The sequence below is a fragment of the Myotis myotis genome, unplaced genomic scaffold (assembly GCF_014108235.1).
Source record: "Myotis myotis isolate mMyoMyo1 unplaced genomic scaffold, mMyoMyo1.p scaffold_m19_p_1, whole genome shotgun sequence".
NCBI lineage: Eukaryota > Metazoa > Chordata > Mammalia > Chiroptera > Vespertilionidae > Myotis > Myotis myotis.
In genome coordinates, this window is record NW_023416313.1 from 118,596,962 (window position 1) to 118,885,319 (window position 288,358).

The 288,358-nt window shown below is 44.9% G+C and overlaps 1 protein-coding gene and 5 pseudogenes across 7 annotated transcripts in view; 4 read left to right on the plus strand and 2 right to left on the minus strand.

Moving 5' to 3' along the window:
* Positions 1–6,993, plus strand: part of LINGO1 (leucine rich repeat and Ig domain containing 1) — a 287,919-nt gene extending 280,926 nt beyond the window's left edge. For all 7 annotated transcript variants that reach the window (XM_036349720.1, XM_036349711.1, XM_036349739.1 and 4 more), the window contains one exon: positions 4,252–6,993. In XM_036349720.1, the coding sequence (XP_036205613.1) occupies positions 4,252–6,108 (1,857 nt within the window). In that variant the 3' untranslated portion in view covers positions 6,109–6,993. The remainder of the gene's footprint in view (positions 1–4,251) is intronic.
* Positions 6,994–49,907: 42,914 nt separating this feature from the next.
* Positions 49,908–50,586, plus strand: LOC118660678 (annotated as a pseudogene).
* Positions 50,587–64,804: 14,218 nt separating this feature from the next.
* On the minus strand, positions 64,805–66,326 carry LOC118660759 (annotated as a pseudogene).
* A 2,419-nt stretch (positions 66,327–68,745) lies between these two features.
* On the plus strand, positions 68,746–68,953 carry LOC118660803 (annotated as a pseudogene).
* Positions 68,954–72,505: 3,552 nt separating this feature from the next.
* On the minus strand, positions 72,506–82,818 carry LOC118669227 (annotated as a pseudogene).
* Positions 82,819–92,947: 10,129 nt separating this feature from the next.
* On the plus strand, positions 92,948–230,966 carry LOC118669276 (annotated as a pseudogene).
* Positions 230,967–288,358: the final 57,392 nt, after the last annotated feature.

Below are 288,358 nucleotides of genomic sequence, written 5' to 3' on the forward strand. Positions count from 1 at the left end.
CCAATTTTTAAACTCTTGCCCTTGTGGGAAGCCCTTCAGGGGGCAAGGATCCAAAATAAAACATTGATTAAAGTGGTAAAACACTTTGCCTTGGGAATTGCAGGAATAACCTGCAGGATTAATGGTGCCAGTTTTGGTGGCCCCTCAGACATGACCCTGCCAGCATCCCTAGGTGACAGGGACCTTATGGGCATGCTGTGCTCCTGCTGTATCAGCTTAGGCAAGCACCTTAGCCTCTTCAGGCCTCAGTTTCTCCACCTTTCAGGATAGCCACATGCCAAAGATAAGGGGTGAGGCAATCCAGAGAATGTGTCCTTCTGGAGCTTTCCTGGTCCTGTGGAGCATGGACCATTGCTCTGTGGGTCTAACTGCCAGGCCTGAGGGTGGCAGCCACACAGGGCAATGTTGACCAGCTTTCTATCAGCATATTTGAATTCCCCAGATTTCTCATTGCTCAGCTGCCTGCTCCAGAGTCAGCCCCATCAGAGGAACTTCAACCCTTATAAAACTCAGGTACACATACCTCCATTTCAAGAACATTCGCTGGGGTCTGAGGTGGCTGCACCACACCGCTGATCCTTAGACACCACAACCTCTCGCAGGTGAGATACACCCATGACTGTTTGACCCAGAATTAATGATATGGAATTGATGAAAGGCCTTGTGCTGAGGCTTCGGAGCATAGGTCCCTCTTTGCTCACATCACCAGGAAGCTCTCACCTTTAGTTATTATTCAGGATTTTGTGGCATTCTTTCCTAACTGGCTTGCCTTCTTTAGTTTTATCTTTTTATCATATCATTGCATAAATGTTCTGTCAATTGGCTCAAATCATTTTTAGAATGATGTGTACTATACATCAGTTACATAATACCACTACTAATAAATGTAAGGTGCTTCATTGTTGTAGGCAAGAGATGATTTCTGACTGAGTAGGTCAAGGAGGAGATGAGGTGGAAGGTCACAAAGGCTGCTGGGGCAGAAGGCTGGGAGAGTTCTCCAAACAAAGATGGCTTCAAGGCAGGGATGTAAGAACAAGGCTGAAATACTAGGGTGGCTTCATTGGGCAGAGTGGTGGGAAAGGAGGTAGGTGGGTAAGTTGAGGCAAGGTGGTAGAGTCTTCAAATACCAGATTCTTGCCTGTGTGAGAGGCTTACCAACATCTCAGGTGACCTGTGCCCTTGCTAACCCCCTCTTATTCCTCAGCCACCTCTCTAGCCCCTCCATCCCACCCACCAACCCAGCCCCTAGTGCTAAAAGTTCTTTTTACCTCTCCAGGTCCCCAGCCTCACACCATCGCTGGCCTCAGCTGTCAGCCCAATTATTGATCACCTGTCAGGATATTTCCTTTTCCAGTGGGTCATTGGAGCATGTTTGACTATGGAAAATGGCCAGGTGGAGGTGGGGTGGGGAAGGACAAACCACAGAAGAGTCTAGAGCAATGGTTCTCAACCTGTGGGTCGTGACCCCTTTGGGGGTCGAATGACCCTTTCACAGGGGTCGCCTAAGACCATCGGAAAACACATATATAACTACATATTGTTTTTGTGATTAATCACTATGCTTTAATTATGTTCAGTTTGTAACAATGAAAATACATCCTGCATATCAGATATTTACATTACAATTCATAACAGTAGCAACATTATAGTTATGAAGTAGCAACGAAAATAATTCTATGGTTGGGGGTCATCACAACATGAGGAACTGTATTAAAGGGTCACGGCATTAGGAAGGTTGAGAACCACTGGTCTAGAGAGAGAATGAGAGGAGCTAAGGGGAAGAAGGTGGACAAAGCCCTTGAGGATAACAAAATCTTGCAATTCCATAACATGTCAGTGACAACCAGAGCCCTTTCTGGTTAATCAGTCATTTAGTCCATCTACAACCAGGAAGCAGCTGTCAGTCCTGGAGATGACTGTAGCATTGGAAAGTGTGTGGCTCTATTGGAGTTTGACAGACCAGGGTTCCGATCTGAAATCCTCCCCCCTGTACAGGCTGGGTATCCTTGGGCAGCTACAAGCTCCCCTCTCCCCATCCCAAGCCCCAGTTGCCTTAAGGGTTGAAGTGTGGATGAAAAGAACTGTGGCCTTGAAAGTGGAAGTTATGCACAGATGTGGGGAGAAGCTGGAAGAGGTGGAGAGGGCCTGAGCTGGGGCAGAGAGGTGGGCCCTCCCAGCCTGGGCTTCCCTTTTCTGTAGTGAGTTCCCCCTTCAGGCCATGATGTGGAGGAGAGGGGATATGGACAGGCAGCAGAGCTCCAAGGTGCCAGGCTGGGGTGGGAGGGCTTCAGCTTGGTTCCCAGAGGCCTTCTTGTCCACCCCCTAGAGTTTAGAGAAGCCCAGATTAGCCCTCCCAGTCCCCTTCTTGCCTTGCTGGGCCAGTTTTTCATGTGGTAGAACAGAGGAGGGAAGGAGGAGATGGGGAGAGCATCTGGGTACAAGTGTGAGCAAGAGCCTTTGTACACAGGCTGGAAGGCAGTAATGGAGGGCTAGCTTTACATACCCCCTTGCTCACTCTACCTGCAGCTGGTGCTCAAGGTGGGCCCTGGCACTATCACCCTTGTCACCACCACCTAAGTCCTGCATGTCCCCAGGGCCCAGCTATGATAAGCCTCATGTCCTCAGAGCTGCAGTGTGGACTGGCCCCTCCAGGGTCTGACTGCCTCCCTCAGACTAGCAGCAGCACAAAACTTGGCACTAGGATGAAGGTGATTGGAATCCTAAGAGACAGAGTGGTGGAGGCTGTAGGGGTCTTTGGAAGGGAGCATACTTCCTACTTGGGATCAGAAACAGCTTCTCAGAGAAGTGGACATGAAATTAGGCCCAGAAGGTGAGGTTTTAAACAGGCAGGGGGATGGCATTCCAGGAGGACAGAACTGCAGGAGCCAAAGCCATGAAAACTCATTCCCTGTGTCCTGCACTCCTGAGCACAGATGGGTCACTGTGGGGACCCAGAGGAAGGGGAAGTTGGAGAGACACTATGGGAGGCATGGGCCTGGGTCCTGGCTTTCTGGGTGGGAGTGCCCTCCATTGATCTAGAAACCCCACTGGGGAGCAGCTTCGTGAACACTGACTGGGCTTGCTGATTGCACAGGATTCAGGCTGTGGACTCAGCTGCAGTCCTATGAGAAGGGGGCCATGGTATCTACATCTGGGGCAGCTCAGTCTACAGGTTGTGAGGTGGGTCCCTAACAGCCTCAAAAGCCCTTGCCCACAGGCTGGGGACCAGATATGCTTCTCTGCAGACTGACCTCAGAGGCCTCAGCCTTGAGCCCCTTTGGTCCCAAGGACAACTCAGCAGATCTGGCTTTATCCTGATGAGCACCAGTGAAAGCAGTGGCTCAGGATGCAGGGGGTGGGGGCTGCACAGTGCACACCTAGAGTCACACTACCTCTAAAATGTAAAGGAGGTGGGGGTAGGCTGGGGGGCCAATACCAGGGTCCTCTAAGGTGGCTTTCTCCTTTCCATGAACCCCCTTGATCCCAGAGATGCTGGAAAGGTCCTTCAGGAGGACTCTGGGCAAGGTAAGAGACAAGAAGGAAGCAGCATAGGATGGCAGGAGCCCTCCATCCCCACCCGGCATCTGGACCTCACTGTGGGATCCCAGGCAGGTGTCATATGCCACTCAGCCCCTTGCCTCTGTCTGTGTCAGGGATTTTCTTTTTCTATTTCTTTTTTTTTAATTGTTTTTTGTTGTTGTTAATCTTCACCTGAGGATATTCTTTCCATTGATTTTTAGAGAGTGGAAGGGAGGGGGAAAGAGAGAGAGAAACAGGTGAGAGACACATCGATTGGTTGCCTCCCACATGCCCTCCCACCAGGGTTGAGGATCGAAACTGTAACCCAGGTATATGCCCTTGACCAGGAATTGAACCCACACAGGCTGACACTCTAACCACTGAGTGACACCGGCCAGGGATGTGCCAGGGACATTTTGACAGGGTAGAGGGCACATGGAGGGCTGAGGGTGGGTTATAACCAAATGTTATACTTTAACTCAGTGGTTCTCAACCTTCTGGCCCTTTAAATACAGTTCCTCATGTTGTGACCCAACCATAAAATTATTTTCGTTGCTACTTCATAACTGTAATGTTGCTACTGTTATGAATCGTAATGTAAATATCTGATATGCAGGATGGTCTTAGGCGACCCCTGTGAAAGGGTCATTCGACCGCCAAAGGGGTCGCAACCCACAGGCTGAGAACCACTGCTAACTGCTCCTTCTGTCCTGTGTTTGTTCCTGGCTGTAGGTAAGCAAGAGGATGCTGTCAGGGGGTGAGAAGAGCATGCCCAGCCCCCTCCTGGCCTGCTGGCAGCCCATCCTCCTGCTGGTGCTGGGCTCGGTCCTGTCAGGCTCAGCCACAGGCTGCCCACCCCGCTGCGAGTGCTCTGCCCAGGATCGAGCGGTGCTCTGCCACCGCAAGCGCTTTGTGGCCGTGCCCGAGGGCATCCCCACTGAGACTCGCCTGCTGGACCTGGGCAAGAACCGCATCAAAACGCTCAACCAGGATGAGTTTGCCAGCTTCCCACACCTGGAGGCACTGGAGCTCAATGAGAACATTGTGAGCACTGTGGAGCCTGGCGCCTTCAACAACCTCTTCAGCCTCCGAACGCTGGGGCTCCGCAGCAACCGTCTGAAGCTCATCCCCCTGGGTGTCTTCACTGGCCTCAGTAACCTGACCAAGCTGGACATCAGCGAGAACAAGATCGTCATCCTGCTGGACTACATGTTCCAGGACCTGTACAACCTAAAGTCGCTGGAGGTTGGTGACAACGACCTTGTCTACATATCCCATCGAGCCTTCAGTGGCCTCAACAGCCTGGAGCAGCTGACACTGGAAAAATGCAACCTGACCTCCATCCCCACTGAGGCACTGTCCCACCTACACGGTCTCATCATCTTGAGGCTCCGGCACCTCAACATCAATGCCATCCGGGACTATTCCTTCAAGAGGTTGTACCGGCTCAAGGTCTTGGAGATCTCCCACTGGCCGTATCTGGACACCATGACACCCAACTGCCTCTATGGTCTCAATCTGACATCCCTATCCATCACGCACTGCAATCTGACTGCTGTGCCCTACCTGGCTGTGCGCCACCTGGTCTATCTCCGCTTCCTCAACCTCTCCTACAACCCCATCAGCACCATTGAGGGCTCCATGTTACATGAGCTGCTACGGCTGCAGGAGATCCAGCTGGTAGGTGGGCAGCTGGCTATTGTGGAGCCCTATGCCTTTCGCGGCCTCAACTACCTGCGTGTGCTCAATGTCTCTGGCAACCAGCTGACCACACTGGAGGAGTCTGCCTTCCACTCAGTGGGCAACCTGGAGACGCTCATCCTGGACTCCAACCCACTGGCCTGCGACTGCCGGCTTCTGTGGGTATTCCGGCGCCGCTGGCGGCTCAACTTCAACCGACAGCAGCCGATGTGTGCCACGCCTGAGTTTGTCCAGGGCAAGGAGTTCAAGGACTTCCCCGATGTGCTCCTTCCCAACTACTTCACTTGCCGCCGTGCCCGCATCCGGGACCGCAAGGCCCAACAGGTATTTGTGGATGAGGGCCACACGGTGCAGTTTGTGTGCCGGGCCGATGGAGACCCGCCTCCCGCCATCCTCTGGCTATCACCCCGCAAGCACTTGATCTCTGCCAAGAGCAATGGGCGGCTCACAGTCTTCCCTGATGGCACACTGGAGGTACGCTATGCCCAGGTACAGGACAATGGCACGTACCTGTGCATTGCAGCCAACGCAGGCGGCAACGACTCCATGCCCGCCCACTTGCATGTACGCAGCTACTCACCTGATTGGCCCCATCAGCCCAACAAGACCTTCGCCTTCATCTCCAACCAGCCAGGTGAGGGAGAGGCCAATAGCACCCGAGCCACCGTGCCTTTCCCCTTCGACATCAAGACCCTCATTATTGCCACCACCATGGGTTTCATCTCCTTCCTGGGCGTTGTACTTTTCTGCCTGGTGCTTCTGTTCCTCTGGAGCCGGGGCAAGGGCAACACAAAACACAACATCGAGATTGAGTACGTGCCACGCAAGTCAGACGCGGGCATCAGCTCCACCGATGCACCCCGAAAGTTCAACATGAAGATGATATGAGCATGGGTCGGGATTCCCTCCCTGGTCCTGTGCCACCCATCCCTGCCCCCTCTCCTGTGTTCAACTGCCCCACTGGCCCTCACCACCTCCCTTCTTTCTACCAGGACCTCAGAAGTTGGGCCTGGGGAACCCGCAGCACATATGGACAGACTGAAGTCAGAAGCTGATGAACATGCAGCAGTCAATAATTCAATTTAAAAAGTTACAAACTTCCTCTGTAACTTGGGTTTCAATAATTATGGATTTTTATGAAAACTTGAAATAATAAAAAGAGAAAAAAACTATTTCCTATAGTTAGTTGGAATGCAAACTTTTGACATCCTGATTGCTTCAGGGCCCTCTTTCAACTCAGTTTCTTGTTTTTCTTCTCCTCTTCCTCCTTTTTCTTCTCTTCCCCTATGGGGAGGGATCACTCAGGAAAACAGGAAAGGAGGTTCCAGCCCCATCTGCCCACCCTGCCAGGTCAACCTGAAGGAACAGGCAGAGTGGAGGGCATGAGCCTACTTCCCAGCTGGCTGTTTGCTGGGAGCAGGTGGTGGGGACAGGGCTGCCAGACAGGAGCAGGGCTGTCTGACCTCTGTTCCCCAGCGTCAGGTGTGGCTGATACTGTGGACAAGGGCTGGGGTCCTCCTGGAGGACAGCACAGTCAGCCAAGAGAGCCGGGGGCTGGAGGCAGGGGCGAGGCCTAACTTCTGGTCCCAGCTGTGCCACTTACTTGCCCTGTGGCCAAAAACAGGTGACTGTCCCTCTCTGGGCCTCAGTATCTACATCTAGACAGATGGAAGAGGTACTCCCTGTCCTGCCTACCTCACAGGGCTGTTGTGAGGAATCGATGAACTGTATGTGAAACATTTTGTAACCTGTAAAGTGCTGTGCACACACATGGGTGATTGTTCTCATTATGGTCATTATTATCTCAAGGTGGGGGATGGGCCTTCTGAAGGCGTCTCCATGGGATCAGGTTGGGGGCGGGCTGTGGGAGGGCTTGCTCATGGCTAGGGACTTCCAGAAACTCCTGCCAGGACAGTTGCCAAAAATATCAACTGGATGGACTAGGCTTTAGACCCACAGGGATATCCTGAGGTTCATGAGCATCATGGCTTTGGGGTCTCCCAGGAAGAATACCTCTTTTGCTTCGGCTTAGGCCTATCGAGGGATTGGGAACATCAGCTCTCACTATAAGCATTTATAGAATGCCTGCTGTATGTAGAGTGCCCAGTCTTTGGGGCTGTAGGAGGCAGTTCTGGGGCTCACTTTTGGATGGCCCAGACCCAGATCACCACCCCAGCTTTGTCCCATCTTCCACCAGGCCATACTCTGAGACTACCCTGGGCTGTGAAGTGTTCTGGATTGGGATCAATTTGTACATGAGCTGACCAGGAAGGTCAGATGTGGCCTCATCCACTCATACCAAACCTAGAACCTTCAAACTCAACCCTGAAAAGGGATGCCCTTGATGACAGAAGTGCAAAGAGACACACAGGTCACCTTGTCATGTGATTATACATTTCTGAGGTTTGAGGTCAGGTCTGAGTGACTTCCTGTTCTAATAATTGAGGGAATATAGGTACATTTGTTGATTGTTGGAGTGCCTTGCATTCAGGAAGCCTTTGACCAATGGTGGTGATGATGATTGCTGGTACAGATGCAAAGACAGAACCAGAGAAGCTAGGAGCTTATCCAGTTAAACAGCTACTAAGTGACAGGACCAGAGGCTGGGAGTACCAGATCCCAAGAGATGTAGACTTCTAAGGCTGGCTCGGGACTTCTCAGAACCAGGCCTGGGGAACCCCACCTGGCAGGAGACCACTTTGGGAAGCACAGGGACAAGGAGAGGATTCCTTGAGCATGGGGGTGGTTTGTATGTAAAGAAGCTAGTGGTATGCAAGATTCAAGAACCTGACAGGCCTGTCCACCTCTAGAGACTAGAACACAGTCTTTCCATTGCCTAGCACTAGATACCCTGGTCAGCACTATCTTCCCACAAGAGGCAGCCTGGTTTGTTCCTTAGCCCTCTGGGATGCCTGGGTCCCTGGGGCTTCACAGTGTTCTGCTAAGAACAGGTGATTTATGGGGCCAAATCATTTCTGCCTGCTGAGAAAACTGGACCCCTGGGGATACTCTGGAACCAAGAATTGTGAGGTTGTTTTCAGATGGGGAGAGTCAGTTAGGGGGACATAAGTGCTCAGGGTCAGTCTGGCTGGGTTGGCCCAAGCAAAGGAGCCTGGGGACTGGGCAGAACCTGGACTAGGTGGTCTGGATTTCAGTACTGTCCTTTCCTAGCAGAAGGTAATGAACTCAACTGTTAAAAGCCCTGCCAGATATATAGATATATTTAGGGGGCAAGAGCCTGGAAAGTCAGGCTGGAGAGGCTACTTTTTTGCCTGACACTATTTTGCCTGACGGCCTTTGAAGGGGAAAGAGGAGGAGCAGATACCATCCAACCCCTGCCCCCTGCCCTGGCACACACACAGCTAAGGAGTGAACCCAGAGGTGATGGGAAAGGAAAGGCAAAGCCTTCCTGGGAGACCCATATTCCACATAGTCTAGTGGTCCCTGTCAGCCTCAGACCCAGTGGGTTTGTGCAGTTAGCATGTCCTGCCACCTCAAGCTCTTTAGGGAGCTAATGCTCAGCTCACCTTTCAGCATGGGTCTAAGTTATTGGGGGAAAGGCAAGATATTGAATCCTGAGAGTTCAGCCTGGTTTCCAGGAGACCAACACCAGAGGCAGCCTCTAGGTCCATCTATACTAATAAAAGAGTAATATGCTAATTAGAATGAAAGACCTTCTGGAGACCTTCCGGACATCCTTCTGGACAAAGCTGGAGGCTTGGCCAGCCTGCAAACCACCCCCAAATGTCCCTCAGTCCCTCACCCGGGCCAGCCATGCCCCCCAGCAGGGACCCTCACCCCGATGGGGGTATGGCCAGCCTGCAAACTGCCCTCAGCCCTTGCCCAGGCCAACCACGCCCCCCAGTGGGGACCCCCACCCTGATGGGAGTGTGACCAGCTTGCAAACTGTCCTCAGCCCCTCACCCAGACTGGAACCACCCCCAGTGGGGACCCCCACCCCGATGGGGGCATGGCAGCCTGAAAACCACCCCAGGCTGGCCCCTCCCCCCAAGAGGACCCTCACCCTGATCTGGGGCAGACCAGGCAGCCTCCACCTGTGCACCAGGCCTGTATCTATACTAACAAAAGTGTAATATGCTAATTAGACTGGATGTCCTCCCAGACAAAGCCATGGTGGCGGGGCCAAGGCAGAGGCAGGGGCAGGGGAGAGCAGTTAGGGGGATCAGGCTGGCAGGGGAGAGCAGTTAGGGGGACCAGGCTGATAGTCAGATGAGCAGTTAGGAGCCAGCAGTCCCAGATTGTGAGAGGGATGTCCGACTGCCAGTTTAGGCCTGAACAGTCGGACATCCCCCGAGGGGTCCTGTATTAGAGAGGGTGCAGGCCGGGCTGAGGGACACCCCCCCCTCCCATGCATGAATTTCATGCACCAGGCCTCTAGTTTTTCCATGAACAGCTTGCCTTCAAAGAAAAGGTAATAAGGCTGGGATCCTACATTGGACAGGCAAGTAGACCCAGCTAAGGATGGCACCCAGCAAAGTGAGTATTAAAGGGAGCAGCAAGCACCAGCATGCCCCCAGTTTTATCTCCTCAAAAGCAAGACTCTTGAGACTCAGAGAAGGGAAATATCCTGCCTAGTGCCACACAGCAGAGTAGTGAATAGGGCATGGTCTTTGGAGTCAGGCAGAACTTGGTTCAAATCCCAACTCAGTGTGGCACCTGTTTGGTGTGCAATAATGACCATTGCTATCAGCATGCCATTACTATGGACAAGCAAGGAACTGGCAAGGACTGTATGGGGGACACAGTAGATGATCCTAAAGAGCTGGAATGGGGTTGGGGTAGAAACCAAACCAGGTCATGCCCTCTGTTTTGCCACTAAAGGCCTTGAGGCTGAGGGGAAGATGGGAGCTGACTAGGCCATCACTCCTGTCTGCCCAGGACAGAAAGATGGTCATACCCTGGTGCCCTGGAGAACAAAGCCATAACCTGTGTGCGTTTGGAGGGTTGGAGGTCTGGGTAGCAAGGGAAAAAGGGTGAGGAGCAGTGCAGACCCCTCAATGGTATTAGGAGTCCAGGGGAACTTGAGCCTTTTATGGTCAGAAATCAGTGCTCGTGGGTTACAAGGAGCAGGGCAGCACAGACCAGCTACAGTTAAGTGATTTATTGGGGCCCCCATGGAAGCTGGTTCTATGATCTGACTTCCTGATTCCCCAATTTGGTGTCCTCTGATGACATGACAGCTAGCTGAAAGTCACTCCCAGCTCCCATTTCAAAAGCCTAGCTCCAGCCTCCTTCACAGTTGGGCTTGCAAATCTCTGATTTCTTCATTCCTATTCTTCAGAAGGAAAACAAATCTGATTGGCCAGCTGTCAGTCAATGGATATTGGTTGTCTCAAAGGCAGTTGCTCATTCCCTTGTTCAATCAGCTTAGGCCAAGGAGCTAGACCTTATCCAAGCCAACTTCAGGTGAAGATGGGGCAGAAAGAACAAAGAAACTATAACAGTTATCTAGTGCTGCATTACAACCACCCCAAAATTTAGTGGTTTAAAACAACAAAAATCATTTTATTTGTTCTCAGTTTTACAATCTGAGCAGGGCTTGGTAAGGACAGCTCATTTCTGCTCTGCATGGTGTTGATCAGAGAGACTTGACTGGGGCTGAAAGACCCAAAGTGGTTTCTGGCCATGTCTGTCACCTCAGCTGGGGAGGCTGGAAGGGCTGGAGGCCAGCTGGCTTCTCTGTCCACATGGTCTCTCTAGCAGGCTCCCTGGACTTCTCTGTGGTGGCTCAGCACTCCAAGATAGCACAATAGAAGCTGCCATATCTCAAGAAGCCTAGGCCAGGAAGTTGCACAGCTTTACATTCACTACATTCTATTGGTCAAAGCAAGTCATAGTCGCCCCCCTAGATTCAAGAGGAAGAAGACAGACCAGGTCCTAGGGAGAGGAGCTACAAAGTCACATGGGTAAAAGGGCATGCAGGATATGAGGGCCATTATAGCCACCCTCCACAGGGACTCCTATGGTGCCAGGTACTTTTAGGAGCCACTCATTGGTGCACGGGCCTCCATAGTTTACCCAAAAGTAGGGGACATAAAAAGTGACAGTGCTTGGCCTAAGGATGGATCTACAGCTGGCAAGTAAAGAGCCAGGACTTGATCCCAAGTTTGCTGCCCCTGGTGCAGTGTCCTTTCGAGCAGAAGCAGGAGGTGGTGATCGTGGTGGGGGGTAGGGGTAACATAGCAAAAATAGTAATAACTATTGCCTTTCAAGAGCTGTGCCAGGCATGAAGCCAGACACTTTACCTATGTTTTCTTACTCAATCCTACTTCAAGGAGGTTCTCCTATGCTCCGTTTCAGGAAGAAGTAACTGCCTGGGATTCACCACCAGGTTGTAATGAAGTCACGATTCATACTCAGGACAGCAATATTTCATGGTAGAAAAGCCCCAGATTGGTTCCCTTACTCTAAGCTACTCCAGACTCAGGTTTCCCATCTGTAAAGTGGACACAGTCCATCACCTCCTGTAACCTCCTTACTTTGAGAGATAGAATGAACTGGCTGTGGAGGGTGTGCTGTGGCAGGAGTGGCTAAGCTCTTGAGTCAGGGTAGGTCAGAGTCATGATCAAGGCTTTTATGAGTCAATTCCCTGCCCCTAGTTCCCAATCCACCTGGCATCTCTGTGGGGCCCTAGGATTGGAGTGATACACAAGGCCCAGCTGCTTGTTCTGAGGACCTGGCAATCTGGCCCTGGTGCCTGCTGAGCAACTGGGGACTACTGGGCAGGGATCTGAGAACAGTGGCTACATAGTGTGGCCCTAGTTGTGACTGCCTGAGGAAAATGATTGCTCAGCTTGTAAAGGGATTTACAGCTTCCCCATAAACCTATTATGGCTCAACCTATACCCTCAGCCCAGGCCCCGTGACTGCTGGTGTCTGCAAAGGCTAGGCTGGGGTCTTTGGAGGATGTGGTGACTGAGGGATGCCTCAAGGTCTCAACCCCAGCCCCACTCCTTTTCTAATTCCTTCACACCCCAGCCTTCATGCTAACCTATGCCCTGGACATCACCCTAGTGGCGACCAGGGCCTGGCACTCCTGGTACTTCCCACCAGATCCACCCCCATATTCCCACTTCCTGTCTGGGCTGAGACACACTGCCATAAATCCTGGGGATGGAATGGCAGATTGTTCAGAGGAACAGAAGGAGAACAAGTTGAGGAAAGAGAAAGCAAGCAAAAGACCAGTGTGCCCTCCCCTTGATCTACCCCTCTCAGTTCCCAGTATTCATAGCATAATGGTCTCTGTTTCAGTGGTGAAGAACACAAGCCTCAGAGAGGCTGTGCAAGGTTGCACAGCTGAGTTGCAGCACCTTGGAAAGCACAGAATGTTTAATATATGCTCCCATTTTATAGATGGGGAAACTGGGATTCAAAGAGGGGAAGTGGAAGGTCCAAGGTCACAAAATGAGTGAGTCAGTGGTAGCCCCAGCTTTGCCTCAGCTAAACTGGGGGGTGGCAACAGGGAGGCGACCACTGTGAGGTTCAGAAAACCTTTCCAGCCCAAAGGAGGGGCCTACTGGAGGCCCTGACTTTGCTCTCTCACTAGCAGACACTTACATAGATCATTTAAAAATATGGTATCATAAAGAGGAAAGACACAGGCACAGTAAAGCCTGCCAGCCTCAGAGCCTCTTTCAGGACATTCCAAGAGCACAGAACAGACCTGGGTGGGAAGGGGTTATGGGAGCTCCTTGGCAATATCCAGAGCTGGGATGGGGTGAAGCTTTCCAAGTATCTGTATTTGCTGGGCTCTGTTCAGCACCCCAGTCCCAGAAGCTGAGGATACTTCATTGTGTGACCCTGTACCAGTCCCTGAATATTTCTGGGCTGACCCTTCCCAAGGGCTTGAGAGAAGGCTATACCAACTGGATCTCTCAGCTTCAGGGTTCACTCAGACCTCACCGGTATCTTCTGTCTCACTTCCCTGCCTGCACACTGCTGCTAAAGTGAAGCAGAGTTACAACCTCTCCAGCAGATGAGATTTACTGCCTGCCCTGTGCCTGGGCCTATAAATGCCCTTCACCATGTTTGGCACTGACTGTGCAGTCCCCTGGAACAGAGATCCAACTACCTTCCCTCAGCCCTTACCCCCTCAGGCCACCTTTTGCCTATTCCCCTCAACTTTCTTCAAGTGCTGCTCCGTCTAAAGCCAGAACAGCCAAAGCTCCTAGAGACCCATCCAGCAGAGCAGCACCCCGCCCCCCAACACACATACACACTTATTGGAGTTCCCCTTTTTGTAGTCTCCCCATGTCTTCCTCAGGGAACCTGGCAATATTTTACCATTTGGGATGAGCCCCTGCCCCTCTGCTTTACTTTTCCTCTCTGTACAGCTGGGGTAGGACCACATTGGCTCCAAGAGCCCAGCTAGGCAAGATGGTCCATGAAGAATGGAACAAGAACCACTTCCCTGTGGTGAGTCTGGAATATGGTGTGACATAAGAGGACCAGTGGAAAGCCCTGCAGCCGGAGGCTCAGAGCAGGACTGCTTGACATGGGCTAGCACCTGGATGGCCAGGAGCCAAGAGAACAGCTGTTCCCTTTCCCCTGCAGGGCAACTGGAAGGGACAGGGACACAGAGGCAGCAGGGGCTGCTGAAAGTGTGGGGTGAATGGGAGAATTGTTCTGTGGTGTGGCAAAGAGCTGGAGAGGCCAGGTTCCCAGGTCCCAGCTAGACTCTCCAGCTGGCCTTCAGCCTACCTCCATGAAAAAGAGTTTTCCAAACACACGGTAGGAAGGGGAGCATGGTGTGTGGATGTACACAATGGAATAACACCAGATAAACACCCCATAGCTGTGGAGCCCAGTATACTACAGGCAGTTGGAGGCTAAGGGAAGGTTACCATTCATGAAGAGAGAGGAGATCAAAGGCAGGTACCAGCTTTTCAAGGGTCCTCAGGCCCTTAGCTCCAGTTCCCCTGGCTTAGGATAAGGAAAATCTACTTTGAATCCCTGCCCTTGAAATCTCCCCTGTGCCAGGGACAGAATTCCCCCTCTTTTTGGCTCTCAGTACTCCTGTGGCGGGGGAAGACCAATGTACATGTGGGGAACTGGGGAAGATGAGTCAGGTGTTCTGTAGAGCACCACCCAGGCAATGCAGAGCTATGGTGAGCACCTGAGCATAAGAGAGACACATCTCAGACTCTAAGAAGGAAATACTTGAGGTGTAGGAGCAGAGGAGGCAAAGGCTGAGTATGCACATCTCTCTGCTTACACACACACACACCTACTCCAGTGGACACACTTCATGTGCACATGAAAGAGCTCACATTTGTGCAGTCTCACACATGCTCCCCTCTACATGCAACAATTCATGGCACACACAAAACTTTTCATGTACCTATGTATGCAGACACCATCAGTGTATACCCAGCTATTCATATTGGTACACTATGCTCTCACCCATGCAAGTAAACTAAAGCACAGACCTGAAGAACAGCCCCCCACCCCTTTCCACCCTCCACAGCACACAGAGATAAGGACACTCTCACCTTGCAAACAAGTTCCCGCCATATGTCCTCCCAGAGGTCCATGCCCCCCTCCCATCCTGAAGCCTCCTTCCTGGGTTTACAGCATGAGTAGGCTGGCCCTATGCACAGTGCTCACTCACCCTGCACACACGCGTGAGCTCGCGTGCACACATGCACACGCTGACAACAGCCCGCAGCCTTGCTCCCACCCAGGCTAGCCAATGAGAGTATGCCTCCCAGTGATATCTCCTAGGAGACTAGGGGATCTACCAGGCTATGGGCTGGGAGAGGCTGAGGAGGGCAGTGGCCATGAGGACCTTCCTTCCCCCCCACACACACACTTGTGCCTTCCCCCTTCCCCCACCTTGCCCTTCCTTAGTCTTTATAGGGTTAGAAAGCAGAGATAGACTGAGAACAGGAGTGGTAAGGGTGCCCCAGAGGTGATAGGTAAGCACCCCAACCAAAGATGCCTTGTATGGCCTTGTATGGCCTACTCCACAGGTCTGTGAAAGAACCTGACTCAATCCTTTCTCCAGAGGATTCTGAAGAGCTTCCTTTCTTTTCCTCAAATGGAGGATTCTTCCCCTCGAGGCCTCTCCACATGTTCTTCCCTTTGCTGTGAATGCCCCCTACCATTCACACTCATACACACGTGCTTAATTATTTTCTTCTGGCAACCTTCAGCTCATGGTGTAGGTCACTTCTCCAAATCGTCCTTTCCTCATTACCACTGCCCTTCCCCCCACCCCCATTCTGAATCAATCCCCTGGTTTAGGGCCTGCCAACAATGGGACTACTACCATACCTTAAGAGTTTAAATCACAATGAAACACAAAGCACGCCAACAGGTGAGGCTGGTCAAAGGGGCTAAGGCAAGAAGTTTAAGAGCATGGGATCTGGAACCAGATGTCTGGGGTCTAAATTCTGACTCTGCTGTGTGACTTTGGGTAAGTTTCCAATGTCATGTGTGAGGGTTAAATTAGATCATGCCTGCAAAGCACTTTGAACAGTGTCTGGTATGGAGCAAGTAACCAATAAATGTTGGCTTCTACTATTATTATTCTTATGGACTTTCCATTATATGCATATAATGCCTCCTTCCTCATATAATGCCCCCAACCTTCACTCAGAACAATGATTGGGCCCTGGACCAGGCAACTCACAGGTAGTGAGCAATGGAGGATTTGTCCCTAAGACACAGCCAGACCCATTCCAATACCAGGTACCCTGTACAAGAGGTAGACTTGTTCCAGCAGTGTAGAAATTAAGAGTCTATGGTGATAACCAATTATAATGTTCTTATTCTATTGAATTGACAGCTATCTATCTCTCTTTTTAATAACTTAAAAGCAAGCATGATTTCTAACAGGTCATGTAGTGAGGCTCTGTAGGCCTTTCTAATTCTCTGGCTTATGGCCTACCTATTGCCCACTCTGGGTGGGGCCTATGATTCTTAGCCTTGGAGACAGCCACCATCATTCATTTCAACTGCTTCTGATAGAAGGGGAAGTTGTTCCCTGCCAGACAGAGGGGTCTCAGAAACAGGAAGGGACTTTGCTCAGGGTCTTCTTGCTACTCTCATCCATACTCAAATTGTGGTTATACATTTCTCCAGGATCACTTATGCCTACAGCCATTCTGAAATCTCACTTCTGTTTTGTCTTTTGGGTCAGAGCCTAGCCAAGTTCAGCTGTTACTCTCTGCTGCTGGCTAATTAGCTTCCCCTCCTTGGGTTTCATGGTCCCCATCTATAAAATGGAGTAATGGTTCTTGCTCTGGAGCACTCCCTCCCTTCCTGGCTCCCTCCTGCTCACATATTCACTGAGCACCTACTTTCAGTAGGCACTGGGCCAGGCATCAGGGATTACAAGGAACAAGACTAGTAAATGTACCTACTCTCTCAGAGTTTAGAATCTGGTGAGGGAGACAGACTCCAAGCTGCCAATCAAATAATACACACTTAAAATTGTGATCAGAGAGGTAAACAGCAGGTGTTTTGAGAACTTGAAGGAATGGGTAGAGTGGGCTCTGTGGTTCACAGAGCATTCTGTACCTTATAAAAAGCAGTGATGGTGAGGAGAGTAACCACAGTTCTCCACAAAGGGCAGAGTGGAGCTGTCTTCAGAGGGACAGCCGCCCTCCTCTCATGCCCTCTCCCCATTTTGGGGGCAAAGCAAGCAGCAGTCCCCACCCCTTCATCGAAGTAGGACCTCCACGCTGCCCTGATCTTCATTATTGACTTCCCAGGAGATTCACTGAGGGGATTTGACACACCCTGGTTTTTGTCTCTGCTCCACACTAATTGGCCAAGTGCCCTAGGGCACAGCTGCACATCTCTGTAAAATCCTGACATGCAGTCTAACTTTCTAGGTTTATGAGGAAGCTTGGACACAGTGCCACAGAAAACACCTGGCTTGTGAGATGTGCCCTGTAAGTACCAGGTGCTATTCCTCACTGGGCCCTCCAGGGCAGATCAATGGAGGCTACAGAAGTGTGGGGCTCTTAGGCTGGGATAAGGTGTAGCTTTTAGTGTTGTCTGTATCCAAAATGATTTGAAGGCCAGGAACTGAGAAGGAAAATAGCGGGTGGGGGGCAATTTTGGGGGCTTACAGCATAGTTCAGTATTTAGTTAAACAGTAATCTTACTTCCCCATTCTAACTGACTTGGGCGGAGCTACAAAGCTCACCCAAGGGGCCTGGCAGAAGAAGATTATATATATATATATATATATATATATATATATATATATATATATATATATATATACACTAGAGGCCCGGTGCACAAAAATTTGTGCACTCAGCGGGGAGAGGGGGTCCCTCAGCCCGGTCTGTGCCCTCTCGCAGTCTAGGACCCCTCGGGAGATAACGACCTGCTGGCTTAGGCCTGCTCCCGGGTGGCAGAGGGCAAGCCCAATCCCTAGGTGCAGCCCCTGGTCGGGCTCAGAGCAGGGCTGATTGAGGAGTTGGGGCGCTGCCCCCTGTCATGCACAGAGCAGGGCGGATCAGGAGGTTGTGATGTCACCCTCAGTCATGCTCAGGGTAGGGCTGATTGGGGGGTTGGGGCACCGCCCCCTGTCACACTCAAGGCAGGGTCGATGGGGAGGTTGCGGCACCACCCCCTGTCACGCACAGAGCAGGGCCAATGAGGGGGTAGGGGCGCTGCCCCCTGTCACTCACAGAGCAGGGCCCATCAGGGGCTTGGGGAGCTCCCCCCTGTCACTCATAGGGCTGATAGGGGAGTTGGGGCACTGCCCCCGTCACACACAGAGCCGCAGGGTGATCAGGGGGTTGGCGAGATCCCCGCTATCAGGCACAGAGCAGGGCTGATCAGGGGGTTAGGGTGCCTTCCCCTGTCACGAACAGAGCAGGGCGGATAGGGAGGTTGTGGCCCCGCCCCCTGTCACACACAGAGCTGCAGGGCGATCAGGAGTTTTGGGCGCTGCCTCCTGTCACGCTGATCCCGGTGCTGGGAGGCATATTACCCTTTTACTATATAGGATAGAGGCCTGGTGCACGGGTGAGGGCCGGCTGGTTTGCCCTGAAGGGTGTCTTGGATCAGGGTGAGGGTCCCCACTTGGGTACCTGGCCAGCCTGGATGAGGGAATGATGGCTGTTTGCAGCTGGTCACACACCCTTCAGGGTGGGGGTCCCCACTGGGGTGCCTGGCCAGTCTGGGTGAGGGGCTGAGGGCTGTTTTCAGGCTGGCAGGTGACTGAAGCTCCCAACTTCTCCTTTTTTCTTTTTTTTTTTATTCTGGGCCAGCTTTAGCTCTGTGGCTTGGCTCCAGCTCTGAGGCCTCTGCTGCTGAAAGCAGGTATCTGGTTTGTTTGGGTTCTATAACCAAAACACTGTTTCAACTCCAGCTCTGAGATCCCCGCTGGCTGAAAGCAGGTTTCTGGGGTTTTGTTTAGCTTCTATATTTGTAACAATGTTTCAAACTGCAAGCTCAGAGCCCGGCAGTGGCAGGCAGGGAATGTTGGAGTCCTCCGTTACTGAAGCAAGCAAGTCTCATGTTCGCTTCAAGCTGCCTGGCTGCCGGCCGCCATATTGGCTGGCAGTTAATTTGCATATCACCCTGATTAGCCAATGGGAAGGGTAGCGGAGGTATGGCTAATTACCATGTTTCTCTTTTATTAGATAGGATATATATATATATATATATATATATATATATTCTCAAAACATCCCCACATTGGCAGTTCAGGCTTTGGATCAGAGTCCCCTGGACTAGCAGCGCTGTGTAATAAAGGTAACTTTCCTGACTCCTCTGGGTGCTGGCTGATGTTCTCTTGGGTCACTTGCCACAACATGTTTGGTTCCCTGACAATTAATCCTCAGCTGCACTGGCTTTTGGGGCCACCCAAAATGAGGAAAGCGGACTTCCCAGCATCCATTCCTGGCTCTGAGACCCTGGGAGGGCACCACCCACACATTCACCGGTTCCTGGACTCCTTGGGGCCAGAGAGACTGCTATGACTCTGCACTCCTGCAGACCTACTGAGGCAGGAAACACCTTTCTGGGCCCATGGTTACATCTGACTGGTAAGTGTTCCCCAGGGAACAGTCCGAGTTTCAGGCCTGTCTTTCAGGAAAGAAGAGGCTGGCTAATTACCCCCTAGGCCAGTGATGGCAAACCTTTTGAGCTCGGCGTGCCAGCATTTTGAAAAACCCTAACAACTCTGGTGCCATGTCACATATAGAATTTTTTTGATATTTGCAACCATAGTAAAACAAAGACTTACATTTTTAATTACATTATATATTTAAATGCCATTTAACAAAGAAAAATCAACCAAAAAAATGAGTTCGCCTGTCACCTCTGACATGCGTGTCATTGGTTCGCCATCACTGACGTAGGCAAATATTTGCCTCAGGGACTTTCTGTGGGTGGAAGTCAAAACTCAGACTGGGATAAGAGTCCAAGTTCAGGCCTACCTTTTGGGGCAGAAGAGGAGCAACTTCTAGGCAGTATTTACTGCCTCTGTTCAGGGAAGTAAAAGCTTGGACTGACTGGTGTATGAATGAGAGTGTGAATGGTGACTCTCATATGGCTAAGGGTGGCATTATCACCTGGGGAACTGAGGCAACACAGTTCCTCCTTGCAGTGACGATCCAGGTCCGGGATGTATATGAATTCTCCAAAGCTAAAAGACAACTTCATCTTCTCCAGGAGAGTGGCCAGACAGAGTGTTTCTGTTGAAATTGTATGTCTTTTTGTTGTTCGTTTAATTCGTTTGAAGACGGGGCAAGTCCAGCTTTGGGAAACCCAGTTATGTGTAGTAAGGCCGAACACATGACAGAGACTGCAGGAAAGCCCCAGCAACTGCCAGAATGCTTGTTCTTGGGGACTCTCCCTGTCAGCGTTTCAGCCACGAGAAAGTCTAGTTTATGCTAGTGAGATTTCTGTCTGTATATATTTTACAGACTTCATTTTACTCTTCACTGGTTTATAAATATAGGCCTATATATAATTTTCCAATGTCTTTGATAACTTAAAGGCTTTGGAGCAATGCTGGGTTAAATGATACTGAAACATTAATTAATCTGAGTTTACCTTCTCTGGAGAATCTAGAGGATGAAGTTAAACCTGTTAATAAATAAGTCTTGTATTTATTTGAAATCTCTCCCAAAATATAAATGTATTGCTAATCTGAGGAATGTTAATTACTTACATGTCACCTAAAAATTAAGGTTATGAATTCTAACTAGAAGGAAAGTATGGCTTTGGTGCAATAGAGAAAGCATAGGCATAAAAGTGCATTTTGAAAAAGAAATAAGGTAGTTTTTAAAGCTGATTATTTCTGAAAGTTATAAGAATGTGTTTAATACACTTTGATATATAATCTTTTTGTAAAATCAAGTTTGACAATCCTTCAAGAGTTTAAATTTTAAGAAACTCTTCTCTTGACCTAGAATTGGCTTTAGATCATCCCAATAGGCTCTAAAATGCCTCGAATGTTTATTTTCTCTTTCATGAAGGAAAATTTTATTCTGAAGGTACATAGGAGCCTTTGTCAAATACAGTTATAATCAATAGTTATTAGTTATAATATATAGAATATTGGGTTTTGCAGAAAGAATTTGCAGGGGATTATAGTGTGAAACTAGTTCCTTGGAAGTTAAGAAAATTCTGTGAATTAGAATGGCCAGCCTATGGTGTGGGTTGGCCCTCAGAGGGAAACCTAGATGTCCCAACTGTCAGGACCCTCTTTGAGGTCATCACGGGTGACCCTGGTCATCCTGATCAGTTTTCTTACATAGCTCAATGGCTAGAAATAGCTTGGGACAGGCCTCCTTGGATCCGACTCTGTGTGTGTAAGAAGGGACAGAGTAAGATTTTAGTGGCAGGAGAACAGAAGCAGGTCCCTCAGAAGGAAGCTCAGCCCCCTGTTCTATAAGAATCTCCCTCCCCCCAAGGAAGTGCCACCAGTTTTACCACCTCCATATGGGCCTCAAGTGGCACCCAGTGCTCCTTTGTCTGGTCAGGGAAACTTAGATACACCACCTCCTTCCGTCTCCCCCCAACTGGACTCTCCAGAGCCAGTTGGATGACGTTTGTGCTCAGTTGATCAGGGACCCAGGCCACCACCGGCTTTCCAGATGCCTCTGAGAAACTCAGGGTCCCCCAGTATTGGGAGAAGGCAGGACCCTACAAGAGGGGGGATCAGTCGTTTACTTCCAGTCTTTCACTACGACTGATCTCTTAAATTAGAAGCATCACACTACCGCTTATTCTGAAAAATCTCAGGCCATGATTGACCTCCTGGAGTCAATTTTTCAGACCTATAAGCCCACCTGGGTTGATTGCAAGCAACCCTGATCACTGTGGCTGTCATAGAAACTAACTCCCAGAATCCTCAGGCAGGAAAGAAAGGGAGACAGCAATGAACCAAGTCAGAAAAATGAAGGACGGATCTTAAACGGGACCAGTGTGCCTGTTGTAAAGGATTAGGACACTGGAAGAATGAATGTCTGAGCTGCCAGAATAAGCAGGCAAGGCCATCCAAACCACCCAGCCACTATCAGCCAGAGCCACCTGAGGCAGACCTCATCAGATTAGCGGCAGCTGACTCCGACTAGGACAGACCAGGCTCTTTCTAGCTGGGGCCCCATGAGCCCATGGTCAAAATGAAAATTGGGGGCCAGACTGTGAACTTAATGGTTGATACAGGGGCAGAGCACTCAGTAGTTACTCAGAAAGTATCTCCCCTCTCGGACGGAAGGTCACCATTATCAGAGCTACCAGGAACCACAGCTGCAGACCATTCTGCTGCCCCCGCCGATGTGGGCTAGGTGGCCACCAGGTGGTTCATAAATTCCTGTATTTTCCAGAATGCCCAGTCCCTCTAGTCTAATGGGCAGAGCCATTAAAGCCTGAATTAGAGAAGGAATTCCCACTTGTCTGGGCAGACAGCCTTTTTCTGGGAAAACCCAACCACAGGGGCTAAGGAACAGAGCACGTGGACCAGACTGCTACAAGGATTCAAGACCCCCCCCCCCCCCGACTCTTTTAGTGGAGCACTAGCATCAGATTTGTCCAAATTTCCAGGAAAGGACCAGGGGTGCATTCTACTCCAATATGTAGACGATCTCCTACTGGCTAGTTCTACGCAAACTCAGTGTTGGGAAGGAACATGAGATCTTCTAAGACTCTTAATTGAAACAGGTTACCGGGTGTCCAAAAGGAAGGCTCAAATCTGTCAGAGGAAGTCAAATACCTAGGTTTTCGAATCACCCGAGGGAAATGAAGACTGGGCACTGAAAGGAAGCTGCTTTATGTGCCATACCAGTCCCCAGCACCTGGCGACAGATTGGGGAATTCCTAGGGGCAGCCAGGTTCTGCCAAACTTGGATCCCAGGATTTTCAGATCTAGCTAAGCCACTCTATGAAGCCTTAAAAAGGAAAGGAAATGGTACCCATTAACTGAGGTCCTGAGCAGGAAAAAGCCTTCACAACCATAAAGGCAAAGCTCACTGAGGAGCCAGCCCTAGGGCTCCTAGATGTGACTTGGGGACTTTACAACAGGGTAGCCCTAGGAGTTCTGATTTAGAACTTGGGATCCTGACAGAGGCCAGTAGCCTACCCCTCCAAAAAGATTGACCTGGTTTCCTCAGGGCTCTTGCAGCCACAGCCTTATAAGCTCACTCTAAGGTAAGACAGAACTTATATGTTAAAGTGCCTCATGCTATTGTCACCATCATGGACGCTAAGGGGCAACATTGGTTGATTCCTCTGATTGAACCCCTGAGCATGATTGCTGAGAAGTCCTAGAGGAGGTTTACTCCAGCTGGTCAGGTCTAACAGACAGGCCTCTACAGAATTCGTACTTAGTCTTAGATGAAGGAAAAAGAAGAGCTGGGTGTGCATTGGTATCAAACTTTGAAATAATAGAGGCACAGGCCCTGCCTGAAGGATGGTCATTGCAAAGGGCAGAACTTTGGGCCTTAGAACTACACTGACTCGCTCAATGCCTTCACTACCCTGCATATCCATGGGGTCATATAAAAGGAAATGGGGCTCCTGATGGCCAAGGAAAAGAAATAAAAAATCAGAATGAGATCTTGAAGTTACTAGAAGCAGTCTGGGAGCCCAAGGAAATAGCAGTCATCCATTGTAAAGGACATCAGCAGGAAAAAGACTCAGTATCAGAAGGGAACTGTTATGCCCAGATTTCAAGCCCCCCCCCCCCCAAAGATCCACCAGGGAGCACCAAATCCGATGCAAAAGCAGAGAGTCTTTTATTCAAGCTCGCTTGGTCCCCCCCACCCCCCGCCTCCATTACTGGATGCAAGAGAGAGCCCCGAGTCCCAAGAGAACAAAGCATTTATAAGGCTTGGGGTTGGGGGGTGGGGGCACACCCTGACCACTGATTTGGCCAATTCCGGTTGGTTCAGTGAGGGCCGGGGGCTAGTGATGCAAGGGCAGGGTGCAGCTAGGGTCTGGTTACACAAAGATGGGGGGTGGCTAGCATACTTTTGGCCTTGGGCTAGTTTCCCCCGCTTTCCCATTGGCCAAGATAAGGGCAGGCTGAGTAACTGATACATTCTGCGGCTTTTTCTTGGAAGAGGGGTTAAGGACACAGCTATCAGTCCTGTTCTGTCCTTTCAGAACCGCCCTGCAGATGCAGTGACAAGGCTAGCTGCTAAGGAGTGAGTGGTGCCATTTCAGATTATGCTGGCTCCTGAATTTCCTGAACCTCAGAAATACACCCCTCAAAAAGAAGAATGGGCCCAGTAAGAAGAAGATAAGAGGACAAAGGAAGGATGGTGGGTACTTCCAGATCATAGGGTCTATGTTCCAGAAGAGTTAGCTCATAGAGCAGTTCTCCAGCAGCATGAACTTACCCATTTAGGGAAGAAGGCTCTAGAAGCCTTGTTAAGCACATACTATCTAATTGCCTATCTCCCCTCCTTATGCGCCTCAGCTTCTCTGAGCTGCCTCCTCTGCGCACAGAACAACGCAAGGCAGGGTCCTGTAGGACCCATAGGAATTCAGCACTGTGGACAGGCTCCCTTTGAAAATCTAGAGGTAGAATTTACAGAATTAGGGCACCTTTTCAGGCTGGGTTTAGGCATATCTTACCCATACGGAGAAGACAACATAATTCAGTGGTTTGGAACGCCATTAACCATAGGGTCAGATAATGGCTCAGCCTTGTAGCTGAAGTAGTACAGCAGGTAGCTAAGGCCTTAGGAATTAAGTGGAACTTACATGCAGCCTACAGGCCCCAGAGTTCAGGGAAAGTAGAACGCATGAACCGGACTCTCAAACAGACTATGGCTAAGCTATGCCAGGAGATGAACTTACCCTGGACAGATATCTTACCACTTGTGCTCCTGAGAGTACACTATGCCCCAAGGGCCAGAGTAGGGTTCTCTCCATTTGAAATTCTATATGGCAGACCCCCTCCCTTAATTCGGCCAAAGGGAGATTTGGGGGAAGTAGAGAAGTTAGAAATTCAGAAACAGCTACAAGGACTTGGGAAAACTATCCTTGAAGTCCACTGATGGGTTACTGATTCATTGCCCATCTCTCTAGGATTAGCTGTGCACCCTCACAAGCCTGGGGACCAGGTTTAGGGAAAAGATTGGAAAAAGGAACCCCTTAAGCCAGTGGTTCTCAACCTTGGCTGCACTTTAGAATCACCTGGGAATCTTTTAAAATCCTGATTTCTGGGCCTCATCCTCTGGAAATTCTGTTTCTTTGTTACTAATGTTGTGGCCCCACCCCGTAACAAAGAAACAGAATTTCTGGAGGATGAGGCCCAGAAATCAGGATTTTAAAAAGATTCCCAGGTGATTCTAATGTGTAGCCAAGGTTGAGAACCACTGCCTTAAGCCAACCTGTAAGAGACCTTATCCAGTTGTACTAACTACCTTTTCAGCTCTAAAAGTTGCAGGACTGAACACCTGGATCCACCACTCCCGGGTGAAAGCGGCCCACCAGCTGGACAATCAGCATCCAGAGTGGAAGGTGACCTCTGACCTGAACCACCCACTGTGGATCATCTTCAAGAAGATGGCAGATCCGGCTGACGGACCTGACTTTGGTATTTCTGAATAATTATAGTTTTCATTTTTCTAACAATTTTATTCTGTCTTTATACAAGCGTTGTGGGAACCCCCAGACTGATATCGGGAGGAGAACTCTGCCCTTGCTACTCCAAATTACTATTACAACCCTGTTGGGGAAGATAATAAAGACTTGGCATGCTACACCCCTCTTTTTTCATCGCTCCCTACCCCCCTTCAGCAGGAAATAGCTAGAGTGGTCGGCGACCTTATCTCCAATTCCTGAGTCTTCTTTAATCCCCAAGGCTAAGGCTAGCTTGTGGAACAAGAGGAGGGAATGAGAAGGAAAATAAGGGGGCAACTTTGGGGGCTTACAGCATAGTTCAGTATTTAGTTAAACAGTAATCTTACTTCCCCATTCTAACTGCCTTGGGCAGAGCTGTAAAGCCCACCCTGAGGGGCCCTCCACAAAAAGATATATATATATATATATATATATATATATATATATATATATATATATATATATATATATAACAAAACCTCCCCACTTTGGCAGTTCAGGCTTTGGACCAAAGTCCCCTGTGTAATAAAGGTAACTTTCCTGATTCCTCTGGGTGCTGGCTGTCGTTCTCTTGTGCCATTTGCCACAACAGAACAAAAGCCCATTTAAAGATAATCTCTAACAAGGGGTTTCTGAAAGGATTTAGTCTCAGGGAAGCCTATCACAAGAAGCTTCCTCTCCTCTTAGCTCAGCTTCTGGCCACACAGCTGCTCAGGTCACCTGTACGTTTGTGCAGAGCCAGTGGCTTCCTCTGCTACCCAATCAGGGGTACAGCTACCAGGGCAGCTTCAACTCCCTGCTGCAACTTTGTCTCAGAATCTAATTCTGAATTCCCAAGAGAAATTGTGATGGGCCAGGATTAGGTCAAGGGTCCACACTGACCGCCTCTTCCAAGATGTGGGAGGGGTGGAGTCTCTAAGTAGGAGTGTGTGTTGAGTGGAAATGGTGGCTTTCTCTAGACCAGTCAGTGGCTCTCAACCCTGACTGCACATTGGAATCACCAGGGAGCTTTGAAACTACCCACCTCCCACTCCCAGATATTTTGATTTCAACAGTCTGGGGTGCTGACTGGGTAATGGGAGTTTCAAGAGTCCCCCAAGTGATTTTAATATGAAGCCAAGGTACACACTACCACTCTAAAAATGCTCAGGTGTTATCCATCCCTCCAGGTTGGTCTTATTTCAGGCCAGGTGAAAGGTTCACCCTCCAAGGGGTGGTTCCCAAGCCAGCTCCAAGATAAGGTAAGGTCAGAATCTTGACTCCTAGGCCTGGTCGAGCCCTACTGAATCTGAATGTTTGGGGAAGAGCTCTGCTGATCCTTATCACTGAGAAAGCTGGGGCCTTTGGGCTAAATGACAATTTTACCCATTATCCATGCACCTAGCATATAATCATGGGGGAAATCAGCCCATGTGCTGATATCACTTCTGCATAACAAAAGGTGAAGTAGAAATAAGCTTTCAGCCCAGCACTGCACAGCTGTCATTAGTAAAGGCCAAGTAGTCCCCTTGGAGAGAAGTAGGTAATAGGAACAGTTCTAACACCCCAATCTTTGTGCTAGAAGAACAGAGTAGACATCAGTGCTCTTTTTGCCTTGTGTGAGGTGATGCCCATCCCAAATCATGTGGTATGACTAGAGATGCTGTGTTCTTATGGAACCCACCACCCCAGACGTAGCCTGCTCTAGGGGAGGGCACCTGACCCAATCCATACCCACATCTCCTTGCTGCTGTGAGTGGACAAGAAATTGGCACTTGCCCAAGTGCAGCTAATCAGAATCCTTCCCTAGTATGTTTGAACATGAAGCCAGAGAATATCAGTATCTGTTTTTCTTTGCTGTTGGGGCCAGGAATAGTCAGCCTGGGAGTTTCCAAGAGCCAAATTTCTAGTTTGCAGAGGATGCAGGGAGTGACATAGGTGAGCTTTGGTAAATGTTCCTGATTCTGCTTTACTTCCTGGTCCCTGAGCCTGGATCTTGGTAAGCCCCAGGTCTGGGTCCCAACAACTATGAGCACAACATAGTGAGCAGCTTTGCCTCCATATCCCAAGGGGCACTAATTCCATACTTTATCTGAAGGTCGATTTCTTGTCACCTCAGTCCTGGGGTAAGTTTCTGTGTTAGGGCCACTGTCAGTGGATATCAGCCATTTAAAAAAATCCTTTTAATGTCAAGCTACAGAAAAATTTGAAGAAACACAATTGCAAAATGAAGTTCCAGGCTTTCCTGTCCCAAAGTGAAAACCATCTGTCAATGTCTGTCTCTACCAGGAGCTAGGATGTCTCTCATCTTTGCTCCTCTGCATATCTGTTTCATTCTCCTCATGTCTGCCAACCAAGGTTCTCTCTCACCTATAAACATGCCCTTAGCTGAGTTTGACCTCCCCAAGATGGCAGCCCCTACCTGGGGCCATCACAACCTTGAATCTCAGTTCTCTGCACTTAACCTAATCTCTGTGCCCTGAAACACAACAGTGGTGGCTCCTCCAGCTGGCGGGCATTACTGATTTGCCATGTTTTAATCATGTGATCTCAACCTGGCCCAATCAGGGACCCACCCCTGTTCACCCCATCATTGGAACTCAGGAACAAGAGGGAGATTACTTTTGGATAAACTCAACTGAAGATGCAAGTTGTCCATGAGGGCTATTCTTCAGCCAGTCAAGAAGAGAAAATGGGATTCTTAACCAGGGGGTTGGCTGATTCTACTACCAGTACCTCATTGCTGATGAGAAGGGACAGGCAGGGTGGCCCTCACCATCACTGTCACCCCCTCTCCCCAACAAGGCAGCAGCTGTAGAACTGCTTTGCATCCTGTCCATATATTTCCAGTAAATAAACATTGACGCTTTTGATATCATGTTAATTTCATAGGCGGCTGCTCTGCTGACAGTTTCCACACTCTGCCAGTGCCTCTTGTAAGTTTTATACTCTCAGGTTTCCTGACTACACACATAAAAACTAATGGCTCAACGGGAGACAAAATGGCGGCTGAATAGGCAGATGTGTCCCAAGCCTTACTCTGGAGCAGATAGAAGCAGCAACTAAATCAAATAACATCCACCTGGAATTGGCGAAGTAGACACAGCTGGTGACACAATTTGCAGTTGGGAAGGTCAGAGGACACCTGGAGAACAGTAAAATTGGGTATCTGGGCTGGAGAGTTGCAAGACCTTGCCCAGAAGGTCAGAAGGAAGCTGCACAGCTGCTGCATCCCTTGGGGACAGGAATAACATCTGACTGTGGAAAGGAAGTCCATAGGGTTGATGGCATCAGGGGATTCTAGATCTAAGCCCACAGCCACAAGAGGCTGAGCCTGAAGGGGGCAGCCTGAACAACTGCCCAAGCCATGTGGTGCCAGTGGGGAGAGAAACTTGCAGTGGCTCAGCTCTTTTCCCTCTTTTTGGTCTTTAATTTTATGCTAAACCCAGTTCATAGGACTTTTCAAATATAAACACTCACCTGTGGCTGAGGTGCAGGTGGAAGTGCAGATTTGTGGAGTCTGGGAAGAGGCTGTGGAGAAGAGCAGGTCAGGGAGATGTGGCCAGGAGTCTGGCATTGGACATTCCTGACACTCCGGACCTAAGCAGCCATTTTCTCCTGAAGAGATAGCCTTTCCTTGCAGTCTCCAGACAACCAATACAACCACACCCAGACTACACCCTGAGGCTTACAAAGGATACAAAAAATTTTTTTGAATAATCCCTGAGAGCCCTCAGGGACTGGGCTGAAGAGAGGCTGTTCAGTCCTAGAAAGTGATATGGCAACCTCCCCAACTATAGCCTTGTCAGAAACAGCTGTTTGAGAGATTAAGATTGAAAGTGGGCAGGCAGGCTAAGTGGGCAGATTGGTCCCACCTGCTGGCAGTCAAGGTGGTGGAGATAGACACAAACAAAGGACTGGTGGACAGCTTGGAACTTCAACACAGTGCTGACTACCTAATAGGAAACTGAGAAGTGGCAGACAGTACAGAAGAGTGGGATCTTAAACCAGTCCCTACGGGGCATTGAAACTTGGTGGAAACAAATGACACTTCACTTTTATTTTTTTATTATTTTTTATCTCTTTTTTCTTTATTTTCTTTTGCTTTTCATTTTTTTATTTTTTTATTTCTTTTATAATTTTTTTTATCATTCTATCTTTATTTTTTATTATTTTATCCTATTTTAAAAAAATTTTAAAAATATTTTTCTTTTTCTTTCTTTTTTTTCTTCTTATCCACTCATTCTTTTTCTACCTCCTCTATACTGAACTGAGGTCCTCCCATATTCATCCAATTCCTTGACCTTACTTTCTGTATATAAATGTGATAGAGAGTGAGCCACATAACCAGACATCTAGAGAAGAGACTCCACCCACGAATGGGTCAATAACACTCCAGATTCAACTACAGAGGCAGGAAGATGGCAGTGAGGGAGAGAGCAGGAATGAGGGAGGGAGTGAAAGAGGAGTGTATATACATGTGGTGTATGTGTGTGTGTGTGTGTGTGTGTGTGTATGTGAATGAAGTATAGTTAGAGCCCGCAGGACCTTCAGGGGCTGGCAGACTGGACTTGCCTAGTGGGGCAGCCTCTGTACTGTTGCACAGGCCCAGGGTGGCTGGTTCTACCACAGAGGTTGTGCCACCTTGAAGGGGAGAGCTGCTGTGACTGGTAGCTCAGCCTAACCTCCACCCAGGTTACCCTCAGACATCACCTGGGACTCTACAGCCACCCCTGCCAGGGACCTGTTGCTTTGGCTGCAGTCCCACGGACACTGAGACTCCAGCCACCCCAACCCTGGGCTCCAGTGAGTTCCAAAGCATGCTCCCCTCCCGAAGCCATCCAAAGCTTTAGCCTAGGGCACTACAACTGCATGAGAAGTATCCATGCGAGCATTCCACCACTGTCTGACAAGCAGGAGCCATGCATACCCCGCCCCCATCTGAGGAGCAGCAGCCGCATGTGGCCTGCCCCTGTCCTAGGAGCAGCAGCAATGCACAGCCCACCCCCATCCAAGGAGCAGCATCCATACAAGCTGCCCACCCCCATTTGAGGAGCAGCAGCTGTGCGAGCTGCCTGCCCCAGCCAGCTGGAGGAGCCACCACTGATGCAAGCTGCTGTGTGAGCAGCACCCACCCGAGGAGCCACTGTCAATTGAGGAGAAGCTGCTACCACAATAGCCTGAGGAGCAGCCAGCACCCAAGTAGCCGCCGCTGCCCAATGAGCAACCCCCGCAACACTGGATACCTAGATCCTTCGATGAGAGCAAAAATGGGGAGACAAAGTAAGCCCCAAAGGAAAGAAAAGGAGGAATTGCCAGAAAAGGAGCTAAGTGAAATGGAGGCATGCAAAATGTCAGAAAAAGAATTCAGAATAAGGGTCATATAGTTCATAAACTGGATGGATGAACAAAAATCAACAACTTCTGTAAGAATCAAGAGGAAATAAAGAGTGATAAAGCTATAGTACAAAGTACTATGAAAAGTTTCAACAGTAGACTAGGAGAAGCTGAGGACCGAATTAGTGAATTAGATACAGGGAAGCAAAACACACACAAACTGAACTGCAATTGGAGAAAAAAATTAAAAGACAGGAGGAGAGCCTAAGGGAGCTATGGGACAACATAAAACGAAAGAACATATGAATAATAGGGGTGCCAGAACAACAGAAAGAGGAACAAGGGTTAGAAAACCTATTTGAAGAAATAATATCAGAAAACTTCCCTGAGGTGGGGAAGAAAAAAGTCACACAAGCCCAGAGAGTCCCAAACAAGGTGAGCCCAAAGAGACCCACACCAAGACACATCATAATTACCATGGCAAATGTTCAGAACAAAGAGAGAATCTTACAGGCTACAAGAGAGAGACGGAAAGTTACATACAAGGGATCTCCCATTAGATTTTCAAATGATTTCTCTACAGAATCACATCAGGCCAGAAAAGAATGGACAGAAATTTACAAAGTGATGCAAAGCAAAGGACTGAATCCAAGAATACTCTATCCAGCCAGGCTATCATTCAAAATTGAAGGGGAAATAAGAAGTTTCACAGACAAAAAAAGGCTAAGGGAGTTTATCACCACCAAGCCAGCAATGCAAGAAATGCTAAAGGGACTGGTGTAAAAAGAAGAAATAAAAAGGAAAGAAGAAACACAGGCACAAAAAAATAAAAAGGACTACAAATAAGTACCTATCAATAATAACTTTAAACGTAAACAGACTAAATGCTTCAATCAAAAGACATTGAGTATCTAAATGGATAAGAAAACATGACCCATATATATGCTGTCTACAAGAGACCCACCTCAGAACAAGGGACTCACACAGACTGAAAGTGAAGGGATGGAAAAATATCTTTAGGTGAATGGAAATGAGAAAAAAATCTGGAGTAGCAATACTTATATCTGACAAAATAGACCTCAAAGTGAAGGCCATAACAAGAGATAAGGAAGGCCACTTCATAATACTAAAGGGATAGATGCAACAAGAGGATATAACCCTAGTAAGCATATATACACCCAATGCAGGAGCACCCAAATACATTAAAACAAACAAATAAACAAACAAAAAAACAACAACAACAATTTCTGGGCGATATCAAGGGAGAGATCAACAACAATACAACCATAGTAGGGGACTTTAATATCCCACTGATATCATTGGATAATTCTTCTAGACAAAAATTCAGCAAAGAAACAGCAATTCAATAAGACTCACTAGATCAGATGGCATTAATTGACATCTTCAGAACATTTCACTCAAAGCCAAGGAATATACATTCTTCTCAAGTACACATGGGACATTTTCAAAGATAGATATCACATATTGGGTCACAGGTAAAGTCTCTCCAAATTCAAGAAGATTGAAATCATATCAAGCATCTTCTCAGACCACAATGGCATAATATTAGAAATAAACTCAATAAAAACAACCAAAAAACTCCAAACACTTGGATGCTGAATAGCATGCTATTAAACAATAGTTGGGTTACCAAAGAGATCAAAGAAGAAATTAAAAACATCCTGGAAACAAATGACAATAAAAACACAACAATCCAAAATCTATGGGACAGAGTGAAAGCAGTCCTGAGAGGGAAGTTTATAGCTCTATAGGCCTACCTCAAAACAACAATGACAACAACAACAAAACAACAAGAAAAAATGGTCATAAATTATCTAACTCTACAACTTAAAGAATTAGAAAGAGAGCAAGAAAAGCCCAGATGAGCAAAAGGGAGGAGATAATGAAGATCAGAGCAGAAATAAATGACATAGAGAAAAAACAAACAAACAAACAAACAAAAACCCCACAAACCAACAACAACAACAACAAAAAATACAAAAGATCAATGAAACCATGAGCTGGTTATTTGAAAGGATAAACAAGATAGATGAACCTCTGGCCAGGCTCACCAAGAAGCAAAGAGAGAGGACCCAAATAAACAAAATCAGAAATGAAAGAGGTGAAATAACAACAGACACCACAGAAATACAAAGGGTTATTAAAAAATTACTATGAACAACTCTATTCCAACAAATTAGACAACCTAGAGGAAATGGACGTATTCCTGGAAAAATACAACTTTCCAAAACTTAATCAGGAAGAATCTAAAAATCTCAATAGGCCAATAACTATGGAAGAAATTGAAGCAGTCATCAAAAAGCTTCCAGCAAACAAAAGCCCGGGGCCAGATCTCTTCACAGGGGAGTTTTACCAAACATTCAAGGAAGAACTAAAACCTATCCTCCTCAGACTACTACAAAAAATCCAAGAGGAAGGATCACTTCCAAGCTCATTCTATGAAGCCAGCATCACCCTAATACCAAAATCAGATAAAGACAACACAAAGAAAGAGAATTACAGGCAATATCCCTCATGAACATAGATGCCAAAATCCTCAATAAAATTCTAGCAAATTGGATCCAGCATTACATCAGAAAGATCATACATCATGACCAAGTAAGATTTATCCCAGGGATGCAAGTAGGATTTATCCCAGGGATCCACAAATCAATAAATGTGATACATCACATAAACAAATTGAAAGATAAAAATCACATAGTCATATCAATTGATGCAGAAAAAGCATTTGATAGAATCCAACACCTTTTCTTGATAAAAACCCTCAGCAAAGTGGGAATATAGGGGTCATATCTCAACATAATAAACACCTTATATAACAAACCTTTTCTTTCCTTTGGGGGTTACAAACCTTATATGACAGGCAACATCATATTCAATGGGTAAAAAGTAAAACCATTTCCCTTAAGAACAGGAACAAGACAGGTATGCCCACTTTCACCACTCCTGTTCGACATAGTCCTGGGAGTGCTAGCCATAGAGATTAGACAAGAAGAAATAAAAGGCATCCAAATGGTAAAAGAAGAAGTAAAAATGTCAGGTGACTTGATACCATACATAGAAAACCCTAAGGACTCCATCAAAAAATTATTAGACTTAATAAATGAATTTGGCAATGCAGCAGGATACAAATTTAACACCCAGAAATCATTTTTATACACCAATAGTGAACTTACAGAAAGGGAGATTTAAAAAAAAACAATCTCATTTACCATTGTACCAAAAACAATTTTAAGATACCTAAGAATAAACTTAGCTAAGGAGGTAAAAGACCTGTACTCAGAAAAGTACAGGACACAGAAAAAGAGATAGAGGAAGACATAAACAGGTGGAAGAACATACCATATTCATGGATAGGTAGAATCAACATCATTAAAATATCCATACTACTCAAAGCAATCTATAGATTCAATGCACTCCCCATTAAAATACCAATGACATATTTCACAGACCTAGAATGAACTCTCCAAAAATTCATCTGGATTAAAAAAAACACCTGGAATAGCTGGAGGTGTTCTTCTTCCTGAGAAAGAAGAACAAAGTAGGAGGGATCTCAATACCATATATCAAGCTATAATACAAAGCTACTGTTCTCAAAACTGCCTGGTACTGGCACAAGAACAGACATATAGACCAATGGAATAGGATAGAGAACCCAGAAATCGAACCAAATTAATATTTGACAAAGGAGGCAAGAGCATACAATAGAGTCAAGAGAGTCTCTTCTAAAATAGTATTGGGAAAATTGGACAGATACATGCAAAAAAATCCAACTAGGCCACCAACTTACACCATACACAAAAATAAACTCAAAATGATAAAGGACTTAAACATAAGATGGGATACCATAAAAATCTTAGAGGAATCCACAGGCAGCAAAATCTCAGACATATGCCGAAGGAATATCTTCACTGATGCAGCTCCTAGGGCAATGGAAACTAAAGAAAAAATAAACAAGTGGGACTACATCAAAATAAAAAGTTTTTTCACAGCAAAAGAAACCATCAACAAAACAACAAGAAAGCCTACTGCATGGGAGAACATATTTGCCAATGTTATGTCCGATAAGGGTTTAATCTCCAACATTTACTGGGAACTCATACAACTTAACAAAAGGAAGATAAACAATCCAATAAAAATGGGCAACAGACCTAAATAGATACTTTTATTTATTTTTTTTAAGTATATATTTTTTTATTGCTTAAAGTATTACAAAGAGTATTACATATGTCTCCTTTTTTTCCCTCCGCCCTTGACAATCCCCTGGCCTCCCCTACCCCCCAGTGTCTTATGTCCATTGGTTATGCTTATATACATGCATACAAGTCCTTTGGTTGATCTCTTACCCACCCCCCTCCTGCCCTCCCACCCTCCCCTGCCTTCCTGCTGTAGTTTGACAGTCTGTTCCAGGCTAAATAGATACTTTTAGACAGAGAACGTACAGAAGGCCAAGAGACATGTGAAAACATGCTCAAAGTTACTAATCATCTGAGAGATGTGGAGAAAATGGAGCCCTCATGCACTCCTGGAGGGAATGCAGACTGGTGCAGCCACTGTGGAGAACAGTATGGAGTTTCCTCAAAATACTAAAAATGGAACTACCATGTGACCCAGTGATCTCAATTCTAGGAATATATTCCAATAAACTAGAAACACCAATCAAAAAGGATATATGCACCCTTATGTTCATAGCAGCACAATTCACCATAGCTAAGATTTGGAAACAGCCAAAGTGCCCATCAGTAGATGAGTGGATTAAAACTGTGGTACATCTATACAATGGAATACTACACTGTGGTAAAAAAGGAGTTCTTACCATTGCAACAGCATGGATGGAACTGGAAAACATTATGCTAAGTGAAATAAGTCAGTTAGAGAAAGATAAATATCACATGATCTCACTCATTTGTGGAATATAGTGAAAAACATAAACTGATGAACAAAAATAGATCCGCAAACACTGTAGCCAGGGGTATGACAGGGGCAGGTGGTTTTCCAAGGAGGCTCAAATGGCCATCTTCTCTGGAAGCAGGGCTCTGGAGTGCCTACATGGCAGCTCACACCACTCGTGGTGCCCACTTCTGCTTAATAAAGACTTGTTAATGGAGTAAGATGAATTAAAGTCATTAACACTATTATTAGAGGCAGGCAGAGGTCTCCACCTGTCCTTTTAGGCCTAGTCCTCTATATGTGAACTTGGGAAGGCTTTGGCTCCTCTGAGCCTCAAAACCTCACCTGTAAATGGGCCCTCTCAGAACAAATGCCCAAGCTCCAAAGGCCAGCACTTAAAGCCACCTGCTTGACTTGTTACACCACTTTAGTTCCCCAACCCGCTCCCAACACACACACACACACACACACACACACACACACATATTCATGTACTCACACACAGCAGGACACACTGTTCCCTTACACACCATGCAGCAACCTGTCTTCAGCCTTCCCACATGCTATTCCCTGCTGGGGTCCAACCCCAGCAGGTCCAGGGGTCCCCAAAGGTGTGGACAGAGTTGGCAAAGAAGGAATGACATGGACACAGCATTCAGTTGATCAGCAGCCTAGCCAGGATCTCTATCCAGGATGTCCAGCCAAGTTCTGGTTAGGATCTCCAGCCAAGTTCTGTCTAGGTTCTCCAGCCAGGTTCTGTGTCGCCAGGTTCTGTTTTTTATTGTCTTGTTACATCTGTATTTATACCAGGTGATTTTAATCCTGTCAATTTCTATTGCAACGGTTAGGGCGTTTCTTATCTCCATTCCAGGGAGTAAAGATTATGTAGCTTAAGCGTGATTGTTTGTAGTTAAAGTGATTAACTACCCGCCTGGCACTTAGTTAAGGGGTTTTATCCCCTCCATAACTTCAGGGAAAAATCCCTATCTGGGGAAACAACCTTTCTCAGAGAGGTGACCTTGGTTAAAATACATAGCAAACATATTAAGAACAGTTTGCTATATACGCCAGGTCCCTTGAAATATATGCTGTGCAGATAGATGTTTCTTTCCTGCAGCGACTGTGTTAAGCAGCAAGGATGGCCGGCTTCCGGCAATTCCCTCTGACTAGAAATCAAACTCTGATTTATCCCTACTCCTGGTCCAAAATGCTAAACTCCTGAGCAGCCTTCAAAACCCTGTGTCAGCTACCTCCTCCAGGAAGGCTTCCATGTCCATCCCCCACTCCAGGCTGGAAGAGGTGGTCTCTCTTTCCAGGGCCACCTAATGGAATGATTCTTAAGGCAACCAACCATAAGGAAGGTTGTGTTTTGGATAAATTTAAAAGAAACCCCACTTTCCCCAAGAGAAGTTTGCCCAGGAGTGCTGTTCCTCAGCAAGTCAAGAAGAAACAGAGGTCTGGCTTAGGAGTCCAGTGTCCCACTTAAAAAAATTTTTTTTGTTGATTTTAGAGAGGAAGGAAGAGGGAGAGAGAGATAGAAATATCAATGATGAGAGAGAATCACTGATAGGCTGCCTCCTGCACACCCCACACAGGGCATCAAGGCCACAACCTGGGTATGTGCCCCAATTGGGAATTGAACCATGACCTCCTAGTTCATAGGTCGACGCTCAACCACTGAGCAATGCCAGCTGGGCCGGTGTCCCACTTTCATCCCAGTGTAGCTGTCTATTTAAGGTGTGTCGGTCTCCCCCAGGGTTTGGCACATAGCAGGTGCTTTCCCTGGTTGGGTTTCCAGATCAGGCAGTCAGGGAGTAGTTCCAGGTGCTTCTCCAGTGGACTTCAGCAAGCAGCAAGGACACATGCTCCCCCCCCAATCCCTTCCCCAACCTCTCCCCAGTCCCTGATCAGCACCTTCAGAATCACTTAATTTTTACAGATTTTTTCCTCCCTATCAAATTAATAAGATATTTTGCATTCCTTTTCTATAGTAAGTTTTCAAAATCTGGTGCATATTTTATACTTACAGCATATCTCAATTCAGACTAGGTACATTTAAAGTGACCAAGCAGCCACATGTGGCTTGTGACCACCATATTGAACAGCATGTGTCTAGTGGGAGAAAAAGATAATAAACAAGGTAAGTAAGTAAAATATGCTAAATATATGAAGGTGATAGTGCCATGGAGGAAAATAAAGCAGGTAGGGGAATAGGAAGTGTTGGTTAGGAGTCCCAGGGAGGCAGGAAGTCGGTAAGCAGTCTGCTTATCAGTGGACAAGAACTGAGGAGTGTCATCATGTGCAACTCTTACCCAGGGCAGGGGAAGCCCTTGGCAGATGGCAGTTCAGCTGCTACTTACTCACTATCCTGATGGGGGTTCACTGACAGTCCAAACATCCTGTTCCTCTTAGCAGGGTCTCTGAATTCACTCCACTTTCTTTCTTGACTTTCCACCCTCAATGGTATTTTTGCCTTAAAAAATATTTTTATTACAGTTGACATTCAATATTTTTTTTTGTTTCAGCATGGTGATTAGACATTCATATAGCTTACAAAGTGATCCCCTGATAAGTTTACTATTCACCTGACAATGTACATAGTAATTACAATACTAGAGGCCCGATGCACGAAGATTCATGCAAGAATGGGTCTTCCTTCCCCTGGCTTCCGGCACCGCCTTTGATCCGGCTGGAGCTGCCTTTCCGCCTTCCCATGCTGCCCAGAGGCCTGGAGTCACCTTTCTGCCTTCATTCCTCCACCTTCCCACACTGCCCAGAGGCCCAGAGCAGCTGGGGCGGTGCAGAATGCCTGCCTCATTGCCATGACAATGACGCAAGTGTTCAGCCCCACCCCCGGCTGCTCAGCGCCTGCATATGCAAATTAACCCACCATCTTTTTGGGTTAATTTTCTTACTCACTCCTGATTGTCTGGTGGGTGTCACACAGGTACGGTCAATTTGCATCTTTCTCTTTTATTAGTGTAGATTATTGACTACATATTCCCTATGTTGTACTTTACATCCCCATGACTATTCTATAACAACCAATTTGTACTTCTTAATCCCTTCATCTATTTCAGCTAACCCCCCCAAACATTCCTCCCCACAACCATCAGTCTGTTCTCTGTATCTATGAGTTTGTTTCTCTTTTGCTTGTTCATTTGTTTTGTATTTTATATTCCACATATAAGTGAAATCATATGGTATTTGTTTTTCCCTGTTTGACTTATTTCACTTAGCATAACACTCTCTAGGTCCATCCATGCTATCACAAATGGTAAAATTTCTTTTTTTTTTATGACCCAGTAATATTTCATTGTATCACCTGTTCTTTATCTAGTCGTCTATTGATGGCTCTTGGATTGCTTCCATATCTTGGCTATTGTAAATAATGCTGCAATGAACACAGGAGTATGTGTATAGGGTTGGGTAAAAGAAAGTTGTTCATATGGAAAAAGATATGCAGGTTAGGATTATTAAAATAATTTATTAACTCAAAAGAATATTACAATGGCACTATCCTATCTAATAAAAGAGTAATGTGCAAATTGACTGTCACTCCAACACACAAGATGGCCGCCCCCATGTGGTCAAAGATGGCTGCCCCCATGTGGACACAAGATGGCCACCACAAGATGACCGGCAGGGGAGGGCAGTTGGAGGGGACCAGGCCAGCAGGGGGAGGACAGTTGGGGGGGGACAAGGCCAGCAGGGGGAAGGAAGTTGGGGGGGACAAGGCCAGCAGGGTGAGGGCAGTTGCAGGGGAGCAGGCCAGCAGTGGAGGGCAGTTGGGGGGGACCAGGCCAGCAGGGGAGGGCAGTAGGGAGCAACCAGGCCAGCAGGGGGAGAGCAGTTGGGGGAAACCAGGCCAGCAGGAGAGGGCAGTTGGGGGCGATAGGGTCGGCAGGGGAGCAGTTAGGTGTCGATCAGGCTGGCAGGGGAGTGGTTAGGGACAATCAGGCAGGCAGGCAGGTGAGCAGTTGGGAGCCAGCAGTCATGAATTGTGAGAGGGATATCTGACTCCCCATTTAGGCCCGATCCCACACTGAGCAGTCGAACATCCCTAAATGGGCAGTTGGACATCCCTCGAGAGGTCCCAGATTGGAGAGGGTGCAGGCTGGGCTGAGGGACATACCCTCCCTGCCCTCCTTCCCCCATGCATGAATTTCATGCACTGGGCCTCTAGTGCTATCATAATAATCATAACCTGCATGTCTATTTCCAAATGAATAACTGAAAACCTACTTTTGCCCACCCTGTATTCTTTCAAAGTAGTATTTTGGGTTTCTTCAGATATATATGCTCCAAAATGGAATTATTGGGTCATAAGGCAGTTTCATTTTTAATTTTTTAATGAAATTTCATATTGTTTTCCACAGTGGCTGCACCATTCATTACCACCGACAGTGTACAAGGGCTCCCTTTTCTACACATCCTCACCAGCACTTGTTGATTTATTGATGGTAGCCACTCTGACAGGTGTGAGATGATATCTCATTGTGGTTTTAATTTTCATTTCTTTGATGATTAGTAACATTGACCATCTTTCATATGTCTATTGCCCATCTGTGCGTCCTTTTTGGAGAGGTGTCTATTCACGTCCTCTGCCCACTTTTAATTGGATTGTTTTGTTTTGTTTTGTTTTTTTGTATGTTTATGTGTTGAGTTATATGGGTTTTTTATACCTATTGAATATTAACCCTTTATCGGATGTGTCATTGGTGAATATTTTCTCCCATTCAATAGGTTGTCTTTTTGTTTTGTTGATGATTTCATTTGCTGTGCAAAAACTTTTCAGCTTGATTTGTTTATTTTTTTCTTTTGTTTCCCTTGCACGAGGAAATATGTCAAAAAAATATTTCTAAGAAAAATGTCAGCAGTCCCAGCAATCGGATCCTGAGAAACACTACAGTACAGAAGACTGAGATCTCAAGCCAGCCAAAGAAACACTTCACTTTTTCATTTTTATTTTATTTAATTTTTTTATTACTTTGTTATCTCTTTTTTTGCTTTGTTTTTCTGTTTTTGTGTGTTGCTGTATTTTCTATTTCTTTTCACATTATTTTTCTATCACACTATTTTATTTTATTTTTTATTTGCTATTTTTATACCATTTTGGAAATCAAATTTTTTTAAAATTTATTATTATTATTTTTTCTCATTCTCTTTCCTCTTTTTTTTTCTGTTCATCAGATTATTTATTCACTTGATTCTTAGATTCACTTGTTGATAGATGTGTATTTGTTGTTCATAATTTGTATCTTCACCTTTTTCTTCTTCTTCCTCTTCTTAAAGGATACCTTTCAGCATTTCATATAATACTGGTTTGGTGGTGATGAACTCCTTTAGCTTTTCCTTATCTGTGAAGCTCTTTATCTGACCTTCAATTCTGAATGATAGCTTTGCTGGATAAAGTAATCTTGGTTGTAGGTTCTTGGTATTCATCACTTTGAATATTTCTTGCCACTCCCTTCTGGCCTGCAAAGTTTCTGTTGAGAAATCAGCTGACAGTCGTATGGGTATTCCCTTGTAGGTAACTGAGTTTCTTTCTCTTGCTGCTTTTAAGATTCTCTCTTTGTCTTTTGCTCTTGGCATTTTAATTATGATGTGTCTTGGTGTGGTCCTCTTTGGATTCCTTTTGTTTGGGGTTCTCTGCGCTTCCTGGACCTGTAAGTCTATTTCTTTCACCAGGTGGGGGAAGTTTTCTGTCATTATTTCTTCAAATAGGTTTTCAATATCTTTCTCTCTCTCATCTTCTGGCACCTCTATAATTCTGATGTTGGTACGCTTGAAGCTGTCCCAGAGGCTCCTTACACTATCTTCGTATTTTCGGATTCTTTTTTCATTTTGCTTTTCTGGTTGGGTGTTTTTTGCTTCTTCACATTTCAAATCTTTGCCTTGATTCTTGCGCTCCTCTGGTCTGCTGTTGGGAGTCTGTATAGTATTCATTATTTCAGTCCGTGTATGCTTAATTTATAGTTGGTTCTTTATCATAACATCGAGGGTCTCATTAGATTTCTTGAGGATCTCACTACATTTATCGGCGGCTTCTAAACAGTTCTTAAGAGACCTTAAAAGTGTGGTTCTGAACTCAATATCCTCCATTGACAGTTTTGTCCTGTTTCTTTGTCTCCGCGTTTTTTATGCTTTCTTGGTGCACCCCCTAGTGGTCTTTGTGCGCAGTCTTGTTGCAGTTAAACCTTGATTGTTGTCAGCAATACCAGGGGTGATTTGACCTCCAGGCTAACTGGCTATGAGAGTCCCATTCTCTTTCCTCTTATCCACCCATCCCCTTTCTACTTCCTCTATACTGATCTGAGATCCTCCCCATATTCATCCAACTTTTAACCTTATCTTCTATATATAAGCTCAGCATCTACAGATTCTGCCTGCACCCTCTTTTCTGGGGGTGTGGTGTTTGTATTTTTTTATTTTATTAAAAAAAGTTTTTATTATTATTATTTTTTGTTTGTTTATGTATTGGTTCTGTGGTGTTTTCCCCATATATATAAAATCTCCTTTTCTTCCTTCTTCTTTTCTCTCCTATCTTTTTCACTCTCTTTGATATCATTTATGCTCTTTTCTTGCCCCTAATTTTCTTTTCTCAGGTGGTCACTTATAGTAGGGTTATTATTGTTGTGAGTACATTCATGTTTTGGTCCCTTTGTGTTGTGTCTTGTCGAAGTGAATTTTATCCTGTCTTGCTAGAGAGTGAGCCTCATAACCAGACATCTGGAGAGGTAACTCCATCCACAAACAGGTCAATAACACCCCAGACCCAACTACAGAGGCAGGAAGAAGGCGGCAGTGAGGGAGAGAGTGTGAGTCAGTGAGGGACCAAAAGAGGAGTGTGTGCGGTCATGTGGGACGTTTATGTGTGTATGTGAGTGAGGCACAGATAGATCTCGCAGGGCCTTCAGGGTCAGGCTAAACAGGTTCGCCTAACTAGGCAGCCTCTGCTACTGTGTAAGCAGTTCCAGGAGGCCGGCTCATCCTCAGAAGCCTAGTGTTTTTAAGGGGAGAGCTGCTGTAACTGGGAGCCAGGCCTCACCCTCACCCAGGGTGCCCTCAGATAACACCTGGGACTCTACAAATACCCCTGCCAGGGACCTGCTACCTCAGCTGGGGTCCCACGGTCAACAAGTCTCTAGCCACCCTGGGCTCAGGCTCCTGTGAGTTCTGAAGCGTGTTTCCCCAGACTGGCCCAACACCTTAGCCCAGGGCACTGCAACCACACAAAGAACAGACACGTGAGCAGCCCACTCCTGTCCAAGGAGCAACAGCCCCACGAGCTGCCTGCCCTAGGACTAAGAGCAGAAGCCTCACATGGCCCGCCCCTGCCCAAGGAACAGCAGCTGTCAGCTGTGTGAGCGTCCCTCTCCCTCATCTGAGGAGCAGCAACCACATGATAAGCCTGCCCCGTCTGAGGAGCAGCAGTCACATGAGCAGCCTGCCCACAATTGAGGAGTGGCAGCCCCATGCAGCCAGCCACCATCTAAGGAGCAGCAGCTGTGCAGCCATACCCTCCTCCTGTCTGAGGAGCAGTAGGTGTGTGAGAAACCTGCCCCCATCCAAGGAGCAGCAGCTGCACAAGCAGCCTGTCCCCATACGAGGAGCAGCAGTGGTGTGAGCAGCCCATACCCATTTGAGGAACAGCATTGCCACAAGCAGCCCGCTCCCATTCAAGGAGCAGTAGCCACCGGAGCAGTAGCCACCTGTGCAGCCTCCCCCAGGCCGAGGAGCAACAGCCACATGATCAGACCACCCACATCTAATGAGAAGCAGCCCAGCACAGTCCACACTGGTCTGAGGAGCAGCAGACACACACAGCCTGCACCTGTCCGACGAGCAGCAGTTGGGTGAGTGGCCTGCCCCCATCTGAGGAGCAGCAGACACATGTGAAGCTCGCGCCCGCCTGAAGAGAAGCAGCCACGCAAGCAGCCCATCTCCCATCCGAGGAGCAGCAGCCACGCAAGCAGACAGCCCCTGTATGAGGTGCAGCAGCCGCACATGCAGCTCACTCTGGCTCAAGGAGCAGCAGCTGCCTGAGCAGCTTGCCCCTGTCTGAGGAGTAGCAGCCACATGAACAGACAGACTGACCACATCTAAGTAGAGGCAGCCCTGCGCAGCCCACACTGGTCCAAGGAGCAGCAGCCACCCGCAGTCTGCACCTGTCTGACGAGCAGCAGCTGGGTGAGCATCCCGCCCGCATCTGAGGAGCAACAGCCACACATGCAGCTCACCCCCTCCCAAGGAGCAGCAGCCACGCAAGCAGCCCATCCCCCATCTGAGGAGCAGGAGCTGCGCGAGCAGTCTGCACTCGTACAAGGAGCAGTAGCCCTGTAAACAACCTGCTCCTGTCCAAAGAGCGGCAGCCTCACGAGCAGCCCGCCCCATCTGAGGAACAGCAGCAGCATGCGGCCAGCCCTGATCCAAGGAGCAGCAGCCACGTGAGCAGTCCATGCCCATCCGAGGAGCAGAAGCCACATGAACAGCCCGCTCCTGTCCAAGGAGCAGCAGCCTTGTGATCAGCCCAACCCTGTACAAGGAACAGCAGCTTGTCAGGGCCAACCTGACAAGTTGAGCCAGGCTGAGGCAGGGAGGTGGGAATTGAGAAAAGAAAGAAAGACAGGAGAGCGGGATCGGGAGGATGGCAGCTCATTCGAGGAATGACAGCAAATTTATTAGGCACCTAACGCCTTTTATACACAAGACACTGAATAGGAGGTCTGTCAAGAGGAATGTATTCTTTGTTCCACGTAATCTCTAAGGGAGGGAAAGAACAGAAGGACAAGTTCTCAGTACACTATATCTCAGTAAATAGTTACAGACTTCTTGGTAAGCCATGAAAGGCTGTTCTTATTCTACAAATGTTGCTCTCATTCTATTGATAATCGCCATCCAAACAAGTCTGGAAAAACTGTGTGGGTAAGGGTCCCAGCCTTGCTAGCCCCTTTAGGTGCAAGGATCTTGCCAGCTTACATCTGGCCCCCAACAGCAGCTGTGCGAGCAGCCTCACCTACCGGCCAGAGGAGACACCACTGCTGTGAACAGCACCCACCAAAGGAGCCAATACCAACTGAGGAGCAGCCACTACTGCGACCACTTGAGAAACTGCAGCCCGAGGAACCACTGCCACCTAAGGAGCAGCCCCTGCATGACTCGACAACTAGATCAGTCGGTGAGACCAAAAATGGGTAGACACAGAAACTCCCAAAGGAAAGAAAAGGAAGAAGCACCAGAAAAGCAGTTAGGTGAAACAGAGGCATGCAATATGTCAGAAAAAGAATTCAGACTAAGGGTCCTAGAATGCATAAACCGGTTGGAGGAAAATATCAAGAAGAAATGGATGAAAAAAATCAATAACTTATGTAATAATCAAGAAGAAATAAAGAGCTCCCCGGGCGGAGCCGTCCATGAGCAACGTTGAATTTGACGGTGCCAACATCTCTCTTCTGGGTCTCAATAAAGTTTTCCTCTTCCTTCAAAATAAAAAAAAAAGAAGAAATAAAGAGTGATATAGCTGCAATAAAAAACTTGGAAAGTTACAACAGTAGACTACAAGAAGCGGAGGACCGAATTCGCGAATTAGAAGACAGGGAAGCAAAACACACACAAACTGAACTGCAATTGGAGAAAAAATTAAAAGACAGGAAGAGAGCCTAAGGGAGCTATGGGACAACATGAAATGAAGCAACATACGAACAACAGGGGTGTCAGAACAACAGGAAGAGGAACAAGGGTTAGAAAACCTATTTGAAGAAATAATGTCAGAAAACTTCCCTGATGTGGGGAAGAAAAAAGTCACACAACCACAGAGAGTCCCAAACAAGATGAACCCGAAAAGACCCACAACAAGACACATCATAATTACCATGGCAAATGTTCAGGACAAAGAGAGAATCTTACAGGCTGCAAGAGAGAGACGGAAAGTTATATACAGGTGATCTCCCATTAGATTATCAAATGATTTCTCAACAGGAACACATCAGGCCAGAAAAGAATGGACAGAAATTTACAAAGTGATTCAAAGCAAGGGACTGAATCCAAGAATACTCTATCCAGCAAGGCTATTATTCACAATTGAAAGGGAAATAAGAAGCTTCACAGACAGAAAAGGCTAAGGGAGATTATCACTACCAACCCAGAAATGCAAGAAATGCTAAAGGGACTGGTGTAAAAATACAAATAAAAAGCTAAGAAAGAAAAAAAGGATGAAAAATAAAAATGGCTACAAACAAGTGCCTTTCAATAATAACTTTAAACGTAAATGGACTAAATGCTCCAATCAAAAGACATCAAGTGGCTGAATGGATAAAAAAAACATGACCCATACATTTGCTGCTAACAAGAGACCCAATTCAGAAGAAGGGACCCACACAGACTGAAAGTGAAGGATGGAAAAATATCTTTCAGGCAAATGGAAATGAAAAAAAAAAGCTGGGTAGCAATACTTATATCGGACAAAATAGACCTCAAAGTGAAGGCCATAACAAGAGATAAGGAAGGCCACTTCATAATACTAAAAGGATCGATACAACAAGAGGATATAACCCTGATAAACATATATGCACCCAATGCAGGAGCACCCAAATACATAAAAAAAGCTCTTGGAAGATATCAAGGGAGAGATCGACAACAATACAATCATGGTAGGGGACTTTAATACACCACTGTCATCACTGGATAAATTCTCTAGACAAAAAATCAGCACAGAAAACAGCAATCCTAAATGACTCACTAGATCAGATGGACTTAATTGACATCTTCAGAACATTTCACCACAAAGCCGCCGAATATACATTCTTCTCAAGTGCACATGGGACATTTTCAAAAATAGACCACATATTGGGTCACAAGCAAAGTCACCCCAAATTCAGGAGATGAAAATCATACCCAGCATTCTTTTCTGATCACAATGGCATAATATTAGAAATAAACTACAATAAAAACAATCCAAAACACTCAAACACTTGGAAGCTGAATAGCATGTTATTAAATATTGATTGGGTTACCAATGAGATAAAAGAATAAATTAAAAACATCCTGAAAACTAATGACAATGAAAACACAACAATCCAAAACCTATGGGACACAATGAAAGCAGTCCTGATAGGGAAGTTTATAGCTCTACATGCCTACCTCAAAAAAAATCAAGAAAAAATGGTAGTAAATCATCTAACCCTACATCTCAAAGAAATAGAAAGAGAGCAACAAGAAAAGCCAAGAGTGAGCAGAAGGAAGAAGATAATAAAGATCAGAGCAGAAATAAATAACATAGAGACCCCCCCCCAAAAAAAACAACAATACAGAAGATCAATGAAACCAAGAGCTGGTTCTTTGAAAGGATAAACAAGATTGATGAACTTCTAGCCAGGCTCACCAAGAAGCAAAGAGAGAGGACCCAAATAAACAAAATCAGAAATGATAGAGGTGAAATAACAACAGACTCCACAGAAATACAAATGATTGTTAAATAATACTATGAAAACTCTACTCCAACAAACTAGACAACCTGGAGGAAATGGACATATTCCTAGAAAAATACAATCTTCCAAAACTCAATCAGGAAGAATCTAGAAATCTCAATAGGCCAATAACTATGGAAGAAATTGAAGCAGTCATCAAAAAGCTTCCAGCAAACAAAAGCCCAGGACCAGACAGCTTCACAGGAAAGTTTTACCAAACATTCAAGGAAGAACTAAAACCTATCCTCCTCAGACTATTCCAAAAAATCCAAGATGAAGGAACACTTCCAAGCTCATTCTATGAAGCCAGCATCACCCTAATACCAAAACCAGATAAAGACAACACAAAGAAAGAGAATTACAGGCCAAAATCCTTCATGAACATAGATGCCAAAATCCTCAACAAAATCTTACCAAATAGGATCCAGCAGTACATCAGAAAGATCATACACCATGACCAAGTAGGATTTATCCCAGGGATGCAAGGATTGTACAATATCCACAAATCAATAAACGTGATGCATAACAAATTGAGAGAAAAAAAACACTTAGTCATATAAATTGATGCAGAAAAACATTTGACAAAATCCAACACCTATTTCTGATAAAAACTCTCAGCAAGGTGGGAACAAAAGGGTCATACCTCAACATAATAAAAGCCATATATGACAAACCCACTGCCAACATTATACTCAATGGGCAAAAACTAAAACCATTTTCCTTAAAAACAGGAACAAGACAGGGATGCCCACTTCTCCACCCCTGTTCAACATAGTACTGGAAGCACTAGCCATTGCAATTAGACCAGTAGAAAAAATAAAAGGCATCCAAATTGGAAAAAAAGAAGTAAAACTGTCCTTATTTGCAGATGACATGATGACATGATATTGTACATAAAAAACCCTAAAGGCTTATCAAAAAACTATTAGACTTGATAAATGAATTTGGCAATGTAGCAGGATACAAAATTAACACCAAGAAATCTATGGTATTTCTATACACCAATCATGAACTTACAGAGAGAGAGACTAAAAAAGCAATCCCATTTACCATCACACCAAAAATTAAGAAACCTAGTAATAAACTTAACTAAGGAGGTAAAAGACCTATACGCAGAAAATTACAGGACACTGAAAAGGGCGATAGAGGAAGACATAAACAGATGGAGGAACATGTCATGTTTATGGATTTCTAAAATATACATCATCAAGATGTCCATACTAACTAAAGCAATCTATAAATTCAACACACTTCCCATTAAAATACCAATGGCATATTTCACAGATCTAGAACGAACTCTCCAAAAATTCATCTGGGATAAAAAAAGACCCCAAATAGCTGCAGTGATCCTGAGAAAGAAGAACAAAGTAGGTGGGATCTCAATACTAGATATCAAGCTGTATTACAAAGCCACTGTTCTCAAAACTGCCTGGTACTGGCACAAAAACAGACATATATAGAGCAATGGAAAAGAATAGAGAACCCAGAAATCAACCTGAACCAATATGCTCAATTAATATTTGACAAAGGAGGCAGAACATACAATGGAGTCAAGACAGTCTCTTCAATAAATGGTGTTGGGAAAATTGGACAGATCCATGCAAAAAAAATGAAACTAGACCACCAACTTACACGATACACAAAAATAAACTCAAAATGGATAAAGGACTTAAATGTAAGACTGGAAACTATAAAAATACTAGAGGAATCCAAAGGCAACAAAATCTCAGACATACGCTGAAGCAATTTCTTCACTGATACTGCTCCTAGGGCAGTGGAAACTAAAGAGAAAATAAACAAATGGGACTACATCAAATTAAAAAGCTTCTGCACAGCAAAGGAAACCATTAACGAAACAAGAAAGCCCACTGCATGGGAGAACATATTTGCCAATGTTATCACTGATAAGGGTTTAATTTCCAAAATTTATAGGGAACTCATACAACTTAACAAAAGAAGATAAACAATCCAATCAAAAAATGGGCAAAGAACCTAAATAGACACTTTTCAAAAGAGGACATTCAGAAACCCAAGAGACATATGAAAACATGCTCAAAGTCACTAATAATCTGAGAGATGCAAACCAAAACGACAATGCTGTACCATCTCACACCTGTCAGAATGGCTATCATCAACAAATCAACAAAGGACAAGTGCTGGAGAGGATGCGGAGAAAAGGGAACACTCGTGCACTGCTGGTGGGAATGCAGAATGGTGCAGCCACTATGGAAGACAGTATGGAGTTTCCTCAAAAAGTTAAAAATGGAACTCCCACTTGACCCAGTAATCCCACTTCTAGGAATATATCCCAAGAAACCAGAAACACCAATCAGAAAGGATATATGCATCCCTATGTTCATAGCAGCACAATTTACCGTAGCAAAGATCTGGAAACAGTCTAAGTGCCCATCAGCTGATAAATGGATTAGAAAACTGTGGTACATCTACAGAATGGAATACTATGCTCCTGTAAGAAAGAAGGAATTCTTACCATTTGCAACAGCATGGAGGGAACTAGAAAGCATTATGCTAAGTGAAATAAGCCAGTCAGTGAAAGAAAAATACCACATGATCTCACTCATTTATGGATAATAAAGACCATTATAAACTGATGAACAAAAATAGATACAGAGGCAGAGCAGCATGGAACAGACTGTCAAACTACAGCAGGAAGGCTGGGGAGGGTTGGGGGGCGGAAGCGGGAGGGCGGGGGTAAGAGATCAACCGAAGGACTTGTATGAATGCATATAAGCATAACCAGTGGACACAAGACACTGGGGGGTAGGGGAGGCTGGGGGAATGTCAAGGGAGAGAAAGGAAACATATGTAATACTCTTTGCAATACTTTAAGCAATAAAAAATAAATAAAAGAAACTGCTAAAAAAAAAAATCTTAACTCCTGCCCTTCGGCGGGCGGGAGAGTTAGCCACTCAAGGAAACACCATGAAAAATAGTGATATCAAGAGACTACTGTATACCAATCTTTTATGCATATTCTCAATTATCCTAAGCATCTTCATTCCATCATTCTTCTTGGAGAACTTCTCAATATTGGAAACTCACTTGATGTGGTTGTGCATCTGTTCTGTTTTTGTAACTGCCGTCAATCTAGTATTGCATTTAGCAGTGAAACCAAATGCATCCACTAAAATAAGTTCATTATCATACAAGGTAACCAGATTTTTGAAATGCTGTTTCTACTTTCTTATGTCTTGTTTCGTCTTTCATGTAGTTTTTGTTCTATCTGGAGCACCATTAATAGAGCTGGTGTTGGAAACTTTTACTTGCAGTGATCTTGTCTACTTTTACTACTGTACCTTGTTTGTGTTTGTTAGGACCAAATGTCAAAGCATGGCTAAGAGTTTTCAGTAGAAACGGAGTTACATCTGTTTGAGAGAATAGTCTCCAGATCATCACAATTTCTAGTTTTCTAGGAACATGGCTTGGAGCCTTTCCTATTCCACTCAATTGGGAAAGGCCATGGCAGGTGTGGCCCATCTCCTGCACGCTTGGAGCGACCTTTGGCTATGTAGCTGGCCTCATTATTTCACCACTCTGGATATACTGGAATAGAAAGCAACTTACATACAAGAACAATTAATTGGAACAAAGGAAGATTTCTTGTGTGTGCAGATTCCATAAAGACTGTGCAGAAATGTCTAAGCCAGGAAGTCCCATTTACAGCATTGTTTTTTTTTATGTAGTTACATGATGTTATTGTACCTTTTTAAACTATGAAACCCCTGAGAGATTGTATCTTCTAGTTGAAATAATTTATAATAGAAAAGAAAGAAAAATGTCAGATTTTACTGCCTATGTTTTCTTCTACAAGTTTTATGGTTTTGAGTCTTACTTTGAGTCTTTATTTTGAGTTTATTCTTGTATATGATGTAAGAAGGTGATCAAGTTTTATTTTTTTGCATGTATCTGTCCCATTTTCCCAGCACCATTTATTGAATAGACTGTCTTTACCTCATTGTATGTTCCTCCTTGCTTTGTCATATAGGCGTGGGTTTATTTCTGGGCTTTCTATTCTGTTCCATTGATTGATGTGTCTGTTTTTATGCTGGTATCATGCTGTATTGATTACAGTTGCTTTGTAGTATAGATTAATATCAGGTAGCATGGTAGCTCTAACTTCATTCTTTTTTCTAAAATTTGCTATGGCTATTTGGGGTCTTTTGTGGTTCCAAATACATTTTTAGGGTTATTTGTTCTAGTTTTGTGAAAAATATCATTTGTATTTTTATAGAAATTGCACTGGATAGATTACTTTGGGTAGTATGGACATTTTAATAATGTTAGCCCTTCATATCTATGAGCACAATATATGCTTCCATTCATTTGTATCTCCTTCAATTTCTTTCTTCAATGTCTTACAATTTTTTCAGTACAGGTATTTTTACCTTCTTGACAAGATTCATTTCTGGGTTATTGTTTTTTGTTGCAATGGTAAATGGGATTATTGTCTTAGTTTCTCTTTCTGATAGTTCATTATTGGTATATAAAAATACAACCACCAACTTCTGAATATTTTTGTATCCTGCTACTCTACTTAATTCATTTATCAGTTCTAGTAGTTTTTTGGTGGAATCTTTAGGATTCTCTCTATATTCTATCATGTCATCTGCAAGTAATTTTACTGCTTCCTTTCCAATTTGGATGCCTTTTATCTCTTCTTATCTGACTGCTGAGGCTAGGACTTCGAGTATTATGTTGAATAAGAGTGGTGAAAATAGACATCTCTGTCTTATTCATGATATTAATGAAAATGCTTTTAGCTTTTCCCTGTTGAGTATGATGTTGGCTGATAGATTTGTCATATATGGCTTTATTATGTTGAGGCATGTTCTTTCTATTCCTACTTTGCTGAGAATTTTTATCATACATGAATGTTGGATATTGTCAAATGTTTTTTTCCTGCATCTATTAATAATCATATTATTTTTGTCCTTCATTTTATTTATGTGGTGTGTCAAGTCAATTGATTTTCAGATATTGATTTATTGCATTCCAGAAATAAGTCCCACTTGATCTTTTTAATGTAATGCCAAATTCAGTTTGCTAATTTTTGTTGAGGATTTTTGCATTGATGTTCATCAGAGATATTAGCCTATAATTTTCTTTCTTTGTAGTGTTTTTTTCTGGTCTTGGAATCAGGATAATGCTGACCTCATAAAATTAGCTTGGGAATCTTCCCTTCTCTTAAAATTTTTGAAATGGTTTGAGAAAGGCAGGTGTTAATTTTTCTTCGGATATTTGGTAAAATTCACCAATTCACCTCTGAAGCCATCTGATTCAGCACTTCTGTATGTTAAGAGTTTATTATTGTTATTATTATTACTGCTTTGATTTTGTTAGCTGTTCTTGATATTGTTAGCTGTAATCAGTCTGTTCTTTATTCAATCTTAGAAGATTGTATTTTTTAGGAATTTATCAATTTCTTCCAGAATGTCCAATTTGTTGCCATATAATTGTAGTTTTTTCTTATAATCCTTTGTATTTCTGTGGTGTGAGTTGTTACTTCTCTTTCATTTCTGCTTTTATTTATTTGGGTTCTCTCCTTTTTTTCTTGATGAGTCTGATTAAAGGCTTATCAGTCTTGTTTATCTTTTTAAAGAAACTTCTCTTGATTTCATTGATTCTTTTAGACCCTATTTTGTTTATTTCAATTCTGGTATTTATTATTTATTTCCCTTCTACTTGTTTTGAAGTCTATGTTGTCTGATGTAAGTATTGCTATTGCAACTTTTTTATAATTTCCATTTCATGAAATACATTTTTTTTTATCCCTTTGCTTTTAGTCTGTGTGTATCTTCTGTTCTGATGTGGGTCTCTTGTAGACAGTATATATACATGGGTCTTGTTTTCTTATCCAGTCAGCTACCCTCTTTCTTTTGATTGCACTATTTAATCTGATTACATCTAAGGTTATTATTGATAGGTATTTATTTATTGACATTTTATTATTTATACCTATATTCCTCCCTCTCTTGATTTCTTTTTTCTTTCTTACTCTTAAAGCAAGCCCTTTAACATTTCTTGCTATACTGATTTGGTAGTCATAAACTCCTCTTGCTTTTTTTTTTGGTCTGGGAAGATTTTTATTTCACTTTCCATTTTAAATGATAGCCTTGCTGAAAGAGTAGTAGTTTTGGTTGTAGGTCTTTGCTTTTCATCACTTTGACTATTTCATGTCAATCCTTTCTAGTCTGAAGTGCGTCTTTTGAGAAATCAGCTGACAGTCTTGTGGGAGTTTTTTTGTAGGTAACTAAATGCTTTTCTCCTGCTATTTTTAAGATTTGTCTTTAATCTTTAGCATTTTAATTATGATGTGTCTTGATGTGAGCCTCTTTGGATTTATCTTGTTTGGAACTCTCTGTGCTTCCTGAACTTTTTCCTTCACCAGGTTAGGAAACTTTTTAGCCATTATGTCTTCAAACAGGTTCCCTATCTCTTGCTCATTCTTTTCTTCTTCTGGTACCCCTATGAAGTGGATGTTTGTGCTTGATGTTGTCCCAGGGTTCCCGTAGACTTTCCTTATTTTTTTAAACTCTCTTTTCTCTTTGATACTCTGCTTGGCTGCTTACTGTTAGTTTGTCCTCTAAATTGCTGATTCAATACTCTGCTTCATCTAACCTGCTATTGATTCTTTCAAGTGATTCATTTCAGATATTGTATTCATTTTTTATTGATTAAGTTATTACATATGTGTCCTTATCCCCACATTATCCCCCATTCTCCCCACTCATGCCCTCACCCGGCTGTTGTCTGTGTCCATTGGTTAGGCCTATATACTTGCATATAAGTCCTTTGATCTCTCTCCCTTACCCCCACCCTCCACTACCTTCCCTCTGAGGTTTGACAGTCTGATCGATGCTTCTCTGTCTCTGGATGTGTTTTTGTTCATCAGTTTATGTCGTTTATTATATTCCATAAATGAGTGAGATCACATGATATTTATCTTTCTCTGACTGGCTTATTTCACTTAGCATAATGTTTTCCAGTTCCATCCATGCTGTTGCAAATGGTAAGAACTCCTTCTTTTTTAGCGCAGCATAGTATTCCATTGTATAGATGTACCACAGTTTTAATCCACTCATCTACTGATGGGAATTTCCAAATCTTAGCTATGGTGAATTGTGCTGCTGTGAACATAGGGGTGCATATATCCTTTCTGACTGGTGTTTCTAGTTTCTTGGGATATATTCCTAGAAGTGGGATCACTGGGTCAAATGGGAGTTCCATTTTTTGTTTTTTAAGGAAACTCCATACTGTTCTCCACAGAGGCTGCACCAGTCTGCAGTCCCACCAGGAGTGCACGAGGGTTCCTTTTTCTCCACATCCTCACCAGCACTTGTCGTTTGTTGATTTGTTGATGATAGCCATTCTAACAGGTGTGAGATGGTGCACCATTGTTGTTTTGATTTGCATCTCTCAGATGATTAGTGACTTTGAACATGTTTTCATATGTCTTTTGGCCTTTCTTCTCTTTCCTTTCGAAAAGTATCTATTTAGGTCCATTGCCAATTTTTTGATTGGGTTGTTCATCTTCCTTTAGTTAAGTTGTATGAGCTACCTGTAAATGTTTGAGATTAAACTCTTATCAGTGATAACATTTGCAAATATGTTCTCCCATGCAGTGGGCTTTCTTGTTGTTTTGTTGATGGTTTCCTTTGCTGTGAAAAAGCTTTTTATTTTGATGTAGTCCCATTTGTTTATTTTCTCTTTAGTTTCCATTGCCCTAGAAACAGTATCAGTGATGAAGAAATTGCTTCAGCATATGTTCAAGATTTTGCTGCCTGTGGATTCCTCTACTATTTTTATCGTTTTCCATCTTATGTTTAGGTCCTTTATCCATTTTGAGTTTATTCTTGTGTATGGTGTAAGTTGGTGATCTAGTTTCATTTTTTTTTTGCATGTATCTGTCCAATTTTCCCAACACCATTTATTGAAGAGACTATCTTGACTCCACTGTATGTTCATGCCTCCTTTGTCAAATATAAATTGAGCATAGTGGTTTGGGTCAATTTCTGGGTTCTCTATTCTATTCCATTGCTCTATATGTCTGTTCTTGTGCCAGTACCAGGCAGTTTTGAGAACAGTGGCTTTGAAATACAGCTTGATATCTGGTATTGAGATCCCACCTACTTTGTTCTTTCTCAGGATCGCTGCAGCTATTCGGGGTCTTTTTTTATCCCAGATGAATTTTTGGAGAGTTCGTTCTAGATCTGTGAAATATGCCATTGGTATTTTAATGGGAAGTGTGTTGAATTTATAGATTGCTTTGGGTAGTATGGACATCTTGATGATGTAGATTTTAGAAATCCATGAAAATGACATGTTCTTCCATCTGTTTATGTCTTCCTCTATCGCCTTTTTCAGTGTCCTGTAGTTTTCTGTGTATAGGTCTTTTACCTATTGCTTTTTTAGTCTCTCTCTCTCTGTAAGTTCATGATTGGTGTATAGAAATGCCATAGATTTCTTGGGGTTAATTTTCTATCCTGCTACATTGCCAAATTCATTTATTAAGTCTAATAATTTTTTGATGGAGTTGTTAGGGTTTTCTATGTACAGTGTCATGTCATCTGCAAATAAGGACAGTTTTACTTCTTCTTTTCCAATTTGGATGCCTTTTATTTCTTCTTCTTGTCTGATCGCAATGGCTAGTACTTCTAGTACTATGTCGAACAGGAGTGGTGAGAGTGGGCATCCCTGTTTTGTTCCTGTTTTTAAGGGAAATGGTTTTAGTTTATGTTGAGGTATGATTCTTCTATTCCCACCTGGCTGAGCGTTTTTATCAAGAAAGGGGGTTGGATTTTGTCAAATGCTTTTTCTGCATCAATTGATATGACCATGTGATTTTTATCTTTCAATTTGTTTATGTGATGTATCACGTTTATTGATTTGTGGATATTGTATCATCCTTGCATCCCTGGGATAAATCCTACTTGATCATAGTGTATGATCGTTCTGATGTACTACTGGATCTGATTTGCTAGAATTTTGTTGAGGATTTTGGCATCTATGTTCATGAGGGATATTGGCCTGTAATTCTCTTTCTTTGTGTTGTCTTTATCTGGTTTTGGTATTAGGGTGATGCTGGCTTCATAGAATGAGCTTGGAAGAGTTCCTTCCTCTTGAATTTTTTGGAATAGTCCGAGGAGGATAGGTTTTAGTTCTTCCTTGAATGTTTGGTAAAACTCTCCTGTGAAGCTGTCTGGTCCTGGGCTTTTGTTTGCTGGAAGCTTTTTGATGACTGCTCCAATTTCTCCATAGGTATCAGCCTATTGTGATTTTTAGTATCTTCATGATTGAGTTTTGGAAGATTGTATTTTTCTAGGAATATGTCCATTTCCTCCAGGTTGTCTAGTTTGTTGGAGTAGAGTTGTCCATAGTATTTTATAACAATCCTTTGTATTTCTGTGGGGTCTGCTGTTACTTTGCCTCTTTCATTTCTGATTTTGTTTATTTGGGTCCTCTCTCTTTGCTTCTTGGTGAGCCTGGCTAGAGGTTCATCAATCTTGTTTATCCTTTCAAAGAACCAGCTCTTGGTTTCATTGAACTTCTGTATTGTTTTTTTGGTCTCTATGTTATTTATTTCTGCTCTGATCTTTATTATCTTCTTCCTTTTGGATTCTGTGGGCTTTATTATTGCTTTCTTTCTAATTCTTTGAGTTGTAGAGTTAGATAATTTATTACCATTTTTTTTTTTTTTGTGGTAGGCCTGTAGAGCTATAATCTTCCCTCTCAGGATTGCTTTCATTGTGCCCCATAGATTTTGGATTGTTGTGTTTTTATTGTCATTTGTTTCCAGGATGTTTTTAATTTCTTTGATCTCTTTGGTAACCCAATCATTGTTTAATAGCATGCTTTTCATCTTCCAAGTGTTTGAATTTGGATTGTTTTTATTGTAATTGATTTCCAATATTATGCCATTGTGGTCTGAGAAAACGCTTCATATAATTTCAATCTTCTTGAATTTCAGAAGACTTTGCTTGTGACCCAATATGTGGTCTATTTTTGAAAATGTCCCATGTGCACTTGAGAAGAACGTGTATTCTGTGGCTTTGGGGTGAAGTGTTCTGAAGATGTCAATTAAGTCCATCTGATCTAGTGAGTCATTTAGGATTGCTGTTTCTTTGCTTTTTTGTTTGTTTGTTTGTTTGTTTTTGTCTAGAGGACTTATCCAGTGACTTAAGTGGTGTATTAAAGTCCCCTACTATGATTGTATTGCTGTCAATCTATCCCTTGATATCTTCCAGGAATTTTTTATGTATTTGGGTGCTCCTGAATTGGGTGCATATATGTTTGTCAGGGTTATATACTCTTGTTTTATGGATCCCTTTAGTATTATGAAGTGGCCTTCCTTATCTCTTGTTATGGCATTCACTTTGAGGGCTTTTTTGTCAGATATAATATTGGTACCCCAGATTTTTTTCATTTCCATTTGCCTGAAAGATATTTTTCCATCTCTTCACTTTCAGTCTGTGTGAGTCCCTTCTTCTGAGGTGGGTCTCTTGTAGACAGCATACATATGAGTCATGTTTTTTTATGCATTCAGCCACTTATCTTTTGATTGGAGCATTTAGTCCATTTACCTTTAAAGTTATTATTGAAAGTTACTTGTTTGTACCCATTTTTATTTTTTGTGCCTGTTTTCTTTTTTAACTTTTTATTTTTATTTTTACACCAGTCCCTTTAGCATTTCTTGCATTTCTGGGTTGGTAGTGATAATCTCCCTTAGCCTCTTTTTGCCTGTGAAGCTTCTTATTTCTCCTTTAATTTTGAATGATATCCTTGCTGGATAAAGTATTTTTGGACTCAGTCCCTTGCTTTGCATCACTTTGTAAATTTCCTTCCATTCTTTTCTGGACCTATGTGTTTCTGTTGAGAAATCATTTGATAATCCAATGGGAGATCTCTTCTATGTAACTTTCTGTCTCTCTCTTGCAGCCTTTAAGATTCTCTCTTTTCCTGAACATCGTAATTATGATGTGTCTTGGTGTGGGTCTTTTTGGGTCATCTTGTTTGGGACTCTCTGTGCTTGTGTGACCTTTTTCTTCTCCACATCAGGGAAGTTTTCTGACGTTATTTCTTCAAATAGGTGTTCTAACTCTTGTTCCTCTTCCTGTTCTTTTTTTCTGGCAACCCTATTATTCATATGTTTCTTCGTTTCATGTTGTCGCATAGCTCCCTTAGGCTCTCCTCCTGTATTTTAATATTTTTCTTCAATTGCAGTTCAGTTTGTGTGTGTTTTGCTTCCCTGTCTTCTAATTCGCTAATTTGGTCCTCCACTTCTCCTAGTCTACTCTTGAAACTTTCCATGGTGTTTTTTATTGCAGCTATATCACTGTTCATTTCTTCTTGATTCTTACATAAGATTTTGATTTTTTTATCCATTTATTCTTGATTCTTACATAAGTTGTTGTTTTTTTTTCCCCTCCATCCAGTTTATGAACTGTAGGATCCTTATTCTGATTCTTTTTCTGACATATTGCATGCCTATGTTTCACCCAGCTACTTTTCTGGCGCTCCTCCTTTTCTTTCCTTTGTGGGTTTCTTTGTCTACCCTTTTTTGGTCTCACTGACTGATCTAAATGTTGAGTCATACAGTAGCGGCTCCTTGGGTGGGAGTGGCTCCTTGGGCTTCGGTTATTCCCCGGGTGGTCATGGAAGTAGCTGCTCCTCAGTTGGCAGCGGCTCCCCTGGTGGGTGCTGTTCGCAGCAGTGGTGTCTCCTCTGGCTGATCGGGGAGGCTGCTCATACAGCTGCTGTTCCTTTGACAGGTGTGGTCTGATCATGAGGCTGCTGCTCCTTAGATGGGGGCGGGCTGAGTGCGGCTGCTCTTCCTTATATGGGGGTGGTTTGCTAACGTGGTTGCTGCTCCTTGGATCGGGGCTGACTGCATGCTGCTGGTGTTCCTCAGATGGGGCGGGCTGCCCGTGAGGCTGTCACTTCTTGGACAGGGGCAGGTTGCTTACAGGGCTCCTGCTCCTTATATGGGTGTGGGCTGCTCACACAGTTACTGCTCCTCGGATGGGGGATTGGCTGCTTGCGCGGCTGCTGCTCCTTGGGCAGGAGTAAGCTGCACGTGTGGCTGCTGCTCCTCGAATGGGGGCGGGCTACTCACCCAGCTGCTGCTCATCAGACAGATGCAGGCTGCGTGTGGCTGCTTCTCCTCAGACCAGTGCGGGCTGCACAGGGCTGCCCCTCCTCAGATATGGGCAGTCTGCTTGTGTGACTGCTGCTCCTCGGGCAGGAGTGAGCTGCATGTGCGTCTGCTGCTAATCGGATGGGGCTGGACTGCTCTTGCGGCTGCTGCTCCTCGAATGGGAGATGGGCTGGTTGCGTGGCTGATGCTCCTTGGGCGGGAGTGAGCTGCACGTGCAGCTGCTGCTCCTCTGATGGGGGCAGGCCACTCACCCAGCTGCTGATCGTCGGACAGGTGCAGGCTGCATGTGGCTGCTGCTCCTTGGACCAGTGCAGTCTGTGCAGGGCTGCCGCTCCTCAGACGTGGAAGGTCTGCTCGTGTGGCTGCTGCTCCTCAGACTGGGGTGGGCTGATCGGGCAGCTACTGCTCCTCGAATGAGGGCAGGCTGCTCATCGTACTGCTGTTCCTCATACAGGTGTGGGCTGCTCACACAGCTGCTGCTCCTTGGATGGGGGCAGGCTGCTCATGCAGCTGCTGCTTCTTGGACAGGGCCAGGCCACATGAGGCTTCTGCTCTTAGGCTTGGGGCAGGCTGCTTCTTCTTGGACAGGAGTGGGCTGCTCATGTGTCTGCTGCTTGTGTGGTTGCAGTGCCCTGGGCTAAGGCTTTGGGCTGGTCAGAGGGGAGCATGCTTCATAACTCACAGGAACCTGCGCCCAGGGTGACTGGAGACTCGTTGACCATGGGACCACAGCCGAGGTAGCAGGTCCCTGGCAGGGGTGGTTGTAGAGTCCCAGGTGTTATCTGAGGGCACCCTGGGTGGAGGTAAGGTTGGTATTCCAGTTACGGCAGCTCTCCCCTTCAAAAGGCTAGGCCTCTGAGGATGATCCAACCTCACGGTACTATTTACAATGGTAGCAGAGGCTGCCTAGTTAGATGAGCCCAGTTAGGCTGACCCCGAAGGTCCTGCGGGATCTAACTGTGCCTCACTCACATACACACACACACATCCCACATGAGCACACACTCCTCATTTGGTCCCTCACTCACTCACACTCTCTCCCTCACTGCCACCTTCTTCCTGCTCTGTAGTTGGGTCTGGGGTGTTATTGACCCGTTCGTGGATAGAGTTTCCTCTCCCAGTTGTCTGGTTATGAGGCTCGCTCTCTAGCACCTGTACAGGCAGGATAAAATTTATCTTGATAAGACACAACATAGAAGGAACAAAGCACAAATGTGCTCATGACAACAATAACTCCACTATAAGTGACCACCTGAGAAGAGAGAATTAGGGGAGAGAAAAGAGAGCATAAATTATATCCAAGAGAGAGAAAACAATAAGAGAGAAAAGAAAAAAGGAAGAAAAAGGATATATATATATATTCACAGAACCGATGGATAAACAAAACAAAACAAAACAAAAATACAAACACCAAACCCCCAGCAAAGAGGGTGGGGGCAGAATCTGTAGAGGCTGAGCTTATATACAGAAAATAAGGTTTAAAATTGGATGAATATGGGGAGGATCTCAGTTCAGTATAGAGGAAGTAGAAAGGGGATGGGTGGATAAGAGGAAAGAGAATGAGAAGAAAATAATAATAATAATAATAATAAATTTACAAAAAACTTGATTTAAAAAATGGTATAAAAATAGCAAATAAAACTAAAATAAAATAGAGTGATGGAAAAATAATGCAAAAAGAAATAGAAAATAAAGCAACAAACAAAAGCAGGAAAATGAAGAATAAAAGAGACAACAAATTAATAATAAAAAAATCAAAATGAAAAAGTGATGTGTTGTCCCTTTGGCTGGCTTAAGATCCCAGTCTTCTGTGCTGTACTGTTTCTCAGGTTCCTGTTGCTGGGATTGAAGGTCTCTAGGCCAGTCCCTTTGGACTCTCAGGAACTATTTAGATTTTTTTTTAATCCTTTGTACCATTCAGGATGGAATCTGGGTGTGGCTGTATTGGTTGCTTGGATATTGGAGGGAGGGGCTATCTCTTCAGGACAAAATGGCTGCCCAGGTTCTGGACTCAGGCATGACTCAGCGCCAAACTCACTGCCACTTCTCCTGGACCCCCCTCTCTCCCCAGATTCCACAAGTCCGCAACTTCTCCCACTCTCAGCCATGGGTAAGTGTCTGTGTCCAAAAGGTCCTATGCACTAGGCTCAATGAAGAAAGGCACAGGTCACAGAGGGGGCAAAAGCTGCGCCTCTGCGTGCTCCTCTCCTGTCGGCACTCCTCTTCAGCCTTTCCTGACTGTGGACCCAGATCCAGCAGTTCTGCGGACCTTCTTTACACAGCCAGACACTGTGCCTGTCCCAAGGGATGTGGCTCAAGCCGGTGCTGTGCGGATTCCCTCTGACCCTCAGGGCTCAGACAGCTGGCAGATTCTCCTTCCCAGAGGCTTGATTTTACCGTTCTCCAGGGGTCCTCTGCCCTTCCCAGCTGCAAACTGTCTCCCAGCTGAGTTTCCTTCGCCAATTTGGGCTGGATGTTATTCCTTTCAGCTGCTCACCTATCTGCTCCGGGACAAGGCTCACAACACATCCATTTATACCGCCACCATTTTGTCTCCCCTTGTATTCATTTTTGATTGGTTATTTTTTATGGCTTCTATGTCCTTTCCAATGCTTAATATCTTTGTTTAAGTTCTCACTGAGATCATTCATTCTTCCCCCAAGGTTCTTGAGCATCCTTATAACCATTTTTGTTGTTGTTGTTGTTACAAAGGCATTTAGTTTATTCTCATCAGTGTTACTGATGTTCTCATGTTCACATTTCCCAGTGCACTTCTTTCCTTACAGTAGTTAATGTGCAATCTCACTTACAGACTGGGGTGGGGTGGGGAGCTCAGCCCAGAAAAGGGCAGGTGTTGGCACTCCACATAGACACAGCAGCTTGCCAGTCCTATGGGAACAGGGGTGACCAGAGGCCTCTGGTCTTTTTTGCATTGGTTGGTAATTCTCCATTCATGCTCCTTCCTGGTGCCCAGGTCCGGGTGGGAACCATGCAGCTCAGAGCAGGGCTGAGTGGGGGCGGAGAGGAGCAGGAGGGGAGGAAAAGCAGCAGGCCACCTGAAAGGGCAGGGTGGATGGGCACAGGGGTGGCTCCTAAGGTAAGGCACAACCCTGTCTTTGGCTCTCCTGGTGAGGAATTTCCCCACCCTATCCCTTAACCCCTCCCCCACCACCAACACACAGTCCCCTGGAGCCAGGGATACCTCCTGGGGTCCCTGAAACAAGGGCTTCTGCCACCCAACCCAGTGCTGCAGGGGTATGGAGAAGGCACAGGGGCAAGCCCTGCCTGAGGACAAGGCAGGGAGGGGGCTAGGCAGGGATCTTCCCAGGAAAAAGAATGGGGAGGGAGAAGACACCAGACCCAGGGGCTGGCCCCCAGCTAAGGCCTAGAAGGGGGAGTACCTTGAGACTTCTACCTCCTTTTGGGGGATGGCTGGAACCCCAGCCCACCCTTCTGTGGCCCCTGGAGCCCACCAAGTGACCTGGATATTGTGTTTTGGGATGACGCTGGGATAGAGTGTCAAGGCCAAGATGAAGGGCAGGGGAGATACGACTAAGGTATTTGTGCTTTAGCTGGGGGGTGTTAACTCCCCTCTCATACACTTGCCCCCAGCGCCTCCCCACCCCCCCACCTCCCCCCCCCCACACACACACTCAGGCCAGAAAGAGGAGTGCCAGGATCACAGCCAGACCGGACACTCCAACTCCACAAACAGTGTGTGCAGGCTGTGGGGGCTACAGGGTGGGAGGTGGGGCCTCCAAGTCAGGTTCCAAGGGTCCATTGGGATAGCCCCACCCACCTCTAGCAGGCTCCTGCCTCTGAAAGCTATGGGCTGTCGGTCTCTCGGGGCTGTCAGGGAGGAGACTAGAAGTGAGAAGAGAGGTAAGGGAAAAGGCTAGACAAAAATGTCAAATGAGTATTACACACATATGTAACACTCTTTGTAATACTTTAAGCAATAAAAAAAAAGCAAAAAAACCCCAAAACTCAAAATGAGAGAAAAAAAAAAAGTCAGATGAGTCAAGTGACACCCAGCAGCACAGGGAGATGGGAGCAAAAAAGAAAAAAAAAGAACCCTCTGGTTCACATGTAAAACTCAAAATCACTCACACTGGATGAGGCTAAAAAGAGAGGAATGCTTAGAGAGAAAATTCAGCAAAAAACTGCTAATGCAGTGGGTCCTGCCCTGTTCCCAGGAGCTGGGCTCTGCCAACAGACCAAGACCAGAGATATCCTTCAAATATAGCCCAGGCGATGGCTGCGGCTTGGGATCTCATCTTGGAAACCTGCACCCATACTCTACAGCAGTGGTTCTCAACCTTGGCTGCACATTAGAATCACTGGGAATCTTTTTAAAATCCTGATTTCTGGGCCTCATCCTCCAGAAATTCTGTTTCTTTGTTACTAATGTTGTGGCCCCACCCTATAACAAAGAAACAGAATTTCCGGAGGATGAGGCTCAGAAATCAGGATTTTAAAAAGATTCCCAGGTGATTCTAATGTGCAGCCAAGGTTGAGAACCACTGCTCTATAGGCATGCACGCATTCAGTCTACTCCCACACCCCTCACCCCATCCTACCTCCCATGGCCCCCAGGGACCAAAGGGGACATCAGACACAGTCCCATTGGTTTGAAAAATAAAAGGAATCTTATACTCCAATATTTCATTAGCTAAAAAAATGTTTTAAAAAGTATGTACAGGGGATGTGGAGCTGGGAGCCCTGCCGTGGGATGGGGTGGGGAGGGAGGGAAGGGCAGCAGCAGCCTGCCAGCATGCTCCTCTGGTTCCACCGCCTCTCTTATCTTCATTTATTTTAAAGCAAAACTTCTCCACATTCACACGCACATACACCTGTGAGCCTCCAAAACCTCTCCTCCTATCCTCAGAAACTCTGGGTCTGTACTCCTCACTCAGGACCTGTCCCACTCAGGTCTGAGGGGCCTGATGGGGCAAGAGAGGCTGAGTACAGGGTTGGGGAGAGAGAAGGGTGCTGGGCGCACCACCGCCTGCCACCTTAGGTCGGTTTAGGTCAGTCGTGTAATTTCTCTGAGCCTCAGGTTTCCTCAGGTGTCACAAGAGCAGTCCCCACAGCCTCGCCTACCCCCAGCCCCAGGTGCAGGGACAGACAAAGGAGATCGGAAGGTGCTTTTGGAAAAGTGGAAGCACTGGGAGGTGGTTGCAGGAGGGGGCCCCTGCAAGTCCCATGGGGCTGCAGTGAAGTGTAGAGAAGAGGACCGCCCCTCGACTGCCCCTCCCCTGCCCAGCCTGGTTGAGTAGAATAGGAAAACAATTGCTAGGGGTTAGGAGAGGAGGAGCAAGTACTCCCTGACTGTGCACGTGTGTGTGTGTGTGTGTGTGTGTGTGTGTGTGTGTGTGTGTGTGTGGAGAGAGAGAGAGAGAGAGAGAGAGAGAGAGAGAGAGAGAGAGAGAGAGAGAGACATGCAGAGCTTGCACCACTGCCACTCTCTTTCAGCCCACTCGGATTGGAGTCAGGGGTGGGAAGGGAGGCCGAGGGGCTGGAGCATGCAGCACACCCTGTGGGTCCTGAGGAGGGACAGACAGTAGCTCCCTACCAAGATGGTAGGTGGGTGGGTGACAGGAGGGGGAGTGTGACGGCCTCATGGAGGGCTTGATGGGGGTTACTAGAGAACCTCGGCTGAGGGGCCAGCCTCGCCATCATGGCTGGCTGTTTCAAAGCTGTGCTCCATGCCCATCATGTTCGGCTCCAGCTTTCCCGTGTCACTGATGAAGGTGGTGTACCATAGGTATCACCCTCAGGCGGCTTCCCCTTGGGAACCGAGCTCTTCCGCAGGACACGGTGGATATTGGTGCACATGTCGCCCGCAATGGCATTCATTTCACTGTCTTTGAAGTTCGGAGCAAAGCTCTGACAGTAGTACTTAACAGCATGGAGGACACAACTGTCCAGCAGTTTGCGTCTGGGGTCATTGGTGGAAGAGCAGATGCCAGTGCCATAGCTGTTAGCCAGTGTGTTCTGGTCAAAGAAGGAGGCCAGGAGGCACCGCAGCAGGACCTTGTGCCATGTGCCTGCACTGAAATGGCAGTTCATGAGCTTGTGATGTACACATTGGTACCTGTCACAGCTCTAGCTTCTCAGAGGGGTCTCCTTCATCATAGAGCTTGGGGTGGCAGCAGTTACCGATCTGGTTGATAAGTGTGGCGGGGAGAGACGCCAAGTCTTGCCACACCGGGATACGATTCTGGGATTCAGGGGTCACCTGCTCTGGAAGGGCCTCCACCTTCTAGGCACTTTGCCCAACATTCATCATGCTATACATGGTGTACATGTTGCAGATCTGCCGGTATTGCTCATCTGTGCCCTCCTCGCCCTCATCCTCCTTCTCCTTCTCCTCATTGTGATAGGAGCCTGGGCTGTCGCTAGTATAGGCACTCGAGGTACCAGGGCTGGTCCGCTTGGACATGGTGGGCCCGCTCACCATGCCCCCTGTTGCCGCTGCTACCACAACAGCCAAGGCCGGCTGAGGTGGCCGGTTGGCGACCAGGTCCAATGTGGAGAACCTGGCCATCTTTCGGCTACCATTGCCACCACTGCTGCGGCCAACCTCGGCCTCCTTCTGGCTGCTGTCCCATAGCCGCTAGGCCACGGGCATGCTCTGCACTGAAGTCCCACTCCTGCTGTTCTATCTTGACATGGGACTAGGGACAACGGGGTGCTACAGGCCATCCAGCTCGATGTCTGAGCCACAGGGCTCTGGGGCTCAGAAGACGGAGCATCCTTGGCATGTAGGCCCTGGGAGTTGCAGCTGGGAGAGCTCACTTTGAGGAAGAACTGAGTGCCCTTCTCCATGATCTCCTGGATCTGCAGGAAGCCAGTTGTGTATGTGGGCAAGAACTGGTCCCCCATATTCATGCTCAGGCGCCAGTGTAGCAGAAGCTGAGGATTTGTTGGAAGGATTGGGGTTGCACAGCCGCTGACAGCTCTACCACAGTGCTCTGGCTGCTGTTGAACAGGTCCCGGAAGTAGGAGCTGCTAGCAGCCAATATGGCCCAGTGGGCCTTGAAGGCATGGCCTTTGACCACCTCTGACACATCACAGTACAGGCTCTGAAGCTGCTGCTCATTCAGACACTCCTAATGCTGTTGCCCGAAGTTCAGGATCTCCATCTGCAGGGTCTGGGCCATGGTGGCAGCTGCACTGTGGTTGCGCTCTGGGGGCTCCTGGCAGATTGCCGCAGGGGCAGCTGGGTCTGGACCTGCGCTCAGGGCACAACCCCCTGCTCTGGGGCCTTGGCCTCCACCTCCCATGGCCTCTGTGGTCTCTGCAGCCTCTGTCTCAGCAGCAGCTGTAGCCGCACACCAGTGGTTCTCAACCTGTGGGTCGCGACCCCTTTGGCAGTCAAACGACCCTTTCACAGGGGTCGCCTAAGACCATCCTGCATATCAGATATTTACATTACGATTCATAACAGTAGCAACATTACAGTTATGAAGTAGCAACGAAAATAATTTTATGGTTGTGTCACAATATGGGGAACTGTATTTAAAGGGCCAGAAGGTTGAGAACCACTGTAGGCCATTCATTGTGGGCCTGCCCCCCCCCCCCCCCCCCAAGCTGAGCGCCTATAACCAGTGAAAACCGTGCCGCGGCAGCCCTATAACCATTGTTTTAAACTCTGCATCTGATAGTTTGGTTGTTTCCATCTTATTGAATTCTTTTCTGGGGATTTCTCTTGTTCTTTCATTTGGGACATATTTCTTTGTTTCTTCATTTTGTCTTTGTGTATTAGGTAGATCTGCTATGACTTCCAAAGTTGTTATGATGGCTTTATGGTGAAGAGATCTTGTGGCACAATCTTTTAGGTCACCTAAGCTCCACGCTCCAGAAATGTTTCTTGTGGGTTATGTGCACCCTCCTATTGAAGTTGAATCTTTAATGCTGCTGGTCCTTTCATGGGTTGAGTTAACCCTTCAGGCTGGCTGACTATAAAAGTAAACTTTGAGCATTGTGTATGAGACACTGTGCAGGGACTTCCCCCTGAGGCAGAGTTGTTCCCAGTGGGGTCTGGTGCCTGCTAGAATCCCCCTTTGCATATGCCACTTGTGTGGCTAGTTGGGTCAAGTCCTGGTGTGGTCTGAAGCCCACCACTGGTTGTGTTGGTTCTGGATCAACTTGGGCAGGATTTAGGTACAAGGCAATGTCAGAAGTTGTATGTAATCTGCCTTGGACTACCTGTCTGTAGCTACTACACTGTTCACGGTGGCTGCATCTACTGGGCCTGGGTGTGTGTGGGAGGAGCCAGTCTGTGTATAAGTATTGGCTTCCTTTAGCTTAGAACTGCAGTCAGATCTGGAAAAGAACCTAGGCTTCCTATGGTCTGCCTCCAGGTGAACCAGTTGCTCTGCCTCCCCCTGAGGTTGCCTGGTCTTCCTCTAGAGCAGTGGTTCTCAACCTTCCTAATGCCGCGACCCTTTAATACAGTTCCTCATGTTGTGGTGACCCCCCAACCATAAAATTATTTTCGTTGCTACTTCATAACTGTAATTTTGCTACTGTAAACAATATGTAAGTATATATGTGTTTTCCGATGGTCTTAGGCAACCCCTGTGAAAGGGTCGTTCGACCACCAAAGGGGTCGCGACCCCCAGGTTGAGAACCGCTGCTCTAGAGCCTTCTGAAGGAAGACTATAGAGTGCACCCAGGCTGATTGTGAACCACAGACCATTCCACAGGTTGTAAGCTCAGTAGGGTGGGGCAACTGGGGTCAGGAGGATAGGTCTAGTGCAGTGATAGCGAATCTTTTGAGCTCAGTGTGTCAGCATTTTGAAAAACCCTAACTTAACTCTGGTGCCGTGTCACATATAGAAATTTTTTGATATTTGAAACCATAGTAAAACAAATATTTATATTTTTGATATTTATTTTATATATTTAAATGCCATTTAACAAAGAAAAATCAACCAAACAAGTTCGCGTGTCACCTCTGACATGCATGTCATAGGTTCTCCATCACTGGTCTAGTGAGTTCCCTAGTTGGGGGTCACTCAATTAATTTCTCAATGAGGGGAAAGTAGCCCCTACTCCAGAGCCAAACCCCTAAGTCTCTGCCAGATTCTCCAACTCTAGTTCCTCCAGGAGGGGTATGCTGCAGTTTCAGTTGGGTGCAGCCAGCCATCCCCTCTGCAGGAATATGCTCAGCAGCCCCAAGCCCAGAGGGACAAATCAAAAGAATCTCCCATTGGGGGGGGGGTGCTAGCCCAGCTCATAGGAGGTGGCTAAGTACTTCATCACAGTCCCAGACAATAGCCTGCAAGGGACTCACACTTTGAATGTCCCAGCTCTGAGCTATTTTCCCTTCACCCTGTGGAACTGAGCCAAGTGGGGCAGGATATCCAGGACTTTGCATATCCTTTAGGGGGTAGGGGTGTCCACAAACCTGTAGGAGGGGATGGGTACTTCTTTTCCTTCCCAGGGTAGCCCTGGCTAAGATGGCTGGGGAGATAGAAGTCCCTCCTCCCACAATGTAGCCATACACCTCAGCAGTGCCCACTGGTTCCTGAATAAAAGCTTCGCGGGGGACATTCTCTAAAAGTTCCAGCTCTCATAGCTTCTCAGCCCTTTTGGCTAAGATCAAGTGTAGTATCTATTCTTATCATTTTAATATCTGATACATCTTCTATATGAGGATGTATATTAAATACATTAATATATTAAATGAATTTTTGGAGCAGGGAGATGGAACAGGAGCTTGCTCCGTCCACTCCATGCATTGACCCGGTATTGCAGTACCTCTGGAAACGGTGCATAAAAAGAAAGAAAGAAAGAAAGAAAGAAAGAAAGAGAGAGAGAGAGAGAGAGAGAGAGAGAGAGAGAGAGAGAGAGAGAAAGAAAGAAAGAAAGAAAGAAAGAAAGAAAGAAAGAAAGAAAGAAAGAAAGAAAGAAAAGTCCCAGCTCTGTGCAACACTCTGGTGCCTCTGCTGGCTGAACTCAGCAGTATGGGACCTTTTAAGTGGTTCAACAGGTGGGGAGAAAGGCACCAGATGTGCACTTGAAATGTGGGTGACCAGACCTCCTTCTAAAACCACACAACTTAATCACTGAGTCTCCACCAAGAGCTTCTCCAGAAAAGGAGGGCACCAAAAATCACTGCTGGGTGCAGCCAGCAGATCCCTCCACAGGACCCAAATATAGCAGAGTTGGGGACTGTACAGTGCACTCCACAGGCTGGTGCTATAACAATAGGAGTACTGGTGCCTGGGAGGTGGCATCTGGGTCACCCAAGCAGACAGAAGTGCCACTGATTTTCACTAGCTGATGCTAGGTGGGCTCCTCTTCCTGTCACTGTTATTTTGGGTTGGGATCCTTGCATGGAGTTGAGACCTCATGCTTCTGGGGAAAGGGAGTTTTGTAGCCATGATATCCTTCCTGCTCCTTAGCCACCACACCTGGGCTTGGGGGCTAGTCATTTCTGCATCTTTGCCTTTCTTACCAGTCTCTATGTGGCTTCTTCTGTAAATCCTTGGTTATAATATTTCAGTTCAGTTGATTATTCATGCTTAATGCTTTATAATATAGCTGTAAATCTGGTTGGGGCTGGGAGCAGGTGAGTATAGCTTCCATCTACTCTGCAGCTATCTTGGAATCCCTTCATCATTTCTTGAAATAGGTTTTTAATTCCTTGCTCTCTCTCTTCTTCTTCTGGTACTCCTATGATACAGGTGCTATTAAACTTGATGTTGTTACACAGGTGCCTAAAACTATCCTCATTTTAAAAAATTATTTTCTTTTTGCTGCTCTGATTGGGTGTTTTCTGCTAACTTGTCTTCCAAATCACTGGTTTAATCTTCTCCTTCATCTAATCTATTGTTGATTCCCTCCAGTGTATCCTTCATTTCAGATATTGTATTCTTCATTTCTTCTTCTTTTTTTAAATTAAATTTATTGGGGTGGCATTGGTCAACATGAACATACAGGTTTCAGGTGTGGGTTTCTATGTTACAAGATCTGTATATTGTACCATGTGCTCCCCACCCAAAGTCAAATCTTATCTTGTCACCATATATTAGGACCCCCTTCTCCCTTTCCCCTTTCCTTCTGGCAACCACCACATTGCTGTTTGTGTTTATGAGTTTCAGTTTTATATCTCACACTAGGGGCCCAGTGCACGAATTCGTGCACCTTGAAAGGAACTGTGGGCTGTGAGGCTGCGGTGGGCACAGGGGCCGGTCTCTGTCCATCCTCCATGACCCCTCCTGACCCCTCTGGCCACAGCCCCTGGTCCCCTCTCTGCTGGCAGCCCTGCTCCCACTGCTGCCACTCCCAAGTGCTGATGATGCCAGCCCTGCTCGCACCTACTGACAGCATGGAGAAATTGGGACCAGCACTAGCAGCAGGTGCAAGCAGGGATGGTGCAGTCAGCAGCGGTGGCTGCTGCTCCAATCACCCCTCAGGAGCAAGGGGAGGTGGAGAAGCCCTCAGGGTGATAGAGGCCAGCAGCTTCCACTCACACTCTCTGATGGTGCTGAGCAATTGGGACCAGTGCCAGGAGCCAGCAGCAGGTGCGAGTGGTGGCTCCAGGACCAGCAGTGGGTGCGATTGGCAGCTCCAGTGCCAGCAGCGGGTGTGAGAGGTGGCTGCTGGCCCCAATTGCCCCTCAAGAGCAGGGAGAAGTGGAGAAGCCCTGAGGGAACGATTGGGGCTGGCAGTCGCTGCTCGTACCTGCTGACGGCGCTGATCAATCGGAGCCATCTCCTGGCACCAGCAGTGGGTGTGAGTGGAGCTGGAGCCGGCATCAGGTGCGGGCACCTGGCAGGAATGCAACACACGAGAGCAAAGAATTTTCAGTAATCACCAGAGGCTCACCCTCATGACAGAAACCGGTGCCCCACCTTGGTCTGGCACCTCCACTCACCATCCTGCCATAGCTGATGCCCACCATGTTCATTGCGTGCTCCCTGGTGGTTAGCACATGTCATAGCGACTGGTTGTTCGGTTGTACGGTTGTTCTGCTGTTCAGTCTATTTGCATATTAGGATATAGATATAGATATAGATATAGATATAGATATAGATATAGATATAGATATAGATGATATAGGTATGAATGAAATCATATGGTTCTTAGTTTTTTTTGACTACTTACTTCACTTAGCATAATGTTTTCAAGGTCTATCCATGTTGTTGCAAATGGCACTATTTCTTATGGCTGAGTAGTATTCCATTGTGTATATGTACCACATCTTCTTTTTCCAGTGCTCTACCAAGGGACACTTTAGTTTTCATATCTTGGCCATCATGAATGATGCTGCAATAAACATAGGGGTGCATATATCTTTGCTAATACATGTTTTCGAGTTTTTCGGGTACATACCCAGGAGAGGAATTGCTGGGTAGTTCTAGTTTCAATTTTTTTGAGGAATCACCACACTGCTTTCCATATAAGAAAGTGGCTGTACCAGGCTACATTCCCACCAGTAGTGGATGTGGGTTCCTGCTTTCTAAAACCTCTCCAACACTTGTTATTGCTTGTCTATTTGGTAATGGCCACTCTAACAGGTATGAGGTGGTATATCATTGTAGTTTTGATTTGCATTTCCCTAATTGCCAGTGAGGTTGAACATATTTCATATATCTATTGACTGAACATATGTCTTCTTGGGAAAGGTGTCTGTTGAGGCCCTCTGCCTGCTTTTTGATTGGGTTGTTAGTTTGTTTGATGTTGTGTTTTATGAGTTCTTTATATATTTTGGAAGTTAAACTTTTGTCAGAGCTACTGTTTGCAAGTATCATCTCTCATCTGGTTGGCTGCTTCTTTGTTTTGTTGTCAGTTTCTTTTGCTGTGAGAAACGTTTTAGTTTGATATAGTTTATTTTTGCCTTTATTTCCCTCACCTTCAGGGTCAAGTTCATAAAATGTTCTCTATAACCAAGATCAATAAGTTTGGTACCTATATTTTTTTCTATGTAACTTATTGTTTTGGGTCTTATATTTAGGTCTTAGATTCATTTTGAATTAATTTTTGTACATGGGGACAAACTGTAATCCAGTTTCATTTGTTTGCATGATGGGTTAGGTCTCAGTTTAGAACATGTAATATTTTGATACCTCTATAGGGGCACCTCTTCCCTGCATGGAACTTCTCTATATTCAGAAGTTTTCCAGGCTCTTTTTCCCAGGATTTAGAAATTAGTAATGTGAAATAGCATTTCCCAACTTTAAAGTTTCCCAAAGATATATAACCACCAGTGACTGGTATCAACTAAATAAAGGAGGGAAGTTTTCAAACATTAAGAGCTGCATAAGTTTCTGCAGTCTTCACTTATGAATTAATAGCTTTTCCTTTCTTCATAACTCCTAAAGCAAATATAGAAGTTTGATTAGGTATTGATAGTAATAAAGCTGAATTCCCTTTAAGAGTTTGGTAAATTAAAATGCAAAAGCTCATATATAATGTTCAGTTACATTGTGAGTCTTGAGAAGCTGGAGGACAACCTCATTCACTCACCAGAATGTGGAATTCTGTTTCACAATTTCTTGGATACAATTCCTCTCAAACCTTTTCCTCACAGATTACATTCTAAAACTAGCTAGGTGATTAGGAGAAGAGATTTATCTCACCAGTGGTCTTATCTGTTATTTCCTCCTTATTGGGAGATGAATGGCATGACAGAGCAGAGGCAAAGAGGTGTACAATCAATTTTCAAGGTGCTAAGTCAAGAAGGTCAGAGCTTCCACAGCATGGCAACAACTTTGCAGATGCCCACATTATGATGGTTGAAATAATAAAGCCCAGCAAAGTTGAAAGCCAAGAGTGCCAAGAGGCCTGCCTTGGCAGCTTTCTGCAATGCATCCTTTTGAACATAGTTAGTAACAACTTGTCCAAGGCCCCGATGACTATATAGAGAGAAGACCACAGCCAGGGAGTAGTCCATTGCAGAGGAAGAATTCAAATACACAGCTGGAAGTAGGCCCAGGAGCAAAACACTGACAACCCTCTCACCAGTCCAGAATGGCAGCTGGGTGACAGGTGAATGTGCTGTATTCCACACCATCCTGGCATAGGCTGGTCCTGGAGAAATGCCGAGATTTGAGCAGGTCTGACCACTGGGTTTTGAAGGAAGAGAGCTTGGCCTCCTCGGGCACTGCAGAGGACACAGCCTCCCTACACTCACCATCTCGCTCCTCAAGGCTGATATTTCTTTATTGATTTTCTGTTTGGTTGATCTGTCTAGAGCTGTCAGTGGAGTATTAAGGTCCCCAACTATGATTGTGTTGTGATCTGTTTCTCCCTTTAATTCTGTGAGTAGCTGTTTTCATTGTTCCCTGGTTGTATGCAAATATATTAAGAAGTGTTATGTTTTCTTGATGTAGTGTCCCCTTTATCATTATAAAATGTCCATCTTTGTCTCTTGTTATCTTTATTATTATGAAATCTATTTTTGTCAGATATAAGATGGCTACACCTGCTTTTCTATGGATGTTATTTGCGTGGGGAATCATTTTCCACCCTTTTACTTTGAATTTACCTTTGTCTTTGCAGTTTAGATGTGTCTCTTGTAGGCAGCATAGGATTGGTGTTTTTTGTTTGTTTGTTTATCCACTCTGCTACTCTGTGCCTCTTTATTGGTGAATTCATACCATTTACACTTAGGGTAATTATTGATGTATGAGGATTTTCTATAGCCATTTTGTCTTTTGTTTTCTGGTAGCTGTGTGCCTCCCTTGATTCTTTTCCTTTGTGTTTCTGTGTGTTGTCTTTACCTGGTGGTATACTTCTTTCCTCTTTTTTTTTTTTTTTTTTTTTTAGCTGTATGTCCTGGTTTGGAGGTTTTTGTGTGTGGTTACCATTAGGTTTATAAAAAATGTACTTGCATATATACCATAGCTTTTTTTCTCTTTTGAGTGTGTCTGATCGTCATCTTCCTTTGCCAGTTCAGACCTTTATCCCCTTCCCTTGAAAGTTTTTGTTGTCACAAATTATCCCTTTTTAAAAAAAATTTTATTAATTTTTTATAGAGAGGAAGGGAGAGGGATAGAGAGTTAGAAACATTGATGAGAGAGAAACATCGATCAGCTGCCCCCTGCACACCTCCTACTGGGGATGTGCCCTGCAACCAAGGTACATGCCCTTGACCGGAATCGAACCTGAGACCTTTCAGTCTGCAGGCCAATGCTCTATCCACTGAGCCAAACCAGTTAGGGCACAAATTATCCCTTTTTATGCTGTAAGTTTTTTGGTGATCTTAGTCAGATTGTTGTGACCCTATGTTCTTTGTTTCAGGTAGAATAACTCCCTTGAGTATTTCTTGTAATGGAGATTTTCTGGTGATAAAATCCTTCAGCTTCTGTATGTCTGGGAACATCTTTATTTTTCCTTCATGTTTAAAGGATAATTTTGCTGCATATATTATTTGTGGCTGGTAATTTCTATCTATCAGACTTTTAAATATTTGGTTCCACACTCTTCTGGCTTGTAGACGTCCTGCTGAGAAGTCAGATGAAATTATAATGATTTTTCCTTTGTAGGTCACTTCCTTCTTTTCCCTGGCTATTTTGAGAATTTTTTTTATCATTAACTTTTGACAGCTTTCATACCAAGTGCCTTGAAGAAGGCCTCTTGGGATTGAGGTAACTACGTGTTCTGTTTATTTCCTGGATTCGAGGATCTAGTTCTTTCCATAGGTTTGGGAAATTCTCATCCACTATTTGTTTGAATAGACTCTGTTCCATGCTCCCTCTCCTCCTCCTCCATAATGACTATAATTCCAATATTGTTTTTTCTGATGGAGTCAGGTAGTTGTTGTAGAGCTCTTTCATTTTTCCTTATTCTCAGTACTCTCTCTTCTTCCCTCTGCATCATTTATTGATTCCTATCTTCGATATCACTAATTCTTTCCTCCAACTGTTTGGCTCTGTTTTCTGTGCTTAGTAGTTTCCTCTTAATCTACTTAATTTTATGTTTCATGTCCAGAATTTCTGATTCGTCGTTTTTTAGTTTCAATCTCTTTGATAAAGTACTCGTTTTGTTCATTGATTTGTTTTCTGAATGCATTGAATTGTCTGTATCTTCTTGCATCTCACTGAGTATTTTGAAAACTGAAATCTTGAAATCTGTTATTTATATCCCATATCTCCATGTGTTCCAGCTTGCTTTCTGGAGATTTTTTTTTTTTATTTTTTCCCTAGTCATCCTTGTTACTGTGGTTATTCATGGTATTCACTGTTCTCCTTTGTATATGCATTTATCTCTGAAGAGGTCTTTCTACTATTTTCCAGTAGATGGTGCTAAATTGCAAGAATTTTTACTTCTGTGATCTCCCAATCTTGAACCTCTGCAGCTTCAGTAAGCCAGTACAGCCACCCTGCTTGAGTGTGGGGTTTGTTTTGCCCTCACCATAATGGCAACCCCTGACTTCCATGGGGTTCTGCCCCAAGCACCTCTCCTAGGGATCAGTCACAGAGGGAAACAGTGGTTCTACTGCAATAGCTCTTTGTTTACAGATAATGTTCTCCTGGAAGGAGCAACTCCAAGGGCAATGAAAGGTGAGTTTTGGGAGTCCAAGTGGCAGCAGTGCTCTGTGGTTCCATTTCTTTGTCTGAAGCACCACAGCTGGCCCCACAGTGAAGATCCACATGGCAGAATCCTGTGCTCTGTCAGGCATCTGCTGACTCAGACACTGTTCACTCCCTCGCTGCTCAACCTACTGGGCTGCCTGCCCCTTCTCCCACAGGTCTCTCTCTGTTCCTCTCAGCTAAAGGATGTGTCTGCTACTACTGGATTTCTCCCCTTTCCCCACCAGCTAAGCTATGAGCTCCCAGCTGCAGAGTTGCATCTGTGGCGTGTCTGTGTTGTCCTCCCTTCTCACCTCCCCACTTATTCCCTGTTGCCCACCTTTAGATGTATCAATGCACAGTCTCTCAGATGTGCATCTGTGTTGAGCAGGAATTTCTTTGTTGAATTATAATTGGCTAACCTGTTGAAATTTCAAGGGTAGAGGACAATGGGCTCTCTCACACCACCATTTCTCTGATGTCACCCAGTAGCATGTTCTTCATTTCTGACTAGTCCTTTTTTATGGTTTCTATGTAATTTTTTATGCTGTTGAAGTTCTCACTAAGTTCACTGAGCATCCTTATAATCATTGTTTTGAACTATATTTCTGGTAGATTTTTCCCTCATTTATTTTCTTTATTTTCTTTCTTTCTTTCTTTCTTTCTTTCTTTCTTTCTTTCTTTCTTTCTTTCTTTCTTTCTTTCTTTCTTTCGAGATTTTTAATGTTCATTGAATAGCCTTATAACCAGTGTTTTGAAGTCTATATCTGGTAAATTGCTTGCTTCCATTTTGTTGAGTTTTTTTTTTCTGGAGTTTTGTCCTGTCCCTTTATTTAAGATATGTTTCTTGGTTTCTTCATTTTGGCTGCCTTCTTGTGTTTGTTTTTGTGTATTAGGTAGATGTTTCAGTTTAGGCAGAGTGGCCTTATGTTGTAACTATCCTGTGAAGTCCAGTGGTGCAGATTCCCCGGTTACCTGAGCCAGGTGCTGGAGGACTGTCTCTTTGTGGGTTGTGTGTGCCCTCCTGTTGTAGTTGAGCCTTGATTGTTATTGGTATGCCAGTGGATGGAATTGACACTCAGGCTCACTGGATGTGAGGATTGGCTGTTACTACAGCAGATGAGCTGTTGTGCAGGTGCTAACTCCACAGAGTGGATTCACTGTAGTGGGGTTCTGTTGCTTATTGAGTCCATCCTTTGGCTGTATTATTTGTGGAGCTAATTGGGTGGTGTTTTGTGTGGTGTGATCTGAAGTTGGGCACTTGTTGAATAGTATTATCTTTGGGCACTTATCAATGTGGAATTGTGGTGAGCCTGGCAGACAGAACAGAGTGGGTCCCTATGCCACCAAAGGCCTTCCATAAAGTAGAGAGATGCTAGGTCAGGAAACCCAAGTTCAAGTCCAGATCTGCCTCTGACTTTGGATATGACCTTGAGCAGGTCATGGGATTTTCTGGGACAGACCAGGGTTTTGGAGTGGTGTGTAGATGGGAGGAGTGCTGGCAGATCTGGCAGGGAAGTGCATTTAAAGACTGATCTGCTGCTCTTCTCTTGCAGACAGGGTCTGTGATGACTGCAAAGCATATGCAGAGCTTGGCATGCTATTGGGGAGAGCTCCTAGCCTCTAAGAGAGTGGGAGACAGGGGAAAAAAGCAGGATTGAAATTCCATCAGGTGCTCACAGAGCCTGCTCCATGGATCCCCCCCATGTCTTTGTTTCATTTAATCAATATGCAATTAAATTAAAATCTCAGATTAAAAATTTCCAGTGGTGTTGAGACCAGGTTTTCTGAGCGGTCGGCAGAGTGGAGGCTCCTGGATCTGCCAGCTCTTAGCCCCTCACCATCCTGGACTGTCCCACCCTCTCTGGCCTCAAGGTTACCTTCCCCAGCCATCCAGGCCAGAGTGAGACTCCCATTTTCCACTTAACAGGGCATCAGTGGGGCAAGAGGATCAGGAGAAAAGAATCTGCTCACTAGACCTTGAACACCACCCTGGGCCATCAGGGTTCTGATTACCCTCAAAAGATCAGGGAAAGTGGGGAGAGTGAGGCCATTGCAGAACTGGACTGAAGCCTGGCCTGCCCCATCTGCTTACCTCCTGTCTCCTCCTTCCTTTGATTGGCCCAGACCAGGGCACCAACACCACTGGTCTGAACGTCACTATGTGCATATGCTATTCTGACTCTTTTACACACATTAACCCATTTAATCTTCAAAACAACTGCTAGAGGGAAGTACTAATATTAATTCCAGATGAGAAAACCAAGGCACGGAGCACCCAGTGTCACCAGCTAGTTAATGGTAGAACTAGGATTTGAACACAACAGTGCTTGCTCCAAACCCCTTAAGCACTAAAGGCTCTGGTATTGAGACCTTGCTATTATGAGCCGCTTTGGAAGGCATGGATTCCAGGACCCTCATTACCAGAAGGTGGTAGAACACTCAGCCACCTCCTGAGCAGACCCCACACCTGCCACAACAGCTCATCACATGCCCCTTCACAAACACAAAACTAGCTCTTAGGCAGGAGGCTAAAACTCCTTCTGGGGCTCACATAATCAACACCTGAAGTTTCCAGTCTTCCTATACAAACAGCATTGTTCAGAGATGTCTGAAACTCTGCCCTTAGACCAACACTGGCCAACAGAAATATACTGAGCCACAAATGCAAGATACATATGAAATTTAAAATTTCTAGTAACCACATTAAAAAAAAGAAACAGGTGAAATAAATTTTAAAATATATTTAACTCAATGCATCTGAAATATTACAATTTGAACATGTATTCAGTATTAAATATTATTGAGCTATTCGTACATTCTTTTATTGTTCTAAGTCTCTGAAATCCAATGTGTAGTTCTCGCTTATAGTTCATCTCAATTCAAACAAGCCACATCTCAAGAACTCAGGCCACACGTGGTCAGTGACTCCCATTTTGGACAGTAAAGCCTTGGACAGTCACACTCTGTATTCAGTTAAGATTTTATGAGAAAGGAAAAGATGGGATTCCTGCTTTGAGGACACTCTTGAACTCACTCAAGCAATGGGACCTGTGGAAGGAAAATCTCAGAAAGGAATGTATGGTAACAGGTGCATTCCCCACCTCAGGGGTTATCTGAGGAGAGGGAGGAGAGGAGCCAGATCCTGAGAAGCTGGACCTGGATGGTCTAGACAGGTAAGGTGAATGGGGGAGAATTACCAGACAAGAGAAGCTAGACTCAAACCGAACGCCATCCTTTGCTCTCCCCGACCCCCAGCAGCTGCTATTCTGAGACTGGAGGTCTTCTGGGAATGGAAAAAAGAGAAGAAAACAAGAGGAAACTCTGTCTTCTTAAAGCCTCAGACCCAGGTAAGCAGAGAGAAAGTGGCCTCCAGAGCCAGGCCCATCTCACTTCCTGCCCCTTCCCCCTTGGAAGGCTGGACCCGTCTTCATTCCTGGTGTCAAGCATGCTGCTGCCATCATCTGCCTTTGAGAGAACAATCTCATGGCTGGTTCTCCAGCAGGAGAATGGCCCTGTCTCTTAAAAAAACTTGAGGCCATGTTGTCCAAACAAATCAGTTCTTGGCCTTCAGAATATTGGAAGTTCAGATCCATACCATAAACACCTTATGGTCACTCCCCATACCCTGACCCAATCCCAGGAAGGGTGGTTGCCCAGATACATACCAGCTAGGTGGGGAGTCTGTGACCTCAAGTGTTGGAAAGCCTCCCATCTTGGAATCTGTTCTTGGAATCTTTCACTCTTTAGAATTATAGTCACATCTTAGGTTCTTCTCATTACAAAGATGCTCAAAACTGAAGTGTAGAACATCAGTGCCTTAGAAGTGTCTCATTTGAAGAGCTCTTAACTGAGTTGGACTAATATGCTGCCTGGCATCTCTTCCCCTCCACTGTCCATGCTATGGGCAGAACTTTGTCTGAATTGATTTTCCCCGACCCAGGGCTTTCCACCTGGATGAACCATAGTTGGGACCTATTTCCTTTGCATGTCCTTGACATTCACTTTCGTAGAATATCTAAATTCTTGACCCTGGTGATATGGAATGTTCTGGTAAAACTCTGCAGCTGCTCACACCCCAGCTGCCACACTACCTTCCTGGGTTTGCTATTTTTTCTCCTCTCCCACACCCCATAACCCGCTGGCCATCCTCTTGGCCATTGGCCTTGAATCTTGCTTCACTACAATTCCTTGGGTCAGGAAGGCTCCTGGTGCTGGGGGCCAGCCCCAGCGGGCCCAGGGGTTCCCAAAGGTGTGGACGGAGTCAGCGAAGAATGTTTTACATGGAGACAGCGTTCAGAACTCTCTAGCTTTCCTTAGTCTCTGTGGATCTTCCTGTGCCTGGCTGAGGCCACAGAGAAAGATCCCAAGGCAAGCTGAGCCTTTATTTTATAGTGAGAGATAAACAAAGTAGTGGTTGCCAAAGTTACACTGTTCTTGTGAGTTTCACTTGTTTACACTGTTCTTGTGAGTTTCACTTGTTTACACTGTTCTTGTGAGTTTCACTTGTTTTTGTTCTTGTGAATTTCACTTGTTTACACCATGGTTATACTTCCTGCACTTCCTCAGCCCATTAGCTTCCCAGATAAGATCTAGGGAGTGTTACAAGGTCAAGCCTAATTATTCTAAGAGGACTGTGCCCTCTAAGCTGGGAGTGTTTGTGACTTTGCCCACAGGTCAGTCCAAGGCTTAACCCTATATCAGCTCCCTACATCTCACCCTTCTTTTATTTTTTAATCTACTATAATGAGAGTTTTTAAGCTACCATAATGACAGTAAAACTTAAGCATCAAACTTAAGCATCAAGAACAAAACTCTGGCTATTAAAACAATAACAAAACAATGCCAATGCAAAACCCAAAACATTTTAAAAGTTGAACATAACATTTTTAAAACTAGTAACAATAATAAAACAATGGCAATGCAAAACAGCAATAAGTGAGAAATCAAACCACAGTAACATTTTTCTACTAAATGAAAGTTTCTTTTGCCGATTTACTCAGAGTCCTCCGACTTGGCTGAGAGAGTAGCTTCCACTTCTTGCTTTTCTACCATCTGCTGGGCCTCAGTTGTTAACTTCTTCAGCTGACCCCAAGTTGGTGGTTTGTCTGTCCTTGTTGATCTGGCTAGTGGGCGGTGTCACTGGCGACGGGCTTCCTAAAGTGTCAGCGTGTTGTACAGCTGGATCAAAGGGTCCATCAGGGCCGCATTTGATGGTGGTGTCAGTGTCCAGGGAGGAGTCAGCTGTGCCCTCTGGGTCAACTGATATAGATGATACTGGGGAGGAGGGGGAGGAGGCAGATATGGAGGGTAGTAGAGAGAAAAAGAAGAGAAAGCAAAAGAACTACAAGGCATGGAAGTGTTTAGAAAAAAGAGGAAGAAGAAAGGAAGAAGGCAGCATCCTGACACAGCCCTTTCCTTCAGCTGCCCCTTTCCCTGTGGTCCAAGATAGAAATGGGAAACAAGTCCTGTTGCAGTGAGAGGGCAGCTGCTGTCAGCCAGACTCTGTCTTTACCTGGGTCCCGATCTGAGCTGGGCCAAGTCTCTATCCATTATCTGGGTCCCAATCTGGGCTGGACATGGGAAGCTAGAAGCAGCCATGGGGGCAGGAGACCTTCCTCAGAAGGGGTGAGTGTTGAAGCCCCTGCACAATTGGGGGAATGAGGATCTGTGCTGCACCTCGGTTGAACCCCTAGTTCTCTCCTACTGGCCCCCGACTGTGCCTGTCTTAGGTCGCCCCACCCTGTGGGGTCTTACCCGTCATTGACTACCAGCCATCTCTGGGCCAAGTAGGGTGATGTGAGGTTCAGTTCTGTGTCCTTGGTAACCTATGCCTCTATGGCCTCCATGCCCAGCAACTGCCTTTGGATCCCCTCGCCTACTGGCGGGGCCCCGGCATTGATCACATATCTTGGGGAACCCAGGTTTCTTCTCCAGGGAGCTCACACCATTGGACGAGAGACAGATCCATGGTACCAGCCACCGTGACCTCAGTAAGAACAAAGAACTCAGGCAACAGCTGTGGGCAAATGGATTGTGAGAAGAGGGTCCCTCTTGACACAAGGGCAAGAGGGGCCAATATAGGACAAAGGAGAGTCCTGGGACAGGGCTTTCTCAGCCCAGGATGTCAGGCTCTTGGCACAAGACAACTCCACATATGGGGCATATACCAGAGACTCCCAGTCACGGCAGAAAAGGGAGGTGCCCTTCCTGGAACAGTAGGGTAGGGAGATTCTAGAAAAGGCTGTGTTCAGGAGAGAAGGAGAAAGGCCAAAGAACCAGCAAACAAGTAGTCAGATTAAGAAAAAAAAGAAAAAGGAAAGGAGATGTGTGGCAAAGCTGGGACATAAGGACAGACAAATAGGAGGCACATGTGATCCTTCCAATGGACAGGTGGTTCCAGCTCAGGGCTGCACATCTGCTGCAGACAAGCACTGGTCAGGTGTGCTAACTCGGCCTCCCAGGGGTGACGGTCCCCAGGAAGGAGGCAGAGGCTGCTCCTTCTGGAAAGATACAAAACACAACCTCTTCTCCACATCATTACTAGATCTTGTAAAACTCTTGTCTGGTTTGCATCCTTCCACTGGGCTAAGTCGGTAGAGGCTATTGTACAGGAGGCCCGATGCCTTTTGGCTGCTGTACAACCCTCTGCAATGTATTTCCAAAAAGTCTAACATATAACATTATTCTCCCCCTCCCTTTTTTTTTAATCAGACCAATGAGTAACATATTTTGAATTCCTGATTATTTCAGAGAAAACACATTTTATTTTTTCAAAAACAAGTTATACATTAGATATTTAATTAATTTCTCCCAATTCAATTTGCACTTTGAACTTTCAGAGCTTACAAGTCAAATATTAGCAGTTCTTTGATTAACTACACTTTTATATTTTTAAGAATAAATTTTAAAATCTAATAATTAACTTTAAACCATGTTTTTTCTGCCCAGGGAAACTGAGAAGCAAACTTGCAGGTATTAAAAAATGACTACTGGTGGAAAGCTGATTTCAAAGGAGCCACCTCTTGGCTGCTTGACCTTTTCTGGGCTAGCAAAAGGTGTAGCCACTGAAATGCAAATTAACATTCCTAAAGATGGCTACTGGCGGGAATTGGATTACCTGCATGCTAGGGGAAGGGGTGTCTACCCCTCCCTCCATTAAAAAAGGGTGTAGCTTTAAACTTTTTAATGGCAAGAAAAGAGACCTTAAACTTTCAGAGCTTTAAATCTTAGGTAGCAAATTAAATACTTAGCATTTTTCAAATCAATACTTTTACATTTAAGGATACATTTCAAATAAAATATAAGGCATTTTCAATTAATAGATTAATTTCTATCATATAGACTTCATACTAGGCATACTCAGATCAACATTTCAGTATTATAAATCTCAATACTTTTAGATGATTTGAACCTAAAAGTTTTAAGTTTCCAGCCAATAAGCCTGGCATAGCTGCTAAATTTCAAAATGGTCACAACTTTCCTGCTGGGGAAGTCAAGAAGCAAACCCATAGCTATTCACATGTAAACTTGACTATCAACTTCCTGGTGGTACTTGCCTTAGGGGCGGGAAATTTCAAAAGAGCTATTTTAAATCACCTTGGGAAACAAGCCTGTATTTCTTTCTCAAGTTCATCTCCGCCATTTTTTTAAAAATATATTTTATTGATTTTTTACAGAGAGGAAGGGAGAGAGATAGAGAGTTAGAAACATCGATGAGAGAGAAACATTGATCAGGTACCTCCTGCACATCTCCTACTGGGGATATGCCCGCAACCAAGGTACATGCCCTTGACCGGAATCGAACCTGGAACCTTTCAGTCTGCAGGCCGACGCTCTATCCACTGAGCCAAACCGGTTTCAGCCATCTCCGCCATTTTTAAGGCCAAAACAGTCTTGGGTTTTTATTCTGTACACAGCAAAAGGTCAAGTTCAGCTCAAAATTATGCGCACTCGTTTTTAAACTGGCTTTTTCCCTTTACATGTGCATAGAAATCCCGGATGCATTTCTAAATTTTGTAAAACTTTTCAATTACAAGAAGGACTTTAAATTAGAATATTTGGGGAGGGGGCATCCACACTGGATGGCCACATGAGCTTCTTCCCTTCCCCCACATCCTGCTTTGGGGGAAGTTTCAGCAAATGACTCAGAAGGCGTATTTTTCCCAAAGTTATGCTTAATAGAAAAAGACATTTAAAATTTTTTCCTATTTCGCTTTCTAAAGTCATGGCTAGCACCCAAGGTTATCTTAGCTAAAGTTTGGTTGTCATAAGATGTTCTCCGGTAATTTTTAAATAAAACATTGAGTAATCTCATTGTGGGAGAGCTTACAGCTCTGCCCTCTCTTGCCACCTTTGAATCTCTCCATACCAGAGGTGGATTCGGCAATGGGGTTTCATTTCTTATTACAGATTTTAGATTCCAAATACAAATTAAGATATTAATTTGAACAAGAAACCACATTGAGGTGACCATGGCACTCTTTTTTTTTTTTTCAAGTTCTGATTAACTTTTTGGCAAACTTTTAATATCTAATGTACCTTTTTCAAGAAAACAAGGGTTATGTTCTATAATAACATGCAAAAACTGTAAGAGATTACCTTCTGAAACTTTAACTCCTTAAGCATGCAACTCAATAGTTTATTATAAAGTTTCTTACTTTTTTTAAAAGCCGAATGTACTTTTTTAAAGCCAAATCCTGCCCCGTTAGCCTGGTTAAGAAAACATTCCCAGCCTACTTATAGATCCGGAGAGCTAACTTTGATGTGTTAAAACTAAGTAAAATGCATTTACTCAATCCAAAGCAGGCATTAAAAAGGAAAACCCCAAATGCTCTCTTATATCCATTTTAAGAGTAGGATTGGCGCTTTCTGCTATTACCTGAGTCCTGATCTATCACCCCAGGGAGAGCTTGCCAATCCTGCACTTTCCTGGGGTGGAAAGGCTGCAGTGGGGTTAAGGATAAGGCTCCTTTGGCCAACCTTCTCCCATGCCTCTACATTTACCTTTCCGGCACCTTTCCTTCCTCAGAAAAGCATGGACACACTTGTATAAAACGTTCCGTCTGACTAGGAGTAACCTTAACTCCTCTGCTAGCAAGCATATGTGTTAAAAGATCAATACAGAGTCTTTTTCCTTTAGACTAAGTATGGCACATCTCAATCTAAGTTCTGTACTATCCACCCACTTAGCCTACTTATCCTCTATAGGGGGGTCTGCAGCACCCTATCGTGGAGTCCTATCCGTCCCGAGTGTGGGGGCTCTCAATGTGGGGGGGGCGCTTACCTAGGGGTATCCTGTTTGGCCTGTCCGGGTGCCATATGCTGGGGGCCAGCCCCAGCGGCCCAGGGGTTCCCAAAGGTGTGGACGGAGTCAGCAAAGAATGTTTTACATGGAGACAGCATTCAAAACTCGCTAGCTTTCCTTAGTCTCCGTGGATCTTCCCGTGCCTGGCTGAGGCCACAGAGAAAGATCCCAAGGCAAGCTGCGCCTTTATTTTATAGTGAGAGGTAAACAAGGTAGTGGTTGCCAAAGTTACACTGTTCTTGTGAGTTTCACTTGTTTACACTGTTCTTGTGAGTTTCACTTGTTTTTGTTCTTGTGAGTTTCACTTGTTTACACCATGGTTATACTTCCTGCACTTCCTCAGCCCATTAGCTTCCCAGATAACATCTAGGGAGTGTTACAAGGTTAAGCCTAATTATACTAAGAGGACTGTGCCCTCTAAGCTGGGAGTGTTTGTGACTTTGCCCACAGGTCAGTCCAAGGCTTAACCCTATATCAGCTCCCTACATCCTGGGATTTCACTTTGTCATTCCAGATACCCAGACAGGGCTGCTCCACAACATTCTAGAAATTTGATATCCTGTCTCCCAGCTATTCTAGAGGTAGAGGTCTTGAGAGCAGTGAACCCCTTCAGTCAGTTCCAAGAAGAAACTGCTAACCCAGGAACCCATCTCTTTAAGAGAAAAGAGGGCACAGTGGGCAGGAAAACCTCTCTGATCACCCCAACCCAGACTTATATGTCAAATTCCGGGCCCATGAAGGAATAATACCCTCTTTCCAACCTATCTGAAAAAAATTGAATAGGAAGCCCCTCTGGGAAGCCATATGGGACCTCAATAACCAGCTGAGATGGCACCAGGCCTTGAGTAACAGGTGTTGAAGACACCATGAGGCATCAGGGGAGGGTTTGGAGAGGCTGGGCTTCTGAGGCTTTGGAAGACTCCAGGTGAAGGAACAAGGTGAGTGAGGACAGGCCAGCCAATCTGGAGCATCTTTCTAATGTCCATGCCTACTCCTTACACTCCTGTTTGATGTAGTAAGCTGATGGAAGAGCCAGAGCTAGAATATTCTAGCTGGAGGCATATGTGTAGGGGAAACTCAGACAGCTGATTAGGAGCCAAAGGGATGCACCTGAGCAGGAGACTGGGTGCCTAAGTGCCAAGTAAAGGGAGATGGACAATCTCGATGTTTTCCATCCTCCTGGTCCTTCCTGGATGTGGACATCCTGGGTTGGACATCCTGGGTGGGACCAGTAAGGGATCCAGGAGCCTGAACACCACACTGGGACTCTGACCATGAGGGGGAGGACTAAGCCCAAGGACAAAAACCAAGACAGCAAGGATAGGCAGGCAGCAGTTGCCTGGCAAGGCCACATTGATCTTCTCTAGCCAAAACTCCATTAGAGATGCCAAAACAGCTTTGGAATCTTGGAAGGAGTCTTTCAAAAAGGGTGATATCTGTGAAAGCATCAGAATCTTGGTTGGGGAATAGGAGGTGCTGAGCATGCTCATTCTGAATCCTAAACTTTAGGTCACAGGGACCAAGTGCAAGTGCATGAGCAGGAGAATGGAAACCCAGCTGTGACAATGACCCTGCTCAAAATGACCAGACCCAGCTAAACTGGCTTGGCCTGAACCATACTTGTTCTGGGCAGGGCACGAGGGCTCCAGGCCCACCTTTCTTGATTGGACCACAGACTGGGGCCAAAACAAACATTTTTCCTAGAGACATCCCCTCTGTGCCTACCTCCTTTCTAGTTTGTGCCAACTTTTAAGGATGATCTATCATCCACCTGTGGAGAAAGGGCAAATTGAGATTAAAGAGAAGGCTAAGAAAATGTGACAGAAGGCTGGCTGTGGGAGGGGAAGAGAGGTGGCCATCATCATGGCTATTAAAGTACTCTTCAGGCTCCTCCCTCAGGTTTTGCAAACCTCATATCAAAGCCTTCTCCCCAACTCTCACCTTGGAAGAGGTGGCAAAGGCTATTATCCCTCTGTTTCAAAGGGGCAAGGGGAGGATTCAGCCCCACTTTCTGACTTAGCCCTGCCCTGTATGGCACCCCATCTTCCAGCTCTTACCCCTTGGTCCACCTTCCCTCACCAGAACAGGATGGGAGGAAGGTCAAGAGAGCAGGGTTGGTCAGTGGAGGCATCACTCAGAGCCATGGAGCCTTAGCACATCTGGGGAGGTGCCAGGTAGTGCCCAGTTAAAAACAAGCTCTCCCCTTAGCTCAGAGATTCCCAAACTACATTCACTCAGATTCTACCCCACAACTTTTGCTGAACCTTTATACTATCTATATTATTCTCCGAATATTTTTAAGCCAACATACCTTTTTTAGTTAGATAATTTTATTTTAAAAGAAACATTTCTATGAGTAACTTAAGAGGAAATTCAGTCTCATATTCATAAATAGAAGGTAATTGTAAAACCAAATACAATGGAAAAACAAAACCACATTCTAAAATATTAACTAGGCACAGAAGCTAGGAGTCCTTGAGTCTGAGGTCTGTCATTTGGTGTGCAAGGGAAGGAGGTTTTTAAGAATTAGAGGCATTGAAGGCATACCACTACCAACCAGAGACATGCTCTGTGTTTCCTGAAGCCTTTGAAAGTAATTGAAATCAGGTAACATTCTTACCAAGTGACATGATGGTGTGGCCATGTGTGACATAAAATCATCTCCCTACCAGCAATCTTTACTGTGCTTCCTCATAGTATATGTGGCCCTTACCAAGAAAACTGCCTGCTTCTACCCTGGCCTCTTTCCCCCCCTACGGGCCAGACTGATTTGTTAAAACCCAAGTCAGGTCCTGTCTCTTCTCTGTCCAGAGCCTGCATGGCTTCCACCTCACTCAGAGTACAATCCAGTCCTTATTATGACCGTGTGAGCCCCATTGCTCCTCCACCTCAGTCATACCACCACCCTAGAGCAGTTGCTGTTTTCCCTTGCCTGATTTACTTTTCCCTACATCACCTCTTTCCTTACCTCCTCTAGATCTTACTTAAACATCACCTCCTCAGTGAAGCCCTTCCTGGCCACCCAAAAATTGTAGGTCTATAACCACCACTCCTGACACTTTCTATTCTCCTTCCCTGACCTATTTTGCTCCTTAACAATTATTAATATTTAACATACATATAGTTTATTTGTTTATCTGGTTTATTGACTGTGTCTCCACTAAATCCCAGACTTCATGAAAGCATGATGGACTTTTGTTCCTTTTGTTTACTATTGTGTCCTCAATTCCTAGAAAGTGCTAAGTTTTTGTTGAATGAAACAAGAATCTTATTTCCTCACTAGGGGCCCAGTGCATGAAATTTGTGCACTTGGGGGGGGGCACTCAGCCCAGCCTGCCCCCTCTCACATACTGGGAGCCCTCAGGGGATGTCCTACTGACGGCTTAGGCCCGCTCCCTGCTCCCCTTAGGGAGTGGGCCTATGCTGCAGTCTGGCCTCCCTTTGTGGGAGGTAACCAGGTTGATCAGGGGAAGGCACCAGCCCCATCACCCCACTGCTGCAGCCACTGCCAGTCATCGTAGCCACCAAGGTGTTTTCATCAAATGGACTCCAGTCCCTTCACCATGAAAAAATGACAAATTTCTTTAGGCATTTTCAAGATGTCTTTCATAGGATATGACATTTCTTTCTTTCTTTCTTTTTTTTTTTAATCCTCACCTGAGGATATGTTTCCATTGATTTTTAGAGAATATGGAATAGAAAGGGAAAGACAGAGAGAAGCATCAAAGTGAGAGGAACACTTTGGTTGCCTCCTGCATGAGCCCCTGGGCCCCAGCCAGGGAGAAGCCTGCAACCTAGGTACATGCCCTTGGTCAGAATTGAACCCAGACCCTGCGGTCGGCAGGCCGAGGCATTATCCACTGACTAAACCAGCGAGGGCAGGATATGACATTTCTTAGCCCTCCAGCAGCCGACCTTTGTTTTTTTTGTTTGTTTGTTTTGTTTTTTTGAGTGTGGTAGAAAAACCCTAGACCACCTTTTCGGATTCTTATTACTCAAGTTACTAAGAATATTACCAGTGGCATACAGGGAGCTTAGCCAATGAGTGGTCACAAAAGGTGTTTCCTCTGTAGTTCACTCCGATCTCTGGCTCCGCCCCTGTCCAGGCCCCTCCAATCGCCGGCTCCACCCCTGCCCAAGCCCCTCCAATCGCAGTCTCTGCCCCTGCCTAGGCCTGCAGCCTCTGGCCAAGCCTGCAGGCCTGAGCAGGGGACCTCCAGACCCCTCTGATCCCAGTCTCCACCCCTGCCCTCCAATTGCCTCATCCTCCCCTCTGCCCCCCTGCCTCCCCCACCACCTGCCTAGCCAACAGGCCTGGACACTTCAGCGGCGGGGCTGAGGGGACTGGGTGCCGCCATCTTTTGGCTATGGGAGCGGCCATCTTTGTGATGGAGTGACAACTAATTTGCATATTACTCTTTTATTAGATAGGATTAGCCATGAAAAGCATAATGTTATTATCATTATGCCCATTTGCAGATGAGAAAACTAAGGCCAAGGTTGCAAACCAGTAAGTAGCAGAGTCATGATTTGAAGATAGACTTCAAACCTTGTGCTCTTTTCAAAATGTCATTTAGTTCAGGCCCCTCATGTTATACTTAGAGTGAATAAAGCTCCTACTCAGAGTCACCAAACTTAAAGGTAGCATAGGCCTGGAGGGAGGACTTGAGCCTCTGGTTCTATATATGAAAGACATCACAGACTGTATGTGGAGCTGCCTTCCTGGGCAGAAAGCCCGAGTCTCCTTAGCCCTCCTCAAGCTCTCTTCTCATTTCAGCAGCTCCTTCTCACAGGTCCCAGCTCTCTTTCCCAACCTGATCCTCATATCCTGAACACCTGGATCTACCTCCTCAAGGCCCCTGGCCCTTGGAGGGAGGTGGCACTGGCAGACCCCAAGACCACCGTGTCACAGGGCTAGAAGGCTTCCTTCTGGCAGAAAGGCCTCTTCACTGAAACTGTGAAGGTGAGTGGCATCAATGCTCCAAAAATCATTGTTTCTGTAATTCACATCTCAATGCAGCAGCAGCAGGAAGCAGCATCCCTGGGCTGGTAATGGGAAGGTATTCCCTCCCATCCCAGCCAGATCCTTCCTGGAAGTGACCATGCCCTGATCCTGAGCCCCCAGTGCATGGTTGCCAGCCTCATTCACTCAAAAAGCCAGTTCTGAGCATCTTCTGGGTGCCACACTTGTACCAGGTGCCAGTCCCCACCCTCCCAGGACTCACAGCCTACTGGGGGACAGAGGAGAGAACCTACAGCCTGGTGAGTGCTCTGCCATGGGAGCCAGAGGAACCCCACCCTGAATGAAAATGGGGTCCTGAGGGAAATATAGAGCTCTGCAGGAAGGGATGAGATAGGAATATAAGCTTTGCTTTTGTGGGTCATAAAATGTCTTCTCTCCCCCCAGGGATCCAGTTCTAATTGGCACTCACTGCATGCAAGATTATCTCAGGCTGGGTGCCCCCAGAAGCAGACACTGAGGCAAAGATCTGAGTGTGAATAGTTTATTTGGAAAATGATCCCAGGAAGTACTGGGAGGGGACGGGGGAAGCAAGATGGAGAAAGGAACGAAGCCAGAACAGGTGACTGCTGTGGGCAACTGAGATCTAGTCTTCTTGGAAACCTCTGAGGGACCAAATAGAGCACACCTTAGATTTGTCCTAGGGTGTGGCGAGGAGCTGGACTATTTATCCACCCCAGTACCTTGTTTGAGATGCTCCCAGGGGTGATAGTTCCTGGCATTGCTGGGATAACTCATCAGTGGGCCAAACTAGCTCCTGGGCCAAAGAGAGCTCTCAGCAAAGACTTTCAAATATTTGTATGGGAAGCTGTGGGGTAGGCATGCATGGGATGAAAGGGGTATGGGCAAGGCCTCATGGCATCTGAACACAGTGCGCTTTGGAACATCATATAACTTCTGAGTCTTAATCTCCTCACCTACAAAATGAACACAATACCAACTCCCTACACGTTTACCTTGAACTTTAAATGAGATAATAGTAGCTCAGGGCTTAGCACATAGAAGGTACTCAATAAAGATTTTCTTCTCTTTTTTTTGGCAACATTGTTCATTGTCCAAAGGCCATTTCTGAGCTGTAGGGTCCTGCATGACTGCCTCAGACACAGTCCCTATGCGAGCCCCAGGCCTATGAACAGAGGCAAGAGTGCTTATTCTTCTGGAAGCCAAAGCCACTCTGATGGCCATCTGGCCTCAATCAAGGACATTACCAGGGCTGACAGCCACAGGAGGTGTGGCCCCTCCTGCACCTCTCTGCCATTAGCCTTGCACCTACATGGGCAGACAGGCCTCAGGGCACTTCCCAGGAGCTTGGGGATTACAGAGAGCAGGCCCTGCCCCCTTCTCATCACAGACCCTGGGACAGGGACACCACAGGGTCAGGGCCCAGAAGACCAAGTAGGAGGGAGATGGGTGTGCAGGACACTGAACAATCCTGGGCCTTAACCCCATAAGAAGCTGACAGGATTATGGTGGATCTATGCAGGGTCAGTGCCTCCTCGCCCTGGGAAGCTGGCTGTGAGTGAGAGGAGAGGCTCTATGGAGTGGGAGCCTGCCTACAGTCCTTGAGACTATATTTTACTTCCCTCCCTAGTCTCTCTTTCCCTATTAGCCTGGGGGAGAGCAGGAACTCTAGACTGCTGGCCCTGGGACCCTGAGGAGAGGGTCAGGCTAGGCAGCTTCCCAGCCCTATCCTCAAGACTACCTTGTCAGTCCAGATGTCGTTTGGAAGGAGGGGAAGAACAGGCTTATGTAAATGTCAGAGGGGTAAACAGCTTCCTTGATTCTGGCAGAAGTGGGTACAGGGCTGGAGAAGAGAGGGAAAGGGGGGGTCTATTCTGATCCCCCCATTCATATCAGAGATGCAGTCCCTGTAACTGTTCCAAGAACCTCAGAGTGGCCAGTGTCACTACTCTATTTTGTGGATGTGGAAATGAATCAGAGCAAGGCTGTATCTTCCCTCAGTTGCATCCAGGATTCTCCTCCTTGCAGTGGTGCAGTGGGCACCAATGGGTTAATGGATTGGTCTTCCAGACCACTGACACTGAGGCTTTCTGGCAGCCTGGGACATCCTTGGAGCAGAATCTAAACACCGACTGGAGGACTGGAGTGGTGACAGCTCCTCCCACAGACACAGCTGCTCTGACCCTTTGGTTCAGAAAGCCCTGGCCTCTCCCCAGTGTGAATGCCCAGCTGGATATCCCTCTCCATCTGTGTCCCCATGGCCAGCTTCCACCCACATCCCTGAATGAGGCAGGTGTGCAGAACTTTCCCACTCTTTGAGGCATGTCTGTGTGCCCAGAGTCTCCCTCGTATGTAACCTTTAAATCAGTGATGGCGAACCTATGACACGCGTGTCGGAGGTGACACGCGAACTCATTTTTTTTGGTTGATTTTTCTTTGTTAAATGGCATTTAAATATATAAAATAAATATCAAAAATATAAGTCTTTGTTTTACTATGGTTGCAAATATCAAAAAATTTCTATATGTGACACAGCACCAGAGTTAAATTAGGGTTTTTCAAAATGCTGACACGCCAAGCTCAAAAGGTTCGCCATCACTGCTTTAAATGCTGTGCCACAGATAACAGTGTGGTGATTGCTGAGGGGAGGAGCAGAGGAAAGAAGGTAAAAAGTAGATGAATGGTGATGGAAGGAGACTTGACCTGGGGTGATGAACACACAATAGAGTATACAGAAGATGTATTATAGAACTTATACCTGAAACCTGCATAATTTTATTAATCAATGTCACCCCAATAAATTCAAGTAAATAAATAAAAACATACATACTGTGCTCAGCCACAGAGGGAGCCTCTGGAGGGCAGTGTGGGGAAAAAGGGGCCTAAGGCAGATGCTGAGCTAAAATCAGAGGCTTTGTCAGGGTCCAGGGAATGACCCCTGCTTCTACTCTTACCCAGAGTGGGGAGATGGTTGACATCATCCTCAACTCAGGTAAGGTAGGCTTCTGCCCTGAGCTCTGCACTTTGAAGGCTCTGCTTGTCCTTGGACTCTCTGTTATGAGAGGCTTCTTCCCTGGGCCAACCCTTTTAAGAGGCCTGAGAAGTGTACAGGAGGCTGTATGCAGGGGATGGGGTGTGGACAGAGTGTGGCCTTACAGGCAGGGTATCTGTGCCCATGTTTGTGAGCAAGGGCCTTTTCAGGTTGGGACAGAGCCAGGGGCAGAGGGATAGGGGAGGAGCAGGCCAGGATCTGGGACTAGAATCTAAGAGCAAGCTCTTTCCAACAAGTCTAGATTTTTAAACCCAAACTTTCAGGCTGCTGTGAAGGTATATTTGTCAAGGTAGGAGCCTAAGACATGTTTTATTTAACTGTTTGTTAGTTTGATTTATAATTAAAATACCTAGATGTATGTACATGGGCTTCCTCTTATACCCACAAATATTAGGGATGGGCCTCAGAGGGTGCTGGGGCATTAGACTCAATTCTCTGTGCTCTGTGAAGCAAAGCAGTCACTTCCACTAGGTGACATGACTACTGACACAGACGTGAACAGGCACCAGGCTATGGAGTCTCCTGTCTGGTAGGGTTTTGAGTTCAGCACTCAAGGCCCCACTACACAGAAGGCAGAATTGAGGCCTAGAGGATGCAGGGACTTGCCAATAATATACACAAAGTCTGTGTACATACATGCGTGTGTGCAAGTGTAGGACATTTCACGCATCAGGATAGTGCATGCACACAGGGATGTGGGTGCACACAGTGTAGGCACTGGTGGGTTGCTGGTAGGTTTTTCTTCACATTTTTTCTGCACCGGGGAAGATCCATCATTTCCTTTTCCTGTAATGACATTGCCCTGAGTCAAATTTTTATTCAATTTCACAAAATTATTTAATATACAACATTCTCTGGGGCCCCTGCTGGAGGAGGTGATAGCAGAGGATAGTGGGGAATGGGGGACTGGATGGAATATTCCAGGGCAGGCCTGGGGCAGCCCCTCCCTGCTGAAGTGGCTGATAGTGGGGGATGGGGGCCTCCAGATGGAATATTCCAGGGCAGGCCTGGGGCAGCCCCTCCCTGCTGAAGTGGCTACACTAAAGGTACATGTGAGACTTGGGGTCCAACTAGCTTGGCTTTGTTACAGGTGACTGAATGACATTGGGGCAGTCATTTCACCTCTCGAGCCTCATTAGTATGTGAGGAGGAGGAGTATTGGGAGGATTTGAGGATATGACTGATGCCAAGGGCTGGCCCAGGTGGGAGCCCATACATGGCAGCTGCCATCTTTATCACTCTTGTAATTTATTCACTCTTTTTTCCTTCTATAAACTTCCATTCATTTGAGCTACCCTCTGCAAGGCACTGGAGATAGAGCAGTGAAAAGTGCCTGACCTCATGGAACTTACATTCTAGGAGACCAACACCAAAACAAAATAGGAAAGTAAAATAAATTATATTTTACATGGTGATAGCTGTTATGGAAAAAAATTAAGGAGAAGGGGGTGCAATTTAAACAAATGGTCAGGGAAGGCCTCACTTAGAAGGTGACCCTTGAGTATAGATATAAAAGGGGTAAGAGAGTGAGTCCTGTGCATCCTGAGCTAGAAGAATCTGGGATGGAGGGAACAGCAAGTGCAAAGGTCCTGAGATGGGGCATGCCTGGCATGTAGGAGGGACATCAGAGTCCAGTCTGGTGGAAGCAAATTGAGTGGGGAGGAGGAGTGAGGGGAGAGTGGAAAACATGAGGTCTCAGAGGGGCTGGGGACAAACTAAGAAGACCATGTAGGTCATTGTGAAGGCTTTGGTTTTTTTCTCTGTGATGGGAGCCATTGCAGGGTCATCATTCTCCCCGACAGATGCTCGAGGAGTGGGCAGTTTACCATCTCTTTCCCTGCTCCAGTGAGCTGAGCACATGCTCCCCTCACAAGACAGGATAGATGGGTCAGAGTCATCTAGACATCTCATAAAGTCCCCTGGAGGCAGCTATAGCCTGTGACAGAGAAGGATGGGGTTGGGGAAAGCTGAGCGGGACCCCAGACCCTGGCCCCTCTGTCTCAAGCCAGCACCTCGGGCCACAGTGGCTGGTCCCAGAAACTGCATCTTCCTTCCCTGGGTTCTAGCTCCCTCCTGTCTCACATTCCCCATGCTCTCCATGTCCCAGACACCCTGCCTGCTAACTCCAACCATGGTTTCTGTTTGGACAATCTCAACAACAGGAATGAAATGAACTTAATCTGTGAGAATAAGCACCTACTACGATGAATAGAGAACTAGACAGACCCAGTTGAGAGCCCCAGTGCAGCAGGAAACACCCAACTCCAGGAAGGAAACAACCCCCTAAGATCCAGGACCAGCCCAGGGCAGAGCCTGGAGACACAGCCCCTGTGAGGGCCATGGTCCTTCCAGTTCAACTCAACCTGCTTCCTCTAAACACCCATGCTGAGCCAGGAGCAACACCATCCCTGGGGACACAGTCATGACCAACTGAGTCCAAAATCGCAGTGCCAGCTGGGGGAGAAAGAGGGGCGCATGTGCAGTCCCTGCTCCACTGGCCAAACCCTGCATCCTGGTGTGGGACTGCATCTACACTGAGGAAGATATGACTCTTTCTAATCTGCACAAAGGCACTGTATGGGCTAGCAGTGGCCTTACCTTAGTCCCTGCACCTGATACCGTTATAATTAACCTAGTCATTAATAACAGGAAAGGAGCAAAGGGAAGGCCAAAAATTATAAGCATGCCATTCGGGCAATACCAGAAAGCTAAAACATTATAGTCCTCAGGGAGCCATGGGTCTATTCCCTGCAGATCACTGGGGGAAGGAACTGGACAGGGAAAGTAAACACATACCTAGTAAAGTTGGGGTGATATTGGGAATGTACTTGTCAGTCACACCTGAGAACAGGTCATTGGCCAGAATGAGCAGTGTCACTGCAAGGGCATGAAATTTGGGATATTTGATCCCCTGAACAAAGAAACTCACTCTCTTGTGCTCTTGGTTTCTCTTATGCTCTTGGGACTCTTATTGCTCAGGGTGTGCTTGGGGCCACACACAATGGACTAATGGACTGTTATTAGCCTGATGCTGAACTGGACCCAGCTGCAACATGGAACACCACCTCTGTACACTGGCTTTGCTTTTAGCTTTTCTGAAACTCCAGCTGCATTTCTATGTTTGGATTGGGACTTTGGAAACCCAGGGGTATAATTCCATGCAAATAAAAATTACTCATCCTCCCGTGTCTCAGAAAATTCATTTTCCTGACATAGCATAAGGACCCTATTCCAGCATTGAGTGGGGAAGAGAACACCCCAATTTCTCTGATAACAGAATGGTGACCATGAAGGGACCTCATAAGGGGATTAAAGCATGTAAAGTGTGGAAAGCATCTCTTCTCTGTTCCCTCTCACTTGCAGCCTCCAAACCAGCACTTGGAGGGCTAAACAGCAGAAGAAATAGAGGCTGACTGGGACCCTGATGAGAAATAGAATTTAACCTCCCTATTCTGGGAATTCTATAATTCCTCTCCGTCTCTCTCCCCTATTCTAATCCCTGTGTGGGCAATTTGCTTCCTTTTCTCTGCCTGTCGCTGCCTGGGATGCTGCTGTTTCAGACCCAGATCCCAAACTGGTTTTGTAGGTGTGCGGTGCCCAGCGACAGCTGCAGTGGCTGCCCCTGCCCCAGGAAACGGTGGCGACAGTGCCCATGCTCCCTCAGCGCTGCCATCGCTACAGAGAGGGCTGGAGGCGGGGGCGCTTGGAAGGGCCTGCGGGCGAAAGAAAGGTGCACACACATTGAACACCAATTCCAGGGGTTCTGTGCCTGGTGGGGAGGCACACAGATTCGTTCCCCTTTGTGGACTGCTCGCCTCCACTCCGGAAAGCTGGTTTGCAAGGTCTCCGGAGCCCGGCCCACGCATCGGAAGTGCTGAGCCCCCGGGCTAGGAGTGGGGGAGAGGGCTGAGAAATCGCTCACAGCCCAAATGCCGGACACCGGCACCCACTTGCTGCTGCTCTGACATTTACCCTGGGGCCTGAAACCCGTGCCCCCAGCCTGGGGCTTAAGGCCCTGACTACTGTCTTCCCTCTGGATTTCCAGCCTTCGGTGCTGGTGAGGGATCGGAACGACACCGGCAGAATTCTACCTCCCGCCCTGCAAGTTCCCCAGCCGGGAGGCCCCGCCGCCCCGCCGCCCCGCCGCCCCGCCGCCCCGCCCTCTCCCTAGCGGTTTGCAGGAATCTCTCAAGCCGAGGTAGCAGCCTGGTTCCCCGCTGCCTCTCCCCGCCTTTCCCCTTCACGCAGACACAGCGTGTGTGGCGGCTCACACCTTGCTGCCCCCTCCCCACAACTCTGCCAGGGGATTTCCCCTTGCAGTCTGCGGGCTGTGCGGTGGGAGGAGCGGAGGGGGGGGGGCAGGGGGGGAGTACAGGCTTGGACCTTGGGGCAGCACAGGAAGCCTGAACCCAGAGAAAGCTGCCGCAGGGTTCCCGCCCGGCCAGACGCATTGCCGGCTGCCATGGCCCCACCCTCTCTGCTCATCCCAAAGGGGCGGGAACCACCGCAGCTGCAACCTGTTGCTTAAAGGCGGAAATTATCATTGAAACCACCATGGCAGCCATTTTGCTGGAGAGCGGAAGTTCCACCCCTGGCAGCCATCTTGCTTGGGATAAAAGGTGTAACCAGGCAACAGGACTGAACTGCTGCAAATCTTTTTAACTTACTGCTTCTTGCTAATACTATGTTTCTTCTGCAAGCACAACTGTTATGTTTTTATTCATACAAATGTTAATGCTTGTTAGTAATGGTTTTTCCACAAGTATAGCTAATAGGAAAAAAACCTCAAATATACAGATGGTCAGAGAAATGAAAGGTTTTTATTACCTAATCTTGAAAACTGACTGGAAACAGAATTTAAACCCAGGGCCAGAGATGTTAAATTTTGTCCAGCCAAATTAACAGGGAATGCTCATTCCCCTCTTAAGGGAAGCTGTCTCCCACAGCCAAGCCTCTTAAGGGACTAAGACTGTTAGAAATATAAGAGACAGCAACAGGCTGCTAGCCAGCTAATAAAGGCAAGTTAAAAGAGCCAGACTTTTTCTATCAAAGACAGACATAGCGATGAAGACCTCCATTAAGATCAGAGGCTTCAGAATGTTCCATGTGGAGTTAAAGGCCTCACACCTGAACAATTATATCATTTCAGGAAGGGTCTCTGTCCCAGGTGTGGGAAGAGGCTTCAGACTGTGAATGAATGCAATCCCCCAGTTGCCTTATGTAGGACAGCTGGGTATGCCAAAGCAGCTAAAGTGTCAGCTAAAGTGCCCCTTGGATTCTGCTCTATGACAGAGAGCTAAGGAGCATAGAAGACATTCATGCCTCTCTCAGCTATCAAATCTCTCTCTTTTAAGGGAATAAAAGAGGATAAAAGGTTTTTAGGTTCTTCTCCCAGAAATCAATAGTTATACAGTCTCCATTCCTTAAGAGTACATTACCTACTCTGGCAAGGAATTTTATTCTGGGTTTTTCAAAGAAAGGACCATTTGCCTCTGAAATGCTAATACCTGGTCTCCAAGGACTCTTATCTGAACTATCTGTTGGAATGCAAATTCTAAGGAATAGATGCTATCTGAGCCTCAGCTATCTGAGCCAATCAACAAATTGCTAAATCAGCAAATTTTGCTGTATACCTGTCTCCATAGAAGTAGGTCTCTTAAAATGTCAATGTGTTTGCCAGTAAAGAAACCTATGTTTCTAAAAATTATGGAATGTGTTTGCCAATCTACGGAATGCTAATTATTTACTTTTAGCTTTTTCTCCCTACCTGATAACACTGGAATGTGGCAATTTTTTATGAGTGAGTCATGGCAATATATTTCTTTGTATAAATCTAATAAGTTCCAAACTGTGTGGTCTTATTAACCAAAACTTTGACTAGAATATCATGTCTAAGGAAGACATGGGTTGACTCTGGAAGTTACCAGAAAGCCTTAAGGAATTGAGATTGTCTTTTGAGGCCAATCAAAAGCTATTTGCAGAAATGGCCTAATATCTTGCTTTGTCACGTGGTTCATGACAGTCTTTCCAGGGAAGGAATGAAGGTTGCTCTCCTGAAAGATAGCAAGGAAGGAACCTCAAGACACCTTTGGGGACCTCAAGGATTTGAGGACTTAACCCAACTTACAGGTATTGCAGGCAAAGTCTGATGGCAACTGTGGCTTGACTTCTTCACCCTGAGGGGCTGACTACTCACTAAAGGTCAATCTAAAAATTTCTCACGAAAGATTCCAGCAAAGCAAATTTAAAAGAGTCTGTGTGTAGAGCATTTAAAGAGGTAATTGGGTGCCCTAGCTGGTTTGGCTCAGTGGATGGAATGTTGGCCTGCAGACTGAATGGTCCCGGGTTTGATTCCGGTCAAGGGCATATACCTTGATTGTGGGCACATCCCCAGTGGGGAGTGTGCAGGAGGCAGCTGAATTGATGTTTCTCTCTCATCAATGTTTCTAACTCTCTGTCCCTCTCCCTTTCTCTCTGTAAAAAATCAATAAAATATATTTTTTAAAAAATAAAAAATAAAGAGGTAATTAGGTAAAATAAAGTCATATGGGTGGGCCATAATATAATACAATAGGTGTCTTTATAAAAAGGAGAAATCTGGACACAGAAAGCACACCAACCCAGAGGTGACTATATGAGGACATGAGAATGCAGCCATATACAAGCGTAGGAAAGAGACCTAAGAAAATGACCCATTAATAATTATTTATTAAAGATAAATTCAAATTCCATAAAAAGACTATGAAAGAATGTTCATAATGTCTTTATTTATGATAGTCATAAACTGGAAATAACCCAATTACCTATCAAATATGAATAAACACATCGTAGCATGTTTACACAGCTGATATTACTCTGCAATGAAACAAACTCTTAATGCACTTAAAATTTGTACACCTAACTGCATGTAAATTGTACCTCAATAAAGTTAAAATATATATTTAAAAAAATAAAAGAGTCTGTGTGATCAATTTTATTAATTATTAACCTTGTGTTTATGCAAATAATCATGCCAAACTAAAACTGGACTTAATGCAGTCTCTTTGAAAATGAGGGTAATCTTAGAGAGTAAAGTTGTGTTTCAGTGAAAACCACAATGCCTAATTGTGAATATTGGACTCTAATACAGTTAACTATCTTCAAAGTGTTGTTTTTAAGGCTGAGTTGGTGTATGCAATACACCTGATGACATCACCAGAGATCTTATAATATGGACAGTCTATCAGACTGTCACTGGTTTCTTTCATTCCAGCTAAAGCCTTGCATCTGGAAATCTCAACTGGTTTGCATTAACCTCTGTTTTGTTTCCTTCTGTTCTCATAGAATGTATGCCTATGTTCTTATTTACCTGACTGATTATACACACAATATAAGCCTCATTGTAGAAGCCATCTGCATTAATCTGTCCTGAAAATGAAACTCAACAGTTTGGACTATGGTTGAGTCAATGAAACATGGATGGTCTATTGGTTCCACTTGAAACTGCTTTCCCTTTTCTGCCCAAATGGTTCAAACAAAAAAGGCCCAAAGTTTCTCATGAGGGAACCTTAAAATATTTCTCTTAACTTAGTTTGGGTTAAGTATGGTGAAGAGAAGGGCTTCAGACAGGTACAGCATACCTGCCTCCAGGGAAGCCACTCCTCCAACCTAATCGGGGATACTGTAAGTTAATCGTTCTCCTTATCATATGGGTTTTTACCTCTCACTAGACCTTTAGTTGCTATAAATCTCCTGACTTCTGAATTGTCTTTTAACTTTCTTGTCAAGTTTGTCATTTCTAGAATAAAACAAGGATGCCAGCTTGTCCAGCAGCACCATCCCCTGGACATCACCTATGTCACCTCCAAGGCTCACTGGACTGAACTAGATTTTGTAGAATTTTTCTTCCCTTTTGCTCCCTCCTTCCTCTGTTAGAGTAAACCTCTCAGGCTTGGGATAGGCAGGAGCATGCCCCTTGACAGTAGGAAATAGTTATAAGAAGATGGAGACCATTCATTCCTCCTTTGTAAAATTACAAGAGGTTCCTTTTCAATCAGGGGGCGGGGGGGGGGGGATACCATTATAATTAACTGGAAAGGAGAAAAGGTAAGGCTGAATATTATAGGCATGTCATATGGTAATCTTCACCAGGAAGTAAAGCTTTAGACTCACTAGAGAGCTACTTCTTCTATGACTGGAATGGGACTTTGGAAACTCAGGGATGTAATTCCACACAAATAAAAATCACTTATCCTCCCATTTGAGTCTCAGAAAAATAGAACCAGGGCAGGGTGGAATGGGCACATTGTCAGTTCTGGCTTTGGATCAAAGTCCCTGGATTAGCAGTGCTGCATAATAAAGGTTTACCTTCCTGATTCCTCTGGGTGCTGGTTGTCATTCTCCTGGGTCATTAGCCACAACATTGTGGTTCCCTGACCATGAAGCATCAGCTGCACTGGCTTTTGGGAACACTGCTGACAAGAGCAGACTCTGGGGCATTCTTTCGGAGCACTGAAACTCTGGGAGGGTGCCACCGGCACATGCACCAGTTCCTGGATTCGTGGGGCCCAGACTTGCTTTAACTCTGCACTCCAGCAAACTTACTGAGGCAGGAAACACATTTCTGGACAACGGTTACATCTGACTGGTAAGTTTTCCCGGGAATAGTCTGAGTTTAGGCCTGTCTTTCGGGACAGAAGAGGCTGGCTGATCACCTCTGAGACAGTTTATCTGCCTCTGTTTGCTCTAACTGACTGACTATGGAGCTCCTAGGTAGTTTATCTGCCTCTGTTTTGAGACTTCCCAGGGAGGACTGACTGGTGTGTGAATGTGAATGTCAAGAGGCACCTTTGTCTCCTCCAGGAGAATCGCCAGACAGACGGAGTGTTTCTGTTGAAATTCTAGGTCTTTTTGTTGTTTGTTTAATTTGTTTGAAGATGGTGCAAGTCCTGCTTTGGGAAACCCATTTATGTGTAGTAAGACTGAACACATGATAGGGACTGCAGAAGAGTCCCAGCAGCTGCCAAGAACATTTGTTCTTGGGGACTCTCCCTGATCTCCCTGTCGGCATTTCAGCCACGAGAAAGTCTAGTTTATGCTAGTGAGATTTCAGTCTGTATATATTTTACAGACTTCAGTTTACTCTTCACTGGTTTATAAATATAGGCCTATACATAATTTTCCAATGTCTTTGATAACTTAAAAGCTTTTTAGCATTGTTGGGTTAAATGATACTGAAGCATTAATTAATCTGAGTGTACCTGCTCTGGAGAATCTAGAGGATGAAGTTAAACCTGTTAATAAATAAGTCTTGTATTTATTTGAAATCTCTCCTAAAATATAAATGCATTGCTAATCTGAGGAATGTTAACTATTTACATGTCACCTAAAAATTAAGGTTATGAATTCTAACTAGAAGGAAAGTATGGCTTTGGTGAAATAGAGAAAGCATAGGCATAAAAATGCATTTTGAAGAAATAAGGTAGTTTTTAAAGCTGGTTATTTCTGAAAGTTATAAGAAAGTTTGTTTCTAATACACTTTGAAATATAATCTTTTTGTAAAATCAAGTTTGACAATCCTTCAAGAGTTTAAATTTTAAGAAACTCTTCTCTTGACCTAGAATTGCCTTTAAATCATCCCAATAGGCTCTGAAATGCCTCAAATGTTTATTTTCTTTCATGAAGGAAAATTTTGTACTGAAGGTACATAGGCACCTTTGTCAAATATAATTATAACCAATATTTATTAGTTATAATATGTAGAATATTGGGTATTACAGAAAGAATTTGCTGGGGATTATAGTGTGAATCGAGTTCCCTGGAAGTTAAGAAAATTCTGTGAATTAGAATGGCCAGCCTATGGTGTGGGTTGGCCCTCAGAGAGAATCCTAGTTGTCCCAACTGTCAGGACCCTGATCATGGGTCATCACGGGTGACCCTGGTCATCCTGATCAGTTTTCTTACATAGCTCAATGGCTAGAAATAGCTTGGGACAGGCCTCCTTGGATCCGACTCTGTGTGTGTAAGAAGGGACAGAGTAAGATTTTAGTTGCAGGAGAACAGAAGCAGGTCCCTCACAAGGAAGCTCAGCCCTCTGTTCTACAGGAACCCCCTGAGGAAGTGCCGCCAGTTTTACTATCTCTATATGGGCCTCAAGTGGCACCCAGTGCTCCTTTGCCTGGTCAGGGAAGTTTAGATACACCACCACCTTCCGCCTTCCTACAAGCCCAATTTTTCAGACCATAAGCCCACCTGGGTCGATTGCAAGCAACCCTGATCACTGTGGCTGTCATAGAAACTAACTCCCAGAATCCTCAGGCAGGAAAGAAAGGGAGACAGCAATGAACCAAGTCAGAAAAAGGAAGGACGGATCTTAAACAGGACCAGTGTGCCTGTTGTAAAGGATTAGGACACTGGAAGAATGAATGTCTGAGCTGCCAGAATAAGCAGGCAAGGCCATCCAAACCACCCAGCCACTATCAGCCAGAGCCACCTGAGGCAGACCTCATCAGATTAGCGGCAGCTGACTCCGACTAGGACAGACCAGGCTCTTTCTAGCTGGGGCCCCATGAGCCCATGGTCAAAATGAAAATTGGGGGCCAGAATGTGAACTTAATGGTTGATACAGGGGCAGAGCACTCAGTAGTTACTCAGAAAATATCTCCCCTCTCGGACGGAAGGTCACCATTATCAGAGCTACCAGGAACCACAGCTGCAGACCATTCTGCTGCCCCCGCCGATGTGGGCTAGGTGGCCACCAGGTGGTTCATAAATTCCTGTATTTTCCAGAATGCCCAGTCCCTCTAGTCTAATGGGCAGAGCCATTAAAGCCTGAACTAGAGAAGGAATTCCCACTTGTCTGGGCAGATGGCCTTTTTCTGCCTTCAGCTGGCACCCTCCAGTCAGCCTCTGTTTGCCTTTGAGTGGGAAAACCAAACCACAGGGGCTAAGGAAGGGTGCACCTGGACCAGACTGCTATAAGGATTCAAGACCTCCCCGATTCTTTTATGGAGCACTAGCATCAGATTTGTCCAAATTTCCAGGAAAGGACTAGGGGTGCATTCTACTCCAATATATAGACGATCTCCTACTGGCTAGTTCCACGCAAACTCAGTGTTGGGAAGGAACATGAGATCTTCTAAGACTCTTAAGTGAAACAGGTTACTGGGTGTCCAAAAGGAAGGCTCAAATCTGTCAGAGGAAGTCAAATACCTAGGTTTTCAAATCACCCGAGGGAAACGAAGACTGGGCACTGAAAGGAAGCTGCTTTATGTGCCATATCAGTCCCCAGCACCTGGCGACAGATTGGGGAATTCCTAGGGGCAGCAGGGTTCTGTCAAACTTGGATCCCAGGATTTTCAGATCTAGCTAAGCCACTCTATGAAGCCTTAAAAGAAAAGGAAATGGCACCTGTGAATGTCCCATGTCCCACATGGTTCAGCGTTCGGGCTCTGGAAGAGGGGCCACACACAAATGAAAGAGACTAGACAAGAAATAATAATTTGGAAATTGGGGGGCCACGTGAGAGCCCATCCCGAGCGGATGGGCTCCATTTGTTCTCAGGCCTTGTCATCCTTTTATTCAGTTTGGGATATACCTATAGCCCTTAGGCAGGCAAGTTCCAGTAACAGACAATCTTATCAGTAAGGAATTACATGATTATCTGGTGGGGAAGTTTCTTCCACTACCATTGTCTGGACTAAACAGTGGGTGCATAGCCCTGACCTTTGCCAGGGCTTCAAGGGTCACCAGCATTCTGGGCTCCTTGTCCACACCTTTCTGATAGAGAAGACAATAGGCGGCTTCCCACAACTTGTTTTCTTTTCCTTAAACAATCTTGAAAGGTGAATGCTGCCTGAAGGGCTTGAGTCCTTTTAAGACTCTTCATTCTGCATCTGCAGACTAGAAAGAAACATATGAGAACAAAAATGAGACAAGAAATAGTGGTTACACTGAGAGGCAAATGCAAGCATATCCAGTGGAAGGGGTTAAATTCTTTCGCGTCCTTTTTAAATTGCAGCCAGGCATCCAAGAATCAGTTTATAGTAAGTTTCTTTCTAGGCCAACAGTTTTTTGAGTCCCAATTTCAATGTCCAACAGTTCATGTGTACATGCCAGTAATGATATGCTATTCTGGATGGTGGGCAATTGGTGGCAATGCAGGTCTGAGCTTCTCTGGCTTGATCCTGGGCAACCTGCAGAGATGCACTGCTGCTGACTGCTAGTATGGCAAGGTGTCTTCATCATCTCCATCTCTCGACTGTTTCTCCTCTTGTCTTCAGCATGTTGTCAGTTCCTCTCTCGGATTCATTGTTGCAGAATCCCAATGGGCTTGGAGGAGTTTTCTGGAAATATACAAACATATTCTCGACCAAAGGTTAATAAAGAAATCCTATCTAATAAAAGAGAAACATGGTAATTAGCCATACCTCCACTACCCTTCCCATTGGCTAATCAGGGCGATATGCAAATTAACTGCCAGTCAAGATGGCGGCTGGCAGCCAGGCAGCTTGAAGCGAACATGAGGCTTGCTTGCTTCAGTGACGGAGGACTCCAATGTTCCCCGCCTGCCGCTGCCGGGCTCTGAGCTTGCAGTTTGAAACATTGTGACAAATATAGAAGCTAAACAAAACCCCAGAAACCTGTTTTCAGCCAGCCAGGATCTCAGAGCTGGAGTTGAAACAGTGTTTTGATTATAGAACCCAAACAAACCAGATACCTGCTTTCAGCAGCAGAGGCCTCAGAGCTGGAGCCAAGCCTCAGAGCTAAAGCTGGCCCAGAATAAAAAAGAAAAGAAAAAAAGGAGCGGTTGGGAGCTTCAGTCACCCGCCAGCCTGAAAACAGCCCTCAGCCACTCACCCAGACTGGCCAGGCACCCCAGTGGGGACCCCCGCCCTGAAGGGTGTGTGACCTGCTGAAAAAAGCCATCAGCCCCTCATCCAGACTGGCCAGGCACCCCAGTGGGGACCCCCGCCCTGAAGGGTGTGTGACCAGCTGAAAAAAGCCATCAGCCCCTCATCCAGGCTGGCCAGGCACCCCAGTGGGGACCCCCACCCTGATCCAGGACACCCTTCAGGGCAAACCAGCCGGCCCCCAGCCGTGCACCAGGCCTCTATCCTATATAGTAAAAGGGTAATATACCTCCCAGCACCAGGATCAGCGGAGCCGCGAGGCCTCCCGGCACCAGGATTAGCATGACAGGGGGCAGCGCCCAAACCCCCTGATCGCACTGCGGCTCTGTGTGTGACAGGGGGCAGGGCCACAACCTCCCTATCTGCACTGCTCTGTTTGTGATAGGGGAAGGCGCCCCAACCCCTCAATGGGCCCTGCTCTGTGTGTGACAGGGTAGAGCCATAACCTCCCCATCGGCCCTGCCCTGAGTGTGACCGGGTGTGGCGCCCCAACCCTTGAACAGCCCTGCTCTGTGTGTGACAGGGGGCGGTGCCCCAACTCCCCTATCGGCCCTACTCTGTGAGTGACAGGGGGGAGCTCCCCAACCCCCTGATCGACCCTGTTCTGTGCATGACAGGGTATGGAGCCCCAACCCCCCTGATGGGCCCTGCTCTGTGAGTGATAGGGGACAGTGCCCCAACCCCCTCATTGGCCCTGCTCTGTGCATGACAGGGGGTGGCATCACAACCTCCCCATTGACCCTGCCTTGTTTGTGACAGGGGGCGGTGCCCCAACCCCCCAATCAGCCCTACCCTGAGCGTGACTGAGGGTGGCATCACAACCTCCCAATCCACCCTGCTCTGTGCATGACAGGGGGTGGCACCCCAACTCCCCAATAGGCCCTGCTCTGAGCCCGACCAGGGGCTGCACCTAGGGATTAGGCCTGCCTTCTGCCACCTGGGAGCAGGCCTAAGCCAGCAGGTCGTTATCTCCTGAGGGGTCCCAGACTGGGAGAGGGCATAGGCCGGGCTAAGGGACCCCCTCTCCCCCCCTCCGAGTGCACAAATTTTTGTGCACAAGGCCTCTAGTCTTTTCTATAAACTAGACTTGTGATCCTATCTTTTCATTGTGCCTAAACCATTATTCTTTGGCTTATTTTGACACCATGTCTGTTTTCATGGGTGTCTTGTTTTCAGCATTACAAGTGAAAAATAATTTTTAAAGTAAAATTTTTTTTGATGTAATTTACTCACAGGGGATTATCCTACTCTCCCCCTTCTTTTTTTGATTTAAATAATATTAAGAGGCTTTTGGAAATCTTGCTATGCAGTCTTGATCACTTTTTAATTTTATGCACAGAAATATGATTGCTTTGTATTCTTTGCATGTTAAGCAAGTTTACTATGAGATGAACTATTAGTGAAAAATTAGTTAATGCTTCAGGAACAGTTTCCTGCCCAGTACAACAAAGTTTTTTTGAATATTCATTTTAATTAGCCAATTTAAATCAATCTGAAATAAGATTTATGTTTTAACTTTACTTGTCCTAAGTTATGGACAGTAAATGACATTAATTAAATTTCTGCTATTAGTCTTTGGGTAACTTTACATAAATTTTGTTTAGGGAGGCAAAAACTCAAATTACTTACTTTAGCTAATGAGGCCCAATATATTGACGTTTAATTACAGTTAGACATTTGAAGGAAACCTCTTTTTATTTCCTTCCAGACACTTTTCTTTCTTTTTTACATCAAGCAATAAATGTAATAAACATGGTTGCTTTTTGAGATTTTAACAAATACTGCCGCAAAGCCATATATTTCAAGTGATTTTTCATTTATGGTGACTGTAATTATTGTCAGATTTAGTATTTTAACAACAATCTTTAGTTTACCCTGTAAATATTAGCAGAAGAGATTTCAAAGTTTTCAAAATTTTCCTTTTTATTAAGCTTAGAATTATATTGTTAAAGAGTATCCCCTTTGGTTTATTTACATATATTAAGGGATTATGACTCTTGGCTTGCCCGATGTCCCTGACTGGACACATGCTACTCCCCTGAGAGTTTCCTGTTTGAACTTGACTCTGAATCTTTGGGAGTTCCTTTCTGAAGCAGATGCCTTAACAATGCACGTGAACTCTCCGTTGCTCTTGATTGGAGCTCAGGTGCATGGGCTTTCCCGATTGGCTAATTCAAAGGGAAGGGCTGGCCTTTGCTGTTTCAAGATGGTGGCAGCCAAGGGAGTGGCAAGTGATGTGGCCAACATGGCGGCTGCCAAGTCAGGCAGTCTAAAATGGTGGGTGTCTAAACTGTTCTATGACAGAAAAGATGATTTGTTTATTCTCACAGTAAACAAGGGAAGAGCAAACCAAAATCCCTAAAAGATAAACAGTCAAAATTATATTGCAGACAAACAGAAATCTCACTAGCTGTTTCTGGTGGCTGAACACTGAGAGGGAGAGCAAGAAGAACCCCCAAGATGAAAAATTCTCAGCAGTTGCTGGGACGTTCTTGCAATTTCTCTCACACTTTCAACCCCACTTGCCTCTTCTTTAAACAAATTGAACAACAACAAAGAGAAACAAAAACATCAACACTTTTATACAGGTGCACAGAACACACTAAAAAGTTTACACCAGAGAATGTCCAGCATTAAAAATTACCAAAGCAATGTCGTTTGTCCCTGGTTCAGGAACTGCCCCTCTCTAGAATTTCAGTATATCCCCAATGGACTATTCAAAAAATAAAAATAAAAATAAAAATTGCCTGGGGTCTTCTCCAGTTGCCTCAACCTCCCTTTGTCTGGTGAAATCTATGAAGATAAATCAGAGGCATGCTTCCTATGGGGAAAAATGGGGTGTAGACATTTATTAACTTCAGAATAATTCTGAGACAGTCTCTAAAAAATTTTTTTTTAATTTCCATCTTATTGGAAGAAATTTATTTTCTATGCTTTTCCTTAGAAGCTTCTAATTTCCAAATCAAGCTATGCTTCCCATATAGGCATTCAGTTTAATTTCATGGTCGGCATTTTTCTAATTTCTGCATGCAAAATATTAACATAGGTACCCCAAACACACTGCATTTTGGCCATTTCTCAGTTAATGTTTTCTAGTTATGTTGTAATGTACCCTGCAAATCACACAAGGACGCCTGAAGAAGTCAAATTAAGGAGTCACATTTATTGCAAATCCGGGACTACGAGGGGGCCATGCACTCCAAATCTCTCAGTCCCCTCCCCAGCACCACCACCAGATTTATATAGGCAAAGATCACAAAGGTATTGATTACATCCCAAGGTTTGGAATGAGGAACCTGGTTTGCAAAAAAGCAGTTTACAGAAGCAGACTTAAGCATGTTAGTTAAATTATAGTTTTCGGTTTCCAGATCACTGAATCAACGGAAACACATTATCTGGAGCCCTGGGTCTTGGGACAACTGAGTTGACAGAAACACATTATCTAGAGCCCTTGGGTCTTGGGACCACTGAGTCAACCGGAATGCATTATCTGTGGCCATTGAGGCAATTTAGGATAATTGTGCTGTCCTGGTTCCCAGGTACAGAAGAATGTGCTTTCTAAAACCAGTATGACCACAACCAGTGGGGTATTCACATTACAATCAATAAGGTATTCAATCGAATGGGATGATTTATATAATTCAGAAAATCAAATTAACTTTTCTATTATTTTAACAAGCAAATAATGACAGAAGCCAAGTCAGGAGGGTTAAAATATTAAACATTTACCCAAACATGGTTGCTACCATGCTTCAGTTACATTTTCCCATTTCTGTAAAGCACTTGCAAGTAAAGGCTTCCTATCAGGAGTATTAGATGAGGGCTGGGGTCTTGGGAGCTTCTGGCCTTGGAGGCACAATTTCCCATGTTAAATTTTTTTTTTTTTTGATATCTGTAGTCTGAGCAAACTTTCTAGACATGTTATGTAGTGGGTCAAATGTGACCTCAGTTTCTCTCCCGGGTGTCTAAAACCACAGGGAAGGTTTGGGGCCCTGGCAGACCAAGCCTTATGGTGGCCCCTTAGATGATTTAGTTAATTATAGTTGCTTTGGGACTTCCCTGTGGGGCTCCTGCATTTGACACCTCCACAAAGATTCTTAGTCACCTAAGAATACCCCAGAATCAGACTATTCTAAAAAAAAGTTGCCCCTTTATCTTTGGAGCTGAATGAATTCAGCTCATTTATACGGCAAAGGTTATTTTTGCTCAGACTCTCAGCAATTCCAATTGAAAAGCCAAAATCAAAACCAGCCACTTTTTTTTTTTTTTTTTTTTTTTTTTTACCAGTCCTACCTTAGCCTGGGTTCTGTCAACCCTTAAACTGGAGTTCTGTCAATCCTTGTTCCACCTCGAGGATTTTAAAACACAGCTTAAATAAAGTCTGACCCTCTACCAAAGCAAGGGAAGGTCCTGGATCCAAGAGACAACTCACCCACATTCACTCAATGGGTAGAGAACCAGTGGGCTTAATGGGCCCTTTGCTGGATCCTAGCATCAAGTCCAAGTCCAAGGGATGGTTCTGGTGAGTTTCTTTGGAATCCTGCTGTGACTATGCCAAGTAATGTTAATGTAAAAAAAAACAACCCAAAAAACAAACCACCCAAAAAACCATTGAAACCTGTAAAGAATTTTTGTGAGTTTATGTGAGCCAAATATGCTGGAAAGCAGAACCTTAAGGAATTGAGATAATGCTCCAAAATTATCCCTGGGTTAAAGCCTTGAAATTTAACTTAGAAAGACCATCAAATAAATATAAAATAAATTTCCATACTATATGCATTGAGTTACCACAACTACATAATTTCCCCCAATTTAATTTGAACCTTGAACTTTTAGAGCTGGCAAGTCAAATATTTAGCATTTCTTAGATTAAGCTGCTAGAGTTTGGTAGTCATACAAATGCAAATTAATTACATTCTTTTTGCTGGAAATGTGACCAGCCCCAAGGAAGGGAAGCCAGGAAGCAAGCTTGTCTTTAGAAGTTGCTACTGGCAGGAAACTTATGTTTTTGGCTGGCGAGGGCCTAGCCGCTTGATTTTAAAATGACCATATTTTTTCTGCTGGGGGAAGGGGGACTAGCCCCTTCCTCCATTAGAGAGGTGCAGCTGGCCTCCCCCCCAGGCTACTGGACCTTTATAATTAATACTAGAGGCCCAGTGTACAAAAATTTGTGCACTCAGGGGGAAGAGGGGGTCCCTCAGCCCGGCCTGTGCTCTCTCGCAGTCTGGGACCCCTCGGGAGATAATGCCTGCTGGCTTAGGCCTGCTCCCAGGTGGCAGAGGGCAGGCCCAATCCCTAGGTGCAGCCCATGATTGGGCTCAGAGCAGGGCCGATTGGGGAGTTGGGGCATCACCCCGTCATGCACAGAGCAGGGCGGATCAGGAGGTTGCGATGCCACCCTCAGTCACGCTCAGGGTAGGGCTGATTGGGGGGTTGGGGCACTGCCCCCTGTCACACTCAAGGCAGGGTCAATGGGGAGGTTGTGATGCCACCCCCTGTCATGCACAGAGCAGGGCCAATGAGGGGGTTGGGGCACTGCCGCCTGTCACTCACAGAGCAGGGACCATCAGGGGGGTTGGGGCTCCGTACCCTGTCACACACAGAGCAGGGCGGATCAGGGGGTTGGGGTGCCACACTTCATCACACTCAGGGCAGGGCCGATGGGGAGGTTATGGCTCTACCCCATCACACACAGAGCAGGGCCCGTGGGGTGTCGCCCTCTATCACCCACAGAGCAGGGCTGATCAGGGGTTAGGGCGCCTTCCCCTGTCAGAAACAGAGCAAGGCGGATAGGGAGGTTGTGGCCCTGCCCCCTGTCACACACAGAGCCACAGGGCTATCAGGGGGTTTGGGTGCTGCCTGTCATGCTGATCCTGGTGCCGGGAGGCCTCATGGCTTTGCTGATCCCGGTGCTGGGAGGCATATTACCCTTTTACTATATAGGATAGAGGCCTGGTGCACGGGTGGGGACCAGCTTGTTTGTACTGAAGGGTGTCCTGGATCAGGGCGGGGGCCCCGCTTGGGTGCCTGGCCAGCCTGGGTGAGGGGCTGATGGCTGTTTGCAGCTGGTCACACACCCTTCAGGGTAACATTGTAACAATGTTTCAAACTGCAAGTTCAGAGGCCTACAGCGGCAGGCAGGAACGTTGGCTTCCTCCGTCACTGAAGCAAGCAAGCCTCATGTTTGCTTCAATCTGCCTGGCTGCCGGCCGCCATCTTGGCTGGCAGTTAATTTGCATAGCGCCCTGATTAGCCAATGGGAAGGGTAGTGGAGTGACACCAATTTGCATGTTTCTCTTTTATTAGTGTAGATATTATTTATTTATGTTTCAACAATTTTTTTGAGATTTAAATTCAATTATAATTATCTTAAACCATTTTCTTTGGCAAATTTTTGTAAAACTTTCCATGGCAAGAAGGGGACTTTTCTAGCACACTTGAGAGAGGGACAGGACTGCCATGTGTCTCCCTTCCCCCACCTCCTGCTTGCTTTTCATAAGTTATTTGAGCATTCCGTCCGTGGTTTGCATGGGCTTGCTCCTGACATTTCTCCAAAAATTCTCCCTTCCATAGTAAATAATCTCCTCCATCCAGAGTTGCAAGAGCCAGAGAATACCAATCATAATGAGCTAAGAATGCTTCAGAAATATTATTCATAATTTCTCCTGTAATCCCTCTCAGATAGCTCTTTGCACAGGTGATTCTATTAACGGTGAATTAAACATTTCAGGATTAGGACATGGAGGTGGAGGGGGCCATGAAGGCCATTCCTCCAATTTTTCTTTTCTTTTTGCTCTTCTTTAGGAGTGGAGGGTGTAAGGGGAGGAGATTTATCCTCCTTGGCCTCTCTTAAAGGCTCTAGCAAATGAAATACCGTGTTTAACAAGGTGAAACAGTTTGGAGGCAAGTTCTTTCCCTGCTGCTGAGCTTTTTTCAAATTTTGACCCACTCTTTCCCAACACTCAGAATCTAATGTACCTTTTTCAGGAAACCAAGGCTTATGTTCTTGTTATGCCCAGGTTTCAAGATCCCCAAAAGACCACCAGGGAGCCAGCCGAGTCCAATGCAAAAGCAAGAGTCTTTATTCGAGCTAGCTCGGCTCCCCGACCACACTCACCGATGCAGCGGCAGAGAGAGAGCTAGCCCTGTGGGAAGAGGTGTTTTATAGTGGGGTGGAGTAAGGGGAGGAGAAAGGACTGTGGGCCCTGCCAATTGCCCAGGCGCAAGTCGGTGTCTTGCTACACAGGATGTGGTCATATCTAAGGCGCGCACTTCCCTTGATTATCATTGGTTAGTTTAAAGAAATCCTAGGTATGGCTAGCAGAGGCTTGGGCTTCTGGAAAGAAGCTCCTTGCCGAGCACATGGCTAAGGCTGCTGCCCAAAAATGGAGGATCCAGGGTAAGATGGAGGGCCTAGCCCTCACCCTTTCAGTTCTATAACATCATGCAAAAACTGTAAGAGAATACCTTCTGAAACTTTAATACCTTTATACTTAAGCATACAGACCAAAAGCCGACAATAAAGTTTCTCCCCTTTTGATGAGCTCTGCCCCATTAGCCTGGCTAAGAAGAAACACATTCCCATTCTACTTACAGATTGAGATTTCTACAGCAGGCCTTGTTAGGTTCTTGACGCAGGAAACAAAAGAGAATCAAGCCAGTCAGAAAAGGGAAAAGAGAAGGTTTTAATTCTAGTTCTCGGGCGAGACCCAAGGGCCCCAAAGGCAGGGCCAGTGGATTTGCACCAACAAGGAGGGAGGCATTTCTTTTTTATACAGGTGTTTGGTGAGGGGTGGGGGCATGAGTTGAGGAAGTTCCCGCCACGAGGGTCCTCACGGTATTCAGCTGAGGAAGTTCCCGCCACGGGGGTCTTCATGGATTCCAGGAAGGGGCCAGTATCTGTGTGGGGGTCGTTATGGATTCCAGGGAGGGGTCCATTATCTCTACCACCATCTGCTTTGCGGTGGTATGTATGGGCTCCTGGGCTCCCCTTTGACCTAACATCCGTGTGCTTTGCGTGCAGTGAATATCCACACCTATCCCGTGCCCCCACCTATTGGTTGAATAAATCATCGTTTTTCACTCTAGGCGAAGTCTTCTCTTCCAGATTTCCTGTTGAGGTACCAGATGTGAATGTCCCCCCATGTCCCATGTGGTTCAGGGTTTGGGCTCTGGAAGAGGGGCCACACACAAATGAAAGAGATGAGACAAGAAATAATAATTTGGAAATTGGGGGGCCAGGCAAGAGCCCATCCCAAGAGGATGGGCTCCGTTTGTGCTCAGGCCTTGCCATCCTTTTATTCAGTTTGGGATACACCTATAGGCCTTAGGCAGGCAAGTTCCAGTAACAGACAATCTTATCCAGGAGTCCTCAAACTACGGCCTGCAGGCCACATGTGGCCAGCCGAAAACATTTATCCGGCCCGCCGGGTGTTTTTGCCACTGCTGTGTGCATAGGAATTTGTTCATAGTTTTTTTTTAAACTATAGTCCGGCCCTCCAACGGTCTGAGGGACAGTGAACTGGCCCCCTGTTTAAAAAGTTTGAGGACCCCTGATCTTATCAGTAAGGAATTACATGACTATCTGGTGGGGAAGTTTCTTCAGCTACCATTGTCTGGACTGAACAGTGGGTACATAGCCCTGACCTTTGCCAGGGCTTCAAGGGTCACGAGCATTCCAAGCTCCTTGCCCACACCTCTCTGCTAGAGAAGACAATAGGCAGCTTCCCACAGGCACCCATTAACTGAGGTCCTGAGCAGGAAAAGGCCTTCACAACCATAAAGGAAAAGCTCACTGAGGCACTGGCCCTAGGGCTCCTAGATGTGACTCGGGGACTTTACAACAGGGTAACCCTAGGACAGTGATGGCGAACCTATGAACTCATTTTGAGTGACACGCATCGACACAGACAAAAAATGGCATAATTCAAATATTTGTCTCTCAAAACGGCCAGGGTTGGGCATCACTCGAGTAATATTATTACTCACGTTACTCATGATCAATAATGCAATTCTAAAACCGGATGTAAACATGTACATCGGTGTTGCATAGCAAAGATACATAGTGAAAACATCCAAGATACATTGTTCCAATATTGACATTAATATAAAAAGGTTAAGAATTGCACTATAAAGAGATTAATCTTTACTCATGACATTTTATTTTTACTCGAGTGACAAAATGCCCAATTCTGGAAATGGCCTCGTTATTGTCAACATGTGCCTCAGATAAGCTTCCCGTGTGTTCGGGTGCATTTGGCAAACAGACGCATTTGATCGCCATGTTCATTAGGAGACAGGAGTGGGAGGGTTAGAAGAAAAAGATATACAGTGCAACAGTGCTCGATGAGACATTCTGCATGTCAGATAATTGATTATAGCACCATATATTTGTTGGTTATACATACTATCATTGAATTGTTTTGCACCAGGAGTCAGTGCAACAACACTGCAAAAAGTTAATAAGAAACCTATCAACCTTTTATAGAAATGCCATGGTTTATATTTACTTATTTTTGCAGCCTTGTGATGGAGAATCAACAAAATAAAAAAGCAAGATTGAATGATAAAGGAAGTGGAAGTAGCAGTAGTCAACCCTTTCAAGACATATGGACCGAGATGTGCGTGATTGTCGACAGAAACAACAGATCATTGTGCATACTGTGTAATGAAATGGCAATAAGCAGAACGAGGAATGTAAAGAGACATTTTGAAACTAATCATTGTCAGCTCTTGAAAAAAAGTATCGATGGAAGGAAGGAATAAATTTCTAGGCAGCTACACCTCTATAAAAGTCAATCAAATTCCATCATTAAATTTGTAAGATGCTCTACAAATTTAACATCAACAAGTTACTATATTGCTTACTCCATAGCTCAGCATGGAAAAGCCCTCAGAGACGGAGACTTTATTAAGGAAACATTTCTAAGATGTGCACCAGCTCTATTTCACAATATGAAAAATAAAGATGATATTATTGGACAGAGAGAAACCAAGATGGCGGCATAGGTTAACGCCGGAGATTGCTGCCTCGAACAACCACTTCAAAAAACAACTAAAAGATGGAACAGACATCATCCAGAACCACAGGAAGGCTGGCTGAGTGGAAATTCTACAACTAGGAGGAAAGAGAATATCATACCCAGACTCAGAGGAGGCGCAGTGCTGAAGTGAAATACTAAGGTGCGGAGTGCACGCGGAGTGGCCTGGAGGTGGAGGGTGCGGTTGTTGTTTTCAATCAGGAGGGAGTTTCAGACTCTGAGCTCCAGATCCGGGCGAGTCTCTAGGGACCCAGACTCAAACGGGAGAAGCAGGACTGTCTGGCTTCGGTCGGAACTTGAAGGCAGCTTTCTCTCCGAGGTTTGCAGTGGTTGCTGGGACTCTGTGAGGCAGAGCCCCTAGGGACAGAACTGAGAGCAGCCATAACTGCTCGCTCCGGCCAGCCCTGTAGATCCCCAGGGACCCACCCCGCCCAAGCTCTGCGCAGAGCCATTTGATGGATAGCCTCAGGCAAATGCTAGATTAGCACCGCCCTAGAGATCCAGCACAGAAGCTCTCCCACTGCAGACACAGCGGACTCTCATAGCCAGTTAGCCTGGAGGTCAAATCACCCCCGGTATTGCCAATAACAATCAAGGCTTAACTACAACAAGACTGCGCACAAAGACCACTAGGGGGTGCACCAAGAAAGCATAAAAAATGCGGAGACAAAGAAACAGGACAAAACTGTCAATGGAGGATATTGAGTTCAGAATCACACTTTTAAGGTCTCTTAAGAACTGTCTAGAAGCCGCCGATAAATGTAGTGAGATCCTCAAGAAATCTAATGAGACCCTCGATGTTATGATAAAGAACCAACTAGAAATTAAGCATACACGGACTGAAATAATGAATATTATACAGACTCCCAACAGCAGACCAGAGGAGCGCAAGAATCAAGGCAAAGATTTGAAATGCGAAGAAGCAAAAAACACCCAACCAGAAAAGCAAAATGAAAAAAGAATCTGAAAATACGAAGATAGTGTAAGGAGCCTCTGGGACAGCTTCAAGCGTACCAACATCAGAATTATAGGGGTGCCAGAAGATGAGAGACAGCAAGATATTGAAAACCTATTTGAAGAAATAATGACAGAAAACTTCCCCCACCTGGTGAAAGAAATAGACTTACAGGTCCAGGAATCGCAGAGAACCCCAAACAAAAGGAATCCAAAGAGGACCACACCAAGACACATCATAATTAAAATGCCAAGAGCAAAAGACAAAGAGAGAATCTTAAAAGCAGCAAGAGAAAGAAACTCAGTTACCTACAAGGGAATACCCATACGACTGTCAGCTGATTTCTCAACAGAAACTTTGCAGGCCAGAAGGGAATGGCAAGAAATATTCAAAGTGATGAATACCAAGAACCTACAACCAAGATTACTTTATCCAGCAAAGCTATCATTCAGAATTGAAGGTCAGATAAAGAGCTTCAAAGATAAGGAAAAGCTAAAGGAGTTCATCACCACCAAACCAGGATTATATGAACTGCTGAAAGGTATCCTTTAAGAAGAGGAAGAAGAAGAAAAAGGTAAAGATACAAATTATGAACAACAAACATGCATCTATCAACAAGTGAATCTAAGAATCAAGTGAATAAATAATCTGGTGATCATAATAGAATCAGGGACATAGAAAGGGAATTTTCTGACTATTCTTGGGGGGGAAAGGGGTGTGGGAGATGCAGGAAGAGACTGGACAAAATTCGTGCACCTATGGATGAGGACAGTGGGTGGGGAGTGAGGGCGGAGGGTGGGGCGGGAACTGGGAGGAGGGGAGTTATGGGGGGAAAAAAGAGGAACAACTGTAATAATCTGAACAATAAAGATTTAATAAAAAAAAGAAAGATGATATTATTAAAAGAATTTCTGAGTTACCACTCAGTAGAAATACTATCAAAGACAGAATAATAGATCTTAACAAAAATGTACAACATCAATTAAAAAAAGATGTAAATAGTTGTAAATATTTTTCGATTTCTCTTGATGAAACTACTGATGTCACATCAAATGCTTGGTTGGCCATTATTGCTAGATATTCTGATGGTCTCACAATGAGAGAAGAGTTGATAAGGTTAGAATCAGTGCCAATAAGTACATCAGGAAACGAAATATGTAAGGTTGTTATAAAACATTCAGTGACCTAAACATTGATATCTCTAAAATTGTGTCAGTCACGACAGATGGGGCACCAAATATGGTGGGAAAAAATGTGGGATTCCTGAAATTGTTTATAGACGCTATTAGACATCCACTTGTACCTTTTCATTGCATTATCCATCAGGAGGTGTGTGTGCCAAATCGGGATTCTCAGAATTGAATGATTTAATGTCAGTTGTAACAAAAATTGTGAATTTATAGTTTCTCAACCCCTTCACAAGTGAGAATTTTCTGCACTTTTACAGGAAATTGATTCAACCTACAGTGGACTATTGATGTTCAATAATGTGAGATGGCTGAGTCGAGGTAAAGTACTTGAGCGATTTGTGGAGTGCTTTGAAGAAATTATGGTATTTATTGAGAATAAGTATCTGGCAAACTTTCCTCAGATCAATGATCATAAGTGGGTCAGCAATTTGATGTTTTTTACAGATCTCTCTGTTCATATGAATGAACTGAACTTAAAATTACAAGGTTTTGGCAAAAGTATTGACGTTATGTTTGGTACATCAAACCTTTTGAAAGTAAACTTAAAATTTTCAAGCGAGATATTGAAACTAAAACTTATAAGTATTTTCCTCGGATAAAAAAGTATTTCGAGAAGGCCACTACAGCGAGTGTAATGGAGTCCATACTTATGTACCAGAATATACTAAACTCATTATTTGAACAGTTCAGCGAAAGATTCAACCAATTTAGAAGCCTAGAACAGACCATTAAAATAATTAAATATCCGGATGTAGTTGTTTACAGTACTTTGGAATTAAAGGATTTCCAATGGATGCAAATTGACGATTTAGAGATGCAACTTGCAGATTTTCAAGGTAGCATTTGGACTCATGTGTTTGTCGACTTAAGGTCGAAACTTGAAAATCTGGAACGAAATCATTTGAATAATGAAGAAGAGTGCAACTACAAACAAGAAATTTTGAGTGCTTGGAACAGAGTACCTGACACTTTTAGCGACATAAAAAATCTAGCGATGGCTTTGCTAACAATTTTTTCATAGACATATTTTTGTGAGACTTTGTTCTCAGCATTAAATAATATTAAAACAAAAAAAAGAAACCGGCTAACAGATGAAGTTAGTGGCGCTTGTATGGCTTTGAAGTGCACCAAGTATGAACCTGCAATCGAAGAATTAGCAGACAAACTTCAGCACCAAAAAAGTCACTAATTTCTAGTTTTTGCACCATTTGATTATCATTGTTTTTATTATTATTTTTTCCTAAATGTACATTGTTTTTTTGTTTTTGTTCATTTTATACATATTTTTGGTTGATTTTTCTTTGTTAAATGGCATTTAAATATATAAAATAAATATAAAAATATGTCTTTTTTTTTACTATGGTTGCAAATGTCAAAAAAATTATGAATATTTCTATATGTGACACGGCACTAGAGTTAAGTTAGGGTTTCTCAAAATTTTGACACGCCGACCTCAAAAGGTTCGCCATCACTGCCCTAGGAGTTCTGACTCAGGAGTTGGGACCCTGGCAGAGGCCAGTAGCCTACTTCTCCAAACAGATTGACCTGGTTTCCTCAGGGCTCTTGCAGCCACAGCCTTATTAGTCAAGGAGGAAGATAAGCTCACTCTAAGGTAAGACAGAACTTATATGTTAAAGTGCCTCATGCTGTTGTCACCGTCATGGAAGCTAAGGGGCAACATTGGCTGATTCCTCTTATTGAATGACTCAATCAGAGGAAACCCCTGAGCATGATTGCCGAGAAGTCCTAGAGGAGGTTTACTCCAGCTGGCTAGGTCTAACAGACAGGCCTCTACAGAATTCGGACTTAGTCCTAGATGAAGGAAAAAGAGCTGGGTGTGCATTGGTATCAAACTTTGAAATAATAGAGGCACAGGATCTGCCTGAAGGATGGTCAGCACAAAGGGCAGAACTTTGGGCCTTAGAGTCTTAGAACTACACTGACTCGCACTATGCCTTCACTACCCTGCATATCCGTGGGGCCATATAGAAGGAAAAGGGGCTCCTGATGGCCGGAGGAAAAGGAATCAAAAATCAGAATGAGATGTTGAAGTTACTAGAAGCAGTCTGGGAGCCCAAGGAAATAGCAGTCATCCATTGTAAAGGACATCAGCAGGAAAAAGACTCAGTGTCAGAAGGGAACCGTCCCGCAGACGCAGCTACAAGGCTAGCTGCTAAGGAGTGGGCTGTGCCATTGCTGATCATGCTGGCTCCTGAATTACCTGAACCTCTGAAATACACCCCTCAAAAAGAAGAATGGTCCCAGTAAGAAGAAGGTAAGAAGACAAAGGAAGGTTGGTGGATACTTCCAGATCATAGGGTCTATGTTCCAGAAGAGTTAGCTCATAGAGTAGTTCTCCAGCAGCATGAACTTACCCATTTAGGGAAGAAGGCTCTAGAAGCCTTGTTAAGCACATACTATCTAATTGCCTATCTCCCCTCCTTATGCACCCCAGCCTCTCAGCCTTGCCTCCTCTGTGCACAGAACAAGGCAAGGCAGGGTCCTGTAGGACCCATAGGAATTCAGCACTGTGGACAGGCTCCCTTTGAAGATCTAGAGCAGCTTTTCTCAACCTGTGGGTCGCGACCCCTTTGGGGGTTGAACAACGCTTTCACAGGGGTCGCCTAAGGCCATTGGAAAAACACATATATAATTACATATTGTTTTTGTGATTAATCACTGTGCTTTAATTATGTTCAATTTGTAACAATGAAAATACATCCTGCATATCAGATATTTACATTATGATTCATAACAGTAGCAAAGTTACAGTTATGAAGTAGCAACGAAAAGTAATTTTATGGTTGGGGGTCACCACAACATGAGGAACTGTATTAAAGGGTCGCGGCATTAGGAAGGTTGAGAACCACTGGTCTAGATCAAGCATGTCAAACTCACAGCCAGCAGGCTGCATGCGGCCCACAGCGAGTTTTTTTGCAGCCCAGCCAATATAACGGTATGTAAGAAATGTTTTAATAAAAATTTCGTAACTAAATTTTTACAATATCCTGTTATATATAATTATTAATAACAAACTACAACGTTCGCTAATGACTGATTACTATCATTATGTTGCATTCATTTCCCTTACGTGCCACCATTTCTCTCCACTAATACCAGCAGCAAATATTTTAGCATCAGATTATCACCTCAATAGTTTTGTACTGACTTGTTTGGTGTGCGCAAGAGGAAATATTTTGCTTTCGGAGAACAAGAAAAATAGATTTATTTACATAACACTTATTAATTTGTGAAGTTATTCTGTGTTTGATAAGTTAATGTTCAAGAAAAAATATTAATTTTTATTGCAATGTTCTATTATTTTATGTTAACGATTACTCATTTATTTTAGCTCTTTGTATTCAGCATGTCTCTATCGAAATAAACCTACATTTCTATGAAAATTGAAGCTTTGGGGTTTTTTTGTGGCCCACATAAACTTAAAACTTGTTTATTTGGCCCATGTTAGCCTTTGAGTTTGACATGCTTGGTCTAGATCAGTGGTTCTCCACTTTGGCTGCACATTAGAATCACCTGGGAATCTTTTTAAAATCCTGATTTCTGGGCCTCATCCTCCGGAAATTCTGTTTCTTTGTTACTAATGTTGTGGCCCCACCCCATAACAAAGAAACAGAATTTCCGGAGGATGAGGCCCAGAAATCAGGATTTTAAAAAGATTCCCAGGTGATTCTAATGTGCAGCCAAGGTTGAGAACCACTGGTCTAGATGGATGTCCCTACAACTATGCCATAGGGTCTCCTCCCTGTCCTTTCAACATTTTCATTCTTGGATTAGACAAATTTCTTTTGGGTACAAATGACACCAACTCAATTCCAATTGGCTTAAGCAAAAGCAAAAAGTGTGAGAGGATTAATTAGCTAATGTAACTGAGAAATCCAAGGATATATGGACTTCAGGCACAATTGGATCTAGAGGCTCAAATGCTATCATGAGGACACTGTCTCTCTGCTCTGCTTTTCTTGGTGTTAGCTTAAACTGGCTCCCTAACTGTCATGGCCCCTGAAAGCTCCAGTGTTATATGCTACCAGTTCCAAGTGCAGAAAAATTAGAGCTTCTTGCCTGGCTGGTATGACTCAGTGGTTGAGCTTCAACCCAGGAACCAAGAGGTCACTGGTTTGATTCCCTGTCAAGGCACATGACTGGGTTGCAGGCTTGATCCCCAATAGGGAGCATGCAGGAGGCAGCCAACCAATGATGTTTCTCTCTCATCAGTTTCTATCTCTCTATCCTTCTTCCTTGCACTCTCTCTAAAAATAAATAAAAGTCCTAGACAGTTTGACTCAGTGGATAGACTAGCATCAGCCTGCAGATGGAAGGATCTCAGGTTCGATTCTGGTCAAGGGCACATTTCCTCCATGCTATTTTGCTCAGACTTTGAGAGACAGCTCCTCTGAGACTGCTAGCGTAATAAAGACTCCAAATTAATTTGGCTTACTAAGGTGTCTTATGTTCAGCTCACTGATTTACAATATAACACTCTCTGTGGATGTGGAGCAGAAAGGACTTGCAGTGGCCATCTGGGGAAGGAATGGCAGTTACTGTAATTTAGGTCTGATAGGAGGTAGGCAGGGAAGACCCTGGATTTCCTTCTAACAAATGCTGAATGAGCACTGGCCCTTTAGAGCTAGGAAGGCTGAGAAGAAGGGAGTAATTATAGATAGAGAAACCTCCAGTTTAACATGTTTCCTCATCAATTGCAGCCCACCACTGCACTCCTGGGCCAGGACTGCTGAGTCTTCCCTCCCATGCTCAGTACTCTTCCTACTCATTCAGGTCCCTGTGCTGGCCAGGACAGAATGAAGGCTGTAGTTCAGGCCTATAGCTCCCAGCCCTGCCCATCCTCTGTGCTGCACAGTGGGGAAGATCCTGCCAATTTTGCCAGGGCCTGGCAGAGCCCGGGCTCCTCCTCCTCATGGGGACTCTGCCTTAAGGAAGGGCCAACACTTGCCAAACATTCATGATGAGTCTAGTTATGGGCTAAGTGCTTTTACTCATTGAATCCTCAACAACCCATGAAAAGATACAATCATCATCAACTTCTTCTCTGTGTTACAAATGAGGGTCCAGAGACCCAGAGCAGTTAAACCACTGTGCCTTTAGGCACAGTTGGATCTAGAGCAGTGGTTCTCAACCTGTGGGTCGCGACCCCTTTGGCGGTCGAACAACCCTTTCACAGAGGTCGCCTAAGACCATCCTGCATATCAGATATTTATATTACGATCATAACAGTAGCAACATTACAGTTATGAAGTAGCAACGAAAATAATGTTATGGTTGGGTCACAACATGAGGAACTGTATTTAAAGGGCCAGAAGGTTGAGAACCACTGATCTAGAGGCTGAAATGTTCTCATGAGGACACTGTCTCTCTGCTCTGCTTTACTTGATGTTGGCTTACATGGCTCCCTTGGCAGTTTAAGGTGGTACAGCACATAGCAGTGGGATTTGAGCCTTGAAGACCTGGGTTTTTGTATTGTATTGTGTCCTTTCCTCTCTCTGTACCTCAGTAACACCATCTGTACAATGGGCAGAATATCACCCATGCTGCCATAAGTATGGGGAGGATCAAATAAAACTATAGAAGCTAGGGCTTGAGAAAAATGTCCTCTAAGCCAGAGTCCTATTCTCACTGCCTTGGAGAATGGGAAGGTGAGGCTGCAGCCCTAGCAGACTTGGGTGGACTGAATGTGTGAAGGAAGATGGAGGAGGAAGGTGGGTCTTCAGGATGTTAACATAAAAACATTCAAACCTATAAAGAATTTTTGTGAGTTTATTTGAGCTAAACTGTTGACAATTGCCAGGAAGCAGAATCTCAACGGATTGGGATAATGCTCTGGAGAATGGCAGTTTTCACCTTGTTTTATACATTACAATCAAAGGAGAAGACATAAATGGGTTACATGAAATACATTGGTGATAGATTAGACAGCTTGGAGAAAGCAAAGGAGGTTGGGGAAAGAGAACTTCTGGGAATGGATAAAAAGTAAAATGATAGACACATACGTCTTTTACTTAGGTGTGTACAGGATAGTTAACAGTCAACAATTAACATGATAACAACAATGAAGAAATTTATGGTCTCAGTCCTAGCATCCAGACACATTTGCTTGTTCCCTGAGGGGTCTGGACAAAGGGAAGTTACAAGTTACCCTGACATTTCATAAGGATGTTATCTTAGATGCAAAAAGACAATAGGCCAGTTAAGGTAAAGATTGACCTTTGTCAGGAAAGATACTGGCCTAGGACATGACAATCCACTATAAACTGCTTTTAGTTAAAGTTTTAATTTTAGACCATCCTTTGTGGTTACTTTAGGTCTTTGAGTTTGCAAGACTGCCATGCAGGTCTTCCCTGAGCTTATCAGGTTAGCCTATGGCCTTTTTTTTTTTTTTAATCCACAAGGAGAATGGGCCTTAGCTGAATAGTGAAGGTGGGTGGAGGGCAGCTGCCCAGGCCAGAGGGAGCCAGATCATAACTACCAGTGGAGTATTTTAGCTAGAAGGGGTGGAAGGAAGGAGGCTTATAAGGCATGGATAGGAGAAGGCTTCCTGCTGCACAGGAAACAGCATGCTTGGGTCAGAGCAGGGTTCAGCTGGTGGAAGAAAGGGTATGGCCACCTCACCTTTTGGTTGCAAAGTTCCTGCCAGGGGCTTCATTAACCATTGCCTCCTCACCAGGGTCCCTGTAGTACTGATGTCGTACCCACTTTACAGATGAGGAAACAGAGACTAAGAGAAACACAGCCCTGATGGGCTTTCAGTGGAAAGTTCTGGGTTTGGAGCTCACACTGGACAGAGCTGGCCTCTGCTCCCTATTGTTGTGTCAAATGGCTCAGGCTAAAGACAGCCAGCACCCAGAGGAATCAGGAAAGTTACCTTTATTACACAGCACTGCTAGTCCAGGGGACTCTGATCCAAAGCCTGAACTGCCAATGTGGGGATATGTGGGGATATATATATATATATATATATATATATATATATATATATATATATATATAATCTTCTTGTGGAGAGCCTCTCGGATTGGGCTTTGCAGCTCTGCCCAAGTCAGTTATAATGGGGAAGTAAGATTACTGTTTAACTAGATACTGAAATAAGAAATAAGCCCTCCAAATTGCCCCCCTGTTTTCCTTCTCATTCCCCACTCTTGTTCCACAAGCTAGCCTTAGCCTTGGGATTACAGAAGACTCAGGAATTGGAGATAAGGTCACCAACTGCTCTAGCTATTTCCTGCTGAAAGTGGGGGGGGTGGCGATGAAAAGGGGGGTATAGCATGCTGATCTTCATCATCTTCCCCAAGGGGGTCATAATAATAGTTCGGAGTAACAAGGGCAGAGAAGTTCTCCTCCCAGTACCAGTCTGGGGATTCAGTGATACTGGTATCCAGAAATACCAAAGTCAGGCCGGTCAGCCGGATCTGCCATCTTCTTGAAGATGATCCGCAGGGGGTGGTTCAGGTCAGAAGGTCACCTTCCACTCTGGATGCTGATTGTCCAGCTGGTGGGTTGCTTTCACCCAGCAGTGGTGGATCCAGGTGTTCAGTCCTGCAACTTTTAGAGCTGAAGGGGTAGTTAGTACAACTGGATAAGGTCCCTTCCAGGTTGGCTTAAGGCAGTGGTTCTCAACCTTCCTAATGCTGTGACCCTTTAATACAGTTCCTCATGTTGTGGTGATCCCCAATTTCATTGTTACAAATTGAACATAATTGAAGCATAGTGATTAATCACAAAAACAATATGTAACTATATATGTGTTTTCTGATGGTCTTAGGCGACCCCTGTGAAAGGGTTGTTCGACCCCCCAAAGGGGTTGAGACTCACAGGTTGAGAACCACTGAACTAGAGCTTTCACAGGCTCCTCAAAGTTCTTTTATGAAGGCCTGTTGGATGGATGAACCAGGACCAATGTCAAGCTCACAAACAACTGCACTCAGCAGGTGCTGAGGGGCCCTTTCTGGGGATCCAAGCAAGCCTGAGAGGCCTACCCTCCAGCCTTGAAAAGATAGGCAGAGGCAGCAGGATTTGACAGGTCAGACTCAGAAAAGGAAAGCAGGAGGGGAAATGGGCAGTAGAAAAAAGTGTTACTTCAAAGTTCATAAAATCACAGCAAATTGAACTGCCCAAGATGAGCACTGGCTGCTTCCTAAATTATGTAGATTTGTGCAAATTTTATGCAAATTATCCACACAGGTGTCAGGGGGCACTTGCTGACAGCCTGGCTCTGAAGCCTTCTTGTCAGTCAACCTCAGTCTCCTTCAGGGAATGGAGGCGCTATCACCCACTGGGCAGCAAGAAGGGAAGGACAAAGTCTGCCTTATCCCAGCTTCTTGCCACCCTTCCTTCTGGGGTGCCCTTTCAAAGGTCAACCCTCCAATCAACCCTCTACAACTGGCTTCTGCCCTGGACTGCCAGCTCAGAGACAACCCCTGACAGCTGGGCCTTTTTGGTCACCTGGCCCAGCCATCCCCTTCCCATTGTACATATGAGGAGATAAAGGTCCAGACCAGGAAACAGACCTGCTCTGTCCCTTGAGAAGCTATTGATTGACTACATCTGACCCACCCACCCACCACCTCCCAAAAGGGTTGAACTTCTGCATCTTCAAAGTAGGTGGCCATTCACTTACTTCCTGCCTTCTCTCAGGCCCCAAATATTGTTCCTAATCATCACTGTACCTAGATTCCACCTGGTCTCTGTGATGGGGTTAGTTATCACAGAATTTGGGGCTAAAAGTCTGCAAAGTCTGATCAAAGTTTGGTGGGGATGCTGGAGCCCAGGAATTAGATAATCCAGCAGTTTGTAAATCCATGCTGAACTCCTGTTCCCAGAGAAGTGGAACCTCCTCTGTGACTGCAACAGCTCCTCCATCTTCTCATATTCTCCCCATCCTCTAACCACATCACAAAAATTACTCATCTTTGATGAGCAGTTGCTTTGGGCCAGGCACCATTATAAACAATTGGAATTCTCACAATAGCCCTCTGGGTCAGAATCTATTATTATTCCTATTTCATAGGCAAGGGGACTATGGTACGGAGAGGCAAAGTCAGCTGTTCATAATTCCACATCCAATAAGTGATGGGGGAGGGGGAGTATCCAGGAGTGACTGGCACCAGGGCAAGGAGACCTGCTCAGTGCAGTCTCCCTCCCCCTCCTTCAGAATGGCTGCCCTGTCTATGTGATGCTAAGACCATCTGCCAATGTCAGGGCCTCATTCATTGATGGATCCAGGCTTCAGGGCTGCTTCCATCCCTGAACTTTTGCAGCCCCAGAGTCCAAATCCTGTGGCTTGGCCTGGCAAGAACTCTCTTAAGGACAGGGAAGGGCTCCTTTATCTTCCCCATTGTGGACCAGCACAGAGCTGGGCCCCTGTATCACCAGGGCAGCAGAAGCATTCAGCACCCAACACATGGAGCCCCAGCTCTCCATGGTAGATGTTTCCTCACTGCCAAGTTCCACTAGAGGAAAAAGAGAGATAGATTTATCTTTGTATCGCACTTCACTTCTTTCAGCACTTCCTGCTCCCTGAGGTAGGAGCCAGCTCTCCTATTCTTTGTCCTCTGGATCCCAGGGACCCTCTGAGGGCACCACTAGCTGGGCCTCCCAGAATTCCTTTCTCTCTCCTGGGACTGGAAGGGGAATCCAACTGGAGGTGTTGAGAGACCTTAGGGAGGTTCAGGATCAGCACCCAAGCAGATTGGATACTGAGTCAGGTAGAGATTCTAACTAGGGCCCCACCATTCTTCCCCTATACCAGGAACCCTCTGGATATTGTGCTTTAGTTCACAGATGTGGAACCTCTTCTGGGGTAGCATATGCTTTTAACTTCAGTGCCACTAATCTATGCATACCTGGCCTCTGCCTGACTCTCCCAATGTCTGTCCCAATTCCAGGGCCTGCTTCTTACTTAACCAGGTAATTCTAGGATGGTATGAGCTCCGGCTACCTCCATGGTGACCCCTGCTCTCCTGGGTGAGGCTTATAGTCCAGCAGTCACCATTGACACCTTACCTGACAGTTCCATGCTGGCAAGTGGCTATGGGGCTCCAAACATGGCATCATCAAGCAGGGTATCAAAAGGCCAAATGGAGACAACCAGGGACAATGGAAGGACTTGGGCTGTGCAGTCAGGCTGAGTGGCTATGTGACCTGGGGCAAGACATCTCACCTGAGCTGCAGTATCTGTAATAGAATTGTTACTATGCAGGATTGAAGCAAAAGAATATCCAGATCCCCCACCATAGCACCTGGCACATCATAAGCGCTCAGAGAAAGTAGGCACCCAACTCTTTACCCTGGCTTGTGATCTCAAATAGTGCACTCATCAAGCCCAAGTCAAATCCCAAGCTCCTCTCTGACTAGTCTGGTTCGAAACTATCAGTGACATATCCACTCCCAGCTCCACCCACAGAGACCCTCTTTCCCTCTCTGGAGAGAGGAGGTAGTGGGAGACATGATGTGAGATGAGGGGCAGCTTTATTAACTCTACCACCTCATCTCACTGCCTGAAATGCCACCACACGTGGGTCAGCCCTTGGGCTCAGCATTCTTTTTCTCCCACAGGAGAAAGCACACCTACTAAGTGCCATTGTAGATCAAACATTTTCCTTTGGCCAGGTGAGCCCTGTGCACCTGGGGACTGAGGGGAGGTCTGAGCTAGGCCAGGAGAGCAGGATCCTGTTTCCAGAATTACTGTAACAGCAAAACTGGAGACAACCTGAATACCCATCAAGAAGGGGATTGTTAAGAGCACTAAGGCCCAACCTTTGTAAGAAATACCTGGATGCAGTTAAAAGGAGTAAGGTAGATCTACATATAACAACATGAAAATGAGGCAGGATAGAAAGAAGTTGGGAAGTAGAATGTGGAATGTGGAATGTGGAAGTAGAAGTGTATATCACAGGTCTTCTCATCAGAACCCCCACCTCCACGCATGATAAAAAAGAAACAGTTTATGGCAGAAAACTCCTACAGGGTCACAGAAGTCAACAGCAAGGACTGGCTAAAACCAGATCATTCCAAGATGGAGAGAAAATTGACCAGAGGCCCACCTCAAAGCTCATTATACCACCATTATAATGAAAACCAACACCACAAGTAGATGGAGGGGGGCTGAATGGGGTGGGGCGAATGCCATGACACTTATAGAATCCTATATAATAAAGAGGTAATATGCAAATTGACCATCATGCTCTCACACAAGTTGGCTGCCCCATGTGGTCAAAAGATGGCCGCCACAAGATGGCCAGCAGAGGTGAGCAGTTGGGGGCGACCAGGCCTGCAGAGGAGGGCAGTTGGGGCCAACCAGCACAGCAGGAGAGGGCAGTTGGAGGTGACCAGGCTGGCAGGGGAGGGCAGTTAGGGGTGACCAGGCTGGCAGGGGAGGGCAGTTAGGGGCAATCAGACTGGCAGGGGAGCAGTTAGGCATTGATCAGGCTGGGAGGGGAGAAGTTAGGGGGTGATCAGGCTGGCAGGCAGAAGCAGTTAGGGGCAATCAGGCAGGTAGGCAGGTGAGCGGTTGGGAGCCAGCAGTCCCGGATTGTGAAAGGGTTGTCTGACTGAAGGACATCCCCCAAGGGGTCCCAGATTGGAGAGGGTGCAGGCTGGGCTGAGGGACAACTCTTCCTCCCCCACATGCACTGAGACTCTAGTAGACTATAATAGGAGCAAAGCCCCTCCCAGTCAGAAGCCAGAGACTGAATTTGGTGCCACGAAGTTCAGAAAAAAATGACCCTTGAAAACACATAAAATCCCAAGAACTGGCTGACCCTGTGCACACTTCACTTGTGTCCACTGTGCCCACTCAGATGGGTACTTTTGCTTCTTTCACAGTGGTGCCCTGTGACACTTGCAGCCATGGGAGCAGCAGGAGGCTCAACCCCTGATTCTGTTTCCAGGAACCCACGTCCTGGCCTCTTTCTTTCTCTACCTGAATAAAAGGTGCTTTCACTCTTACTCCATCTGGTTCTTGAATTCTTTCCAAAGCAAGTCAAGATACTGATGGTTTTGGACTGTGCCCAGGCAGGGCCAGTTCCTGGCACAAAACTTGTATGGTGACAAAAAGACCCCCTAAGCTTATGGGGAAAAGTAATTTCCAGAATAAGATATGTCAAATAGGATCCCATTTATGTATCATCTGTGTACATGTAGATATTTTGTGTGTAAATGTAATATGTTGGGGAGAGTCTGTAAGCTACATATCAAACTTAATGATGCTGAACAGTGGAAGGTGCTGGGTAGAGAAAGGAAACCTCCCATTTAATATGCTGGTATATTGTTCAAGTTTTTGTGGTAAAAATGTAGTCTGTATTCATGTTACTTGAATATATTTTAAAATATTTTTAAGTTTATAAGGCCATAAAAGTAAATACACACACACACACACACACACACACACACACACACACACACACACTTCAAAAGGCTAGACAGGAGTCAGGAAACTCCACTCTAAGCCCCCTCGAGCCAGGTGAACCCCTGCCTGTCTCCATCCTGGCTGCACAAACACACGCACCCTCTGCCCCCAGCTCCCCTTACCCCACCCACCACAGCCAAGCTCATTAGCTTTCTGTGCTGCCTTGTTTTTGACCTCATGGTTGTAGAAACATCAGCTGTTTTCACAACTTCCCATCAGCCATGTTCTCAACTTGGATCCCAGCAGTTTTGTAACAGCTGCTACCCCCCAGCCCTCGCATGAAGACATCATCAAGCAGTGGTATGTTCAGATGAGGTCCAGGGGTCCTGACCCCCTTGGTCCCATGGAAACAGCCATTTCCAGCATAACAGTGCCTTAATTCTGTCATAATATGAAGAAGAGCCCAAACCTAACCCAAGTTTTTTCCTGTGTCTGAGGATACTAGAGGGCTGGGGGTGGGGGAGGGGGATGGGAATGGGGGTAAAGTGATAAAGGAAGAAGACCTGGCCTGCACTTAGGAGCTCCAGTCTGGGAAGCCTTGGAGTGTCCCCTTGAGCACTGAGCAGAAATGGAACTCATTGATTAGCCCAAGTTCTCATTTTCCAAATCAGGTAAGTGAGGCTAGGGGAGGAGTGGTCTTGCCCAAGCCCCCAGAAAATCTGCTGAGTCCTCTGTCCTTGCCCAATCTGAGGCATGGCCTTTGTGCCCTCCTCCATCAGCCCTCAAGGCAGAGCAGTTGAGAGCTGCCAGCAAGAAGGTGACATGGCCCAGCTGGTGTGGCTCAGTAGCTGAGTGGTGACCCATGAACCAAGAGGTCACCGGTTTGATTCCCAGTCAGGGCATATGCCCAGGTTGTAGACTCATCCCCAGTAGGGGGCGTGCAGGAGGCAGCCAATCAATGTTGATGTTTCTCATAGATGTTTCTCTCTCTCTCTCTCTCTCTCTCTCTCTCTCTCTCTCTCTCTCTCTCTCCCTCTCTCTCTCTCTTTCTCTCTCTCTCTCTTTCTCTCTCTCTCTCCTGCTAACATGGCAGAAGCAGCCAGGCCCACAGGTCCTGGACACAACAGGAATGATAATGGCTCGGGAAAAACTTTCTGACTAATCAAGCCAAATTCCAAGAAAGCTACAACTCTGAACTGAGAAAAATCCATCAGTGTTTCATAAGTATTTGAAAGTGCCCTATTGATTATCATTGTGTGATGGTTGCAGCTCTGGGCTTGAGGTGGGGCAGGGACAGACAGCCCAGCCCACATTGATTCAAAAGCCCCTGAATCATTTTGTCATACATTCAAAATCTGCTCATTTGTATGTGCAGATAAAAGCCTGAAAGAGCACACAGGAAACTAAAAGCAGGCCTCACATAGCAGAGAGCAGCAGGGCAGATTTTTGCTCTATACTGTGCTATATTTTTTAAATAATTGAAACATGGGAAGATATGACCTTTTCACAATCCTCTCTAATAAAAGACAAACAGGGTAATTGACCATACCTTTGCTATGCTTCCCATTGGCTAATCAGGGTGATGTGCAAATTAACTGCCAAGAAAGATGACGGTAAACCACCAACAAAGATGGTGGTTAATTTGCATATGTAGGCGCAATGATGGGAGGCGAAAGGGATCTGAAACCCAGGTGCCAGGCAAGGGGGGGGGGGGCGGGCGGGCAAAGGCACCCCTGGCCCTGGATCGGAGAACCGGGGTGCCTTTGCCAGCCCCCAGCCGGTGATGGCGATCGGAAAGCCGGGCTGCAAGCAAGGCGGCACCCCCAGAACCCAGGAGCCACCTTGCCTGTGGCCTGTGATCCTGATCATGAAGGCTTGGAGGCGGCTTCTGCCCCTGGCCCACGAAGGCTTGGAGGCAGTCCGGCCAGAACAGACATGGACAGGGACAGGGGGGTGGCCTGCAGCCTCCACAGCTGAGCGCAGGCCCAGAGAGGAGACGGCAGGCCTGCCTCCCGTAGAAGCAGCGCGGGTCCCTTCCACCTCCCACGGAATCTGCACGAGTCCCTCCATGCTCCAGCAGAAGCGGCATGACTCCCTCCCACCTCCCACGGAATCAGTGCGGCTCCCTCCTGCCTCTGGTGGAAGCAGCTCAGCTGTGGGCAGTGCACTGCTGTTCCTGCCAGCTCCTGTGGAAGCAGTGGGCAGCCTACTGCGCAATATTGTGCAATGGGCTACTAGTAATATATAAAAATCTGAGGCTACTCCTCAGTCCATGGTCTCCTAAGTCCTTTAGTTGCAGTAGAGAAGCTGGGAAGGTGGAAAGGTGGACCCTGCTTGAGGATGGCCAGCCAGGGTCGGGAGAGCCAGCTGTCCGCACCAGCTTCTGTAACAGCTCTCAGTTTGAGATGCTTAGCACCCGTCTCTCCAGGCTTGCACACTTGGGAAAGCACAGAGTACAATTGTTATGACCCTGGATGCTTTAGGGAGAGGCTCTCCACACTGCAACCGTGGAGCAATGCAGGGATGTGCAAGTGCATTGTAGAGGGTAGGGTCTTGGGACTGCTTCTGGATTTCCTGCCCCCTACACATGCAACTGCTCTGGTCTTCAGTGACCAAGGGCTACTTGCCTCAGCCTCAATTATGCAACAAAGCATTAGAGCAGGACAGGCCCTCAGGGTTCATCCAGTCCCCCTTACCCAGTTTTATGGATGAGCAAGCTGAGGCCCTGAATGGAGGTGCTGATCAGCATCAAAGGACTTGTCAGTGACAGGCTGGACCTGGAATCTAGACAATTTGTAGTGTACAAGCCAAACTTCCTTCAACAATCTATGACAAGGCCTCCCTTAGCCAGATGTCCTTGGTTATGAGGTCACTTAACTTGCAGCCTCTCCTTCCCTGAGATTTTCCAAAAGGTAAGGAGGCATAAGCCAGACCTTGTCCAGGGTGCCTAGGGTCCAACTAGGTGTTGCTGAAGCACACTTCTCCCTCAGCAACCCCAGGCCAGAGTAGACACTTGTCTCAGAGTACAAGCAGTCTTGGGACTCTTGGGTCTCTACTCCCAACACAGCACACCAACCTGACAAAGACAAGGGGCAGCCACCACCTCTTCCAGGATAGCTAGTGGTCAGTCTGAGCCACCCAGAGAAGGCCTGTGGCCCAACCCCAGGACAGTGGATGCAATTCCAGTTACAGGAGCACAAGGGCAGAAGAGTCTTGCCATGGGGAAAGGGGGAGATGGATGGGAATTCTCTGGGGAAGAGACTGAGTTGGGCCTTAGGAGGCTGCTACTTATATTGCAGCTTAAGGTCTAGCCCCTCCCCTCATGCTCTTATACTTGTACACACACATATTCAAGCCCATGCAACATAATGCGCACAAGTGTGCACATTTGTGCATACTTTTTATGCACTCATTTGCACTCAGGAACATAGAATATAGATGCACATGAGCAAACATGTCTCCCCCACACATAGGTGGACAACCATGGAGCACAGTGAAGCTTGGGGCTAAAAGATACTGGAGGTAAGCCAAATGGCCAGGCAGGCCAGGCAACACCTCATGAGGTTTTGAGTCCTCAGAAAGGGAGCCTGGGTACCAGGAAGAGTTTGGGATTCTGCCAAACAAGGGCCTCCTGCCTCACTCTCTATCCCATTTCTCAAGAGGAGAGGGGCCTGGAATTCTTGCTTTCAGCATAGCTCACATGCTCACACTCTCTTATACTTCATGCTCCCTGTTCACTAGCACACTGGCCTTTCTGCCTCAGGGCCTTTGCCCATGCTGATCCCTCTACCTAGACTATTTTACTCCCCACTCTGTACCCAGAAAACTCCCACTTCCAGGTCTCAACTCAAATAGGATTTTCCTTTCCCTAACAGAGATCTTTCCTGCACCCCAATCAGGTCCTCCTTTCTCCTCTCCCACTTCACACTGTTATTCTCCTTTAGAGCACTGATCCTAGCTTGTTATTATTATACATGTATTTACACATTTTTGTTGTCTAATGTCTGTCTCTTACACCAGACAAGAGAGAACCCATGTCTTGATTTTCTCACCACTAGAGCACAGTCCCTGGCACAAAGTAGGTGCTAAAGGAACATATGTTGAATGAATGAATGAATGAATGAATGAATGAACGAATGAATGAATGAGCTGGTGGTCTGAACCTCCTTAGCTAAGGGAGAAAGGAAGATGGGTGTTCCACAGAGGAGGCAGAATAAGGTAGTAGCCTGGGCCTGCACAAACAAGGACCTGGCCCATATCCAGATTAGAGCTGTGGTAAGAGGCCCCTCCAGTGGCCCTGTAAGGACTGGAAAAGGCTGACCTGTGTCCTGGGCCTTGGTGTGAGTTAGCACATGGGTGGGGAGAGTGATGAGTGCGTGAGTTGCTGCATGGGAAGTGGGGTATAAGTCAAATTGCTGCTGATTTGTATTCCTGCTGACTATTACTTCAGGCCTTGTTTATTTTTCCTTAAAACATTGTTGCTCTGCCAAGAGTCATACCCAAATTAGCTGCAAGTGTGTAATTTTATAGTTATTACCAGAGCGTTTCTGTGACTTGAGTAGAAACGGAACTATAAACAAAAAGTAGCAAATTAGGTTTAGCAAGGAGACCTCTGAGCTCTGTGTTTCAGTCCCATTTCTTTCCTGTTCCCATTCCAATCTCCATTCCCCCTTTCCAAGTCACGTGAAGCCCAGGGACTGGGGCATGGGAGGCTCAAGGATCCCAGAGCCCCAGCTTTGAGTCCTCATCTCAGTGGCCCCTACCCCTGCCCTGGTAAATGGGCCCATCCTCTAGGCACCTTCCCCCCCCACATCCAGAACCCCCTCATCCTTCTCTCCACAAAGGCAAACAAAAACCAGCCTAATTATGTGATATTTTCCTTCTCGGGCTAATGGCACCAGAGCATTTTGCTTTCTTTTCTCTATTATTCTTTTTTTTAAATTAATAAATCTTTATTTATTTTTATTTTTTTAATTTTTATTTTATTTTATTTATTTTATTGCTTAAAGTATTACAAAGGGTAATAAATCTTTATTGTTCAGATTATTACAGATGTTCCTCTTTTTCCCCCAAAAACTCCCCTCCACCTGGTTCCCACCCCACCCCATGCCCTTACCCCCTGCCTCTGTCCTCATCCATAGATGTAAGATTTTTGTCCAGTCTCTTCCTGCACCCCCCACACCTCCTTCCCCCCAAGAATTGTCAGTCCACTCCCTTTCTATGCCCCTGCTTATATTATATTCAGTTTATTCTGACTTAATTTTTAGGTTCACTTGTTGATAGATATTTATTTGTTGTCACTTTGTTCATAATTTTTATCTTTACCTTTTTCTTCTTCTTCTTCATCTTCTTAAAGAATGTCCTTCAGCATTTCATATAATCCAGGTTTGGTGATGATGAACTCCTTTAGCTTTGTCTTATCTGTGAAGCTCTTTTGCTGACCTTCAATTCTAAATGATAGCTTTGCTTGGTAGAGTAATGCTGGTTGTAGGTTCTTGCTATTCATCACTTTGAATATTTCTTTTTTTAAAAAAAATTAAATATTTATTGTTCAGATTATTACATTTGTTCCTCTTCCCCCCCCCATAACTCCCCTTCTCCCAGTTCCCACCCCACCCTCCGCCCTAACTCCCTAGCCACTGTCCTCATCCATAGCTGCACGATTTTTGTCCAGTCTCTTCCCACATCTCCCACACCCCTTTCCCCCACAAGAATAGTCAGTCCATTCCCTTTCTATGTCCCTGATTCTATTATAATCACCAGTTTATTCTGTCCATCAGATTATTTATTCACTTGATTCTTAGATTCACTTGTTGATAGATGCATATTTATTGTTCATAATTTGTATCTTTACCTTTTTCTTCTTCTTCCTCTTCTTAAAGGATACCTTTCAGCAGTTCATATAATCCTGGTTTGGTGGTGATGAACTCCTTTAGCTTTTCCTTATCTGTGAAGCTCTTTATCTGACCTTCAATTCTGAATTATAGCTTTGCTGGATAAAGTAATCTTGGTTGTAGGTTCTTGGTATTCATCACTTTGAATATTTCTTGCCATTCCCTTCTGGCCTGCAAAGTTTCTGTTGAGAAATCAGCTGACAGTCGTATGGGTATTCCCTTGTAGGTAACTGAGTTTCTTTCTCTTGCTGCTTTTAAGATTCTCTCTTTGTCTTTTGCTCTTGGCATTTTAATTATGATGTGTCTTGGTGTGGTCCTCTTTGGATTCCTTTTGTTTGGGGTTCTCTGTGCTTCCTGGACTTGTAAGTCTATTTCTTTCACCAGGTAGGGGAAGTTTTCTGTCATTATTTCTTCAAGAGATTTTTCAATATCTTGCTGTCTCTCATCTTCTGGCACCCCTATAATTCTGATGTTGGTACGCTTGAAGCTGTCCCAGAGGCTCCTTACACTATCTTCGTATTTTCGGATTCTTTTTTCATTTTGATTTTCCGGATGGGTGTTTTTTGCTTCTTTGCATTTCAAATCTTTGCCTTGATTCTTGCGCTCCTCTGGTCTGCTGTTGGGAGTCTGTATAATATTCATTATTTCAGTCAGTGTATGCTTAATTTCTAGTTGGTTCTTTATAACAACATCGAGGGTCTCATTAGATTTCTTGAGGATCTCACTATATTTTTCAGCGGTCTCACCAGTCTTTTCGAAGGCCTTACTAAGTTTATCGGTGGCTTCTAGACAGTTCTTGAGAGACCTTAAAAGTGTGGTTTTGAACTCTATATCCTCTATTTCTGTCATTTTTGTCCTGTTTCTTTGTCTCTGCATTTTTTATGCTTTCTTGGTGCACCTTCTTGTGGTCTTTGTGTGCAGTTTTTTGTAGTTAAGCCTTGATTGTTGTAGGTAATATGGGGGGGTGGGGGGGACTTGACCTCCAGGCCAACTGGCTGTCACTTTGAATATTTCTTACCACTCCCTTCAGGCCTGCATGGTTTCTGTTGAGAAATCAGCTGACAGTCGTATGGGTACACCCTTGTAGGTAACTAACTGTTTTTCTCTTGCTGCTTTTAAGATTCTCTCTTTGTCTTTAGCCCTTGGCATTTTAATTATGATGTGTCTTGGTGTGGTCCTCTTTGGAGTCCTCTTATTTGGGGTTCTCTGCACTTCCTGGACTTGTAAGCCTATTTCTTTCATCAGGTAGGGGAAATTTTCTGTCATGATTTCTTCTAATAGGCTTTCAGTATCTTGCTCTCTCTCTTCTTCTGGCACCCAGATAATTCAGATGTTGGCACGTTTGAAGTTTTCCCAGAGGCTCCTTACACTATCTTCATATTTTTGGATTATTTTTTCTTTTTGCTTTTCTGGTTGGGTGTTTTTAGCTTCTTTTTATTTCAAATCTTTGACTTGATTCTTGCAATCCTCTAGTCTGTGGTTGGATCTCTGTATATTATTTTTAATTTCAGTCAGTTTATGTTTAATTTCTGACTGTCCCTTTTCCATTTTTTTGGCATTCTCATTAAGATCCTTGAAAGTCTCACTAAGTTCCTCGGAGGTTCGTAGAAGATTCTTGAGTAGCCTTATAACTGGTTTTGAACTCTATGTCCTCCATTAGTTTGCTTTCTCCATTTCTTTCATTTGTGACATGTTTCTTTTTCTCCACACTTTTGGCTGACTGTGAGGACCTGCTGTGTCTACAGTGGAAGAACTGCTGTGCTGGAGACATCCTTATGGGGCAGGACTTGATTCAGTGGGGCTTTGGTGCTCACTGACTCTGCTTCTTGTGTGTGTCCCTTATGGATGTGAGGAGTTGAAATCTGGTATCTGACCAGGGGCACCTGGCTCCTGGATCTCCAAGTCAACTACTGTGTGAGTCCACACAGCAGGAGCTACAGAGATATCAGCAGATTTCTCCTCTTTGTTTGGGGTTTGGAAGTTTTGGAGCTCTCTGACCCAGCTGCAGTTTGTTAGGTTAGGCTGCAAAAGTGCAGATGATTCCTTTGCGCTGCTGCACACAGCTTGGTTGGGGATGTAAATTGAGTGGGGCGTGGTCTCAGAGAATCACCAGGGTGGAGCAAACAGCAATGGCTGTCGTCAGCCTCTCCATGATTCCTCGCGTTACCACGACTCCATGTCTCTGCATCCCGAGTCTCTCTGCGTGTCCGAGTCCCGCGCCTCCACAGCAACAATGATCCCTGTGAGCAGCTCTGTGAGAAAGCCACCCTCACTTTCCGACCCACTGCAAGACAGTCCAGTTTCTCCCCGTAGGAGTCTGGGACCCCAGAGTCTTGCCGTAAATGAGTTCAGTGCATTCAAGAGCTTGTATCCCCTTCCGATTGTAAAAAACTGCTCACCCAGGTGCAGCCGTCTCCCGTGCACGCCTTTGTACCTCTGTTCTAGGTGCCTCTGCACCTCCTACCCAGTCTCAATGCGTTTTTTTCTTTCCTTCTGGCTGTAGAACTTCCACTCGGTCAGCTTTCCCATGGTTCTGGATGATAGCAGCTTTGTCTTATAGTTGTAGTTTTAATGTTGTTGTGGGGGGCAGCATGTACAAGTTTATACCTTATGCCGCCATCTTGGTTCTCCCTTCTCTATTATTCTTGCTTATTATTTGGCTGTTGCCAGAAGCTCTGGACAGAGGCTGGCACTGATGTCCTCTGCCACCCTCTTGCTCCCCATCTTTGGCTCTGTCCTTTCTCCTTCTCCAAAAAGAAGCTTGGGAGACCCACTCTGAGGAAAGTGGTACCCAGGGAGTGAATGACTGGGGATGAGGGTTGCTCTGGGATCCTTGAAGTGAATGGGTTCTTAGGACACCTGCACCTTGCCTCACCTCAGCTGCAGCCTCTCAAAGAGGCCTCCACCATGTCCCTGACCCCTCTTTTCCTCAGTTTTGAGGTGGGACATGATCCCCAAAGGATTTTCATACTCTAATATTTGAAGGTAGATACCTAAAGGGATAATGGATGTGTAAAAAATGCCTGAGTGATCAAGGAGTATATGAAGGTGTGGGGGGAGTTCATAATGTGGGTTCTTGCTGCAGGAAAGGTTGGGCTTGGGCCAGGAACAGAGGCAGAGCAGGAGAGCCAGGCAGAAGAGAAATTGCTAGATAATTTATATAGGGATAGCTAGGCCTTTGTTTCAACAAATACAGTCACTAAAAACACCTTTTTTCCTTCCAAATAATCTTTACTTAAAAAAACAACAACACCACACACAGGAAAAAAACCAAAAAATATAAAACTCCTCTCTGTCTCCTCTACAGGCAACTCTTATGTATAGTTTGCTATGTATAATTTCTGATTTTTTCCCAGGTGTATCATTTTTTTTTTTCTCAAAGACCAGGTTAGCATTTTCTTTTTTCCTGTTTTCGTTCTTTTTAAATTGTTGACAGTATTACAGTTTTTCCCCATTTCCCCGTTTTTGCCCTCTCTATCCAGGCCCCACCCCACCCCACCCCAGACCTTCACCACATTATTATCTGTGGGTATGGATTGTGAATATATGCATATATGTTCTTTGTTAATCTTTTTCCCATCCCTCCATCTGTCAGTCTTTTCCATGCATCCATGCCTCTGGACTTATTTTGTTCCTAAGTGTGGAACACTTTATTGCCTTCACTATCTGAAAAGCATAGACAGAGAACCCCCCGAAGGCTGGGTGCCTTTGAAGCCTTAGCAAAGGTCAGAGCTAGGCAGCCACCTCTGTTTGTCCAGACAGTGGTAGCTGAAACTACTCCCCCATCTATTATTATGTAAATCCTTGCTGATGGGCTAGTCTGCTTGTTACTAGGGGGTCACCTGCCTAAGGGCTATGCTATGGGTGCATCCCAGATCAATAAAAGCTTGGTGAGGCCTGAGCACGGAGGAAGTCCTTTCCCTTGAGTTGGACTTACTCACCTGGTCCCCCAATATTTCCAAATTATCTCTTGTCTTTTCATTTTCATTTGTGTGCGGCTCTGCTTCCAGTTCCTAAACCCTGACCCACGCGGGATGTGGGAAGGAAACACACAACATCTGGCACCCCCACGGGAAAACTGGAAGAAAAGGTTTCGCTAGAGTGAAAAAAGGAAAATTCACCGAGAAAAAGGTGTGGAAAATTCACCGAGAAAAGGTGGGGGAAATTCACCGCATGCAATGCCCAGGATCAACTTCAGAAGTCGCAAGCTGTAAGTAGGCTGGGAACGTTTTCTTTCGCCAGGCTAATGGGGCAGGATTTGGCTTTAAAAAAGTAGATTCGGCTTTTAAAAAGTAAGAAACTTTATTATAGACTTTTGATTTGCATGCTTAAGGAGTTAAAATTTTAGAAGGTAATCTCTTATAGCTTTTGCATGTTATTATAGAACATAACCCTTGGTTTCTTGAAAAAGGTACATTAGATCTTAAAAGTTTGCCAAAAAGTTAATCAGAACTTGCCAAAAATTGTTTCCCCTTGTGGAAAACGGTATTTCATTTGCTAGAGGCTTTAGGAGAGGTCAAGGAGGGTAGATCTCCTCCCCCTTGCACCCTCAGCTCCTAAAGAGGAGCAGAAAGAAAAAGAAAAAATGGGAGGAATGGCCTTCATGGCTCCCTCCACCTCCATGTCCTAATCTTGAAATGTTTAATTTGCCGTTAATAGAATCACCTGTGCAAAAAGGCCAAATTATAAAGAAATTGGAATATTAAAAGGTACTCTTTTGAATCAGGCTGGAAAATAAAAAGAGTGCCATGGTCATCTTAATGTGTTTTCTTATCTCAATTTGTATTTGGAATCTAAAATCTGTAATAAGAAATGAAATCCTGCTACTGAATCCACCTCTGGTGTGGAGAGATTCAAAGGTGGCTGGAAAAGGCAGAGCTATAAGCTCTCCCACAATGAGATTACTTAATGTTTTATTTAAAAATTACTGGAGAACATCTTATGACAACCAAACTTTGGCTAAGATAACCTTGGGTGCTAGCCATTGCTTTAGAAAGTGAAATAGGAAAAAATTTAAAATATCCTTTTCTATTAAGCATGACTTTGGGAAAAATACGCCATCTGAGTCATTTGCTGAAACTTCCCCAAAGCAGGATGTGGGGGAAGGGAAGAAGGAGCACGTGGTGATCCAATATGGACGCCCCCCTCCCCCAAGTATTCTAAAATTAAAGTCCTTCTTGTAATTGAATAGCTTTTACTAATTCATAAATGCATCCGGGATTTCTGTGCACATGTAAAGAGAAAAGGCCAGTTTAAAAACAAGTGTGCATAGTTTTGAGCTGAAGTTGACCTTTTGCTGTGTACAGAATAAAAACCCGAGGCTGTTTAGGCCTTAAAAATGGTGAAGATGAACCTGAGAAAGAAATGCAGACAGGTTTCCCAAGGCGATTTAAAGTAGCTCTTTTGAAATTTCATGCCCTGAGGCAAGTACCACCAGGAAGTTGATAGTCAACTTTACATGTGAATAGCTATGGATTTGCTTCTTGACTTCCCCAGCAGGAAAATTGTGACCATTTTGAAATTTAGCAGCTATGCCAGGCTTATTGGCTGGAAGCTTAAACCTTTAAAGTTCAAATCATCTAAAAGTATTGAGATTTACAATACTGAAATGTTGATCTGAGTATGCCTAGTATGAAGTCTAGAAGATAAAAGTTAATCTATTAATTGAAAATGCCTTATATTTTATTTGAAATGTATCCTTAAATGTAAAAGTATTGATTTAAAAAATGCTAAGTATTTAATTTGCTACCTAAGATTTAAAGCTCTGAAAATTTAAAGTGCAAATTGAATCGGGAGAAATTAATTAAATATCTAATGTATAACTTGTTTTTGAAAAAATAAAATGTGTTTTCCCTTAAATGATTAGGAATTCAAAATATATTACTTCTTGGTCTGATTTAAAAAAGAGGATTAATTTTATGATCTCAACTGAAAATTTTTAATACAAAAACCAGTTTAAATGTAATTGATATTGTGAACGAAAGGGGCCACATGCTGACCTGACACGCTCAGGAGAGGCCTGCATGCAGTTTTGCAGACTCGGAGACCTAAAGTAACCACAAAGGATGGTCTGAAATTAAACCTTAACTAAAAGCAGTTATGTTGGGCAGCTATGTCCTAAGCCGATATCTTCACTGATAAGGTCAACCTTTACTGCAACTGAGCCTATCTGTCTTTTTGCATCTATGATAACATGTCCTTGGGATGTCTGGGTAACTTGTGATTTCCCTGTATCTGGAGCCCCTGGGGCACAACCAGGTGTGCTAAGCCCAGGACAGATGCAGCAGATTCTTTCATTTATCATGTTAATTGTTCCTGCACCCACCTAAGTATGTGTCCATCATTTTACTTTTTATCCTATCACAGAGGTTTCCCCCACTTCGCTTAATCCCACCTCCTTAAATGTGTCACCAATGAATTTCATGTATGAATACGGATGTAACCCAGCCATTCTCCGGAGCACTATCTCAATTCATTGAGGTTCTGCTTCCCTGCATATGTCGACAGTTTGGCTCAAATAAACTCACAAAAGTTATTTACAGGTTTCAATGGTTTTTTTACATTAACATTAATTGGCGTAGTCAGCAGGATTCCAAAGAAGCTCACCTAGGACCATCCCTTGGACTTTTACTCAGTGCTAGGATCCAGCAAAGGTCCCATTGAGCCCGCCGGTTCTCCGCCCATTGGGTGAACATGGGTGAGTTTTCTCTTGGACCCAGAGCCTTCCCTTTCTTTGGTCAAAGTTCGGACTTTATTTGAGCTGTTTTAGTATCCTTGAGGTGGAACCAGGGTTGCTAAGACCCCAGGTTAAGGGTTCACAGCGGAACCCAGGGTAAGGCAGGATTGGAAAAAAAAAAATGGGAGGCTGGGTTTGATTTTGGCTTTTTAATTAAAATGGCTTTCTGAGAGTCTGAGCAAAAGAGAAAACCTTCGTGGTATAAATGGCTTATCTAGGGGGCCACCTTAAGGCTCGGTCTGCCTGGGCCATAAACCTTTCCTGTGGTTTTAGACAGCCGGGGAAGACAAACTGAGGCCACATTTGACCCACTGCATAACATGTCTAGAAAGTTTGCTCAGACTATAGATATTCAATAATAATAAAAAATTAACATGGGAAATTGTGCCTCCAAAGCCAGAAACTACCGAGACACCAGCCCTCATTTAATACCCCTGATAGGAAGCCTTTACTTGCAAGTACTTTAAAATATTAACTGAGAAATGGCTAAAATGCAGTTTGTTTGGGGTACCTATAGGTTAATATTTTGCATGCAGAAATTGGAAAATGGCGGCTCTGAAATTAAACTGAATGAGTACATGGGAAGCATATCTTGATTTGAAAATTGGAAGCTTCTAGAGAAAAGCACAGGAAAAATTTATTCTAATGAGATGGAAATTAATAAAATTTTAGAGACTGTCTCAGAACTATTCTGAAGTTAGTTAATGTCTACACCCTGTTTTTTTTCCTAAGCCCATTGTTCGTTTGTTTGTGTTTTGAATAGTCCATTGGGAATATACTGAAATTCTAGAGAGGGGAAGTTCCTGAACCAGGGACAAAGGACACTGCTTTGGTAGTTTCTAATGCTGGACATTCTCTGGTGTAAACTTTTAGTGTGTTCTGTGTGCCTTGATGTTTTTGTGTCTTTGTTGTAGTGAAATAGGAAAAAAATTTAGAATGTCTTTCTATTAGTCATGACTTTGGGAAAAATACGCCATTTGAGTCATTTGCTGAAACTTCCCCAAAGCAGGATGTGGGGAAGGGGAGGAGGGAACACATGGTGGTCCAATATGGACTCCTCCTCCCCAAGTATTCTGGTTTAAAATCTCCTTCTCGTAATTGAAAAGTTTTACAAAACTTAAAAATGCGTCTGGTACTTCTGTTCACATGTAAAGAGAAAAGCTGGTTTAAAACTAATGGGCACAATTGTCCTGTTTTTGGACATTTAGATAGAGTTTTGAACTGGATTCTCTTCACAATGTACAGAATAAAACCCAAGACTAATTATTTCCTAAAGAAAATGGCGAATTTTACCCAGGAAAGAAATGCTGGCTTGTTCTAGCAACAAGCTTCCAAAAGAAAATTCAGTAAAATTGTCTCTGTTACAAAATTTTGCCAAAGTAAATGCCTTAATAATAATAATTGGATTTGAATCTCAAGAAATTATGTAGCTGCAAGTTTGCTTCTTGACTTTCCCCAGAGAAAAATGGTCGTTTTAAAGTCAAGGGCTGTTCCAGACCTGTTTGCCAGTCTGAGGTATGGTTTTCCAGAGCTGCTGGGAACTTGTGACCTTAAAGTTTCCTGAATCAAACGATAAAAACTTATGTCTAGGTATTTTGAAGTGACATAATACATAATATTGATCTGAGTGTGCCTCATACGAAATCTAGAGGGTAGAATTGAATCTGTTGGTTGATTGTGTCTTATATCTTTGAAATTTATTCTTAAAAATGTTACTGATTAAGAAATGCTAAATATTTGACTTGCCAGCTAAAAGTTTAAGGTTCGGATTGAATTGGGAGAAATTGTGTAGTTGTGGTATTTTTGAAAAATAATTTTGGCTTTCTCTGAAATAATTAGGAATTCAAAATATGCTGCTTATTGGTCTGATTAAAAAAAAAGGATTAGACACAGCAGACTCTCATAGCCAGTTAGCCTGGAGGTCAAATCACCCCCGGTATTGCCGACAACATTCAAGGCTTAACTACAACAAGACTGTGCACAAAGACCACTAGGGGGTGCACCAAGAAAGCATAAAAAATGCGGAGACAAAGAAACAGGACAAAACTGTCAATGGAGGATATTGAGTTCAGAACCACACTTTTAAGGTCTCTTAAGAACTGTCTAGAAGCCGCCGATAAATGTAGTGAGATCCTCAAGAAATCTAATGAGACCCTCGATGTTATGATAAAGAACCAACTAGAAATTAAGCATACACGGACTGAAATAACGAATACTATACAGACTCCCAACAGCAGACCAGAGGAGCGCAAGAATCAAGGCAAAGATTTGAAATGCGAAGAAGCAAAAAACACCCAACCAGAAAAGCAAAATGAAAAAAGAATCTGAAAATATAAAGATAGTGTAAGGAGCCTCTGGGACAGCTTCAAGCGTACCAACATCAGAATTATAGGGGTGCCAGAAGATGAGAGACAGCAAGATATTGAAAAATCTCTTGAAGAAATAATGACAGAAAACTTCCCCTACCTGGTGAAAGAAATAGACTTACAGGTCCAAGAAGCACAGAGAACCCCAAACAAAAGGAATCCAAAGAGGACCACACCAAGACACATCATAATTAAAATGCCAAGAGCAAAAGACAAAGAGAGAATCTTAAAAGCAGCAAGAGAAAGACAGTCAGTTACCTACAAGGGAGTACCCATACGACTGTCAGCTGATTTCTCAACAGAAACTTTGCAGGCCAGAAGGGAATGGCAAGAAATATTCAAAGTGATGAATACCAAGAACCTACAACCAAGATTACTTTATCCAGCAAAGCTATCATTCAGAATTGAAGGTCAGATAAAGAGCTTCACAGATAAGGAAAAGCTAAAGGAGTTCATCACCACCAAACCAGGATTATATGAACTGCTGAAAGGTATCCTTTAAGAAGAGGAAGAAGAAGAAAAAGGTAAAGATACAAATTATGAACAACAAACATGCATCTATCAACAAGTGAATCTAAGAATCAAGTGAATAAATAATCTGGTGATCATAATAGAATCAGGGACATAGAAAGGGAATGGACTGACTATTCTTGGGGGGGAAAGGGGTGTGGGAGATGCGGGAAGAGATTGGACAAAAATCCTGGACCTATGGATGAGGACAGTGGGTGGGGAGTGAGGGCAGAGGGTGGGGCGGGAACTGGGAGGAGGGGAGTTATAGGGGGAAAACAGAGGAACAACTGTAATAATCTGAACAAGAAAGATTTAATTAAAAAAAAAGGATTAACTCTGTGATCTCAACTGAAATTTTTAATACAAAAACCAGTTTAAATTTAATTGCAAAGAACAGTGTAGACAGCCACCACTTTGGGCTGCGTGACTTGGCAGCCGCCATGATGGCCACATGGCTTGCCCCTCCCCTGGGGGCCGCCATCTTGAAACAGCAAAGGCCAAACCATCCCTTTGAATTAGCCAATAGGGAGAGACCATGCGCCTGAGCTCTAGTCAGGAGTAAGGGATGGTCACTGGGTGGTTAAGGCATCTGCATCAGAAAGAACTCGCAGAGCCAGGTTCATACAGGAGGCTCTCAATGGGGTAGGGTAGCATCTGTCCGTCCGGGACTGGACAGCCAAGAGTCGGGATCCCTGTGGCGGCATCTGCCAGTGATGCTCTGGAGTTTGCTTTTCACAGATTGGGAGTTTATGAATTATTTTCAATGCTGAATACACTGCTTGCAATAAGCCATGTGCCTCACTTTAAAATCCTACATATTATTTATTAATTATAATGGAGTCTAAAGGTATACAAATTTTCTATGTCACTTTCTCTATGTCATTTTACAGAGATTATTACTTACCAAAAATTGTTGTCTTGGAATGTTAAAAGCAAAGTTTTTATCAAATCTATAACCATGCCACTTTTAAATTTTGTTATTTGTGGACTGCTTTATTCTGATGCATTTGTAGGTATATTATATGTTTGGAAAAAAATCCAAAGGACTCTGACTTAATCTAAATTGCAGGGTTGTAAGCAGGTCATATTTTTGAACTGGATGAAGATTTATAGAACTTCAAGGAATAACTGAATTCAAAACCTACTGGTAAATAATCAGGATAAACAAAAATAACTATGGGACTAAATGAATTGAGGATATTTATTCTTATGACTGTTTAAAATATTGTTGACTTTTAAATCTTTTGTTTCCCAAATATAAGGAAAAGTAAAGAGCAGACATTCTGCATTGTAGGAACTAACAAAATTGGTAACAGATTCATTTCACTGTGCACTCCCGGGCGATGAAGATTTCAAAGACCATGGCTTACAACCAGGAGATTTGGTGTGTTGGAAAAGACACCAAATAAAAGACTCTCTCCAACCTCGTTGGAGATGACTTTACCAGGTATTACTAACTAACCCATGTGCAGCTAAACTTAAAGGAGTTAGCTTTGGATTCACATTTCTCATTTGAAAAAGGCACCTGACTGTGAATGGACATCTACTTCCATCTCTGACACCCATCTCCATCTGGAGCGGAGATCAAAGACTTTTCAAGGACGAGAAACAGCAGAGGTCTTTCAAGGATGAGAAGTTGCTGACCACGAAGGCAGACAGCTATCCCAAGATGATGTCAACAAGGCCTGTATACTCACAAACTGATATTGCTAGCCGTGGTGATTCAAAGTTTTTGATGGGGAATGTTATCTGTCTTTATTGTTTAAGTATGTGTCTTTGTTTAAAATTATTTAGCTAGTAAAATTTCTGTGTCTCTTAAAAAACAAGAAAAAACAACATGAATGTATTGCTAATCTGAGGAATGTTAATTATTTACATGGTACCTAAAAATTAAGGCTAAGAGTTCTAACTAGCTGGAAAGTATGGCTTAGGTGTGATGGAGGAAGGTAAAGAGAAATACTTAATGGAAGGTCTGAAGCATGGTTATGCATTTTTGAAGGACATAGAAAGAAGGCTTGAAGGCTAATTTGAAAGTATGATATTTGTGAAGGTTTTGTATGTGATGAGAAGGAAAAGTGAAATGTTAAAAGAAAGTTGAATGCATGATAGGCCAGTAAGCTGGAATAAGTAAAATAGGGAAACTGAGCAGAAATCCTATCTTCCTTAAACCAAGGACACTTGGGAGTAAATAATTTGCATTTGCCTCCCTAAACAAAGGTTAAATCGTTTATGTCAATCTGATTAGTGTCATTTGCCGTCCACACCCAAGGACAAATGAAGTTAGAAAATAAGCCTTATTTTGATTAGTTCTTTTAGAATGTATGTTAAGGAATTTTAAAATTGCTCAAATCTTGCTGCCTTGGGTCCGGTTCTGCGTGTGTAAGAACGGACAGAGTAAGGTTTAGTAGCAGGAGTGAAGAAGCAGTCAGGGCAGGAGCAGGCCAGAAGAAGCTGGCAAGGCCATCCAAACCACCCAGCTGCTATTGGCCAGAGCCACCTGAGGCAAACCTCCTCGGACTGGCAACAGCTGACTCTGACTAGGACAAACTGGGCTCTTTCCAAATGGGCCCCCATGAGCCGATGGTCGAAATGAAAATCGGAGGCCAGACTGTGAATTTTATGGTTGATACAGGAGCAGAGCACTCTGTAGTTACTCAGAAGGTAGCTCCCCTCACCATTATTGGAGCTACTGGGACCACAGCTGCAGACTGTTCTGCCACCCCCGCTGATGTCAGTTAGGCGGCCACCAGGTGGTTCATGAATTCCTGTATTTGCCAGAATGCCTGTACCCCTTTCTTGGACGTGATCTCTTACAGAAATTACAAGCCACCCATAAGCTTGTTCGAGACTCCCTGCGAATGCCACCTCGAACTCTGTACATCTTTTCCAGCCTGGGGACTCAGTGTGGATAAAGAAGCTCACTACCCAAGGACTCACCCCAACTTGAAAAGGACTATACACTATTGCCCTGCTGATGGCATCCAGACCTGGCTACACCACTCCCAGCTCCTGCACCAGGAAATGGCCTTGATCCCGGCAGTCAGCGGCCTCACCCGTGAGATCCCTAGCCTGGGCTCCATGCAGATCCAGGAGGAGGCTCAATGCCCGCAGGAGTGGAACTGGACTTCAGTGAGGACAGTACTGATGGGGACCGTGGCACTAGGGCACTTGGTAACTGTAAGAACATTTTTTTCTAGCCAGTGAGAAAGTCCAGGGACAAGTGGGCTAGATGTGCTAGGGGACAGGAGAGCAGGAACAGAATAGAGAATGCCCCTAGAAGAAGTGGGGTGAGTAAATGAAAATTAAATGTGCCAAACTGGCAGTTTAGAATAATTAATTCGGTCAAACTACGTGTAGTTAGGTGGCAGTACAATCCCCTAACTAGTAAAGATGAGTCCATGATTTGACTCATGTACATAAAACCAGTGGGGAATGAAGTATGGTACCTATTTGCTTAGCTTAACAGTGGAAAAGTTATTCTGATTTTCTGAATTGTATACATCATCCCATTCAATTGAATGACCATCCCATTGATTGTTATCTTACTGGTTTTGGAAAGCACATTCTTCTGTACCTGGGAAACAGGACAGCGCAATTATCCTAGGTTGTTTTAGTGACCACAGATAATGCATTCCAGTGGACTCAGTGGTCCCAAGGCCAGGGCAGTGCAATTACTCTAAATTTAATAAATTCCTGGCAACTCAGTGGTCTCAAGACCTGAGGGCTTTGGATAAGGTGTTTCTGTAAATTCAGTAACCCCGAGACCCAGGACTATAATTGACATGCTTGGTTCTGCTTCTGTAAACTGTTCTTTTGTGAACCAGGTTCCTCATTCCAAACCCTAGGATGTAATCAATACCTTTGTTACTTTTGTGTTCATGATATGTAAATGTTATACTAGATGCAAAAAAGCAAAACTTAAGACAAACAGCAAAAAGACTCGGGTCATGATGGCTCAAAAATTAGAAATGATCCAGAATACTTTTTAACAAGGACGTATAGGACCTGACTGCCTCCCATTTACCTGCCCTTTTAAAATAATAATAATTCGACCTTAAATGCCATCTAAGGTTATGGTCTTGCCCCATCCCCAGTGGTCCACCTGTTCAGCAAGACATGCTGACAATGAGACATCTTAGGAATGAGCCTTCCTAGCAACGTGGGATTCCATTATCCAACCAAAAGGTTGGTCATCAATGCATCCTTTGGATTGATTTATGATCAAAAGGGGGATGTGTGAACGAAAGGGGCCACATGCTGACCTGACACGCTCAGGAGAGGCCTGCATGGTAGTTTTGCAGACTCGGAGACCTAAAGTAACCACAAAGGATGGTCTGAAATTAAACCTTAACTAAAAGCAGTTATGTTGGGCAGCTACGTCCTAAGCCGTTATCTTCACTGATAAGGTCAACCTTTACTGCAACTGAGCCTATCTGTCTTTTTGCATCTATGATAACATGTCCTTGGGATGTCTGGGTAACTTGTGATTTCCCTGTATCTGGAGCCCCTGGGGCACAACCAGGTGTGCTAAGCCCAGGACAGATGCAGCAGATTCTTTCATTTATCATGTTAATTGTTCCTGCACCCACCTAAGTATGTGTCCATCATTTTACTTTTTATCCTATCACAGAGGTTTCCCCCACTTCGCTTAATCCCACCTCCTTAAATGTGTCACCAATGAATTTCATGTATAAATATGGATGTAACCCTGCCATTCTCCGGAGCACTATCTCAATTCGTTGAGGTTCTGCTTCTCGGCATATGTCGACAGTTTGGCTCAAATAAACTCACAAAAATTCTTTACAGGTTTCAATGGTTTTTTTACGTTAACAATATTAAGATAAATATAAAAGATATAAACAGCTAATTGGATTTCTGCTTGTCTGCAATATAATGTTGGCCATCTATTTTTTAGGGGTTTTGGTTTGCTCTGTCAAAGAACAGTGTAGAAAGCCGCCACTTTGAGCTGCCGGACTTGGCAGCAGCCATGTTGGCCGCATGGCTTACTGCGCCCCTGGGGGCCGCCATCTTGGAACAGCAAAGGCCCCTCCCTCTGACTTAGCCAATCACAAAAGGAGTATCTGCTCACTGAGGCAGGATGGGATTTCAGGGGTGGAGTTTTAAGGCAGAGTTTTACTGCGGAAATGCAGATGGGGCAAAAAGTGTGCTTGCCTCTCGGATTTATTTAATATTATTTTTAAGAAGATATTTTTAATACTTAATAAATTAGCAATCACGGTCTTAATATAATTTCAGTGGTATGATAGACCAATGTTTTGAGCAGTTGGCTTTATAAGGGCCAACAATGGAGCTCATATTTCTTAAAAGGCTTGTAGATAGAGACATTTTTAAAAGATATCTTAAATTCTCAGTACAACCACATTATACATATATCATAAACAAATTAAGAGTAATTGATTCCGTGGTCAAGACTAGATCCTATTAATGTTGAGAACTGGTTTTTTTTTAAGTGTTGAAAATGTTTTAATTAGATATGTATTTGGAAGTTTTTCCCGAGTGCAATATTTTAAAATATAATATGCTTGGTTGCATAAGGAATTTCTGCCAAATAAAAGAAAAAATTGATTTATTAGTAGCAATGTCTTTATTTAAACTAACAAAAGCACCACGCCGCTGCATTTTAAATTAGGCTGGAGGTGGGGCAGCATTTGCACCTCGAGTATCAGACATAAAACTTTACTAAATTTACTAATCTTTGTAAGCAATTGAATCCTAGTAAAGTAAAAATCTTCTAAAAAGTTACTGAAGGCTTCCCATGATCCCTCTGTATATGCAAATAAGCCAAAAGGGAATTCTGTTTAAGAATATTATTTTAAATTTAATAAAAAGGAGAAATTTTAATATTTTGAAATATCTTCCACTAATATTTACAGGATAATCTAATGATTTGTTGTTAAAATACCAAATCTGAAAATAAGTACAGTCACTATAAATGTTTAATGACTTTGACTTGAAATACATGGCCTTGTGGCACTATCAGTCAACATCCAAGAAGTAACCCTGTAGGTTACTTGGTGTAAAAAAGAAAGATTTTTCTTTTTTAAGTTAAAATTCTCCAAGTATAATCCAGCAGGAAGAAGACAAACCAGACAACCAGCAGCCCAGAGACCAACTGGGGCATGGTAAAGTGAAGTATGGTAATAATTAATTCAGGTAAAAACTATAAGTTTCATATGTCTTAGAAGGCATATTTTTCCTTTACCTGGGAAGGACAGCACAGCTATCCCAAGGTCAGGGGGCTCCAGTTAGCATGTCAACTCAGTGTTCTGGAGACCCAAAACTGTAATTTAGATAACATGCCTAAGTTTAACCAGGTTACCCAAGGACTCTAGATAATGTGTTTACCCAAAACTGTAATTTGGATAGCATGCTGTCTCTGCTTCTGTAAATTGCTCCCCCCCCCCCCCCCCGCAAACTAGGTTCCTCATTCCAAACCTTGAGACAGCCAGTTTAAAATTAAGTTGTCATGACCTAGAGCAAAGAATATTCTTACATGGTATTATTCTACAAGTTTCATTAATAATTTTTGATATTTTACAACAGTATATTGTGCATTTATCCCAAACAAACTTACAAATTAATTCTTTGACATGAAGGGATTTATTCCCTCCTGGGAAGGCACTTAAGCATTCTGTATTGACCTCTCGACTTTTTTTTACCAAGAGGAATCCAATTGCCTACAGCTGTTACCTGAGCTCTCCGTTCAAGCTGGGATCATGAAAAGCTGGTACCATGGATCAGTCTCTTGCCCAATGGCGTAAGCTGGGCCTTCTCTGGAGAAGAAACCTGGGTTCCCCATGATCAATGCCGGGGCCCCACCAGCAGGCAAGGGGATCCAAAGGCAGTTGCTGGGCATGGAGGCCAGAGGGACATAGGTTAACAAGGAGACAGAACTGAACTTCACATCACCCTACTTGGCCCAGAGATGGTTGGTAGTCAATGACGGGTAAGACCCCACAGGGTGGGGCGACCTAAGACAGGCACAGCCGGGGGCCAGTAGGAGAAAACTTGGGGTTCAACAGAGGTGGGACACAGATCCTCACCCCCCCAATGGTGCACGGGCTTGAACACTTGCCCCTTCTGAGGAAGGTCTCCTGTCCCCATGGCTGCTTCTTGCTTCCCATGCACAGCCCAGATCAGGAACCAAATAACAAAAGACTTGGTCCAGCTGAAAATGGTACCCAGAAAAACAAAGGCTTAGTTTAACACACTCTAAATTTAAATCTAGCCTAACAACAGGAATGCTCAGGCTTCCTCGAGGATGTAAAATGATCCTTTCCATTAATATTTACAGTGTAAATTAAGATTATTGTTAGAGTATTAAATTTGACAGTAAAATAGTTGTCAAGTTTTCAAATTAATTAAATTTGGCTAATTTGAAATAAGTTATTATTCAAAAAGTATTAACCAAAATTTTCATTTCATCGTAAAATTGCTTAACATGCAATGAACCTAAAGCAGTCATTTTTGTGCAAAAAAAAAAAAATAAAAATTTAAAGTTATCTAGACTGCATTAAAAAATTTTCCATAAACCTCCTAATTAAATCAAAAAAGGGGGATAGTGGAAGAATACCATGTAAGGAAAAATATCCTGTAACTAAATTACATCTAGAAAATTTTTTTTTTCTTCATTTGTAATGCTAACAGCAAGACACCCATGAACAACATATCTGGTGTCAAAATAAGCCAAAGGAAAATCATTTGGGCAAATATAAAAAGGATTCCCCAAGTAAAATTTCCTTTATTAACCTTTGGTCGAGAATATGTTTGTATATTTTCAGAAAACAACTCCAAGACCATGTGGATTCCTGCAACAAGGGATACCGGAGAGAAACTGACCAGATTGCTCCAGCCACAAAGACAGGAGAGACAGTTCAGAGATGGAGATGGCGAAGACACCTTGCCATGCTAGCAGTCAGCAGCTGTGCGTTGCTGCAGGGTGCCCAGGACCAAACCAGAGAGGACCGGACCTGCATTTGTCCACCATCCAGAACCAGCATTTCATTGCTGGCATGCACACATGAACTGTCGGACATTGAAACTTGGACTCAGAACTCTTGGACATTGAAATTGGGACTTGTTCTTATATGTTTATTTCTGGTCTGCAGATACAAGATTCTTAAGGAAAAAATAAGGGGGAGATGTGGGAAACTGTTTATTACCTTCACTATCTGATAAGCGTAGACAGAGAACCCCCCCGAAGGCTGGGTGCCCTTTGAAGCCCTAGCAAAGGTCGGAGCTAGGCAGCCACCTCTGTTTGTCCAGACAGTGGTAGCTGAAACTACTCCCCCATTTATTATTATGTAAATCCTTGCTGATGGGCTACTCTGCTTGTTACTAAGGGGTCACCTGCCTAAGAGCTATGCTATGGGTGCATCCCAGATCAACAAAAGCTTGGTGAGGTCTGAGCATGGAGGAAGTCCTTCCCCTTGAGTTGGACTTACTTGCCTGGTCCCCCAATATTTCCAAATTATCTCTTGTCTTTTCATATTCATTTGTGTGCGGCTCTGCTTCCAGTTCCTGAACCCTGACCCACGCGGGACGTGGGAAGGAAACACTCAACACTAAGTTTACTTTGTTCATTAGATTCCACATATAATTGAGATCATGTGATATTTGTCTTTCTCTAACTGGCTTATTTCGCTTAGCATAATACTCTCCAGGTCCCTGCATGCTGTCTCAAAGGGTAAGAGATCCTTATTTTTTATATCCCCATAGTATTCCATGGTGTAAATGTACCACATTTTTTTTATCCACTCCTCTACTGATGGGTACTTGGACTGTTTCCAGATCTTAGCTATTGTATGTAATGTTGCTACGAGCATAGGGGTGAATATATGCTTTCTGATTGGTGTTTCGGGATTTGTAGGATATATTTCCAGAAGTGGGATCACTGAATTAAATGGCAGTTCCATTTTTAATTTTTTGAGGAAACTCTATACTGTTTTCCATAGTGGCTGCACCAGTCTGCATTCCCACCAACAATGCACAAGGGTTGCCCTTTCTCCACATCCGAAGCACTTATTGTTTGTTGATTTATTGATGGTAGCCATTATGGCTGAGGTGAGGTGATGCTTCATTGTCCTTTTAATTTGCATCTCTCTGATAATTAATGATGTTGAGCATTTTTTCATGTCTATTGGCCATCTATATGTCCACTTTGGAGATGTGTCTTTTTAGGTACTTTGCCCATTTTTTAATTGGGTTGTTTGTCTTCCTGCTGTGGAGTTGCATAAGTTTATTTTTGCAAGTACCTGTCCAATTTTCCCAGCACCATTTATTGAAGAGACTGTGTTTACTCCACTGTATGCTCTTGCCTCCTTGTTCAATATTAATTGAGCATAATAGCTTGGGTTCTCTGTTCTGTTCCATTGATCTATATGCCTATTTTTGTGCCAGTAGTAGGCTGTTTTGATTACAGTGGCTTTGTAGTATAACTTGATATCTAATATTATTATCCCTCTTACTTTGTTCTTCTTTCTCAAGATTGCTGAAGCTATTTGAGGTTTTAGCAACTTCACCCTTTATATTGAGTCTAAAAATGGAAGTTTCATTTAATGGAATCGGTAATTTATATTGGGAATGACAAGTGCTTCCACCAAGAAGTAAGTTTGCAGCAATTCCTGTAGACACTGTGGGTAAAACAGTACCACCACTACCTCTAATATAATGTATTAAAACTTTATACAGATATGCAGGTGAATAGGATTCCTAGCTGGCAGGCCCCTGACAGCAAGCTGGCCACCTGTCGATTCCATGAGGAATGCGGCTCCCTCCTCCCTCCTGTCAGGGTCTGGGGTGCAGGTGAATAGGGTTCCTGGCTGGCAGGCCACTGACAGCAAGCTATGAAATAGCAGATTCTGTGAGGAATGGGGCTGCCTCCTCTCTACTGTCACGGTCTGGTTTGAAGGCCAGACTCAGTACTTCCACGCTCTGCTCCAAGGGTGGGTTCCTGCCTGAAACCTTGCCCTGAGGGTAGGTTCCTGCTTGAAACCTCGCCCTCTGGGTAACAGTTGGGGGAGTGTGCAGCCATTTCCAAGATGACCCCTGCAGGACTGACTTCCTTCCAGTTGGTGGAGCTTCTGGATGTGGTGTTACACCCAGGGTTTTTATATAAGTAGACTAGAGGCCCAGTGCACAAAATTTGTGCACTCAGGGGGAGGGGGGGTCCCTCAGCCTGGCCTGTGCCCTCTCACAGTCTGGGACCCCTCAGGGGATGACCACCTGCTGGCTTAGGCCTGCTCCCCGGGGGATCGGGCCTAAGCTGGCAATCAGACATCCCTCTGACAGCCTGGGAGCCATTGGGGGATGCCCACTTGCTAGCGGGTAGCAGGCCTAAACTGCAGTCGGACATCTTTAGCACTGCTGAGGAGGCGGGAGAGGCTCCCGCCACCACTGCTGTGCTGGCAGCCGTCAGCCTGGCTTGTGGCTGAGCAGAACTCCCCCTGTGGGAGCGCACTGACCACCAGAGGGCAGCTCCTGCATTGAGCATCTGCCCCCGGTGGTCAGTGTGTGTCATAGTGACCAGTCATTCCCAGTCCTTCGGCTGTTAGGGTCAATTTGCATATTACCCTTTTATTATATGGGATAGAGGCCTGGTGCATGGGTGGGGGCCGAATGGTTTGCCATGAAGGGTGTCCCGGATCAGGATGGGGGTCCCACATCAGGATAGGGGTCCTGCTGGAGTGCCTGGCCAGCCTGGGTGAGGGGCTGATGGCTGTTTGCAGGCTGGCCACAGCCCCTTCAGGGTGGTGGGTCATGCTGGGGTGCCTGGCCAGTCTGGGTGAGGGGCTGATGGCTGTTTGCAGGCTGGCCAAGCCCCCCAGTGGGGACCCCTCACCCCATGAGGGTGTGGCCATCCTGGGTGAGGGGCTGATGGCTGTTTGCAGGCTGGCCACTTCCCCCAGCCACCCAAGCTCCCAGTGGAGGCTGGCTGGAAGCAGGTATCTGGGATTTATTTATCTTCTATAATTGAAACTTTGTTGCCTTGAGCAGAGGCCACAGCTGGCCAGGGCAGGTGGAAAGCTTGGCTTCCTCCATTGCCGGGGTAACCAAGCCTCCTGCTTGCTCCAGCTCCATGGCTGCCCACCGTCATATTGTTTGGGTTAATTTGCATATAGCCCTTTGATTGGCTGGTGGGCGTAGCTTGGGGCATAGCAGAGGTGCAGTTAATTTGCATGTTTCTCTTTTATTAGATTAGATTAGTCAGCTCAGACAGCCATAACAAAATATCATGTTTGTGTGGCTTAAACAACAGAAATGTATTTTTCTCGTAGTTCTGGAGGCTGGAATTTGGGGTCAGGATACCAGCATAGCATCGTCCCATACACCAGAAAGTGGTGAATCAACTGCCAGTCAGCCCACATGCCCAGGTTGCAAGATTCAATACCCAGTTCGGTGAGTGCAGGAAACAACTGAACAATGTTTCTCTCTCTCTCTCCCTTCTTCTCTCTGAGATCAATTAAAATGAATGATAAATAATGTTCTCTAAGTATGGTTTTAACAGGAAAGACATTAATGATTATGAAGTGAAAAACTCGTTATAACACATATATACAGCATGACCCCATTTAAAAAAATATTTATTGATTTCAGAGGAAGGGAGAAGGAGAGATAGATAGAAACATCAATGATGAGAATCATTGATCAGCTGCCTCCTGAATGCCCCTACTGAGGGTCAAGCCTGAAATTTGACCAGGAATCATATCGTGACCTCCTGGTTCATAGATCGATGCTCAACCACTGAGCCTCACCAGCCAGGCCCCATTTTTATCAATACCAGGCACATGAGGTACATTGGCAAGAACTCACTCCTAGACAAAAGTCTAAAATTGCCCAAACTCCTTTGCAGCTAAGTTTCTGGATATGAATTCATTTCTGCCAATTGGATGTGCTTGCACAATATTTTGAAGGTAGAAATGGAGCAGAGGCATCTTCCCGCCATTTGGGCTGTTTGTTGCTGGTGACCATGTTTGCCGAGATGTGGAGGTTTTCTGCAGCAGAATCCAGGCTGTGCACAGGCAGTTGTGGCAGAGGCAGTGCCCAGTGACCAGTTTTGTGGGAGCTGGAGGACACTTGCAGGGGCAGCAGTTTCCTGATCCCCAGGTCACAGCTGTGCCAGAGTGCCCTAGAATTCAGTTGTGGCTGAGGGGGCAGTTCCTCCTGCTGGGCAGGGAGTCTTTCCTGGGGGCCCAGCCTAATACCCACTCCTCCAGCTTTCCAATGATTTCCCAAGCACCAATTACCTGTGCTAAATTCTTTCCTGCCTAAAATAGCAATGATCTAAAAACATTTTGGATCCTCTACTTTCAAAGAAAACAATGCTGCACAGGGTCAGGTCTGAGAAGTGGGTGAGGTGTTGCAGTAGGCTCCCTTTTTGAGTCTCCACTTCCTCTTCTGTAGAAGGGAGACCAAAGATTATCTGTTCATAGTTACTAAAGACTGTGGCAGCTGTGTTGCCCAAAGATGGCCACAACATTTCCCATCCCTCCTGTGGCCTTGCCACTTTCTGCCACGTCCTCTCTGTGGAAGTGGGGCTGACCTCTGAATTCCAAGGCCAAGGCCAAAAAGGCATGGGGCTGCAGCCCCGCCCACCTCTCCAGGGTTTCCAACTCCAGCCCTGCCCACACTGCTCGGGGCTCTGTCTGGCATGAGGTCTTGCCCTCCTGGCTCACTTCCCCTCACGTCTGCGGCCCAGTGCCTCATTGTACATCATGGACCACCTGCTGGTGCTGCTGGGCTCAGCGGGCAGGATAACAGCCAATGCCGGGCCTCCCACCTCCTGGCTCCTGTCCCCTTTGCCCTGCAGCCCCTATTCCTGCCACTGTTCCGACCGGAGCAAGATGCCCAGGTGCTGTGTACAGCCTGCGGGGACTGCTGGGGCCACCAGGAAAGCCTCCGCACCCGATCCCTGACTCCAGCACCCTGATCTTGGGTCCACTTCCGCCAAAGGAGAGCTTTGCCCGCACAGCTGCCTGAGACTGAGACCGAAAAACTCCAAGGTCCCCGGACCCCAAATTTCTGCCAGCCAAGGCGGTTGGCCAGCTAGCCTACCCTGATCAGGGTGTTGGGGGCAATCCTGCCCAGATCAGGCCAGTTTGCTGGCTGCAGTGGGTATCATAGTGACCAGTTGTTAGGTTGTTATGGTCATAATGGCATTATGGTCTCTGGCTTTTTATATATAGAGATAGTAACATTTGTTTATTTTCTCCTTAGTTTCCTTTGCCCTAGGACAGTGGTTCTCAACCTTCTTAATGCTGCGACCCTTTAATACAGTTCCGCATGTTGTGGTGACCCCCAACCATAAAATTATTTTCATTGCTACTTCATAACTGTAATTTTGCTACTGTTATGAATCATAATGTAAATATCTGATATGCAGGATGTATTTTCATTGTTACAAATTGAACATAATTAAAGCATAGTGATTAATCACAAAAACAATATGTAGTTATATATGTGTTTTCCGATGGTCTTAGGCGACCCCTGTGAAAGGGTCGTTCGACCCCCAAAGGGGTCACAACCCACAGGTTAAGAACCACTGCCTTAGGAGATGTATCAGTAAACATATTACTATGAGACATGTCTGAGATTGTACTGCTTATGGTTTCTTCTAATATTGCATTTCTTCTACGACTTACATTTAGGTTTTTTATCCATTTTGAGTTTATTCTTGTGTATGGTGTAAGTTGGTGGTCTAGTTTCATTTTTTGCATGGACCTGTCCAATTTTCCCAACACTATTTATTGAAGAGACTGTCTTGTCTCCATTGTATGCTTTTGCCTGCTTTGTCAAATATTAATCAAGCATAATGACTTGGGTCAATTTCTGGGGTCTCTGTTCTGTTCCATTGGTCTATATGCCTGTACCAGGCTGTTTTGATTACAATGGCTCTGTAGTATTACTTGATATTTGGTACTGTGATCCCTCCCACTTTGTTCTTCTTTCTCAAGATTTCTGCAGATATTCAGGGTCTTTTTGGTTTCCTATAAGTATTTGGAGTGTTTGTTCTAGATCTATGAAATATGCCGTTGGTAATTTAATAGGAATTATATTGAATCTGTAGATTGCTTTGGGTAGTATGGACATTTTAATGATGTTAATTCTACCAATCCATGAACACGGTGTATTCTTCCACTTATTTATATCTTCCTCTATATCTTTTTTCAACATCCTGTAGTTTTTCCAGTACTGGTCTTTTACTGTCTTATTTAAGTTTTTCCTAAGTATCTTATTTATTGTTGTTGTTGCAGTGGTAAATGGGATTGTTTTTTAAGTTTCTCTTTCTGAGAGTTTATTAGTGTATAAAAATGCCATCAATTTCTGAATGTTAATTTTGTATCCTGCTACTTTGCCAAATTCATTTATTCAATCTAGCAATTTTTGGTGGAATCTTTAAGCTTTTCCATGTACAATATCATGTCATCTGCGAAAAATGACAGTTTTACTTCATTCTTTACAATTTGGATGCCTTTTATTTTTTTCTTCCTGTCAGATCGCTGTAGCTAGCACTTCCAATACTATGTTGAATAAGAGTGGTGATAGCAGACATGCCTGTTTTGTTCCTGATCTTAAGGGAAATACTTTTAGTTTTTGACAATTGAATATGATATTGGCCTTAGGTTTTCCATATATGGCCTGTATTATGTTGAGGGATAATCCCTCTATTCCCACTTTGTTGAGAGTTTTTAATCATAAATGGGTGCTGGATTTTGTTGAAAGCTTTTTCTGTGTTTATTGATATAATCATGTGATTTTTATCCTTAATTTTGTTTATGTGATGTATTACATTTATTGAATTGGGAATATTGTACCAGCCTTGCATCTCTGGAATAAATCCAACTTTGTCATGGTGTATGATCTTTTTAACGTATTGCTGGATCCAGTTTGCTAATATTTTGTTGAGGATTTTAGCATCTGTGTTCATTAGGGATATTGACCTGTAATTTTCCTTCTGTGTAGAGTATTTAGCTGGTTTTGGAATTAGGATAATTCTGGCCTCATATAAAGACTTTGGAAGTCTTCCTTCCTCTTGAATTCTTTAGAATTATTTGAGGAGGGTCGATGTTAGTTCTTAGAATGTTTTCACCTGTGAAGTCATCCAGTCCTGCACTTTTGTTTTCTGGGAGGTTTTTCTTTATTTGTTTGTTTATTTATTTTTGTTTTGTTTTTAATACTCACCCAAGGATGTGTGCGTTGATTCTAGAAGGGGGGGGGGAGAGAAAGAGAAAGAGAGAGAGAGAGAGAGAGAGAGAGAGAGAGAGAGAGAGAGAGAGAGAGAGAGACATTGACATAAGAGAGAACATTAATTGGTTGCCTTCCATATGTGCCCAGACTGAGGATCAAACCCACAACCTAGGTATGTTCCCTAGGTTGAACTCTCAACCTTTCTGTGTATGGGACAATGCTCCAACCAACTTAGCCACACTGGCCAGGGCCTGCTTGGAGTTTTTATTTTGTTACTGCTTAAAATCAGTTGTCATTGGTCTATTCAGGTTTTTTTTTTATTCTTCCTGATTCTGTTTTGGAAGATTGTAGTTTCTAGGAATTTTTCCGATTTGTTGGCATATAGTTGTTCATAGTATTTTTTTTTTTATAATCATTTGTATTTCTGTGATGGCAGTTGTTATTTCACTTCTTTCACTTCTGATTTTATTTATTTGGGTCCTCTTTCTTTGTTTCTTTATGAGTCTGGCTAAAGATTCATCAATCTTATTTATCTTTTCAAAGAACCAGTTCTTGGTTTGATTGATTTTTTTATTGCTTTTTTTAGTTTCTATGTCATTTATTTCTGCTCTGATCTTTATTATTTTCTTCCTTCTACTTACTCTGGGCTATTCTTGCTGTTCTTCTTCTAGTTCATTTAGTTGTAAGGTTAGATTGTTTATTTAAGGGTTTTTTTGTTTGTTTCTTCAGATAGGTCTGTAATGCTATGAACTTCCCTCTCAGAATTGCTTTCACTGTGTCTCATAGATTTTGGGTTGTTGTGTGTTCACTTTCATTTATTTCCAGGAAGTTTTTTTTTTTTTATTTCTTCCTCAGTCTCATTGGTAACACATTTATTGTTTAATGCTATTTAGCCTCCATATATTTGAATGTTTTTTTAGTTTTCTCTATTATATGTGATTCTAGTTTTATGCCATTGTGATCTGAGAAGATGCTTGAGATGATTTCAATCTTCTTGAACTTGTAAAGACTTTTTTGTGTCCTAACATATGGTTTATCTTTGAGAATGTTCCATATGCACTTAAGAAGAATATATATTCTGAAGCTTTGGGATGAAATGTTCTGTAAATATCAATTATATCCATCTGATCTAGTGTGTTGCTGTTTCCTAGTAGAGTTTTGTCTGAAAGCTCTATCCAGTGATGTTAGAGGGGTATTTAAGTTTCCCACTATGACTATATTGTTGTCAATCTCTCCCTTAATGTATTCCAAGAGTGTCTTCTTAATATATTTAGGTGCTCCTATATTCAATGAATATATGTTTACCAGGGTTGTATCCTCTTGTTGGATTGATACCTTTAGTATTATGTAGTGACCTTCTTTGTCTCTTTTACTACCTTTGTTTTGAAGTCTATTTTGTCTGATATAAGTATTCCTACCAAGCTTTTTGTTGTGTTTGTTTCCATTAGCATGAAATATTTTTTCAAACTCTTCACTTTCATCCAGTGTGAGTGTTTTGTTCTGAGTTGACTCTCTTGTAGATACCATATATATGGTGTTCATGTTTTCTTATCTATTCAGCTATCCTATGTCTTTTGATTGGAACATTTAATCCATTTACATTTAAGGTTACTATTGGCAGGTACTTATTTATTATGCCTATATTTCTCTATATATAGATATTTCTTTTTCTTATAGCAGTGCCTTTAACATTTTTTGCAATGCTGGTGTGATGGAGATAATCTCCTTCAGCCTTTTTTTATTTGGGAAGCTCCTTATTTTGAAGGATAGACTTGCTGGATAGAGTAGTCTTGGTTTCAGATCCTTACTTGTCATTACTTTGAATACTTCATGCCATCCCCTTCTGGCCTATAGTGTTTCTTTTGAGCAATCAGCTGATAGCTTTATGGTAACTCCCTTGTATATAACTGACTGTCTCTCTCTTGCTGCTCTGAATTTTCTCTTTTTGTCTTTAAAGTTTGCCATATTAATTTTGATGTATCTTGGGTTCATCTTGATTGGGACTCTCTGTGCTTCCTAAACTTGTGTGACTTTTTCCTTCATCCGTTTAGGGAAATTTTCTGTCATTATTTCTTCAAACGGTTCTCTATCCCTAGTTCACTTTCTTCTCCCTCTGGCACTCCTATAATACCTATATTGTTGTGTAAGTTTCTTTGCACTATCCTCATGCTTTTTAATTTTTTTTTTTGCTACTCTGATTAAGTGATTTTTTTCTACCATGTCTTCTAATTTGCTGATTCAATCCTCTGCTTCCTCTGACCTACTACTTATTCTTTCCAGTGTATTCTTTATTTCAAATATGTCATTCTTCATTTCTGACTGGCTGTTTTTCATGGTTTCTATGTCCTTTTTTATCCTGTTGAACAATCTTAAAATGTTTACTTTATGTTCTGTTTCTGATAAATTGCTTACCTCCATTTAATTTCACTCTTTTTCTGGAGATTCACCCTATTCCTTGATATGGGTCCTGTTTCTTCATTTCCTCATTTTTGCTAATTTTTTTTGTTTGTTTATATGTATTGATAAGACTGCTATGACTCCAAGACTTGTTGGGGTGGCCTTCTGTAGTGGGTTTCTTTTGGAACCCAGTTGTGTAGTCTCCTTGATATTCTGAGCTAGGTGCTCTAGAAATGTCCCCTTTGTGGGTTATGTGGGCCCTCCTGTTGTAATTGGTTGCTGTGGTGTCATTCGTGGGTGGGCTCATCCCTCGGGCTAGCTGACTGTAAGGCTCAACCCCAACTACGTCATGCCAACTTCTATGCAGGTGCTTATAAAACAAAATAAGACAGAACAAAACAAGATCAAACTGAAAACAAACCACCACCAACAACAAAAAAAGAATAAGAAAAAAAAAGTAAAAAAAGACAAGAGACCAAAAGGATTAGGAAAGAAAAAAAATATTTTAAAAAAAGAATATGAAAGAAAAGGAGGAAGAGAAAAGAATAAGAATAAAAAAGAAAGGAAAAAATAAGAAATGAAATAATTTTATAAAAAGTAACAATCCTATATAATAAAAGCCTAATATACTAAGTGTCTGGTCGTCCAGTCATCCGTTCAACTAATCAAAGTGTAATATGCTAATGATATGTTAAGGCTGCTCAACTGCTTGCTATGACATGCACTGACCACCAGGGGGCAGACAGTTGACTAGTCACTATGATGTGCACTGACCACCAGAGGGCAGACGCTCCAACTGGTAGGTTAGCTTTCTGCTGGGGTCTAGCCAATTGGGGCTGAGTGGGAAAGGCCAGACATATCCTGAAGCCCTCCCGCAGTCCCTCCCCAGCTAGCCAACCTCCTGTGTTCCTCCCTGACCCCAATTGTGTGCCAGTGGGGTCCCTCAGCCTGGCCTGTATTTTCTCACAATCTGGGACCCCTTAGGGGATGTTGGAGAGTGGTTTTGGCCCTATCCTGAAGGCCAAGCTGAGGGACCACACTGGTGCACGAATTCGTGCGCCAGGCCTAGTAGCGAATAAAATAAAATATAGGATAGGAAAAAAACACAGAAACATATTTAAAAAGAAAAGAGAAAGAGAGAAAAAATAATAAGAAAAGGAAAAAGAGAAATAACAGTTATGCTTGGAACTCCAATCTTTCCATTTGCTGCCCCTCACTGGGCCAGGCCTTCACCCAGGCTCCAAATGGACCAAATGTCCTCTGTACTGTCTACCAAGCAGTATGGTGTACAGATTACCAGCCCAATATCATTCTCCTTTGCCTTGGGCCACAGCAGGACATGGAAGACCTAGCAGTTCCACAGTTGGGGGAGGGTTGCCACCCATGCACTCTTGGTGGGTAAGACTGATCCTATTTCCCAAGCCACACTGTCAAGTCCCCATCTACTCTCTGTCCAAATTTTTTCCAGATAATAAGGGGTACCTCAAAGTCACTGCTGGCTGTCCTGATTAGACCCTTCTGCCATCCCCAAGCTCTGTCATGTGGCCTCTCCTTCAGACACAGATTGGAATGAACTTCCCAGGCTGGTGTTGTAACAAAGAAATTGCTCTTTGCCTGGGATGGTGTAGGCCAAGTCTCCCAGGTGGACTGAATCCCCACTGATTTTTACCATGTGATGCTATGTGGGCTCCTCTTCCTTTGTGTGTTGCTCTGGATTAGGGATCCCTGTGTAGAGCTAAGATCCCTAGGGCAGAACTTCACTGCCACAAAATCCCTCTGAGGTCGCTGCTGTACCAGTTGGCTCACCTTCACCGCATCTCCTCCTGTCCTTCCTCTGTGCTCACTGCTCTCAATAATTCAGATCAGCTACACTTCAACTGGTTTTTCAAGCCAATTGCTCAGCAGTTTAGCTGAAAGTCTGGTCCAGTATTGGAAGCAAGAAGACAGAGCTTCTAACTTCTCTGAAGCCATCTTGGAATCTCTATTCTATATATTTTTATATATGGACTTATTGAAAAAACAAAAATGTGGTCATGGCACACATATTGATCATTCACTTGCTTTTTCCCTCACTGATATATCATGGACATCTGCCAGGTCAGTAGGTGTGGGGAGACTGACTATAGAGTGTTCTATTGTGTCACCATTTATACCTCCAACATACATCAATGAACATCTTGAGTTGCTTCCAGTTTGGAGCTGTATCAGTTTTTAGTACTATAAGCTGGGCCCAGTGCATGAATTCATTCACAGGTGGAGTCCAGCCGGCCCTCCCTGATGGGCCACGGGAGGTTGGCCAGCTGGCCCCACTCCCAATTGGGGTGGGGGGGTTATGGAGGGGCCATGGGAGGTTGGCCGCCAGACCTGCCCCCAATTGGGGCTGGAGAGGCCCAGAGGAGGCCAGCCGGCCGCGTCCCTGATGGGGGGGCAATCAGGGGTGGGGCCAGCTGGAGGGAGGGGCCACAGGCAGTTGGCCAGCCACCTCCACCCCTGATTTTGGGGGGGCCTATCAGGGGTGGGGCTGGTGGGAGGGAGGGGCTGTGGGAGGTTGGGTGGCTGATTGGGGCCTGATCGGGCTTGTAGGCCACTGTAGTGCATCATCATAGCGACCTGTTTTGGTCGTTTTGTCGTTACAGTAGGTTGGCTTTTATACATATAGACTAGAGGCCTGGTGCACAAAAATTTGTGCACTTGGGGGGTCCCTCAGCCCAGCCTATGTGCTCTTGCAGTCTGGGACCCCTTGGAGGATGTCCACCTGCTGGCTTAGGCCTGCTCCCTGGGGGATTGGGCCAAAGCTGGCAGTCAGACATCCCTCTGGCAGCCCGGGAGCCCTCGGGGGATGTCCACTTACCAGCAGGGAGCAGACCTAAGCTGCAGTTGGACATCCTTAGTGCTGCTGAGGAGGCAGGAGAGGCTCCAACCACCACCATTGTGCTGGCAGCCATCAGCCTGGCTTGTGGCTGAGCAGAGCTCCCCCTGTGGGCGGGCACTGACCACCAGAGGACAGCTCCTGCATTGAGCATCTGCCCCGTGGTGGTCAGTGTGTGTCATAGTGACCAGTCATTTCCAATCAGTCTGCTGTTAGGGTCAATTTGCATATTACCCTTTTATTATATGGGATAGAGACCTGGTGCATGAGTGGGGGCCAGCTGGTTTTCCCTTAAGGGTGTCCCGGATCAGGGTGGGAGTCCCGCTGGGGTTCCTGGCCAGCCTAGATGAAGGGCTGATGGGTGTTTGCAGGCTGGTCACACCACCTTAAGGGTGGGGGTCCCCACTGGGGTGCCTGGCCAGTCTGGGTGAGGGGCTGAGAGACGTTTTCAGGCTGGCCAAGCCCCCCCAGCGACGGAAGCTCCCAGCCTCTCCATTTTTTCTTTTTCTTTTCATTCTGGGATTTATTTACCTTCTATAATTGTAACTTTGTAGCCTTGAGAGTTCAGAGCCAGCCAGGGCGGGCAGGAGGGAAGCCTCCTGCTTGCTCCAGCTCCGTGGTCACAACCGGCTGAAAGCAGGTGTCTGGGGTTTATTTGCCTTCTATAATTGAAACTTTGTTGCTTTGAGTGGAGCTCAGAGCCGCCGCGGCAGGCTGGGAAGCATGGCTTCCTCCATCATTGGGGCAACCAAGCCTCCTGCTTGCTCCAGCTCTGTGGCTGCAGGCGCCATCTTGGTTGGGTTAATTTGCATATAGTCGCTCTGTTTGGCTGGTGGGCATGGCTTAAGGCATAGCAAAGGTGCAGTCAATTTGCATCTTTGTCTTTTATTAGTGTAGATAATGGCTAACTGGCAACCCCAAAGATTAATGATGTTAAAAAGCATTTATGTTCATGAGTCTGGAAATCAGCTGGTCTGGGCCAGGCAAGCCTGCTTCCCAGGTGGGTCCACTCAGTTTGAGGATTGGCCAGGGGCTGGCTGGTCTAAGATGGCTTTGCTTGAGGTGATTCTGTTCTCTTCCATGTGATCTTCCATTCTGCAGCAAACTAGCCTGGGTTTGTCCTCATGTTGGTAGCAGGTTTCTAAGAGAACAAGCGGGAGCATGAAAGGGCTCTTGAGGCCAACATTTGGAACTGGCATATCATCACTTCCACCACATTCCAGTGGCCAAAGCCAGTCAGAGGCCAGTCCAGATTCAAACGGTGGAGAAACCAACTTCACATCTTGATGGAAAGAGCTACAAAGTGACATTGAAAAGGGATACAGGAAAGTACTGGATTGGGACCATTTTTGTAATTGATCTGCCAAGGAGGGTGTTACAAACAAATCTGTGATGGACACCTACTCTCTCTGCTAAACCAGTCTGGGACTTCTGTAGATGCCAAAAGGGTAAAATGGGGTAGTAAAGCTCTCACATTCTTGTAAGAGGGTTTTATTAGCTGCAAAGTTGTCCTCCAAAGGTTGTACCAATGTCCACTCCCACCAACTTTCAAAGCAGATAAATTGAAGGACAGATGAAAAACCTTTACAGACCCTTCCTGTCATTACTAATTCACCACAAGATCTGTTACTGACACTTGTCAACCTGTAAATTCCAGGACAAGGATAATAATAATGATTATTGTAGAAGACCCAGAGGGGTTGACTATGTGGTAATCTAACTTCCTTGCTTCTAACCCCCAAAGCCTGGCCTTTCCTAGTCTCCAGGTCTTATATTTAGGTCTTTAATCTATATTGTTAATTTTTATATATAGTGTGAGGAAGGAGTTCAACTTTATTCTTTTGCATGTGAATATTCAGTTGTTCCAGCATCATTTGTTGAAAGACTATTCTTTTTCCCAAATTGTCTTAGATTCCCTTGTTTAAAATCAAATGACCATAAATGTGAGGGTTTGTTTCTAAACTCTCATTTCTATTCTACTGATCTGTCTTTATGCCCACTGTCTTGATTACTGTAGTAAATTCTGAAATTTGGAAGTATAAATCTACCAACTTTGTCTTTTTTCAAGATTATTTGGTTATTCTGAGTCCCTTGCATTTCTTAATAGATTTATTTACAAATAGATTTTTTAAAAATATTTTTTTATTGATTTCAGAGAGGAAGGGAGAGGGAGAGAGATAGAAACACCAATGATGAGAGAATCATGGATCAGCTGCCTCCTGCACGCCCCCTACTGGGGATCGAGCCCACAACCCGGGCATGTGCCATTGACTGGAATTGAACCTGGAACCCTTTGGTCCACAGGTTGATGCTCTATCCATTGAACCAAACAGGCTAGGTTTAGACTTTATTTTTTAAAGCATTTTTAAGTTCACAACAAAATTGAGCATAAGGTACAGAAAGTTCCCATATACCCCTGCCCTCACATATGCATAGCCTCTCCCATGATCAATAGCAGAATGATACCTCTCACAATTGATGAACTTACATTGCCTCATCATTATCATTCAGTCCATAATTTACATTAGGGTTCACTCTTTTTATTAGCTCAGCTAATTTTAGTACTGAATAACATTCCATTGTCTGGATGTATCACAGTTTATCCATTCACCTACTAAAAAGATCTTGGTTGCTTCCAACTTTTGGTAACTATTAATAAAGCTGCTATAAACATCTGTGTGCAAGTTTTTGTATGTAAACATAAGGTTTCAACTCCTTTGGCTAAATATCAAAGAGCATGATTGTTGGAGCATATGATGAGAGTCTGTTTGGTTTTGTAAGAAACTGCCAGCCCTAACTGGTTTGGCTCAGTGGATAGAGCTTCGGCCTGCGAACTCAAAGGTCCCAGGTTTGATTCCGGTCAAGGGCATGTACTGTGGTGGTGGGCACATCCCCAGTGGGGGGTATACAGGAGGCACCTGATGGATGTTTCTGACTCTCTGTCCCTCTCCCTTCCTCTCTGTAAAAAAAAAAAAATATATATATTTTTTTAAAAGAAACAGCTAAATCATCTTTCAAAGTGGCTGTACCATTCTACATTCCCACCAGCGGTCCCTTGCATTTTCATATAAATTTTAGAATCAGGTTGTCAATTTCTGCAAAAAAAAAAAAAGCCATCTGAGATTTTGATAGGGATTGTATTGAATCTGTACATCAATTTAAAGAGTATTGCAACTTTAACAATATTGTCTTTGAATCCATGAATATGGAATGTCTCTCCATTTATTTGTCTTCTTTAATATCTTTCAGAAATATGTTACAGTTTCTAGTGTACAAATCTTGTGCCTCCATGGTGAAATTTATTCCTAAGTATATTATTATTATTTATTATATTGTAAATGGAATTGTATTTCAATTTTATTCTTCATTACTTTGTATAGAAATATAATTAACTTTTGTATATTAATCTTGTATCCTGTGTTCTTCATTGTTTAGTCTAATGTTTCCCAACTATATCTGTCCAGATGAACTCTGTTTCAAGTAGCATTGATCATGAATCCAACTCTGCATAGTGACTTTGTACTTTTCCCAGTGATCTCTGTAGCCATGTGTTGTCAGACCTTTGTTCATGCTGCACCTTCTGCAAGCAGTCATCTCCACCTGATCTTCTTGGAAAACTGTGTCTAATCCTGAAGCCCACTCAAGTCTCCTGCTCTGTTCCTCTTTCCCTTGTGTCCACCCCCCTCCCCATCTTCATACCACTGTAGACCACCAATTCATATACTGGCTTATCCTTGTCTGTTTACAAATATGTCTCCTTCTTAAACTGTGAGTACCTTGAAGGCCAATCTCAGAGTAGGAGGCAGGCAGAGTTTATATTTGCTCTCTCTCCCTCCTGTCCCTCTGCCTCTTGGCTTGCTCTCTGCCCACAGACCCCATGAGGGGCCAAGTAAAGTCCTGAGTCTGATCCTGCCCAACTTGTTTAAATCTCTACTCAGAGCCAAGCATCCAGCTTCCCTTTGACACCTGATGTCACTTGTCCTTCCAAGAAGAAGAAGGAACTTACTGGGAAGGCTCCATGGACTTGCTATCCTATGACCAGCAGTTGCAGACCTGGAAATTTGGTTCTATACTCACTTGCTTCTCAGAGCCTGTCTGTGCCCAATGTCTGCCAGTGTCAGTCTTGCCCAACCACTAGTATCTAGAGAGGCATATAAGGCCCAGGATGTAATCCCTGTTCTAACAGTCAGATGTGGCATCCAGTGGGCACCAGAGCTAGAAGCCCCAAGAGACAGGGGACAGGTAATGTGCTGGCCACATACCTGGCACACAACCTTCATGGGGAATTAGTGTCAAATCTCTTCTGCCATCTGGTCACTATCCACTCTTTCTTCTCTGGCCAGGCCAGATTCCTCCCACACCCTACCCATCATACCACTCCTTTAAAGACCCTTCTCCCAGAGTTGCCCTAATGAACCTGCCCCACACACAGCCCTTCTGTCCAGCCTGATCAGTGGGTCCCAGAAAACAGAGCATGGCCTCTTACAGCCTCCCTTGATCTTAACCTCTGTACTTGATACATTTAGGGGTACTGACAGGATTTAATATGACCTTTTCTCTATATAGCAAATGAGTGACATTGTGGAGTGTGCTCTTCCTGTGTGTCTGGCAGCAAAGCCCTTATGTTCATCATTTCATTTTAATCTCCATAACAATATGACATTAGTACCACTTTTTTCAATTTTAAATCATTTTTTTATTTTTAATTTACAGTTGACATAGTCTATATAATAAAAGGCTAATATGCAAATCAACTGAATGACGGAACAACTGTTCACTAGGACAGACACTGACCACGAGGGGGCAGATGCTCAATGCAGGAGCTGCCCCTTGGTGTTCAGTGCACTCCCACAGGGGGAGTGCCGGTCAGCCAGAAGCTGGGCTCATGGCTGGTGAGCGCAGGGGTGGCGGGAGCCTCTCCTGCCTCTGCAGCAGCACTAAGAATATCTGACTGCCGGTTTAGGCCCCTCCCTACATCCCCCAAGGGCTTCCGGACTGTGAGAGGGTGCAGGCCAGGCTGAGAGACTCCCCCGAGTGCATGAATTTTGTGCTCCAGGCCAAGCACTGCAGAAGGGAGTGAAGCGGCGGAGACAGGAGGGAGTGAGGCAGCAGAGAAGGGAGAAGGAAGCCCTATTCTTGCAGGAATAGGCCCAAGGAAGCCCTATTTTTGCAGGAATCTTCCTGAGACAGGCTATATATATATATATATATATATATATATATATATATATATATATCTCCTATCTAATTATAGACAAACATGGTCATTAACCATACCTCCGACACGCTTCCCATTGGCTAATCAGGGGGATATGCAAATTAACTGCCAACCAAGATGGTGGCCGGCAGCCAGGCAGCTGAAGCAAACAGGAGGCTTGCTTGCTCCAGTGATGGAGGAAGCCAAGGTTCCCCGCCTGCCGCCGCCCAGCTCTGAGCTGCACTCAAAGCAACTATGTTGCAATTATAGTAGCTAAACAATCCCCAGAAACCTGCTTTCAGCCAGCCGGACTCAGAGCTGGAGTTGCAACAGTGTTTCAATTATAGAAGCTAAACAAAGCCCAGAAACCTGCTTTCAACAGCCAAGGTCTCAGAGCTGCAGCCAAGCCTCAGAGCTAAAGCCGGCTCTCAGCTCCAGTGACAGCCATAGAAGGTAAATAAATCCCAGAATAAAAAAAAGAAAAGAAAAAAAGGAGAGGTTGGGAGCTTCAGTCACCCGCCAGCCTGAAAATGGCCCTCAGGCCCTCACTCAGACTGGCCAGGCACCCCAGTGGGGACCCCCACCCTGAAGGGGGTGTGACCAGCTGCAAACAGCCATCATCCCCTCATCCAGGCTGGCAAGGCACCCAAGCAGGACCCCCACCCTCATCCGGGACACCCTTCAGGGCAAACCAGGCAGCCCCCACCCATGCACCAGGCCTCTATCCTATATAGTAACAGGGTAATATGAAAACTGACCCTAACAACAGAAGGACTGGGAATGACTGGTCACTATGACACACACTGACCACCAGGGGGCAGACGCTCAATGCAGGAGCTGCCCTCTGGTGGTCAGGGCACTCTCACATGGGAGGAGCTCTGCTCAGCCAGAAGCCAGGCTGATGGCTTCCAGGACAGCGGTGGTGGTTGGAGCCTCTCCTGCCTCCTCAGCAGAGCTAAGGATGTCCGACTGTAGTTTAGGCCTGCTCCCCGCTGGCAAGTGGACATCCCCCGAGGGCTGCCGGGCTGCCAGAGGGATGTCTGATTGCCATTTTAGGCCCAATTCCCCGGGGAGTGGGCCTAAGCCAGCAGGTGGTCATCCCCTGAGGGGTCCCAGACTGCAAGAGGGCACCGGCTGGGCTGAGGGGACCCACTCCACCCCCCGAGTACACAAATTTTGTGCACCAGGCCTCTAGTATATATATATATATATATATATATATATATATATATATATATATATATATATATCCCCCACCAGTGCACAAATCCTGTGCACCAGGCCTCTACTATATATTTGAATCTTTATTGTTAGAAATATTATATATGTCCTCTTTTTCCCCAATTGACACCCTCCAGCCAGCCCCCACTCCCCATCCCAGGCCTTCACCATTCTATTGTCTGTGTCCATGGGCTATACAAGTTATTTGGTTGATCACCTCCCACCCACTCTCTCCTGCCTTCCCTCCAAGATTCCACACTCTGTTCTATGCTTCCATGTCTCTGGTTCCACTCCATTCATCCATTTATTTTGTTCATTAGATTCCACATATGAGTGAGATCATGTGATACTTGTCTTTCTCTGGCTGGCTTTTTTCTCTAAGCATGATACTCTCCAGGTCTGGAGGGTGTATATTTTGAAATATCTAAAAGCAGCTGAAAATTAAAATTATTTACACTCCCCAACCAAACTGGTAGGCTGTTTTTAAACTGTGTGCTGGTGGTGTATCTCTCTCCCCCTCTTTCCCTCAGTGATAAAGGACCATAAACAAGACTGACACCTTTATAATGATCTTTTCTTCCTTGCCTGTGCAAATCTTGGCCTCTCACTCACACATTATAAATGGTAATTTTTATTATTCTGCCATTAGCAGAGAATAGAGAGTTTTATGATGGGAGAATAAAACATCAAATTGTTTAGAAAGAAAGGGTGAAAAACAAAGCCAGCAACTTTTATTTTCCATGATGGCAGTGGCTACTGGGGTGGTACCTCCACAATCTAAATTGGGAAATTAATTTTCCCATCTGTCCCTCACCTCTATTTTATTTACCACTTTCCTTCCAAAGGGATCAGAGCCAAGTCCACTGGGGCTGACCGAGTTTTTCCACCAGATTGCTGATGGCACCTGGGCCCAAGTGGAGTTTCCTTAGATATGTAGGGGGCTCTGCTGAATTTCTGATGCAGGACGTCTAACCCCAGAGAGGCTGGGTATTTTTGATAACCAGGTGTAGATACTGTAGTCTGTAAGCACTGGTTTCTAGGAGGAAGTGGGAGGGCAGCCAAGGGGTCTTTGGCACAGTCTGGCTTCATGAACCTACCAATGACACAGCTGCTGCTTGACACCCAATGCCTCTTAGGTACTGGAGGAGATGGGGCTGAGTTCCCCAGAATGTGCCTTCTCTGGGTGTGATAGGATTGCAAGAGGCTGGCCTCAGAGAAAGCCAAACCCACTGTTAAAATGGACTCCACAACCCTCCAACCTGGCTTTTAGACAAGACACCAAGGCTATCACTGCTCTCACCAAGATCTGGTCACTTCATAGAAGGGGCTGTAGAGGTCACAGAAATGGGTGATTAGATAGGACTTTGTGGAAGAACACGGTGGCTTGGGGAAACCTATAGAAGGGGTAGAGAGAGTGTTAAGGTCCTTACTTCACAGCTGCAGTTCATCACAGATATGTGTATTTAGTGTGACAACTTTCCAACAGACAGCAGAAGACCATGTGGAGGAAGGGGTGCCTTTTGCTAATTCTTACACAGGCATCTTGTGGCTTTGTGGTGGTTCAGAAGGCATGCTAGGCAGGAAAATTGTTAGCCAAGGGTGATGGTGGGAGTGGGGTCAGAGAGGCTGAAGGACTGTAAGGGGAGCATGCCTAGCTTTTGCTGGAGTGATAGGGTCACTGGGGCTGGAGGTGCAAGTCCTACACACAGCACATATGCACCTAGAACTAACAAACGTGCATGTGCATAATATGGCACAGGTGACACACCTAACTGAGGTGGCTGCTGGGAGACGTGAAGTTGTCAGTGGGCATAGAGCCTACTCAGCACATGGTTGTCCCACCACTGCAAGACTCAGCAGCCAAATGGTGGGGCCACTGGATTTCAGGTGTTAGGAACTGGCCAATGGTCAATCCCTGATTGGACCCTGAAACCAGGACAGCTCTCTGTTCCCTTGGTAGAGGAGGACTCCAGTGGTATGTATGGATTCAGAGTCCATTGAAAATGAAGAACGTGACACTTGTGATGGTCTCTCCCACTCACTAGGTAGCCACAGGGAGGAGACACCAGCTCACTTTGTCCCACTACCCTGCCCTCGATGTACAACATCTTTTCTTTTTAACATCCCTGGGAGGAAGATACCAGCATTCTCAGAACACATTCTGAGCTTTGAGGTCCAGCTCAGCCCACTTGGCCAGGCCAACAACCCCTTCTTCCCCTCACCACTTCCTCAGAGCTGCTGCTGCCCTTGGCAGGCTTTTTCCCCCACACACTGTTCCTCTGGCTCTCTTCTACATCTCCCTTCTCTCAGCATCTGCCCAGGTCTGCTCCCTCTTCAGCTCTAGCCCTTTGGACTAGCACTGGCTCAGAATGGGCCAGACCTCCACCTCTGCCCAGTCCCTTAGTCTGAATGGGGGTTCCCCACATGCTCTGTCCTGGTGCTCTCCCTTGTCAAGGTTGAATCTGCCACTGCCTCAGACCCCCACCAGGCCCATTTACCCATCATTTCACTGGTGTGTGTGTGTGTGTGTGTGTGTGTGTGTGTGTGTGTGTGTGTGTGTGTGTAATATCTGCTGGGCTCCCACCTCCAGGACAGGGAGACCGCCAAAGTCCCAGGGCCTAAGTCCTCCATCTTCTACCCCTCAGAAAGGTGCTCATAGTTCTGCAGGGTGGTGAGAGCCAGGCATCAGTAAATAATGGCTGAAGAACCTCACCAGTCTCAGAGCCTAGAGAAACAGTTGGAGGAAAGGGGATATTACGACCTAGAGGAATTCCTGGACACTCATAGCGGGACCTAGGGATGGGGAAAAGAATAAGAGGGCCATGGCCACCCTGCTTCTCAGTCCAGGCTCAAAGGCACCCCTGGGAGTGGAGGAAGTTGGCTTCACAGGGGTAGGAGGTGGGGGAGCAAGCTGACTTTCTCTCTGTCACCCATCCATCATGTTTCCCATGAGGTGGGAAACATAGGTAATGAAAGGACTATAGGAAACAGGCAGTCACTTGAAGGGCCATGGGCCCAAGGGGAACAGACCCAAGCTCCCCAAGCTGGTTCTGGGACATGTTCCACTCTGAGTCAGTGGGTTGGGGACTTCCCTGGAGACTTCTCAGCTGCTGGTTGCAAATCCTCTGCTACACTTCTCTCCCCATCTCTGTTTTTCATTTTGGGCAATGGGATCAGGGCCCTCTCCAGCAAGGGGTTTGGAGTGAAAGGGTTGTGCAAAATCTGGAATTGGTTAAAGAAGTGGGGAAAGGACCTGTGTTCTGGAGATTTCAGTCTTTGTTAAAAGTAATGGGGCATCCAGAGGAGGAAATGCAATGGACCCCAGGTTCTAGGCCAGTGATGGCGAACCTATGACACACGTGTCAGAGGTGACACCTGAATTCATTTTTTTGGTTGATTTTTCTTTGTTAAATGGCATTTAAATATATAAAATAAATATCAAAAATATAAATCTTTGTTTTACTATGGTTTCAAATATCAAAAAATTTCTATATGTGACACAGCACCAGAGTTAAGTTAGGGTTTTTCAAAATGCTGACACACCGAGCTCAAAAGGTTCACCACCACTGGTCTAGGCCCATCCAGGATCTTGGATGAGAGGGACATTGAGAGGGGCTGGGGTGCTCTCCTAGGAGAAAATTGAAAAGTGGCCTATGTAGGGGGAAGTGAGGGTCTCTGTCTACATATGTATGGGCAACTGTGGACTATGGGGGCCCAGCGGGCAGGTCCAGGGCCAAGGGTGCCAGGCAAGGAATCTCTATGCTCACAGGCACAGGGGTATGCATCTCACACATACACACATGCACACTCCCTACACACACCCTGCACACTATATATACAAATCACATATATTTGTTGCACACATACACACATCACACATATATGCATACTCATTCGGTACACAAACACATCACATGCACAGGCATAGACACACATATACTAGTATATTCACATTTACATACAAATATACATGGGCACACACATATGCTCACATTTGCTTGTGGCACATTTAACAGCAGCAAAGTGCACTATGCACACACGTAGACACAGCACACACACACACACACATACACAGCCCCTATGTCCTCTCCTAGACACAGGACCTCCCCTGCAGGGCCTCCCCTGTTTGCCTTTGTTTATAAACCTCACTGTTCACAGGCCCTAGAACAGAGACAGCCTATCTTCTCTGCTCTAACTCCTCCAGTTTTCTCACCAGCAGGTCCTGGCTCAGGAATTCCCACCCACCCCCAATCCCATCCTTATACTAGTACACCAGACATGGTCTGCACTGGGCTTCCCTCTTCTCCTATGCTGACTCTTCTTTTCTAGGCGTGAGGATCACCAAGGACAGGGGCAGGGCAACTCTCCCTATTTTACTGATGAAGTTATTAAGGACCTAACAGGGAAAATGGGCCTTTTGTTCATATTCATCCCACATCAACCTTCTTTCAGCTAAAAGGAAAGCCTAGGACATCCACATCTAGCATCACATAGGCAGACCCCCTCCAGGGGGAAACTACACGGTGCAGTCATGTCTGACAGGGCCTTGGGGATGGTGATGATCAGAGGTGGAGTTGGAGGGGCAGTGCCTCCAGGAGGAGGAGCCAACTTGAGCAGAGGGTAGGAGGAGAATAAGTACAAGGTATACATTACAACAGCAACAGTTGATCTTGTGCATATGGAGGAGCAGAAAGAAAAGGGTTTGGAAAAGTTGGCTGGAACTTCAGCCTGCAGGGACCAGGGTCAGGGTGAGACCTTCCTGACAGCCTTGATGTAGAAGAGAATCTACTGAGAAACTGTGCCCTCAAGGCCTCAAAGAACCAAGGTAGGCAGAGGTAGCAGGGTGTAGCATGGGGGTGGGTTGATCTAGGTGCTGTCTAGGGCCCAGAAGCTGACCTTCAGGTGAAGCCATGCAAACAACTCACCTGAGTTAGTTGGCAGGCTCCAGAGCCACCACATGCTTCTGCTGAAGGATATCTTTGAGCCGGGTATAACTTTATTATTTGAGGATTAGTCACTAGCCACCTACAATTCACTTTTCCATGGGTTAATGTGATCCAGTAGGGTTCCAGGAAGGAGCATCAGGGAAGGGGGCAGGTCCTGCTCTCTGGCTTGGCCATGAACCTGTTGAGGACCCAGGGTGGGGAACCAGGTAGGGAGGGTCAGCCTTTCTGGACTCTTATTGGCTAAGATTTCCTGTTAACCTAGAGTCCTAGACCAGGTCATTGCACAGAACAGGCTGGTTAGAGGACTCCAGTCCCACATTTTATGTTATGTATATTACTTCTTCATTGTCATTGTTGATGTTCTGTTTATTCCAAGTAAACAACTGACAATGTCCAGATTAGTGAATTCTGTAGATAAAATGCCCCAAGCATAGACTCACTCTAAAATGACCTGAAATTTTGGCACATGTGTGTTGCTACCCATCTGTGTGTGTGTGTGTGTGTGTGTGTGTGTGTGTGTCTGTGTGTATGAGCACACTTATATGAGAATGAGGCAAGACAAAGCCAACCCTCTGCCTCCTGCTCTGTCACCACTGACTAGGCTCCAGTAGAAAATCAAGTCCTAGGAGAAACAGCTTGCAAGAGGGCCAGGGAACATGGTAGGTGGTGGGAGTAAGGCGACAAGCTAAGCCCAGGCCAGGAGGGTGTCAGAGGCAACCAGTTAGAGCAGAATCATGAGGAAAGAAGTGTGGGTGTGTCATCTGGGAACCAGAGACTGGGTCAGGCCTCACATGACCTCATGCTCTCTCTGGGCCTTGCCCTCCTCTTCTGAGCACCAAGACAAGCAGTGGTGTAGCTCCAGGACCCCACCCCAAGAGGCCCCTAATTCCTGAAAACCAGACATGGCTATACCAGTTGGCTCTCCCACATGCTAGAAGTTCCCGGGCTCCAGGAATGGACCTCCTTCATACAGGCAGATACTGGGGAAGGCCCAGGCTGACCGAGCAGTAAATGAGGCAGGGAGGCCATAAATCCTAATGAAGCCAGCCTCACTTAGCTCCTTGATGTTCACTTAATTTAGTAACTGCTGTCACAACAGCTCTCCTGAGCAATGGGATTTATGGCCCCAGAGAGACCTTCTCATGCTTCAAATGCCTGACTTCACCCAGCACTGGCCAAACCCAGGGTCAGAGCAATAAGCCCTGCCATCAAGGGTTCTCCAGGTGCAATCAGCCCCTCCATCTTCTCCCTGGGCACCTCCAGCCTCCACTTTACTCTTAGACATGTCTGTTCTGCTGGTGGGGCAAGACTAAGGGTCTCCAAGACAGGTGCAAAGGATTGCTTTGTCAGGTTCCCTTTCTGGAATGCAGGGAGAGTCTTCCCTCAACTGCTCTGATCCTGAGTGGGTGCATTCTCCCTGACCCTTCATGCCTCTCCATGTTAATAGGAACCTTCTCAGAGGTGGCAGCCTGGCTTACACTAGGTCATGGAAGGCATTCATTGATGACATTCAGGCCTACATCCTAGAGTGCCTCCTTTAGCATCCTAATGAAGTTTCACTAGGCCTGATAATCAGGCTGGATTACCTGGGCAACCTCCATGTCCTGGGGCTCTGTGCTTGCTTCTAAATAAGGAATGATGGGGTCTCCTGACCTTGGGGCCACTGCACGGGAGAGCAAGAATACTGACACCTTGTCCATTTCTCCCAAAGGTCACACAAACTCCCTATTGGGTTCCTTGCTGACCCCCTTGGGTGGAGCCACATGACATCCTGTGGGATCCCTCACATGGATTTTGAGTTCCAAATTACTAGGATCCCTTATAGCCAGTACAAGGCTTGGTCCTGGTATGTGTGAGGCTTCCATTTTGGAACCAGGAAAGCCTGGTTTCGATTTGTTAGTTCTTCTGTGTGACCTTGGGCAGGTGCTCAACCTCTCTGAGCCTGTTTTCTCATTTGTGAAATGGTGACATATAAGACTGCTGGGAGGATTCTTAGAGGTAAGATACCTCAAGTGCCTGAGGCTGGTACATGGGAGGTGCTGAGTGAACACAAATCCTTTTCTGAAGCAGGTGGAGCTGCTTGATGGGATGCCTCTCAGCAAAGGGTCACCAGGGCAGGAAAGCAGTCATGCCTCATCCCCACTCCCATCCTGGAGCTGGACTGGCAGGATAGGCACTGCCACTAGTTTTCCAGAGGCAACCCACTCAGCAGGGGTGGCAGGAACTGGCTGGGAATGCCAGTTTCCCCTCTCAGAACTGGTGGGGTGAGGTCAGGAAACCAAGCCCCCACAGGACTCTTATTGTCTACCCTCCTCCTAATCCCAGTTGCTGGGCCAAGTCAGGCTGGCTTAGATGCCTGAGTTTGCCCAAAGGAGACCCCCAGATACTGCCAAGGCTACCTCATCCATGAGCCCCACCTCCAGCCCCATAACTCCTTGCTCTTGATGACTCATACTGGGGGAGGTGGCAAGGAATGACGTAAAACAGATTGTCAAGTTCAGAGGAGAAAGGCTTGGGCTCAGAAATAGGCAGACCAGTTCTAGGTCTCCTGTCCCTGCTCCTGTCTTGGGCTGGCAGCCTTTGTTCCATATGGCCCTAAGAAAAGGAAAGGCAGGAGGGAGCTGAAAGTGTGGGTGGCTCTTTGGGCACCTGAAGAAGACATATTTATTCAGACAGGGAGCCATCAAGGTCTGGGAATCAAGGACAGTTTCTGGTCCCAGACCTGCCCCCACCTTGACAGATGATGCAGGGCCCTTCTATGTTGTATCTGAGCCCCCAAATCCCCAGTTGTGACAAGAGGAAGCTAAACTAGCTGACCCTGATGGCCTCCCTACCACCTCTTCCTGGGATATGAGAGGTGAGGAGTTGGTTAGCACTGCTGTGGGCAGGGAGGGAGCCAGGGCAGGGCAAGAGTTAGGGAGCATCAGGCATTGCTGCACCAAGTTCTAGTTCTGTCTGTGTGGAGGGCTTGGCTGTGAAATGTAAGTAAAACCCAAAGCTAATTTCCTCTGTTAAAAGGAAGAGGCACTGCAGCATTTTCAAACCCTAATTAAACCTGCTCAGGCTGAGTAATACCAAAATCAGTTCCAAGATCAATATTGCTATTCATTTAGAAGTGTAATGAGGTTAGAGAGGTGAGCAAAGGAAATAATTAACTCATTTACAGCCTTTTAATCTCCAGGGTAATTAGCTCTGCTCTGTCCAGCAATCATAACCTGGGCCTTTATTTTAAGTATTTAATTAATCAAGAAAGGATGGGGTTAGGCACCCCTCCCAGCCCTTGTTACTATAGCCTCCAATCAGAGAGGGCCCCTGGGTGGGCAAGGGGAACATTTCGCAGAGGATCAGTGGAAGCCAATGCTGAGAGCAGCCAGCAGGGTGTGGCTCACTACCCAGGTGGTCTCCAGGTGAGGCAGGCCTGGCAGGTGAAGGAGAAGTGATGAAATAGGACAAGCACTACCCTGAGCTTAGATGTGCCAGGAGCCAGGAGGCATAGGTTTTGGTCCAGGCACTGCTCCTGACTTGCTTCACAATCTCCCACAAGTCCCACTCACTTTCTGGGCTTCAGCGTCTCCATCCATCCTAGGGTGGGACAGACGCCAGTTGAATTTACAAGTTGTAAGTGCCCAGAGGCCTCTGGCCATTGGAGGGCAGCAGAACCCCAGGCACCCCTGAGCCCACAGGGCAGCAGCCTAGCCAAGCTGTTCCCTTAGCCAACTTGAGTTCTGATGTTCCTGATGAAAAAGCCTGGTCTGGCTGCCATCCAAGGCTGAATAGGCAGGCTGAATAGTCAGGTCACAACAGTTATTCTCCCCATTTAACATAAGGAACTAAGGACCACACAATGAGTACTTGGCCCTCACAAATCAGGTCCCTGAACTCAGAGCGGTGGGAGGTAGGAGGTTGGGGTGGGCAAAGATGGTCTACTGTCCTCGGTCTCCTTCTAACAGCCCAGATTTAGCCACCCTTACCAGTGAAAAGTGTCCCCAAAGACCACTGTCCTGTGCTCCTCATGTTACAAATGGAAAAAACTGAGCCCCATCAAGAGACAGGGGAGTTGCTATAGTGATCATCTCACTTAGTACAGAGTCCCTCCCCCTGAAGAGTTCATTCAGGAGAAGATGTAGAAACACATGGTGATCACTCAGTGGAGGAAGAGAGCTGTAGACGGGGCCTGGGGGAGCCTAGCAGAAGCACTCATTGCAACCTAGGAAGTCAGGGAAGACTTCCTGAAGAAGGTAACTTCTGAGCAGAATTGGAGTGAAGAGGCAGAGAAGAAAGAGCATTCCAGGCAAGTAGAGAAGAGTAATAGGCTGTGGTGGTGGCAAGTTTGACATGGCTGGACCACAAGTTATACAGGCCATGGCAGGAGAACCACACACACTCACACACACACCACAAGGACACTCCCCACACATACAGACACCACATATACTAGTATATGGCAAACCACATATCCCCACACCCACACCTCACAACCCCCCATATATACTCAAGTACTTAAAACCAAATACACACATACCACACACCTCACATACATAGTTCACACACAACCTCAAACAATACTCAAGCACATTATGCATACATTCACACTCATACATACACATACACAAACCTCTACTACCTAACACACATAGAGTGTGCCATGGCAAAGGGGTTCTATGACAAACATGGTTGGGAAATGTGGCATACTACATCCCCTGCTTGAAAGTTCCCAAAAATTGGTTAGCATTCAAAGGCTCTGGAAAGTCCTGCAAGAAAGACTCTGTTGAACTTGATAATTCTCAAGCTTATTTTTTTAAAAATATATTTTATTGATTTTTTACAGAGAGAAGGGGAGAGAGATAGAGAGTTATAAACATTGATGATAGAGAAACATCGATCAGCTGCCTCTTGCACACCCCCTACTGGGGATGTGCCCACAACCAAGGTACATGCCCTTGACCGGAATCGAACCTGGGACCCTTCAGTCCGCAGGCCGACACTCTATCCACCGAGCCAAACCAGCCAGGGCAAGCTTATTTGACTATACTCTTTTCCAGGGTAACATTTTGATCAATTTGAAGTTACATTTGCCTGCTGGTAACAAAGACTAAACCATAATGGCCTAAACCAGGGGTGGGGAACATCCGGCCCTAAGGCTGTATAAGGCCCACAAAATCATTTGGTCTGGCCCTGCCAAGGCATTAGGGGTGAGTTAATTAAATGTTTGACCAAATATAGCAGGCTAATTTTTTTTTAAGTGACACCTGATTAGATTTATTTTCTCTTGAAAACACCATTCACTACAACCCAAACCATTTCCTTAATATTTTTAATATATTTTTTATTGTTGATAGCATTACAGGTATCTCCCATTCTCTTCCCTTTACCCCTCTCCTCCTAGCCCATACTCCCTCCCCCAAGTCTTCACTATCATATTGCCTGGGTGGGCTATGCATATCCTCCTATATAATAAAAGCCTAATATGCTAACTGTCCAGTCATCTGGTTGTCTGTTCAACCAATCAAAGCATAATATGCTAATGATATGCTAAGGATGCTCAACTGCTTGCTATAACATACACTGACCACCAGTGGGCAGATGCTCCAACCAGTAGGTTAGCTTGCTGCTGGGCTCCAGCAGATAGGGACTGAGCAAGATGGGCCTGACATGCCCTGGAGACCTCCTGCAGTCCCTCCCTGACTGGCCAACCTCCCGTGGCCCTCCCCAGCCCTGATCATGTAATCCGGAACCTTTTGGGGGATGTCAAATAGCTGATTTCGGCTGAATCCTACAGGCCAGGCTGAGGGACCCTACTGGGGCATGAATTCCTGCACTGGGTCACTAGTAAGTATATAAGTTCTTTGGTTTATTGCTTCTCGTCACCCAAACCTCACATTGAGGTATGTCAGCCTGTTCCATGCCTCCCTGCTTCAGGTCTTATTTTTTAAAAAAATATATTTTTACTGATTTCAGAGAGGAAGGAAGAGGAAGAGAGAGAGAGAAACATCAATGATGACAGAGAATCATGGAGTGTCTGCCTCTTGCATGCCCCTCCCACTAGGGATTGAACCTGAAACCTGGGCATGTGCCCTTGACCGGAATTGATCCCAGGACCCTTCAGTCCTCAGGCCAAAGCTCTATCCACTGAGCCAAACCAGCTAGGGTGGGTCTTATATTTTTGGTCAATTCACTTTGTTCATTAGATTCCACAAATAAATGAGATCATATTATGTTTTTCTTTCTCAGATTGGCATATTGCACTTAGCATAATATTTTCCAGGTCCATCCACGCTATTCCAAAGGGTAAGAGGTCACTATTTTTTTTTTTACTGCTGCATAGTATTCCATAGTGTAAATGTCCCACAGCCTTTTTATCCATTCATCTACTGATGGGCACTTGGGCTGTTTCCAGATCTTAGCTATTATAAATTGTGCTGCTATGAACATAGGGGTGCATACATTTTTTTCTAATATATTTTATTGATTTTTTATAGAGAGGAAGGGAGAGGGATAAAGAGTTAGAAACATCAATGAGAGAGAAACATCCATCAGCTGCCTCCTGCACACTCCCTACTGGGTATGTGCCCACAACCAAGGTACATGCCCTTGACCGGAATCGAATCTGGGACCCTTGAGTCCACAGGCCGACGCTCTATCCACTGGGCTAAACTGGTCAGGGCCATACATTCTTTTGAATTGGTATTTTATTGATTTTTTACAGAGAAGAAGGGAGAGGGATAAAGAGTTAGAAACATCAATGAGAGAGAAACATCCATCAGCTGCCTCCTGCACACTCCCTACTGGGTATGTGCCCACAACCAAGGTACATGCCCTTGACCGGAATCTAATCTGGGACCCTTGAGTCCACAGGCCGACGCTCTATCCACTGGGCTAAACTGGTCAGGGCCATACATTCTTTTGAATTGGTGTTTTGGGGATTTTAGGATATATTCCCAGAAGTGGGATCATTTTGTCAAATGGCAGTTCAATTTTTAATTTTTTGAGGAAACTCCATACTGTTTTCCACAGTGGCTGCACCAATCTGAATTACCACCAGCAGTGAACTAGTGTTCCCTTTTCTCCACATCGTTACCAGCACTCCTTACTATTTTTTTAACTCTGCTTATTTCCAATGTATAATAATAAAAGGATAATATGCTAATTAGACTGGATGTCATTCAGGATGTCCTTCTAGATGAAGGGGGGGCCAAAGCGAAGCCCGGGTCCCAGATGCCTGCCAGCCGCCGGAAGGATGCCCAGGTCCTCGGTGCCAGAGGGAAGCTGGTGCTGGCAGCCAGGGGAAAGAAGGCCTACTCTTGCATGAATTTTTTTTAACATTGTTTTTATTGCTTAAAATATTACAAAGAGTAGTACATTTGTCTCCTTTTTTTTCCCTTTGACATTCCCCCAACCTCCCCTCCCCTCCCCCCCAGTGTCTTGTGTCCATTGGTTATGCTTATATGCATGCATACAAGTCCTTCGGTTGATCTATTACCCGCCCCCCAACCCTCTCCAGCCTTCCTGCTGTAGTTTGACAATCTGTTTAGTGCTGCTCTACCTCTGAATCTATTTTTGTTCATCAGTTTATAATGGTCTTTATTACACATAAAAGAGTGAGATCATGTGGTATTTTTCTTTCACTGACTGGCTTATTTCACTTAGCATAATGCTCTCCAGTTCCATCCATGCTGTTGCAAATGGTAAGAATTCCTTCTTTTTTACAGCAGCATAGTATTCCATTGTGTAGATGTACCACAGTTTTCTAATCCATTCATCTGCTGATGGGCACTTAGGTTGTTTCCAAAATATTAGCTATGGTAAATTGGGCTGTTATGAACATAGGGATGCATATATCCTTTCTGATTGGTGTTTCTGGTTTCTTGGGATATATTCCTAGAAGTGGGATCACAGGGTCAAATGGGAGTTCCATTTTTAACTTTTTGAGGACACTCCATACTGTCTTCCATAGTGGCTGCACCAGTCTGCATTCCCACCAGCAGTGCAGGAGGGTTCCTTTGTCTCCACACCCTCTCCAGCACTTGTCGTTTTTTGATTTGTTGATGATAGCCAGTCTGACAGGTGTGAGATGGTACCTCATTGTTGTTTTGATTTGCATCTCATGGATGATTAGTGACTTTGAGCATGTTCTCATATGTCTCTTGGCTTTCTGAATGTCCTCTTTTGAAAAGTGTCTATTTAGGTCTTTTGCCCATTTTTTGATTGATTGTTTATCTTCCTTTTGTTAATTTGTATGAGTTCCCTATAAATGTTGGAGATTAAACCCTTATCAGTGATAACATTGGCAAATATGTTCTCCCATGCAGTGGGCTTTCTTGTTGTTTTGTTGATGGTTTCTTTTGCTGTGCAGAAGCTTTTTATTTTGATGTATTCCCATTTGTTTATTTTCTCTTTAGTTTCCAATGCCCTTGGAGCTGTATCAGTGAAGAAATTGCTTGGGCATATGTCTGAGATTTTGTTGCCTTTGGATTCCTCTAGTATTTTTATGGTTTCCCATCTTACATTTAAGTCCTTTATCCATTTTGAGATTATTCTTGTGTATGGTGTAAATTGGTGGTCTAGTTAAATTTTTTTGCATGTATCTGTCCAATTTTCCCAACACCATTTATTGAAGAGACTTTCTTGACTCCATTGTATGTTCTTGCCTCCTTTGTCAAATATTAATTGAGCATATTGGTTTGGGTTGATTTCTGGGCTCTCTATTCTATTCCATTGATCTATATGTCTTTCTTGTGCCAGTACCAGGCAGTTTTGAGAACAGTGGCTTTGTAATACAGCTTGATATTTGGTATTGAGATCCCACCTACTTTGTTCTTCTTTCTCAGGATTGCTGCAGCTATTCGGGGTCTTTTTTTATTCCAGGTGATTTTTTGGAGAGTTCGTTCTAGGTCTGTGAAATATGTCATTGGCATTTTAATGGGGAGTGCGTTGAATTTATAGATTGCTTTGGGTAGTATGGACATTTTAATGATGTTGATTCTACCAATCCATGAACATGGTATGTTCTTCCATCTGTTTATGTCTTCCTCTCTCTCTTTTTCAACATCCTATAGTTTTCTGAGTAGAGGTCTTTTACCTCCTTAGTTAAGTTTATTCCTAGATATCTTAATTTTTTTTGTTGTGATTGTAAATGTGATTGCTTTATTAGTCTCTCTTTCTGTAAGTTCATTATTGATGTATAGAAATACCATATATTTCTTGGCATTAATTTTGTATCCTGCTACATTGCCGAATTCATTTATTAAGTTTAATAGTTTTTTGATGGAGTGTTTAGGGTTTTTTATGTACAATATCATGTCTCTTCCATGAATTTTTATGCATTGGGCCTCTAGTTTAGTATAATCCCCATGAAAATTCAACAACCAGCTAGTCATTTTGAAAATATCTTCATTTATGAAGTCTAAATTTCCAAACAGGTTGAACTCTCTTTTCAGATACAACCAGTGGACATTTAAGAAGCTGAAACTAGAGAAATAAACATTTTTCCTTTCATTTTATCATTCCCTTATAAAGTTTTTATTTTCTCCTACCACAAATGTCATTGTTTTAAAATTTCAGAGAGAGCTAGAATCAGCTAGGATAGGCGATTTCCCCTTTCTTATTGAGATTCTCTACTTCTTAGCTTCCTTTTTTCCTCTTCTGTTGGGACACACATGTATCACTGCTGGTGAACATATACACCTATGCAGAAAGAAATAATTACTCGTGTACATTCACATGCATAGTACATGTATCAGATAAACTATTCTTTCTTTGATTTGATAGGGATATTTTTGTTCTGTTTATTCATGACTCTTTCAAAAACATGCTAAGCAATGTTTAAGTTACCTTCAAATACACCACTGTTGATGTTTAACTGAGTGCAGAAAAGAGAAAATTATAATAATCAATGAATGTAGTTTGCTGCTTGGTCAATGTCATTAGTGTTTAATTTACTTTTTCACTGGAGCAGCTGCAGGTAGCATCACTCTTTCCACTACTAGTTAGCCATAATGAAATTATCTTCACTCCCCTCCCCTGAAAGCTGGGATGGCTTAGCCATAGAAGGACATTTCCCTGTGTATTTCATTTTTATTTTATTTTGATTTATTTATTTATTTATTTATTTATTTATTTATTTACTAGAGGCCCATTGCAGGAAGATTCCTGCAAGAATCGGGCTTCCTCGGGCCTATTCCTGAAAGAATAGATCTTCCTGAGACCGGAGCGAAGCAGCGAAGGGAGCAAAGCCCACCGAGGTGGGCTTCGCTCTCTTCTCCGCTGCCTTGCTCCCTCCCTTTGTTGCTTTGCCCTCAGCTCCCTCCCGTCTCCGCCACCTTGGCTCCCTCCCTTCCCTGCTGCCTTGGCTCCCTCCCATCTCCACCGCCTCAGCTCCCTCCTGTGTCCTCTGCTTCACCTCCCTCCCACGTCCACCGCCTTACTCCTTCCCTTCTCTGCCACTTTGCTCCCTCCCATGTCAACTGCCTCAGCTCCACTCCCATCTCTGCTACCTCCAATCCGTTCCCTTCTCCACTGCTTGGCTCCCTTCTGCAGTGCTTGGCTTCCTTCTACACTGTCTTCAGTCTTCGCTGGGTGCCTGCATATGCAAATTAACTGCCATCTTTGTTGGGTTAATTTGCATACTCTTCTGATTGGCTGGTGGGTGTAGCAAAGGTATGGTCAATTAGCATCTTTGTCTTTTATTAGTGTAGATTTATTTATTTATTTAATCTTTTTTGTTGAAAGTATTACATATGTCCCATTTTCTCTCCATTGACTTCTCTTGGCCCGCCCCTGGCCCCTACCCAAGGCCTTCACCAACCCATGAGTTATGTGTATATGCATACAAGTTCTTTGGTTGATCTCTTCCCACCCACTTACCTTCCCCCACCTTCCCTCTGTGATTCAACAGTCTGTTTCATGCTTCTATGTCTCTGGATATATTTTATTCATCAGTTTCTTTTATTCATTAGATTCTACATATGAATGAGATCATGTGATACTTATCTTTCTCTGACTGGCTTATTTCCCTTAGCATAATACTCTTCAGGTTTATCCATGTTATTGCAAATGGTAAGTGTTCCTTCTTTTTTACAGCTGCATAGTATTCCATTTTGTAAATGTGCCACAACTTTTTTATCCACTCATCTGCTGATGGGCACTTGAACTGTTTCCAAATCTTAGCTATTGTAAATTGTGCTACCAGGCTAATTTTTAAGTTGATAATTTTGTATGGCCTGCTAATTATGTTATAAATATCCAAGTGGCCCTTGGCGGAAAAAAGGTTTTTCACCCCGGGCCTAAACAAATGAATTGTGTTTTTTACTCTTTTCTGTCTACAAGTCAGCAGCCCAGAGTTGGTATGGAGTCTCCACAATGTCATCATGTGGAGCTCCTTTTTCTTTTTAAGCTTGGTCCTCAGCACTGCTATCTTTCTATCTTCAGTGTTGCATCATGGTCCAAGATGACTGCTGGGTTCCATCTTCTCCCTCTGTTTCCCTACTATAGAATTTTCCCATGGTCCCATCCAATAACTCTCATTGCTCATATCTCTTTGGATACTCCTGGCTGCAGGGAAGCTGGAACATGTAGTCCTTAAGATGGACACATTGCCCTCCACCCCAGGAGAACAAGCATTCTGTTACCATAAAAAAAGGGGGTAATGGGTACTGTGTAGACAAGTGAAATCTCATTAAATCTTATTTGTGCTACTGTGTTCTAGGGACTGGTTGGAGTCAGGAAAAACTGGACCTCACCCCTACTTCTTGGCTGTGTGACCTTAGATAAACTTCTTAACCTCTCTAATTCTATTCTTGTCTTTAAAATAGGGGTATTCCATTTACTTATGCTTCACTGGTTGTTTCTTATATGTGCCCTGATTGGTGATTGAACCTAAAACCTTGGTGTCTTGATCTCTCTCTCTCTCTCTCTCTCTCTCTCTCTCTCTCTCTCTCCCCCTCCTCCCTTCACTTCTCTCTCTAAAAATAAAAATAAATAAATAAAAATTTTAAAATAAAATATGGGTTATTATGAGGACCAAATGAAATAAAGTATGTACAGTCATTTTATCTATAACTAGAGGCCTGGTGCACAAAATTCATGCAGGGGGGGAGGTCCCTCAGCCCGGTTTGCACCCTCTCACAATCCGGGACCTCTTGGGGGATGTCTGACTGCTAGTTTAGGCCTAATCCAGGACCTCTGGCTCCTAACCACTTGACTGCCTACCTGCCTGATGGCCCCTAACCACTTGGCTGCCTGCCTGATGGCCCCTAACCACTTGCCTGCCTGCCTGATTGCCCCTAACCCCTCTGCCTGCCTGCCTGATCACCCCTAACCCCTGACTTTCCTGTTTACAAGGCTATTTAGAGAAACAAATGATAATAGGAACATCTTCCACTTTTATAACATTTCACAGTTTACTAGAGGCCTGGAGCACAAAATTCGTGCTCGTGGCAGGGGTGGGTGGAGTCCCTCAGCCCTGCCTGCACCCTCTTGCAATCAGGACCTCTTGGGGGATGTCCAACTGTCAGTTGTCTCAGCCCTGACCTTGGTTATTGTTAAGGTCGCTGAAGGAGGAATGCACAAGGCCAAAGTGGTAAGGAAATATAAATTTATTAGATCATCTGTATGCCAGATGTGCTGAGCCCCAAAATGGCACCAGCACCCAAAGACAGGGGAGTCAGAAGGTTTTTAAGGACTCTAGGTGGGCTTTCTCTGGGCGGAGATCAGGCAGGCAGGCAGAGGGTTAGAAGCAATCAGGCAGGCAGATAGAGTAGTTAGAGGTGATGAGGCAGGCAGGCAGTCAGGCAGGTGAGCAGTTAGGAGCCAGAAGTCCCAGATTTTCAGAGGGATGTCCAACTGCCGGATTAGGCCCGATCCTGCCCTGAGGTATTGGGCCTAAACCAGCAGTCAGGCATATCCTGAGAGGTCCTGGATTGCGAGAGGATGCAGGCGGGACTGAGGGACTCCCCCCACTCCCACCCCAAGCACAATTTTGTGCACCAGGCCTCTAGTAAACTGTGAAATGCTATAAAAGTGGAAGATGTTCCTGTTATCATTTGATCCTCTAAATAGCCTTGTAAACAGAAAAGGCAATGCTTAGTACCCCATTTGACTGAAAAAACTGAAGCTCAGAGGTATGAATTGACTTCTATAATGATGTGGTCTGATCCCTTTTTGTTAGATCCCAGCCTGAGTCTCAGCCCTGACCTTGGTTATTGTTAGGGTCATTGAAGGAGAATTCTCTGTGCAGGTCTGGATTCTGGGAAAGTCCCAAGGGGAGAGATAATGGTCTTAGGAAGTGCAATGTGGTCTAAGCAAGTGGAATGTCCATTTGAAGTGGCCTAAAGGTCAGTTCCCAGGTGAGGGGCATTGATTCAATTATTTGATCAGACTTAACAGTTATAGACTGAGCCTTGATCCTGACTAAGTTTAAGTCTGAACTGTTTTATTTTATATTTTTAAATATATTTTTATTGATTTCAGAGAGGATGGGAGAGGGAGAGAGAGATAGAAACATCAATGATTGATTGGCTGCCTCCTGCATACCCTCCCCTAGGGATGGAGCCTGCAATCAGAGCATGTGCTCTGACCAGGAATCGAACCTGGGACCATTTATCCATGGGCTGACACTCTATCGACTGAGCCAAACCACCTAGGGCCTGATTTTAGTTTTAGACTGAACTTTAATTCTGGTTATAGACTGAACCTTAATCCCCACCTGTGGCTAAACTCTGATCTTGACCTCTGAACATTAATAAACAAAGGAGCCCTCTTGAACTACTTGGCAGTCTTCAAGGATGACCAGTGAGGCTCCAGATGAAAAGTATGGATATTGCTGAGTCCCAGGCCTAGATTACTGTTATCCCATTGGACCAGACTTTCTACTGACTCTCCCATGTCCTGGTTCATCCAGACCTTGCAAACCAAGGGAACAAACAAGCCAAGCCTGTGAGCACCACTGGGGAGAGCCAAGCAGGGTGGCCAGAGAAATAGGAGAAGCACACAGCCTGCTTCTGCCTAGTAATTTCCAAGCCCAGACAGGACTGGGTCAGGTACTGCAATGGAAAAGCTATTAAAATTTAAATCATGAAACCAAGATGGCAGCATAGTAAACACCTGCAATTGCTGCCTCGCACAACCACTTCAAAATTACAACTAAAAGACAAAATGGACATGACCCAGAACCACAGGAAGGCTGGCTGAGTGGAAATTCTACAACTAGAAAAAAAAGAGAAAAGCACACTGAGACTCAGAGGAGGTGCGGAAGTAAAGAGCAGAGGTACAGAGGCATGCGTGGAAAGGGCTGGCAACGGAGGACGCGATTGTCTTTTTCAATAGGGGGGGAGACACAAGCTCCCGACTGCTCTGAACTCCAGTTCCGGGCGAATCTTTGGGGACCCAGATTCATACGGGGAGAAACTAAACTGTCTGGCATCGGGCAGAACTCGAGGGCGGCTTTCTTTCAGAGGTGCTTGCAGAGATTACCACAGGACACTGAGACCTGGGGCCTCTTAGGGCAGTGCTGAGGATCAGCCATAGCTGTTTGCTCCACCCTGTTGATTCCCTGAGACCATGCCCCACCCAAAGGGTGCACAGAGGTTTTTGCATATGAATGGTCTGGCCCTTTGCAATCTAAAATTACCTAACAAACTTCAGCTTGGTCAGAGAGACCCAGAACATCCAAAAGTAGACCCAAAGCCCCACAGCAGCTTGCATTGCTTCAGAGCAGGGCCTCATCTGGGCACCTCCAAACCCCAAACAAAGAAGAGGAATCTGCAGATCTCTCCATAGCTCCTGCTGTGTAGCCTCAGGAAGAGGCTAAATTAGCACCTCCTTAGAGATCCAAGAGCCAGTGTACCCAGTGGTCAGAGTGGGACCATCCAGATTACAACTCCCCAGATCCATAAGGGACACACTCAGGGGGCAGACTCAGTGAGCACCAAAGCCCCACTGAAGCAAGTCTTGCCCCAGAAGTGTGTCTCCAGCTCAGAAGTTCTCCCACTGCAGACACAGCTGATTCTCACAGCCAACTGGCCTGGAGGTCAATTCCTCCCAGTGATAACTACAACAATCAAGGCTTAACTACAACAAGACTGTGTACACAGCCCACAAAGGGGTGCACCAAGAGTGTCCACCTCAGGAAATTGGGGAGGCTGAGCCACTGGGCCCTACAGGACACCTAGCACACAAAGCCACTCTATCAACACGGGGAAGCGGCCAAAATGTGGAGACAAAGAAAGAGGTAACAAATGACAGAAATGGAGGAAAGCAAACTATTGAATATAGAGTTCAAAACCACAGTTATAAGGTTTTTCAAGAAATTTCTAGAAACTGCCTATGAATTTAGTGAGACCCTTGATAAATCTAGTGCAGTGGTTCTCAACCTTCCTAATGCTGCGACCCTTTAATACAGTTCCTCATGTTGTGGTGACCCGCAATTTCATTGTTACAAATTGAACATAATGAAAGCATAGTGATTAATCACAAAAACAATATGTAATTATATATGTTTTCTGATGGTCTTAGGCGACCCCTGTAAAAGGGTCATTCAACCTCCAAAGGGGTCACAACCTACAGGTTGAGAATTGCTGATCTAGTGAGACCCTTGAGGATATGAAAAAGGACCAACTAGAAATTAAGCATACACTGACTGAAATAAATAATAATATACAGAGATTCAACAGCAGACTAGAGGATTGCAAGAATCAAGTCAAAGATTTGAAATACAAAGAAGCAAAAAACACCCAACCAGAAAAGCAAAAAGAAAAAAGAATCCAAAAATATGAAGATAGTGTAAGGAGCCTCTGGGACAACTTCAAGCGTACCAACATCCGAATTATGGGGGTGCCAGAAGAAGAGAGAAAGCAAGATATTGAAAACCTATTTAAAGAAATAATGACAGAAAACTTCACCTACCTGGTGAAAGAAATAGACTTACAAGTCCAGGAAGCGCAGAGAACCCCAAACAAAAGGAATCCAAAGAGGACCACACCAAGACACATCATAATTAAAATGCCAAGGACAAAAGACAAAGAGAGAATCTTAAAAGCAGCAAAAGAAAAACAGTTAGTTACCTACAAGGGAGTACCCATACGACTGTCAGCTGATTTCTCAACAGAAACCATGCAGGCCAGAAGGGAGTGGCAAGAAATATTCAAAGTGATGAATACCAAGAATGTACAACCAAGATTACTCTACCCAGCAAAGCTCTCATGTAGACTTGAAGGTCAGATAAAGAGCTTCACAGACAAGAAAAAGCTGAAGGAGTTCATCATCACCAAACCAGTATTATATGAAATGCTGAAGGATATTCTTTAAGATGAGGAAGAAGAAAAATTTAAAGATAAAAATTATGAACAAAGTGACAACAAATAAATATCTATCAACAAGTGAACCTAAAAATTAAGTCAGAATAAACTGGTGAATATAATACAATCAGGGGCATAGAAAGTGAGTGGACTGACAATTCTTGGGGGGAAGGAGATGAGGGGGGTGCAGGAAGAGACTGGACAAAAATTGAACACTTATGATTTTTTTTAAAATATATTTTATAGATTTTTTACAGAGAGGAAGTGAGAGAGATAGAGAGTTAGAAACATCGATGAGAGAGAAATATCGATCAGCTGCCTCCTGCACATCTCCCACTGGGGATGTGACCACAACCAAGATACATGCCCTTGACCAGAATAGAACCCGGACCCTTCAGTCTGCAGGCCAACGCTCTATCCACTGAGCCAAACCAGTTTCGGCGATTTTTTTTCCCCCAAAATCAAACACTTATGGATGAGGACAATGGGGGTGGTAAGGGCATGAGGTGGGGTGGGAACGGGGTGGAGGGGAGCTATGGGGAGAAAAAAGAGAAACAACTGTAATAATCTGAACAATAAAGACTTATTTTAAAAAATAATCTACACTAATAAAAGAGAAACATGAAAATTGCTGTCACTCTGCTACGCCCACCAGCCAATCAGATGAGTATGCAAATTAACCCAACAAAGATGATGGTTAATTTGCATACACAGGCACGGAGCAAAGACTGAAGACAACGTAGAAGGAAGCCAAGCACTGCAGCAGGGAGCAAAGCTGCGGAGAAGCGGGGACAGCAGAGGCGGGAGCAAAGCCCACCTTGGCAGGTTTTGCTCTCTTCTCTGCTTTGCTCCAGTCACAGGAAGCCCTATTCTTGCAGGACTCTTCCTGAAATGGGCCTCTAGTAAGATGAATAAATAGGTGACAATGTTACATCCATTGGGACAAGACATGGACTCTGGAGGCAATAAGAGCAGATTCAAATCCTGGTTTTCATTTCCTTGATCTGCTTGCTCTGTGGCCCCTCTGAACTAGAGCATAGTTTCTCAAATGACACTCTTTCTGCTTCCCCTGTCTTACTGCTCCCAACTGTGTTTCTGAGCCCCAGGAGGGTCCTCCATCTCTAATCTGATTGTGGATGTCAAAGGAGATATGTGCCACCCTCCAGGGCTCAGATGCTAAAAATGGACCCATGGACAAGGCCATGGCAATGACCACCCTGGTTTTACACAGGATGCTGGTGCCAGAAAGCTGATAATGCAGCTAGATAGCACAGACCCACCGATTCAGGGCCAGCCCCAACAGGTGCTCAGTGAAGGGATAACTCAGCATGAAGACAGCTCCTGTCTCTCTCTGGGGTAACCAGCCACCCTGCTGACCCCCAAGATTCCTGCCAGTTCTGCTGCCCTCTGCTCTGGTGGCTCCTTCCTCCTTCATTATGGAGGGCCAAGCACAGTCTGATGGCCCAAAGCTGGGTAGTGAAGGCCATTCCTTCCTATTTATCAGGCAACATCTGAATTGAGTGAACATTTGCAGAGTGCTCTCCATGTCCCATGTACAATGCCACCTGCTCACAGGGCTGAATATGCATTGTCCTCCATTTTAGAGAAAGTGAGCTTTAAAGAGGTTGGGTGACTGAAATGTCAATGTCACAAAGCCAGGATGTGGGAGACTGCATGGGCATGCCAGCTGCCAAACCTTTCTAGAAGCCATCTCTTCCAAAGCTGTAGTCCTGTAAGGGCACGGGGCAAGCATACAGTAAGAAATAGTAGTCTGAGGCTCCCAGTGTCAAGTGACTTGTGCAAGATCACACAGCAAGAACAAGGCAGAGGTGAGAGTCCAACGTATGTCTTCTGAAGCTCCGTTTTATAGTCCTTAAACAAACAAACCCTATGCCTACTCTGCTTTTATATGTCCATTCATTTATTCTACAGATATTATTGAGCACCGACACTGTGTTTAGGCATTTTCCTACATGCTGGGGAGGGATTAGATGTTGAACACAACAAACAAAAATCCCTGCCCTCCTAGAGCTTAAATTCTGAGGACAAAGAGAAAAACAACATAAATAAGTCAATTATAAAGTGCCAGAAGGTAATGAGGAGGATGGGTGAGGAGGATGGGGAGGCCAGGAGGAATAGTTTGGAGTTTAGTGGTCAGGGCAGGCCTTGGTGAGAAGGTGAAAGTCAAGAGCAGAAAGTTGAAAGAGCTGAAGAAGAGAACCCATCATACAGGGGAAGGGCATGGCAGCAGAGGGTCACAGGTGCCAGGTCCCTGGGCAGCAGTGGGTCTGGTGTGCTGGAGAACAGCAGGGAGGCTACTGTGGCTGGAGAAGAGTGGAAGGTGATAAGGCAGGAATGGTGATAAAGAGAAAGGAACAGATCATGTTGGCCTTGGCATAAAAATTGTTATTGGGTTTATAAGACCCTACAAATGATGGAGTTATGGGCTCCTCACAGTCCCATGTAGGAGCTATTGGGACATCTAGCAGAGAAGAGTGTGGAAAATGACCTCTAAGTTCCTTTGGGTAACCACCTCCCATTGGACCCCTTCCCCAGCTCTTCTTGTGATGTATCCCAGGGAGGCCAGGCCAGACTGGGATGATGGAGGAAAGTCAGTGCCTCCTGTAGAGCCTTCCTTAGCCTAAGAGAGATGGCTGCAAGTTTCTCAAGAGCTTTGGAACTGCCAGGCCCTGCAGGAGCACTAACAACCATTAGCAGGCAGACAAAAGGCTCTGGAGGCCCATGAGGCCCACCATGGAAGCTTGAAATGAGGTTTGTTTAGAATTAAATAAAGGGCTCAAAACCTAGCCATATCCCCAAATTTCTGATATCTAACCTGTTTAACCCACTGACTCCCAGACTCCTTACCTAAGGAAATACAGATCCAAGGGAGGAAAAGGGCTTGTCTGTGGCCACACAGTAACTCAAGGCCAAAGCCCCAGAGTTCTGAGGCCCAGAGTAGAGGTACCCTGGTAGTCCCAAGGCAAAAGAAGTTTTTTTGTGCCTATGAGTGGAGGGCGAGCCACAGCCCAGATGAGATTATCACCCTCAGTCCAGGTGTGAAGGCAGCCTGAGCGTCCCCCACCCCCAACCTGCATTCTGATGCATATGCTTGCTAGCCTCAACCCCCTTTCCATTTGTGTCCTAGCTAGCCATGCAAAACCTGTTTTCCTGAATACTTCCATTTTACAGAGGCCATAAACCATGAACCATACACAACCCCTGGAAGGGGTTGGCAGTGCTGGCGCCAGCCAGGCCAGGCCTTTGGGTGTAGTCTCACTTCCCCCATTCCAACCCACCGGGGCTGCAAAGCCCAAGAAAAGTTTGGAAGCCTGATCCATAATTGGGAGACAAAGAAACTAAGGGGATAAAAGCAAGAGTCCCCCTCCCCTTTCCATCCCCAGCATTCGGTGCTCAGATTTGGGATTCAATTCTCCTGGGCCATTCAGCGCTGGTGCTTCCTGAAATAAAGTGTTGTTCCTAATCTCCTGAGTGCCCATTGTGTGTTTTCTGCTCACCTGGTAAATTCTGTAACATAATTTGGTTCCCTGACCTAGAAACACACAGCTGAGTTGCCCCTTGGAGGCACCGCTGTGCAAAAGCAGGCTGTTGAGCCCGCTTGACCAGGCCCCACAAGGAAGGAAAGGCACCATCAGCGATTGTCTGGGTCCCAGTCCTTGCCAGGCCCAGACTGATCAGGCCTCCCCCTGAGCTCCAGTGGATTCCAAGGAAGATAGGAAAGCCTTCCCGGGACTAGATGTCTAATGGGTAAGTTTCCCTGGGGACCCAGTCTGTGTTCAGGCCTGCCTTTAGGGGCAGAAGAGCCAACTGATCACCACCTATGCAAAACATTTGCCTCAGTTTAGGGACTTTCCGTGGGTGGAAGTCAAAATTCAAACTGACTGGTGTGTGAACGTGAGTGTAAGAGTCTGTGTGAAGTGAAAATTACCTTGTGTTTGTCCTGCTTCTCCATTCAGCTGGGAAGGACTACACACATAAACATGGGAAGTAATTCCTCTAAACCCAGTCTTAAAATGTATGCTAAAGAATTTTAAGAAGGGCCCAGATTGCTGCCTGCAATGCAGATGCCCCTCTGCAAAACCAGGACCTCCAGCATATGGCCAAGGATGGGAAACAGAAATTCTAGGCCTAGGAAATACATTCTCTCAAAATAGTCCATTGGGGAGAATGCTGAGATTCTGGGGAGGGGCAGTTCCCGAACCAGGAACAGAAGACATTGCTCTGTGGTATAAACTTTTAGTTTGTTACACTCACATGTGTAGGAGTGTTTGTTGATGTTTTGTGTCTCTTTGTTGTTTGTTAAATTTGTTTAAAGATGGGGCAAGATCCCCTTTGGGGAAGCCCAGTTACGTGTAGTGAGGCTGAACATGTAACAGAGACTGCAAGAAAGTCCCAGCAACTGCCAAGAATTTTTAAGCTTGGAGATTCTTCCTGCTCTCCCTCTCAGAATGTTAGCCACCAGAAACTCTTAGCTAGTGAGATTTCTGTCTGTGTGTCTGTAATGTAATGTTACTTGTTATCTTTTAGGGACTTCAGTTTGCTCTTCCCTGGTTTATGAATATAGGGACAAAAATTACATAAGGAAGTGAGCTACACAGGCTGGTTTGGGCCAAAAGGTTAATGCTTCCATGATAATGGGCAGTTCTTGAATGAGGATGGACCACATTCCAAGAGTGATGCCCAGGTCCTGGGACATACAACTCCCAGCCAGGTTGGTATGTCCTTGCTTTGAACAGAAAGGGCAGTCATGGTTAACAGCATAATTGATATTTCCCATAACTATAACTAGTCCCAAATATTCTGCTTTTCCCCACAACACTGGGAGGAACAGATCTGTAGAAGTACCCTCTAGCAGTGAAGTGGGGGCACTCCTGTTTTTATAAAGAAGAAGAAAATAGTACTTTCACATTGAGTTGTCCCTCTTAAAAAATTGGTCAAGAAAATGCTTTAGGTAATAACTGGCTTTAAAATCTTAAAGTTGTTAAGATATAATAAATAGATGTAACTAAAATGAAGGATTTATGGTAAAGCTTTTCAGTAAAAATTATAAGTATCCTATCTAATAATAGAGAAACATGGTAATTAACCGTAACTTCGCTACCCTTCCCATTGGCTAATCAGGGTCATATGCAAATTAACTGCCAGCCAAGATGGCGGTTAACCGCCAACAAAGATGGCTGTTAATTTGCATGCGTAGCCTCAATGCTGGGAGGCGAAAGGGATCGGAAACCCAGGCAGCAGGCAAGAGGTGGGGGCCGGACAAAGGCGGCCAGTGAGCGGTGATTGCATTGTGGATTGGAGGCAGAGAGAGCTCCGGCCAGGCCAGCCGGCATCCCCAGACCCCCTGGGGCCGGGGGTGCCAGCTGGCCTGCTTCCCTGTGATCACCATGGTGATGGGGGGCAGAGAGAGCCTTGGCTGGACTGCTTCCCCATGATCACCATGGCAATTGGGGGCAGAGAGAGCCGCAGCGCAGGCCAGCCGGCACCCCCGACCCCCAGGGGGTCCCTGGGTGCTGGCTGGCCAGCTTCCCCGTGATCGCCATGGCACCCTCAGCACCTCAGCACCTGAGATGCAAAGGTTGGGGATGAAATGACTTTTCCCAACCACATCTGCAAATATCCTGGTGAAGGCATCATGAAGAGTTCACAACAACTGTCTTACTTGACAAGGAAGAAAACAGTTGGCAAGGGAACAATCCCTTACATTAAAGTTAAGGTCCCTTGCCGAAACCGGTTTGGCTCAGTGGATAGAGCGTCGGCCTGCGGACTGAAAGGTCCCAGGTTCAATTCCGGTCAAGGGCATGTACCTGGGTTGCGGGCACATCCCCAGTAGGGAGTGTGCAGGAGGCCGCTGATCGATGTTTCTCTCTCATCGATGTTTCTGACTCTCTATCTCTCTCCCTTCCTCTCTGTAAAAAATCAATAAAATATATTTAAAAACAAAAAATAAATAAAATAAAATAAAATAAAGTTAAGGTCCCTCTGAGTAAAAAAGAATATTTCCAAACTAAAGGAGGGAGCAGGCAAAAATAATAGGTTCTCATGACTTCCACAGAAGTTTGAGCATATGATAGAGTCAAAATGAACATATAAATTAAAACAGACAGTGGACATTCAAATGACCCGAATCAACTGTCACTGTTTGTTCCAATAGCAGCAATGCTTATGTGATAATATAGTTTAACAAACATACAAAACAAGTCACATGATAAGAGAGGTTCGGCTTCTAAAGTAAATTGAATATGTTCTTTAAAAATTCTCATGTCCTCTCCTCTGACTATAATTCTTAATTTTTCAATCAGAAAATTACCCCAGGTGATCCAGTAACATGTAGAACTTTGGTAACCTAACTTATTTAAAAAAAAACAAAAAACATCCCAACCATTTTTAAAATATTTAAATTGATATTTTAGGTTTTAAATTATAGCAGATATTTAGATCCAAATATATTTTCTGAATAGAAAATATTTCAGTTTTTGATTTAAAAAAAATAAACATAAAAAAATATATAAGCAACACATTTTCCCAAGGAACTCTGAATTAGTACCTTTCCTTCTAACTTTCTTCAAATTAAGAGAATCTACAGAGTTCCCTATACTGCACAAGTTTTAATGAAAGAAAATAAGACTTTCTAAGAACATCAAATACATGTTTTGTTATTTACAAACATATACACTCCTCTCTCTCTCTCTCTCTCTCTCTCTCTCTCTCTCTCAAATATATTCTTACTGATTCAGAGAGGAAGGGAGAAGAGAGAGATAGAAACATCAATGATGAGCCCTAGCCGGTTTGGCTCAGTGGATGGAGCGTTGCCCTGTGGACTGAAGGGTCCCAGGTTCGATTCCGGTCAAGGGCATGTACCTCGGAAGAAATGTTAAAAGGCAGTTATATAAATGACATAGCCCAGTAAATCAGGACAAGCAGAACAGGGAAACTGAAATAGTAAAACCGCAGTTTACAACCATCTAGAAAATCCAGATGCTAAGCAGTTTGGAGCCATCTAGTAAACCCTGTCTTCCCTAAACCAAGACACTTAAGAGTAAATGATTTGCATTTTGCCTCCCTAAACAGAGGGAAAATAGCTTATGTCAATGTACTCAGGGAGACTGATAGCAGAAATCCAATTAGTGTCATTTGCTGTCCACATCCAAGGACAGATGAAGTTTGAAAATAAGCCTTATTTTGGTTAGTTCTTTTCTAGTAAAATGATTATGTTATATTAATAAGGTATTTTAAAATTTTAAAAAGTCCATCTTTTAATCATGTGAACTGAAGTTTGCTAGCCTATGTTTGTGTCTAATACACTTTGATATGTAATCTTTTGGTAAAATCAAGTTTGACAATCCTTTAAAGGTTTGAATTTTAAGAAACTTTCTCTTGACTTAGAATTGGCTTTAGATCATCCCAATAGGCTCTGAAATGCCTGGAATATTTGTTTTCTCCTTCAGGAAGGAAAATTTTATACTGAAGGTACATAGGAACCTTTGTCAAATACAGTTATAACTAACTAGAGGCCTGATGCATGAAATTTATGCACTGGATGGGGGTCCCCCAGCCTGGCCTGTGCCCTGTTACAGTGCGGGAGCCCCATGATCAATTGCCCCAAAGAGGTACATCTTCTGAGGAGTCCCTGGAAAGGACTGGCAAGGAAAATCAGAAGATCTTAAAGCAAGTTAGTGTATTTTTCTCCCTATTTTATCCCTCTGAAATTTGGCAATTCTTAATGAATGAATCATGGCAATGCATTTCTTTGCATAAATTTAATAAGACCAGTTTCCAATGGTAGTTTTATTGACCAAAAACTTTGACTGGAGTGTCATGTTTAAAAGAATCATGTCTGGACTCTAAAGACTTGAAGCCAATAAGAGTGCCATGGAGAAAGCCTGGTATCTTGCTTGGTAGCTCTGAAAATGGATGGCACTGGAGCATCAGTCCCATACCCTGCCATCACTGGTGGTTGGTGATTTTAAGGAGAAAAATTCTATTTCAATAGGAAATTATTAGAACTGAAATTTTTTTTTTCCCTTTCACCAGACCATTTGTTGTAATTCTTGTTGTTCTAATTGCTCAATAATACTAAATTTATAATACAGTTTGTCTTCACCAGGTCACAAGCCCACCTCCTTCCATGGCCAGGCTTCATTGTCCCTCTGACAGAGAGCAAGGATCTCTTGGCTCTGAAATAAACCTTTTCCCCTCCTCAGCATGAAAGCAATTAAGAGGAGCCCACCTAAGCACTCTTTCCCCGAAAGAATTCAGAGCCAAGATCCTTGAGGGGATGTGTTAGGCAGTTAGACAGACGTGAGCAGAGCAAGGACGATGGGCCAACTGGAGGAGAAATAGATGGGACCCTGAGACATGCTTCTCACCACTCCAACTGATCTGAAGCTGGAAATGAAGAAACCTGTGTAGACTCCCTCTCCCTTCCCCTAAGAAAGCCAACAGGTTTTAGAACAGTTAATGAAGATAGAATCAGTAAGCCCTGAAGCTCCAGATGATACTCCAGACCAGATCTCTGGACTGCCATTACAATCCCTTGATGAAGGGTGATGAAGATGAAAAAAACTCAAGCTGCTGAACACCCTACTCCCTAGCTTTGAGTCTCCTATTGAATCCCCAAGGCTGAAAATCAGCTTGTTGATCAAGGATGGGGGTGGATGTGAAGGCAGCCTGAGCCACCACCCCCAACCAGCATTCTGATACATACACTTGCTAGCCTCAACCCACTTTCCATTTGTGTCCTAGCTAGCCATGCAAAACCTGTTTTCCTGAATACTTCCATTTTACAGAGGCCATAAACCATGAACCATACACAACCCCTGGAAGGGGTTGGCAGTGTTGGCGCCAGCCAGGCCAGGCCTTTGGGTGTAGTCTCACTTCCCCCATTCCAACCCACGGGGGCTGCAAAGCCCAAGAAAAGTCCAGAAGCCTGGTCCATTTTTGGCAGAGAAAGAAACTTAGAGGATAAAAGGGAGAGCCCCCCCAGAATTCGGTGCTCAGATTTGGGATTCAATTCCCCTGGGCCATTCAGCACTGGTGCTTCCTGAAATAAAGTGTTGTTCCTGATCTTCTGAGTGCCCATTGTGTGTTTTCTGCTCAGATGGTGAATTCTGTAGCACAGGTAATATTCCTTGTGCAGAGTGGGAAGGTGAATGTTAAAAACCCTTGCAAGTGAGGTTGAAACCAGGGCATTCTGGGGTTGAACATTTCCTCATCTGCTTACCTTGTGTGACCCTGGAGACATGCCTTAATGTTCCTGAGCCCCCTTCTTTTATTTATAATATAAGTATGATTATACTTTCAAGATTGCTATATGGATGTCAGGGAAAAGTATAGCTGTGTTGCTTCCCAGAGAGCAGTCTAGCCAGCACCCAATGCTGAAGGAGTTCTGAAGCCAAAATTCCTAGGTTTACATCCTGGCCTTGCCACTTACAGCTGTGTGGCCTTGGGTAAATTACTTAACCTCTCTGAGCCTCATTTTCCCAGCTGAAAAATGGTGTTAATAATAGCTCTACTTCAGTGTTGCTGTGAAGATTAAATGAGTTCATCTAACTAAAGCACTTAGGCTAATATCTGGCACAGGGTAAGTGTTGACCCTGATCACAGCACAACTTCAGGGGGTTCCTTTCACATACATATAATGTACAGCACACAACCTCCCCACTCTATTTTGTCTTCCTCAGACTATTCACCCTTTAGTGAGAGTGGATGGGTGGAAAGCTGCCAGGTTGCCCCTCAGGCCTTGGTCACCAGGGTAGACCCTGCAAAGGCTCTCACAGAGGCCCATCCTTGAACTGAGGCTGCCCTTCCAGCCATCGATCACAGAACCATAGAGGCAAAGAACCAGACACGTGCTTTTAACAGCTTTTTAATGTGATGGAGCTCATTGAGCTTGGAAAATGGAAGCATGTCAGGGAAGGCAGGAGAAGCTTTCAAGGTCAGCCAGCATCAGCCTGACCTTGAAACCTTATTCCCTCTATAGGGAACAGCCCAGCCAGTGCCAGGAGCACTAAATTCAGGGGGTGTTACAACTGGAATCCTCAGAGCTTCTCTTTTGTCAAGGAGGCCCTGGGAGCCTGAGGTGAGGAAAAGTGTTTTTAAAAACAGCAATGAAAAGGCATTAAACAGAGGGACAGGCGCTGTCATGACCTCCCTTCCAAGGGCCTGTGGGCTTCTTTCTCTCCTCACCCACCAATCTCCCCAGCAGGAAAGATTGGGGATAACAATTTTCCTTTTTCTCTTCTTGAAGCCACCTCAACAGGACAGCTCTGCTTTCTTTGTCCTGAAAATTATTAAAAATTAGAGTCTCTCCTAGAGAGTTGGGCTACCCAGGTGGCAAGAATAGGGTGGACCTTGCAAAGTGGGATGCTCACCAGGCCATACCTCTCCCCAACACATTGTATTAAGACTCCCTAGAGAGGGCAAGAATTCTCCAGAGAAGGTTTAGTACTTTTACCATGCTCCCTGGGGCTGCACCACAGCCCCACAGCATGTCTGTTTAGGTCAGAGGGATCTCAACCTCTTCCTAGCTACTGCTTTAAGCAAGTCAGTGACCAAAGGAATCAACTCCCATGTGGGCACTGAGCACTTTATGGGTCACACAGCCCTTCTATTCCCATTATCCTCTGTAAGGTGTGGGTGTTATAAAGTCCATTTTATAGACAAGGAAACAGGCAGAGAACTGGGATGATTTGCCTAAGGTTGCTCAGCCAGCAGGCAAGAAAGAGGAAGCTAGAATTCAAATCCATGGGCTGGTTCCTAGACATAGCACTTGGAGCCAGCCCTAGGGAGGAGTACTGTAGCCTTCTCAAGGCAGGTCAGATTCCCAGGGATGGGATGGGCTCTCCCAGCAGCCAAGCCACCAAGAAGACCCCAGAGAGATCAAGAGAAGGGGTGGCCTCCTCCCAACTTCCCTTCTTCCCAGAGCCTGGACTGTGACTATGTCACAGTGAAAAAGGAGGGACAGGCCTCATCCAGAGAGAAGTCATGGGAAACAGGGCTGCAGATAACCTTGGGTATCCATCCCACCCCAGCGAAGCCCAAAGGAATAGGGGCACTTCAATTTTATAGAGAGCTCCCTGAGCTGGAAACCAGGTGGCCTAGGTTCAGTCCCACCTCTGCTATGGGCCAAGAGGAGACTTGGACAAGTTCCTGTCCATCGCTGCCCTCAGTTTCCCCATCTGTGAAATAGAAGGTGAGGAATATGGACTAGAAGATTCCTCTGGCTAAAGTATATGGAAGATCTGGCCATCTACTCACTGTAAATTAACCCAGGAAGAGGTAGTGACTGGAGGAGGTAGAGCTGAGCCCACAGCCTACAGTATTGGAATTCAGGACTAGGGTCTTAGTGGTGGCTGAACCCAAATTTTCCCACAGAAACAGACCAGCCCCCAGAACAAGCCCTTCAGTTCCCAAGATAGCCCTTCCAAGTGGAAACGGCAATGTCTACAGAAGCCCGGCAAAAAATAAACAAAAAGGCAGCCTGATGTAGGGCAGCAATGACCAGAGCACATTTCTGCCATGGTCTGAGGCCCTGAGGGAGGAGCCAGCTGTCTCCCCACCTGCCCTGCTCATACATCAAAAAGCTCTGTGTTAATGTAAAAACATTCAAACCTGTAAAGAATTTTTGTGAGTTTATTTGAGCCAAACTATCGACAATTCCCGGGAAGCAGTATCTCAACAGATTGGGATAACAATCCAGAGAATGGTGGTTGTTTTTTGTTTGTTTTTTTTTTTTTTTTACCTGTTTTTATATATTACAATCAAAGGAGTGGATGTAGGTGGGTTACATGAAATCTATTGGAGTTAGAATAGAAATTTGGGAGAAAGCAAGGAAACCTCTGTAATTGGATATAAAGAGTAAAATGATAGACACATACTTCTTTTACTTAGGTGGGTACAGGATAGTTAACAGTCAACAAGTAACATGATAACAATGACAATGAAGGAATTTGTGGAACCCTCCTGGCACCAAGGCATTTGGTTATGCCCTGAGGGGTCCAAAAAAAGGGAAGTTATGACTTACCCTGACATTTCAATGATATGTTATCATAGATGCAAAAAGACAACTGGCTCAGTTAAGGTAAAGATTGACCTTGTCAGGGAAGATAGCAGCCTAGGAGTTGACCATCTACCATAATTGCTTTTAGTTCAAGTTTAATTTCAGACCATCCTTTGTGGTCACTTTTGGCCTTTGAGTTTGTAAGACTGCCATGAAGGCCTTCTCTGAGCTTGTCAGGTTAGCATGTGGCCCCTTTTGTCCACATCTGCTTCCTGCTAAGAAGTGCCAAGGATCAGGGAAGAGCAGGCTGGGCACCAAGAGATGGAGTTCTGGCCTTAGCCTCTGCTTTATAGATAAGGAGACTGAGCCCTTTCTGAGGCTAGCCACACAGACAGGGCTGGCTCTAAGTCCTGCTCCAAGGTTCTGAGTCCAAGGTCTTGGGGAGAGTCTGGCTGGACCTGATGAGTGTAGACCAGACTTAGGCGGGGGGATGGAGGGGGATGCAGTGTGCAATCTTCTTCTCCTCCCCCTGCCACCAACTTTACTCCCAGGGTCTGGCTCAGGGTTTCTGTCAGATAGAGGAGGAATTGAAGGAGGGAACCAGCTGATCTGCAGGATTTGTCCCCTGAGGATGGGGGTGATCAGAGGGTGTGGGGGCAGCTCTCCTTCCATGAAAAGGCAGAGATGCCAGTCTTATCCCCTGACACTGCCCTGGTCCACCCCAGGCCTCCAAGAGACATACCAGAAACAGCCTTCAGAGTGCCATAGTCCCAGCAAGAGTCCCTCAAGTGGATAGCACCTCACAATTCTCATTCCTCAGTCATCCTGTGGAGGAGGACATTCATGCCCACTTGACCACAGGGAAAACCAGACTCACCCATTTTATAGAGCTCGTAAGTGAAGCTTACGGTTCAGACTCTGCCTTTCTGACTTCAAGTTCAAAAGGCCTATGCAAAAGGCTTCCCATTACATCCCTGCCATAAGCAGATCCTTTAGGAGGGTTAAGCACTGTCATCTTCAGATTCCTTAGGGTGGCTGTATCTGCTTCATTACTTGGCCCAGGCCCAGAAGGTGCAGAGAAGGAACTACCTGGCTGTGAGAGTGACATTGATGGCACTAGGGCTGACAGACCTCCAGTGCCTACAGTCTTCACTATTTCCTTTGTTTCACACAAGCTAGCAAATCAGTCTGTTAGCCACTGCTACCACATTCTTTTCCTTCTCCAGCCCCCTTATGATGTCCTCGGCCCCAGGGGCCTGTTTCTCACCATCTGCCCAAGTTCCCCAACTCCAAAGTTACAGAGCAGGTTTCTTGTCATCTCCACTGTGCTAACGCTAGGCTGTGTTCTGAGAAGATATGTAAAGGCCTTTCTCCCATTGGGATTCAGTTTCACCCAGAAATCAAAGAGCAATTGTCTGATCTCCAAGGTTCTTTCCCTGTGAGACAGGCCAGTAAGCCAGGAAAATGAAATAGAGAAACTGAGACAGATAGCTGAAACAACTGTCCAAGAGATTTGCAGCCAGATGCAGATAACATCTAGGCCTCCGGTGAAAAGGCACACCTAGAAAACTAATGAATATTCTGCTGAAACCCTCCCCTGAGACCTCTCCTAACATTCCAGCCTGCAAGAGAGAGATAAAAAAAAAAAAACACCTCCAAGACAAAGGACCCAAGGCATTCTCTCTTTCAGGAGAACACACTTTTGTCTTTCCCTTCACCAACTTGTTCCCCACAGGCTTACATCTCCTAAACTCTAAGGGATCCCATGTGCCATAAGCTTTTGCAGCAAGGATCAGAAACTGAAGAAGGGTCTGTGATATAAACGGATACACTAGACAAGAAATATAAATTTAGAAGGCATTGGGGGAACCAGGTGGAAACCTACTCTCTAGTGGAGTGGCTCTCTGAATCTCCAGGCCCATGGCTTTTTATTTCCTAGAATATACATTTGCCCTTTAGCAAAGCAAACAGACATCAATGGTAAGATTTGGTAAACAATAAAGGATTATCAGCTTAGGGGATTGCTTTCAGCTATTCAGCCAAAAGCAGGTAATAATATGCTTAGTCTCAGCCTTTGCTGAATATCAAAGTCCATCAGCCTTCTGATGAACTTCTCACATCTACATGCTAACCATTTTCTTGGCCCTTGCCACCTGCATATTCCCCTTTTTGTTTTAATAAATTTCAGAGCTCGGGTACTTTTAAGATTTTTAAATTCAATGGAAAGGATTGAATTCTTTCATGTCCTTTTAAGTTGCTGCCAGGCATCAGAGGAACTAGTTTGCAGTAAGCTCCTTTCTGGGCCATCAGTTCTTTGAGTCCCCTTCCCAGTCAATGTCCAACAGTTTTTTATGGGTTTCCTTCTCAATCACTGTCCCTGTGACATGACAGCAATGATATTCCAGTTCTAGATAATGGACAAATGGTGAGCAATGGCAATGCAGGTCTGAACTTCTTTGGCTTTGTCCAGGACAACCTGCACCAACGCACAGCTAATGACTGCTAGCATGGCAAGGCATCTTTACCATCCCCCATCTCTGGACTGTTTCTCCTCTATCTCATTAGCATGTTGGTTGGGGCCACTGCTATCTGGGGCTGGAGTAGTCTGGTCAGCTCCTTTCTCAGATCCACTGCCGCAGGAATCCACACAGGCTTGGAGGAGTATTTTGGAAATACATAAGCATATCCTCAACCAAAGGTTAATAAAGGGACCTTTCTATAAACTAGCCTCAGGATCTTTTCATTTTGCCAAACCATTTTCCTTTGGCTTATTCTGACACCAGTGTAATTACATGGGTGTCTTGCCATCAGTATTACAAGTGAAAAAATTTTAAAGTGAAAAAATTTAAAGTAATTAAGGCTTGATGTAGTTTACTTACAGATTACTTCATTACCCCCCTTTTTGCTTTAACATGCAAAGAGAACATTTACAACTAAGTTCCCCTGAATGTTTACTTATTTCAATTTGCCAATTTAAATCAGTCTGAAATAAGGCTTATTTTCTAACTTCATTTGTCCTTTAGGTGTGGACAGTAAATAACACTAATTGAATTTCTGCTATCAGTCTTTAAATATAAGGACATAAGCTTTGTTAGGAAGGCAAAACGCAAATTATTTACTTTTCTTTTTGAAGCCTAATACATTGATTTTTTAATTACAGTTTTCTAGATATTTGAAGGGAATCTTCTTTTATTTCCTCCCAGAGTAATTTCTAGGCCACATTTAGGAAGTTTCTTTTAAACAGAGCAACAAAGTTGATTGCTTTTCAGATACTGGTCAATACTGCCATGCCTACATTTCAAGTGACTCTCTTTTTTACTTATGGTGACTTATTAATGATGAGATTTAATGCTTGAATAATAACTTTTAGTTTACCTCGTAAATAGTAGTGGAAGAGATTTTAAAATTTCTCCTTTATATTAAACTTAAAATTTATGTTTAAACAGCATTCTTTTTGGCTAGTGCTCATTTGCATATGTATGCAAATTTTTACTTTGGCCTTTGTTAAAACCAATTGTTTAACATTTTGGCTTCTCATATAACTGAGTTTATATGAGACCTTGATTATATTATAAAAAGCTAACTTATTAAGTAATAAAAGTAGGCATTTTTATTGAAAAAGCAAAGCAAGTAAACATATATTTGACCTAAGAAGTACAGATGCTGTCCCCTCCCCCAGCCTATTTAAAAAGCAGACTGCTTGCCGAAACCGGTTTGGCTCAGTGGATAGAGCCTCGGCCTGCGGACTCAAAGGTCCTGGGTTCGATTCCAGTCAAGGGCATGTACCTTGGTTGCGGGCACATCCCCAGTAGGAGGTCTGATCGACGTTTCTCTCTCATTGATCTTTCTAACTCTCTATCTCTCTCCCTTCCTCTCTGTAAAAAATCAATAAAATATATTAAAAAAAAAAAAAAAGCAGACTGCCTGAGGGTTTTAAAATTCTGCTGCTGAATAACCTGGTTTTGCTTAAGAAATATTTAGCAACTTTGTCTTGCCCTCCCTTAGAGGTTAAAATCTTTATAACATTTAAAATATATGTATATAGCCCTAACCGTTTTTGGCTCAGTGGATAGAGTGTGGGCCTGTGGATTGAAGGGTCCCAGGTTTGATTCCGGTCAAGGGCATGTACCTTGGTTGCTGGTGCATCCCCATTAGGGGGTGTGCAGAAGGCAGCTGATCAATGTTTCTCTCTCATCGATGTTTCTAACTCTCTATCCCTTTCAATTCCTCTCTGTAAAAAATCAATAAAATATATTAAAACAAAAGAAATAATAACATCTCAATAGTTTGGGGTACATATTTAAAAATTAAAAAAATAAAATATATGTATATAAATAAAATGTAGTTATTAATTTTTATTTGATAAAGCTTTCCATGTGATTTCAAGTGTATTAGATCAGCCTAAAAAATATTTCTTTTAAGAGGGAATAAATCCTTGAATCATTCCAGTGATAGATCCTCCCTTCCCCCAACTGGTGGGCAGGGTATGATGTAACTAGCAGCCCAGAAATACCTGCGTGACTAACCAGGTACCTTATATAGACTATACATTGGACCACCAATCCACACCTGCCAAATACCCTAAGCCCTTGTCCTATATGGACAATGCAGTAAGCCACCAATCAGTGTGTGCCGAGTACATTAAGCCCCCCACCCCTTCCCATTCCGCCCCTCAAAAGGCATGCCCACCCCTGCACGTGTTGCTGCTCTCCCCTTGTGAGACAGCCCAGCAGGTGCTTCTCCTCTAATAAAGCCTGTAGTCCTGGTTTTCACCCTTTGTGTGATTTTTCATTTTGGTGCCGAAGACCCGGGAGAGGTGAATGGGAATGTGGACGATCCTCGAACCTAGGCCTGAACTTCTGATTCCTGCTCTGGCTCTGCTCGGTGGTATGGTTCTGATTAGATTGGCCCTCTCCAGACACCTCTCGAACCCTGCCGCACCAGGACACATGGGGATCTCGTCGCTTCCCTTCCACCGGTAGGCTTCAGGGACTTCCCCAACCCCCTGCCCCCTACTTTTTTTTTTTTTTTTTTTTTTTTTGCTAGCTCCCTGTGACCTGGAGGGGCATTAGGGCCTACAGAGTTTCCCGTCTACTCGTTTCGTGCATTCTACAAAAGCCCAGGTACCTGGCCGGGAATTCTCTTCTAATCCACGGGAAAGGTCTCAGGGTGACGACCGTGGAAACTTTTCTCGTCTCTCTCGCTACAGGTTGGCTGAGGGAAAAGGAGGACACTCCTTGCTCCCTCCCTAACTTCCACTCGCCCTTCCCTCAGGTCATAGGGACCTCTTGGTCCAAACCCCCTCAAAACACACCCTTAGGGTGTCTCCTCACCAATCTCTCGACCCTTGGTCTTTCCGGCTGCATCAAACCAAAGAAGCTCTACCTGGCCACAATATAAACTCTCTCAGTGGCCCGAAAACAGCACTTTCGATTCCAATATCCTCCGAGATCTAGATAATTTTTCCACCGGACAGGGAAAGCTTTCGAAATCCCTACGAACAGGCTTCCTTTTCCCTCTGCTCTCACCCCTCTCTTTACTCCTCATGTTCCATTCATCAGATCCTCCTCACAAAGTCCTCTTTGCCTCTCAAACTGATTCTCAGCTCCTTCCTGTCTTCTGACCCTTACAGCCCTGCTGTAGAAACCTGAATCCCATGCTCTCTGAGACCTCTAACCGCCCACCTTTCCCTGGGCACTCTCCACCTCTTGACCGCCAACAACCGAATTCAGGTGGCTGGCCAGTTCCCTTTGCTCGAAAGTTGCAGGGGAGGGTATTACCCAGGTAGCCATTCCCTTCTCACTCTCTGATCTTTCTCAAATCGAAAAACACCTCGGCTCTTTCTCTTCAGACCCTCTTAACCATCAGCCGCCTTCTCCCCAGTCTCTGAAAGCCCAAATCCTGAGAACGTGAGCTCCAAAACAGCCTTTCCCATCTAACATTCATTCTCAGGTCACCCACCGACTGCCTTCCTCAATAGCCTCTTCTATTCCCACGTCCATTCTACCTGAGGAAGGCAGCAGGAACTGAGGGCATACTCTGAGTCCATGCCCCATTCTCTATGTCAAGCCTCACACAGATTGAGAGGCATCTCAGGTTTCTTTTTCCACTGACCTGACCACCTTTACTCCCCTGACATACGCAGCAACCTCCACAAACCCCTCAAGAAGACCTCGTTCTAAGGTCTTTAATAATAGAGACGAGGAAACCCATATCCAAAATCAAAGACGAGATCAGGCCAAGGCTGAGGCCCCTTAGGAGGCCTTCCAGCTCCTAGCCACCGCTTTCAAACCCCAAACGATGTACCAGTCCTCCAACCACGGGTAAGTCAAGGGCTAGGCCTCCTCCAGGCCCATGCCTTAAAAGCAGCAGGGAAACACAGTGAGCCAAGTCCTACTCAAACCCGAGACCCCCGCTTGGGCCCTGCCCAAGGTGCGGAAGGGAAAGGCCACTGGAAATCAGACTGTAGTCTGGCCCTCTGGTCCAGGCCTCAGCCAGTCCAGCATGGCTGCCCTCTGGATCCGGTTTGGGGCTCCCAGACCTCCTGGGACTGGCCACTGAAGAAGCTGCCCAGGCTCTGACAGGGCCCCACAGACTTACATCACCAGGACAGAGCCTCGGGTAATGATTGTGGTGACAGGTAAGCCGATCTCTTTTTTAATTGACACTGGGGCCACTTATTCTGCTCTCTCCAAATTCGCTGGGACCCTTGTCCACTCCTCAGTCTCTATTATGGGGGTTGATGGATTAGTCTCACAGCCATTAGCCACCTCACCTCTACACTGCATCTTACTAAATTCTCCCATTCACTCTTTTCTTATTCTACCTCAGTGCCCAGCCAGGGCTACCATGTATCCCCTCATAAAGCCCAGTCGTCCCAAACCACAGACACCTACCTCAGTTTCACTGTCTCACCCCACAAGGCTGCGCCATTCCTAGGACTGAAAATGCCTTATCTTATCTCCTCTGTGACTGTCCCCTCATCTGAAAAAGAAATCTTCTTTCTCAGGCTCACTAGGTACTCTCACCTCTGGGTTCACAACTGTAGTCTTCTTGCAAAGCTCCTCCATGACGTGACATGGCGAAGGGACTCCCCTCACTGAGCCTTTAGATCCCAAGGCCAACATTCTCACCCCTTTAATGCTCTGAAAACTACTCTGACCTCAGCGTCTTCTCACCCAGCTCCCCTCACCCACTCCACCCTTCCCAAAAAACAACTTCCTTGACTGGGCAGGTTTACTCAACAGTCCGGCTACTATCAGAAACTGAGATCATTATCTCTAGGAAAAATGAGGCAGTTTTAAAATCCAAGCAGCTAGAGGCCTGAGAACAGATTTCAGGGCCTACTCCCTCCTCCTCCTCCTGCATTTTCTCCAGCCTCATGTACCTATACATAATTTTCCAAAGTCTTTATTAACTTAAAGACTTTGGAGCATTGCTGAGTTAAATGATAATATCTAAATATTTTAAAATAGCATGCAATACTGAAACATTAATTGCTAGACATGTTTTAATTCTAAATTAACTATTTACAAGAATTGTAAAGGGCCATTTTACTCTAAGCAAGAAAGTGAGGTTCAGTCTCCAAGCCTGGCAGGACAAGGTTGCTGGATACTTCTTAAGCTAAACCAGAATATTCAGAAAAACAGCAAGGATTAAGATTCAGTAAAAATAAAAAGTTAAGCCAGCACAGTGTCTTACTTCTTATCCAATCATCCAGGTCCCTGACTTCCACTGCTCCTTTCCTTCCTATTTTCTTTTCCCTTGGATACAGCCCATTCTAACATTCCCTCCCACTTTTCACTAAAATACCTACCTCTCTCAGGCTCACCAAATGCCTCCCACCATCCCCGAAGAAGACTCAGCGACACCAGCTAGGACCTGATGACCCATCATTCCTCACAGGCTCTTACCTGGCAAGGGACCCTCCAATTTTTACTCTGGAAGAAGTTCAGGTTTTCGAATTCCTTCTATATGTCTCGTCTCCTCACCATAATCCTCCTACAGGAAGCTAACAATGAGTGCACCAATGAAGGTTTTTGGTCTTTTCAGGTGAAACGGACTTGGGATGATGAGGGAGTCATCGATTCTACTATAATTGTCTTTATCAAAACCTATATTAATCCCCGACCTATCCCTCTCCCACTAAAGGACATTCTCTCTCGTCCTGCAAACCTTGGACCTACTCCTTTGCCCACCCTCATCAACACAACTTTCCATCTACTCTCTAACATCAATCCCTCCTTCTCTACATCCTGTTGGATTTGTCTGTCACTGGCTCGAACCCTCATCATAGCCACTCCAATCCCAACCTATTGGACCACTAACTTAACTCTTACCTAAACCAGACTTCAACACACCCTATACATCTCTCTTTTTAATACGGAAAACACTACCTGTTTAACAAACACCTCTCAAACCACTACCTCAACTATACCTTACTACTGTGCACATTCTATAAATTTACCCCCTCCCTTAGCCTGCCCTCCACTGGGTATTTTTCTCCTTTGTGGGACTATAGCTTACACTTGTGTTCCCCAGGACCTGTCACACTCCCTCTGCCTTTATGTCTTCCTAACCCCCAATCTTTCTATCAGAACAGAGGGAGAACTCAAATCCTCTCTTGGTCTTTTCAGGTCTCACCACAAAAGGGCAGCCCTTGTTCCCCTCTTAGTGGTACGGGAGTCCTCACTGCAGTAGGGACAGGCGTAGGAGGCATTTCCTCCTCTGTTCATTTCTACCACAAATTGCTGAATTTTCAGAAGATATCTTCATTATTAGCAATTCCCTTCAAAGGCAGGTAGACTCCTTAGCAGCAGTAGCCCTACAGAACCAGCGTGTTTAGATCTCTTGACAGCAGAAAAAGGAGGTACCTGTGTCTTTCTTGGGGAAGAATGCTGCTACTTTGTAAATGAATCAGGAATTGTTAAAGATCACATTAAATCCCTCTGGGACAGGATTGACCAAAGACGCCGTAACCAGCTAGAATGGGGATATGCCATCTTTGGCTCACTTACTCCATGGCTCCTCCCACTATTAGGCCCACTGGTATTTATTCTTTTAATTTTGCTCTTTGCTTCCTGTCTCATGTGCTGTTTTACTAGTTCTTTGCAAAACAGAATGCAGGCGTTCGCCAACCAGAAGGTGGGAGAAATCTATCTGGCCTTGAATTCAGAACCTAGAGACACCTATGTCACCGGAATCTTTGAGACCCCGCGTAGATGCCCCTGACAACGTCCCCTCTCAGCAGGAAGTAGTTACGCAAGATAGACCTTCGCCCCCTGACCTTGCCCGGACTCTCAATTTTTTTTTTACTATTACCAAAAGCCTGGAATGATAGATCCTCCCTTCCCTCAACTGGTGGGCAGGGTATGATGTAACTAGCAGCCCAGAAATACCTGAGTGACTAATCAGGTACCTTATATGGACTATACATTGGACCACCAATCCACACCTGCCAAATACCCTAAGCCCTTGTCCTATATGGACAATGCAGTAAGCCACCAATCAGTGTGTGCCGAGTACATTAAACCCTCCACCCCTTCCCATTCCGCCCCTCAAAAGGCATGCCCACCCCTGCACGTGTTGCTGCTCTCTCCTTGTGAGACAGCCCGGCAGGTGCTTCTCCTCTAATAAAGCCTGTAGTCCTGGTTTTCGCCCTCTGTGTGATTTTTCATCCAGGGCCCTTGAAATGTCCCTAGGCTATCTCTCAGTTAAAGTCTTTAAATTTAACTTGAAAAGACCATCAAATATATATATATAACCCAAATGTTATATTATATACTCTTTGAAATTCTAAAAGATATTAATTAAATTTAAACTGGTTTTTATATTAAAAATTTGGTTCAGGACATAGAATTAATCCTCTATCTTTTTAAATTAGGCCGTGTAAAATATTATATCCTAGGTTGAAATTTTACCCACATAGTACACATAATGACTGCAATATATTTTGAAATACTAATTTCTCCAGAGAAAATACAAGATTTTCTTCAAAAATAAATTTCTATACTTTATGCATTTTGTTATCACAACCATATAATTTATCCCAACTTAATTTGAACTTTAAACTTTTAGAAACCTTAAATTTTAGGTGGCAAGTTAAATACCTAGCATTTTTTAGATTAATAATAACTTGACATTTTCAAAAATACAAGACATATTTAATTAATAGATTCAATTCTGTCCTCTAGATTTTTCATACAAGGCAAACTCAGATTAATATTTCAGTATTTTGTAATTTTAAAATACCTAGATATTTAATAAGTATTTATTGTTTTATTCAGTAAACTCTAAAGCTTTAAGTTGCCAAAGACTTTGGAAGCAGGGCTGTAGCCACTTGAATGTAAAACCGCCACATTCTTTCCTCAGAGATAACATCTAAAGTTGCTGCTGCAGGAAACGTGACCAGCCCCCTCCTCCATCAATATACCTATACTGATCACTGAAAAGCTCTACCACATATCCTTCATTTTAGTTACATTTATTTATCATGTTTCAACAATTTTGAGATCCTAAAGCCAATTATTATTATTATCCAAGGCATTTCCTTGGCATATTCTGCAACAGAGATAACTTACTGACTTTCAGGGGCTTTAATGTTAACATTGGAATGCAGTCCATTATTATTCAAAAACTACTCATTATTATGGAAACACTAATCTTGTTGCCTAAATCAAGCCTGTATATTTTCCTTGGGTCATTTTTGCCATGTTTTTGAGAAAAACAGTCTTGGGTTTATTCTATAGCATCCGTAAAGAGATTGAGCTCAGCCCAAGAACCATTCAAAATGGGACGGGCTGTGCCATTTCTCTTAAACAAGTCTTTTTCTCTTTACAAGTACAGAAATCCCAGACGCATCCAAAATTCTGCCAAATTTTAAATGATAGACCTGGAAATAAAAAACATGGTGAAATAAGATTTTTCTTTTTGTTATCTCTACCTCCCTTTGTCTCCTAGGACAGGTACCCTCATCCACATGTCACCCCACCCCCACATCCTGTTTGCTCTGGGGAAATTCAGTAAATGGCCTGGCCACCTAGGTTTCTTTTCTTATTAAATTACATTAAAGGCATGCTTAATAGTGAAAGGGCGAGGGCTACGCCCTCCATCCTGCTCCAGGGTAAGGGCTACGCCCTCCATCTTACCTTGGCCATGTGCTCGGCAAAGCTTTTTCCCGGAAGCCCAAGCCTCTGCTAGCCACATCCAGGACTTCTTTAAACTAACCAATGACAATCAAGGGAAGTCGCCATAGATATGACCACATCCTGTGTAACAAGACACCGACTTGCGCCTGGCCAGTCAGACATCCTTAGTGCTGCTGTGGAGGCTGGAGAGGCTCCCATCATGAGCCCGGCTTCTCCTCCTGTGGGAGTGCACTCACCACTAGAGAATAGCTCCTGCATTAAGCACCTGTCTCCTGGTGGTCACTGCACATCATAGCGAACAGCCTTTTATTATACTAGCATATTAGCCTTTTATTATACTAGAAGCCCGGTGCACAAAAATTTGTGCACTCAGGGGTGGGGGGGTCCCTCAGCCCGGTGCACAAAAATTTGTGCACTCGGGGGTGGGGGGGTCCCTCAGCCTGGCCTGTGCCCTCTCGCAGTCTGGGACCCCTCAGGAGATAACGATCTGCTGGCTTAGGCCTGCTCCCGGGTGGCAGAGGGCAGACCCAATCCCTAGGTGCAGCCCCTGGTCAGGCTGAGAACAGGGCCGAGTGGGGAGTTGGGGTACCGCCCCCTGTCATGCACAGAGCAGGGTGGATTGGGAGGTTGTGATGCCACCCTCAGTCACGCTCAGGGTGAGGCCGATTAGGGGTTTGGGGCACCGCCCCCTGTCACACTCAAGGCAGGGTCGATGGGGAGGTTGCGGTGCCAGCCCCTGTCACGCACAGAGCAGGGCCCATCAGGGGGGTTGGGGGTCCTTACCCTGTCATGCACAGAGCAGGGCGGATAGGGAGGTTGTGGCCCCGCCCCCTGTCACACACAGAGCCACAGGGCGATCAGGGGTTTTGGGCGCTGCCCCCTGTCACGCTGATCCCTGTGCTGGGAGGCCTTGCAGCTCCTCTGATCCCGGTGCTGGGAGGCATATTATCCTTTTACTATATAGCATAGAGGCCTGGTGCATGGGTGGGGCTGGTTGGTTTGCCCTGAAGGGTGTCCTGGATCAGGTGGGGGTCCCCACTGGGGTTCCTGGCCAGCTGGGTGAGGAGATGATGGCTGTTTGCAGCTGGTCATACACCCTTCAGGTTGGGGGTTCCCACTGGGGTGCCTGGCCAGTCTGGGTGAGGGGCTGAGGGCTGAAGCTCCCAACTGCTCCTTTTTTTCTTTTTTTTTTTATTCTGGGCCAGCTTTAGCTCTGAGGCTCCAGCTCTGAGGCCTCTGCTGCTGAAAGACGGTATCTGGTTTGTTTAGGTTCTATAATCGAAACTCTGTATCAACTCCAGCTCTGAGATCCTGGGCTCACTGAAAGCAGGTTTCTGGGGTTTTGTTTAGATTCTATATTTATTACAATGTTTCTTAAACTGCAAGCTCAGAGGCCAGCAAGGCAGGCGGGGAACGTTGGTTTCCTCCGTCACTGAAGCAAGCAAGCCTCATGTTAGTTTCAAGCTGCCTGGCTGCCGGCCGCCATCTTGGCTGGCAGTTAATTTGCATACCTCGCTGATTAGCCAATGGGAAGGGTAGCGGTCGTACGCCAATTACCATGTTTATCTTTTATTAGATAGGATAGGATGGGTTATAATTCATTCCTATCCTATTTATTTTTTTGAATATATTTTTTATTGATTGAGATATTATATATGTGTCCTTATCCCCACATTAACCCCTACCCCCCCCCCCCGCTCATGACCTCACACCCCGCCCCCCCGTTGTCCGTGTCCATTGGTTAGGCCTATATGCTTGCATATACGTCCTTTGGTTGATCTTTCCCCCTTACCCCCACCCTCCCCTACCTTCCCTCCAAGGCCCGACAGTCCAATCAATGCCTCTCCATTTCTGGATCAGTCCCTGTTCATCAGTTTATGTTGTTCATTATATTCCACAAATGAGTGAGAACATGTGGTATTTATCCGCTCTCCAGTTCCATACATGCTGTGGCAAATAGTAAGAGTTCCTTTTTCTTCTTCCTCTTCTTAAAGAATACCTTTCAGCATTTCATATAATGCTGGTTTGGTGGTGATGAACTTCTTAAGCTTTTTCTTATCTGTGAAGCTCTTTATCTGACCATCAATTCTGAATGATAGCTTTGCTGGATAAAGTAATCTTGGTTGTAGGTTCTTGCTATTCATCACGTTGAATATTTCTTGCCACTCCCTTCTGGCATGCATGGTTTCTGTTGAGAAATCAGCTGACAGTCGTATGGGTACACCCTTGTAGGTAACTAACTGTTTTTTCTCTTGCTGCTTTTAAGATTCTCTCTTTGTCTTTTGTCCTTGGCATTTTAATTATGATGTGTTTTCGTGTGGTCCTCTTTGGATTCCTTTTGTTTGGGGTTCTCTGCATTTCCTGGACTTGTAAGTCTATTTCTTTCACCAGGTAGGTGAAGTTTTCTGTCATTATTTCTTCAAATAGGTTTTCAATATCTTGCTTTCTCTCTTCTTCTGGCACCCCCATAATTCGGATGTTGGTACCCTTAAAGTTGTCCCAGAGGCTCCTTACACTACCTTCATATTTTTGGATTCTTTTTTCTTTCTTTTTTCCGGTTGGGTGTTTTTTGCTTCTTTGTATTTCAAATCTTTGACTTGATTCTTGCAATCCTCTAATCTGCTGTTGGAACTCTGTATAATCTTTATTTCAGTCAGTGTATGCTTAATTTCTTGTTGGTCCTTTTTCATATCCTCGAGGGTCTCACTAGATTTCTTGAGGGTCTCACTAAATTTATTGGCGGTTTCTAGAAAATTCTTGAAAAAACGTATAACCGTGGTTTTGAACTCTATATCCAGTAGTTTGCTTTCCTTCATTTCTGTCATTTGTGACCTGTTTCTTTGTCTCCACATTTTGGCTGCTTCCCTGTGTTGATAGAGTAGCTTTGTGGGCTAGGTGTCCTATAGGGCCCAGTGGCTCAGCCTCCCCAGTTACCTGAGGTGGACACTCTTGGTGCACCCCTTTGTGGGCTGTGTGCACAGTGTTGTTGTAGTTAAGCCTTGATTGTTGTAGGTATCACTGGGAGGAATTGACCTCCAGTCCAATTGTCTGTGAGAATCAACTGTGTCTACAGTGGGAGAACTTCTGTGCTGAAGATACCATTATGGAGCAAGACTTGCTTCAGTGGGGCTTTAGGGCTCACTGAGTCTGCCCCCTGAGTCTGTCCCTTATGGATCTGGGGAGTTGTAATATGGATGGTCCCACTCTGACCACTGGGTACAATGGCTCTTGGATCTCTAAGGAGGTGCGAATTTAGCCTCTGCCTGAGGCTACACAGCAGGAGCTATGGAGAGATCTGCAGATTCCTCTTCTTTGTTTGGGGTTTGGAGGTGCCCAGATGAGGCCCTGCTCTGGAGCAATGCAAGCTGCTGTGGGACCTTGGGCCTTTTTTGGATGTTCTGGGTCTCTCTGACCCAGCTGAAGTTTGTTAGTTAATTTTAGATTGCAAAGGGCCAGGCCATTCATATGCAAAAGCCTCTGTGCACAGCTTGGTGGGGGCAGGGTCTCAGGGAATGAACAGGGTGGAGCAAACAGCTATGGCTGATCCTCAGTCCTACCCTAAGAGGCCCCGTGTCTCAGTGTCCCAGTAATCGCTGCAAGCACCTCTGAGAGAAAGCTGCCCTCGAGTTCCAACTGATGCCAGACAGTATAGTTTCTCCCTGTATGAGTCTGGGTCCCCAGAGACTCACCCGGAACTGGAGTTCAGAGCAGTTGGGAGCTTGAGACTCCTTCCAGATTGAAAAAGACAACTGTGTCCTCAGTTGCCAGCCCTTTCCACGTGCACCTCCGTACCTCTGCACTTTACTTCCGCACCTCCTCTGAGTCTCAGTGTGCTTTTCTCTTTTTTTTCTAGTTGTAGAATTTCCACTCAGCCAGCCTCCCTGTGGTTCTGGATGATGTCTGTTCCGTCTTTTAGTTGTATTTTTGAAGTGGTTGTGTGAGGCAGCAATTTCCAGTGTTTACCTTTGCCACCATCTTGGTTTTTTTCTACATTTTTTTATTGAAGAATAATATACACACAGAAAAAAGGTATTTGAAGACTCTGGTAAACCATTCAGATAGGGGTGTTTGTCTGATTAATTTTGTCTTGTTTGACTGCTGTATAAATGAACTTGTATAATATTTACACTTTGGTGTCTGTTTCTTTTGCTTAGCATTGTGTTTGTGACATCTATCCCCCTGGTTATGTGTAGTTTGTCTATAATAATAAAAGCATAATATGCAAATTGGCCAAAGGGCCAAACAGCGGAATGATTGTCCAGACGACCTTCTGGACAAAGCCAGGGCTGTGAGGGCAGCCAAGGCAGCCGGGGCTGAGAGGGCAGCCGGGGCCGCAAAGGCCTACTCTTGCACGAATTTTATGCAATGATCCTCTAGTTCATTAATATTTAATATTAAATTGTCTAAATATACTGTATCACCATATTTTTATCTTTTATGTTGTTAATGGCATTGATGTATTTCTAGTTTTTGGGGTTTTTAAGATATATTTTTATTGATTACAGTGAGCAAGGAAGAGGGAAAGGAAGAGAGAGAGAAACATCAATGATAAGAGAGAATCATTGATCGGCTGCCTTCTGCACGCCCCTCACTGGGGATTGAGCCGGCAACCTGGGCATGTGCCTTGACCGGGAATCAAACCATAACCTCCTGGTTCCTAGGTTGACACTCAACTACTGAGCCACGCTGGCTGGGCTCTATTTTTTGTTTTGGGGGAAAGTGTTTTGTTTTGGCCTTTATGGAGAGTGCTCCTATGAACATTCTAGTACCTTGAATGTGTTTTGTATTTAGGGGTGGAATTGCTGGGATATAGGATATGCATATGTTCAAGATTAGCCGATGTTGTTAAACACTTTTGCAAAGTGTTAATATACCAATTTACATTTCCACCAGCCATGTATGAGTTCTAGTTGCTCACTAACATTGGACTTTTTGGATCTCTTACTCATTTCAACCATGCTGAATGTAAGTGTATGTGTTATGATAAAGTTTTGATCTCTATTTCCTTGATGAGAAAAATAAAACTTTGTTCTAGTATCATCACCAAACTGGCCCCTTGTGAGAGGGAGCCTGGTGTAATAAAGGGGCTCGGACCTTGGAATCAGTAGACATGGCTCTGCCCACCCTGATTTGTTGAATTGTGTGCCCTTCACCTATCTAATGCTCAGTTTTCTCAACTATACAATAGGAATCATGATTCTGATTTTGCAGCAGGAACACATGGGCATTGCAGTCCCCAGGCCCCTTTCTTCCTAACCTGTCTCCCTACTTCATGGGCACAGATATGTACATTAGACCCCTGGGGTACACTTACCCAAATGTCAGTCTTCTGCCTGCTCTGTCCTGGATATTTTCCCTCCTTTGGCAGCATCTTAAGGCTTTTTCCATCAGAAAGCTTTCTTTGATGTCACTGAGGCAGGGCCTAGACCAGAAAGAACAATGGATGGATCTCGAAGAGAAGCCATTTCTACTTGGCTTTCTCCATTGCCATACGGTGAGTGTGGGCATTGTCTGCAGCATCTCTGGGGCACTTGGAAAATGTCTGTTCTAGTGCTCTTTCATGTAGTGCTAGAGATTGAGCAGTTTAGTGGACAGAAAATAGACAAACTATTTTTATATACTTAGAATAATAGCCAAAGAGACTTGCAGAGAGCTGACATGTGCCTGTGTGTCCATGAGGAAAGGACAGCATTCCCAAACAGGACCCCCAAAGTCCTTCAGAGAGCTATGGAGAGTGCACCCATGCCTTTCCATCCTGTGGCACATCAGCATTATTCTGATCTGGGCAAGGCCTAGATTTAGAAGTCAAGCCCCTCATTCTCTCCACCGAGACATTGAACTACGGCACTGTGCAGGGGTTCTGTTGTGAGTGTCCTCATGATAAATTGGGCATTAACCCTGTAGTCCAGATGTCCAGAGATTATAGAATGCTAGAACACAGTGTTCTCTGGGAGAGACCTAGATGGCCTCTAACTATAAGGTTGATGGGAAATGTGGAGAAGCAGTGGGTGAGGGAAGTTGTTCAGGTCCAGGTTATAGCCTGGGTGCAAACACAGAGCTGGGACCTGGAGCATGTTTATGGAATGAATGAATTAAAGCACAGAGGGGCTACCTCACCAAAGGTTTTCAAAGAGTAGCTGATGAGGTAAGATTTTGTCCCGTGGGTAGTGGCTGGGGAGCTACTGGTTCATTTGAGAGTGGTTGGGATAAGGGTGAGATCATCAGAGCTGATCACAGATGCCCACCTGTGTCAGCCCATGATTCACAGTCTTCCCAACTGACTTGTTGGGAGTTTTTTATTATTGCTTCAGTCTCATTAATTGCAATCTATCTATTCAGATTCTCTGATTCATCCTAATTCAGTTTATACAGATTATATGTTTCTAGGAATTCATCCACATTGTCCAGTTTGTTGGCATATATTTGTTAGTAATATATCCTTACAAATATATAATATATATATATATATATATATATATATATATATATATATATATATGATTTCAGTTGTTACTTCTCCTCTTTCATTTCTGATTTTATTTATTTGGGTCCTCTCTCTCTTTTTCTTGAAGAGTCTGGTTAAAGGTTTGTTTATCTTTTCAAAGAACCAGCTCTTGGTTTCATTGATATTTTGTATTGTTTTTTTTGGTCTCTATGTCATTTATTTCTGCTCTGATCTTTATTATTTCCTTTCTTCTACTCACTTCAGGCTTTGTTTGTTCCTTTAAGTGTAAAGTTAGATTGTTTAATTGAGATTTTTTTTTCTCCCTTGAGATAGGGCTCGAATGCCTTGCATTTTTCTCTTACGGCTGTTTTTTGTGTCTCATAGATTTTGGGTTGTTATGTTCTTATTTTAATTTGTTTTAAGGTATGTTTTTATTTCTTTCTTGATCTCACTGTTAACCTATTCATTGTTTACTAACATATTCATTATTCAGACTTCATGTCTTTGTGTGTCTTTCCTCTTTTTTTTCTTATGGTTCATTTCTAGTTTCATAACTTTATGGTCAGGAAGATGCTTGATATGATTTCAGCCTTCTTTTTTTAAGATTAATGAATTTTTTAAATATATTTTATTGATTTTTTACAGAGAGGAAGGGAGAGGGATATAGAGTTAGAAACATCGATGAGAGAGAAACATCGATCAGCTGCCATCTGCGCACCCCCTACTGGGGATGTGCCCGCAACCAAGGTACATGCCCCCGACTGGAATCGAACCCAGGACCCTTCAGTCCGCAGGCCGATGCTCTATCCACTGAGCCAAACCAGTTAGGGCGATTTCAACCTTCTTAAATGTATTGAGATTTATTTTGTGTCCTAACATGCCTATCCTAGAAAATGTTCCATGTGCACTTGAAAAGAATGTAAATTCTGCTGCTTTGGGGTGAAATGCTCTGAAGATATCAACTAAATCCATCTGATTTAGTGTGCCATTTAAGGCCACTGTTTCCCTGTTTATTTTCTATCTGAAAGATCTATTTATTGATATCAATGGGGTGTTAAAATTCCCTACTGGGACTGTATTACTGTCAGTCTCTTATTTTATGCCTATCTCTTCTTTTATGTCCATCAAGATTTGCTATGTAGATTTTGCTGCTCCTGTGTTGGGTGCATAAATGCTTAAAAGGTTATAGCCTCTTGTCGGATTGATCCCTTTATCATTATACTAGAGGCCTGGTGCATGAAATTCATGCATGGGGGAGGGCCCTCAGCCCAGCCTGCACCCTCTCCAATCCAGGACCCCTTGGGGGATGTCCAGCTGCTGGTTTAGGCCCTATCCTGAGGATCGGGCCTAAACCGGCAGTTGGACATCCCTCTCATAATCTGGGACCACTGGCTCCTAACTGCTCATCTGCCTGCCTGCCTGATTGCCCCTACTGGCCCCCCTACCAGCCTGATCACCCCTAACCACCTCTACCTGCCAGCCTGGTTGCCCCCAGCTGCCCCTCCCTGCCAACCTAATCACCCCCAACGCCCCCCCCCCCAGCCTGGTCACCCCTAACTGCCCCCCTGCCAGCATGGTTGCCCCTAACCAATGCCCTCACCAGCCTGGTCACCTTTTACTGCCCCTCCTGCAGGCCTGGTCACCCCCAACTGCCCCCCTGTCAGCCTGGTTGCCCCTCACTGCCCCCCTCTGCTGGCCTGGTTACCCTTAACTGCACCGCCCTGCCAGCCTGGTTGCCCCTAACTGCCCCCCGTGCTGGCCTGGTTGCCTCTCACTAAACCCCTGCCGACCTGGTTGCTCCACACAGCCTGGTGCTGAGTTGTTTGGTCATCCCTCACTACCCCCCTGCCAGCCTGGTCACCCCACACAGCCTGCTGCTCAGTCATTTGATTGGCCCTCACTAACCCCCCTGCCAGCCTTGTCACCCCACTCAGCCTGTTCGGTCATCCATTTGATTGCGATGGCCCCTGGTTGTTTATATATATAACATAGAGGCCCGGTGCACAAAAATTTGTGCACTCGGGGGGGTCCCACAGCCTGGCATGTGCCCTCTCACAGTCTGGGACACCTCAAGGGATGTCCACTTGCCAGCGGGGAGCAGGCCTAAGCTGCATTCGGACATCCTTAGCGCTGCTGAGGAGGCGGGAGAAGCTCCAGCCACCACTGCTATGCTGGCAGCCGCCAGCCTGGCTTGTGGCTGAGCAGAGCTCCCTTGTGGGAGCGCACTGACCACCAGAGGGCAGCTCCTGCATTGAGCGTCTGCCCCCTGGTGGTCAGTGTGTGTCCTAGTGACCAGTCATTCCCAGTCATTCTGCTGTTAGGATCAATTTGCATATTACCCTTTTATTATATAGGATAGAGGTCTGGTGCATGGGTGGGGGCCAGCTGGTTTGCCCTGAAGGGTGTCCCAGATCATGGTGGGGGTCCCGCTGGGGTACCTGGCCAGCCTGGGTGAGGGGCTGAGGGCAGTTTTCAGGCTGGTCACACCCCCTTCAGGGTGGGGGTCCCCACTGGGGTGCCTGACAATCCTGGGTGAGGGGCTGATGGCTGTTTGCAGGCTGACCACAGCCCCTTTGGGGGGGTCCTGCTGGGGTGCCTGGCCAGCCTGGGTGAGGGGGTGAGGGGCTGAGGGCCGTTTTCAGGCTCACCATGCCCCCCGGAACCCAAGCTCCCAGCCTCTCCTTTTTTTCGTGTTTTTTTTTTCAGAAGGCATCTGGGATTTATTTATCTTCTGTAATTGAAACTTTGTAGCCTTGAGTGGAGCCCAGTGACAGCCAGGGCAGGCAGCAAGCTTGGCTTCCTCCATTGCCAGGGGCAACCCAAGCCTCCTGCTCGCTCCAGCTTCGTGGCCACCACCATCTTTGTGACAGAGTGATGGATTGATGGTTAATTTGCATATTACTATTTTATTAGATAGGATAGTGTCCTTCTTGGTCTCTTATTAAAGCCTTTGTTTAGAAGTTTATTTTGCCAGACATAAGTATTGCTACCCCATCATTTTTTTTTTTCATTTGCATAAGATATCTTTTTCTATCCCTTTACTTTCAATCTGTGTGATCTTTCATTCTAAGGTGGGTCTCTTTGTAGACAGTATATATATATATATATATATATATATATATATATATATATATATATATATATCTTATTTTCTTATCCATTCAGCTGTTATAAGTTTTAATTAGAGAATTTAAACCATTTACATTTAAAATTATTTTTAATAGGCATATATTTATTGCCATTTTATTCTTTTAGCTATGTTCTTTTGTGTGTGATTTTTCTTATTCTTCTTATAACATTTCTTGTAATACTGATTATGAGGTAACACACTTCTTTAGTGTTTTCTTATCTGGGAAGCTCTTTATTTCTCCTTCACATTTTAAATGATAGCCTTGCAAGATAGAGCAGTCTTGGTTGTGGGGCCTTGCTTTTTCATCACTTTGACTATTTAATGCCAATCACTTCTGGCCTGAAATGTTTCTCTGTTGAAAAATCAGCTGACAGTGTTATGGGAGCTCCCTTGTAGATAACTATCTTTCTCTTAAGATTTTAAGAGAAAAATCTTAAATCTTTGTCTTTAACCTTTGCCATTTTAATTGTGGTGTGTCTTTGTGTGGACCTCTTTGGATTCATCTTGTTTGGAACATTCTGCACTTTCAGTCCTTATATGTGTTTTCTTCCTTCACAAGGTTAGAAAAGTTTTTGTTATTATTTCTTCAAATAGGTTCTCAGTATCCTGCTCTCTCTCTCTTCTCCTTCTATTACCTCTATGATGCAGATGTTGTTACTCTTCATGTTGTCTCAAAGGTCCCTTAAACTATCCTCATTTTAAAAAATTATTTTTGCTGCCCTGATTGGATGCTTTTTCCTACCTTACCTTCCAAATCACTGATTCAATCCTCCACTTCATCCAACATACTGTTTATTTCTTCCAGTGTATTTTTCATTTTAGATATTGTATTCTTCATTTCTGACTTGTTCTTTGTTATGGTTTCTATGACCCTTTTGATGCTGTTTTACTTCTCACTAAGTTCCTTGTAGTCCTCACTAAGCTCCTTTAGCATCTTTATGACCATTTTTCTGAACTCTATATCTGATAAGTTGCTTGCCTCCATGTCATTTAAATTTCTCTGATCTTTCATTTGGAGCATGTTTCTTTGTCACCCCCTTTTGGCTGCTTCTTTGTGGTTGTTTCTATGTATGTATTAGGTAGATCTTTTAGACCCCAAGTCTTGGAAGGATAGCCTTATGTAGTTGGTGTCCTGTGGGATGCACTATCCTTGATCACCTGCACTAGGTGCTCCAGGAATGTCCCTTGTGTGGGTTATGTGGGCCTTCCTGCTGTAATTGAGACTTGATTGCTATTACTTCTTTTGTGTATGGGATCAACCCTCAGGCTGGCTGACTGTGAAGTTCAATCCCTGACTGTGAGGTATTGACCACATGGCACAGAATCCACCTCAGCAGGGTCTGGTGCAAGTTGAGATCTCCCTTTGGATATACCACTTGTGAAGCTCATTGAATCCTGCTCTGATATTCTCTGAAGCTGGCTTCTGGATGTGCTAGTTCTGGGCCTCTGGGAGGGACTCTGATGCTAAACAATGTCAGACAGATTGCAGTATTTTCAAAGTACACCAGAAGATATCAACAAGAAGAGGGTAATTGTGTTCAAATTAGACACAATCATAAATATTTTTTTAATTAAATCTTTATTGTTCAGATTATTACATTTGTTCCTCTTTTTTCCCCCCATAACTCCCCTCCTCCCAGTTCCTGCCCCACCCTCCGCCCTCACTCCCCACCCACTGTCCTCATCCATAGGTGCACGATATTTTTCCAGTCTCTTCCCACATCTCCCACACCCCTTTCCCCCCCAAGAATAGTCAGTCCATTCCCTTTCTATGTCCCTGATACTATTATGATCACCAGATTATTTATTCACTTGATTCTTAGATTCACTTGATGATAGATGCATGTTTGTTGTTCATAATTTGTATCTTTACCTTTTTCTTCTTCTTCCTCTTCTTAAAGGATACCTTTCAGCATTTCATATAATACTGGTTTGGTGGTGATGAACTCCTTTAGCTTTTCCTTATCTGTGAAGCTCTTTATCTGACCTTCAGTTCTGAATGATAGCTTTGCTGGATAAAGTAATCTTGGTTGTAGGTTCTTGGTATTCATCACTTTGAATATTTCTTGCCACTCCCTTCTGGCCTGCAAAGTTTCTGTTGAGAAATCAGCTGACAGTCGTATGGGTACTCCCTTGTAGGTAACTGAGTTTCTTTCTCTTGCTGCTTTTAAGATTCTCTCTTTGTCTTTTGCTCTGGCATTTTAATTATTACGTGTCTTGGTGTGGTCCTCTTTGGATTCCTTTTGTTTGGGGTTCTCTGCGCTTCCTGGACCTGTAAGTCTATTTCTTTCACCAGGTAGGGGAAGTTTTCTGTCATTATTTCTTCAAAGAGGTTTTCAATATCTTGCTCTCTCTCATCTTCTGGCACCCCTATGATTCTGATGTTGGTACGCTTGAAGCTGTCCCAGAGGCTCCTTACACTATCTTCATATTTTCGGATTCTTTTTTCATTTTGCTTTTACGGTTGGGTGTTTTTTGCTTCTTCGCATTTCAAATCTTTGCCTTGATTCTTGCGCTCCTCTGGTCTGCTGTTGGGAGTCTGTATAGTATTCGTTATTTCAGTCCATGTATGCTTAATTTCTAGTTGGTTCTTTATCATAACATCGAGGGTCTCATTAGATTTCTTGAGGATCTCACTACATTTATCGGCGGCTTCTAGACAGTTCTTAAGAGACCTTAAAAGTGTGGTTCTGAACTCAATATCCTCCATTGACAGTTTTGTCCTGTTTCTTTGTCTCCGCATTTTTTATGCTTTCTTGGTGCACCCCCTAGTGGTCTTTGTGCGCAGTCTTGTTGTAGTTAAGCCTTGAATGTTGTTGGCAATACTGGGGGTGATTTGACCTCCAGGCTAACTGGCTATGAGAGTCCGCTGTGTCTGCAGTGGGAGAGCTTCTGTGCTGGATCTCTAGGGCGGTGCTAATTTAGCATTTGCCTGAGTCTATCCGGCAAATGGCTCTGTGCAGGGCTTGGGCTGGGCGGGTCCCCAGGGATCTACAGGGCGGGCCGGAGTGAGCAGTTATGGCTGCTCTCAGTTCCGTCCCCAGGGGCTCCACCTCACAGAGTCCCAGCAACTGCTCCAAACCTCGAAGAGAAAGCTGCTTTCGAGCTCCGACCGAAGCCAGACAGTCCCACTTCTCCTGTCTGAGTCTGGGTCCCTAGAGACTCGCCCGGATCTGGAGCCCAGAGTCTGAAACTCCCCCCCGATTGAAAACAACAACCGCACCCTCCGCCTCCAGCCCACTCTGCGTGCACTCCGCACCTTAGTATTTCACTTCAGCACTGCGTCTCCTCTGAGTCTGGGTATGATATTCTCTTTCCTCCTAGTTGTAGAATTTCCACTCAGCCAGCCTTCCTGTGGTTCTGGATGATGTCTGTTCCATCTTTTAGTTGTTTTTTGAAGTGGTTGTTCAAGGCAGCAATCTCTGGCATTAACCTATGCCGCCATCTTGGTTTCTCCTCAATCATAAATATTTTTAATCAATTACAGCTGGCATACAATACTATACTAGCTTCAGTTATACAACACAATGGTTATACATTTATATAACTCACAAAGTGATCACTCTGATAAAAGATACAATTTTCTTGAAGCATCTGAAGTCCTTCCCTGGTGGAGAGGGTCTCAATTACTATACCAGTATTCATCCTACAGCATTTGTCCTTTTTAAAATACAGCCATGCTCCCCTTTCTTTAGCTGCTGATAAGGTGCTTTTTCCTTCTAGGGAAGCTAAGGCCACAATGGGGTGAGGCCCCCACTTCATCCAGCACTAGCCCACACCATAGCCTCCATGTCAGAGCTTGCATGCATCTACTTGGCCCTCATCCTGCATGATAATGAAGTGACAGTTATGGGGGAAAAATCAATGCCCTCACTAAAGTAATCAGTGTAAATATTGAACCTTTCTGGCCAGGCTTGTTTGCATAGTCTCTGACTGGTGTCAACATTGGGAGCCTCATCTGCAATGCAGAGGCTGCTAGCCCTGCCTAGCAGCTGGTGCTGCCCCAGCAGGAGGTCCACTGCTGCTACAGCTAAGGAGAAGAAAGTGTCAGCAAAGAAAGAATAACCTGAGCAGTCTGATGATGAAATGGCTTTTGGTGTTTAAGACTAAACCTCTTTTGTTATACGTTCAATAAAAAGATGAACTCTGCAATATATATATTGCACACACACACACACTAGAGGCCGGTGCACAAAAATTTGTGCACTTGGAGGGTCCCTCAGCCCGGTCTGTGCCCTCTTGCAGTCTGGGACCCCTCAGGGGATGACCACCTGCTGGCTTAGGCCCGCTCCTCGGGGGATTCGGCCTAAGCTGGCAGTCAGACATCCCTCTGGAAGCCCAGGAGCAGGCCTAAGCTGCAGTCGGACAACCTTAGTGCTGCTGAGGAAGCAGGAGAAGTTCCCGCCACCACCGCTGTGCTGGCAGTCCTCAGCCTGGCTTGTGGCTGACCTGTGGCAGTGCACTGACCACCAGAGGGCAGCTCCTGCATCGAGTATCTGCCCCCTGGTGGTCAGTGTGTGTCATAGTAACCAGTCATTTCCAATCAGTCTGCTGTTAGGGTCAATTTGCATATTAACCTTTTATTATATAGGATAGAAGTCTGGTGCATGGGTGGGGGCCAGCTGGTTTTCCCTGAAGGGTGTCCTGGATCTGGGTGGGGGTCCCACTGGGGTGCCTGGCTAGCCTGGGTGAGGGGCTGAGGGCCATTTTCAGGCTGGCCACAGCCCCTTCAGGGTAGGGGTTCCCCTTGGGGTGCCTGGGCAGTCTGGGTGAGGGGCTGATGGCTGTTTGCAGGCTGGCCAAGACCCGCAGTAGGGACCCTCACCCATGAGGATGTGGCCAGCCTCTGTGAGTGGCTGATGGCTGTTTTCAGGCTGGCCACGGCCCCCAGCCACCCAAGCTCCCAGTGGAGGCTGGCTGGAAGCAGGTATCTGGGATTTATTTATCTTCTACAATTGAAATTTTGTTGCCTTGAGCAGAGACCACAACTGGCCAGGGCAGGCGGGAAGCTTGGCTTCCTCCATCGCTGGGGCAAGCAAGCCTCCTGCTTGCTCCAGCTCAGTGGCTGCCAGCCACCATCTTGGTTGGGTTAATTTGCATATAGTCACTCTGATTGGGTGGTGGGCATTGCTTGGGGCATAGCAGAGGTGTGGTAAATTTGCATGTTTCTCTCTCTCTTTATATATATATATATAAAGGCTGCCATATAATTCCTTAAACTGCCAAGTTTTTGAAACAATATTTGTGGGAAACCATTTATTGTCTTCACTAGCTGATAAGCGTAGACAGAGTACCCCCCAAAGGCTGGGTGCCTTTGAAGCCCTAGCAAAGGTCGGAGCTAGGCGCCACCTCTGTTTGTCCAGACAGTGGTAGCTGAAACAACTTCCCCATTTATCATTATGTAAATCCTTGCTGATGGGCTAGTCTGCCTGTTGCCAGGAGTCACCTGCCTAAGGGCTATGCTATGGGTGTATCCCAGATCAATAAAAGGTTGGCACGGCCTGAGCACCAGTGGAAGCCCTTCCCTTTGAGTTGGACTTGTCCGCCTGGTCCCCCAATATCCTCAATTATCTCGTGTCTTTTCTCTTTCATTTGTGTGCGGCCCTGCTTCCAGGTCCTGAAACCTGATCCACGCAGGACGTGGGAAGGAAATACTCAACAAATATTCTCATTGCTATCTCCATGTTACAGACACTGGATGTCATTTCATGCAAAGAACCTGATTCACTCACCATTTGTTCAACAAACACTCACAAAATATCTGCTATTTGCCTGTGCAGAGTGAGGTGAATGAAACCCAGTTTGGCCTCCCAAGGTGCGCAGCAGCCACACTGGGGGGGAAAAACAGACACTCTCTGGAGTTAGAACCTTTGTGATATAGGCTTGGGGTGAGTCATTAGTTCTGCAGTGGTGAGGGGTGGCCAAGTTGCTAGGGAAGGATACAGGCCCCTGTGGGGGATTCAAACATGTAAGTGTGCCTGGGCCAGACCCTCAAGGAGGTTGTAATTTTCTAGGACCAAGGTAGATGATGACAGCAGAAAGGGAGATCCAGGTACAAAAACTAACTAACTTGAGCAAATAAAAGGAAAAGGGACTAGCATGTGGGAGAAAGTTAGGTCATCCTTCTGGAAAAGGGTGAGGGAGACCGTCTTGGCCTAGTGCTACAACAGTTCCTCTCCCAAAGCCCCAGCCTTAGTTCCCTTTTCTCTGAACTTCACATGCTAGGCTGCTTTTGTCTCTCACACAACCAAGCTGTTTCTCACCTCCAGGCCTTTGCTTTTTCTTTCCCCTCTTCCAGGGAGGACTTCTACCCCAAATTTCTTCCTCCCCTGGCAGACATTGTTTGTTGCTATGCTCCATTATCACCTTCCCATAAAGCCTTAGATTGAACACAGAGCCCTCTTACCTTCCAACAGCACCTTCTCCACGTCATCATAGTGTTGTTTGTCTTCCCATAGTGCCTCCTGGTCATGGTGTTGTTTGCCATCTGCCTTTCTCACTGGACTGTGAGCAACTTTGAGGAAGGGGCTAGGTATTGGCCCTACCATGAGTCATGAATGGAAGGACGGGGCTGAGGAAGGGGAGATGTGTTACCTCTTAACTCCCTAAATGGGAAAAAAATCTTAACAGTCAGAAATATGGAAGAACTAGGAGAAGCTCTCAATATGGACTGTGCAATTGTGGCTGTACTTGAGCTTCTGTTTGCTCTGTAACAGTATAAAAGTTACCTACTTTTCATCCAGAGAGAAAATGAAATCCAAGCACAATCAATTTCTCTAATCTTCTTCCCTTGAGCAGTGTTTACACTCTGCCCCCATTGCCAAGGAGTTTCTAAGTGATCATGGCCCTTTAGGCTTTGCCCCTCAGCACTGGAGGCCACCTCCTCTCGGAAACTTCCCTGGATGGCCCAACCACAGATCTCTGACTCACAATTGGTCAGGAACTAACTCTCCTCCCCCACACCTTCAAATAAGATCTGGAGTTCCTTAGGATTCCACCCCTGCTCTCTCCTCTCGCCCTTCATTTTCCCTTTCTCAGTCTCACCTACACCCTGACCCCACAGACGAGCTACATGTTCCTTCTCAAACCTCTATCACAGGTTTGTGACATTTGGAGCTGTTTGGCCTATAATGTTTTGTTTTGTTTTGTTTTAAATATGTTTTTATTGATTTTTTTTTTTTTTTAGAGATAGAGGAAGGGATAGGGAAGAGAGAGAGAGAGAGAGAGAGAGAGAGAGAGAGAGAGAGAGAGAGATTAATGTGAGAGAGAAATATCGATTGGTTGCTTCCTGTACGCACCCAACCAAGGGCGAAGCCAAAACTTGGGCATGTACCTGAACCGGGAATCTAACCAGCAACCTTTTGGTGCATAGGGTGACACATAATCAACTGAGTCACACTGGCCAGGGCTGGCCTGTAGCATTTTTTAAATAGTTTTAATTAGTTGCTTAACATTTACAAATCAGCAGATATCTATAAATAAGTTTACTTTGTGATAATTTTTCAAACTGTACATTTAGGATTTTAGGATTTATATGCTTTACTATATCTATACTTCAATTAACATTTTTTTAATCTGAAGATTTTATATAAAATTTAGATTTCCACCTCCTCTTCAATATGTAGAAAGCCTGCAACATTGGATCTTTATTGTAAACTAGAGGCCCAGTGAAAAAATTTGTGCACAGGTGGGGTCTGGCCAGCCCAGCCCCAATCAGAGCGGATTGGGGCCAGGCCTGCTGGGAGGAGGAGATGGCAGGAGATAGAGCCCTGATCTGGGCTTGATCAGGGCCAGGACGGCTGGGGAGAGGAGCCAAAGGTGATTGGCCCCCGGGCCCACCCCCAATTGGTGTGCAGGGGGGCAATTGGAGCTGGAGCTGGCTGGGGGGAGGGGCTGCGGGCCAATCAGGGTGGTGGAGACTGATTGGGAGTGAGGCCGGCCATGGGGAGGGACTGTGGGAGGTGGGCTGGCCGGCCCCAGCCGCAAATGGGGTGGGGAGGGCCATTTGGGGACCAGCGGCCTGGGGGATGGGCATTGGTAGTTGGCCAGCTGGCCTTGCCCCTGATCAGAGTGGGAGGGCTGATTGGGGGTGGAGCTGACAGGGGGGAGGGGTTGCAGGCCGATTGGGGTGGTGGGAGCCCATTGGGGTCAGGGCCAGCAGGGGGAGGGGCTGCAGGAGGTTGGCCAGCTGGCTCTACACCCTATTGGGGTAGGCAGGGGCAATCAGGGGTGGGAACAGCCAGGGGGAGGAGCTGTGGGCTGATTGGGGTGGGGTAGACCAATTGGGGGTGGGGCTGGCTGGGGGGAAGGGCTAAGGGAGAGGTCAGCCAGCCCTCCTGCCCTCAATCTGGGGGGGAGAGGCCAATCAGGGCTGGGCCAGCTGCAGGGAGGGGCCACTGGAGGTTGGCCGGTCCGCCCCATCCTTCGCACTCCCACCCCCACCCCCCAACCGGGCCAGTTCGCTGGCCACAGAGGGCATCATAGCAACTGGTCGTTCCGTTGTTACAGCTTTCCAGTCACTAGCTTTTTATATATATATAGGTGAGTTTGGGCTAACAGCTAGGTTCTTTTTTTTTAAATTAAATCTTTATTGTTCAGATTATTACATTAGTTACTCTTTTTTCCCACCATAACTCCTCTCCACCCAGTTCCCACCCCACCTTCCGCCCTCACTCCCCACCCACTGTCCTCATCCATAGGTGCATGATTATTGTGCAATCTCTTCCTTCACCCCACACCCGTTCCCCCCCCCCCCCCAAGAATAGTCAGTCCATTCCCTTTCTATGTCCCTGATTCTATTACAATCGCCAGTTCATACTGTTCATCAGATTACTTATTCACTTGATTTTTAGATTCACTTGTTGATAGATGTGTATTTGTTGTTCATAATTGGTATATTTACCTTTTTCTTCTTCTTCCTCCTCTTCTTAAAGGATACCTTTCAGCATTTCATATAATACTGGTTTGGTGGTGATGAACTCCTTTAGCTTTTTCTTATCTGTGAAGCTCTTTATCTGGCCTTCACTTCTGAATGATAGCTCTGCTGGATAAAGTAATCTTGGTTGTAGGTTCTTGCTGTTCATCACTTTGAATATTTCTTGCCACTCCCTTCTGGCCTGCATGGTTTCTGTTGAGAAGTCAGCTGACAGTCATATGGGTACTCCCTTGTAGGTAACTGACTTTCTTTCTCTTGCTGTTTTTAAGATTCTCTCTTTGTCTTTTGCTCTTGGCATTTTAATTTTTACATGTCTTGGTGTGGTCCTCTTTGGATTCCTTTTGTTTGGGGTTCTCTGCGCTTCCTGGACTTGTAAGTCTATTTCTTTCACCAGGTAGGGGAAGTTTTCTGTCATTATTTCTTCAAAGAGGTTTTCAATATCTTGCTCTCTCTCATCTTCTGGCACCCCTATGATTCTGATGTTGGTACGCTTGAAGCTGTCCAAGAGGCTCCTTACACTATCTTCATATTTTTGGATTCTTTTTCATTTTGCTTTTCTAGTTGGGTGTTGTTTGCTTCTTCGTATTTCAAATCTTTGACTTGATTCTTGTGATCCTCTAGTCTGCTGTTGGGAGTCTGTATAATGTTCTTTATTTCAGTCAGTGCATGCTTAATTTCTAGTTGGTCCTTTATAACAACATCGAGGGTCTCATTAGATTTCTTGAGGATCTCACTACATTTATCGGCGGTCTCACCAGTCTTTTCAAGGGCCTTATTAAATTTATCGGCAGCTTCTAGACAGTTCTTTAAAGACCTTAAAAGTGTGGTTTTGAACTCTGTATCCAGCAGTTTGCTTTCCTCCCATTCTGTCATTTGTTTCCTGTTTCTTTGTCTCGGCATTTTTTATGCTTCGCTGTGTCGATAGAGTGCCTTTCTGTGCTAAGTGTCCAAATTACCTGAGGTAGACACTCTTGGTGCACCCCCTTGTGGGCTTTGTGCACAGTCTTGTAATTAAGCCTTGATTGTTGTAGCTATCACTGTGAGGAATTGACCTCCAGGCCAATTGGCTGTGAGAATCAGCTGTGTCTGCAGTGGGAGAACTTCTGTGCTGAAGACACCCCTCTGGGGATAGACTTGCTTCAATGGGGCATTGGTGCTCACTGAGTCTGCCCCTTGAGTGTGTCTTTTATGGTTCCACGGAGCTGCAAACTGGATGGTCCCACTCTGACCTCTGGGCTTCCTGGCTCCTGGATCTCTAGGGAGGTGCTAATCTAGCCTTTGCCTGAGGCTATCCAGCACAAGTCTCCCTGCAGGGCTTGGGCGGTGCGGGTCCCACAGGATCAACAGGGTTGGGGTAGCAATTATGGCTGCTCTCAGTCTTGCCCTCAGAGGCTCTGCTTCTCAGTGTCCCAGTAATCACTGCAAGCCCCACGGAGAGAAAGCTGCCTTAGGGATCTGAGCGATGTCAGACAGTCCCGCTTCTCCCATATAAGTCTGGGTCCCTAGAGACTCACCCGGAACTGGAGCTCAGAGCCTGAGACTCCCTCCCGATTGAAAACAACAACCACGCCCTCAGCCGCCAGCCCACTCCACATGCACTCTGCACCTTAGTATTTTACTTCAGCACTGCGCCTCCTCTGAGTCTCTGTCTGCTTTTCTCTTTCCTCCTAGTTGTAGAACTTCCACTCAGTCAGCCTTCCTGTGGTCTGGATGATGTCCGTTCTGTCTTTTTGAAGTGGTTGTTCGAGGCAGCAAGCTCCGGTGTTTACCTATGCCGCCATCTTGGTTTTCTCCACAGCTGCGTTCTTAACAAAAGGCATGTACTCCCTATTTTGTCACAGTCTCTACCACTCTCTATTTGATTCATTGGCTGTTTTCTTCATTTGTGTACCTGTCCCTAGTATAGTTATTCAAACTAGTTCTCCAAAATTTATTTCCCACTGCCTCCTGAATGTTCCATGGGTACCTCAAACTCAGAACATTATAATTGAACTCACATCTTCCCCATTCCCCTGTTACCCAAACCTCCCACTCCAGTATTCCCACACCTAGGAAATAAATTGTAACCTACCCAAACAGCTAAAGCAAAGGCTTAGGCATCTCTAAGACTCCTGTCTCCCTCTTGTCTTACTCACAATTAATCAACAACACTGATGATTCTGCAAATCTGTCCACTACCCTCCATCCTACAGACCCCATCTGGCCAAACCACCATCCTCCCTGATTGGGACCACAGCAACCGCCTGACTGATCTTGCCTCCTGTCCCACCTCTCTAATATGCTTTATCCTCTATAGCCAGAAAGGTATTTTAAAAGCAAGTGATCATAACATTTCCTGCCTAGACCTCTTTAATGGCTTTCCATTGCTTTTGGGAAAAAAATCAAAACTCCTTACAAGGAAAAGAATCCTGGCTAGTACTTGGGCTGTCTCCCTCCCAGCCCCTTCCCATGCCATCCCCTAGTCTATCTCCATACTGCACACTCTCACTATATTTTAGCTCATTATCTTCCACATTTCTTCATTTTTTTTTAAATAGGAGGGGTGGTTTTTATACAATAAACTGTACACATCTTACATTAGAGTTAATTGATTTTTTTCCTCTTTTTCGTTGTGGTAAATGCTTAACATAAAATTATGTTAAGTATTTCCTTCCTTTTCAAGGTTGAATAATATCCTATTGTACATGTATACTACATTTTGTTTATCCATTTATCTGTTGATAGATGCTTGGGTTGCTTCTAAGTATACCACTTTTAAGAATACAGCTCAGTGTTATTAAGTACATTCATAATGCTGTACAATCATCACCACCACACATCCTCATAATTCTTTCATCATGTAAAACTGAAACTCTGTCCTCATAAACAATAATTCCCATACCTTGTCCTCCCAAGTCCCTGGAAGCCACCATCCTTTCTGTTTCTGTGAGTTTGACTACTTTAGGTACCTCATACTAGTATAAATAGAATCATACAGTATTTGTCATTTTGTGACTAGTTTAGTTCACTTAGCATAATGTCCTCAAGGTTCATCTACGCATGTTGTAGTACATTGCAGAATATCCTTCCTTTCCAAGGTTGAATAATATCCCATTGTACACGTATACCACATTTTGTTTGTCAATTTATCTGTTGATAGATGCTTGGGTTGCTTCTATGTTTTCTTTCTTTAGAAGTTTTAACATTTTTAATTAAATTTATTGGGGTAGTGTCAGATGAATGGTGGCATGAGAGCACACTTTCCCTCTCCCACTGAAATTTCAACAAATTACCCAACTATAATTCAACAAAGAAATCACTGCTTAACAGAGATGCATGACTGAGAGACCTGTGCATTGAAACATCTGAAGGTGGGAATCCAGAAATAAACAGAGAGATGAGAAGGGAGGAAGCACAGACAGCTAACAAATGGCAGCCCTGCAGCTGGGCTCAGTCAGGGGGAGAGGAGAAAACCTGCAGTAGCAGGCTCTTCCTTCGGCCAGAAGGAACAGAGAGCTGGGAGGAGAGGGGTGAAGCAATCCAGCAGGGCAAGTAGTAACAGAGTGAACACTATCTGAGTCACCAGATACCTGACAGAGCACAGAGATCTTCCATGTGGTTCTCCACTGTCAGCTGGTTGGTGGTATTTCAAAGAAACAGAACCACAGAGGCCTGCCACCACTTGGATGCATAAAACTCACCTCTGGCTGCCCTTGGAGTTGGGTCCAAGAGCATGTTATCTGTAATCCAAGAGATGTTGCAGGTGAACCACTGTTTCTCAATGTGACTGATCTCTGGGAGGGGTACTTGAGATGAGACCCCACAGAGTTCAAGGGTCAACCATTATGGTGAACGCAAAACAAATCCTACTCCCAAGCAGCACAGCTATATTGTCTTATAGAAGCCCCAGAGGCTTAAGACTGGGAGTTCATAGAGAAAAAAAAGAAAAAAGAAAAAAAAAACAAACACAACAACAAAAAACCAGCTTGTGATTCAGAGCCATCTACTGGAAAATAGTAGAAAGACATCTTCAGTGATAAATGCATAAGGGAAGGAAGACAGCAAATACCATGAACAGCCACAGTAATGAGGATAACCAGAAAGCAATGAAAAATACCCAGAAAGCAAGCTGGAACACATGGAAATATTTGATATAAATGGCAGATTTCAAGATTGATGTTCTATAAATACTCAACAAGATGGGAGAAAATACTGACAGGTAATTCAGTGTACTCAGAAAACAAATTAAGGAACAAAATGAGTATGTTACCAAAAACATTGAAACTTTAAAAAGAACCAATCAGAAATCCTGGACATGAAGCATGCACTTAAGGAAATTAAGAGTGAACTACTGACCATAGAAAAGAGAACCAACCAGATGGAGAAAATAATTAGTGATATCAAAGATAGGAATCAAGAAATAATGCAGAGGGAAGAATATAGAGAACTAAACAAAAAAAAAATGAAAGAGGTCTATGAGAACCATCTGACTCTGTAAAAAAAATCAATATTAGAATTATAGGCATTTCAGAGGAAGAAGAGAGGGAGCATGGAATGGAGAGTCTATAAAAACAAATAGTGGATGAGAACTTCTCAAATCTATTAAAAGAACTAGATCCTTAAATCCACCTCGTTACCTCAATCCAAAGAGGCCCTTTCCAAGGCACTTGGTACTGAAGCTGTCAAAAATTAATGACAAAGAAAAAAAGTCTCAAAGAAGCCAGGGAAAATAAGGGAGTAGCCTACAAAGGACAACCCATCAGAATTTCATCTGACTTCTGAGCAGACAGAAACTCTACAAGCCAGATGAGAATGGAATCAAATATTTAAAAGTCTGTTAAACAGAAATTGCCAGCCACAAATAATATATCCATCAAAATTATCCTTTAAATATGAAGGAGAATAAAGATGTTCCAAGACATATAGAAGCTGAGGGATTTTATCACCAGAAACCCTACATTCCTGGAAATACGCAAGGGAGTTATTCTATCTGAAACAAAGAAACTACGAATAAGATCACCAAAAAACTTACAGCATAAACAGATAATTTGTGACAATAAAAGCATAAAAAGGGAGAGGGTAAAGGTCTGAACTGGCAAGCGAAGATGAAAATCAGATGCATTCAAAAGAAAAAAAAAACTACAGTATATGTACAATTTCATTTTTTATAAACCTAATGGTAACCACACACAAAAATTCCCAAACCAGGACATATAACTTATAAAAGGGGGAAACAGAGGAAAGAAGTATGGAATACCACCAAACAAAAACAACATCATCTGTATATTGCATTGTGTGCCTCCACCCAAAGTCAAATCACCAGTAAACATGTATTTGGCCCCTTTTCTCCTTTACTGTCCCCACATCTTTTCCCTCTGGTAACCACCATACTGTTGTCTGTGTCTATGGCAGAGGTTCCCAACCTTCCTAATGCCGTGACCCTTTAATACAGTTCCTCATGTTGTGGTGACCCCCAACCATAAAATTATTTTTTTTTGCTACTTCATAACTGTAATTTTGCTACTGTTATGAATCATAATGTAAATATCTGATATGCAGGATGTATTTTCATTGTTCGCTACCCACAGGTTGAGAAACGCTGGTCTATGGGTTTCAGTTTTATATATCACACTAGAGGCCCAGTGCACAAAATTTGTGCTGAGAGCCTTAACCCTCTCCAATCTGGGACATCCCTCTCACTATCCAGGACTGCTGGCTCCCAACCATGCACCTGCCTACCTGCCTGATTGTCCCTAAAAGCTTCTGCCTGCCAGCCTGATCACCCCCTAACCACTCCCCTGCCAGCCTGATCAATGCCTAACTGCTCCCTGCCGGCCTGGGTCCCCCTCAACTGCCCTCCCCTGCTGGCCATCCTGTGGTGGCCATCTTGTGTGCACATGGGGCGGCCATCCTTTACCACATGGGGATAGCCATCTTGTGTGTTGGAGTGGTGGTCAATTTGCATATTTCCTCTTTATTAGATAGGATATGAATGAAATCATCTGGTTCTTAGCTTTTTCTGGCTGACTTTCTTTGTTTAGCATAATATTCTCAAGATCCATCCATTGCTGTCACAAATGGCAGTGTTTCAACTTTTCTTGTGGCTGAGTAATATTCCAAAGTATATATGTACCACATCTTCATCATCTACTTCTCTATTGAAGGACACTTTGTCTCCATGTCTTGGCCACTGTGAATAATGCTGCAATGAATATAAGGGTGTGGATATCTTTGCAATGTTTCAAGTTTGTTTTTTGTGGGTTTTTGTTTGTTTGTTTGTTTGTGTTTTTTTTTTTTTTTTGTGGTGCAGAGAGGTGTAGATACCTAGAAGAGGGATTGCTAGGTCATATGGTAACTGTATTTTTCCATTTTGGGGGAACTGTCATACTGTTTCCCATAGTGACCATACCAGTATACATTTACACCAGCAAGTAATGAGGGTTTCTTTTTCTCCACAATCTCTCCAACACTTGTTATTACCTGTCTTGTTGATAATAACTTTTATATTTTCAGCCTAATTGATTTTTACACATGTAGACATTCATGTAACCAGTATTTACACTGAGATATAGAACACATCAGTACTCCAGAAGTCTTCCTCATATTCCTTTCATCGTTAAACCAACTTCAGGACAGAACCTGGAGAGGAAACCAAGATGGCGGCATAGGTTAACGCGGGAGATTGCTGCCTCGAACAACCACTTCAAAAAACAACTAAAAGACGGAATGGACATCATCCAGAACCACAGGAAGGCTGGCTGAGTGGAAATTCTACAACTAGGAGGAAAGAGAATATCATACTCAGACTCAGAGGAGACGCAGTGCTGACGTGAAATACTAAGGTGCGGAGTGCACGCGAGCGGGCTGGAGGCGGAGGGCGCGGTTGTTGTTTTCAATCGGGAGGGAGTCTCAGATTCTGAGCTCCAGATCCGGGCGAGTCTCTAGGGACCCAGACTCAAACGGGAGAAGCGGGACTGTCTGGCTTCAGTCGGAACTCGAAGGCAGCTTTCTCTCCGAGGTTTGCAGCAGTTGCTGCCAGATAGAGTGAGGCAGAGTCCCTAGGGACGGAACTGAGAGCAGCCATAACTGCTCACTCCGGCCCGCCCTGTAGATCCCCGGGGACCCGCCCAGCCCAAGCCCTGCACAGAGCCATTTGCCGGATAGACTCAGGCAAATGCTAGATTAGCACCACCCTAGAGATCCAGCACAGACGCTCTCCCACTGCAGACACAGCGGACTCTCATAGCCAGTTAACCTGGAGGTCAAATCACCCCCGGTATTGCCGACAACATTCAAGGCTTAACTACAACAAGACTGCGCACAAAGACCACTAGGGGGTGCACCAAGAAAGCATAAAAAATGCGGAGACAAAGAAACAGGACAAAACTGTCAATGGAGGATATTGAGTTCAGAACCACACTTTTAAGGTCTCTTAAGAACTGTCTAGAAGCCGCCGATAAATGTAGTGAGATCCTCAAGAAATCTAATGAGACCCTCGATGTTATGATAAAGAACCAACTAGAAATTAAGCATACATGGACTGAAATAACGAATACTATACAGACTCCCAACAGCAGACCAGAGGAGCACAAGAATCAAGGCAAAGATTTGAAATGCGAAGAAGCAAAAAACACCCAACCGTAAAAGCAAAATGAAAAAAGAATCCGAAAATATGAAGATAGTGTAAGGAGCCTCTGGGACAGCTTCAAGCGTACCAACATCAGAATCATAGGGGTGCCAGAAGATGAGAGAGAGCAAGATATTGAAAACCTATTTGAAGAAATAATGACAGAAAACTTCCCCCATCTGGTGAAAGAAATAGACTTACAGGTCCAGGAAGCGCAGAGAACCCCAAACAAAAGGAATCCAAAGAGGACCACACCAAGACACATCATAATTAAAATGCCAGAGCAAAAGACAAAGAGAGAATCTTAAAAGCAGCAAGAGAAAGAAACTCAGTTACCTACAAGGGAGTACCCATACGACTGTCAGCTGATTTCTCAACAGAAACTTTGCAGGCCAGAAGGGAGTGGCAAGAAATATTCAAAGTGATGAATACCAAGAACCTACAACCAAGATTACTTTATCCAGCAAAGCTATCATTCAGAATTGAAGGTCAGATAAAGAGCTTCACAGATAAGGAAAAGCTAAAGGAGTTCATCACCACCAAACCAGTATTATATGAAATGCTGAAAGGTATCCTTTAAGAGGAAGAAGAAGAAAAAGGTAAAGATACAAATTATGAACAACAAACATGCATCTATCAACAAGTGAATCTAAGAATCAAGTGAATAAATAATCTGGTGATCATAATAGAATCAGGGACATAGAAAGGGAACGGACTGACTATTCTTGGGGGGGAAAGGGGTGTGGGAGATGCGGGAAGAGACTGGACAAAAATTGTGCACCTATGGATGAGGACAGTGGGTGGGGAGTGAGGGCGGAGAGTGGGGTGGGAACTGGGAGGAGGGGAGTTATGGGGGGAAAAAAGAGGAACAAATGTAATAATCTGAACAATAAAGATTTAATTTTAAAAAAAAAAGACAAAAAAAAAAACCAACTTCATTGCCCTAGCTGGTTTGGCTCAATGGATAGAGCATCAGACAGCAGACTGAAGGGTCCCAGGTTTTATTCTAGTCAAGGGTACATGCCCGGGTTTGAGGCTCAATCCCCAGTTGGGGTGTGCAAGTGGCAGCCAATCGATGATTCTCTCTCATCATTGATGTTTTTATCTCTCTTTCCCTCTCCCTTCCTCTCTGAAATAAATAAAAATATATTTAAAAATACTAACTTCATTATAGGTTAGCTTTGCCTGTTCTTGACCTTCATAAACATGAAATCATATAGTAAGTGTTCTTTTGTGTCTGGATTCTTTTGTTCAACAATATGTCTGTGTAAAGCACTCCAAAATGTCTGAAGAATAGGTGGAAGCTACACTTACTTCCTCATGGTGCCAAAACAGATGTATAGCTAAATTATAGAGCAATCAACCTGAATAACCAAGTGAAGGAGAGCTGAAGATATAACCAGGGATTTACAGAAGAAACATAGAGACTGGTAAGAAAGGCAGAGACAAAGAAAGGGCCAGGTGCCACACCAATGCATAAGAGTTAAGAATCTGGAGGTATATCTCAACTGCAAAGCCCCCACCCCTGTCTACCCCCTGAAGAGCATAGGCCCTCAACCCCATACCAGGATCCCCAGCAAGAGCACCAGAGCCAGTGAAAGAAGCCCCCACAGCATCTGGCAGTGAAAATCAGCAGAGACTCTGTCTGCCTTGGAGAGAAAGGAGTGTGCTAGAGACACAGGTGCTCTCTTAAAGGGCCAACACACAGAATTTTGACCTCAGACACTCACCTGAGGATTTGGTACAGGGAAGGCAACTCAGGGAATATGGGAATCATACAGAGACAATCTAGTGGTATGGCCCTGAAGGGTGATCTGGAGGGTCAGCTATTGAGGTCCCTGAGCTGAGACCCTATCCCATACTGCCCTCAGATTCCATCTTCCCAGGCACAAACACTCCTATACTTACAGCACCAGCCTGAGGAGTGCACTAACTCAGCACTCCAACTACTGGCAGCACCACTCTGCCAAGCTTGATTCCTACAGAAATGTCTGCTGATTGCACCCAATAGGGACCTTTGGTGTGATCTTTTTCTGGAGAAGTTATTGGTGGGCGCTCAGACAGACACTAAGCTGTGTAGCTTTGGAACAAGGGCCATTCTTCCCCACCCATGTGGCACAAAGCTGGAGACTCATTTGGCCTGTCCTTCTGACTCCAAGTGGTCCCTCCCTGCTGAACTCAGTCCCACAAAGCAATGGAAGTGCTGCTCACAGTTGGGACCGTTGATGCACTTCTCCCTGGGGACTCACTTGACCTGTCTTTTTGACGCCTGGTATCCCTGTCCTGTTGAACTCGCTCCTGAAGAGAAGCCAGCTGGCTGCACCCAACCTGAACTTGCCATATGCTCCTCCTGGGTGAGCTAGGGTTGGAGACTCAGGCAGAGACTGAATGTTATGGCTCTGGAATAGGGGGTCACTTTCTCCCCCCCCCCATTAAGTGCCTGAATGTGCTGCCCCCAAGCAGGAGATCCACTAACCCTTTCCTCCTGACCTTGCTCACCTCACCCTCTTGAACTCCATCTTGTGGAAAATACTGTAGGCTGTGGCCAGCATGGGCTCACTCTATAGTCTTTCATCAGAGGGCTCTCAAAGAAGACAAGTCAGCATCAAGGATTGGCCAAGTGGTTAACTGGTGGAGGCAAACCTCAAGGTGCCTTGGGCCTTTTATTAATCTGGCCCAAGTTTGGAACTATAGGAAGCCAACCCTTGTACACAGGTTGTCCTCTCCCATGCACACCCAGTTTCAGTATAGGCAGACACAAACAGAAAATATCATGGTAGCTCCAGACAGGTATCCCAAGGCCAGTTATAGGCAGTATCTGATATTGACCTGCATGGGACCACCTCCCAAGTGGACCGAGAATGGTCACAACAAGTGGTGGGCTTCAGACCACACCAGATCTTGACCCAACTAGCCACACAAGCAGCACACCCAAAGGGAGATCCTAGCAGGCACCTGACCATGCTGGGGATAACTCCATTTCAGGGGCAGCCCCTGTATAACAGTTCATACACTGTGATCAAGGTGAATCCTCATAGTCAGCCAGCTTGAAGGTTGACCCCCATCCGAGAACTGGCCAAAAGCATCTTACTTCAACTTCAACAGGAGGGTGCATATAAGAGACATTCCGAAAGGAACTAGCTCAGGTGAACTGGCACATTGTGCCACTAAGCCCCACAGGACATCTACAACATAAAAACACCATAACAATTTTGGGAATCATAGCAGATCTACCTAATACACAGAGACAAACACAAAAATTTAGAAAAATGGGAGACAAAGAAATATGCCTCAAATGAGAGAACAAGAGAAATCCCCAGAAAAAGAATTAAATGAAATCAAAGCAATCAAAATACTAAATGTTAAAAATAATAGTTATAAGACTGTTCAAGGAGACAATGAAAAATGGTGACAGAGTAAGTGCATGCTGCATGGACACATTCCTAGGACCAAACTAGAATTACAACTAAAATACTGAAAAACTTCCTGAATAATCAACAGAAGACTCTGGAGAGAACTCTAATAATTGAGGACCAAAAGTGGAGACCACACAGAGACTAGGAGGAGGGGCAGAAGTGTGAAAGGCTGGCCAGGCTCCCATCAACAGCAACTGAAATTCCCGGAGAGAGATCTCACAGGTGGGGGTTGCCGCTTAGAACTCTGGGGTCTAATCCCCAAGCCCAGCAGAGACCACAAGAACTGAGAAGGATACCTTCATAACATCTGGCTGTGAAAAGCAGCAGGGTTGCTGTCTGCCAGGGAGAAATGGCTGGAAATGCAGGCACCCTCTTAAAGGGTCAGCACACAAAATTCCCTTTGCACCCACTCACCTTGTGCTCTGGCAGAGGGAGGGCAGACTGGACTGGAGCTGATGAGTAGTAGCCAGGGTTGGGGGCTCTGGGGTTATAACTCAGGAAACAGATACCCCAGTTCCCTGTTCTAAGTCATTTCCTCATGTTGAGGAGGTCATCTTTCTTATGCAGAAATTTGTTATCCGGGCAGCTTTGCCTGAACAAGGGAGGGGGGAGACAGTTGACCCATCATATAGAAAAACACCTTGCCCAAGCTGCAAAGTTTCTGAGGCCCATTAAAAGACAGAGAATAATTTCACAGACCTAGAACAAACTCTCCAAAAACTCATATGAAATTTAAAAAGACCATGAATAGCAGCAGCTATCTTGAGAAAGAAGAAAAAAGTTGGAGGGATAACTGTTGAGTAAGACTTCCTCCACGTTCTGCGTGGAGTAGGGTTCGGTATCTGAAAGAGGAGCCACACAACAAATGAGAGAAAAAGACACGAGATAATTTTGCAATATTGGGGGACCAGGCAGCAAGTCCCGAAGGACTTCCACTGTGCTCAGGCTGCTCCAATCTTTTATTGATCTGGGATGCACCCATAGCATAGCCCTTAGGCAGGTGACCTGCCATTAACAGGCAGACTAGCCCATCAGCAAGGATTTACATAATAATAAATGGGGGAGTAGTTTCAGCTACCACTGTCTGGACAAACAGAGGCCTAGCTCCGACCTTTGCTAGGGCTTCAAAGGCAACCAGCCTTGGGGGGGGGGGGGGGCGGGTTCGGGGCATTCTCTGTCTATGCTTATCAGATAGTGAAGGCAATAAACTGTTTCCCACAGATAACAATACCAGATATCAAGTTCTATTACACAGCCACTGTTCTCAGAACTGCGTGGTACTGGCACAAGAACAGACATATAGATCAATGGAACAGAAGAGAGAACCCAGAAATCGACCCAAGCCATTATGTTCAATTAATATTTGACAAAGGAGGCAATAGCATACACTGGAGTCAAGATAGTCTCTTCAATAAATGGTGTTGGGAAAATTGGACAGATACATGCAAAAAAATGAAACTAGACCACCAACTTACACCGTACACAAAAATAAACTCAAAATGGTTAAAGGACTTAAATTTAGGATAGAAAAATCTTAAAAATCTTAGAAAACTCCATAGGCAGAAAAATATCAGAATATGTTGTAGCAATATCTTTACCAATACAGCTCCTAGGACAATGGAAACTAAGGAGAAAATAAGCAAATGGGATTATATCAAAATAAAAAGCTTCTGCACAGCAAAAGAAACCATCAACAAAACAACAAGAAAGCCCACTGCATGGGAGAACATATTTGCCAATGTTATATCTGATAAGGACCTAATCTTCAAAATTCATAGGAAACTAATACATCTTAACAAAAGGAAGATAAACAACCCAATGAAAAAATGGGCAACATACCTAAATAGATACTTTTCGAAATAAGACAGAAGGAAGGCCAAGATACATATGAAAACATGCTCAAAGTCACTAATCATGCAAGAGATGCACATCAAAACAACAATGAGGTACCATCTCACACCTGTCAGAATGGCTAGCATCAATAAATCAACAAACGATAAGTGCTGGCAAGGATGTGAAGGAAAAGGAACCCTCGTGCACTGCTGGTGGAAATGCAGACTGGTGCAGCCACTGTGGAAACAGTATGGAGCAGCGTTTTCAACCTGTGGACCACAACCCCTTTGGGGGTCAAATGACCCTTTCACAGGGGTCGCCTAAGACCATAGGAAAACACATATTTTTTATTTATTTATTTTTTAATTAAATCTTTATTGTTCATATAGTTAGGTTAGGTGGCTCAGGAGGCGGTGCAAGAAATAGAGAGTCCAGTGAATCAGAAAAGAAAGGAAAGGAAAAGATTTATTTCTGCGTCCCCGGGAGACCCACGTACCCCAAGGACAGGGCACATGGATTCACACCAGCAGGGAGGGGGGTGCTTTTTTTATACTGCAGTTGGGTGAGGGGCGGGGACATGAGCTGAGGTATTCAGTTGAGGAAGTTTCAGCTGCAGGGGTCAGCCAGGTATTCAGGAATGAGTCAGTATCTGTGTGGGGGTCGTGGAGAAGCCAGTATCTGTGTCTGGCCCTCTGATCTGTGAGAAATTCCAGGGGAAGTCCATTGTCTCATCACATGTATCCGACCCTGGGCTCTCTCCGACCTAACATCCCGGCCTTTTGGTGATAAGGGACGGCGACTTGTTCTGACTGCTTCCAGGTGGCTAAGGGCAATGGGGGGGGGGGGGGTGGCATTTAAAGGCCAGGGTTAGGCAGAGGCAGATCGGAGGGGAGAAGAGTGTAGGGATGGAGCAGGAGCTGATTCACAGTCACCCGTGACATCTCCGTGATCCTGGAGTGGATGAACTTGAGGAGGCAGGGGAATAGGAGAAAAAAGACACAGATGAGAATCAGGGGCCCTATCATGGGTAGGACCCAGGTAGCTAAGGGCTTTGGAACCAGTCGGAAGGAGAGTTGTCCTGGAAGTGTCCTGCATGTAGTTCTTCACTCAGCTTAGTCAGGGTCTGTACATTTACGTTTTGCTCCCCTACTCCGGTCTCAATGTAGTAACAGCATTCTTCCTGAAGGAATATGCAGGTTCCTCCTTTTTCTGCAGTCAGAAGGTCTGAGGCGAGCTGATTCTGTAGGGCTACTTGGGCTACTGATGTCACTTGCTGCTGTAGGGAGGCTAAAAGAGGCGGTAGTAGACTCCAGGGCTAACTGGAGCTTGTCATTAAAGTATGAGCAGTGAACAGACTGTTCCCGAGGGCCCCCCAGTGAGGCCTACTGAGGCAGCAATCCTCACCCCTAAAATGACAGGGAGAAAGGCAGCCCGGCGGGTCCAGGGATGGGATGGAGGGAGCAACCAGTGAGCTCCGACTCTCCATACAAGGTTAGTTAGGGAACTACTGTGACCACGAAGCAAGGCCCGGGGTCAGAGGAGTTCATGCAGTTGCTTAAGGTGCCGTTGCACCAAAAGAAGGTACCTGGGCTGGCCTTGGTGAGACTGGCTGCGGTGTGGTATGACAGTCTCTCCTGTGGCAACCCCATAGGTGTTGACATCTTGATTACACCTGTCTGGGTTCCGCTGGTCATAAGCAAAACAGACATAGGGTCAGCCAGTATTGGACACTGACTGGATGTTGACAGCCATCTGGATCTTTGTCTGACATCTGAACAGAGGGCAGTCCTGAGATCCTACCTGCCAGGTGACTTGTTTGCTGTTCTGGTAGTAGGTTTCATGGACCTTGAACTTCCACACATAAGTGGGTGGGGGTGGGTGTAGGTTGCACACGGCCGGGAGGAGAAGGAAGGAGGAGGGGAGGGCGGTTAAGGCAGACCTTAGTGGGGCCCAACACCTCACATTTATAGATGTCATGCTGCTCCGGGGTCCTCTTGAGTCTGGAGAGGCGGTGCCAGGACAGGTCGCCAAGCAGCTTGGCCGCAGTGGGGGCTGTGAGGATTACAGTGTGAAGTCCCGTCCACCTAGGTTCCAAGGCTTGTGGTTGTAGGTTATTAAGGAGGACCGAGTCACCAGGGTGAAGGGCTGGTCTTGGGAGTCCTGGTCGGTCGGCTCTGGCTTTGGCAGAAACCTGTTCTCCTGTTCTCAGAGCAATTGCCTGGTTAAAGACAGATATGGGAGATACATACCCAGGGGAGGGGGATCAGTAAGGAGATGGTGGTTGAACAAGAAGAGTCAAAAGGGCTCAAGAAAGTGGGGCTCCTTGGTGTAGCCGGAGTTTGGTCAGGGCCATGGGCAGGAGGTCCTGCCAGGAGCTGCGAATTTCTAGAGAGAGTTTAGTTAGATGGTTCAATAGGTTGGAATTGAGTGGCTATGATGAGGGTTCGAGCCAGTGACAGAAATCCAGCAGGATGTAGAGGACAAGGGATTGATGTTCGAGAGTAGATGGAAAGTTGTGTGGATGAGGGTGGGCATAGGAGTAGGTCCAGGGTTCGTAAATAGAGAGCGACACTAGAGGATTTCCCATCCAGACAGTAGAATTGATGACTCCCTCATCATTCTATGTCCATTTCACCTGAAAATATGAAAAACCTGAGCAAAATTGGAGGGTCCCTTGCCAGGTAAGAGCCTGTGAGGAATGATGGGTCATCCGGTCCTGGATGGTGTCACTGAATCTTCTTCGGGGATGGTGGGAGGCACTTGGTGAGCCTGAGAGAGGTAGGTATTGCAGTGAAAGTGGGAGGAATGTTAGAATGCACTGTTATCCAAGGGAAAATTGAAGGAGCAGTGGAAGCCAGGGACCAGGAGGCTGGAGAAAATGCGGGGAGAGGGAGGGAGCAGGTCGCACAGCCTGTTCCCAGGCCTCTAGCCGCTTGGATTTTAAAACTGCCGCATTTTTTCCTTTGGGAAGGGTGGAGGGGGATGGGGCGAGGTCAGAGCAGTTTTCAGTTCAGAGGAGGGGACAGTCGTGGAGGAGATAAGGAAATAAGGTGTTCACTGCGAAGACTGAGCTAGGCGAGGACTGAGCTAGACGACTGTGGTCTGGGACAACTGGGCCCCATAACGGGACACATGGCAGTGGGGAATCGATGTCCCTGTAAAGGGAGGGGGCCAGGAGTGGGAGGAGCAGGGAAGCTGAAGGGCTCAGAGTGAGCTGCAGAGTGGCCACTAGGATGGTGAGGATGTCTTGTCCTAACAGAGGCATGGGGCATGCTATCATCAGGGAGGCAGGGAAGGGGTCCAGTGGTCAGAGGGCAGGTGGATTTGCTGTCAATACCCATGTCCGAGATCTTGGAAGGATAAAGGGGCCCTAAAAAGGAGGGCAGGACAGAGAAGGCAGCCCCCGTGTCAACCTGGAAGGTGACCTACTACCTTCATTGTGACCCAAGGCTCAGTGAGGGTGATTGGAGTCATCGAGGCTGGGCTTCTTCAGTCTTCAGCCAGTTCCAACATGGCCAGCGGGTGGGTCATGGCCTGGAAGGGTGGCCCCCCTACGCTGAGGCGTAGAAGGCCCGCCACTTTTCCAGGGCAGTCACTCTTCCAGTGACCATTATGACCACATGCCGGGCAGGGCTTGGTCCGAGCTCAGGGCCAGGAGCACTGCATTGCCCAGTGGCCTTCATTTCCACATTTGAAGCATTCTCCGGTGGCGTTCCTTTCATTGTACCCCCACCACTCACAGCCCCCTTAGGGCCATGGCGGCTGCCATCAACCACAGGGCCACAACTAAGGTGTGTCTGCATGTCCACCTTCTGTGGAAGGCAGGCCTCCCATTCTGACTGTCCCTGCTCCTCCAGGGCATTAAGAACCTTCAAGGCCATTTTTCACTTGATCTCGGACCTGGATTTGAGGACTAATAAAGACCTTAAAGGTCGGGTTAGAGAGTGGGGGGCACAGATTCAGACTATGCCCTCAGTTCCTGGACGGGACTATGGCAGGGGTAGAATGGGCACAGAAATGGGAGAGGCTGTTTTGGAGCTGAGTTCTTAGGATTTGGGCTCTAGGGGAGAAGGAAGCTTCTCGTTAAGAGGGTCTGAAGAGAGCACAGCTGCAACCTCTCGCAAAGGGAACTGGCCGGCCACCTGTGAATTAAAGTGCTGGCAGTCATGGGGGCGGAGTCTCGGTGGAGCGCACAGAGGAAGGCGGGAGGTTAGACCTTACAGAGGGCACTGCGTGGGGTACAGGTTACAAAGGCAGGCTGTAAGGGGAGGAGAGAGCGCAGGAGAGGTGGCCTGGGTGGGTTTGGGAGAGGTATTGGCAGTTGAGTTTAAAAGCCGCAACCTCCCAGGGGCAGAACGGAGGAGGAAGGACAGAAGGAAGGTAGAGCCTACGGACACGTGTGCGTACAGACTGGGAAACCAGGCAGGGGCGGGGGCGGCAGGGGACTTGAGTTTCTGGCTCCCGCAGCGGCTACGGCGTTAGCGGCTGCGGCGGTGCACGGACGGACCAACTGCGTGGGGGTGTAATGGGGCACAGTGGCGGCAGAGGGGTGCAGGGGCATGGGGTTGTAAAAGGTGGTTTGAGTTTTTGGCTGCCGTGGGGCTGGCGGAAAAGGGGAGGTGGGGTCAGTGGGAGGTGGAAGAAGGCGTGGCTGGAGGAGGGTCTGGCAGGGAGGAGGAGGAGAGAGGGGAGAGCGGGCGGCTTTCGCCGGGGGAATTTGTGGTGGCCTCTGGTGAAGGGGGGGGTGGGAGAAGCGGAGACAATGATGATGATTACGGTGCTCCGCCACCCACACACAGCACATGAACCCACCCCCACACGCACCACACACACCGCGGGCTCGGCCGTGTGGGGAGCGGCATGGCGCAGGGGCAGGGACAGCCTGGAGGGAGGAGGAAGGACAGAACGAGGAGAGAAGGCAGAAGGAACTGTGGGGGGAGGGACGAGGACGCGGAACTGGTGGAGAGAGAGGCTGAGAGAGAGAGACTTGGGAAAATTTCCCAGTTCGCTGGCAGAAATTACTGAGATCAGTGTGACGGTAAAGTCAGGGTCCCGTTTTCATACTGAGGCCATGCTACGACGTTACAGAAAAAGGACGCAGGTCCGGGACAGGCCCCGTGTTTAACCAGATTGGTGAGCTGGCACCCTAGAGGTGTGCTCAGGTCAGGTTTGGAATTTGGATTCCCCCTGTGCTTGATCCCCGTGGCCTGTAGCGGGGCTAAAGGCTGGCATCCCAGTGGTTTAACCCATGCTACGGAGGGACGGAGGGACCGTGGGCAGGGTAGAGGAGTCCCTGCTACCCCTCCCCCCCAGGTCCGGAGGAGCCTTCCTGGAAGGGTCCGGAGAGGCAATCTCTGATGTGGCCACGTTTTATGGACAGAGATGCCAGCGGGCAGGCGGCCACATGGGACCGGCACTGGGGCGGGGCGGGACTCACCACTGATGCTGCCAAACTGGGAAAAGTTGCTGAGCTGAAGAGATGAGGTCCTGATGGGTCCAGAGCCACGAGGAGGGAGAGGCGGGCACCCAGAGCAGGAGGGACGGCCAAATGGAGTGCTCGCGCCACCCAGGTTTCGGCACCAAATTTTAGGTTAGGTGGCTCAGGAGGCGGCGCAAGAAATAGAGAGTCCAGTGAATCAGAAAAGAAAGGAAAGGACAGGGCACGTGGATTCACACCAGCAGGGAGGGGGGTGCTTTTTTTATACTGCGGTTGGGTGAGGGGCGGGGACATGAGCTGAGGTATTCAGTTGAGGAAGTTTCAGCTGCAGGGGTCAGCCAGGTATTCAGAAATGAGTCAGTATCTGTGTAGGGGTCGTGGAGAACCCAGTATCTGTGTCTGGCCCGCTGATCTGTGAGAAATTCCAGGGGAAGTCCATTGTCTCATCACATGTATCCGATCCTGGGCTCTCTCCGACCAAACACATATTATTACATTTGTTCCTCTTTTTCCCCCCCATAACTCCCCTCCACCCAGTTTCCACCCCACCCTCTGCCCTCACTCCCCACACACTGTCCTCATCCATAGGTACACAATTTTTGTTCAGTCTCTTCCCACATCCCCCCAAGAATAGTCAGTCCACTCCCTTTCTATGCCCCTGATTCTATTATAATCACCAGTTCATTCTGTTCATCAGATTATTTATTCACTTGATTTTTAGATTCACTTGTTGATAGATGTGTATTTGTTGTTCATAATTGGTATATTTACCTTCTTCTTCTTCCTCTTCTTAAAGGATACCTTTCAGCATTTCATATAATCCTGGTTTGGTGGTGATGAACTCCTTTAGCTTTTTCTTATCTGTGAAGCTCTTTATCTGACCTTCAATTCTGAATGATAGCTTTGCTGGATAAAGTAATCTTGGTTGTAGGTTCTTGCTGTTCATCACTTTGAATATTTCTTGCCACTCCCTTCTGGCCTGCATGGTTTCTGTTGAGAAATCAGCTGACAGTCGTATGGGTACTCCCTTGTAGGTAACTGACTTTCTTTCTGTTGCTGTTTTTAAGATTCTCTCTTTGTGTTTTGCTCTTGGCATTTTAATTATGATGTGTCTTGGTGTGGTCCTCTTTGGATTCCTTTTGTTTGGGGTTCTCTGCGTTTACTGGACTTATAAGTCTATTTCTTTCACCAGGTAGGGGAAGTTTTCTGTCATTATTTCTTCAAATAGGTTTTCAATATCTTGCTCTCTCTCTTCTTCTTGCACCACTATAATTTGGATATTGGTACGCTTGAAGCTGTCCCAGAAACTCCTTACACTATCTTCGTATTTTTGGGTTCTTTTTTCATTTTGCGTTTCCGGTTGGGTGTTTTTTGCTTCTCCGTATTTCAAATCATTGACTTGATTCTTGCAATCCTCTAGTCTGCTATTGGGAGTCTGCATAATATCCTTTATTTCAGTCAGTGTATGCTTAATTTCTAGTTGGTCCTTTTTTATAACCTCGAGGGTCTCACTAGATTTCTTGAGGGTCTCACTATATTTATCGGTGGTCTCACCAGACTTTTTGAGGGTCTTACTAAAGTTACCAGTGGTTTCTAGAAAGTTCTTGAAAAACCTTAAAAGTGTGGTTTTGAACTCTATATCCAGTCCTTTGCTTTCCACCATTTCTGTCATTTCTGTCCTGTTTCTTTGTCTCCACATTTTTTATGCTTCCCTGTGTTGATAAAGTGGCTTTGTGTGCTAGGTGTCCTATAGGGCCCAGTGGCTCAGCCTCCCCAATTACCAGAGGAGGACACTCTTGGTGCACCCCCTTGTCATCTTTGTGCACAGTCTTGTTGTAGTTAAGCCTTGATTGTTGTAGTTAACACTCGGAGGGAATGACCTCCAGGCCAATTGGCTGTGAGAATCAGCTGTGTCTGCAGTGGGAGAACTTCTGTGCTGGAGACAGCCCTGCGGGGCAAGACTTGCTTCAATGGGGCTTTGGTGCTCACTGGGTCTGCTCCCTGAGTGTGACCTTTAAAGGTCTGAGGAGCTGCAAACTGGATGGTTCCACTCTGACCACTGGGGACACTCGCTCCTGGATCTCTAGGGAGGTGCTAATCTAGCCTTTGCCTGAGGCTCCCCAGCAAAAGCCTCCGTGCAGGGCTTGGGCGGGGCTGGGAGGGTCCCACGGGATCCACAGGGTGGAGCGAGCAGTTATGGCTGCTCTTAGTCCTGCCCTCAGAGGCTCTGCTTCTCAGTGTCCCGGTAATCGCTGCAAGCACCTCTGAGAGAAAGCTGCTCTCAAGTTCTGATGGATGCCAGACAGTCCCGCTTCTCCCGTATGAGTCTGGGTCCCCAAAAACTCGCCCGGAACTGGAGCTCAGAGCCTGAGGCTCCCTCCCGATTGAAAAAGACAACTGCGCCCTCAGCTGCCAGCCCGCTCCGCATGCACCTCCACACCTTAGTATTTTACTTCCGCACCACTCCTCCTCTGAGTCTCAGTATGCTTTTCTCTTTCCTTCTAGTTGTAGAATTTCCACTCAGCCAGCCTTTCTGTAGTTCTGGATGATGTCCATTCTGTCTTTTAGGTGTATTTTTGAAGTGGTTGTGCGAGGCAGAACCATCCGGTGTTTACCTATGCCGCCATCTTGGTTTCTCCCCAGAAAACACATATTTTTGATGGTCTTAGGAACCAAGACACCGCTCCTCTATCTGTCTCCAGGCGGGTCCGCCCACATGCAGATACACCCACATATGAGTACCCGGCGTGATGACATTATCACGCCAACCCCATCACATACACCCCGTACAAATACAGGTGTATGTGACAGGGTTGGCACCATAATGTACTTATGCAGATCAGTCACACATGAGTAGAGAGCAGCTACTGTGTAGAAAGCAGCTTCTGGCCGAAACCGGTTTGGCTTAGTGGATAGAGCGTCTGCCTGCGGACTGAAAGGTCCTAGGTTCGATTCCGGTCAAGGGCATGTACCTGGGTTTCAGGCACATCCCCAGTAGGAGATGTGCAGGAGGCGGCTGATCGATGTTTCTCTCTCATCGATGTTTCTAACTCTCTATCTCTCTCCCTTCCTCTCTGTAAAAAATCAATAAAATATATTTAAAAAAAAAAAAAAGAAAGCAGCTTCTGTGTTGAAAGCAGCAGTATTGAAGGTAAAACAACACTTCATGAATTATAATTACTGGGTAAATGTAAAATCATACTGTAAAATCATCAACTACTGCAAAAAAAAGAAATATCTGTGCCATGGGAACTTAATCTGGATGCTGAATGGTCTTTTTATATTCAGCTGTGGTTGATGTGAATACTGCCCCCTTGTGATAGTAACAGGTATGTAATAAAGAACAACAACACAGAGAATGGTAAATCATAGGAAAATTTAATGAACTGTATTGACTGAACGATGCCATGTATCATCTTTTGTATTATTAAAGCTATTGTTATATATTACTTTCATTAGCAAACCATCCCATGACAAACGTGTAGAGAAGAACTTTAAGAAAAGAAAATATAGTGAGGATTTTTTACAGTATGGTTTTACCTCAATAATTACAGCAGGAATTGAGAAACTGCAATGTGTTATTTGTTGTGAAGTTCTATCAGCCGAATCTATGAAGCCAAACAAACTAAAATGCCATTTTGATAGCAAGCATCTGAGCTTTGCCAGCAAGATTACCAACTATTTTAGAAGCAAAGCTGATGGACTCAAGAAAGCCAGACTTGACACTGGTGGCAAGCACCACAAACAAAACGTAGTAGCCATTGAAGCTTCATATTTGGTGGCACTCAGAATTGCCAGAATTATGAAACCTCACACCATTGCTGAGGGTTTACTGTTGCTAGTAGCCAAAGACATTGTTCGAGTTATGATCAGAGACGAATTTGTTACGAAATTGAGTGCAATTTCCTTATCTAACGACACTGTCCACAGAAGAATAGGGGACATGTCTGCTGATATTCTTGATCAGGTAATCCAGGAAATTAAATCTGCTCCACTTCCAGTATTTAGTATCCAGCTTGATGAATCTACAGACGTTGCAAACTGTTCACAGTTACTGGTTTACGTGAGGTATATTAATGATGGCGATCTTAAAGATGAGTTTGTCTTTTGCAAACCTCTTGAAACGACAACTATTGAATGTGATGTATTTGACACAGTTGGTTCATTTCTGAAAGAGCATAAGATCTCTTGGGAAAAGGTTTGTTGTATTTGCACAGATGGTGCTCCAGCTATGCTCGGATGTCGATCTGGATTTCAACGTTTGGTACTGAATGAGTCACCAAAAGTCATCGGAACTCACTGTATGATTCATCGGCAAATATTAGCAACAAAGATGCTGCCACAAGAGTTACAAGAAGTAATGAAAAGCATCATAAGTCGTGTCAATTTTGTAAAGACCAGCACTTTAAACAGTTGACTGTTTTTGCAACTGTGCAACGAGTTGGATGCCCCGAACAATGCTCTGCTATTTCACACTGAAGTGAGATGGTTGTAGAGAGGACAAATTTTAAAACGTGTCTTTGAGCTTCGTGATGAACTAAAAAAGTTTTTGGGTTTTTTTTATTGTTTTTTTGTTTAAAGTATTACAAAGAGTATTACATATGTCTCCATTTTTTTCCCACCGTTGACAATACCCTGGCCTCCCCTAACCCCCAGGGTCTTATGTCCATTGGTTATGCTTATATGCATGCATACAAGCCCTTCGGTTGATCTCTTACACTCCCCTCCTACCTCCCAAACCTTCCCGGCCTTCCAGCTGTAGTTTGACAGTCTGTTCGAGGCTGCTCTGCCTCTGTATCAATTTTTGTTCATAAGTTTATAATGGTCTTTATTGTCCAGAAATGAGTGACATCTTGTGCAATTATTCCTTCATTGACTGGCTTATTTCACTTAGCATAATGCTCTCCAGTTCCATCCATGCTGTTACAAATGGCAAGAATTCCTTCTTTTTTACAGCAGCATAGTACTCCATCATGTAGATGTACCACAGTTTTCTAATCCATTCATCTACTGATGGGCACTTACACTGTTTCCAGATCTTAGCTATGCTGAATTGTGCTGCTATGAACATATGGGTGCATATATCCTTTCTGATTGATGTTTCTGTTTTCTTGGGATATATTCCTAGACGGGGGATCACAGGGTCAAATGGGAGTTCCATTATTAGTTTTTTGAGGAAACTCCATACTGTCTTCCACAGTGGCTGCACCAGTCTGCATTCCCACCAGCAGTGCACAAGTGATCCTTTTTCTCCACATCCTCTCCAGGACTTGTCATTTCTTGATAGCCATTCTGACAGGTGTGAGATGGTACCTCATTGTTGTTTTGATTTGCATCTCAAGGATGATTAGTGACTTTGAGCATGTTTTCATATGTCTCTTGGCTTTCTGAATGTCCTCTTTTGAAAAGCGTCTATTTAGGTCCTTTGCCCATTTTTTGATTGGATTGTTTATCTTCCTTTTGTTAAGTTGTATGAGTTCCCTATAAATTTTGGAGATTAGGCCCTTATCAGATATGACATTGGCAAATATGTTTTCCCACGCAGTGGGTTTTCTTGTTGTATTGTTGATGGTTTCTTTTGCTGTGCAGAAGCTTTTTATTTTGATGTAGTCCCATTTGTTTATTTTCTCTTTAGTTTCAAGTGCCCTAGGAGCTGTATCAGTGAAGAAATTGCTTCGGCATATGTCTGAGATTTTGTTGCCTTTGGATTCTTCTAGTATTTGTATGGTTTCCCATCGTACATATAAGCCCTTTATCCAGTTAGAGTTTATCTTTGTGTATGGTGTAAGTTGGTGGTCTAGTTTCATTTTCTTGCATGTATCTGTCCAATTTTCCCAACACCATTTATTGAAGATACTATCTTGACTCCATTGTATGTTCTTGCCTCCTTTGTCAAATATTAATTGAGCATATTGGTTCAGGTTGATTTCTGGGCTCTCTATTCTATTCCATTGATCTATATGTCTATTCTTGTGACAGTATAAGACATTTTGAGAACAGTGGCTTTGTAATACAGCTTGATATCTGGTATTGAGATCCCACCTAATTTGTTCTTTCTCGGGATCGCTGCAGCTATTTGGGGTCTTTTTTTATTCCAGATGAATTTTTGGAGAGTACGTTCTAGGTCTGTGAAATATGCCATTGGTACTCTAATGGGAAGAGCATTGAATGTATAGATTGCTTTGGGTAGTATGGACCTTTTAATGATGATGATTCTAACAATCCAAGAACACAGTATGTTCTTCCATCTGTTTACAGCTTCCTCTATCTCATTTTTCAACGTCCTGTAGTTTTCTGAGTAGAGGTCTTTTACCTCTTTAGTTAAGTTTATTCCTAGGTATCTTAATTTCTTTGGTGCGATGGTAAATGGGATTGCTTTTTTAGTCTCTCTTTCTGCACATTCACTATTGGTGTATAGAAATGCCATAGATTTCTTGGCGTTAGTTTTGTATCCTGCTGCATTGCGAAATTCATTTATTAAGTCTAATAGTTTTTAATGGAGTCTTTAAGGGTTTTTCATGTATAATATAATGTCATCTGCAAATAAGGACAGTTTTACTTGTACTTTTCCAATTTGGATGCCTTTTATTTTTTGTTTTTGTCTAATTGCAATGGCTAGTACTTCCAGTACTATGTCGAACAGGAGTGGTGAGAGTGGGCATTCCTGTCTTGTTCCTGTTCTTAGGGGAAATGGTGTTAGTTTTTGTCCATTGAGTATGATGTTGGCTGTGGGCATGTCATATATTGCTTTTATTATGTTGAGGTATGATCCTTCTATTCCCACCTTGCTGAGAGTTTTTATCAAAAATGGGTGTTGGATTTTGTCAAATGCTTTTTCTGCATCAATTGATATGACCATGTGGTTTTTTTCTTTCAATTTGTTTATGTGATGCATCACGTTTATTGATTTGCGGATATTGTACCATCCTTGCATCCCTGGGATAAATCCTACTTGGTCATGGTGTATGATCTTTCTGATGTACTGCTGAATGCTATTTGCTAAGATTTTGTTGAGGATTTTGGCATCTATGTTCATGAGGGATATTGGCCTGTAATTCTCTTTCATTGTGTTGTCTTTACCTGGTTTTGGTATTAGTGTGATGCTGGCTTCATAGAATGAGCTTGGAAGTGTTCCTTCCTCTTGGATTTTTTTGTAGTAGTCTGAGGAGGATAGGTTTTAGTTCTTCCTTGAATGTTTGGTAAAACTCCCCTGTGAAGCCGTCTGGTCCTGGGCTTTTGTTTGCTGGAAGCTTTTTGATGACTGCTTCAATTTCTTCCGTAGTTATTGGCCTGTTGAGATTTTTAGATTCTTCCTGATTGAATTTTGGAATGCTGTATTTTTCTAGGAATATGTCCATTTCCTCCAGGTCGTCTAGTTTGTTGGAGTAGAGTTGTCCGTAGTATTTTTTATTTTTATTCTTTTTTATTTTTTTTTATTGCTTAAAGTATTACAAAGAGTATTACATATGTCTCCTTTCCCCCCCCCCCCGCCCCACCCTTGACAATCCCCTGGCCTCCCCTACCCCGTAGTGTCTTATGTCCATTGGTTATGCTTATATGCACGCATACAAGTCCTTTGGTTAATTTCTTACCCACCCCCCTCTTGCCCTCCCATTCTCCTCGGCCCCCCTGCTGTAGTTTGACAGTCTGTGCGAGGCAGCTCTGCCTCTGTATGTATTTTTGTTCATAAGTTTATAATGGTCTTTATTGTCCAGAAATGAGTGACATCTTGTGGTATTTTTCCTTCATTGACTGGCTTATTTCACTTAGTATAATGCTCTCCAGTTCCATCCATGCTGTTGTAAATGGTAAGAGTTCCTTCTTTTTTGGCAGCAGCATAGTTTTCCATTGTGTAGATATACCACAGTTTTCTAATCCATTCCTCTACAGATGGGCATTTAGGCTGTTTCCAGATCTTAGCTATGGTGAATTGTGCTCCTATGAACATATGGGTGCACATATCCTTTATGACTGGTGTTTCTGGTTTCCTGGGATATATTCCTAGAAGTGGGATCACAGGGTCAAATGGGAGTTCCATTTTCAGTTTTTTGAGGAAACTCCATAGTGGCTGCACCAGTCTGCATTCCCACCAGCAGTGCACAAGTGTTCCTTTTTCTCCACATCCTCTCCAGGACTTGTCGTTTGTTGATTTATTGATGATAGCGAGTCTGACAGGTGTGAGATGGTACCTCATTGTTGTTTTGATTTGCATCTCTCGGATGATTAGGGACTTTGAGCATGTTTTCATATGTCTCTTGGTTTTCTGAATGTCCTCTTTTGAAAGGTGTCTATTTAGATCCTTTGCCCATTTTTTGATTGGATTGTTTATCTTCTTTTTGTTAAGTTGTATGAGTTCCCTATAAATTTTGGAGATTAGGCCCGCATATATGACATTGGCAAATATGTTTTCCCACACAGTGGGTTTTCTTGTTGTTTTGTTGATGGTTTCTTTTGCTGTGCAGAAGCTTTTTATTTTGATGTAGTCCCATTTGTTTATTTTCTCTTTAGTTTCCAATGCCCTAGGAGCTGTATCAGTGAAGAAATTGCTTCGGCATATGTCTGAGATCTTGTTGCCTTTGGATTCTTCTAGTATTTGTATGGATTCCCGTCGTACATTTAAGTCCTTTATCCATTTTGAGTTTATCTTTGTGTGTAGTGTAAGTTGGTTGTCTAGTTTCGTTTTCTTGCATGTATCTGTCCAATTTTCCCAACACCATTTATTGAAGATACTATCTTGACTCCATTGTATGTTCTTGCCTCCTTTGTCAAATATTAATTGAGCGTATTGGTTGGGGCTGATTTCTGGGCTCTCTATTCTATTCCATTGATCTATATGTCTGTTCTTGTGCCAGTACCAGGCAGTTTTGAGAACAGTGGCTTTGTAATACAGCTTGATATCTGGTATTGAGATCCCACCTACTTTGTTCTTTCTCAGGATCGCTGCAGCTATTCGGGGTCATTTTTTATTCCAGATGAATTTTTGGAGAGTACGTTCTAGGTCTGTGAAATATGCCATTGGTATTTTAATGGGAAGTGTGTTGAATTTAGAGATTGCTTTGGGTAGTATGGACATTTTGATGTTGTTGATTTTACCAATCCAAGAACATGGTATGTTCTTCCTTCTATTTTTGTCTTCATCTATCTCTTTTTTCAAAGTCCTGTAGTTTTCTGAGAAGAGGTCTTTTACCTCTTTAGTTATGTTTATTCCTAGGTAGCTTAATTTCTTTGGTGCGATGGTAAATGGGATTGCTTTTTTAGTCTCTCTTTCTGCACATTCACCATTGGTGTATAGAAATGCCATAGATTTCTTGGCGTTAGTTTTGTATCCTGCTGCATTGCGAAATTCATTTATTAAGTCTAATAGTTTTTTAATGGAGTCTTTAGGGTTTTTTAAGTATAATATCGTGTCATCTGCAAATAGGGACACTTTTACTTCTTCTTTTCCAATTTGGATGCCTTTTATTTCTTCTTCTTGTCTAATTGCAATGGCTAATACTTCCAGTGCTGTGTTGAAGAGGAGTGGTGAGCCTGCACATCCCTGTCTTGTTCCTGTTCTTAGGGGAAACGGTGTTAGTTTTTGTCCATTGAGTATGATGTTGGCTGTGGGATTGCCATATATGGCTTTTATTATGCTGAGGTATGATCCTTCAATTCCCACCTTGCTGAGAGTTTTTATCAAAAATGGGTGTTGAATTTTGTCAAACGCTTTTTCTGCATCAATTGATATGACTATGTGGTTTTTTTCTTTCAATTTTTTTATGTGATGTATCATGTTTATTGAATTGCGGATATTTTACCATCCTTGCATCCCTGGGATATATCCTACTTGGTCATGGTGTATGATCTTTCTGATGTACTGCTGGATCCGATTTGCTAAGATTTTGTTGAGGATTTTGGCATCTATGTTCATGAGGGATATTGGCCTGTAATTCTTTCATTGTGTTGTCTTTACCTGGTTTTGGTATTAGGGTGATGCTGGCTTCATAGAATGAGCTTGGAAGTATTCCTTCCTCTTGGATTTTTTTTTAGTAGTCTGAGGAGGGTAGGTTTTAGTTCTTCCTTGAATGTTTGGTAAAACTCCCCTGTAAAGCCGTCTGGTCCTGGGCTTTTGTTTGCTGGAAGCTTTTTGATGACTGCTTCAATTTCTTCCATAGTTATTGGCCTATTGAGATTTTTAGATTCTTCCTAATTAAGTTTTGGAATGTTGTATTTTTCTAGGAATATGTCCATTTCCTCCAGGTTGTCTAGTTAGTTGGAGTAGAGTTGTCCATCATAGTTTTTAACAATCATTTGTATTTCTGTGGGATCTGTTGTTAGTTCGCCTATATCATTTCTGATTTTGTTTATTTGGGTCCTTTCTCTTTGCTTCTTGGTGAGCCTGGCTAGAGGTTTGTCAATCTTGTTTATCCTTCCAAAGAACCAGCTCTTGGTTTCATTGATTTTCTGTATTGTTTTTTTGGTCTCTATGTCATTTATTTCTGCTCTAATCTTTATTATCTCCTTCCTTCTTCTCACTCTGGGCTTTTCTTTTTGCTCTCTTTCTAGTTTTTGAGCTGTAGATTTAGAAGATTTACTACCATTTTTTCTTGTTTTTTTGAGATAGGCCTGTAGAGCTATAAACTTCCCTCTTAGGACTGCTTTCATTGCGTCCCAAAGGTTTTGGATTGTTTTGTTTTCATTGTCATTAGTTTCCAGGATGTTTTTTTATTTCTTCTTTGATCTCATTGGTAACCCAATCAATATTTAATAACGTGCTATTCAGCTTCCAAGTGTTTGAGTAGTTTTGGTTGTTTTTATTGTAGTTTATTTCTAATATTATGGCCTTGTGGTCTGAGAAGATGCATGGTATGAGTTCAATCTTCTTAAATTTGGGGAGACTTTGTTTGTGACCCAATATGTGGTCTATTTTTGAAGATGTCCCATGAGCACTTGATAAGAACGTATATTTTGTGGCTTTGGGGTGAAGTGTTCTGAAGATGTCATTTAAGTCCATCTGATCTAGTGAGTCATTTAGGATTGCTGTTTCTTTGCTGAGTTTTTGTCTAGCGTATTTATCCATTGATGTCAGTGGCGTATTAAAGTCCCCTACTATGATTGTATTGTTGTCGATCTCTCCCCTGATATCTTCCAGGAGTTTTCTTATGTATGTGGGTGCTCCTGCATTTGGTGCATATATGTTTATCAGGTTTATATCCTCTTGTTGTATTGATCCCTTTAGTATTATGAAATGGCCTTCCTTATATCTTGTTATGGCCTTCACTTTGAGGTCTATTTTGTCTGATATAAGTATTGCTACCCCAGCTTTTTTTTCATGTCCATTTGCCTGAAAGATATTTTTCCATCCCTTCACTTTCAGTCTGTGTGAGTCCCTTCTAATGAGGTGGGTCTCTTGTAGACAGCAAATATATGGGTGATTTTTTTTATCCATTCAGCCACTCGATGTCTTTTGAATGGACCATTTAGTCCATTTACGTTTAAAGTTATTATTGAAAGGTACTTGTTTGTAGCCATTTCTTTTTCTTTTTTTTTTTTTTTTTTTTTTTTGTTTTGTTTTTGTGGTTTTTTTTTTTTTAGGCTTTTTAGTTCTTCTTTATACACCAGTCCCGTTAGCATTTCTTGCATTGCTGGCTTGGTGGTGATAAACTCCCTTAGCCTTTTTTTGTCTGTGAAGCTTCTTATTTCCCCTTCAATTTTGAACGATAGCCTTGCTGGATAGAGTATTCTTGGATTCAGCCCTTTGCTTTGCAGCACTTTGTAAATTTCCGTCCATTCTTTTCTGGCCTGTTGTGTTTCTGTTGAGAAATCATTTGATAATCTGATGGGGGATCCTTTGTAGGTAACTCTCTGTTTCTCTCTTGCAGCCTTTAAGATTCTGTCTTTGTCTTGTACATTTGCCATTGTTATTATGACGTGTCTTGGTGTGGGTCTTTTGGGGTTCATCTTGCCTGGGACTCTCTGTACTCGTGTAACTTTTTTATTCCCCATATCTGGGAAGTTTTCTGACATTATTTCTTCAAATAGATTTTCTAATCCTTGCTGCTCTTCTTGTCCTTCTTGCAGCCCTATTATGCCTATGTTACTTCGTTTCATGTTGTCCCGAAGCTCCCTTAGGCTCTCCTCCTGCTTTTTAATTTTTTTCTCCAGTTGCTGTTCAGATTGAGCTTGTTTCTCTGCCTTATCTTCTAATTCACTAATTCGGTCCTCTGCTTCTTCTAGCCTGCTGTTGAAACTTTCCATGGTGTTTTTGATTGTAGCTATATCACTTTTCATTTCTTCCTGATTCTTGCATAGGTTGTTGATTTTCTCACCCATCCGGTGAATGAATTGTACAACCATTATTCTGAATTCTTTTTCTGTCATGTTGCATGCTTCAACTTCATTAATGTCCTTTCTTGGTGACTCCTCATTGTCTTTCCTCTGGGTGTTGTTTCGTCTCTTCATTCTGATTATCTCCCGATGGTTCAAACGTCGAGTTGCATGGGCCTGGGTCGTGTGCAGTGGGAGCCTCCCACTATGCTAGTGTCACTGAAGAGCCCTGACACTAAGATGTGTGGTTGTTGTGGGTTGGTGGGAACCAGGCTCCCTCAGAGTCAGTGTTGTCAGTGCTCAATGTGGCCTCGTAGGCGCCCTTAGAATCAGGGACCCTGCCTGCACCATGCTGAAACAGAGACCCCCCTGAAGCGTTTGAAAACCAGAGCCCCCTAGCATGCGCCAGCAGTCAGAGTTCCCCAGAATCCAGTATCAGAGTCTCTGTTGCTTCCTGCGACCTTGCCTTGAGAATCAGGGTCCCTGTGTGCCCTTGCAGCAGGAATTGGAGTCACTGGCTCTTAGTATAAATGCACAGGAAATCAGGATCTCAGGCGCAGGTGATAAGAAACACAGTCAAGTCACTGGTCCTTGGTGCTGACTCCTGCCCAGAGAATAGGGGTCCCTGGGCCTGTGATACGCGGGACAAATTCTCAGTGTTCGCGGGACTGCTCCCTGCCCTGGGCTCAGAAGCCGGCAGTGCACCTAGGCTCAGTTCCTGGGGTTCTCGTGCTTGCTCCCAGCCCAGGACTCCTGAGCCCGGCCCTATGCTGGATCAGTTCCAAGGTGCTCACGCACTTCCAGGCTAAAGTTCCTGGAGAGCTGAGGCCCAGGCAAGGGGTGGGTCTATCAGTTAGTTACTCTAGGGCTGCCTGCAAGCTTGCAAGAAGGGGGGATGTGCTCTGTTACTCATGGATCTGCCTCGGGGATTTCTGAACTTATGGTGTCCGCAGGTCTGTAGCTGCGGTCGCAGGTCTCAGTCCCCAGTGGCTGCAGGGTCCTGGTATGCGTCTGAGATCAGACTGGGTGGTGCTGAGGCCAGGATCCTAGTCTCAAGCAGCTCTGTTTCCCAAGATGGTGTGGTCACCGTGCCTGTTCTGGCCGCCCAGGAGTGTCCGCGCAGGGAGCGGGACTCTGCCGTCTAAGACTGCCCGGTTTAGCAGCCCCTTAGAAGACCTGCAGAATCTAACTGTCCCTAGCTCATACACACACACCACACGTGTCCACACACTCCTCTATCACTTCCTTGCGCTCTCACACTCTCTCCCTCCCTACCTTCCTGCTGGTTGCCATTTTGGAAGTTACATGAACATTGAATATTATTCTACTTGTTTATATCTTCTTCTATTGCTTTTTTCAACATCCTGTGGTTTTCTGAGTACAAGTCTTTTACCTCCTTGGTTAATTTATTCCTAAACATCTTAATTTTTTTTTTTACAGCAATGCTACATGGGATTGTTTGTTTAATTTCTCTTTCTTAGAATTCATTATTGGTGCATAAAAAATCCCTAGTTTTTTGGGTGTTGATTTTTGTATCCGGCAACATTACTAAATTTATTTATTAAACCTAGCAGTTTTTTTTTATGGAGTCTTTAGGGTTGTCTAAAGACTGGGAATAATGAGAGTTTTACTACCGACTTTCCAATTTGGATGCCTTCTACTTCTTCTTTTCTGATTGCTGAGGCTAGGACTTCCAGTCCTATGTTGAATAAGAGTGGTGAAAGCAGACACTCCTGTCTTGTTCCTATTCTTAGGGGAAATTGTTTTAGTTTTTGCCCATTGAATATGATGTTTGCTGTAGGTTTGTCATATATGCCATATATCATGTTGAGATATGCTCCTTCTATTCCCACTTTGCTAAGAGTTTTTATCAAAAATGGGTGTTGGATTTTGTTGAATTATTTTTCTACATCTACTAGTATGATCATGTGATTTTTGTCTTTCAGTTTGTTTATGTGATGTATCACGTTTATTGATTTGTGAATATCGTACCAGCCTTGCATCCCTGGAATAAATCCCACTTGGTCATGGTATATGATCTTCTTAATATATTGCTGGATCTGATTTGCTAATATTTTGTTGAAGATTTTAGTATTTAAGTTCATCATGAATATTGACCTGTATTTCTTTGTAGTGTCTTTATCTGGTTTTGGAATTAGGATAATGCTGGCCTCATTAAAAGAGCTTAGGAAAAAAAAAAAGAGAGAGCTTAGAAGTGTTCCTTCCTCTTGGGTGTTTTGGAATAGTTTGAGGAGTATAAGTGTTAGTTCTTCTTTGAATGTTTCATAATATTCTCCTGTGAAGCCATCCAGACCTAGGCTTTTGTTTATTGGGAGTTTTATGATTATTGCTTCTATTTCATCAGTTGTTATTGGCCTATTCAGGTTTTTGGATTCTTCCTGATTCAGTTTTGAGAGACTGAATCAGGAAGATTCAGTCCTGATTTTTTAAAGAACTTGTCCATTTCATCCACGTTGTCCAGCTTGTTGGCATATAATTGTTCATAGTATTTTCTTACAATTCTTTGTATTTCTGTGGTGTCAGTGATGACTTCTCCACTTTCATTTCTGATTTTATTTATTTGGGTCCTCTCTCTTTATTTCTTGAATAGTCTGGCTAACAGATCATCATTCTTATTTATCCTTTCAAAGAACCAGTTCTTGGTTTCACTGATTTTTTTAGTCTCTTTGTCATTTCTTTCTGCTCTAATTTTTTTATTTCCTTCCTTCAACTTACTTTGGACTTTTCTAGTTGTTCTCTTGCTAGTTCTTTAAATTGTATCATTAAAACATTTATTATTAATTTTTCTTGTTTTTTGAGGTCGGCCTGTAGTGCTATGAACTGCCCTCTCAGGACTATTATTGCTGTGTCCCAGAGATTTGGGGTTGCTGTGTGTTCATTTTCATTTATTTCCAGGAAGTTTTCGATTTCTTTCTTGATCTCGTTAGTAACCCATTCATCCTATATAATATGCAAATTAACTCTCACACGTCACAAGATGGCTGCCTATGACCAGGCTGTCAGGGGAGTTAGTGAGGGACTACCAAACAACTGAAAAGCAGGCTGCATGGGGTGACCAGACCAGCAGGGAGGGGGCAGTTGGGGGCGACCTGGCTGGCAGTGGGGGCAGTTGGGGCAATCAGGTCGGCATGCAGAGGCAGTGAGGGATAATCAGGCTGGCAGCGGGGGGTGGGGGGGCAGTTAGGGGGGACCAGGCAAGCAGGCAGGTGAGTGATTAGGAGTCAGTGGTCCAGGATTGTGAGAGGGATGTCCTACTGCTGGTTTAGGCCCAATCAAGACCCCTCAGGGAATGTCCCACTGCTGGTTTAGGCCCGATCAACAGTCAGACATCCCCTGAGGGGTCCTGGATTGGAGAGGGTGGAGGCTGGGCTGAGGGGAACCCTTCCCACCCCCATGCATGAATCTCTAGTTGTGTAATAACATGCCATTTAGCCTCCATATATTTGAATGATTTGGGGTTTTTTACTGTATTTGATTTCTAATTTCATGCCACTGTGATTGAGAAGATGCTTGATATGATTTCAATCTTTCTGAACTTGTAAAGACTTGTTTTGAGTCCTAACATGTGGTCTATCTTTGTGAATGACCCATGTGTACTTGAGAAGAATGTATATTCTGAAGCTTTGGGTAAAATGTTCTATAAATGTCAATTAAAGCCATCTGATCCAGTGTGTCCTTTAGTCACTGTTCCTTGTTAATTTTTTGTCTGGAAGATCTATCCAGTAAAGTCAGCGGGTGTTAAAGTCCCCTACTATGAATGTATTATTGTTGATCTCTCCCTTAAAGTCCTCTAGAAGTTGTGTGTTTTTTTTTTATATGTTTAGATGCTCCTATGTTGGGTGTATATATGTTTACCAGGGTTATATCCTCTTGTTGTATTGATCCCTTTAGTATTATGTAGTGACCTATGTGATACATCACATAAACAAACTGAAAGACAGAAATCACATAATCCACTCATCTGCTGATGGGCACCTAGGCTGTTTCCAAATCTTAGTTATGGTAAATTGTGCTGCTATGAACATAGGGGTGCATATATCCTTTCTGATTAGTGTTTCTGGTTTCTTTGGATAGAGTCCTAGAATTGAGATTACTGGGTCAAATGAGAGTTCCATTTTTAATTTTTTGAGAAAACTCCATACTAGTGGTTCTCAACCTTCCTAATGCCGTGACCCTTTAATACAGTTCCTCATGTTGTGATGACCCCCAACCATAAAATTATTTTTGTTGCTACTTCATAACTGTAATTTTGCTACTGTTATGAATCATAATGTAAATATCTGATATGTAAGATGTATTTTTATTGTTACAAATTGAACATAAAGCATAGTGATTACACAAAAACAATATGTAATTATATATTGTGAAATATTTATTTCTAATTACAAATAAATGAATTTTGTCTTGAAACATGGTGTAGCATGGGTAACAGTCTTAATAAAACAACAGTAAACTACATTGCTACATTTTGCGACAGTATGCGTAAAAAGCAAAGGTCGAGATTGCTTCTTTCTCACCAGATCAGAAATTCTCGGGGCAGTCTTTGCAAGAGCACAATGAAAATCATCTTCCACAAGTTTACTTCTGTATTTAGACTTGATAACCAACAAGCTGGAAAACCTGTTTCACATATATGTTGTTGGAAATGGAAGAAGGTGCAACACAGTCTCAGACAGAATAGGATATGACTGCAAACACTTGATCCAGAATTTTGTAACTGGCATTGTAGAGAAATCAGTTCTCGCTGCATCATTGTTAATAAGTTCAATGAACTCCTCTTGTGCTGTCTCAGGAACCTCTTCAACTTTGACTGTGAATGGGCTTCTGGCAAGTGCAAATGGGGTGTCAGGTAGATTTGGAAAGTATGATGAAATTTAGTCTGCAAGCATGTGCAAGTGTTCTTTCACAGAAATTATCATCGTAATCCTTTTGTCTGGTTCAATGTCATGTTCCTCAAAGAAAGCAGATAAGGTAAACAATATGTAAATTTTATTTTCATACAATTTATTTTTTTTGCCAAAGCTGAAGTTTTATTTGGAATGATCGGATCTTTTCAGACAAATCGAGGCATGTTGCATTTGGTCCTTGCAGTGATAAATTTAACTCATTCAATATGGCAAAGGTGTCAACCAAGTAAGCTATTTTCTGCAGTTCACTTTTATCGCCTAAAAGTGCTTTGAACTGAGGTCTTGCTTTCTGATTAAAAAACGTTTTGAGAAGGAATTGATTTAGGAGAGCCAAGATGGCGGCAGAATAGGCAGACGCGTCCCAGAGCAAATGGAGTGAGCAGCTAAAACTAATAACACCCACCCCAAATTGGTGAAGTATATTCAGCTGGTGAGACAGTTTGCAGCCAGGAAGGGCAGAGTTCCCCTGGGAAGGTAAAAACCAGGAATCTGGGCAGGAAAGTTTGCCAGACCTCTGAGCCCAGAGGGTCAGAGGGAGACCATGCGGCACATAGCCTCGTCTCTTGGGACAGGCACAGCCCCTGATGTGGAAAAGAGATCCTCGGGACTGTTGGTGCCAGGGGATTTGAGATCTGGGTTCCTTATTACGGAGGACTGAGCCTAAAAGGATCAGCCTGAAGTGCTGACCAGACCATGCAGTACCGGTAAGAGAGGAGCTTACAGAGACTCAGCCTTCCCCGTTTCTGCGACTGGCATTTGTTTGTTTTCACTGAACCCTGTTCATAGGACATTTCGGATACAGACACTCACCTGTGCTGAAGAGCGGAAGAAGGTGCGGACGAGTGGAATCTGGGGAGAGGCTGGGAAGAGAAGGGGGGCCAGGAGAAGTGGCAGCAAATTGAGTGCTGAGTCACCCCTGAGCCCAGGACTTGGGCAGCCATTTTCTCCTGAGGCTAACCCAGGGGTGGGCAAACTTTTTGACTCGAGGGCCACAATGGGTTCTTAAACTGGACTGGAGGACCGAAACAAAAGCATGGATGGAGTGTTTGTGTGAACTAATATAAATTCAAAGTAAACATCATTACATAAAAGGGTATGGTCTTTTTTTTTAGTTTTATTCATTTCAAATGGGCCGGATCTGGCCCGAGGGCCGTAGTTTGCCCACGGCTGGGCTAACCCCTCCCTCCAGGCCCCAGGCAAGGAATACAGCCACACCAAGATTCCACCCTGAATGAGATGAAGGATTAAAATAATCCGATTAGGAGAAACCAAGATGGCGGCATAGGTTAACGCCAGAGATTGCTGCCTCGAACAACCACTTCAGAGATATAACTAAAAAACAGAACGGACATCATCCAGAACCACAGGAAGGCTGGCTGAGTGGAAATTCTACAACTAGGAGGAAAGAGAATATACCCAGACTCAGAGGAGGCGCAGTGCTGAAGTGAAATACTCAGGTGCGGAGTGCGCGCACGGAGCGGGCTGGCGGCAGAGGGCGAGGTTGTTGTTTTCAATCGGGAGGGAGTTTCAGACTCTGAGCTCCAGATCCGGGCAAGTCTTTAGGGGCCCAGACTCAAACGGGAGAAGCGGGACTGTCTGGCTTCGGTCGGAACTCGAAGGCAGCTTTCTCTCCGAGGTTTGCAGCGGTTGCTGGGTCTCTGAGGGGCAGAGCCTCTGCGGACGGGACTGAGAGCAGCCATAACTGCTTGTTCTGCCCACCTTGTAGATCCCCAGGGACCCGCCCCACCCAAGCCCTGTGCAGAGCCATTTGCCAGATAGCCTCAGGCAAAGGCTAGATTAGCACCGCCCTAGAGAGCTTCCAGCACAGAAGCTCTCCCACTGCAGACACAGCTGACTCTCATAGCCAGTTAGCCTGGAGGTCAAATCACCCCTGGTATTGCCGACAAACAAGGCTTAACTACAACAAGACTGCCCACAAAGACCACTAGGGGGTACACCAAGAAAAGATAAAAAAATGCGGAGACAAAGAAACAGGACCAAATGTCAGAAATGGAAGATATAGAGCTCAAAACCACACTTTTAAGGTCTCTCAAGAACTGTCTAGAAGCTGCCGATAAACTTAGTAAGGCCCTGGAAAAGACTGGTGAAGTCCTGCTGTTCCTATGTTGCCACTAGGGTAGGCCGGCCCTCTATAGATCTGGGGCCAGACAAGCAGCCCTCTGTGGATGCAAGGCAGATAGAGGCGCTATTCCCCAGCTACAGACCAGGAGATTGGGTCTACGTCAGAAGGCACCACCGGGAGACCCTAGAACCACGTTTGGAAGGGTCCCTACACTGTGGTGCTGACGACCCCCACCGCTCTCAAGGTAGACGGCGTCGCGACCTGGATCCATCACACTCACATCTGGTCAGCGGATCCATCCATGACCCGGAAAGACTTCATCACCAAATGGAGCATCGATCGAGATCAATGCAACCCGCTCAAGTTCAAGCTACGGCGTGCTTGACCTGCCTGATGCTGGTAACATGACTCGCGATCAATCCTGTCACCAGGAGCCCCCACAATACTGTGTAATACACTTAGATAATGCTTGCATCTTCATGGACAAGGCTCCAAAGAGACAAGGACAATTTATGGGGACACATGTTTAGTAGCAGAAGATTTGGCTGCCTAAAGCGGCCATGATGTTTCATTGTATTGATATGTTATATTAACCTTTGATTCTTTTGCAGGTTTGAGTGTGTGTTGGCTGTCCTGGAAGGGAGCTGTGTGGGGTGACCTCAAAAGTAAAGGGTGTCTAGCTGCCAAGGGGGCAGGTGCCCAACTGGGCAGGAAAGGGTGCCCATCAGGTTTTGGACTCTGTTGAGAGACAACTAACAGTTGGCAGCCTGTATACTGCCTTGCAGGCCTGAGTCACCATGCTCATGTCAGGGGTAGTAAAGCTGGAAAAAGCCTGTTTAGAATAGAAGGTCTGAGGCATAGTTATGCATGGGTAGAAGGTTTTATGCCAACAGTTACTGTTTTGTTTCAAATCCATGAAAAGGAAGTAGCAAGGAAAGTCAGAAAATCTTAGAGTAGATCAGTATGTTCTTCTCCTTATGTAATTCCTCCGAAATCTGGCAATATGTGAAGGGATTTATTCCCTCCTGAGAAGGCACTTAAGCATTCTGTATTGCCAAAAGGATCCCGGATCCCAATTGTCTACAGCTGTTGTCTGAGCTCTCCGTTCAAGCTGCGTTTATGAAAAGCTGGTACCGTGGATCTGTCTCTTGCCCAATAGCGTAAGCTGGGGCCTCTCTGGAGAAGAAACCTGGATTTCCCAAGAGATGTGACCAATGCCGGGGCCCCGCCAGCAGGCGAGGGGAACCCAAGGGGGGTGCTGGGCGTGGAGGCCACAGGGGGCATAGGCTAACAAGGAGACAGAACTGAACCTCACATCACCCTACTTGGCCCAGAGATGGTTGGTAGTCAGAGACGGGTAAGACTCCACAGAGGTGGGGCGACCTAAGACAGACACAGCCGAGGGCCAGTAGGAGAGAACTTGGGGTTCAACAGAGGTGGGGCACAGATCCTCACCCCCCCAATGGTGCAGGGGCTTGAACACTAGCCCCTTCTGAGGAAGGTCTCCTGTCCCCATGGCTGCTTCTTGCTTCCCATGCCCAGCCCAGACCAGGAACCAAATAACAGAAGAGACTTGGTCCAGCTGAAAATGGTACCCAGAAAAACGGAGGCTTAGTTCAACAGACTCTAAATTTAAACTTAGCCTAAGAAACAGGAATGCTTGAGCCTCTTCAAGGCAAATAATACTAAATCTTGATTTGGTTTTTTTTTGATAACCATGGAAGAAAAATTGCTAAATTGTCTTAGAAAAACAATGTGTTATGATATGCTCCAGCCATGTGTGACTCTGTTTACCCCCCCCCCTTTGTGCTTATGAACTTTCTATGAACTTCTAAGGTAACACTGTTGTACTATAAAGGATCATACTTCACCCTTGATCTCTGCCACATGCTCCGAATCTCCCAGAGGGGGAGATAGGCGCTGTGGTCAGCTGGCCAGCTTAATAAAAGGCTCTTAAATTTAAATTCTGAGTCAGTGGCCTATCTCGTTGAGCCAACCCATAACAGTGAGACCGCCGATAAATGTAGTGAGATCCTCAAGAAATCTAATGAGACCCTCGATGTTGTGATAAAGAACCAACTAGAAATTAAGCATACACTGACTGAAATAAAGAATATTATACAGACACCCAACAGCAGACCAGAGGAGCGCAAGAATCAAGTCAAAGATTTGAAATGCGAAGAAGCAAAAAACACCCAACCGGAAAACCAAAATGAAAAAAGAATCCGAAAATACGAAGATAGTGTAAGGAGCCTCTGGGACAACTTCAAGCGTACCAACATCAGAATTATAGGGGTGCCAGAAGAAGAGAGAGCAAGATATTGAAAACCTATTTGAAGAAATAATGACAGAAAACTTCCCCCACCTGGTGAAAGAAATAGACTTACAGGTCCAGGAAGGGCAGAGAACCCCAAACAAAAGGAATCCAAAGAGGACCATGCCAAGACACATCATAATTAAAATGCCAAGAGCAAAAGATAAAGAGAGAATCTTAAAAGCAGCAAGAGAAAGAAAGTCAGTTACCTACAAGGGAATACCCATACGACTGTCAGCTGATTTCTCAACAGAAACTTTGCAGGCCAGGAGGGAGTGGCAAGAAATATTCAAAGTGATGAATACCAAGAACCTACAACCAAGATTACTTTATCCAGCAAAGCTATCATTCAGAACTGAAGGTCAGATAAAGAGCTTCACAGATAAGGAAAAGCTAAAGGAGTTTATCACCACCAAACCAGTATTATATGAAATGCTGAAAGGTATCCTTTAAGAAGAGGAGGAAGAAGAAAAAGGTAAAGATACATATTATGAACAACAAATATGCATCTATCAACAAGTGAATCTAAGAATCAAGTGAATAAATAATCTGGTGATCATAATAGAATCAGGGACATGGAAAGGGGATGGACTGACTATTCTTGGGGGGGGAAAGGGGTGTGGGAGATGCAGGAAGAGACTGGACAAAAATTGTGCACCTATGGATGAGGACAGTGGGTGGGGAGTGAGGGCGGAGGGTGGGGCAGGAACTGGGAGGAGGGGAGTTATGGGGGGGAAAGGGAGGAACAAATGTAATAATCTGAAAAATAAAGATTTAATTAAAAAATAATAATAATCTGATTACTCCCTGGGAGTTAACAAGGTCTGGCCTATAGAGGGGATTTCAGTCCCAGCAATGACAACAACAACAACAACATAAAAGCACAGACATTCCAGAAAACTGGGACCTTAAGCCAGCCAAAGGAATGACATTTCAATTTTTCATTCTTATTTTTTTATTATTATTTAGTTACCTTTTTCCCCCCTTTGTTCTTTGTTCTCCTTTTTGTTTGTTTGTTCCTTTATTTCCTACTTCTTTTCACATTATTTTTTCAACCATGTGAGCAGCATGCTCTTGTCCAGGGAGTATCAGCCCTGTGAGCAGTCTGCCTCTAGCCCAAGAGCAGCAGCCTAATGTGGCCTGCCCCTGTCCAAAGAGCAGCAGCTGTGTGAGTGGCCCGCTTCCCCATCCGAGGAGCAGCAGCCACATGAGCAGTCTTCCTACATCTGAGGAGCGGCAGACCTAAGCAACCCGCCCCCATCCGAGGAGCAGCAGCTGCACATACCCTGCACTAGTCCGACGAGCAGCAGCTGCACAAGCATCTTGCCCTTGTCCAAGCAGCAGCAGCCACATGAGCAGCCTGCCCCCATCTGAGGAGCAGAAGTTCTGCGAGTGGTCCAGCCCCATTCAATGAGCAGCAGCAGCACATGAGCAGACCACCCACGTCCAAGGAGCAGCAGCCCTGCGCAGCACGCACCGGTCCGAGGAGCAGAGCCACAACAGCCTGCAACTGTCCAACAAGCAGCAGCCGGGTGAGTGGCACGTCCCCATCTGAGGAGGAGCAGCCACGCGTGCAGCTCACTCCCATCCAAAGAACAACAGCCTCGCAAGCAGCCCACCCCCATCTGAGGAGCAGCAGACTTGCAATCAACCTGTCCAAGTCCTAGGAGCAGTAGCCCCATATGAAGCCCACCACATCAGAGGAACAACAGCAGCGTGCAGCCAGCCCCCATCCAAGGATCAGCAGCCATGTGAGCAGTCTGCCCCAGTTTAAGGAGCAGCAGCTGCATGTGTAGCCCACCCCCATCCAAGGAACAGCAGCCTCATGATCAGCGCACCCTCTATCTGAAGAACAGCAGCTATGTGTGAAGCCCCCACCACCAGCCAGAGGAGCGACCACAGCTGTGAACAGCACCCACCAGAAGACCTGCTACCAATGGAGGAGCAGCTGCTACCACAACCACCCAAGGAGCAACCACATCCCAAGGAGCCACTGCCACCCAAGGAGCAGCCACTGAATGACTCAACATATAGATATATCGGTGAGATCAAACATGGGTACACAAAGAAACTCCTAAAGGAAAGAAAAGGAGGACTCACCAGAAAAGCAGCTAAGTGAAACAGGGGCATGCAGCATGAAAGAAAAATAATTCAGATGAAGGCTCCTAGAATGCATAAACTGGATGGAGGAAAAAATCAACAACTTATGCAAGAATCAAGAAGAAACGGATGAAAAAAATCAATAAATTATGTAACAACCAAGAAGAAATGAAGAGTGATATAGCTGCAATAAAAAACACTATTGAAAGTTTCAATAGTAGACTAGGAAAAGCAGAGGACAGAATTAGCGAATTAGAAGACAGGGAAGCAAAACACACCCAAACTGAACTGCAATTGGAGAAAAGTATTAGGAGACAGGAGGAGAGCATAAGGGAGCTATGGGACAACATGAAATGAAACAACATATGAATAATAGGGGTGCCAGACCAACAGAAAGAAGAACAAGGGTTAGAAAACATATTTGAAGAAATAATATCAGAAAACTTCCCTGAGGTGAGGAAGAAAAAAGTCACGCAAGCCCAGAGAGTCCCAAACAAGGTGAACCCGAAAAGACCCACACCAAGACACATCATAATTACCATGGCAAATGTTCAGAACAAAGAGAGAATCTTACAGGCTGCAAGAGAGAGACGGAAAGTTACATACAAGGGATCTCCCATTAGATTATCAAATGATTTCTCAACAGAAACACATCAGGCCAGAAAAGAATGGATGGAAATTTACAAAGTGATGCAAAGCAAAGGACTGAATCCAAAAATACTCTTTCCAGCAAAGCTATAATTCAAAATTGAAGGGGAAATAAGAAGCTTCACAGACAAAAAAAAAAAAGGCTAAAGGAGTTTATCACCACCAAGCCAGCAATGCAAGAAATGCTAAAGGGACTGGTGTAAAAAGAAGAAATAAAAAGCACAGAAAGAAAACAGCCACACACAAAAAGAAATGGCTACAAACAAGTACCCTTCAATAATAACTTTAAATGTAAACAGACTAAATGCTCCAACCAAAAGACATCAAGTGGCTGAATGGATAAAAAAACATGACCCATACATTTTCTGTCTACAAGAGACCCACCTCATTAGAAGGGACTCACACAGACTGAAAGTGAAGGGATGGAAAATATCTTTCAGGCAAATGGAAATGAAAAAAAGCTGGGGTAGCAATGCCTATATTGGACAAAATAGACCTCAAGGTGAAGGCCATAACAAGAGATAAGGAAGGCCACTTCATAATATTAAAGGGATCAATACAACAAGAGGATATAACCCTGATAAACATATCTGCACCCAATGCAGGAGTACCCAAATACATAAAAAAACCTAATGGAAGAGAGAAGAAACCAAGATGGCGGCATAGGTAAACACTGGAAATTGCTGCCTCAAAAAAAAAAAAATTCATTCAAAAATACAACTAAAAGACAAAATGGACATCATCGAGAACCACAGGAAAGCTGGCTGAGTGGAAATTCTACAACTAGAAGAGAAGAGAAAAGCACACTGAGACTCAGAGGTGGTGGGAAGTGCAGAGGTACGGAGGCGCACGCGCCAAGGGCTGACAACTGAGGATGTGGCTGTCTTTTTGAATTGGGAGGAAGTCATAAGCCGTGGACTGCTCTGAACTCCAGTTCAGGTGAGCCTCTGGGTTCCCAGACTCATACAGGGAGAAAATGGACTGTCTGGCAGTGGGAAGAACTTGGAACTCGAGGGCGGCTTTCTCTCAAAGGTGCTTGCAGCTATTACCGGGACACTGAGATGCTGGGTCCCTTAGGGCAGTGCTGAAGATCTGCCATAGCTGCTTGCTCCACCCTGTTGATTCCCTGAGGCCCTGCCCCACCCAAGCTGTGGCAGAGGCTTTTGCATGTGAACGCTCTGGCCCTTTGCAATCTAAAATTAACTAAAAAAATGCAGCTGGGCCAGACAGACCCAGAACTTCCAAGAGAAGGCCCTAGGCCCCACAGCAGGTTTCATTGCTTCACAGCTGGGCCTTATTTGGGCACCTCCAAACCCCAAACAAGGAAGGGTAATCTGCAGATCTCCTCGTAGCTCCTGCTGGTAGGCCTCAGGCTGAGGCTAAATTAGCACCTCCTTAGATACAAGAGCCAGTGTACCCAGTGTTCAGAGTGGGACCATCCAGATTACAACTCCTCAGATCCATAATGGACACACTCAGGGGGCGGACTCAGTGAGCACCAAAGCCCCACTGAAGCAAGTCTTGCCTCATAAGGGTGTCTTCCGCACAGAAGTCCTCCCACTGCAGACACAGCTGACTCTAACAGCCAACTGGCCTGGAGGTAAATTCCTCCCAATGATACCTACAACAATCAAGGCTTAACTACAACAAGACTATGCACAAAGCCCACAAAGGGGTGCACAAAGAGTGTCCTCCTCAGGTAATTAGGGAGGCTGAGCCACTGGGCCCTATAGGAGACCTAGCACACAAAGCCACTCAATCAACACAAGGAAGCATAAGAAATGTGGAGACAAAGAAACAGTTCACAAATGACAGAAATGGAGGAAAGCAAATGACTGGATATAGAGTTCAAAACCACACTTTTAAGGTTTTTCAAGAACTTTCTAGAAACCGCCGATAACTTTAGTAAGACCCTCAAAAAGTCTGGTGAGACCACCGATAAATATAGTGAGACCATCAAGAAATCTAGTGAGACCCTCAAGGGTATAAAAACAGACCAACTAGAAATTAAGCATACACTGACTGAAATAGAGGATATTATGCAGAGTTACAACAGCAGACTAGAGGATCGCAAGAATCAAGTCAAAGATTTGAAATATGAAGAAGCAAAAAGCACCCAACTGGGAAAGCAAAATGAAAAAGGAATCCAAAAATAGGAAGATAGTGTAAGGAGCCTCTGGGACAACTTCAAGCGTACCAACATCTGAATTATAGTGGTGCCAGAAGAAGAGAGAGAGCAAGATATTGAAAACCTATTTGAAGAAATAATGACAGAAAACTTCCCCTACCTGGTGAAAGAAATAGACTTACAAGTCCAGGAAGTGCAGAGAACCCCAAACAAAAGGAACCCAAAGAGGACCACACCAAGACACAACAGAATTAAAATGCCAAGAGTAAAAGACAAAGAGAGAATCTTAAAAGCAGCAAGAGAAAGAAAGTCAGTTACCTACAAGGGATTACCCATATGACTGTCAGCTGATTTCTCAACAGAAACCATGCAGGCCAGAAGAGAGTGGCAAGAAATATTCAAAGTGATGAATAGCAAGAACCTACAACCAAGATTACTTTATCCAGCAAAGCTATCATTCAGAATTGAAGGCCAGATAAAGAGCTTCACAGATAAGGAGAAGCTAAAGGGGTTCATCACCGCCAAACCAGGATTATATGAAATGCTGAAAGGTATCCTTTAAGAAGAGGAAGAAGAAGAAGGTAAAGATACAAATTATGAACAACAAATACACATCTATCAACAAGTGAATCTAAAAATAAAGGGAATAAATAATCTGATGAACAGAATGAACTGGTGATTACAATAGAACCAGGGGCATAGAAAGGGAGTGGACTGACTTTTCTAGGGGCGTAGAGGGGTGTGGGGAATGCGGGAAGAAACTGGAAGAAAATCGTGCACCTATGGATGAGGACAGTGGGGGGGGGGGGTGAGGGCGAAGGGTGGGGTGGGAACTGAGTGGAAGGGAGCTATGGGGGGAAAAAAGAGAAATAACTGTAATAATCTGAAAAATAAAGATTTAATTTAAAAAAAAACTTCTGGAAGATATCAAGGGAGAGATTGACAACAATACAATCATAGTTGGTGACTTTAATACACCACTGTCATCACTGGATAAATCCTCTAGACAAAAAATCGGCAAAGAAACAGCAATCCTAAATGACTCACTAGATCAGATGGACTTAATTGACATCTTTAGACTATTTCACCCCAAAGCCACGAAATATACATTCTTCTCAAGTTCTCATGGGACATTTTCAAAAATAGATCACATATTGGGTCACAAACAAAGTCTCTCCAAATTCAAGAAGGTTGAAATCATAACAAGCATCTTCTCAGACCACAATGGCATTATATTATAAATAAACTACAATAAAAACAACCCAAAATACTCAAACACTTGGAAGCTGAATAGCATGCTATTAAATATTGATTGGGTTACCAATGAGATCAAAGAAGAAATTAAAAACATCCTGGAAACTAATGACAATGAAAACACAACAATCCAAAACCTATGGAACACAATGAAAGCAGTCCTAAGAGGGAAGTTTATAGCTCTACAAGCCTATCTCAAAAAACAAGAAAAAATGGTAGTAAATCATCTAACTCCACATCTCAAAGAACTAGACAGAGAGCAACAAGAAAAGCCCAGAGTGAGCAGAAGGAAGGAGATAATAAAGATTAAAGCAGAAATAAATGACATAGAGACCAAAAAACAATACATAAAATCAATGAAACAAAGAGCTGGTTCTTTGAAAGGATAAACAAGATTGATGAACCTCTAGCCAGGTTCACTAAGAAGGAAAGAGAAAGGACCCAAATAAACAAAATCAGAAACGATAGAGGCGAAATAACAACAGACCCCACAGAAATACAAATAATTGTTAAAAAATACTATGGAGCTGATCTCAGACGCATACCAGGACCCTGCAGCCACTGGGGACAGAGACCTGTGACCACAGCTACAGATCTGCAGACATCAAAAGTTCAGAAATCCCCAGGGCAGATCCATGAGTAACAGAGCCCATCCCCCCTTCTTGCAAGCTTGCAGGCAGTGCTAGGGAAACTAACTGATAGACCCACCCCTTGCCTGGGCCTCAGCTCTCCAGGAACTTTAGCCTGGAAGTGCGTGAGCACCTTGGAACTGATCCAGCATAGGGCCGGGCTCAGGAGTCCTGGGCTGGAAGCAAGTGCGCGAACCCCAGGAACTGAGCCTAGGCGCACTGCCAGCTTCTGAGCCCTGGGCTGGGAGCAGTCCCGGGAACACTGGGAATTTGTCCCACATATCACAGGCCCAGGGACCCCTATTCTCTGGGCAGGAGGCAGCACCAAGCACCAGTGACTTGACTGTGTTTCTTATCACCTGCGCCTGAGATCCTGATTTCCTGTGCATTTATACTAAGAGCCAGTGACTCCAATTCCTGCTGCAAGGGCACACAGGGACCCTGATTCTCAAGGCAAGGTCGCAGGAAGCAACAGAGACTCTGATACTGGATTCTGGGGAACTCTGACTGCTGGCGCATGCTAGGGGGCTCTGGTTTTCAAACGCTTCAGGGGGGTCTCTGTTTCAGCATGGTGCAGGCAGGGTCCCTGATTCTAAGGGCGCCTACGAGGCCACATTGAGCACTGACAACACTGACTCTGAGGGAGCCTGGTTCCCACCAACCCACAACAACCACACATCTTAGTGTCAGGGCTCTTCAGTGACACTAGCATAGTGGGAGGCTCCCACTGCACACGACCCAGGCCCATGCAACTCGACGTTTGAACCATCGGGAGATAATCAGAATGAAGAGACGAAACAACACCCAGAGGAAAGACAATGAGGAGTCACCAAGAAAGGACATTAATGAAGTTGAAGCATGCAACATGACAGAAAAAGAATTCAGAATAATGGTTGTACAATTCATTCACCGGATGGGTGAGAAAATCAACAACCTATGCAAGAATCAGGAAGAAATGAAAAGTGATATAGCTACAATCAAAAACACCATGGAAAGTTTCAACAGCAGGCTAGAAGAAGCAGAGGACCGAATTAGTGAATTAGAAGATAAGGCAGAGAAACAAGCTCAATCTGAACAGCAACTGGAGAAAAAAATTAAAAAGCAGGAGGAGAGCCTAAGGGAGCTTCGGGACAACATGAAACGAAGTAACATAGGCATAATAGGGCTGCAAGAAGGACAAGAAGAGCAGCAAGGATTAGAAAATCTATTTGAAGAAATAATGTCAGAAAACTTCCCAGATATGGGGAATAAAAAAGTTACACGAGTACAGAGAGTCCCAGGCAAGATGAACCCCAAAAGACCCACACCAAGACACGTCATAATAACAATGGCAAATGTACAAGACAAAGACAGAATCTTGAAGGCTGCAAGAGAGAAACAGAGAGTTACCTACAAAGGATCCCCATCAGATTATCAAATGATTTCTCAACAGAAACACATCAGGCCAGAAAAGAATGGACAGAAATTTACAAAGTGATGCAAAGAAAAGGACTGAATCCAAGAATACTCTATCCAGCAAGGCTATCATTCAAAATTGAAGGGAAAATAAGAAGCTTCACAAACAAAAAAAGGCTAAGGGAGTTTATCACCACTAAGCAAGCAATGCAAGAAATGCTAATGGGACTGGTGTAAAAAGAAGAACTAAAAAGCCCAGAAAGAAAACAGCCACAAAATAAAAAAATAGAAATGGCTACAAACAAGTACCTTTCAATAATAATTTTAAACGTAAGTGGACTAAATGTTCTAATCAAAAGACATCGAGTGGCTGAATGGATAAAAAAACATCACCCATATATTTGCTGTCTACAAGAGACCCACCTCATTAGAAGGGACTCACAAAGACTGATAGTGAAGGGATGGAAAAATATCTTTCAGGCAAATGGACATGAAAAAAAAGCTGGGGTAGCAATACTTATATCAGACAAAATAGACCCCAAAGTGAAGGCCATAACAAGAAATAAGGAACGCCACTTCATAATACTAAAGGTATCAATACAACAAGAGGATATAACCCTGATAAACATATATGCACCAAATGCAGGAGCACCCACATACATAAGAAAACTCCTGAACTACCGGAACCAAGATGGCGGCATAGGTTAACGCCGGATTTTGCTGCCTTGAACAAATACTTCAAAAGTGAAACTAAAAGATGGAATGGACATCACCCAGAACCACTGGAATGCTGGCTGAGTGGAAGTCCTACAACTAGGAGGAAAAAGTAACGCATACGGACACTCAGAGGAGGCGCAGTGCTGAAGTCAAATTCTGAGGTGCGGAGTGTGCGGAGCGGGCTGGCGGCGGAGGGCGTGGTTGGCGTTTTCAATCAGGAGGGAGTCGCAGACTCTGAGCTCCAGATACAGGCGAGTCTTTAGGGACCCAGACTCAAACGGGAGAAGCGGGACTGTCTGGCTTCAGTCAGAGCGAGTGCAGCTTTCTCTCCGAGGTTTGCAGTGGGTGCTGGGACTCAGAGAGGCAGAGCCCCTGGGGACAGGACTGAGAGCCACCATAACTGCTCTCTCCAGCCCACCCTGTTGATCCTGTGCGACCAGCCCTGCCCAAGTCCTGCACAGAGGCATTTGCCGGATAGCCTCAGGCAAAGGCTAGATTAGCACCTCCCTAGAGGACAGAAGTTCTCTCACTGCAGACACAGCTGATTCCCATAGACACTTGGCCTGGAGGTCAAACCCTCCCTGGTATTAGCTACAACAATCAAGGTTTAAATATAAGACTGCGCACAAAGACCACTAGGGGGTGCACCAAGGAAGCATAACAAAATGCAGAGACAAAGAAACAGGACAAAATTGTCAATGGAAGATATAGAGTTCAGAACCACACTTTTAAGGTCTCTCAAGAACTGTTTAGAAGCCGCCGATAAACTTAATGAGATCTACAAGAAAACTAATGAGACCCTCGATGTTATATTGGGGAACCAACTAGAAATTAGGCACACACGGACTGAAATAACGAATATTATACAGACTCCCGACAGCAGACCAGAGGAGCGCAAGAATCAAGTCAATGATTTGAAATGCGAGGAAGCAAAAAACACCCAACCAGAAAAGCAAAATGAAAAAAGAGTCCAAAAATGCGAGGATAGTGTAAGGAGCCTCTGGGACAGCTTCAAGCGTACCAACATCAGAATTATAGGGGTGCCAGAAGATGAGAGACAGCAAGATATTGAAAACCTATTTGAAGAAATAATGACAGAAAACTTCCCCCACCTGGTGAAAGAAATGGACTTACAGGTCCAAGAAGCTTGGAGAACCCCAAACAAAAGGAATCCAAAGAGGACCACACCAAGACACATCATAATTAAAATGCCAAGAGCAAAAGATAAAGAGAGAATCTTAAAAACAGCAAGAGAAAGAAACTCAGTTACCTACAAGGGAATACCCATACGACTGTCAGCTGATTTCTCAACAGAAACTTTGCAGGCCAGAAGGGAGTGGCAAGAAATATTCAAAGTGATGAATAGCAAGAACCTGCAACCAAGATTACTTTATCCAGCAAAGCTATCATTCAGAATTGAAGGTCAGATAAAGAGCTTCACAGATAAGGAAAGCTAAAGGAGTTCATCACCACCAAACCAGGATTATAGGAATGCTGAAAGGTATCCTTTAAGAAGAGGAAGAGGAAGAAAAAGGTAAAGATACAAATTATGAACAACAAATATGCATCTATCAACAAGTGAATCTAAGAATCAAGTGAATAAATAATCTGATGAACAGAATGAACTGGTGATTATAATAGATTCAGGGACATAGAAAGGGAATGGACTGACTATTCTTGGGGGGGAAAGGGGTGTGGGAGATGCGGGAAGAGACTGGACAAAAATCGTGCACCTATGGATGAGGACAGTGGGTGGGGAGTGAGGGAGGAGGGTGGGACGGGAACTGGGAAGAGGGGAGTTATGGGGGGGGGGGGAAAGAGGTACAAATGTAATAATCTGAACAATAAAGGTTTAATTAAAAAAAATAAAAAATAAAAAATAAAAATAAAAAAATAAAGGAAAACTCCTGGAAGATATCAGGGGAGAGATCGACAACAATACAATCATAGTAGGGGACTTTAATACGCCACTGACATCAATGGATAAATACGCTAGACAAAAACTCAGCAAAGAGACAGCAATCCTAAATGACTCACTAGATCAGATGGACTTAATTGACATCTTCAGAACACTTCACCCCAAAGCCACAAAATATACCTTCTTCTCAAGTGCTCATGGGACATCTTCAAAAATAGACCACATATTGGGTCACAAACAAAGTCTCCCCAAATTCAAGAAGATTGAACTCATACCATGCAACTTCTCAGACCACAAGGCCATAATATTAGAAATAAACTACAATAAAAACAACCCAAACTACTCAAACACTTGGAAGCTGAATAGCACGTTATTAAATATTGATTGGGTTACCAATGAGATCAAAGAAGAAATTAAAAACATCCTGGAAACTAATGACAATGAAAATACAACAATCCAAAACCTTTGGGACACAATGAAAGAAGTCCTGAGAGGGAAGTTTATAGCTCTACAGGCCTATCTCAACAAACAAGAAAAAATGGTAGTAAATCATCTAAGTCTACAGCTCAAAGAATTAGAAAGAGAGCAACAAGAAAAGCCCAGAGTGAGCAGAAGGAAGGATATAATAAAGATTAGAGCAGAAATAAATGACATAGAGACCAAAAAAACAATACAGAAAATCAATGAAACAAAGAGCTGGTTCTTTGAAAGGATAAACAAGATTGACAAACCTCTAGCCAGGCTCACCAAGAAGCAAAGAGAAAGGACCCAAATCAACAAAATCAGAAATGATAGAGGCGAACTAACAACAGATCCCACAGAAATACAAATGATTGTTAAAAAATACTATGGACAACTCTAATCCAACAAACTAGACAACCTGAAGGAAATGGACATATTCCAAGAAAAATACAACATTCCAAAACTTAATTAGGAAGAATCTAAAAATCTCAATAGGCCAATAACTATGGAAGAAATTGAAGCAGTCATCAAAAAGCTTCCAGCAAACAAAAGCCCAGGACCAGACGGCTTTACAGGGGAGTTTTACCAAACATTCAAGGAAGAACTAAAACCTATCCTCCTCAGACTACTACAAAAACCCCAGGGGAAGGAACACTTCCAAGCTCATTCTATGAAGCCAGCATCACCCTAATACCAAAACCAGGTAAAGACAACACAATGAAAGAGAATTATAGGCCAATATCCCTCATGAACATAGATGCCAAAATCCTCAACAAAATCTTAGCAAATCAGATCCAGCAGTACATCAGAAAGATCATACACCATGACCAAGTAGGATTTATCCCAGGGATGCAAGGATGGTACAATATCCGCAAATCAATAGACGTATTACATCACATACACAAATTGAAAGAAAAAAACCATATAGTCATATCAATTGATGCAAAAAAAAGCGTTTGACAAAATTCAACACCCATTTTTGATAAAAACTCTCAGCAAGGTGGGAATTGAAGGATCATACCTCAACATAATAAAAGCCATATATGACAATCCCACAGCGAACATCATACTCAATGGACAAAAACTAACACCATTTCCCCTAAGAACAGGAACAAGACAGGGATGCCCACTCTCACCACTCCTGTTCAACATAGTACTGGAAGTATTAGCCCTTGCAATTAGACAAGAAGAAGAAATAAAAGGCATCCAAATTGGAAAAGATGAAGTAAAACTGTCCTTATTTGCAGATGACATGATATTATACTTAAAAAACCCTAACGACTCCATCAATAAACTATTAGACTTAATAAAAGAATTTGGCAATGTAGCAGGATTCAAAACTAACCCCAAGAAATCTATGGCATTTCTATACACCAATAGTGAATGA